The following is a 260,787-nucleotide window of genomic DNA, read 5'->3' as shown; positions in this document are numbered from 1 at the left end:
CATTTAATCCAAGTAAAAATTCCCTGTTTTAGGTCAGTTAGGATCACCACTCTATTTTAAGAATGTGAAATGTCAGAAAAATAGTAGAGAGTGATTTATTTCAGCTTTTATTTCTTTCATCACCTTCCCAGTGGGTCAGAAGTTTACATACACTCAATTAGTATTTGGTAGCGTTGCCTTTAAATTGTTTAACTTGGGTCAAATGTTTCGGGTAGCCTTCCACAAGCTTCCCACAATAAGTTTGGTGAATTCTGGCCCATTCCTCCTGACAGAGCTGGTGTAACTGAGTCAGGTTTGTAAGGCCTCCTTGCTCGCACACTCTTTTTCAGTTCTGCCCACAAATCTTCTATAGGATTGAGGTGAGGGCTTTGTGATGGTCACTCCAATACCTTGACTTTGTTGTCCTTAAGCCATTTTGCCACAACTTTGGAAGTATGCTTGGGGTCATTGTCCATTTGGAAGACCCATTTGTGACCAAGCTATAACTTCCTGACTGATGTCTTGAGATGCTGCTTCAATACATCCCTCCTCATGAAGCCATCTATTTTGTGAAGTGCACCAGTCCCTCCTGCAGGAAAGCACCCCCACAACATGATGCTGCCACTCCTGTGCTTCACGGTTGGGATGGTATTCTTCGGCTTGCAAGCCTCCCATTTTTTCCTACAAACATAACGATGGTCATTATGGCCAAACAGTTCTATTTTTGTTTCATCAGACCAGAGGACATTTCTCCAAAAAGTATGATCTTTGTCCCCATGTGCAGTTGCAAACTGTAGTCTGGCTTTATTTATGGTGATTTTGGAGCAGTGGCTTCTTCCTTGCTGAGCGGCCTTTCAGGTTATGTCGATATAGGACTTGTTTTACTGTGGATATAGATACTTTTGTACAGTGCCTTGCGAAAGTATTCGGCCCCCTTGAACTTTGCGACCTTTTGCCACATTTCAGGCTTCAAACATAAAGATATAAAACTGTATTTTTTTTGTGAAGAATCAACAACAAGTGGGACACAATCATGAAGTGGAACGACATTTATTGGATATTTCAAACTTTTTTAACAAATCAAAAACTGAGAAATTGGGCGTGCAAAATTATTCAGCCCCTTTACTTTCAGTGCAGCAAACTCTCTCCAGAAGTTCAGTGAGGATCTCTGAATGATCTAATGTTGACCTAAATGACTAATGATGATAAATACAATCCACCTGTGTGTAATCAAGTCTCCGTATAAATGCACCTGCTCTGTGATAGTCTCAGAGCGCAGAGAGCATCATGAAGAACAAGGAACACACCAGGCAGGTCCGAGATACTGTTGTGAAGAAGTTTAAAGCCGGATTTGGATACAAAAATATTTCCCAAGCTTTAAACATCCCAAGGAGCACTGTGCAAGCGATAATATTGAAATGGAAGGAGTATCAGACCACTGCAAAATCTACCAAGACCTGGCCGTCCCTCTAAACTTTCAGCTCATACAAGGAGAAGACTGATCAGAGATGCAGCCAAGAGGCCCATGATCACTCTGGATGAACTGCAGAGATCTACAGCTGAGGTGGGAGACTCTGTCCATAGGACAACAATCAGTCGTATATTGCACAAATCTGGCCTTTATGGAAGAGTGGCAAGAAGAAAGCCATTTCTTAAAGATATCCATAAAAAGTGTTGTTTAAAGTTTGCCACAAGCCACCTGGGAGACACACCAAACATGTGGAAGAAGGTGCTCTGGTCAGATGAAACCAAAATTGAACTTTTTGGCAACAATGCAAAACGTTATGTTTGGCGTAAAAGCAACACAGCTCATCACCCTGAACACACCATCCCCACTGTCAAACAGGGTGGTGGCAGCATCATGGTTTGGGCCTGCTTTTCTTCAGCAGGGACAGGGAAGATGATTAAAATTGATGGGAAGATGGATGGAGCCAAATACAGGACCATTCTGGAAGAAAACCTGATGGAGTCTGCAAAAGACCTGAGACTGGGACGGAGATTTGTCTTCCAACAAGACAATAATCCAAAACATAAAGCAAAATCTACAATGGAATGGTTAAAAAATAAACATATCCAGGTGTTAGAATGGCCAAGTCAAAGTCCAGACCTGAATCCAATCGAGAATCTGTGGAAAGAACTGAAAACTGCTGTTCACAAATGCTCTCCATCCAACCTCACTGAGCTCGAGCTGTTTTGCAAGGTGGAATGTGAAAAACTTTCAGTCTCTCGATGTGCAAAACTGATAGAGACATACCCCAAGCGACTTACAGCTGTAATCGCAGCAAAAGGTGGCGCTACAAAGTATTAACTTAAGGGGGCTGAATAATTTTGCACGCCCAATTTTTCAGTTTTTGATTTGTTAAAAAAGTTTGAAATATCCAATAAATGTCGTTCCACTTCATGATTGTGTCCCACTTGTTGTTGATTCTTCACAAAAAAATACAGTTTTATATCTTTATGTTTGAAGCCTGAAATGTGGCAAAAGGTCGCAAAGTTCAAGGGGGCCGAATACTTTCGCAAGGCACTGTACCTGTTTCCTCCAGCATCTTCACAAGGTCCTTTGGTATTGTTCTGGGATTGATTGGCACTTTTCGCACCACAGTATGTTAATCTCTAGGAGACGGTATGACGGCTGGGTGGTCCAATGGTGTTTATACTTGCTTTGTATTGTTTGTACAGATGAACGTGGTACATTCAGGCATTTGGAAATTGCGCCGAAGGATGAATCAGACTTGTGGAGGTCAACAATTTTTTTCTGAGTTCTTGACTGATTTCCTTTGATTTTCCCATGATGTCAAGCAGAGGCAGAGATTGAAGGTAGGCCTTGAAATACATCGACAGGTACAGCTCCAATTGACTCAAATGATGTCAATTAGCCTATCAGAAGCTTCTAAAGCCATGACATAATTTCCTGGAACTATAAGTGAAATAATCTGTCTGTAAACATTTGTTAGAAAAACTAGTTGTGTCATCCACAAAGTAGATGTCCTAACCTACTTGCCAAAACTATAGTTTGTGGAGCACATACTATTCCATATGTGTTATTTCATAGTTTTAATGTCTTCAATATTATTCTACTATGTAGAAAATAGTAAAAAAAAATAATAATAAAAAAAAACCTTGAATGAGTAGGTGTGTGCAAACTTTTGACAGGTACTGTATACACTGTATATTATACCTTTATTGTTTTTTTGTGCCTGTTTTGCATGTTATTTTGGCAATAATACGTGTCACCTATCAGTTTGCAAACATAAAATGAAAAAAAGTCATATTAATTGAGTTAATAAAGCTGCATACAAACATGTTCTCTTTTTATTTTCTTGAGTAAGGCAGCTCCAAAATGCAGGTGTTTCAGCCTAATTCAGTGCTTTCTGTGGTGGTGGGACAGCCAGTGGAAAATACAGAGAGCAGTTGTTGGTAATGTTCTCTAGTTGCGTCGTGATTGGCTCAGTGTTCTGTCACTCATGGGGACACTACGTCACTGCAAATCTATGTCTTCATGAATCAAGTCGACAATCTACTGGCAAATCTTTTTCAATCCTTATGACGAGAAATTATAGATAAATGTATCAGTGCTCATCGGTCATTGGACATAAACATTACACAACAAGTTGGAAATCGCAAATTCAACAATGAGTGGTTTGGAAGGAATCAGTGGCTAACTACAAGCTTTGCAAAGCAATCACTAGCCTGCTATACAGTGGAGACGGTGTGTTGTCCAAGTCGCGGTTTAAGGGTCTCTTTTCCAAGCTTTAAAGGATAAACATCAAATCAAAGTTTATTTGTGAGTAACATCAGACTCGATTACCTCTCTGCGCTATATTTTGAGTGGCAGTTAATAGAAGCCCATCTGAAATGGTTTAATATAAGTGCAGTTTTCCTTCTTTTTTTTTACGGTCCTCATTGATGACATCTAACATTGATGAGTTGCTGTCAATAGCCCTTTTATGCTTATTCCAAGCATACATAGCATTGATATGATGCTCTGCCTTTGAATGGAGCTTAAACCCAGAATCTTTAAACAGCGCCCTTTTCCAGTTAAAAAATCATGACTGGGATGTGAAGGCCGATTCAGGTGTATTGGGCAGAGAAAAATGCCTACTGGTGAAACATTAAGTCGAATCTTGATTTACAGAATATTCAAGCCATGAAATGTCCTAATAACAGGAGCTCTTTTCCTAGTGCCATGCTGAGTTCTGGGAAATGATTTCAAACACGGCTGTACAGGACCCACTTCTCTGGATCTTGAAATGTCTGAAATACACGTTAAATAATGTGTCATATCTCTATGGAAATGTATAATTAAGGGATCCACAAGATTATATACTAACAGCTGCTAACTATAATGTGTAGTATAATATAATATAATAGTATAGGCCTGGCCTACCATTGGGTCCTTTTGGAACAGCATATCTGGTGCTTGACGCAGTTGGGAGGGACTCGATGACATCTCCTGGCAGCTCTGGCTCACTGTCTAGCACAGAGTCAGAGGTCTCTGTGTCATTCCTTAATACATCTATTACATTAAAATAACACAAGAATAATTAGTGTATAATCACAATAAAAATGCCACAGCCATCAAAACAAGAAAACACATGAATCAACAACCAACATTTTAAAGTGAGGCTTAATCTGACAAAATCATCTATTACAAGATTAAGCTAAACTTAAATTCTGAACTTGGCATATGACTGACTGCCTGGTAGATGCTCTGACGTTGTGGTGGTAGACTGGGTCCTTGTGAAGTTTGACCACACTGACTCTGATTAGCCTGACTCTGACTAGCCTCAGGTAGGGAGCTGCTCTGGGGTTCGGTGGTGATGCAAGGGCTGGGGTCTGTTTGCACCTGATCTGCCTGTTTGTGCTTATTTAAAAAGAAGTCTGATATCTCTCCATTTCTTCTCATGTTTAATTTACCCTATGCAAAAATAAGACAGGTGCATCCTGTTTCCATTGATCATCCTTGAGATGTTTCTACAACTTGTTTGGAGTCCACCTGTGATAAATTCAATTGATTGTACATGATTTGGAAAGGCACACATCTGTCTATATAAGGTCCCACAGCATGTCAGCGCAAAAACCAAGCCATGATGTCAAAGGAATTGCCCGTTGAACGCCTAGACAGGATTGTGTCGAGGCACAAATCTGGGGAAATATGGAATATCTTTGGATCCACCAAGACTATTCCTTGAGCTGGCCTCACAGCCAAACTGAGCAATCGGGGGACTTTTCCCCCCAAAAGACAATTTAAAGACTCAAGATTCTCTGGTCTGACCAACTGTTTCGCTATCGCTCTCAGAGTGATCTTCTTGACCTTAACCAGTCAGGCTTCAAGACCTGTCACTCAACCAAGACTGCTCTTCTCTGTGTCACGGAGGCTCTCTGCACTGCCAAAGCGGACTCTCTCTCCTCTGTTCTCCTCCTCCTAGATCTATCTGCTGCCTTCGACACTGTGAACGCTCAGATCCTCCTCTCCACCCTCTCAGGGCTGGGTGTCTCAGGCTCTGCATGCTCTTGGATTGCATCCTACCTACGTGGAGAGAATATGTGTCTGCACCACGTACTCTCACTACTGGCTCGGTTTTAGGCCCTCTCCTCTTCTCTCTATACACCAAGTCACTCAGCTACGTCATATCCTTACATGGTCTCTCCTGTCATTGCAATGCGGATGACACTCAGCTACTTTTCTCCTTCTATCTTTCTGACACATATCTCTGCTTTCCTGGCAGATATCTCAGCTTAGATTTTGGCCTACTACCTCAAGCTCAGCAAGCTCAGCCTGCCTAGTGTTCAACCTTCCCAGGTTCTCCTATGTCACCCCGCTTCTCTGCACACCTCACTGGCTTCCAGTTGAAGCTCGCATCCACTACAAGACCATGGTACTTACCTACGGAGCAGTAAGAGGATCTGGCCCTCCTTACCTTGCTTCTTCAAAGAGTATCATAAATAATCCCACAGCACCCCCTCCTCACCCCATGCCCTCCCACCCACAAAAAAACGTGCCTTTCTTGAACTAACACATGTACTTGACTTTTCCCCCTACTATCCCTGACTTTGTTGATAACTACTTTATTTAGGAAAAATATACTTACTATGACTGAGATATGTGGTTGTCCAACCTAGCTATCTTAAGATGAATGCACTAACTGTAAATCACTCTGGATAAGAGCATCTGCTAAATGACTAAAATGTAAATGTATTTAATGTGATTAGTGATTCATTTACATTTGTACCTCATTTTAAGGTCAACCCTTTTACGTGAATTTAACTCTCGTTTTAATATGGTGAAACTATTCCTTTTAAAATGATTTTTCAAGGAACATTGAACATCTAATAGTCAAATCATAGTCTAAAAGCAGGTGTTCTTTCTGACAGAATTCTAAAATTAGGTGAAATAAATAAATTACCAAATAAACTATGCAAAAGGCACTATATTGATGGAATAGCCTAATTAAGGTGTATATGAATTAGTCCTGTGTAAATATTGTTATGTGATGTTGGTCTATGTGATTTCAAGTCTATACTAATTAAGACATTTGCCATCTGTAATACATTAAAGCCCCAATGCAGTCTTTTCAATTTTATTTTTAAATCATCACTAATAATGTCTAATAAATTACTGGGTTTTTATTTCATGAAAATAACTCAAAATATATTTTTTATAAATTATTTCCCTGAGCCTCTGCCATTGAAATGCTCAGTCTGATCATGAGAGCGTGTTGATACAAATGTGGTCATATTTCCATATACAACCGTGATTGGCGGATAGGATTTCTAGACCAGGGGTCTCCAACCCTGTTCCTGGAGAGCTACTGTCCTGTAGGTTTTTGCTCCAACCCCAATCTAGTGCACCTGATTCTAATTATTAGCTGGTTGATAATACCCCACCTACCCCATGGTTACATCTGCAAATAAAAGATGACTGGTCATTGGTCAGAATAATCTGATCAGATCTGGGTTCAAAATCTCCATCCCACCTGAACAGGCAGAAATTCCAGGCAATTACACAAAAATCACATTTTTGACTGCACTGCCCTTTAAAGCTTATTAGCACTTTCAAAGGGAATTCAAGAAAAAAAATTGGCCAATTGTCAGTGTTCGTTTATTGAGAATTTTACACATAATTGCATGCAATCACTTAATAAGGACAGGTATTTTATATAGCATGACACAAACCACAGAAGGCCATTTATTACAAAGGGATACATAACAACTTCAGCAAACCACCATTTTGCTTAAATGTATTGAAAGTGGGTAGTCTTGTGGTTTGTCTAAAAAAAACCCAATGAGAATCAACACCTGAGTGAAACTTTCTGGAGTTATGATAATCAGTCAATAATGCAATCATGCAGTGGCAAGCATGACCTTAGCAAATGCCTAACTAACACCTAATTCTGAATGACTATTTTCAGAGGCGTGGTACATTCCCCACAAACAAAGATATGTAAGAGACTGAGAAGACTGCAATAAAAATGAAGAATTTAACCATAGGGGGAAAAAAGCTCACCTACTGTTTTATTAAGCATGTTTATTCACAGGGTGCAGACAGCGAGATCTGTAATCACATCATTCAGCAGTGCTCCAGGGATGTGCAGTCCAACCTGGACTCAGTTAGACGTAACATAGTAAATGTAAATCCAAGTATGATATTTGACTTCTGGGTATGGTATGTATTAGTTTGTGGATGTCCATTATCCATTTTGTATGATATATTCCGAATTACAATTCGTATGATGCATTACGAATTGCATTTGTACAATACGTTAGGAATTGCAAATCGTATAATATGTTATGAATTGCAATTCGTACAATATGTTATAAATTTGCAAAATGTATGATATGTTACGAATTCCAATTTGTTGTAGCTAACATTAGCTAGGTGGCTAACATTTGCTGGGGGTTAGGTGTTAAGGTTAGGGTGAGGGTTAGGAGTTAGGTTAAAGGGTTAAAGGGTTAAGGTTAGGGTGAGGGTGAGGGTTAGGAGTTAGGTTAAAGGGTTAAGGTTAGGGTTATGATTAGGGGAAGGTAAAATGCTAAGTAGTTACAAAGTAGCTAAATAGTAGTAAGTAGTTGCACAGTTGCTAATTATCTAAAGTTGTCCGTGATAAGATTCGAACACGCAACCTTGGGTTAGTAGACGTTCGCTTTAGAACCCATCCACCCCGACCAACCACCCTACTTTCTGTTTGTAACCATACCAAACGTATCATATCATACTAATTTGGCTCTTTACAGATTTACATTTACTATGTTACATCTAGTCTATGAGACCAGGCTGACCAGTCTAGGGACCAAACCTGCAGTTGACTATTAACACAACAGACAGAAGCATACTGGACACTGAGTTGAGTTGACATTGTATAGTCTGTCCTCTGAGTGCTGCGCTCTAACTTCAGCAGACAGCTGTCCATCTGGATGAATGGAAGATGTCTTCCTGTAGCAACTACTGTGATGATTACTTAACTAATGGTATTATTTACAAAACCTCTTATGAGTATTGACAACATTTTGTGGATTCAGATTTTCCTGTTTGCTACTGTTTTCTCCTAGTGTTAAATCTCTCGTGGACAGATTGACGGGAAGTGACATCTCTCTCTCTCTCTCTTCCTCTCTCCCTCTCTCCCTCTTTCCCTCCCTCTCTCCCTCTCTCTCGTCTCTCATCTCTCGTCTCTTGCTCTGTTTGTCTCTTGAATTTCACCTTCTTATTGTTGTTCAATCTGCTCATTTAATGATTATTTCGTCAATCACCGAATTTATGTTCAATTGATTAGTTTACCTATGAACAATGAGGAAACCACCTCATATCTCTATAATCAGCTGTAATTCCAAGATTTCCTGTATTGTTCATGATGATCTCTTGTTATGTCTACATTAGGTCACCAACAAACATGAACATTATCAGGAAATTGGACCTACAACATGCTTACACAGGTATCACAGGTCTTGTGTCTCTTCTATCTCCTTGTCCCTGCACAGTCAGAGGACCACACTGGCCATAGCACAGTGGTTGGTGGGGATGCCAATGCGGTGGTGGCAGGTGAACATCTTGCGCAGCTCAGCACGAAAGCGGTCGTGCAGCCAGGCATACAAGAAGGGGTTACAGCAGGAGGAGCTCATGGCACACAGGTGGCACAGCAGCTGAATGAGCAGGAAGTGGCGCTTGTTGATTAGGCGGATATCGATGTCACGCAGCACGTTGAACACATGGATGGGCAGCCAGCACACCCCGAAGGCCGCCACCACTAACGCCACCAGACGGAAGATCTTTCGCTTTCGGGCTCGCTGTGCCTCTGCCTGGTCTCGGGACCGATGTCCCGGCGCCACGCAGTTCCTCAGCTTGAAAGAGATGCAGAGATAGGAGGTGCAGACAGCGGAGAGTGGCAGGACATAGGTAACCAGCAAGGTGCTGTAGGCGTAGGCTAGCCTCTCCTTCTCCTGTCCCAGCCAGAACTCCTCACAGATAGTGAGGCCCTCCTCTCTGAACTCCACATGGTACGTGTGGGCCACGGCCGGAGCCACCAGGCCACAGGACAGCAGCCAGATCCCTGACAGGACATAAGCACAGGTGGACACAGAAGTACGCTTCTTCAGAGGATGCACAGTGGCGTAGTACCTGGCAGGGAAAGTGCACAGCAGTATTCATTTGAATGAATTGGAGAAAAAAAAAAATAGATATAGATCAACAATTACAACGTCATTATTCCAGATGTGGTGTTTAATTTATTTTTATTTTCACAGTTCATGTGTTTCACTTCATTTGAAACTGCCCTTTGAAAACCCATGGGCTTTTCGTTCTCTCGAGTCAAAGTGGCTACACTCACCTGTCAACAGCGATGGCGGTGAGGGTGAAGACAGACACATAGACGGTAACCGGCTGGATCAGGAACACCAGGTAGCACATGAACCTCCCAAACACCCAGCCACGAGGGTTGAATGCATAGGCCAGGGTTAAGGGTACACAGGTCACACACATCAGCATGTCTGAGAAGGCCAGGTTCCCTATGAAGAAGTTGGTGACATTGTGCATCTTGCGAGTGCGGCAGATGACGTAGAGCAACAGGTAGTTCCCCAACACACCCACCACCACCACCAGGGAGTAGCAGGGGATGATGAGCAGCTTGAAGCTCTGCAGCAGAGCCACGTCTGCAAACAGGGAGCTGTGGTTGGCCGAGTCATTCTGAACAGCCATCTCAAAGACCGAGTGCCCCTCTGTTGTCTTTTCGCTAACAGAGGGCAGCAGACCTCCAGTCCAGCCACTGCCACTGCCGTCCATACTGTATCTGATTAACCGCACAGCAATAGGGAGCCCTGGGTAGCAGCCTCTTAGCACCTTACCCTGAAAGAGTCAGAGCACAGAGGTTGGGAAAGTTTTAGTGACAAACAATAAGCAAAAATGTATTTTAACTACCGGTATATTCATCATAACTGGAAATGAATGGCATTCAAACATGTGAATGATACACAGTAGATCATACATTAATGTACAGTATATATTCATAAACAAAGCCAAACAGACTTTAACTTTTGCTTTTACATGACTTTTTCCCTTCGATGATTGGTTACGAGTATGAGTATGATAGTCCCCAGGTCCAGAACAAATTGAAGGAAACGTACAGTACTATACAGAGCCATGAGTGCATGGAACTCCCTTCATCTTATATAGCCCAAGTGAACAGCAAACCTTTGCTTTGTTTGTTTAAAAAAACAAATAAAGCAACACCTCACAACGTCTCTCCCCATGTGACCTACTTGTTGTGTGTATGTACTAACATGTATGTGTAACTGATAGACGCACACACAAAACTACATGTTCATATTTTTAAATGTACTGTATGTAAATTGTAAAGTACTTTTTTGTCTTTTTCGTGATGTGTCGGACCCCAGTAAGACTAGCTGTCGCCATTGGCGTCGGCTAATGGGGATCCTAATCAATCAAATAATCCAAAAAAGATCCATGACTATCTACATTACTTTAATCAGTCAGAACATGCCTGTAGTGTGGGGCTTGCTACAGTATGTCTATTAAAGTGAATTAGCTCTGGAGTGATTGAGAAAATGTTCCCAACCCTTCAGATAGACTCAGCTGCACAGTATTCCAAATGCTTTTGGGAAACGAGTTTTGGGGAGAGGAAGCTCTTGTGAAACGTAAAGAATTTTCTACAAAAATATCTTATAGGATAAGTGCATGCATGGCCAATTAAAGGCCCATTGCAGTCAAAAAACGGGATTACCTGTGTTGTATACACAGTGCCAGTCAAAAGTTTGGACACACCTACTCAATCAAGGGTTTTTCTTTATTTTTACTATTTTCCATATTGTAAAATAATAATATAGACATCAAAACTATGAAAGTAGCCGCCCTTTTCCTTGATGACAGCTTTGCAAACTCTTGGCCTTCTCTCAACCAGCTTCACCTGGAATGCTTTCCCAACAGTCTTGAAGGAGTTCCCACATATGCTGAGCACTTATTGGCTGCTTTTCCATCACTCTGCGGTCCAACTCATCTCAAACCATGTCAATTGGGTTGAGGTGGGGTGATTGTGGAGGCCAGGTCATCTGATGCACCACTTCATCACTCTTCTTCTTGGTCAAATAGCCCTTACACAGCCTGGAGGTGAGTTGGGTCATTGTTCTCAAATCAAAATAAAATCAAATGTATTTATATAGCCCTTCTTACATCAGCTGAGTACTGTACTGTACAGAAACCCAGCCTAAAACCCCAAACAGCAAGCAATGCAGGTGTAGAAGCACAGTGGCTAGGAAAAACTACATAGAAATGCCAAAACCTAGGAAGAAACCTAGAGAGGAGCCAGGCAATGAGGGGCGGCCAGTCCTCTTCTGGCTGTGCCGGGTGGAGATTATAACAGAACATGGCCAAGATGTTCAAATGTTCATAAATTACCAGCATGGTCAAATAATAATAATCACAGTAGTTGTCGAGGGTGCAACAGGTCAGCACCTCAGGAGTAAATGTCAGTTGGCTTTTCATAGCCCATCATTGAGAGTATCTCTACCGCTCCTGCTGTCTCTAGAGAGTTGAAAACAGCAGGTCTGGGACAGGTTGCACGTCCAGTTCTGTTGAAAAACAAATGATAGTCCCACTAAGCCCAAACCAGATGGGATGGCGTACTGCGGAGGAATGCTGTGGTAGCCATGCTGTTAAGTATGCATTGAATTCTAAATAAATCACTGACATTGTCACCGGAAAAGCACCATCACACCTCCTCCTCCATGCTTCATGCATGCGGAGATAATCCTTTCACCTAATCTGCGTCTCACAAAGACACTGCGGTTGGAACCAATAATATCTAATTTGGACTCATCAGACCAAAGGACAGATTTCCACCGGTCATTTTTCTTAGCCCAAGCAAGTCTCTTCTTCTTATTGGTGTCCTTTAGTAGTGGTTTCTTTGCAGAAATTTGACCACGAAGGCCTGATTCACGCAGTCTCCTCTGAACAGTTGATGTTGAGATGTGTCAGTTACTTGAAGCATTTTTTTGGGCTGCAATTTCTGAGGCTGGTAAATCTAATTAACTTATTCTCTGCAGCAGAGGTAACTCTGGATCTTCCTTTCCTGTGGCGTTCCTCATGAGAGCAAGTTTCATCATAGCGCGTGATGGTTTTTCCGACTCCACTTGAACAAACCTTCAAAGTTCTTGAAATTTACCGGTTTGACTGACCTTCATGTCTTAAAGTAATGATGGACTGTTGTTTCTCTTTTCTTATTTGAGCTCTTCTTGCCATAATATAGACTTGGTCTTTTACCAAATGTGCTACCTTCTGTATACTGTACCAGCCCTATCAGTCCCACCTGTTAATTGAAATGCATTCCAGATGACTACCTCATCTGAAATCCCCAGGTAGTAAATTGGTTAATAGACCAATAAGAAAGAGAGTTCCACATCTCTGCCAATAACAGCTAGTTTTCAGTTTTCTCCTCCCCACTCAGACCACTCCCAGACATTCCTAGCAAAAATTCTTGCTTGAGAAATTGCTCTATGCTAAGAAGCTATTTAAAAATATATTCTTGACAATTTTGGCTTTGATGAAATAAAACAGTTCAGATTGCTGACATGCCTACATAACCCTCAATTTGATGTACAAATACTTCTGTTTAATAATGAGTGTTATAATGATTAATACATACATTTAACATGATATGATGCAGTGCTGGGCAACTTTGATGGGGGTGGTGGCCACAAAAACAATAGAACTTATCATGAGGGGCCGCAGGGGATCGTGGGTCTGATTGGAGACAAAGTAGAGAATCTAGACTATTATTAATCTAAGCATTACACCCACATTACACACACTGTCTAAGCTAACAGATACAACTATATCGAGATAAAGATGGATGCAATGTGAGATGTACGCATTCTATTTAAAAAATAATAATTCTAGTGGCTACCTGGCTTACACTCAATAATATGCAATTATTTTAAAACCTGTACTAAATAGATCTGTTCTCAATATCTTTATGCCAATGGCCTCTTGGGCTCCAATAACGTATGAGTTAATGAGAACTATTGTATTTTATTATCTTCTTGCCTGCTAGTCATTTTTATTCAATTCAGAGTAATTGTTTCCAGGCATTATTTTTCACATTTGCTAAAAGGACAACTGCAGGGTGAGTGAAATAAAGGTTTAGACATGAATTCAATGTGGAATCTTGTTCTAATAAAATACTAGTGTACTCTTGCTATACTTATTTTACTACCACTTCTATTATAACTACGACAACAACTTACTACACAACATAATGATAACCACAGTAATATCCTGATTAATATCAACAACAAATTATTTTAGCAAAATCAACACTTGATCAAACACTTTTTATAGTAAAGATAAGAATGATAGCAATTAATAATAGTACATCACAAATGGACTTATCCTACAACTCTTAGGCTACCTTGCTAATGAGGTAAAAAATGAAAGTCATAATTATTTTTAAAAAATGAAGGAAACAAATATATTTGATCAAAGGCATCGTACCTCAAGTGCTGATGAGCAAAAGGAGAAGGGAACCCCTTGAAAGACTGAGAACCTCTGTCAAGTGCGCTCTCGACACATTCATATCCTTCCTGAACAGTGGTGAGTATACAGTTGCAGAGCCACTGATGCTGATATGGAAAGAGAGAGCAAGACAGAGAGAGAGAGAGAGAGAGAGAGAGAGAGACGAGCGGTTATCTCCCAGTCGGGTGGAGATTTTATTTTCTCCAATGTCAGACTCTATTATACATTTTATTATCATTTTAGTAGGCCTACCTGTAATGGGCTGCCCATAGGCTATAAAATAATAGCCAGAAAAAAATGGGTATCCTGGTAATTCACTTGGTTACTGAGCTTGCAGGATGTGTTTTGAAGAAAACCAATTGATTGGTCAAGATTGATCTCTTCAAGTCCATTACTTACAGACACCACGTGGTCCCCTGTGTCAGTCATCCATGTGCAAGGTGACATAGTTATTGTCCAAATTGTTCAGTTGGTTGGAGAATGCTCCTGGCAATTACAAGCTGTTACTTGAATAATGGCACACACAATGTGCCTCAATAGTAAGTCACATGAATAAAGGTGTATTTTTATCAACTATTCTATGGCAATCTAATCCTGGCTCACCTACTGTATTGTCACTCCAGGGATGGGATGAGGTTTAGGGCTCATAGAGGTTCCAAGGAAATGTACTGCACTGGCATATTCATGAATTATTGGGAACATGCCTCCCATGTTTTCCATGAAGTACAATATAATCTAGATAGATTGGTAAGACTTTACAACAGGATAGAGGTTGAACTCCATTCACCTGTTTTAAAGCTAGAGTCCTTAATTGAAACAACAACAAAGCGGACACCCCACCTCTGTTTTGGTAAAGAAAAAGCTGAGGTAGGAGCCTGGAGAAATGTTACCACTCTCAAATTCATTCACAGAGCTATGGATGCAAGGACTGACCATTCATGATATCAAAATGATAGTTCTATCAAGGTTTTTAGTGGTTGTTTACATTTACTTTGTTTGCAAACATTGGAGTAAAACAATCTATATTTTGTGTTCAGGTGGGGTACAACAGTTGAACTAAACACATTAGGCATTTCTAAGTTATATTCTTCAAGAATCAGCGGGTATACAGTATATCATACATTTATACGTCCAAAAATGGATGTAGAAACTAAGGATTCTAGCTTTAAGTCTGCCCTGGTCTGCTCTACTGATCTGTGAAATTAAGACAAATTGCCTGCACGGGATGACTGTTTTGGGGCAGATTTAGGATCTTAATTTCAGCCAGTTTACTACAGCAGGAAAATAATCCTGCAGCAACAGGAAATTGTAAAAAAAATATATATATATATATATATATTATGTGGATTGTAATTAATCTACATGTAGGAAAATTCTCAGCAATCAAATATGATGACCCTTTGGCTGGAGAGGATCTCTGTGAGCTGCAGACATATTTATGAATAATCGTCTCTTCACTGAGAACAGCCTACCTGTTTACTCAGTGCACTCAAGGGTGTTGTTATTTCAGTGTTTTATTTGTCTCTTTCTTTCAAAGATGTCTAGTTATCTGTGTCTGTGTCTATTCAGACCTCTCCAAACCACATCATGTCTGAAGAGCAGGTGGAGACCATTAATACCTCTTTCAAACACAGCAGAGGACAATGGAACCGAACAGGAAACAAAACACTTACAATTCCTATTTCATTTGCTGGGTTAGGCTTGGGCGGGTTTTACCTTATTTTATACCTTTCGGTATAATGAAGAAGCCGGTCAGTATTACCAACAGTGTAGGTAATGCCGTTTCCATTTCATCGGTCCTCCCTTATCATCTGATAACACGTATTTCATGTTTCCATGGGTACCTATTTGTGTGCTGCCGAACTATTGGGTTGTTACCAAGCCATGAACAGTCACTAAATGTCACACAGGGAAAAGTTCTCCTTTGAATCAATTGATCACTCAGGGGTGAGTTCGCCACAGGGTTTCTACCTGCACATGAATCGCTCTACCTTGAAGGGATTATTGTGCCGAGGTTAAACTCAGTGAAGTGCTGATGGTTTTCTCACAGCCCATTCTGTCCATTAATACCCATGTCTCAGGACCATATGGGGGAACGTTATTCATCGACGGTGTGTAACCCATCACATAAAAATTCAATTTCTGTGGTGTAATAATAACACCACTCCCAGTATTTCTACCGGATGCATCAGTAACAAAGAGTCAAATAATGACGAGCTTAAAGAAAGCTTTTACTAACCGTAGCAGGTGCAGGTGCAGTTGAGGGGGGCCTGGGGAAATGGAACAAGACTAAAATAACTGGCTCTTTTCTTTATACGTATTTGACATTTAACACAATGTGTAGAAAACATGTTCGCGATGGAATATTCTGCGAAATGTCAGTATTCAAAAAAAGTCACAGTAGAGCTTGAGTGTCACATCGCCAAAGCAACCCAGCTCACAAACATAAAACTTTTTCAAGGTTTCCAAGAATACAGTTGTGTGCATAGCTCTGAAAAAGAAAGAAAGAAAGCTGCTCCAATTGTTCTGTTCTGAGAAAACGCTGATGGGTCCTGACTCCTCTTTGTACCATGAACCAGAGGATGAGATAACGAGAGCAGCCTGAACATTGGGATGAATGCTGTCCACCCCCTGTAACCAGGTGCTCAATTTGTAAATGCATGAATTACTTCAACAATCAACACATCAACATCTTATCACCCAAAACATCTCTTACCATGTCCAGTAGCAGAATATCCTCCCTGCATAGGTTTTCATATTATATAACAAGGTAACTTGAAAATGGAATTATTAAAAAAGAGAGGTCTCACTTGACTGTACCTGCTGTTGATATGCCCCTGCATGCATTTTATGTTGTGTGAGATGTAGTTTTCCAGCTGCCATCTCCTTGTTGAGATTCATACTCTATTTTTACATTGTCATTGGGGTTTCAAGTGTGCCTGTTCATTTAGCTGTCTGTGTGACCAGTGTTTATCAATTGAGAGACAGAGGCATTGTCCGCTTGCTGGCACACTATGCCCCCATTTCCCCACACCTCTTCTCCTCTTACCCAGGCTGACATTTCCATTAGGAAAATGCTGCATACAGCTTCATGCATGGCATTACCCCTGGGTACCCGCCAAGATATCTGCCAGCGTGGTTCCAGGACAACAACCTCTCCCTCAATGTCAGGAAGACAAAGGAGCTGACCATGGACTATAGGAAACGGAAGGCCGAGCATGCCCCCATTCACATCGACGGGACTGTAGCAGAACGGTTGGACTCACTGGACTCTACCCACACACTCACAAATACTACACTGACATTCTAACACACACACACACTCACACACTACATACGCTCACACACACAAAACACACACTCACACATTGACACATTTTCAAACTCTATTCTTCACACTTTTTTACACATGCGCTGCTGCTACTCTGTTTATTATCTATCCTGATTGTCTAGTCACTTTTACTCCTACCTACATGCTCTTGAGTGGCGCAGCGGTCTAAGGCACTGCATCTTAGTGCAAGAGGCGTCACTATAGTACCTGGTTTGAATCCAGGCTGTATCACATCCGGCTGTGATTGGGAGTCCTGTAGGGCGGTGCACAATTGGCCCAGCGTTGTCTGGTTTTGGCCGGAGTAGGCCGTCATTGTAAATAAGAATTTGTTCTTAACTGACTTGCACAGTTAAATAAAGGTTAAATAAAACAATATATAAATTATCTCAATTACTTCAACTACAGTACCTCGTACCCCTGCACATTGACTCGGTACAGGTACTCCTTGTATAAAGTATCTTATTTTGTTACTATTTCCTGACATTTGTTTTGCAAATTGTTCGTACTTTTTAACTCTGCATTGTTGGGGCTTGTATTCGGTGCATGTGACAAATAAAATTGTATTTATTTTGTTATGGAGAGTTGACTTACAATTGAATGTTGTAATTGCAAAGAATATTTTCATATTCCTGAAAACGTTGTATTTTTATCAGTGGAGTACAGCAGTTTTGCAGGGCCCCCAAGCAAGGTCTGTTTTTGGGGAACACAGCTAAATTCTTACAATTCTACCCGTTTTGCAACACACCACCAGATCCAGCAGTACACCTCCTGTACTCCAGTGATTTTGAATCATTAAGTTTTAGATTTAGTTCATTAAGAAATTCTAGCGACCATGACTGAATTCAAACGTGAGTTGGTTTCGGGGTAAGGTTTGATGTGGGTGTCTCGTATGTGTGTTCAAAGGTGGGAAGAGTTAAACAAAATCTTTAGCCAATTCGCTTCAGCCGGCTGGCGTACAACTGTGGCAAAGTTGGTATGACTTTGGATAGTCTATCACCGAAGCCAGTTAGGGACTGTCAATAAATTACAAAATGTAAATGAGACAATATTTTCGTGTTGCACACCTTTAAGTTTTCTCATTAAAAGCTTTCAATATTTGTACATGGTTTCTACAATTTACAGTTGGTTTGAAATTTGTAGCTATTGGAATTTTAACATATTGTCCCATGTACATTGTGTAATTTACCCATGATCCCTAACCAGCCCCATATGGATATCCAAAGTCAACCCACATTTACTTCAGGCATTATGATGGGGTCATATGAAGCTGCACTCTGAATTGATGATTACTCCTGTTTTGCCAGCTGTGGGCAGAGCATTAAAATTAATGTGCTGATGCTGTCATGACCACAAGACTGACTTTATGACCAAAATTATCAATGCCACATATTGTAGGCTGTTTTCTAAATGATAAGTAGTTTTTTAGGGGCTGTTGCTCTTTAAAGGTTTTTGCCAATGACAGGTTCCAGCAAACTACCTTTGACATTTACTGAGGTTGACGCATCTTAGGAGGAGGAATGAGCTAAAAATAGAAAAGTGCAAGGTCAATGAAATGATTCCAATAGAGACAATTCCATTCCAACTTCTGCCTTGACACTGACACCATAATGTATCTTCAAAAAGGCTTGTCTGCCACCTTCAGCAGCAGAAGCTGCTGTAGATGACAGCTCTGCTACCTGCATTGGTAGAGGCTGCTGCCTATGTCAGCACTGTTACCTCCACTGGCAGCATTAGATGACAGGTCTGCAGTCATTCTGGGTAGTGTTTATTTATCCTCCAAGACAAATGATAATACACATGAAATGAATGTGTTGAACAGTGGAACAATTGTAGTTATAAGAGCTGTCATTGTTTTGACAAATGATTTATATATAAACTAGAATACAGACAAGGGGAGCTGTTTTGAAGCCACCGGGCCTCCATCTTGGCACTCCCCCACCGTTATTTTTATTTATTTAGAAGCTATAGAAATGCATTTATTCATGTCTATATTTGTTTTTGCTACATTTATTATATTACAAAAACCTTAATGCATACTTCTGCATAATATTATGTGAGCTAAACATAAACAATTTAAAATATTAAAATATAAAATAAATGTTTTCGTTAAAGTATAATTTTTGGAAAGTTATAATGTCACTGTCCCCACTACAACAACAAAATATTTAAATACATGTAAATGTGTCATTGAAACATTTAATTGAAATACTGTAGAATTCCATTCATTCCTATGGAGGACTGCTTCTTCTGGGGAGTTCCAATATGGCAGATCATTGGCAACAAAACCTGGCCATTAAATAGCATCACCAATCTAGGGTTGATAGACAGGTTGGTTGTTTAACAACAAAACCAAAATGTCCACAACTATGGAGCAAACAGGCAGGATTTGTTTCATTTTTTGACAACATATATTTAGTCTCCAAATGTTTATTGAAAACATAAACACATTTGCACACTGAGCACTTATTGTCTCTGAAATACATTTTTACAGTTGTTGGTTAAATATCAAGCCAATTTTAGTCATATTAGTATTAATATGAAATCAGTCAAACACCTCAAAACAAGACATGGTATCAAGAACAAGCTAAAACTGAAACGAGCCACCTACAATTCCCCACATGGCAGCTTATTGCTGCTAGCTATCTGGACGTTCAGAATCATAACAAAGCATGGTTTCCGCCCCTATCGATGGGCGCGCATCATTTTCATGATGTTGTCAGCTAACCCGTCTATATACCTCATTGGTTTTGACAGGCAATCAAATCTAGATTTATTTTCTAAATGGTATTTGTTTACTTGGATCCCCATTAGCTTTTGCAGAAGCAGCAGCTATGCTTACTGTGGTCCAGAAAGAACACAAAACATGACAACTAACAAAACACTGATACACTTATAGACAAGGACAGTCACACAAATGCTATAAGTCATTATTGAGGAAAACTATCCACAGCAGCAGCAACAGAATGAGATGACAAACCCCTCAGGTGTTTTAATCTTTCAATTTTGGATATATCTTTTCATTCATTTTTCATCTTAAATGCAGTCAGTGTCGTTATTTTGTTGTCTCAGAACTAATTATCTGCTGTCTGCCTCTTCTGCCTCTGGCTATTGTTGAGGTATGAATTTTATTCTGAGTTCGTAGGTGGAGAATGATCAAATATAAGAGAAAAAGAGCCCAGTTATAATGCATGCAATTACTATGGAATAACATTAGCATGCAAAACTGCTAAGAATCCCATGATGAGAAAAGCAAAGTAAATCCCTCACTTTTGATTGGTGGGTTAAATATAATCTTATCTTGTCAGCACTAATCACACTGTTTCTATTACCATAATCACACACTGGGCTCGAAGTAATCTGGAGTCTTTTTATGGTACTGTACACTGAATATGCAGACAGGTAAAGACAGCTGTGTGACTGCTTGATTATCTGCGAGGAGCCAAGAACGGCAGAGAGCTGACAGCTTGTCCAACAATGCCTGTTGCTGTTGTCAAGGGTGTCGATCTCGGTATTTTCCTCTCTCTATATCTCCATCAGTCACGATTCACAGAGCATCTTACTCTGTTCTATTCTAGATCGCCTCAAACTGCCTGCCTACGTCACAACTCTGTTTTTAACTCCATTCGTCTCTTCTGCCCCAATGTCACTAATCTGTCAAGGAAATGGGCAAGCAATTTTCTTAACCTTTGCAAATGATATGGTGTCCATTATAGTCTATCTGTTGCTTGTCAAGTTACCATTCTTGGCTCTAAGAGTTCTCATTGAAAGTTTCAAGTTGTTATACAGTTTCAGTCTATTTCTAGTCATATTAATTATCTGTTATAATAGGACACGACTACCGTAAAACATTTTCTATTTTCTTTTTAAAATCACAAACAGCCCCAGACTTTTTAAGCTTATCCACGTTTTGCCCTGGTGATATAGAAGAGATAGTGAGAATTCTAACATCTGATTTGTTGCTCTCATCAGTGGAATCATCTCTGCAATAAGACTTTAGTGAGTGTGAGCACACACTGATTCAGTGTTTTCATTCAATTACTAGCATTTGTTTGTGTCATCGAAGCCCCAAAGAAGCCAAGTTAAAATCTTCTTCTGACACTTTCATGTGCATGGATTGACTTTATTTATTTATTTTTATTTCACCTTTATTTAACCAGGTAGGCTAGTTGAGAACAAGTTCTCATTTACAACTGCGACCTGGGCAAGATAAAGCAAAGCAGTGCGACACATACAACAACACAGAGTTACACATGGAATAAACAAACATACAGTCAATAATACAATAGAAAAGTGTATATACAGTGTGTGCAAATGAGGTAGGATAAGGGAGGTAAGGCAATAAATAGGCCATAGTGGTGAAATAATTACAATATAGCAATTACACATTGGAGTGATAGATATGTGATATATATGCAGAAGATAAGTGATACAGTAAAGATACTGGGGTGCAAAGGAGCAAAAATAAAGAAAATAAATAACAGTATGGGGGTGAGGTAGTTGGATGGGTTATTTACAGATGGGCTATGTACAGGTGCAGTGATCTGTGAGCTGCTCTGACAGCTGGTGCTTAAAGTTAGTGAGGGAGATATGAGTCTCCAGCTTCAGTGATTTTTGCAGTTCGTTCCAGTCATTGGCAGCAGAGAACTGGAAGGAAAGGCAGCCAAAGGAAGAATTGGCTTTGGGGGTGACCTGCTATGGTGACCAGTGAGCTGAGATAAGGCTGGGCTTTACCTAGCAAAGACTTATAGATGACCTGGAGCCAGTGGGTTTGGCAACGAATATGAAGCGAGGACCAGCCGAAGAGAGCATACAGGTCGCAGTGGTAGGTCGTATATGGGGCTTTGGTGACAGAACGAATGGGACTGTGATAGACTGCATCCAATATGCTGAGTAGTTGGAGGCTATTTTGTAAATGACATTGTCAAGGATCGGTAAGATAGTCCGTTTTACGAGGGTATGTTTGACAGCATGAGTGAAGGATGCTTTGTTGCGAAATAGGAAGCCAATTCTAGATTAAATTTTGGATTGGAGATGCTTAATATGAGTCTGGAAGGAGAGTTTACAGTCTAACCAGACACCTAGGTATTTGTAGTTGTCCACATATTCTAAGTCAGAACCGTCCAGAGTAGTGATGTTGGACGGGCGTGCAGGTGTGGGCAGCGATCGGTGGAAGGGCATGCATTTAGTTTTACTAGAATTTAAGAGCAGTTGGAGGCCACGGAAGGAGAGTTGTATGGCATTGAAGCTCGTCTGGAGGTTAGTTAACACAGTGTCAGAAGAAGGGCCAGAAGTATACAGAATGGTGTCGTCTGCGTAGAGGTGGATCAGAGAATCACCAGCAGCAAGAGCAACATCATTACAGTATACAGAGAAAAGAGTCGACCCGAGAATTGAACCCTGTGGCACCCCCGTAGAGGTCCGGAGAACCCCGTGCCAGAGGTCCGGACAACAGGACCTCCGATTTGACACACTGAACTTTGTCTGAGAAGTAGTTGGTGAACCAGGTGAGGCAGTCATTTGAGAAACCAAGGTTGTTGAGAATGCAGTGATTGACAGAGTCGAAAGCGTTGGCCAGGTCAATGAATACAGCTGCACAGTATTGTCTCTTATCGATGGCGGTTATGATATCGTTTAGGACATTGAGCGTGGCTGAGATGCACCCTGGGATTGCATAGCGGAGAAGGTACGGTGAGATTCTAAATGGTCGGTGATCTGTTTGTTAACTTGGCTTTCGAAGACCTTAGAAAGGCAGGGTAGGATAGATATAGGTTTGTAGCAGTTTGGGTCTAGAGTGTCACCCCCTTTGAAGAGGGGGATGACCGCAGCAGCTTTCCAATCTATGGGGATCTCAGACGATACAAAAGAGAGGTTGAACAGGCTTGTAATAGGGGTTGCAACAATCTTGGCAGATCATTTTAGAAAGAGAGGGTCCAGATTGTCTAGCCTGGCTGATTTGTAGGGGTCCAGATTTTGCAGCTCTTTCAGAACATCAGCTATCTGGATTTTGGTGAAGGAGAAATGGGGGAGTCTTGGGAAAGTTGCTGTGGGGAGTGCAGGGCTGTTGACCGGGGTAAGGGTAGCCAGGTAGAAAGCATGGCCAGCCGTAGAAAAATGCTTATTGAAATTCTCAATTATCGTGGATTTATTAGTGGTGACAGTGTTTCCTAGCCTCACTGCTGTGGGCAGCTAGGAGGAGGTGCTCTTATTCCCCATGGACTTTACAGTGTCCCAGAACTTTTGGGAGTTTGTGCAACAGGATACAAATTTCTGTTTGAAAAAGCTAGCCTTTGCATTCCTAACTGCCTGTATATATTGGTTCCTAACTTCCCTGAAAAGTTGCATATCGCGAGGGCTATTCAATGCTAATGCAGTACGCCACAGGATGTTTTTGTGCTGGTCAAGGGCAGTCAGGTCTGGAGTGAACCAAGGGCTATATCCGTTCCTGGTTCTTAATTTTTTGAATGGGGCATGCTTATTTAAGATGGTGAGGAAAGCACTTTTGAAGATCAACCAGGCATCCTCTACTGACGGAATGAGGTCAATATCCTTCCAGGATACGTGGGCCAGGTCGATTAGAAAGGCCTGCTCGCTGAAGTGTTTTAGGGAGCGCTTGACAGTGATGAGGGGTGGTTGTTTGACTTCAGACCCATTCTGGATGCAGGCAATGAGCCAGTGATCGCTGAGATCCTGGTTGAAGACAGCAGAGGATTATTTGGAGGGCAGGTTGGTTAGGATGATATCTATGAGGATTCCCGTGTTTACGGATTTGGGGTTGTACCTGGCAGGTTCATTGATAATTTGTGTTTGAGGGCATCAAGCTTAGATTGTAGGATGGCCGGGGTGTTAAGCATGTCCCAGTCCCTAATGAACTTGAGAGTCTGACATTTTGCCTGACATCCATGCAGCTTATTTCTTGAACATTGCAAAACAAATAGTTTATTAATAATTTATTAATCCTTACTTCCACATTTATAAATGTTGGTAACCTAGTTATTCACACATTTATAAACAACTTTTAAAGTATTTAATAATCATTCATAAGATCATTCATATGATGTTTAATATACGTCCTTATAAACCATTTACTAATCGTTAGTTAAGTATTTTTGTGTGGCCTCATTTAAAGTGCGGGATATTTATACTTTATAGACATTTTATAAATGTTTTGGATGACCAATGTAATTTCTCACAAAAATAGGGACATGCCATTGGTAGACATTCCAGCATAGTGATCTTAGACATAAACTGTATATGACATGAGTTTTATGATATGGAAATGTGAAGTGCACATTTGGTCTCACGGGTGTTTGGCTTGTATGACATTAAAGCATTATTTATTATAATCTTTAACGTCTCATCTTTCAAAATACATCGAGTCCTTTTACTTTACAGCATTTCTCTCACTCAGACAACAAAAACATTTGCATAAATTGCCCAATTAGTGGGAGGGATGGGGGCAACTTCTTGTCACATGCAGTGCTCAAGTTCAGAAAGGCTGTAGTGTGTTGGGTGAGGGAGCTGAACACTGTGGGATATGTAGCACTGCCTAGCTTGCTTGCTAGCTTGTTAGCACCCACATGAGGGTGAGGCTAGTGTTTCTAGGCAAGTGCCACTTGTATAGTGTAAATGAGACAGCTCTGTGAAACGCAGAGCCTGAGATCTGATGTCATGTATAGCATGTTACACTTATCAGGACACAAATCTGCCATTTTCAAGCCATGTACGGGTAGGAGTGGAAAGGTCTATACAACAAGCACACAATACCAAGGATGTTTAAAATTGCAATGTGTAACTTCTTGGGCGACCGACCAAATTCACATAGAAATGTGAGTTATAGATCTGTCATTCTCATTGATGTGATTTATAGACCTGTCATTCTCATTGTAAGCAAGTCTAAGAAGTGGAAGATATGTTCTATGTATACCATTTCTATGCATCCCAATCTTAAATGTAGTTTTTGCTTTTACTTTTGGTTTTGTACACCAGCTTCAAACAGCTGAAAATACAACATTTTGGATTATTGAAAAGATATTTCACAGCGGATTAGTACAGATGGTACAATGATTGTCTTCATTGATTGTTTTGAAATTGTGCGAAATATTTGAATTTTAGCGACCAGGCAATGTCAGAGCAATTTTTGCATATTGCACCTTTAATAAAACATATTGATCATTTTATTCCAAAAACAATCACTGTTGTAATAGTGTGATGTGTAACTTCAGACACTATGCTGAGTAAAATGGAGTTTTTAGTCCGAAAGTGCTAACATAAGCGTTTCCTGGCAATGAATGTTCTACCTATGTGGATTGCAGTCACTCCTTAGAGCAGTCTAATATTGGTTAACACAGAACTAACATCTTGATGAATGTTCTACCTATGTGGATTGCAGTCACTCTTTAGAGCAGTCTAATATTGGTTAACACAGAACTAACATCTTGATGAATGTTCTACCTATGTGGATTGCAGTCACTCCTTAGAGCAGTCTAATATTGGTTAACACAGAACTAACATCTTGCGTAATTTGGGCAACCAGGTGATTAAATTCAGCTCCATATGTGTTTGTGAAGTTTCCCCACCCGTGCAACTCTCAGCCAATTATTAAAGTGCTACCAGGTTACTCTTTCTAATGGAGATTAATGAGTGTATGAGACGTGTATGTACAGTTGAAGTTGGATGTTTACATACACTTAGGTTGGAGTCATTAAAACTCGTTTTTCAACCACTCCACAAATTTCTTGTGAACAAACTATAGTTTTGGCAAGTCGGTTAGGACATCTACTTTGTGCATGACACAAGTAATTTTTCCAACAATTGTTTACAGACAGATTATTTCACTTATAATTCACTGTATCACAATTCCAGTGGGTCAGAAGTGTACATACACTACGTTTTCTGTGCCTTTAAACAGCTCGGAAAATTCCAGAAAATTATATCATGGCTTTAGAAGCTTCTTACAGGCTAATTGACATCACTTGAGTCAACCTCTGTAACTCTTTGCTTGACATCATGGGAAAATCAAAAGAAATCAGGCAAGACCTCAGAAAATAAATTGCAGACCTCCACAAGTCTGGTTCATCCTTGGGAGCAATTTCCAAATGTCTGAAGATACCACGTTCATCTGTACAAACAATAATACGCAAGTATAAACACCATGGGACCACACAGCCGTGATACCCCTCAGGAATAAGACGTGTTCTGTCTCCTAGAGATGAACATACTTTGGTGCGAAAAGTGCAAATCAATCCCAGAACAACAGCAAAGGACCTTGTGAAGATGCTGGAGGAAACAGGTACAAAAGTATCTATATCCACAGTAAAACGAGTCCTATATCGACATAACCTGAAAGGCCGCTCAGGAAGGAAGAAGCCACTGCTCCAAAACCGGCATAGAAAAGCCAGACTGCCTTTTTGCGACTGCACATGGTGACAAAGATTGTAATTTTTGGAGAAATGTCCTCTGGTCTGATGAAACAAAAATAGAACTGTTTGGCCATGATGACCATCGTTATGTTTGGAGGAAAAAGTGGAAGGCTTGCAAGCCGAAGAACACCATTCCAACCGTGAAGCACGGGTGTGACAGCATCATGTTGTGTGGGTGCTTTGCTGCAGGAGAGACTGGTGCACTTCACAAAATAGATGGCATCATGAGGCAGGACAATTATGTGGATATATTGAAGCAACATCTCAAGACATCAGTCAAGAAGTTAAAGCTTGGTCGGAAATGGGTCTTCCATAAGGACAATGATTCCAAGCATACTTCCAAAGTTGCAGCAAAATGGCTTAAGGACAACAAAGTCAAGGTATTGGAGTGGCCTTCACAAAGCCCTGACCTCAATCCCATAGAATATTTGTGGGCAGAACTGAAAAAGCGTGTGTGAGCAAGGAGGCCTATAAACCTGAGTTACACCAGCTCTGTCAGGAAGAATGGGCCAAAATTCGAAAGCTTGTGGAAGGCTACCCAAAACATTTGACCCAAGTTAAACAATTTAAAGGCAATGCTACCAAATACTAATTGAGTCTATATCAACTTCTGACCCACTGGGAATGTGATGAAAGACATAAAAGCTGAAATAAATAATTTTCTCTAATATTATTCTGATATTTCACATTCTTAAAATAAAGTGGTGATCCTAACTGACCTAAGACAAGGGAATTTTTATTAGGATTAAATGTCAGGAATTGTGAAAAACTGAGTTTAAATGTATTTGGCTAAGGTGTATGTTAACATCCGACTTCAACTGTATCTGTGTGTGAACGTGTGGGTGGATGTGTATGTGTGTTTTGTCTCGGTGTGAAGCTGCACATTGTGAGTGCATTTAGACCATGTGTAAAGGAAAAATGTATTGATTAATTATTTTCCAGTATTTGATTTACTTTCAATATTGATTGATATACAGTGGGGAGAACAAGTATTTGATACACTGCCGATTTTGCAGGTTTTCCTACTTACAAAGCATGTAGAGGTCTGTAATATTTATCATAGGTACACTTCAACTGTGAGAGACGGAATCCAGAAAATCCAGATAATCATATTGTATGATTTTTAAGTACTTAATTTTCATTTTATTGCATGACATAAGTATTTGATCACCTACCAACCAGTAAGAATTCCGGCTCTCACAGACCTGTTAGTTTTTCTTTAAGAAGCCCTCCTGTTCTCCACTCATTGCCTGTATTAACTGCACCTGTTTGAACTAGTTACAGTGCCTTGCGAAAGTATTCGGCCCCCTTGAACTTTGAGACCTTTTGCCACATTTCAGGCTTCAAACATAAAGATATAAAACTGTATTTTTTTGTGAAGAATCAACAACAAGTTGGACACAATCATGAAGTGGAACGACATTTATTGGATATTTCAAACTTTTTTAACAAATCAATAACTGAAAAATTGGGCGTGCAAAATTATTCAGCCCCTTTACTTTCAGTGCAGCAAACTCAGTTTGCTCAAGTTCAGTGAGGATCTCTGAATTATCCAATGTTGACCTAAATGACTAATGATGATAAATACAATCCACCTGTGTGTAATCAAGTCTCCGTATAAATGCACCTGCACTGTGATAGTCTCAGAGGTCCGTTAAAAGCGCAGAGAGCATCATGAAGAACAAGGAACACACCAGGCAGGTCCGAGATACTGTTGTGAAGAAGTTTAAAGCCGGATTTGGATACAAAAAGATTTCCCAAGCTTTAAACATCCCAAGGAGCACTGTGCAAGCGATAATATTGAAATGGAAGGAGTATCAGACCACTGCAAATCTAACAAGACCTGGCCGTCCCTCTAAACTTTCAGCTCATACAAGGAGAAGACTGATCAGAGATGCAGCCAAGAGGCCCATGATCACTCTGGATGAACTGCAGAGATCTACAGCTGAGGTGGGAGACTCTGTCCATAGGACAACAATCAGTCGTATATTGCACAAATCTGGCCTTTATGGAAGTGTGGCAAGAAGAAAGCCATTTCTTAAAGATATCCATAAAAAGTGTTGTTTAAAGTTTGCCACAAGCCACCTGGGAGACACACCAAACATGTGGAAGAAGGTGCTCTGGTCAGATGAAACCAAAATTGAACTTTTTGGCAACAATGCAAAACGTTATGTTTGGCGTAAAAGCAACACAGCTGAACACACCATCCCCACTGTCAAACATGGTGGTGGCAGCATCATGGTTTGGGCCTGCTTTTCTTCAGCAGGGACAGGGAAGATGGTTAAAATTGATGGGAAGATGGATGGAGCCAAATACAGGACCATTCTGGAAGAAAACCTGATGGAGTCTGCAAAAGACCTGAGACTGGGTTGGAAGACAAATCTCTGTCAAGACAATGATCCAAAACATAAAGCAAAATCTACAATGGAATGGTTCAAAAATAAACATATCCAGGTGTGAGAATGGCCAAGTCAAAGTCCAGACCTGAATCCAATCGAGAATCTGTGGAAAGAACTGAAAACTGCTGTTCACAAATGCTCTCCATCCAACCTCACTGAGCTCGAGCTGTTTTGCAAGGAGGAATGGGAAAAAAATTCAGACTCTCAATGTGCAAAACTGATAGAGACATACCCCAAGCGACTTACAGCTGTAATCGCAGCAAAAGGTGGCGCTACAAAGTATTAACTTAAGGGGGCTGAATAATTTTGCACGCCCAATTTTTCAGTTTTTGATTTGTTAAAAAAGTTTGAAATATCCAATAAATGTCGTTCCACTTCATGATTGTGTCCCACTTGTTGTTGATTCTTCACACAAAAATACAGTTTTATATCTTTATGTTTGAAACCTGAAATGTGGCAAAAGGTCGCAAAGTTCAAGGGGGCCGAATACTTTCGCAAGGCACTGTACCTGTATAAAAGATACCTGTCCATCCACTCAATCAAACAGACTGCAACCTCTACACAATGGCCAAGACCAGAGAGCTGTGTAAGGACATCAGGGATAAAATTGTAGATGGGCTACAGGACAATAGGCAAGCAGCTTGGTGAGAAGGCAACAACTGTTGGCGCAAATATTAGAAAATGCAAGAAGTTCAAGATGACGGTCAATCACCCTCGGTCTGGGGCTCCATGCAAGATCTCACCTCGTGGGGCATCAATGATCACGAGGAAGGTGAGGGATCAGCCCAGAACTACATGGCAGGACCTGGTCAATGACCTGAATAGAGCTGGGACCACAGTCTCAAAGAAAACCATTAGTAACACACTACGCCATCATGGATTAAAATGCTGCAGCGCATGCAAGGTCCCCCTGCTCAAGCCAGCGCATGTCCAGGCCCGTCTGAAGTTTGCCAATGACCATCTGGATGATCCAGAGGAGGAATGGGAGAAGGTCATGTGGTCTGATTAGAAAAAAATAGAGCTTTTTGGTCTAAACTCCACTCGCCCTGTTTGGAGGAAGAAGAAGGATGAGTACAACCCCAAGAACACCATCCCAACCGTGAAGCATGGAGGTGGAAACATCATTCCTGCACAGGGGACAGGGCGACTGCACCGTATTGAGGGGAGGATGGAAGGGGCCATGTATCGCAAGATCCTGGCCAATAACCTCCTTCCCTCAGCAAGAGCATTGAAGATGGGTCGTGGCTGGGTCTTCCAGCATGAAACACACAACCTGAAACACACAGCCAGGGCAACTAAGGAGTGTCTCAGTAAGAAGCATCTCACGGTCCTGGAGTGTCCTAGCCATTCTCCAGACCTGAACCCAATAGAACATTTTTGGAGGGAGCTGAAAGTCCGTATTGCCCAGCGACAGCCCCGAAACCTGAAGGATCTGGAGCAGGTCTGAATGGAGGAGTGGGCCAAAATCCCTGCTGCAGTGTGTGCAAATCTGGTCAAGAACTACAGGAAACGTATGATCTCTGTAATTGCAAACAAAGGTTTCTGTACCAAATATTAAGTTCTGCTTTTCTGATGTATCAAATACTTATGTCATGCAATAAAATGCAAATTAATTACTTAAAAATCATACAATGTGATTTTCTGGATTTTTGTTTTAGATTCCGTCTCTCGCGGTTGAAGTGTACCTATGATAAAAATTACAGACCTCTACATGCTTTGTAAGTAGGAAAACCTGCAACATTGGTAGTGTATCAAATACTTGTTCTCCCCACTGTATAAGGGGAAGGGAAACAGGAGTTAACCATTTATGTTGAAGTAAGTAGTTTGCTAGTCTATAGTGATCTGTTTTACCTACTGTACGTACTGATGTTCTAACTTTGACCTGTATAGCTGCCAGTGTCAAATGTCAGCTGTTGAATGTTATCATTAACAGGCACACTAATAATGTATCTGTGACACTATGCGATTCTGTAGCAGCTGATGTTGTGACTTCCTGCAAGCCTCTCGGGCTGGTGTTTACAGGACAGAAGGTGCGGTGTGATTATTGTATAAGTGATTTTCTCTGCTTCTGTGCTGGAGGTGAAACTTGTATCAGACCAGATTTACTTTATCTGTGACTGCTCTTCTCTTTTATTCACCTTTAAAATCTCCATGTGACTTCATCCTCTTACCACTCACCATTAAGAAACACTTTACACTCCATCACTAATGATGCTCATTCAGAGAGAAGAACTTGCTTCCCTGTTGAGAGAGGCTTTGCATTCAGAGAGGGAAGGTCGGTTTGACTAAATGGCAGCAGGGACGTGGGAGTACTTGTTTAGTTTTGAGGGTAGTCACATAAGAGGCAGAGTTGCATGCTGTTGCTTTTGAGCAAAGGGGAGATTCAAGGATTCTGCGTGTCAAAGTCGGCATTGCTCAGTATATTTTATTTTATTTTATTATGATCTCTTTTAGTCTTCATTTGGACTAATCTTCCAAGAGTCCTTAATTAAACATTAAAATACAATTTACACAGGGAGCTTTGCAAAGAACATATTCGGCCCAAACTAAATGTACTAAAACTGGGAGTGCAATGCTCCCAGTGCAATTCAACCTCATGCCCAGTACACATAACTCTAGCTACATACTGTTTAGCACATGGGGATGTGTAAAACGTACTCATCAGCCTGAAGTGTCCCCACTTGCGCCAGCAAATAGGTAGCTTTTAGCTTGGCTCCGACTGGTAAGACGCTTCAGGAGAGTGGTCACGTGCTAGCAAGGCAGAGGTCCCGAATTCATGCCAGGTATGGGCTGAATCGTGAGGAGGTGGTACTCGCTAAGCAAGCAGCGTGGCGTCCTTTACACACGCCACTCAAAATAATGTAATAATGATTAATGCCCTTAGTAGGCACTTTCATCCAAAGCGACTATAAGTACAGGGACTGCATACAAAAATAGGATTATATGTTCTTTGCAAAGCTCCCTGTGTTACTTTGTCCAACAAAGACCCTTTGTGATTCTTTTGGGTGCAGCCTGTCAAAGGACACGTCTTGTTCCAATGTCAATGTGTCTCTGGCGAGAGAACAGTGTACCTCAGCAGTCATGCTGCTATTTCATCAACTACAGTTCACTACTCTGACCATGGGGAAAACAATCCTAACCTAAAATATACATGGCATTTTACTTACATTGTCATTTTTTCCATGACTGAAAATAGAATGGAGAGCTACAGCACAGTGGGATTTCAGACATTGCAACAGGGTCATAGCTCTCCACTTTTACTACTCCAACTCATCCCTGTCTTCTAATGTGTTCTATTACATAATTACAAAGCAGCTTTGTCTGTCTGAGAGGATGGCACAATTTGTCCATGTTCCCAGCTGGGGACAATAAAAGGCCATTCTAAAATCTGCAGTTTTCGGCGAGCGGTTCACTGATGTCAATGTTGAGAACAGAGTGTCCCAGGGTGGCGGTGGGGTTACGGTATGGGCAGGCATAAGCTATGGAGAACGAACACAATTGCGTTTTATTGATGGCAATTTGAACGCACATCGATACCGTGATGAGATCCTGAGGCCCATTGTCGTGCCATTCATCTGCCTCCATCACCTCATGTTTCAGCATGATAATGCACAGCCCCATGTCGCAAGGATCTGTACACAATTCCCGGAAGCTGAAAATGTCCCAGTTCTTCCATGGCCTGCGTACTCACCAGACATGTCACCCATTGAGCCTGTTTGGGATGCTCTGGATTAACATGTACAACAGCATGTTCCAGTTCCCACCAATATCCAGCAACTTCGCACAGCCAATAAAGAGTAGCTGGACAACATTCCACAGGCTACAATCAATAGACTGATCAACACAATGCGAAGGAGATGCGTTACACTGCATGAGGCAAATGGTGGTCACACCAGATACGGACTGGTTTTCTGATCCACGCCACTAGCTTTTTTAAAGGTATTTGTGACCAACAGATGCATATCTGTATTCCCAGTCATGTGAAATCCACAGATTAGGGCCTTATGAATTTATCTCAATTGACTGATTTCCTTAAATAAACTGTAACTCAGTAAAATCTTTGAAATTCTTGCATGTTGGTCAATGCTTTTTGTTCAATTACGTTGTCAAGAAGCAGGCCAACTCAAGAGCATCTGAAATTGATTGAAAGAAATAGACTGTATAGGAACATGCCCAACTAATGACCAAACCATGTATGATCTAATGTCATCTCCTATTTCAAGACTCTCAGTTTGATATAATAGAACATGTTGAAATGTTTCACCTTCAGACCTGGCTGAAAAATCACTGGAGAAGCATTATTGATCACAGAGCTCATTATATTAGGCCTGCTTGCTCATTCCTCTCCTGTATCTCCAGCACTCACCCCCTAATCCTTATGTCATGTTGCTGTGCTTAGTCACCTCACATCACGTGGAAGTTCTTATGACATATCAATTGTCACCTCAATTGTGAAACATCTGGCAGCACTTAGAGGGATCTCTCTCTTGGGTTCTCAGTTCCACCTTATGGACAAGAGCAGAGCTCAGATACCGATTGTGAGTAAACAGAACTTTCCTTCCCTCTGAGCAACCAGCAATGTGCAAATAATGACACAACCAGCAGAACCACTGCTTTGCAGTCATCAGAAGCAGAGGGTTAAGAATAAATGCTTTTATCCAGCCCAGCCAATTCACTTCAATTCACTCTGATTGAGAACATGATCTTGGTGGAAGGAGAATATTACTTCCCCCAATGCGACAGCGGGTTGATATATCCATGTGAACATTAGAGGTGTGAATGGAGTCATGAGAGATTGGAAATATTGAAATTGTAAATCAGATGATGTGAAAGGTGATTATTTCCGAGTCACGCGCTCAGATCATTTCCTATTTGATGGAAAACCTCTGTGAAAGGAGAAGAGTTGAATTCTGCTGCTGTCATTCACTCTGATGGGTCTTTTCAGAACAAACGGCTCTTTTTGAACATCTGTTTTTGTTGAACATTGAGAACCGAATCTCATTTGTGAAAGAGCTGTTCATTTGACTCTGATTGACATACTGTTACTACTGCTTAAGTTCTAAAAACATTCTCTGACGATTGTGATTCCTCACTCCAGGAACAATAGATAGTGAGGAGAGATACTTTTTATGGGCCACACACATTTTTACAGTGTGTTATTTTCTATTTTTTTTGCAAGCCATCTAATAATTGGGTCAGGTAAAACGTGTATTAACTCACACGTCACGATCTGACATAATGGCAGGCAACTTTGTAGACTTTACATTAGAGATTTGCAATTTTTAAGTACTACTGAACAAAGAGCTGATTGGGAGCCCGCTTGGGAGCCAAATTAACATCTCTTTTGCTGAACGGAGCCAAATGATACGACTCACTGGAAAGACTCGGAATGCCCATCACTGATTTACTCCCTCTGGCTGGTAAAAATAATGCATACAACCTTGTGTGCCATATGTCTTCCTGTGGAGCGTTCCATTTGCACATAATTAGCAGATTTCATTTTGACTGGGCCATTCTCTGTCTCCATGGAGGTCATGCATAGAATGAAAGATATGTGGAAAAGGTCTGTCTGACCCTGTCCTAAAGAAATAACTTTAACTAAGATTAGTAGTTAATACAGTTAATAGTCTTTTTCCTAAATTCACAGTTAATACTCTTTTCCTAAAATGTATTTATTTGTTCCTCTCAAGTTTTTCTTGGATAGCAGTAATTAGATTTTTCCAAAAATTACCCTGGTTATTGCATTCTTAAACACATGCAAATATTTTGTCACAGGTTCTGTGTGCTCAGAATAGTTGCCAATTTACTTTAGTTCCTCTTGCCAAGCCAAGTGCGAAGAATTAGCATTTCTACTTGTCTACACAATTATAAACCATAAGCAAAATATGGAGAAAGTTTTCATACCCTTCAACTTATTCCAAATGTGTTTGTGTTACAGCTGGCATTCAAAATTGATTAACAGATGTTTTTTTTCCTCGCCCATCGACACACAACACCCCATAATGACAGTGAATTTTTGGTTGTTGAAATATCTCATTTACATACAGTACCAATTTAACGTTTGGACACAACTACTCATTCCAGGTTTAAAAAAAACTATTTTCTACATTTGTAGAATAACAGCGTATACAGATTCTTCAAAGTAGCTACCCTTTGCCAGCTTTGCACACTCTTGCCATTCTCTCAACCAGCTTCACCTGGAATGCTTTTCCAACAGTCTTGAAGGAGTTCTCACATATCTTGAGCACTTGTTGGCTGCTTTTCCTTCGCTCTGCGGTTCAACTCATCCCAAACCATCTCAATTAGTTTGAGGTCAGGTGATTGTGGAGGCCAGGTCATCTGATGCAGCACACCATCACTCTCCTTCTTGGTCAAATAGACCTTACACAGTGTGGAGGTGTGTTAGATCATTGACCTGTTGAAAAACAAATGATAGTCCCACTAAGCGCAAACCAGATGGGATGGCATATTCCTGCAAAATGCTGTGGTAGCCATGTTAAATACATCGACAGTGCCTTGAATTCTAAATAAACACTGACAGTGTCACCAGCAAAGCCCCCCCACACCATCACACCTCCTCTTCCATGCTTCACGGTGGGAACCACACATGCAGAGATCATCCGTTCACCTATTCTGTGTCTCATAAAGACACGTGCATCTCAAAGTTTGGACTCGTCAGACCAAAGGACAGATTTCCACTGGTCTAATGTCCATTGCTTGAGTTTATTTGAGCTGCAACTTCTGAGGCTGGTAACTCTCTAATGAACTTATCCTCTGCAGCAGAGGTAACTCTGGGTCTTCCTTTCCTGTGGCGGTCCTCATGAGTGCCAGTTTCATCTTTGAGCTTGATGATTCTTGAAGTTGAAGTTGAAGTTCTTGAAATTTTCCGGATTGACTGACCTTCATGTCTTAAAGTAATGATGTACTGTAATTTCTCTTTGCTTATTTGAGCTGTTCTTGCCATAATATGGACTTGGTCTTTTACCAAATAGGGCTATCTTCTGTATACCACCCCTACCTTGACAAAACACAACTAATTGGCTCAAATGCATTAAGAAGGAAAGAAATTCCACAAATGTACTTTTAACAAGGCACACCTGTTAATTGAAATGCATTCCAGGGGACTACCTCATGAAACTGGATGAGAGAATGCCAAGAGTGTGCAAAGCTGTCATCAAGGCAAAGGGTGTCTACTTTGAAGAATCTCAAATATATTTTGATTTATCACTTGTTTGGTTACAACATGATTCCATATGTGTTATTTCATAGTTTTGATGTCTTCACTATTATTCTACAATGTAGAAAATACTAAAAATAAAGAAAAACCCTTGATTGAGTAGGTGTGTCCAAACTTTTGACTGGTACTGTATGTTACAGCGCTAATAAATATGTTTTAATGGAACCAAATGATCTGTTTCTAGTAAATCCCTTTTAAATGGCTAGATGGACTAGATGGGTTATATGGCCTACAGTATAGGTCAAATGTGATCATCTGCCTATAACCAGCCTGAGTAGGCCTATCACTCCATTCCTATTCTATTCAGAGTTTAGAGTAATTAATTGACTTAGAAATGAGCTAATATTAGGCTGGTTAATGCGATGCATGTCTGTTGAATTTGGAAAATCCCCCTGCACTCGGCCCCGGCCTACCTACTCAGCCAGTCAGGATCTGCTACTGCGTTGCGGCCATGCATACTGCACAGTTTTGACTAAATGATACGTGCTAAATAGTATATCACAATGAGTACATAGTATGTAATTTAAGTATGCCGTACGCTGGTATGGGTATTCGGACACATCAGTTTTTTGCGGCTTCATACTGAGTCTCCTCTGTAAAGGAATTCAAATCAATAGTGTGTCAGCTCTCCCTTTCTTAGTGTTTAAAGCAACAATCTACCACAATGTTTTAACTACACTCTTAGAAAAAAAGGGTTCCTGAAGGGTTCTTTGGCTGTCCTCATAGGAGAACACTTTTTGGTTCCACGTAGAAACCCTTTTGGGTTCTAGATAGCACCTTTCTTTCTAACAGTGTACAGTATTCAAACAACAGGGCTTCTGTTTCTGTGCCATGTTTGTCTTAGTGGTAATTGTACCCCGACATGGAACATGGCACTGAACGCCAACCTGGGTATCCATCACCTGGTATAAAGATGGACATACAGTATCACGCCATGTTGTGTGAAGTGGAGACACGACATGGTGTAATTACCAGTGCTTTTTTTTTTTCCAAAAACACGGACTCATCCAACTGCAGACATGAAACCCTGTTTGAAGTGTGCTGTGCTGGCTCCATTTCACCAGGATCTTGTCTGTTGCTGTGCTAAAGTGAAGTGTTCTGATCAGTTTCACTATAATAGCTTGTATAACGGCCTGAACCTGGAACCTGATATATACGAACCTGACACAGAGCACTAGAAACCAAGTTTGATGCAATACAACCCAAACAATGTTTGGAAATATGCTTATAGAATGTGTGTACTGATGAAGTTCCTGTTCCAACTGAAGTGACCCACTAACTGTAAAGCTTATGGAAAAATCTTTAGTTTAGACCTACCAAAAACTATAAATCATGTTTCCAGCCACCTAACATTGCACTAAATGAAGCTGCTCTTTATCAGAACTCATAACTTGTTTCTGAGTTTACCATTCCAGAGAATGGTAAGGGCTCCTCCCCATGGTATTAAAAGGTACTACCACATATTTATTCCCTATAAAGGATTTAACATTTCAAGGTTTGAATCTCCCAACTCTGTGAAATGTTTATTTGATTATTTGACTTGTATTTACCATGCTGAACCATGAATCATGAATGACCTGGTGTACTGAGGAGGCACAGGAGTAAATAACTGCATTATCCACGTAGAGATGAATGTTACAGGTTTTAACAGACCAATATTATTTACATAACTTGTGAAGAGAACAGGGCCCAAATTTGTCCCCTGCGGCACACCTTTTGCAATATTGAGGAAACTAGATTTGATACCGTCAGTAAGCACACATTGTGTTCTGTCAGTTAGATAGTTCTTGAACCAATTGCATTTCAGACAACCTTTGAACAAGTAATAAATGGCCAACCGTGTCAAATGCCTTCAACGGGTCAATAAATAAGGCAGGACAATGATTTTTATAGTCTAAACTATAGCACATCATCTAAGACACGTGTAGCTGCTGAAACAGTGCTATGACCCGGTCTAAAACCAGATTGGTGCGCATTAAAAACAGAATGAGAAGTTTAAAAAGTTCTAAGTTGAGAGTTGGCCAGAGACGAACATTTTGGCAAGGCAAGATAGCTTGGAAATTGGACAGTTGTTATCCAAGTCAGAAGGATCTCCGTCTTTGTGTAGGGGGAGGACTTGTGCTGTTTTCCAGATCTTAGGGATAACCCCGGAAACAACTGTCAAGTTAAAAATATAGGTTAATGATTCTGCAATAAGTGGGACAGAAAGCTGCAGCAAAAAAGGATCAAGCATTTCACTACACCCACAATAATCTTCTAAACCCTGCCTACCCTGGGGCGGCAGGACCAGAAGGTTGCAAGTTCAAACCCCCGAGCTGACTAGGTACAAATCTGTCGTTCTGCCCCTGAACATGAAATAACCCACTGTTCCTAGGCTGTCATTGAAAATAAGAATTTGTTCTTAACTGACTTGCCTAGTAAAATAAATAAACATGTGTAATGTGACAAATCCATTTTGAAGTGAGTCAGCCCCAGTGTATTTGTTTAACATCAATCTTCAATAAGGCACTTAGTACATCATAGACATCAAATGGTTGAAATGAAAATGAGGAATGCATATCTGGGAATGTATCGTTCTCTGCAACCTGGCTCGCGGTGAGTAATGGACTCCCTCGGCTGGAATCAAAGTTTGCAGAAGCTAGATGGCCTGCTGAGGCAAAGTGGTTATTAAAATAAATCACCACAAATGTCCATCTTATCTGTTATGGGACCAGAGGCTGTCATAACCTGCTGGGGAAATGAGGGATTGGAGTTTTGTTTCAGAGATTTGACTACCTTGCAGAAGGCAGTTGGATTCCCACCATTAGTAGAATCACAGTTCAGTAATTATGTCGATTTTAATTTTCTAACCAGGGATAGACATCTATTTCTTAAGCGTCTGAAGGACTGCCAGTCAGACATAGAATCAGTCAGCCTAGCCTTAACCCAAGCTAAATGTATCTTCTGAAATGTCTCTGATAGTTAATGAACCAGGCATTAGCTCTATCCCTTCCCCTTAGTTTCTTGAACGGATCAGGCTTATCTGTAATAGAGTTGAGCAAAGAAGTAAAAAAATGTAGGGCCGATCCAAGTCTGAGATATCTGACACAACCTTCCATTCATACAATCCCAGATCAGAAAATAATTGTTGCCTATAATTTATCTTTGTAATAATACAAGAGTGAGATATAGGTAGCTTTGCATCTCTTATGCAGGCAACGAGACAATGGCCACTAATTACCAAAAGTTCCATTTGGGGCATTTGTCAAAATAATATCTAAAAGAGTAGATTTTTCAGGGTGTTTAAAGTTGGGGCGGGTTGGTTAATTTATCAACTGAGTTATATCTGCATTTAGCTAAATCTCTTTCAGCCTATCAGAAGCTGGCATTTAAACATTTAAGTTGTCCTTTGTACATATGGCAACACATCCACCAACTGTCAGATCTAAAAAAAAACATAACCAGCCAGATACACATTCGGCATAGTCTTATTAAGTTTCAGATATTACCAGAATGTCCATGTTGGCTTAAGAAGCAAGAGTTGAAACTTCTGGCATGCCGCAGCTGAGGGATTTCAGATCAGACGGAGTCTCGAATACAAGCATAGACCTACTTTGCTCAGTTGGTAACCCCTTATCTGAAAATTCCACAGGGCTAGTTTGAATTGTTACAGATACAAGATTGGATGGATTAAAACAAGTGGATTAAAGTGGATTGTGGATTAAAAGTGGATTAAAACAAGTCAATGAGTTTCAACTGTTCTGCCTTATTATTATTCGACCATGCTGGTCATTTATGAACATTTGAACATCTTGGCCATGTTCTGTTATAATCTCCACCCAGCACAGCCAGAAGAGGACTGGCCACCCCACATAGCCTGGCTCCTCTCTAGGTTTCTTCCTAGGTTTTGGCCTTTCTAGGGAGTTTTTCCTAGCCACCATGCTTCTACACCTGCATTGCTTGCTGTTTGGGGTTTTAGGCTGGGTTTCTGTACAGCACTTTGAGATATCAGCTGATGTACAAAGGGCTATATAAAAAATAAATTTGAATGAGGGTCACCTGTTGCGGGCCTGCGGTAGAATGAGAATGCGGATCATTTATGGTTGGGATTACCTGAGTGAAAGTCTCAGCGCAGCCTTGAAATGTGAGGACAGGGTCTAGGCACAATGATGATGACATACTTTGCCTTCCAAATCAGACTAACATCCAATTAAGGTAATTGAATCAAATGACTCAGAGCTGACTCAACGAACAAGCCATCCAAACTAATTCATTAAATGGACTTCAAACAGTAAGAGATGAAGATGGCTTTCTGCTGAGATGGGGGTTGGGAGGCAGAGGTTCAAAAGGTCCATCTTTTATGCTTCCTGAGATGCGGCAACAGGGGATCAATAAAGAGAATGCAAGCAGGTGTAAAATGTCACCTGTCTTTGGTTTAATCAGTTTTACAAACTGTGAAAAAAGGCATCATGGTCAGTCTAAAATGCTCTGGCTACAGAAGAGCAGAGGATATTGAGAGACCTTTAAGCAAAGGAAACATAAGATAGTAGAGGCACCAATGGTGTTGTTGCAGAGTGAAGTCATCGCTGAACGATGTCCTAGATGTTCAACGTCCTACTCTCCACATAGCTCCAGCAGGATTTTGCGGTAATCTCCAGATGTGTCTCCCTAAACAATACAGAAACACTCAGATTACATCAAAATAACAGAAAGAAATGGGCACAAATCTAACTTTTACTGAGACAAACCATTACTTCATCTCTCGTGACCAGGGTCTCACCTTGATGAAGGAATGGAGAGTCTTGCCGTACGCTTTCAAGAACTCGGTCTTGATGTCCAACATGTCAATCTCGGCCCGGGCCACCATGATTCTAATCAGTACGCTGTCTGTAGTTCCCAGACCCTGAAAAGACAGGAGGGAAGGAGCGGTCAACATTCTGATGAATTCAGTCTGATAACCCACAAGTGTAAACAGATATAACACACCTCCATGGGATGTTTGTTAAAAAAAAGTCTCAATTTCAAAATCTTTACCTTCATGGATTTATATAACCGCTCTGCAAAGAATGCTGGCTTGTTTTTAAGGCATTTCACTGCAAAAAAAAAAAAATCAGATTGATACATCAGGCATGATAGCTCAACAAGCTTAAGTTTAGCTTATTTTCATCAGAACTGATTGGACTCTGTCTTATCAGTCTTCGGTACATTATTACAAGAGGCACTGAAACAAATTGGATCCGTCTGACCTATTGCCAGAAAGACATTCTCCAGAGAGCCAGACATCTCCCTCTTAATGCTGTCCTCGATGTCCCTCCCAGAGATCTTCTGATACTCCTTAAACACTGAGACAATGAGGTGAGAGAGAGAGAGATATGGAATCAATCATACTGTTGTAGTGAGTAAGAAGCACATGACATAATGTTGGTTCCTGAAATAACCAGAACAGGTCAGCAGAACAGTGTTTGTGCATTAAATTTTGTGCCAAAGTCAGTGTGGAAGTAAGTATCTTAACTGAAGAGAAGTGTAAAGCGTAATAAACAAACAAACAAGTACACTGTGAGAAGGTCACTTCTGGTGATGTGTAACTTGTTACTCTGATCTTAAACGTGAGTCTCAACAGAAATGTAAAAATATCTCTTATTTTATTATTATAAAATATTTTGGGAGTGTACCACTGGGGCGACGGTGGTGTACACCGTTGGTGTACCGCTGCTAAATGAATATACACTGAAATATTTTTGTGGGGACAGTACCTTGGAGTAGGTGATTTCTGTTCCTCACACAGAGCACAGTGAGGAACTTGACTTCATCTGTTCCCCAACGAGCCTCCCCAGCCTCGTAGATATCCTGAGAACCCACGACAAAAGTACTTCACAAACCCAAACAGAAAATCTCCCAATACTGACTGTTTTGGGACATATTTGATGTGAGATTAGGTTTTAAAAAACTATGTCTAAAGTTGATCTTACTGTTCATCTTCCTAACCGTGGGGTGATCCTGATACCCCAGCATGTGCTACTATGCAAGATAGACAGAGCCAGGTCACCTCCTCTCTGGGTCCATATTCTCACCTTAGCATCCTTCACAGCCTGGGCCTCATCCACAGTGTTGCTCTCATCTCGCCCCGCCTGTCAGTCACAGGACAGACACAGAGGCCATGTTAGCAAAGAGTCAGACAATGACATGACCATTACCTGGCCATAAGAGGCCTCTAAAAACTACAAACATCCATTATGTGTTAAATTGTACCCAAGTGATGAAGTGAAGGGGGAGTGACTATTTCCTTTACAACAATTCATGTACTGTAGTTCGGTTGGCTTTCCTTTGATTGTTGGAATATGAAGGTCAACCAGGTGTGTATTCAGAGAGTTCAATATTGTCACGGTCTATTCTCACCGTGAGCAAAGAGACCAGAACCCTCTGGAACATTCCGGAAGTATCACCATCGATATCTTCCTCCAGGTTCTTTTCATAATCTGTCATCACACACGATTAAGCAAAAAGTAGGAGTTAAGAATGACCTTAGACCCAGTGATCTGACTCTGCAATTATAACACACAACACTTGAAACGGTTTGTGAACACCCTGTCAAACGCTATGGCCGGCAACAAAAGTTGAATATTGCTCTATAGTAGACACTAATAAATCATTCATATCATGCATTGTGTTCATGTTGTGTGATTCATTGTTTGCCCGTACACTCTCAAGAGGGCGAGACACTGATATCCTAGATCAGATTTCCTCTTCATATACAGTGATCAATACTAAAGTATTGACTTGTACCATACATCGTATGCGATACCTCTTCTACAGGTGGAGACTCAATACATGGCACAGAAAGGCTGTGTACTGTGTAGCTACTACCTTTGATGTACACCGCTGTGATGGCTCTAATTTCAGCGTTCGTCCTTGAGGCAAGGATATCAATGAGAGCAGCCTCCTCTGTTCCAGCACCCTAGCATTCAGTAAAATAGAGATGTGGAGAGCTATGTAAGTACCTCAAAGAGTAGTGTGATGCAACACATTTATGGGTTGTGGATGAGGTGAATAGCCCAATACAATGTCAATAGATATTGAAAAGCGTTACAGTATTGAAAGCATTACATCAATCCCCATTGTGATGGTGTCTCTAGCAGTAATAACCTCTGACCTTCATAGCGTTCCTCAGCTCGTAGGCATCATACACAGGAGCGGTCATCAGGAGGCCCAGCACCACGTTCTCAAAGTTCCCCGTCAGCTCTCCCTGCAGATCATCGGTCAGGTCCTACAGGGACAGAGACACAGACATTTAAAATGGGCCCCGACTGACACAATCTCCTGCCTAGTGCTCAAGTAAGCATACACTACTTCTCTCATTACACTCGTATCTCAGAGGTGATAAACAAGGCTTTCAAAATGTTTAATCTGTCAGACTAAATGCTTCAGACATTCCAGATACGAGTCTGCTTCCAGAAGGGCGTGGCTGCGAAAGAGCTGTCCACAGAAGGTTTGTAGTAGACACATTTAGCTTCTTCATGAGCCTGCCTGTGGGCGTCCCCGTGCACTGTATGACTCACTGTTTCTGACCAGGAGGATTCCACTAGCAATCTTTGTCCTTCCCTGTGGCAAGCTTCCTCATTCATGGGACCTTTTAGATAACTTTATCAATGATTTATTGTATGCCAGACTGTGCCAGCTCCTATCTAACAGTGTCAATAGAGTAGACATTGATCAGACTTCCCTTTTAGTTTTAAATGTAGAGTTTAGTTGTCGTTTAACATGGGGCCTGTCATTCTATAGTCTCCTGTGTCCTGACTGACATTGGTCTTCAATTAAAATCAGGTTAACCTCAACCCTCATGTAGACAAGCTTCTCTCTATTCTCTGAAACACATAACCATCTTTGTGTAAGAGTTAATGATCAACCTGAGGCACCAACTGTCTGCACAATGTTACCAATAACACCAGACACCACCACACCCATAAAAACACACACACACAAAGCCACACACCAGAAGGGTATACTATAACACATCAATAAGTTAGCCAGCTAAAATTAAAAAAAAATAGCCAGAAATATTTGTTGATTTTCCACTTCATTAAGAAAGCAAAACTTAGACATGTGTTTTTGGTTGTTGAGTCAATTAGAGAATGCCCATTTCAAGCTTATCTTCAAATTTTTTAAAAGTTATTTCAGAATATTTAGGCCAGTTAGCTGGCTAACTCCATGATCCTGCTTTGTAGTATATCCATCCATGACTGATCACATGATAAATATAACCATTTACACAACCCCTGCATTCTCCTGTCACTATGAACTATTAAATACACACCCCCCCATTACTGGAGCTGGTGGTGTTTAGATTTTGGAAGGTTTTGAGAATAGTCTGATAATTCAAACGGTGATATGAGAAATGTCATAAGACAGGCATAAGTCAGTAGAACACTTACCTTCCCCACGGTCTGCTTGTAAGCCTCCTTGATGCGTTGCCTCTGAGCAATGCTACGACGTGCCAGGACCTCAATGACAGCTGCCTCGTCTGTGCCTATAAGAAACCATCACAGGGTTACATTACTGTATACCTTCACATTATACTGATCCATTAGGTAAAATAACTTGCTGTTGATAAAACAGCATCAATCACCATTGAAATATCCTAAATATCTCCCCGATATCACACAGTTACAAAGAACTAAGCCAGATTTCAACCTGGATGTTGAACAGACACACTTCTGGCTTCCAAAGCTTCTCTCTCACCCTGGAAAAACCCTGGTCCCACAGGCACAGTTGGTTCTCAGTGTATGTGCCATCTGCTTCTAATGCATCTCACACTAGAATCAGGTGAAACCTATTACGTCTAGCTAACAGCATCAGCATTCCCAAATGTGGAGCTAAGATTCGCCCATTCAGAAACAAATTGCACAGGCTGTATACTATCTTGTAGGCTTGTGTTTAACGGCGTGTAACTTGTTTTCTTACAATGCTCATTGTATTTTCTGCGTTGTATCCCTACAGCATAGACGTGTATAAAGCATAGACACCAAATATAACACAGGTGCAAAGATTATGCAATCCTACAGTAACTTTTGACTAGAACAGGAGAAAGGCTAAAATAATTATGAAAATGGAGGGGGGAAAAAAAAGAAAAAAGATGAGTCAAGTATACTGGAGAAGGAAAGAAATCACTCCCAGGCCACACAGAGGAATGAATGAGGTCTTAGAAATGGAAAGTAACTACAGTTTTGTGTAGAGGGCCTGTAGAGAGTTCTAGAATAATTACAACTGATGTGAAAGTACTGGTAGCATACTGTTCAACAGGAAGGTATTTTTGAAGCTTTCATTGAAAGGAAAGACATACAACTATTTTAGAATGAAGACCTATTTATCAGTAGAAAGGGGATCCTACCATACTCATCCAAAATTGTTTTCTATTAATTGTTCATAGAAACAAACAGCTAGTCATCGCTTAGAATGTTGGGATCACTCACCAGCCCCCTTCATGGCTCCTCTCAGTCTGTTTACATCCTCCTCTACCTTGAAGCCAGCCGCTTCAGTTACAGTTCCTCGGTTGCCAATCTGCAGTGGCAAATATTAAAATGGCATACATATAACTCCCTATGAATTCAGCAGCTGGCATTTATCCAGTCACTATCCAACACTATTTGGATATTGTACTTTGAGTTGTAGGCTATCGCCCTCAAACTCAACTCTGGACCTTGAAGTAATTTCTTCATTGTTCACCTCTATTCAGTAAATGATTTTGACCTGGGACACCAGGTGTGTGTAATAACAGAAAACCAGCAGGCTCTGGACCTCGTAGGGTAAGAGTTGAGTACCCCTGGGCTATAGGTACACACATGCACAAACATACACATCTCAACAGATCTGTGTGTGTTTGTTCAGTAACAGCAACGCGCATTTATTATGTGCAGTATAGGTGTAGCCTATGTCAGACTGCCTCAGTAGTATACTGTGGCTGCTACTTTCAAAAAGCTATCTCGTCTGTGCTGTCAGTAGGATTACAGCAGTACAAATTTAATTGGACAATTTCATTGGTAGAGTACATCATACATGTTTTATGCAAGCTACAATGAACATACTGTTGATAAGTAAATCCTTTCCAATACTAAGCAACGAAAGCAAACAAATGTAAATCTGATCATGCAAATGTATGAAAATGTTGAGCACTACAATCATTTAGTTCACTCACACTACAGTAGACACGTTTGGGAGCTGAGACTTACCGCTGCCATTATGCCAGTGAGATAGAGTTTCCAAACGTGAGCAAGAGAGATGGGAAAAGCTATCGAAAGAAAAAACGTTATATTATTTCCCAGGATGGTTAATAAACGCACATGCAGCATTTTTCCTGAGATGCGCATTATATTACCATTATCCATACAATACCTCTGACCCCTGAGTAACAGATACAGATGGGCTGACGAAACATAGACCATCTACATACATTTGTCAATTCCCACTTTGGTCAGTTGATCAAAAGCAAATGGTCCTGTTGCTACATTACCTAAACCAGCTCTGTAGAGAATAACAATGTGGTGGGCTTTCACAGTAGGAAAGACTGGGTTAAATACTCATTACCCTCATTAATGTTTCATTACCACACACACACACACACACACAAGCTTTTTTTCCAACTCAAAAAAAAAATCAACTCTACCAACAGAAACAATTAGCCGACAACACTTCCCCCAAAATCCAAATCAGACAAAATACATCTCTGGTCAGAGCTTATTTACTTCATGGTGTCACTCAATATAGTTTATGTCGTTAATGATTATATTAATAGGAGACAGCATCTTTATAGTCCGGGGTGTTGTCCCTTTTAGTGTTCCTTTTAGTCCAGGGGTGTTGTCCATATTGTGCCTCTTCATTAGCCAAGGATGACAACTCATTCAGAAATGTACTGTCTACATCTGCTCAGTTTGGGGTGGAAATACCTGGCACAAGAAGAACCCTTTTGACCCCTGCCTCTGTCACACTGCCATATCAAAACATTACTAGATCTAAAGTCACACCTTACTGAATCACTTTTTACATCAATAGGCCTCAATATTAGTAACCTACATTAGCCCACTAAAGTAAATGCAATCAATGAAATGCAGTTTTCAAAGTAACAACTGCGCAGACTCTACAAACCTTTGGTAAATATGGAGACATTGTTACGCAACACAGTTCTTATAGTTAATTGTTAGTTTCCAAGTTGCCCCGCTTGTGATTGTAACTTATGGCCCAATTCAATAAGTATATAGTTTGCAGGAGGCGATGTATGTCTGTCTGCTGGCGGCCAGCAACGGAATAATAACTTTTGAAGTTTATTTTCTGTTCGAGACACACCCTTGAATGTGTCAGATAGTAGGTATTCTAAAGCTTCTAGCTAAAAACAACACAATACACATCGAGCCTATATTTCTCGTTTAACCTCAACCTATAAAATTACATAAAAATGTTTACTTACCCTATAGACAGTAAAAACGACCTATCTTTTCAAATGAGGAAGACCGAAAGGAAGCTCTCTTCTGCGAACGTCGGCCGTTAAAATGCAACACAGTGGATGGCATAAAGACGAGTTTTCGGTCCCACCCCTTTGTGGTTACACTAGGGCAGGCTACATTATATTTTACAGTGAAGAACACACACACACTCTCTCTCTCTCTCTCTCTCTTTTAATTTAAAAAAAAATGTTTTACAATTCTTAATTGCGATTGCAGATAATTGTGATTTGTGTACCATATTGTTTGTTCTCTCTCTCTCCACCACAAACTTATTGATTGTATTATTATGCTTCAAGAGGAAAATAGCCTGTTATCCCATTCTCATATTCTAGTATACTAATGAAAAAAGTTAATTAAATGAATTCATTTGAGAGATGCTCCCTAGTGGCTGCTCACCCGCGCCCCCGCCAGTCAATGCCACCAGTGTGCCCCCCTCACTACAGACCTCATGACTACAGATCCCATGACTCCACTGCAGTAAAGCTGTAGGCTAAGGGCTGTAAGCAGGCAGCTGCTGATATGTTGGTGTGGTCGAAGTAGCCGAAGCGTGTATATCTTGCGTACATCTAACATATACTAACTGACTAGCTAGCTATATCTTATCTATATTTTCTAAGGGAGCTATCAAACCAAACTGAGATCGAAAGTAGCTACAATTGGTACATTTTCGGAATTACCATTTCCTGTCATTTTGATAGGCATTTCCTGTTGCGAAATAGCTAGGTAGCGGTTCGTGGCAGTAAGCTAGCTGACGTTGGCTAATTGGTAGCCTAGCTGGCTAGATGATGAATTGTAGCATACTTGGAAATAATCATTATTTGCTGAACGACATTGAATATGGAAGGATCGTGTAATATTGGCACGTTTTACCGGGGATATATTACAACGGACATAATTTTTACAGAATAACCTTAGCTACATGAAATGTCATAACGTTAAGATAACCGCGGAGATGGAGGGACCCACAACCCCCTGAATAGCTGCACTGATGGAGAAATGTCCTCCTCCAAGATGAGCAAGTCGAATACTGCACAAGGTTTAGCGGAATTATATTAGCGTCTATTCTCTATCTATTCTATCTATCTCTTATCTCTATAGCTATATTAGTCTGTCAAGCCAATGGGAGACTGGTTATTCGGTCATAGCTCATAATTGACAGCTAACGTTAGCTGCTGGTGAAGAAATCACTGCTGTTTTTGGCATCTGCAAACAACAAGACTGGCTTTGTCAGACAAACCTTAGGCCTTGTCCAGAAAACAAAGTTAATTTGGGAAACTGACATCGCTGGAAATAAGGACATTTGAGCTTTCTGCATCGTCATTTGAGCATTCTGCGTCGTTTTGATTGAAGTGAGGATAATATTTCCTCATCATCTGACTGATAGTTATCATGAGGAAGTTCTTTGATTCATCTCGTCGGGAGTTGGTCAGTTCAGGACCTGGTTCTGGAGGAGGTAGCAGTGGATCCAGCCATGTAGGTGGCAATTTAATTGGACGTTCATGTACCATAGGGCGGCACCAAGTCACTATTGAAGAAACAGTGGCCGAAGGTGAGTGAGATGGAGGAATTGAGGCTTGTCTTTTGGAAATGTTTAGATGCCCATGCTGACTGAGAACATGAAATGTGACATTTCAGTCAGACCGCAAACTGCCACAATGTTTGAACATTGATCAGTCATTACCAGTCAGGTAGCTGCTACACGCATGATGACATTCAGTAGTGCTTAAGCCAGAGGCAGGCCTAGGTTTCAGAATGATATGGCTACATTACAGTAGGCTATGTCATTGGCAGACACACACGTTTGTCAATTTTTCACTCAATGCCATGATGTAATCCTATTCCTGACATTTGAATATCGGACACACCCAGCCCAATTACCATTTCAATGTAGGTGGATAAGCAATTCAAATGTGCCATGCTGTTTATAGTTTTCCTGTTTTGATGATCAAGTGTAAGGGCTGCTGCCTGACAGTGATTTATCTGTCTCGTGACTGACAGCTCTTTCGTTGTTTGAGCAGCAGCTTAATTTGGTAAATCTGTTGGCAGGAAATCCCCTTACATATGAGGCGCTGATTAAATGTACTCAGGGACAGTCTGTTTTGGGTGTTGTATGGTTTATTAAAATGTGTGACCATGGACATGAGAAGAGGCTCATTTTCAGGTACTGAAGAGCACTGAGAGATGTCTGGGGTGTGGATGTATCTGTAGGCCTACTCTTAAACTAAAGTCCATCGGGGACATTAAACCTGGTATCTGTGTCCTTTTGACAACCCAAGACCATACAGATCAAGTTGCTGATCGTTTGGATATCACTTGGGTACTTGGTAGTGAAGTCCAAAGAACCTGCAGATAATGCCTTGATGTGAGGAAGTTATGTAATATTAGGCTAATCCCTGACTCCCTGTGCAAATGGTAAAATCACCTCTCAAAACAGTATATTTTTCACCTTAAGCAGCCATCTTGTTAAAGTTTATGTAAATGTAATCAGTTCTTGAAATGAAATAATTCAAGAATAGAAAAATGAAATAGCCTTTAAAAATGCCAAATGCCTAGCCTAAATAAACACAATATACATTACAATAATTGCACAATATACATTACAATAATTGCACATCTCAATTCTCAAATTTATCCCATACCCTGGTACCATACAACCGTACCATTTTGTATCATACACTTGAATGAAAGGTATACACCTGATTTTCTTAACCTGCTACTCTATATCCCCAGGTGAGTATGTGGCTATATGCATGTTAATGTGAGTGTGTAGAGAGATATGAGTGCTGCATGCTGGGAAATTGCAGTGCCTGCATTATCCTGCTCAGTAGAGTCATTTGTGTGGATTGTTTTCACTGGTAGGGTAATGATGTAGCCCTGACATCTTGCAAAAGTAGTTTACTTTGCACAACCTTCTTCTTAAAGACTGCAATTTTGCTCTAACAACCTCGGTTCATCATGACAATAATGGACCTATCACTTTTTCACATTCAACGCTTTTGTTGGTTTCGAAGGCAAATTGCATCTCATGATTTCTGCCTATTCTGTCCATCCTTCTGAAGCGCTGCTTTGCGGTGTACACTGTTCAGGAATCGAGTCTAAAACATGCTGAATAGAGAGAGAGTCAGTGTCTTGCACATTGTTGAAGTAGCCTATCCCTGCCCCAGTCTTATTTCAGCAACTTGCACTGCAACACTGTATAGATCTCAGTACACTGCAGTTTCAACACACTGAAATTGAACACCAGTATGGTATAACATATAGCCTAGATAGGTTATCAACATTAGCTAAAGACAGTGGATTCCATGCTAAGACCATTAGGCTAGACAGGCCTTCAGTTTCCCTGGGGCAATGCCATCATGGAGGCTTGAGTTGCACTGAAAGTCAGGAATTAAACATGATGCCACTAAGGCAGTTGGCAAAAGATGACTAATGATGCTGTTATGGATGCTACTCCAGGGTTTCTTTATGTAATTATATGTGCTACGCACACTATATTATGGATGCTACATTTTAACGAATGGTTAGGCCTATTCAATTTCTTTACTCAAATATCTTGCATTGTCTTCTTATCAAATTGTTTTGTAATGGGACACGAATCACCATTTTCTAAGAGTATTTATTTAAGATTTTGTGTGACTTGCTTCAGCAGTCACATTCTCAACCTTTCACTCTTGTATCCTCATTCATTTCAATCGTGGAATACAGGCTTCAACATACTACACTGAAATCACTGCCACAAAACTTTCAGAATGTTCAAACGGAAACATTTAGAGAGTTTAAAGACACATTATATGGATTATGAGGCTGTACTACTCAATCTAGCCTACTATGCTAACCCACTATAATCCGCTGTAATAACTCCACACCTACAAACCACCCAAAAATAGGTCACTATAGCTAAAGCAGAGCCTATGAAAACCCCATTACTACAACTACCACCATTACTACTGCCATCACTAGCACTACTGGGTCGTTCCATTTGATTGCAATCACATTTTGACCACACCCCTTTGGATTTGAACAGAATTTTCCATAAATATTGGTCCATTGGTAGAAGTGGTCAGAAAGTAACTTTTTGGACCTGAAAGCCAAAACATTCAGGAATGTTGACCCATTTAGCATACTCCACCATACCATGAGACATGTCTTCATCACTGGAAAATATGAACTTTCTAGTTTGATATAATTTAAAAGCAGGTGAAGAAGGTGAACTCCTAGGAGTAAAGGGAAACGGTGATACCTAGTCAATTGTACAACTGAATGCATTCAAATGAAATGTGTCTTCCGCATTTAACCTAACCCCTCTGATTCAGAGGTGTGCGGGAGGCTGCCTTAATCGACATGCGTGTCATCGGCAACATTGGGATGGTCAGTTATCATGGTCAAGTCATATTGACCAAGTTGTTGTGAAGATGGGGGGAGGTACAGTGCCTTGCGAAAGTATTCGGCCCCCTTGAACTTTGCGACCTTTTGCCACATTTCAGGCTTCAAACATAAAGACATAAAACTGTATATTTTTGTGAAGAATCAACAACAAGTGGGACACAATCATGAAGTGGAACGACATTTATTGGATATTTCAAACTTTTTTAACAAATCAAAAACTGAAAAATTGGGTGTGCGAAATTATTCAGCCCCTTTAAGTTAATACTTTGTAGCGCCACCTTTTGCTGCGATTACAGCTGTAAGTCGCTTGGGGTATGTCTCTATCAGTTTTGCACATCGAGAGACTGAACATTTTTCCCATTCCTCCTTGCAAAACAGCTCGAGCTCAGTGAGGTTGGATGGAGAGCATTTGAACAGCAGTGTTCAGTTCTTTCCACAGATTCTCGATTGGATTCAGGTCTGGACTTTGACTTGGCCATTCTAACACCTGGATATGTTTATTTTTGAACCATTCCATTGTAGATTTTGCTTTATGTTTTGGATCATTGTCTTGTTGGAAGACAAATCTCCGTCCCAGTCTCAGGTCTTTTGCAGACTCCATCAGGTTTTCTTCCAGAATGGTCCTGCATTTGGCTCCATCCATCTTCCCATCAATTTTAACCATCTTCCCTGTCCCTGCTGAAGAAAAGCAGGCCCAAACCATGATGCTGCCACCACCATGTTTGACAGTGGGGATGGTGTGTTCAGCTGTGTTGCTTTTACGCCAAACATAACGTTTTGCATTGTTGCCAAAAAGTTAAATTTTGGTTTAATCTGACCAGAGCACCTTCTTCCACATGCTTGGTGTGTCTCCCAGGTGGCTTGTGGCAAACTTTAAATGACACTTTTTATGGATATCTTTAAGAAATGTCTTTCTTCTTGCCACTCTTCCATAAAGGCCAGATTTGTGCAATATACGACTGATTGTTGTCCTATGGACAGAGTCTCCCACCTCAGCTGTAGTTCTCTGCAGTTCATCCAGAGTGATCAAGGGCCTCTTGGCTGCATCTCTGATCAGTCTTCTCCTTGTATGAGCTGAAAGTTTAGAGGGACGGCCAGGTCTTGGTAGATTTGCAGTGTTCTGATACTCCTTCCATTTCAATATTATCGCTTGCACAGTGCTCCTTGGGATGTTTAAAGCTTGGGAAATATTTTTGTATCCAAATCCGGCTTTAAACTTCTTCACAACAGTATCTCGGACCTGACTGGTGTGTTCCTTGTTCTTCATGATGCTCTCTGCGCTTTTAACGGACCTCTGAGACTATCACAGTGCAGGTGCATTTATACGGAGACTTGATTACACACAGGTGGATTGTATTTATCATCGTTAGTCATTTAGGTCAACATTGGATCATTCAGAGATCCTCACTGAACTTCTGGAGAGAGTTTGCTGCACTGAAAGTAAAGGGGCTGAATAATTTTGCACGCCCAATTTTTCAGTTTTTGATTTGTTAAAAAAAGTTTGAAATATCCAATAAATGTCGTTCCACTTCATGATTGTGTCCCACTTGTTGTTGATTCTTCACAAAATAATACAGTTTTATATCTTTATGTTTGAAGCCTGAAATGTGGCAAAAGGTCGCAAAGTTCAAGGGGGCCGAATACTTTCGCAAGGCACTGTATGTCTGTTCTAAAAATATGTTCTGTATTTGTTTTTTTACACAGATCAACTGTACTAGTTGTTCAGGCTCTGGTCTTGTCCCATCTTGATTACTGTCTGGTAATATGGTCAGGTGCAGCAAAGAAAGACCTAGAAAAGCTGCAGCTGGCTCAAAACAAAGCAGCATGTCTTGCCCTTAACTGTACACACAGAACTAACATCAACAATTTGCACGATAGTCTTTCATGGTTGAGGAGAAATTGACTACTTCTCGTCTAGTCTTTTTAAGAAAAATGTGTTTAAATGCCTAACCACTTGTATAATATGTTTGCATACACATCAAACAGACATAAATACCCCACCAGACACGCCACTATGGGTTTCCTCACGGTACCCAAACCAAAACAGAGCCATGACGTCATGGAATGCTCTACCACCAGAGCTTACTCAAGTGACATAACCATTCAAATCAATGTTGGGATATGGGTGGACTGGCGGCCATTGTGAGTGTACCCACAGGAGCAAAGCAGGAAGTAAAAGCAGGAAGTGTACCCATCAATATGTGCTGTGATTTGTTGATGTTGAACTCAACTGACATTACAAAAAATACATTCCATTGCATGAGCCACATCAGTTAACATAATCTGAATGAACATTCTATACCAGGCAGCCATTGAGTTTAACAGTCATATTGCCAGGGCTAGAGATTCCATGCCTGTTCAATTCATTCTATTTCTATGTTTGCTGTTGCTGCAGGGAGGGGGGTGTTGCCTAGGCAACCGAAGACTTGTTTGCTACAACACCCTGCTTATTTCAGCAAGGAGCAACAAAGTTTCATGTTGTATGGAGTCCATTTTTGTTACCACACAAACAGACTCAACCGCACCAATGCTCAGCTGTACTGTCTTTAATCAGCTGTTATTTAAAATAAATTATTTTTAAATTATTTAAAAAATGATTAAGACAGTTTATTTTCTGTAATTGTGCCAGCCCTAGCACAGAGTGGTGTTGCCAACACTTCAGACTTCCAATGGTTGCTTGCCTCCAAACACTGAACCTTAATTCGGTCTCAATCACTCTCTCTCTTTCTTACAGGTGGTTTTGCCATCGTGTTCCTGGTACGAACCAGCCAAGGACTCCGCTGTGCCCTCAAGAGGATGTATGTCAACAATGAGCACGACCTGCAGGTGTGCAAGCGAGAGATCCAGATCATGGTGAGTAGCTGTGAGATTACCCCACTCACACGGCATGCTTGGAGGGGAGCTACTCTGTTTATTATTCTCTTCTGCTTACATGAAAACACGGGAAGGCCCGTGAACTCTGCACTACATTGTTTATCAGTTATATTTCCCTTCTGGGGACATTCATGTTGAACTTGAACTTAAATGGCATGATAATGTTCACTTTGTCTGTTAATGTAATCTGGTTGTGCATGTGCTCTTGCAGAAGGACCTGGTCGGCCATAAGAACATCGTTGGCTATCTGGACTCTAGTATCACCACTTGTGGAGGAGGAGATGTGTGGGAAGTGCTCATCCTCATGGACTACTGTAAAGGTGAGTGCTTACTGAAGGGTCTGTGTTCAATCAAGTGTAGTTGAAAGACAAGAATAAAGACAGACAACTGTCACTCCACATGAGGGCGCTCTCTGTCTAACTATTAGTCTAACTTCCATCTAGGCCACGGGTGTCAAACTCATTCCATGGAGAACCTAGTGTCTGCTTGTTTAGTTTTTTTTTCCCATTTCAATTAAGACCTAGACAACCAGGTGAGGGGAGTTCTTTACTAATTAGTGGCCTTAATTCCTCAATCAAGTACAAGAGAGGAGCGAAAACTCAGACACTCGACTCTCCATGGAATGAGTTTGACACGTGATCTGGGCCTACCACTGGTGTGGGGACTTTGTTGTTGTACTTGTCTTTGCATATCATTTGAGTTCTGCGCTGCACCAGGTTTTTTTCCATGATGTGATTGTATGTTATAGGCATAGTAGATGTACAAAAAGTGTAGAAAACATTAGGAACTCCTGCTCGTTCCATGGCACAGACTGACCAGGTGAAAGCTATGATCCCTTATTGATGTCACTTGTTAAATTGACTTCAATCAGTGTAGACTAAGGGGAGGAGACATGTTAAAGAATGATTTTTAAGCCTTGAGACAATTGAGACATCAATTGTATATATGTGCCATTCAGAGGGAGAATGGGCAAGACAAAAGATTGAAGTGCCTTTGAACGGGGTATGGTAGTAGGTGCCAGGCGTACTGGTTTGAGTGTGTCAAGAACTGCAACGTGCTGGATTTTTCACGTTCAACTGTTTCCTGTGTGTATCAATAATGGTCTACCACCCAAAGGATATCAAGCCAACTTGACACAACTGTGGGAAGTATTTGAGTCAACATAGGCCAGCATTCCTGTAAAACGCTTTTGACACCTTGTAGAGTCCATGCCCTGTTGAATTGAGGCTGTTCTGAAGGCAAAGGGGGTGCAACTCAATATTAGTAAGGTGTTCCTAATTTTTTATAAAGGCCCCTATTGCGAAGTGTGCATTTTCAATCAGTGGTATTCAAAGTTGGGGTCGTGACCACTAGTGCGGGCGGGGGAACTGCCGTGGGGTCACCCCCAAAAAACATTAAGAATACATGTTATTTTGTAGGACAATACACACAAGTTTTAGAAGAAGATTATTCAGTAATGGGGGAGGGGTTCTTGAAAATGTAATCAATTGAAGGTTATTTGTTGATGTGAAAATATAAATTTACTGATTTTATGCCTGTCATTTAGATTTGGGATGAGGTTTGGTCACGAGAAACTCTTTTGGAAAGAAAATGGGGTCCCCAGAAATTCTGGTGAAAAAAATGGCGTCCCCGCTGAAAAAGTTTGAGCACCACTGTTTTACATGATCAAGAGACTGAGTGTCTGAGTGCGAGATGGGTGTACTGAGGAACCTTGCTAGCTCCATACCTCGTGTGTGTGTGTTCAGTAATGAGCGATGTATCTCTGCAGGGGGCCAGGTGGTGAACCTGATGAACCAACGTCTGCAGACAGGCTTCACAGAGGCAGAGGTGCTGCAGATCTTCTGTGACACATGTGACGCCGTGTCTCGACTGCACCAGGGCAAGACACCCATCATCCACAGGGACCTCAAGGTGCGGAGGAATAGAATCCTTCTCCTGTGTTTTCTCTCACCTCCTTACTCTGCTCCCACTCCCTCTGTCTCATCTCGTTCTTGGCTAAGTCTTCCTTTCATATAAATTATATATATCACACACACACACACACACACACACACACACACACACACACACACACACACACACACACACACACACACACACACACACACACACACACAGTGACTTCGGGAAAGTATTCAGACCCCTTGATTTTCTTTTACATTTTGTTAGGTTACAGCCTTATTCTAAAATTGATTAAATTGTTTGTTTTTTCCATCAATCTACACACAATACCCAATAATGACAAAGCAAAAACAGGTTTTTAGAAATGGTTGATCATTTATAAAAAAAAATACAAATGGAAATATCACATTTACATAATTCAGACCCTTTACGCAGTACTTTGTTGAAGCACCTTTGGCAGCGATTACAGCCTTGTCTTCTTGGGTATGATGCTACAAGCTTGCCACACCTGTATTTGGGGAGTTTCTCCCATTATTCTCTGCAGATCATCTCAATCTCTGTCAGGTTGGATGGGGAGCGTTGCTGCACAGCTATTTTAAGGTTTCTCCAGAGATGTTTGATCGGGTTCAAGTCCGGGCTCTGGCTGGGCCACTCAAGGATATTCAGAGACTTGTCCTGAAGCCACTCCTGCGTTGTGTTGCCTCTGTGCTTAGGATCGTTGTCCTGTTGGAAGGTGTAAATTCACCCCAGTCTGAAGTCCTGAGCGTTCTGGAGCAGGTTTTCATCAAGGATCTCTCTGTACTTTGCTCCGTTCATCTTTCCCTCGATCCTTATTAGTCTCCCAGTCCCTGCCTCTGATAAACATCCCCACAGCGTGATGCTGCCACCACCATGCTTCACTTTAGGGATGGTGCCAGGTGTCCTCCAGACGTGATGCTTGGCATTCAGGCCAGAGTTCAATCTTGGTTTCATCAGACCAGAGAATCTTGTTTGCATTTTGGCAAACTCCAAGCATGCTGTCATCTGCCTCTTTACTGAGGAATGGCTTCCGTCTAACCACTCTACCATAAAGGCCTGATTGGTGGAGTGCTACAGAGATGGTTGTCTTTCTGGAAGATTCTCCCATCTCCACAGAGGAATTCTAGAGCTCTGTCAGTGTGACCACCGGGTTCTTGGTCACCTCCCTGACCAAGGCCCTTCTCCCTCGATTGCTCAATTTGGTCGGGCGGCCAGCTCTAGGAGTCTTGGTGGTTCCAAACTTCTTCTGAATACTTATGTATATGTGATATTTTTTAATTTTTTTATTTCATACATTTGCAAAAATGTATGGGGTATTGTGTGTGTATATTGATGAGGGGGAAAAAACAATCGTAATCAATTTTAGAATAAGGCTGTATCGTAATAAACTGTGGAAAAGTCAAGGGGTCTGAATACTTTCCAAATTCACTGTATATCAGCAGACACTTTCATCCAATTCACATTATGTGACTCATATGTTATCCTTCTCTGGCTTTGCTTCTCTTTTGTATCTCTGCAGGTGGAGAACATCCTGTTACATGATAAAGGCCACTATGTGCTGTGTGACTTTGGCAGCGCTACCAATAAGTTCCAGAACCCACAGATTGAAGGAGTGCCAATAGTCGATGATGAAATAAAAAAGTTTGTGAACTTGCGTAGCTTAATGCATACAATATGCTGCCATTTTATTTCCTTTGAATTTAGCTTTTTTTTTCTTTTTTTTTTTACAGCTGTAGAAGAATACAGTTCAGAGGAATATAGGCCTTTTCAGCCGAGCCTCGGCAGAGGTTAGCCCTGTGTTAGCTCAACATCATGGTGTTCTTTATCCTCCTTTTTGTGGACTTTTCCTATTCTCTCTCAGGTACACCACTCTGTCATATCGTGCCCCTGAGATGGTAAACCTCTACAATAGCAAGATTATCACTACTAAAGCTGACATATGGGTGAGTGGACGTTGTTTTTTAGATCTAGGCTTTAGTCATGGTATCAGTGCCAGCTTCTGATTTGTATGGGGCTTTTTTTACAGTCCACGTTGTAGCGTATCTGTCACAGAATGCTCATGAAACTAAATGAAAACGTCAAGCTAATTGGTTTAGTTAGTACAGTAGGAAGTTAGAAGAGCCATATTTGTGTGAAGAATCCTTTTCCCTTCAGGCTTCTCGAGGCATTTGGGTGTTGGCCCGAAATGGTATGTAACTTTATTATTGTGTGTGTGTTCTCTCCAGGCGATGGGCTGTTTGCTGTATAAGCTGTGCTACTTCACTCTACCCTTCGGGGAGAGTCAGGTGGCCATCTGTGATGCCAGCTTCACCATTCCTGACAATTCCCGCTACTCCTACAACCTGCACTGCCTCATCCGTCAGTATTCCACCACTCACTATATCTGCTATGGAAATTAGTGTAGATTCTACAACGCCATTACGTATTTTATGAGCTCTGTGCTACATGTTACCTCCTTATCTAACCATGCTTAATCTATAGGTTGTGGGTTAGGCACTGTGTCGCTTTTCTCTCTTCTGGTGTGGTTCAAATGGGCTCACTTTTTCTCTCACATTTCCACCTCTCCTCCTCACTCTGTTGGTGTTTGTCAGGGTACATGCTGGAGCCCGACCCTGACAAAAGGCCTGACATCTACCAGGTGTCCTACTTTGCTTTTAAATTGGCTCGTCGGGACTGCCCTGTTCAGAATGTGAAGGTCAGTCTCTCTCTGCTCTGTGGTCAGGGTGACATCTGTAGGGGGGTGACCTTTTCTAGTCTGTATGTCTGTCTCTCTCTCCGTTTGGGGAATAGTCTGTGGATTGGTCTCTAATGGGCTCTGAGCCAGACCTACCAATGTTCGATTCAGTCCATGCCCTGATGCTATTGAATGTGCTTGTCATCTGTTGTCATGTGGTTCCATTCCCTCCTAAATATAAATGTACAATACTTTCATCTCTAATCTACCCCCATATAGAACTCTCCAATTCCTGCTCAACTCCCTGAGCCAATCAAAGCCAGTGAGGCAGCTGCAGCGAAGAAGAGCCAGAGCCAGACACAGAGTAAGGCCAGGTAAGTCTGTGTGCTGGTGTTTGTCATACGGGGGGGCTGCCTGAGTAATCTTCTGGTTATACACGCCAGAATTGAGGCTAGTATCCTTATTTTTTGTCAGTTGTGTGTTCTCTGTTCTGTTTTGACATCATTCATAAGGTAATTTCGTACCATTGACAAGTTGACCACCAACTCTTACCTTTGTCCCCCAGGTTGACAGATCCTGTCCCCACCACTGAGACCTCCATCACGCCACGGCAGAGGCCCAAAGCTGGCCATGCCCAGCCCAGCACTGGCATCCTACCAATTCAACCGGCTGCCCTCACCCCTCGCAAACGGGCCAATCTCCCTGCCCTTCCTCTAGGTATGTACCAACCGGCCACTCTGCTGTTGTACTGCAACTAGGCTAACATTGGTTTATTTGGAGGCATGTTAGGTACTCAATACGTACACAGAAGCGACTGAGGTAGATTCTCTACCCCAGGCCGGAACTTACTTACTAATCATTTGTAGACTGCAAATTGACCGCAAGAAGCCCAAACGGATACATTATTTGACTAAAAAATAATAATTTAAAACCTTCCTTACATCAGCATACGATCACGTGTACCTCTATTTATTTAACATTTTGCAGGAAGAAATCTCTTTAGATGCACCATCTTGTTTTCAATAGTGTCCAAATGAAGAAAAAAATAACAAATACTTGGTAACAAGAATAATATGGCAGCTACTGTATAATAACAATAAAATAATAATGTAAACGTTCCATAAACAGCATAAAGTTATACAACTACTAGGCCTAAAACAAATAAAAACTACAGATATAACTACTTATACAAACAATACAACTAGGGACCTATAATACTGTATATTAATGCATACATATTTACAAATATCTTCATGTTGATGTTTCTATTACAAAAACAATCCTGTTTGTTTTTGCTCAGAACCCTGCTCTACCCTAATGGTAGCATGCTAAGTTGGACAGAATTTAAGTAGATGGAGGACATTGAGTATTAGCCACGATAAATAAATGTCTGCATAAGTGGGCATGTACCAGAAGAAGCTAGGTAGCTCACACAGCTGAACCTGAACTGACCTGAAACGTACTTGTTTTCCCCCCAGTTTTGATAAATCAAAAATATTCTCTTAAGGCTCAAACTGCTCAGAACATTCTGCCAAATTTGGTCGAATTATTTCTCAAATTAGATCCAAGTTATATTTACTAAAAAATGATTGGGCTCTCATTAGAAACCAATGTAGAGAACACTTGGCTGGTCTGTTTAGTCTGCCTCTCAACAGTCTCATCTAATGAGGTCTTGCCAGAGAGTTGCCGTGCTCGGATAATTTTTCCCGCCTCTAACCAGACTGACTGCTCTTGAGCAGAATGACGTCACTTTGTTTTTGTGCTGCTTTTCCGCCAGTGATCGACAGGACACTGGAGAGTTGTGTACTTGTTTGCATTTTGATGGGGAAATTACCTTACATCTATTATTTAACCAAGCAGAGCCAAGCCACTCACTGCTTGTGGCACCTTCATTGTCTAATTATGTTACTGTATTTCTCAACAGGGAGGTAATGCGGTTAACAAACAAAATAACACTTAGCAGCCAATTAATTTCCGTATCTATTAGACCACATTACCATGGCAGCAGCATTATGCAGATGGGCCATAGGCTAAGCTAATTCCCTATAAATCCTATAGGACATGAACTGTCATTGTTGCGAGAAAAAAAAAATCCTGTTCACCAATTACACTTCTTCTCAGTGACATCCTCTTCCATGAACCTTATGGTTTGCGGGAAGCGTATATGGCAGCCAAAACGATGGTTGCGTTACATTGGCAAGAGCCTCCCTCTCTGCCATGGTATCAATGGGGGTGCTTTGGAAATTGCTTACGTGGCCCTTTCTCTGTCCCGTGTGCTTGGTGCTAAAGAGACAAATGTTGCGCTGTGGACTACTGTTATTGAACAAATAAGATGACTGCTATAATATCTGCAGTAAACGGGGTCCTGTGGGGATGGGTGGGTGTTTAGTCTAGTCTTTTGTCCTAACTGTTGTCTTGTCTGTGTACCATTAAATAAACCAATGGAAATACATTTGATATTTCTGTCCTTTAATGTAATGTGACCACAACATTTTATGTATGTATATAGCATGAAAAATATATTTGAATTGTTTCATCGCTTGTATAGTAACCAGATTCTGTACTCCTTGCAGGAGTCAACTTAAACCTTGCCCAGCAAGCGGCAGCCCTCCAATCACAGAAGGCACAGATCACAGCTCCGCCTCAGCCAGTGACCGACCGTTCACAGAACCCTCCTAGTCAGGCCACACTTCAGCTGGGTGGAAAGCCCCAAGCTGGTGCTCAGCAGAAGCAGGTAAAGTCAGGCAGCCACCCAAGCCCACAGCCATACCACCCTGCATCCCACTGCTGGCTTGTCTCTGAAGTCAAGCAGTGTTGGGTCTGGTCGATCCCACTCTTAGCAGTGTTGGCAGAAAGTGGATGTTGACTGTTCTCAGGGATACAATGTTTCAGAATGGGTGCTTATCTAGGATCAGGTCCCCCCCCTGTCCATGACGTAATCTTATTTATTGTTATTTAAAAGGAAAAACTGATCTCAAATCAGCATTCCTGCTCTGAGAAGAGACCATAGATACTGAAGATTTCTAATTTGCATTGTGATAGTTGTAAGCTTTCTGGTACAAAATAACTGCCATCACCAGGTGGGTGCTTCCATGTTGGTGGTGGATGACGTGAGTTTCCTCCATAGTGCTCTGAGGATCTGGAAGTTTTTAAAGAATTACAGTACAAACCACAGAGTTTAATATTATTATTTTTTTTACACAAATGTGTTAATATAATTGCTAAAAAACTTTTTGAATGAAAATGTTCCTCTTTACACTCTAATGGGTCAGGAAAAATGTATTTCAAAGAAATGTAGAAAATGTGTAGGATTTTGTTGCTTAGTGAATTCAGGACACTTATACCATCTGTAAGGCGAGTTGCTGCTCAGGGTTGGGTTATTGTTCGCCCTTTGTATAGACTGTGTCATGGAACAAGCTTAGGAAAGGAGAGTCAAGTGCAGGAAACTGTTGACCAAACAGAGAAGAAGTGAGCATTAAAGAGGAAAATGGACCAAAGACGGTACCACACAATGGCTCCCCTTTACATTTTCATGAGATGACATGTTTTACAGTCTCCGATTTTAGAACAAAGACACAAGCAATGGCGTATGGTGTCCTTAGTTTTTATATGTATCGTTCTGAACCCACGATAACAGCCACATGTATTCTTAGTGGCACGCTGTGTTGTCTGTGTGTAAAGCAGCTTTGTCTTCATTGTCATGGTTTGTTGACGCTGTGTGCTGTCGTCCGTCTTTGTGTGGTAGCCAGGGCAACTGCAGCAGCAGCCAATCGCGGCAGCAGTCACCACAGCAGGGGGAGGAGTCCCACCTGTGCAGGCCAAGACGGAGGCCCCGAGCGCCCCACTACAGGCCGTGCCTCCCTCGCTGGCCAGTCCCACCCCCCAGAAGGTCCAGGTCCCATCTAGCCCAGCCCCACCCAAAGCCCCAGCACGTCGTAAGCAGGCCGGCCAGAGCCAGACCCAGCAGCAGCCAACCGCTCAGCCCACTCCAGTCCAACCTCCGGCTGCACAGCAGCCTACAGCTCAGCAGCAACCAGTTCCTCTACAACCAGTTCCTCTACAACCAGTGGCCCAGCAGCCACCTGTCCAGGCCCAGTCCATCCCTGCTAAAACCAGTCAGAACACAGCTGAGACAGAGACGGTAACATACCTGCAGCCTGCAACGAGTCTTCTCCCTGAGCTGTCACCCACACTCCAAGCTTGCTTGAAAGTGACATCAGGCCATCCGTTGTTTCACTCAACCATCCATCGTCATGGCAATGCCATCAGCCTTCATCGTTTTCCTGTCTTTTCGGTTTTGCTCATTTGAGTGTTGTTCTCTTAGTTCCTTAAAACCCCCTGCGAAATCCATTGCGATCCTTGCGAATGTTTGAATTATCCTCATTTTGGTGTGATAGACTTCTGTTTTACCTTTTTGCCAGTCCATTATTTTCACTTTTAATTGTTATTATTTTACTTTGTTCGCCTCATTTTCTTTTGTGTTGTATGTATTTGGCATTGACAGTTATTCATTAGTGAGTGTTATTGGGTTTAGTTCTTTAAAATGAGTATCCTCTTCTTCCCCCTATTTGTGTTATTTAGATGATCTGTTTCTTCCTCTCTCTCTCTGTCACTCCAGACTTCTCTTCCTGCTCTGTCCAAGACTCCGCCCCACTCTCCAGAGCACACCCCGAGTGACTTTACCCAGAATTCGGTCGGTGGGCTACCTGGAAGTGACTCCACCCAGCCACTGCAAGAGGCCACAGCAGAAGATGGCCTCAACCAGTTAATGTAAGATATGGAGAAATTACATCACCTGAAATATCAGCCTTAATTAAATATATTTATTTTTGAATGTGTAACAACAAGATGACCTGTTCCGCACTTTTTTGTGTTTTTCCAGATCTGTTGGTACAATTCCACCCAATTCTACCCAGTCCCTTCAGCAGAGTATGTGTGAACCAGCCCAGGATGGCAACTTTGCTGCCTTTTCCCCTTCCCCTGCCTCTGCCCCTGGCCCTCCCATCGGCTCCCTCAGTCAGCCCGCCTGGAACCCTTTTGGTGATGATGACTTCTCCAATCTCAGTGCGGAGCATCTGATTAACAAAGACTTGGTTGACGAACAGGCTGATGGTAAGGCTGTGCGCGCGCGTGTGAAATAATGTGTTCATAATTCTAAGAGATGGGAGATAAAAGTACATTATTATACCTAATTTGTAATATATCCTCTGCTGTAATAGTATTTCCAACCAGATAAAGCTGCAGTACTTTGTCTTTTTCGTTGTTAGACGTGTCTGCAGAGGTGGAGACGGCCCCCATAGAGGACCTGATACCTGGCCTGCTGGAGGTCTCCTCCCCTGGGGAAACAGCCCACCAACCTGCTGGTGAGACCCTTCTCATCTCCATCACTCATATCTCCCTACTGTATATCTCTCAGATATTCCCATAGCTCCTTTGTTCTTCCTATCGCAATCACGTCCTCTATCCTCCATTAAACAGCTACGGTGACATACCCATAGAAATCCTATAAAACACTGTTCTATGTCATTCTATGGCCATAAGGGAAGAGAACTCTGTTGCTACCCAACTCTCCAAACAAGGTGCATGAAATGAGCAAACTGAAGTGAAGAGAAAATTCAGCAGCTATTGGAGGACAGTAGAAGTTGATAAGTGCTTCTATATTCCTGCTGAGTGAATGGTCCTCTCTGTGACCTCTTCAGTGGCCCTCAGAAATGTCTTAGCGTTCAATCTGAAAGCTTTCATTAACTCTGTATGCTCAAATCCCTAGCTAGCCATTTAATGGGACGTTCTTCACTGAATAACATTCCAAGAAAACACTGTCTCTTTGCCTTGAGCTCTCCATGCTCCTTCATATCTTCTTCTAATCAGACGGAGATGGGCATGCCGTACTTTGTGTGCCTCTGAAGTGTTCATTAGTGTGTCTGTTTTCCCCCGCCTTGCTACTTACTGTACAAGTAGAGCAATCTGAAGACCTCCTTGGCCTGGATACAGGAGAGTCTTTGACTGTTCCGGTCCCGTTCAGCATCCTAGCACTCTCAGACACTCAAGGTAAGGAAGTGTCCTTTTCTATACTCAAAATCACTTAACTCGTGTATCAACATGACATACTGTGATGCTGGCAATCTATTGTCAACGTTAAGACCAGAATTAGGGTGCGTTCGTAAATTCAATCTGGGAATCTACTTTAAGTTCAGAGCTCTCTGGTTTGAGAGTGCTAGAGCACAGAATAGTTAATGAATTTACGAACAATGTGTCTGTTAGGACAGGTGCCAGTAAACATTGACTTAAAACTTTATTAAATTGTTGCCATTAACACCGTTACAGGGAATAACCCTCTAGGGGCGGCAGGTAGCCTAGTGGTTAGAGCGCTGGGCCAGTAATTGAAAGTTTGCAAGGTCAAATCCCCGAGCTGACAAGGTAAAAATCTGTCGTTCTGCCCCTGAACCAGGCAGTTAACCCACTGTTCCCCGGTAGGCCGTCATTGTAAATAAGAATTTGTTCTTAACTGACTTACATTTAAAAAAATAAAATAATAATAATAATTACATGAAAACAGTCTAACCAGCTCTGCTATGGTGGGTAAAATGGTTAGAGTGATCTCTCTCTGTGTGTCTAAAAGTAGCTAGCAATCTAGCCAATGTTCACTAGTTAGCTTCGGTGCTTGACTGCTGTTGTGAGGTCAGAACGCTCTGATCAACCCTACTCCTCGGGCCAGTGTCTCCAGTATGCACCCTGAACGCTCCGAGAGCAAAACGCTCTGAATTTACAAACGGCCCAGAGTTAATTTACGAAGGCACCCTTGGTATCCACACACAATTAGTGGTCATGGCAACCCTGGACTGTTCTACTTAGTGGTTCTCAAAAACCTTTCAAAGCCTCCTCTTTTCTTGATTCAGCCTAAAATAAATATTGCAGCACTTCAAATTGTAACGTGGCATTTTGGTCTAAGGAAGCCAAAGTACTGCTAGTCACGTTGCTAGCACTGATGTACAGTGCTCCCCCCCCCCAGTTTAAGGGGCTGTAGTGGACTTGTTTTCTGTACCTTGGTCCGTGACAGTCCACTGGCTCAGCTGTAAGTACATAGTGGAGAGACAGGTGTGGGTTGTGTTGTGTTGTGAGAACCCGGTGTGCAGAGTGGTCTTTAGGGTTAACCCCAGCTAGTGGATGTAGCTACTAGCTAGCGCTCTCTGTGTGACCGTTTTATTCATCTGGTGTGAAAGTAACATTTCGGGTTTTGTGGCTGTGTGAACAAACATCTCTTTTGCTTTGAGAGTACTAATTCTAAATGCATTTTAACTGGCCTGATGGAATGTGGTGGGAAGAAAGCTTATATAAAAACATTTCTTGAATGTGAGCGGTTCCTCAAGCAAACCGTTTCTTTGCCCTAGAAGAACCTCTTGCTCTCCTGTAGGGAGATATTATTTCCTCTCTTTAGCTCTGTCCCTTGCTTCTTTGTCCTAATATGTCATTCTGTTATCACCTTTGTCTTATCCATCTGTAATCAATGAATTTATCCCCAAACTATTTTATCAATTTTCTCATTTCTTTATCTCTTTTTTGTTTAAGCCACTGGTACGTAAAAAAACAATTTTCTACTATTTTTGTTGCATTTATTTATCAACATAATCGATTTACAAAACCCTTCAAAGCTAATGAAAAAGTCAATAGCTTAATTTAACAATTGAAAACTTTTCCCGTTTTTTTAGAGCTTCTATTGATTAAAACAACCTCAATGTTGATAATGTACAGTAAATACCATGGTAGACGATCTCCATGGGTGCTCTCAATCACTACTGACTGGAATAGATTGTCATATCATTACATCTCATATTTGGAGCTAGGGGACACTAGTGGCCACTCGTGTGACCCAGTTGGTAGAGCATGGCACATTTTTTATTTAACCTTTATTTAACTAGGCAAGTCGGTGAAGAACAAATTCTTATTTACAATGACGGCCTAGGAACAGTGGGTTAACTGCCTTGTTCAGGGGCAGAACGACGGATTTTTATCTTGTCAGCTCGGGGACTCGATCAAGCAACCTTTCGGTTACTGACCCAACGCCCTAACCACTAGGCTACCTGGCGCCCCAAACATGTCACACCAGGGTTGGGGGTTTGATTCCCACGGGTGACCAGTACGAAAAACGTTTTTAAAAACTATGCCCTCACTACTGTAAATCACTCTGGATTAGAGCGTCTCCTAAATTACTCAAATGTAAATATGAATTAATCAGCAATGTTCCTTTGTTGGCTCCCCATGAACTGCGGTGCTACTGTTTACACTATACCAGGAAATGGCCCTTAACGATATGCGTGGATTGAATGTGGTCATAGTTGTAGTAGTTGTATAGGCCTATACATAAGCGATAAATTATGTTCTGTACATTCTCTGCAAATAATGGGTGACGCAGGCTTGGAAGATCCACGGAGTGCATCTTTGGAGTAGATTAGTTCCAGAAAATGTACATGAGCCAATCTATATAGGCCTATATTAAATAAAATAAAAAATGTAAATACGATATTGTGGTTTCTATACTTCCATCACATGATGTGCAGGAGCTGTGCCATCATTTGCCCTCATTGAACACCCATCCTCCCACATTCCCTATAGCATTTCTTCCTTTCTATTCATCACTTGTCCTTCACCCCTTTTCTCCATCCTCACTTGCACTCACTTTGATGGTGTTTGCTGTCCTGGCCATGACTATATGTAATGCTGTGCTCGCTAGATGGAGTAATACTGCCTCTCACTTTTTCTTACTGTTCTCTCTCTCTCTCCATTTTCTCCTCCTCACTATTCTTTTCTCTCTGGGCCTATAGAGAAGCTTATTGAGGGACTGAAGTCCCCAGATACACACCTCCTGCTCCCTGACCTCCTGTCCATGGCTGATCCTTTTAGTGGAACTATGGAGGAGGCTGTCAATGGTAAAAGTACTTTGTCTTTCAGCCTCTCCTGGAGATTTCACAACTTTACCCACTTTTACATTGCTCTCCAAAAGTCAAGGTTTTCCATTGAATGCTCCATGGGCAATGTCCTCTATCTGCCCTGTGTTTATCTTATTTTGTTCTCTTGTGGGTGTCCTCTTAATCCCTCACTTTCTCCCTGTCTCTGCCTCCCTTCCTTGTTCTCCTCCTCCCTTTCTCTGCTTCCCGCTCGCCTTCTCTTCCCTCTCTCTCTCTACGTGTACAGTAGTGGGTCCAATAGAGGAGTCTCTGGTGAGTCTGGACTTTCTCATCCCTGGTCTGGAAGCTCCTGTGTCCCAGTCTGAGACAGACTCTGCACTGCTTCCTGGTTAGTTTCTGTCTCACAGGCAAGACAACACACAATCTAGATGTTTCCAGAATACAATGCAACAGTGGAAGATGATGATTTAGATCCGAGGATTAGGTTGACATTTTTACTGATAATACCAGCTCCACAATGGTATTGGGTCATTGTGTAAGGTTTACAGAGGATGGAATGAAGCCATTGAGTACAATGACCACAGTTGATTGATATTTGGAGTGTTTGTCTATTATTAGCCTGGTTAGTTACTAACATGTCATTCACAACCAATGTTCTGATTCAAACTGACATGAAATAAAATGGCTAATTGAAATGAAAAAGCATAGGCCCACTTCAACTCTGTGAAAAAGAGATGACGTCCTGTTTTTTTTTGAGAATTGGGACGTTTACTATGCTGTATATATCATGCAGGGCTCTGTAATTGCATCACCAGGGGCTTTGTTGAATGATTTGATGATGCAAGCAAAAATGCATCACATCTGTGTCGGCTTATTACTGGACAGGGCATAGTACAATGACTCACTTACGGTTGGAGATTTAGATGTGTAGTGCCTCTATTACCATACATTCTATTTTTATATCAGTAGCAAGGGCGAAAGTAGCTTTTTTTTGCCCCAAAAAATCTCAAGCAAGAGTTTTTCTAGGACTGTCTGGGAATGGCGTGGGTGGGGAGGGGAAAACTGAAAACTAGCTGTTATTGGCAGAAAGGTTTAGAACGTTCTTTGTTATCGGTCTATTAACCAATTTATCACATGGTGACATCGCCATGGGAAAGCCAAAACTCCCGCCCATGCAAACCTGCTGGTTAGAAGGTCCTATGTAGATTGTACACAACCAGCAACCCTCCGGAATAACACTGATCAAATTTGCTCACACTTTTACAGTGTTCGTTTCATCAGCTGTTGTACAATATGATACAAAACACAGGCAAAACAGAATTTTGACTGCGCTGAGCCTTTAATAAGTGCTACTAGGAACATGTATAATATTATTCATACTTTGTCCTTGGTGCTTTAAAATGTTTTACTAAACTAACTAACAATTCCTGTTACCTTGTCTAACTCTCGCCTCCTCTGCCCTCCCTCCCTCAGACCCCCTGCTTGGGGAAGACACTCTGCTGGGCTGCTCTCTCATCTCTCCCCCCTCTGGAGCCTCCTCTCTCTCCTCTGCTCCCGCTTCCACTGGCACTGGGTCTGTTCTGGATGAGTTTGACCTGGTATCTGCGAGTTGCACCCAGCTGCTGGCAGGTAAGGCACACCCACAAGACCGAACTGTGCCACTTAGGCCTACAATTGGAGAGGCGAGTGTGCTCCCGTTTAAACGTGATGTGCCCTGTAGGAACAACTGATTAGGTTATCCCTGTTAAGAGGCTAGCTCTAGTCACAACTACGCTAGCAGGCTCTACTGACTTGCATTCTTACTCTGAACCTCTGTAGCTGCGCGTCACCGCCTCCTATTCCTCCTTTATCTCTATTTCAGCCATTTCTTATTCCTCTCCCAAACACCTTAACCTCCCCTTCCTCCTTTCTCCGGCTTCCTCCTCTGCAGACTCCTCTGATCTCCTGATCTCAGGCTTTGAGCCTGTGCCAAGTGCAGATATGGGCAACGAGGATGAGTTTGACCCCATCCCTGTCATGGGCTCCAAAAACTCCTCTCAAGGTAAGGACAGGGTGGTGTTCAAGGCAGCCTTCATGCAGGGCCAGGAGGAAGGGCAGAGAATGGGTTTGTGGGCCTTGTCCCACACTCTGAGATGATGATGTCCTACTGTTCCTCAGCCATGGTCAGATGAATTCTGGGATTGATTCCTGTCAGTGTCCTCAGTAGTGTAATTGAACCCTGCTCCTCTTCCCCTCTTAGATTAATCTGAGTAGCCATTCTCCCTGTGTGTAGTTATTCCTTCTTCTAACGACGCTCATAGATTGTATGTGGAGAGCAATTCCGCTTACTTCCTGTCTTTCTCTGTCTTCTGTAACTGCATCTTCTCTTCCTCTTTTCCCTGGCTTCTCTGTCTGTTCTTTATTCCTTCCCCTGCTTTCTCTCCCTGTCCTTCCTCCCCCCTGCTTCGCCCTGGCCCACCCCCTGCCCCCCTCGTCTCTGTCCGGCCAGTTTCAGGAGGCCACTCTCGCAGTAACAGTGGCAGCTCTGAATCCAGCCTGCCCAGCCTGGCCCGCTCCCTGCTCATGGTGGACCAGCTCATCGACCTGTAGAGGGCGCTGGGGAGCCGGGAAACTAAATAGAGAGAGGGGGGGGGTAGAAGTAGTGACGCTCGAGAGGAGAGTAGACCCCACCATTAATTGTTACACCCCCGTTCCACTATTCGTTCCCGTGACTAACGCTTGTTCCATGTAAACTCCATCTGTGATTCCAAACACACTGGGCCATTGTCCTGTTCGTGTTTGTCCCATGCCTCTGATATTTATTCCCATCATGCCTCTGGTATTGATTCCCATCATGCCTCTGGTATTGATTCCCATCGTGCCTCTGGTATTTATTCCCATCATGCCTCTGGTATTGATTCCCATCATGCCTCTGGTATTTATTCCCATCATGCCTCTGGTATTTATTCCCATCATGCCTCTGGTATTTATTCCCATCATGCCTCTGGTATTGATTCCCATCGTGCCCCTGGTATTGATTCCCATCGTGCCCCTGGTATTGATTCCCATCGTGCCCCTGGTATTGATTCCCATCGTGCCCCTGGTATTGATTCCCATCGTGCCCCTGGTATTGATTCCCATCGTGCCCCTGGTATTGATTCCCATCGTGCCCCTGGTATTGATTCCCATCATGCCTCTGGTATTGATTCCCATCATGCCCACCACTTTTCTTCTTCTCCCCTCTGCCCTCTCATTTCATGCTTTCACAGCATTTATATTCTCTTGCCCTTCTGGGGTCATCATGGCAAACAAGGTCACGGCATGCTGCTTCTACCTTTTGCGTTCACGACACACTAACTTCATCCAAGAGTTCTTCTTTCTGTAGAATGTTTCACCATGTTTTATTCCTGTCTCTGGTATGTCTAGGAACAGTGTCCAGTCACACGGCATTGTGTCCTATAAGGAACCAGAGAACTCCACTCTTGTAGTTGTTGGCTCGTTGTTATGGTGCACAAGTAGATGTGTTGTCTCCTTTTTCCACTGTTATGTTTCACTTGGATTATTATTTGTTTGCGCACATTTGGTAACACCAATATCACACCATTGATTTATTGTATATTGTAGACAGAATTATTTCAAGGGTATATCTGCCAATTTAATTATCTACCTGTTCAGTGGCTGTGTTGCCAGGGCTTGTGTTTTAGCACTTAGCATGAGGTATCATAGCCTGCAAGTGGGATGGATGGGATGTCAGATCTAAAATGACTGGAACAGTCCACCAGCTGTTCCAGAGCTTGAGCCTTCCTTATATGTGGAAATTAGCGAGTAAGTTCTTCTCAAAAAGCGAATACGTTTTTACCAACATAAGGCTTTAAGCCTACAATAACAGAAATGTGGAGTTAACATTCCCAAAGGAAGAAGCTAAGATGTGAAAACACGAGCTTGGCTAGGGAGTCGGCTACACGTTGACAACGTTGATGCTTTTCGAAAGCATTTATTTGCTCGTTTTTCTTTTCTTGCCCTCTTTAGTCTGACTACATGTATACAGACAGTCCATATCATCCCTTTCATTTCAGGCTGTATGTGCCCACGCAATCATTCCCTGCAAACGTGCATTCCTACTTGTACATAGGTCCTATATCATAGTCATTTATCGGCCCTACATACTGTAAATGTATGTTTACCTGCAATACCCACGGACCCAGTGGTCTTAACATTTTGGTTCCTCAAAAAGTAACTGGTCAAATGTGCTCTGTTCTTCATCTGTCATCATAGCGTTACATTGTGAGAAGAAAAAAAAAATATATATATAGAAAAATTAATTTCATATGTAACTAATATTAAATGTGAGTATGAATAGTGTTAGAGAATGAATGTATGAACTGAATATTAGTCTATAAATAAAGATGGATAATATATATATATAAATATAATTCTTAAGATGACTATTATAGAAGAAATACATGATGTTTTTCCTGTTTGTGCAGCTGTGTTTGAGAATGTGTTTCTCGCCATATTTCTCCCCGGGTTGCCGTTGTGACATCAGTAAAAACATACAGTTATGACAATCTTAGCTTTGATCTGTTGAGGGTTGGGTAGGATTTCTCCAAGTAGCATCTGTTTACTTGCCTTCACCTAAGGAGGATTGTATTATAAACAAACTAGTTTGTTGTGCAATGGGACCACTACACAGGGAACTTTACCATGTCTTATACTGTACCATACTTACTCACGCTGTACAAAGGCAGAACTACAGTCTTCGCTGAAATAGTGCTGCGACTCCATGCTTTCTCCGGCACAGATTTTACATGATCAAAAAGATGCATATCCAAGCATGACCGTGTTGTTGAATGTTCTGGTTTGTTGGTAGACAGTGTTGTCATTGGTGTGTGTGTGTGTATGTGTGGACATAGAGTAATGTAACTCCTAGCCAGTCTGAGTTGTTGGATGTGATGCGGTTGTGTTGTTGTTTGAACTCGCTGCAAAAACAGTGACATCGACAGTGGTGTTGGTGTTCGTCATATTGAAAAGCACAGGCCGTCTTGAATTGCGCCGAGTCACTCTGTTGCCTATAGAGGAAGCAAGCCACTGTATCTGAGAGTAGAGCATCTGTGTCTTTTTGAGTGGGACCACTGGAGTCCGTGATCTGCTTGAATATGGTGAACGGAAAGAAATAATGACTCGTCATATCATGTTGTCACGACTGCAAAGTGTGTAACGAAGTGGTTGTGTATCAGACATAGGGGCAAGCACTACACAGGACTCCACGACCACCACATACACGCCCTGATAGGACTGCTCGCTATGCTGTTATGCTGTTGGGCATTTAAGGAATTACAGATAATTGCTCTACTGCAGTATTCGAAAACAAGGCATGCCAAGCAACAACATTTATTGACAGTATTCTGAAATCCAATGTTGTGTCCCATCTTTCTCAGGCTTTTGTAGACATGTGCAACCAATGGAAGGCTGAAGTTCACATCTTAGCCCCCCCTCCTCACACCATCTGCAGATAGATAGATAGATACTCATGTGGCTATTGACCTATGCAATCCTTGCTTCTTCCTGTAGACACCACTGTGCTGTTGTAAAGGTCTTGCCCTCCAGTTACATTTGTTGTTGTAAAAAACCGAGAACCTTCATGTTACCCTGTTGTTTTTGCAAAAAGTGGAAAAAGCTGTTGTTCTGGATCCCTGTCCGTTTCTATGACACCCAATCCTGCGTCAGAGCTGTGATTTCTGTGTGCACAAATCTATTTTTGTGAGATAACTAAAGAATTACAAAGAAAGGGATGTCGAATAAACATATTCATGTAAATGTACTGTTGTGTGGAGTATTGATTGAGTGACTGAGGGGGGGGGGGTTGTTGGGAATTTGACGCCCTCACAGTGGCAGTCATGTGGTTAACGTAATGGATTGGCAGAAAGATTGATTCAGAGGGAGAGGGGCGACACATTTTAACTAGCTGTTGCCTTTAAAAAAAAAAAACGCTTCTACTGAAGTACCATCAATTCAATCATGTACTGCAAATTAATCACTAGTTATTTTTACCTTATTTACACATGCACAGAGGTTTAATTACTCATGTTTGGGAGACGACATTCGGAGTGGATTTCATAGTTTCTTGAGAAAATATGATGGAAAATATTCCTAATCCATGCTTTGAATACATTCACACACTTAGAATTTTGATAGAGATAACTCCTATACAAGAACTCACACACACACTTATTTCCATGGTGGCTCTCATGTCATATTAACTCTTTTAAAATGGGGTTAACCCCATTAACCCTCCCCTTCTGGAACTGCAAGCTAACACTGCTCTCTGTCTGCTCCCTGTCTGCACAGGTAAGACTGCCTCTGTGGAAATGCATGCCTGCCTGCCTGCTTGCCCCTCTTGTCTCTTCCTTACTGTGGACCAATTAGTTTTATTTTTATATCCTACTATTAAAGAGAGGCACAATCAATATAACTATTATCATGGAAAATTGCATACAGACCCTACAAACCCTTTGGATGATTTAATTATTTTCCTTCCATCTGTTTTCATTTTGTTCCTTCGCAAAACATATTTTGATCAAATGTCACTGAGTTCCCTGCGACTAGTTTTTTTTTCTCCATCCTTGTTCATATTTTTATCTTATTCTATAACTCTTGTTTATCATGTATTGTTTTTTACATTTATTTTCATTCTGTATAAATACATTTCAAGTAGGTTTTGTTGTAAATATCATACTCTAGCCCAGTGTTGTCAAACTCATTTTGCCCCGGGGGCTGCATTCAGTCTTCAATGAGGTCTGGAGGGCCGCACTGAAAATGTGTCATATTTTTTTGCCATCAAAATTTGCAGAAAATAGTCATCTCCATATTTTTTATGATTCCTGACTGTCAAGCTTTCATGTTGGTGATTATTAGTGAGGTGGACACAATCAAGTCACACTCCTTGACTTTTTCCATATTTTGTCATACAAAGTGGGATTAAAATGGATTTGTAATCGATCTACACACAATCTGTCTTGTCAAAGTGGAAGAATCGTTTGGTTTGATCATTGCTAGACAGCCATTTTCAAGGCAAAACTGTAATTGTTCCTAAGTGGCATAGTGTTATCTTGGCAAGCAACTCAAGTGTATATTTGGCTTCGTGTTCTAGTCTTGCTGAAAGGTACATTTAAAAAAAAACTGTTATTTCACCTGATAAATTGACTGAGAACACAGTCAATTAGTTACAGGGGATGATTAGGTGGCCAAGATGGTATGAAGGCCAGATTGGGAATTTGGCCTGGGTTTAACACTCCTACGATAAGTGCCATGGGATCTTTTAATGTCCCAGCCAAAAGACAGCACCCTACACAGGGCAACGTCCCCAATCACTGCCCTGGGGCATTGCGATATTTCTTTAGACCAGAGGAAAGGGTGCCTCCTAATGGCCCTCGAACACCACTTCCAGCAGCATCTGGTCTCCCATCCAGGGACTGACCAGGACCGACCCTGCTTAGCTTCAGAAGCAGCAGGCAGTGTGATGCAGGTTGGTATGCTCCTGTGTCTGTTGGAAAGCAGAGCGAAACAAGTTTTCCCCTAGGATTTTGCCTGTGCTTAGCTCTTAAGTTTTTGTCCTCAAAAAAACACTTCCCCGGTCTTTTTTGATGACAAGCATACAAATAACATGATGTAGCCACCACCATATTTGAAAATATGAAGACTGGTACTCAGTGATGTGTTGGATTTGCCCCAAACATAACGCTTTGTATTCAGGAAAAAAAACACTTTCTTTGCCACATTTTTTGCAGTATTACTTTAGTGTCAAACAGGATGCATGTTTTGGAATATTTTTTTATTCTGTACAGGCTACCTTGTTACGACTTTTACTTCCTCTAGATAGTCAAGTTTAATCGTCTTCTGTCATTTAGGTTAGTATTGTGGAGTAACTACAATGTTGTTGATCCATCCTTAGTTTTCTCCTTTCACAACCATTCAACTCTGTAACTGTTTTAAAATCACCATTGGCCTCATGGGGAAATCCCTGAGTAATTTCCTTCCTCTCCGGCAACTGAGTTAGGAAGGACGCCTGTATCTTTGTCGTGACTGTGTGTATTGATACACCATCCAAAGTGTAAGTAATAACTTCACCATGCTCCAATGAATATTCAGTATCTTCTTTAATTTTACCCATCTACCAATAGGTGCCCTTCTTTGCGAGACATTGGAAAACCGCCCTGGTCTTTTGTTGAATCTGTGCTTGAAATTCACTACTCAACTGAGGGACCTTACAGTTAACTGTATGTGTGGGGTACAAAGATGAAGTAGTCATTCAAAGATCATGTTAACCACTATTATTGCACAACATCTTTACTCCTGAATTGATTTAGGCTTGCTATAACAGAAGTGTTGAATACTTATTGACTCAAGACAATGTGTGTAGATCAGTGACACAATATCCAAATGTAATCCATTTTAAATTCAGGCAGTAACACAACAAAATGTGTGAAAAGTCAAGTGGTGTGAATTATTTCTGAAGGCACTGTATGCCCATTATCAAATTGACACTTTCAATTTGGTTTTACACCTTTTAAAGTATTACTGAGTTCATTCCCCGCCCAATTTTGTTTTATTTCTAAATATCAATATCTTATCTGTTAGAGCTTGCTAGTTCTCCGAAAAGGATTTCCCCACTCCCCTGTTCTCACACTATACTTTCTGAGGGGCAATGGCAGCTTCAGATTGCTCTCCTGTCTGGTCTTGTTTGACTTACCATTCAGAAATTCAATTGACACATTTGGATTTTCAGTGCCGATTACAGAAGTAACTAGTATATGTGAATGATATGTCAAATCATGTTTAGATTTGTATATCATTTTCCGTCACATTCTGTGCACACCATAACAAAACTAGTCATTACAATGTGTAATGAACTTGAATGTTAGTTGACTATCCTGGTTTATTTAAACGGCCTGTCAGTCTGACTGTTGTCCTCTGTACCCTACAGACCTGCAGAGGGAACCTAGCAGCTGTGAGACACTACCAGGTTCCTCCAGGACCGACAGTTCTGGACCAGCTGTTGAAGAGGAACACAGACAGAGACTTCCCTTTGCCCACAGCAGCATCATTCCCCCCTCACTGTACCCAGATGAGACAAACTCCCACCCGTTGCTTTCTAAGTCCTCTGACCAGCCAATCAAGCCTGGCCAGAAACAGTCCCAGTGTCTCTCACCTCCTACACAGCAGCACACAGTCCCCTCCCCTGATATCTTCCTGCAGGCCCCTTTCAGGATTGCAGGGAAAGAAGGGAGAGATGTGTTTACCAACTCCCCTTTCCCTCTGGCCCACAAGCCTGCTCTGCCATCTGATCCTTTCCTCCAGGCCCCCTTTGGGAAGAGGAATGAGATAGCTGGGGCTGCTGTCTCTGTCTCCCACCCTCCACAGCCCAACAAACAGCCCCTCTGCCAGGTCCAGCCAAACACCCACCATCCCCATAGTCTTTTACATCCCAGTGTCCAGGGGAAGGCCCTGTTCACACCGGTTGCTGCCCCTAGGCCCATCATCTGGCAGGCCCAGCCCAGGTACTCCCGGTGCTCAGAGGTCCCCCTGCCCCAGCAGCCTGTCGCAGCCCACCGAGTGGTCTCCAGTGTGGGGCAGCAGGCTGCTGTGGGCTCGGTGGCTGTGGGCCCCCTGCACTCCTGGACCATTGGAGGCAGAGCTGTAGTGGATCCATTCATCAGGGCCCCCTTCCACCCCAGATGCCAACAGGGAAAGCCTTGATATCTGGACCCCCCTTCCCTCTCCCCAAATTCAAAATCTGGCCCCACACCAAATGCCAAAGCTGGCCTCCATCTAGTGCCTACACGTAATGGGGAGGTTATCAGCGGAAGTCTGTCCCAGGCCAGCCCTGCTCTTTCCCCCTGTGGAGGGCATAACCCAGTCCCAGCAGCCCTCTTGTAAGTGTGCAATCTAGATTAATCTGGCTCCCTCTGTTGAGGATGTAATAGGTAGACTGTCTGTTTTTCTGTGCAATTGCAGTATTAATCATGACTCGCTTCATCTTGCCCATATTCAACTTGTTTTTTTTACACACTCGTTCTACCTCAGCTTTCTGATTTGCCTTCAGATGAAGCACTGGTAGATTGCGGCACTTCATTTGCATTTCATGAGGATTTCCAGGACACATCAAACTGCTAAAACTATATTGAAAATAAAGATTGTCCAGGATCGTTTCACTTTAAAAGTACTGATGGCAATCTACACTTTCTGAATTTGAGAAATCTCCCGTGGAAAAGGAAAAGAAGAACAAAGGATTTTGTTTTATTTGTTAAAGGTTTGTGTTTGTATACTTACTGTATATATATATTTTTTACATTGTTTTCAACACCATGTTAATAATATACTAATGTTGTGTAAATCACATTGGGTTTATATGGTTCGACTTGATATACTATGGTAGTTCTAAATTACATCAGTTGAGTATTTGCCTGATGAGCTGGTGACATTTGACCTCTGTCAAACGTGTATATTCTCCCTCTATTACTCCATACTTTTTAACTGTTTTACGCAGTTTCCTTCTTCACATGTCAACAGGTCTTTAAATGTTTTATAAAAAGACCTGTTGTCAACAGCAAGAGGAAAGGCTTATTGTGAAGGAAACTTAGCTTTGGTCCATAACCATAGCAGGAGTCTCTATGCTCTATTTGAATGTCTTGGTAAGTTACTATGGATCAAAATGCACTCTAACATACAGTAATGTTATATGGAGGCCAACAGACAGCAGCTTGACACTGAGTATTCCAAACATTAGGAACACCTTCCTAAAATTGAGTTGCACCACCCCCCCCCCCCTCCCCCTTGTCCTCAGAACAGCCTCAATTCGCATTGACTCTACAAGATGTTGAAAGTGTTCCACAGGGATGCTGGCCAATGTTCCGTCTAAGCTGCGCTCGGGCACGCAGCTCCCTGGGACTGCTACAAGAAATATCTGAGCGCGCAGAGAAGCACGAGATTGAACTTCACGCAACTTTCTAGTTTTCCCTGTTAACACAATCACCGTTTCCCTTTACTATGGGAATTGTGATCGAATCAACGCAATATTAGCAACTTTCAATGCAACATCTCGGAACAAAACAAAATATGCAAGACTTAGTATGCAAAACTAACTTTACAAGAGATTTTGTTTGTTGGCAGAACGCATCAGAGCAGGATTCTATTACATTGACAGGCATGACTCGGGCACATACTCTACACAGACCGGTGCGGCATAACCAATCAAAGCTGCAGTAGGCCTATATGCAAATAGACCATTGCCATATATGTATATGTGCCATTCCTTTGAACTGGACTGTGTTTACAGCATCAGCAGTCATGGGTAGATGCACTTGTTTTGATATCAAAGTGAACACCACACATTGGCTGCTATTGTAGGCTGAATGATAGAACAGCTATTTCCATGTTAAAATGTTATGGGATGCATTTTCCCCATTGTTTTTGATGGTTGGCCACTCTTGTAGGACTACATTATGATCAAATAGCCACAGTAGCCTACTTGACCACTGTTAAAACTAACTTTTAAAGCGGGTACAGCGTCAGTGTTCACAGAAAACAGAATTTACACATTGAAGTTTGCGCTCAGCAGAAATTTGCTCAATGATGAAACATTTTTGAGGGAACATTGATGCCTGCCCATGTTGACTCCAATACTTCACACAGTTGTCAAGTTGGCTGGATGTCCTTTGGGTGGTGGACAATTCTTGATACATATGGGAAACTGTTGTGTGAAAAGCCCAGCAGCATTGCAGTTCTTGACACAAACCGGTGCACCTGGACCCTACTGTCATATCCCGTTCAAAGGCACTTAAATATTTTGTCTTGCCCATTCACCCTCTGAATGGCACACATACACAATCCATGTCTCACTTGTCTCAAGGCTTAAAAATCCTTCTTTAACCTGTCTCCTCTGGATTTAATATGTGACATCAATAAGGGATCAATAAGGGATCATAGCTTTCACCTGGAATCCCCTGGTCAGCCTGTGTCATGGAAAGAGCAGATGTTCCTAATGTTTTGTACACTCAGTATATATTGTACACCTATTTCCCTTTTAATGCATAATAACCTACTTACAGCAATGATTCTCAAACCTTTTCACCCTACAGGCAATAGGAAAAGTATATGTACCACCCAAAGGCAAAACATTTAATAATATGCCACATAATATTGATGATGTAAATGAAAGACTTCCTTGTTGTGCCTTACATTGCACTTCAGATTAGGAACCTCTGACCTATCATTTTCCAAATGTTCCACATTCGATTAATACTGTATGGGTGGCGTATGTTACTGTATTTTTTTTCTCTCACTTTGTGTGCGTCATTTGGACGAATGCTGTACGGATTTAATATGCTCTCCTGTTATCTCTCTCACTCTGGATGTGTGTCTATTCCTGGTATTGATCTATGAAGTTCCATTCATAGGAAGGGGTTGTTGAGGACAGCACAGCAGTCTGATGCTCTCACCTGTGATTACTGTTCAACAACACCCTCACTGGTCAATGCTTTGTTAACATCCACACTGTGCTGTAAACAGAATGAAGGATTTTTCATGAAATGATGTAGTAGACTGCTTGTTTCTTATTATTCAGTCGCTTTACATGTCTACCAATCTGATTAAACATTCATGTTAACAATATGCTTATTTACACATTTGTGATTGTACTCACTGTCAAGTGGCATTCTTACCACTCAATTGTTTGGGTCATTGTTTGGATCCAGATTGATCGGTCAGAAGGGTATTTTACCAAATGTAGTCCTTATACACCATGGAAGTGAAGAGTCTTTATATCTCTGATTGCTTCAGATGTTCTCAGCATCACCCTCACCATGTAGGAAATTGCAACAGAAATAGCGGTAGTAGAGTGATCTACCTGTCTGTCACACAGAAGGAGTTGATCCAGGGGCAGGCCACAGAGGCTCAGCGCTCCCTTGGGTGTGTGAGTCTAGTGCCTAACCTTCTCTGCCAGGGCTCTATGGCATCATAGTTGGCCTTTGCTTTTACTGCCTCCAGCCCCTCTGCCACCTAGTTTAGCTCGTTGCCGTTGGCGCTGTGATTTACCACAGGCATGCCTATATGAGGTCACTCCCGACAGGATTGTCTCTCTGTGTCCTTCTATAATAGCTCATTTAACCCATTTTAATCCCATCAGTCACAATAGTGGGGGGGGAAAGTTTGTACTTTACAGGCTCTAGAGAAGTTAGTTGTACTTATCAAAAATAAGTATTATATTATGAACGTGTCTCGTGTGATTCAGAGATGTTTCATATGATTTTTCAAAATGGTCACAAGACCACAAGCAGAAATCTACAAGGTGTACTTTTACAGAAACATTTGGTACTATAAGTCTGTATTCAACTGTTTAAAAAAAACAAATACATTGTTGAAATGTTCAAATATTGTCCTTGTACCTGTCATTTTTAAAGGGTCTAGTTTACATATGTGCCTTCATTTTTGATACGTTGCATCCCTGATGCTCGTGGTATATGAAAATATATTAGTGGTCACATTTGTGACCAATGGGAAAATATAGTGGCTCTAAATTCATAGCAGATTATTTATTTTTCAATAGATTGAAGTTGAGTTGGATAATGGATATACATGATCAAGATGATCTTGTAGATGATTTTACCATTATCCATACACATATTTAAATCAATGATTTTAATTGTAAATGTCATTGTGTTATTTCAGGGAGAATTGGCCATGTGTAGACCCATACACTCAATTAGTGTAATATAACTTAAATATATAATGTCAATAGGTGTGTTTAGTATCTTTCACAAGGATAGACCTGGTTTATCAGAGTACTGGGACATAGCCACAGGTGTACACCTGGTTTTTATGGGTATTTGGGCAGAGATATGGAGGTGTAGATCTGGTTTAAATTAGTATTGGGACTCAGTCAAAGGTGTAGACCTGGTTTGTACTTGAGCTGAGGTGCAGGGGTAGACTTGGTTTACAGTTTGAGTATTCCGGCTCAGGCCAGGCTTAGTTGACTAATTGGATTCAAGCACAGGTGCAGACTTTAGGTACCGTGTGTAATTTGGACCTGAAGTACAGGTGTAGACCTGTGTATAAATTGGGACCGATATGTGGAATTACACATTTTTATGACAATTGGGGCTCACATGTAGCAGTAGACCAGTTGTACAGATGAAGTCGGAAGTTTACATACACCTTAGCCAAATACCTTTAAACTCAGTTTTTCACAATTCCTGATATTAAATCTAGTAAAAATTCAGTGTTTTAGGTCAGTTAGGATCACCACTTTATTTTAAGAATGTGAAATAATAGTAGAGAGAATTATTTATTCCAGCTTTTATTTCTTTCATCACATTCCCTGTGGGTCAGAAGTTTACATACACTCAATTAGTATTTGGTAGCATTGCCTTTAAATTGTTTAACTTCGGTCAAATGTTTCGGGTAGCCTTCCACAAGCTTCCCACAATAAGTTTGGTGAATTTTGTCTCATTCCTCCTGACAGAGCTGGTGTAACTGGGTCAGGTTTGTTGGCCTCCTTGCTCGCACACACTTTTTCAGTTCTACCCACACATTTTCTATAGGATTGAGGTAAGGTCTTTGTGATGTCCACTCCAATACCTTGACTATGTTTTCCGTAAGCCATTTTGACACAACTTTGGAAGTATGCTTGGGGTCATTGTCCTTTTGGAAGACCCATTTGCGACCAAGCTTTAACTTGGTCGCAAAACTTTAACTGACTGATGTCTTGAGATGTTTCTTCAATATATCCACTTAATTTTCCTCCTCATGATACCACCTATTTTGTGAAGTGCACCAGTCTCTCCTGCAGCAAAGCACCCCCACAACATGATGCTGCCACCCTCGTGCTTCACGTTTGGGATGGTGTTCTTCGGCTTGCAAGCCTCCCCCTTTTTCCTCCAAACATAACAATGGTCATTATGGCCAAATGGTTCTATTTTTGTTTCATCAGACCAGAGGACATTTCTCCAAAAAGTACGATCTTTGTCCCCATGTGCAGTTGCAAACCGTAGTCTGGCTTTTTTTATGGCGGTTTTGGAACAGTGGCTTCTTCCTTGCTGAGCGGCCTTTCAGGTTATGTCGATATAGGACTCGTTTTACTGTGGATATAGATACTTTTGTACCTGTTTCCTCCAGCATATTCACAAGGTCCTTTGCTGTTGTTCTGGGATTGATTTGCACTTTTCGCACCAAAGTACGTTCATCTCTAGGAGACGGAACGCGTTTCCTTCCTGAGCGGTATGACGGCTGTGTGGTCCCATGGTGTTTATACTTGCGTACTATTTTTGTACAGATGAACGTGGTACCGTCAGTCGTTTGGAAATTGCCCCCAAGGATGAACCAGACTTGTGGAGGTCTACAATTTTGTTTCTGAGGTCCTGCCGGATATATTTTGATTTCCCCATGATGTCAAGCAAAGAGGCACTGAGTTTGAAGGTAGGCCTTGAAATACATCCACAGGTACACCTCCAATTGACTCAAATTATGTCAATTAGCCTATCAGAAGCTTCTAAAGCCATGACGTCATTTTCTGGAATTTTCCAAGCTGTTTAAAGGCAGAGTCAACTTAGTGTAGGTAAACTTCTGACCCACTGGAATTGTGTTACAGTGAAAGATTACTTCACTGGCCTAGGCAGAGTTCCTCTGTCCAGTGTCTGTGTTCTTTTGCCTATCTTAATCTTTTATTTTTTATTGGCCAGTCTGAGATATGGCTTTTTCTTTACAACTCTACCTAGAAGGCCATCATCCTGGAGTCGCCTCTTCACTGTTGATGTTGAGATTGGTGTTTTGCGGGTACTATTTAATGAAGCTGCCAGTTGAGGACTAAAGCAATATGGATTACATGTTAGGGTTACTAATACGATTTGCATAGTGTCATGTCTGGGAAAAATTTGGATAAGCATTTTCTATTTAGCCTTAAGGAGTTAAGTGGCTAACTCAAGCAAATGACTTGGTCAGCATCCAGGAAGTGTTCTAAGCATAGGTAGCTTGGGGCATGAATCTTATAGAGCAGGTGTATCGTCTCTGTGCTGGCAGGAACACTGCACCGGGTCTTCGCAGATGGTGGTTATATCCAGAGGTATTAAGGATATACAGTACAGTCGCTAATGAAAGTCTACATACCCCTTGCAGTCTTCACATGTTGCTGCCTCAAAAGGTAAACATAAAATGGATTAAATTACATTTTGTATTCCTATCGATCTACATAAACTAATGGAAAAAAATATAGATTTAAAAAAATGACTAACATAATACAAAATGAGGATGTATCAGTTGCGTATGTCTTCACACCCGGGAGTTAATACTTGGTGGAAGCACCTTTGGCAGCCATTACAGCTGTGAATCCTTTCGGAAAATATTCTACCAACCTTGTACAACATACTGTATATCACTTTTTTGGGGTCAAAATTGCTGAAGCTCAGTAAATTTGGATGGGAATCATTGATGGACAACAATATTCAAGCCTTGTTTCTGATTTTTAAGCTGATTTAAGTCAGGACTGAGACTGGACCATTCACGAACACTCAACACCCCTTGGAAAGCCATTCTAGTGTGTTTTTGGCATTCAAATTTGTGTAATTGCCATGCTCAAAAATAAAACTCTATCCCAGGGTTCGATTTTCAGAAGAGGAAGGCTTTCCTTTAACTTTTTACCTGGGCTTTGTTCTCATTTCATATTTATTTTGATTTTATCACACTCTTCAGTATATGCCAGTGACAAGCATACCCATAACATGATGCTGCCACCACAATACTTAAATACTAAGAGATCAAAAACATTGCATTCACTCCACATTTACTGGCCTGTATGATAAAGTGAAAAGAAGGAGCCTGTGTTAAAAATTCCATTACAAATTTTCCATTCTGTTATCCATTCTAAATTAAAAACTACAAGTTTGGGTCAAATCAAATACAACAAAACACAACGTGAAGCCCTCTATTTTGAAATATTGTGGTGGCAGCATCGTGTTATGGATATGCTTGTCATTGGCAGGAACTGGGGAGTTTGTCAGGATCAAAATAAATATGAAAGGGGCAAAGCCCAGGTAGAAAGTTAAAGGAAAACCACTTTCAAACGGTGCTCACCATTCTTCAACAGCCTTTGAAGTATGTTTGCTTCTGTTTGGTGGGTATGGCCTGATCTGTATGGATGTGACCATTTGAAATTTCAAAACTTGTGTGCAGCACACTACATACACATTATCCCTCTAAGCCACCATAATCAAACAGTTTTTCAACTGGTCGATCAGTACAGTACCGTTTCTGTTTTGTTGTACTGAACGCACCTCTTGTGTGTCTATCTGGGCCAGGGAAGATGAACTGGGAGAGCAGTGGGAGATAACATGAGAGTTCATCTAAAATGATATTACAAACACATAAAGCTCATTGTACAGGGGCTATTTACTGATTTATCAGTCTCACCTCAAACCCAGTACAGACTTCTCAATGCATTATTCATGTCTAGCTATTTCCTCTGAGACGCATTCTGTTTGACGTTAAGTACTCCGCATGAAATAGCCTACAGCGTCCTTACTTTTCCTGAACTTTATCTGTGTACTCTGCTCTCATGCAGTATGTAATTTTGGTTAGTTCTAGAATATAGGTGAAGCTTATCAGCAAAAGTGATAATGAATGACATAACAGGCCATCTTTTTTCTGAAATTCAATATTTTATTACAATCTGAAAAAAAAAATTCCTTTGGCTTTAAAAACTCTTCACATGATTTCTGTGTAAACAAGCAAATAAAGTAATCCGTTCTTCCCCAGTCAGAGGTTTTCCTCATGGCTAATGTGTTTGACATGTTTGTCATTCCTTGCAATATACTTATTGATTGATTTATAAAAAATGTAATTCAGTGATTCATCCATAATACACATAGGTTTGTATCAATCAACATGTAAGATGTACCTATATAACACATAAGACCGAGTTGAAAGCTGAGCCATTGATCTTTTAACTTGTGAAATACTTTGTTTATCCCTTCTGCTAAAGATGTCAATATTCTGTTTTCATTGATTAAGCAAAGCAGTAAAGAGTTGGTATTAACTTCACTGTAGTCTTGTGAGTCTTACAGTAAAAAATATGATACAACTTCCTGATCAGTTAGAATAGAGAACATGGAAAATCTAATGGAACTTTGTTTTACAGATCAATTGCTCAGCTTCTCTCTGAACCGTTGAGTGAAGTAGAGCTGGACTTGCTGTCCTGCCTGTCAATCTGTTAATAGTGGTTTGGATTGGTGGAGAAGAGAAAGGCACAGTATTCGGGACATATTCAGGGGCCCTCAGGGTCCTTGCAGCTCAGTTCTTTAACAGATGCATTTGGCCTTCCTTCCTTTCTTTTTCCTCAGAGAAATTGGTCAGATGGGTGTGGGGGAGGGCGGGAAGGGGGAGGGGCTCTGCATGAGGGTGGGGCCTGAGAAAAAACAGGTGGAGGGTTGGGTGGAGCAGCAGGTAGGGGAGGACTTACAGAAGTTGGGGGCAGAGCTTGGTTTGGATGGGGGGTGTAAGGAGGGGGGGTGATGCAGGACGGAGGGGGAGTGGATGGCAGGGGTGGAAGAGTGGAGGTGGGAGAGGGGGGCATGTGGGAGAGGTTGCCATGTGAGGAAGCGTGACTGTAGGTGTGAGGCAGACTGTAGATTGGCGTTGAGGGCTGGTGGTAGATTGGATAACGAGGAGCCGGGTAGGATTTCACCCGGGTGAAGCTAATGCACCTGCCCTGTAAATTAGGAGAGGGGGATAAAAACAAGGAAGAGAGCAATAAGAGGCAGTCATCAGGGCCCAGTTTATTAAACTTTTTTAAATTTTAGCAATCGAATTCGATTAAATGTTAGAATTTGTTATTTAAAAACGAAAAAATTACATTTTGAACTTCCGGATAAGGATTCAGTAATCCAATCTGACCTTGAATCAGGATTAAATGTTGATTTCGCGTTTTTCAAAATTCTAAAGGCAGTGACTAATATAGTTTTGATGCAGAAAATCAGGATAATCTTGAACCCACAGAAAGGGTGGATTTAGAAAGGTGAAAGGCACCATCATGATGCCACTTTTCCAGCAAGTCAATTCGTCAAATTTCTGCCCTGGTAGAGCTGTCCCGGACAACTGTAAGTGCTGTTATTGTGAAGTGGAAACGTCTAGGAGCAACAACGGCTCAGCCGTGAAGTGGTAGGCCACACAAGCTCACAGAACGAAACCACTGAGTGCTAAAGCACTTAGCACATAAAAACCATCTGTCCTCGGTTGCAACACTCACTACCGAGTTCCAAACTGCCTCTGACAGCAACGTCAGCACAAGAACTGTTAAACAGGAGCTTCATGAAATGGGTTTCCATGGCCGAGCAGCCGCACACAAGCCTAACCTCACCAAACGCAAAGCCAAGCATCGGCTGGAGTGGTGTAAAGCTCGTCGCCATTGGACTGGAGCAGTGGAGTGGTGAATCACACGTCACCATCTGGCAGTCCAACGGACGAATCTAGGTTTGGCAGATTCCAGGAAGCTACCTGACCCAATGCATAGTGCCAACTGTAAAGTTTGGTGGAGGAGGAATAATGGTCTGGGGCTTTTTTTCGTGGTGCACAAATCGAGATCCATGCAGAAATGGTTTGTCAAGATTGGTGTGGAAGAACTTGACTGGCCTGCACAAATCCCTGACCTCAACCCCATCGAACACCTTTGGGATGAATTGGAACACTGACTGCGAGCCAAGCGTAATTGCTCAACATCAGTGCCCGACCTCATTAATGCTCTCGTGGCTGAATGGAACCAAGTCCCCGCAGCAATGTTCCAATATCTAGCGGAAAGCCTTGACAGAAGAGTGGAAGCTGTTATAGCAGCAAAGGGGGGACCAACTTTATATTAATGCTCATCATTTTGGAATGAGATATTCGACAAGCAGGCGTCCACATACTTTTGATCATGTAGGGTAAATGTATCCAGTCAGTTGTTATATTGAGTAGTGTCAAATAAATGCAGAAACATAACCTGGGCCTTTTTTTTCTTCTTTTTTTTAAACATTTAATCAGGATAAGAAACAATGGCACTTTATATAATGTTTACATACCCTACATTACTCATCTCATATGTATATACTGTACTCTATACCATCTACTGCATCTTGCCTATGCCGTTCTATACCATCACTCATATATATTTTTTTAATTTACATATTCTTATTCATTCCTTTACACTTGTGTGTACAAGGTAGTTGTTGTGAAATTGTTAGGTTAGATTACTCATTGGATATTACTGCATTGTCGGAACTAGAAGCAGAAGCATTTCGCTACATTCGCATTAACATCTGCTAACCATGTGTATGTGACAAATAACATTTGATTTGATTTAGAATGACCTGGATACTGTAATCCCCTTTTTTTGCCATACAATCTGATTGATTTTGACCAAGTTTTTCAGAAAAGGATCAGATAAGATCATTCTGATCCAGATACCACAATATTAAGATCACAGAATCCAGATTTGTTTGTGCTTTGAACAGGCCTACACCTTGCCATCTATTGGACAGGTTATGGTACTACTTCTACACTGTCATAGGGGAATGGATATGAGTGAACTACACTGAACAAAAATATAAATGCAACATGCAACAATTAACAATTTTACTGAGCTACAGTTCATATAAGGAAATTAGTCAATTTAAATAAATTCATTCGGCCCTAATCTATGGATTTCACATGATTTCACAAGGCTTCTTCTGTCCCACAATAAGTAAAAAATAAGTAGGGCAGTGGATCAGAAAACCAGTCAGTATCTGGTGTGACCACCATTTGGCTCATGCAGCGCGACATACCTCCTTCGCATAGAGTTGATCAGGCTGTTGATTGTGACCTGTGGAATGTTGTCTCACTCCACTTCAATGGCTGTGTGAAGTTGCTGGATATTGGTGGGAACTTAAACCCTCTGTCGTACACGTTGATCCAGAGCATCCCAAACATGCTCAATTGGTGACATGTCTGGTGAGTATGCAGACCATGGAAGAACTGGGACATTTTCAGCTTCCAAGAATTGTGTACAGATCCTTGCGACATGGGGCCGTGCCTTATTATGCTGTTTCCAGCTACAATAGTCATTTACAACGTCTACACTGTATTTCTGATAAATTTTATGTTATTTTAATGGACAAAAAAATGTGCTTTTCTTTCAAAAACAAGGATATTTCTAAGTGACCCCAAACTTTTGAACAAGTCCGTTAAAATTACACCTACCCCAATATCAGATCCGACCCAGACCTGTGACATTATTTAGAATTCTGGATCTGAACCCGCTCAGGTCCCGGATCGTGTCTCGGGTATTCGGGTACAGGTGGATCAATGAAGACCTCTAACAGGGAGTACAGTAGAGGGCTGAGGACACACCCCTGGGGGGTCCCTGTGTTAAGAGTCAGTGTGGAGGATGTGTTGTTGCCAATCCTCACAACCTGTGGTCTGGTCTGCCTATCAGGAAGTCCAGGATCCAGTTGCAGAGGGTGGTGTCCAGACCCAGGGCTCTGACATGGAGGGAACAATAGTGTTGAATGCTGAACTGTAGTCAATGAACAGCATTCTCACATAAGGGTTCCTTTTGTCCAGATGTGTAACATCGTATGAATAGAGATGGAAATGGCATCTTCCAGGGATCTTATGGAGCAGTAGGTAAATTGGAGTGGGTCCAGTGTGCCTGGGCCTTGATGTGGGCCACGACCAGCCTCTCGAGGCACTTCATGATGGAGTGAGTGCGATGGGGGCGATAGTAATTTGGGCATGTCACTTAGTTTTTCTTTGGCACTGGGATGATGATGGTCTCCTTGAAGCAGGTGGAGACTACAGCCTAGAAGAGGGACAGGTTGAAGATGTCAGAGAAGACGTACGCCAGCTGGTCAGCACACACTCTGAAGAAGCAGCCAGGGATGCCATCTAGGTGTTCACTCTTTTGAGAGTTTTCCCTCACATCAGCCTCGGAGAGCGAAAGCACCTGGTCGTCCGGAGCAGCGAGAGTCCTCCAGGATGGCTCGGTATTGTCTGCCTCGAAGCGAGCATAGAATGTGTTGAGCTCATCTGGGAGGGAGGCTTCGGTGGGTACCACAGCTGGATTTGCCTTTGTAGTCCGTGATGGTCTGTAGTCCTTGCCAGATGCGTTGAGAGTCTGAGATGTCCAAACATCAATTGAAGTTTGAGTCTGTATTAACTTTTTGCATCCCTAATGGATTTGCGGAGCTCTTACATGCTTGCCTTGTACATGTCACACACCATGGAGTCATCGGGGTTCATTCTGCTGACATTGAATATCTCCATTCGGTTGGGGTATGTCCGGATTGTTATCGTGGATACATTATCATCAACACATATCCTAATGAGGCCTGTTACTGACCATGTATTTTCCTCAATGTTAATGTATGTGTCCTGAGTGGATGAATCTTTGAACATATTCTAATTAGTATGACCAATCTCTCATTATCATCTTCATTGTTTTCCTTTCTGAATATTATTCTGAATCCATCTTGTCTTTTGTTTGGCTGTAAATGTTCAATTCAGTAAAAAAAAACAAGGAGATTTAATGAGGTAGCAACAGCTTATAAAAGATGGGAAGGGAGGGAATTGTGTGGATGGTTCGCCCTATCCTACTTTCCACAGCTGTCATTGAGGCCATATAAAAACAAAACTCCCAGCTAGGCTTGAGTTACGGGAAGGTGGGGATGTGGGTAGTGACTAGTCATCTGTCCTTAATGGCTTCAGCAGATTTAAACACATTCCTTCAGGTTGGAGCAATATTAGCACCTCAGCTTCTTCAGCCTGTATATGCCAGGATACGTTATGCCTTCCTCACAGCCGCTCTGTCTGTACACCTCTATTATTACAATCAGCTGCAACCTTTCTAGTGGATTATTTACTGCCTGGCTGGAAGTGTTTTAAAAGCATTGGGCCAGGGCAGATGATTTAATGAAGAAATGGGCATTGAAGGCATTTAAAAGCTTTAATTGGCTTCCAAAATTGCCAACGTGATGAGTTTGTAAGGAGTTCATCAAAATTCCCTCTCCTCAGCTGCCTGGTGGAATAGTTTTGATGGAGAAAAAAAGTTAGAAAGAACTGCTGGAAGAACCATTGCAAAAAAAAATGTAAAGTGCAAAAAGAGAATAAAAAATAAAGATGGTACTGAAGCCTCCCCCTCTCTATTTTCCATTCTGTCTGCTTTGCTCCTCTGACTGTGGTCTTGGCTCCAGACCTTATTCTTTCCCATAATTTTCCAGGGGTTTGAGTTCTTTCTGTTGAGGATTTGCAACGGAGTCGGCCTAGGCATTACATATTGTGGTCTCTACCTCCTAAACGGTTTCATCTGATTGCATTTAAAAAAATAATTTTCTTACATAACAGTATAATGAAGTGCTGGGCCAGTGGGCCTTACCATCCCTTAGAAGAGCTCTGAAGGAAAAGCCCCTGGAAGCTATCCTTCTCTGACCTACATGTAAGCCTCAGTCACACACTGGCTTTCTTAATGAGTTGCTAAAAGTGCCTTCCATGACTCTGCATATCCTCGTATCATCCCGTACAGTGCAGTGACAGCTGGTAGCAAGTGTGGGACGTGTCTTTCTCTATGCCGTTTGTTTTTTGTGTCTTACCTTGTCTCCAGGATAGGGTCTCATCAGAGACACCCTATCATAGCCTTTCCTCAGAAACACCCACAGAGCATCCAGCTTGCCCTGAACAGAGATGGGCACAATAAATGAAAGAGAAGAATGTCACATAGTAGATGACAATATGATGATAACAATATTGCCTGCCTGAATGCCTGTCATATGCTTTACTCCCCTCTGGTTTGTTTCTATTCTGTATATGCCAGTAAACAGGTCTTTAGATCAGTCTAACAACTATCTGTGTGTGTCTGGCTAGCTGACTGTCTGGTGCTGTTTGACTATCAAAAGCTATGCTCCATGACATAATAATAGTCAGTGAGGAGAGTAAGTAGAGATAAAGGGCAAAGAATGTATTGTGTTGGGACTAGTACCAGCTTCCCTCTGCTCTGCAGATCTCATCTTCCTGAGGTCATTTCAGTTCATGTCTGGTTCATATAACCACTCATCCAGCTGACTGAGATGTTTTGAAGCAAACTTCCTGGAAACAATGACACTACAGGAAGGCTGCAACTAATTAAGAAGTGTTTTGATCATAGATTGGGTTTTGGTAGGGGTTGGAGTCAATTCCGAATTGAATTTGCGAATTTCTCTTTAATTCCAATTCAATTCTTAAATCTTAATTGAATTTGAATTGGCAACACCCCACAGGAAGCATAATTTTAATTAGAGGAAGTAGAATGTAATTAAATTACATTTAAATGGCTTATTTATACTACACATCACCATGAAAATGTTTATACCAGGTTGCATAAGGTTGAAACATTCTCATTCTCCTAAAACAATTAGAAACAATTACAGAGGTCTGGAAATATTATAAGATTGTGTTGTGGGTTGTCTATAATGATGAATAATTCCCTTAATGTTTTTAAATATCAGAAAAAACACATTTCCCAGAATGCATTCGATCGGACATTGTAGTATGGAAGGGAAAAATGTAATATGTATATATTCTTTTTTCAAATGTAACCTTAATTTAACTAAGCAAGTGATTTAAGAACACATTTCTTATTTACAATGATGGCCTACACCGGCCAAACCGGATGACGCTGGGCCAGTTGTGCGCCACCCAATGACGGCCAGTTGTGATCCAGCCTGGATTTGAACCAGAGTGTCTGTAGTGATGCCTCAAGCACTGGGATGAAGTGCCCTAGACCGCTGCGCCACTTGAGAGCCCCAACATCTCATGACAAAGAAAAATACTGTATGAGGTCTTTGAGTTACAATCAAACTAATATTTCAAATGGTATGTGTATTCTTTGAATTAGTACTGTATGTGGCATATCCTTTTGATAAAATATTTGTCAAAGAAATGAGACTCAGGTTTCACTTCTCAGTTGAATTGCTTTGAATTGAATTCTATTTCATTTAATTGAAATTCATTTCAAATTCTGCTTCCTGTGGGGTGTGGCCAATTCAAATTCATAGTTTGAATTCAATTCAGAATTTTCCTAATTGACCCCAACCCTGATTGGTAGATAGGTTATCAAGTGCAAACTATGTCTAATATATACAGTATATAGAGTGCATTCAGAAAGTATTCAGACCCCTTGACTTTTTCCACATTTTGTTACAGCTTTATTCTAAAATGTATTCAATTATATTTTTTCCTCATCAATCTACTTACAATACCTCATAATGACAAAGCAAAAACTTTTTTTCAAATTTAATAAATAAAATATTACAGTTACATAACTATTCGGACCCTTTACGCAGTACTTTGTTAAAGCTTAAAGCACCTTTGGCATCGATTACAGCCTAGTCTTCTTGGGTATGACGCTACAAGCTTGGCACACCTGTATTTGGGGAGTTTCTCCCATTCTTCTCTGCAGATCCTCTCAAACTCTGTCCGGTTGGATGGATAGCTATTTGTAGGTCATTCCAGAGACGTTAGATTGTGTTTAAGCCGGGCTCTGGCTGGGCCACTCAAGGACATTCAGAGACTTGTCCCGAAGCCACTCCTACGTTGTCTTGGCTGTGTGCTTAGTGTCATTGTCCTGTTGGAAGGTTTTCATCAAGGATCTCATGTACTTTGCACCGTTGATCTTTGCCTCGATCCTGACTAGTATACCAGTCCATGCCGCTGAAAAACATCCCTACAGCATGATGCTGCCAGCACCATGCTTCACCATAGGGATGGTGTCAGGTTTCCTCCAGACGTGATGCTTGGCATTCAGGCCAAATAGTTCAATTTTGGTTTCATCAGACTAGAGAATCTTGTTGCTCATGGTCTGAGAGTCTTTAGGTGCCTTTTGGCAAACTCCAAGAGGGCTGTCATGTGCTTTTACTGAGAAGTGGCTTCCATATGGCCAAACTACCATAAAGGCCTGATTGGTGGAGTGCTGCAGAGATGGTTGTCCTTCTCAAAGGTTCTGCCATCTCCACAGAGGAACTCTAGAGCTCTGTCAGAGTGACCATCAGGTTTTTGTCACCTCCCTGACCAAGGCCCTTCTCCCCCGATTGCTCAGTTTGGCCAGGTGGCTAGCTCTAGAAAGAGTCTTGGTGGTTCCAAACTTCTTCCATTTAAGAATGATGGAGGCCAGTGTGTTCTTGGGGATCTTCAATGCTGCAGAAGTGTTTTGGTACCCTTCCCCATATCTGTGCCTGGACACAATTCTGTCTAGGAGCTCTATGGACAATTCCTTCGATCTCATGGCTTGGTTTTTGCTCTGACAGTGTGGTCTCACACTGGGATCAAATATGATTCCATCTGGAGAGGATCCTAACCACGGAGCATCTTGGTGCACTACGAAGCCACATGGAAAGAAGTTAACATTCTTCAGTGTGCAGTACTCCTGTACAGCCACTGGCTCCATGGCTAGCCCCCTCTTCATCTCCATGGTCTGCATACACAGAACACTTCCTGCAACACAGGAGCAGTGGCTTTGGACCACTATCACTGGTACGGAGTGCTTTAACACCATCTGTGAAGATAAGTGTGATGAAAGACTGAAGTGAGAATGAATAACAATAAACATAGTAGTGTCTAGTCTTCTTAACTAGGGGCTCATTTAACTATACAGGAATACATTGTGTTTCAGTAACAAAACTACCAAACACTGCATCAACAGATCTTTATGAAATAACCTGTTAAGTGGGCAATTCTAAATATCTATCTACTGATAAGATTAAACGTTGACACTGTCTCCAACACATTTTGACCATGATGACAGTGTCTCACAGGAGATGTTTAACAAGGTCCCTCCCTAGTAGCTATCTATAACCTTTCCCTACTCTCATGCTGTGCGGCATTTCACTCATCCTCATGGACCTGTGGCAGGCAGCCCTCACGGTCATCTCCCCTGTCAATGTATATTTGTTAGATACTGTGTAGAAGACATGAATAACAATTATTTTTAGCTAGCAAGCATAACTTAACCAAGCTAACGAAAACACACACATTCTCAGTCAAAGTCACGTCATTTTACTAACTAGCTAGTTACAGTTAATAGTTAAATTAGCTAGCTAATGAGTGTAGCTAGCTAACGTTATATATGTCACTGGCTTGGTACTCACCTTCATAGTTGTCTATGTAGCTTCCTATATACATCTTGAACCCCTTTTCAATCTTGCTAGCTGGAGTCTTGGAGGCTGATGTAACAATTCGATGTACAATATTAATTTGAGGCAAGTCCTGAAGACACCTAGTAAAAAACTGTGACATAGTGGTAGTAACTTTATATCGTAGATAACAACTAGACTGACCGGAAATTTCCAAACCGATATGAAGTGTGTTTAGAACGTTCGATCATGGAATGCGCATAAGGCCCATTTCCTACAGGTTTCCTCATGGTTCTATTTAAAGTAATGTTCTCAAATTGTTTCAAGAACATTAAGAAACAACGTTCTAGAAAACATTAACATTCTAAGAATGTTATTTTAAAACATATACATATATTCTGTCCTCAGCGTCAACAAAACTCTCACTAACCTCTATCTTGTTAAGCGTGTTCAGGTGTGTTGGCCGCGCCCACTAATTGGGCACACCGGATCTTAATGCGTCTTGTTTCCTTTGAAAGTGGGCCTGTTTGAATAGACTAAAATGAAAAGCTTTGTATGTGTAAAAAAAACATGAGATAATAGCTCCATCCCGGTGGTGCAGTGGACTAATTCCATGGATAAAGAACAGAAGATCATGGGTTTGAATCTCACTGAGGCCATGCCACAATTAAAAAAAGGGATGTGTTTGCATGATTAATACCTAAGCGAAGGAATGTCCATGTGTCCTATCTGTATTTGGAGTTCAAAACAGTTAACCTAAGCTAGCAGTGTTTTTAGAAGTCTTATTGAAACATGTTCTCAGAATGTTATTTTATTACCTATAATAGCTTCACACAACTTCCAAGGAACCGAATATGCTAGCTGGATACAATACCTTTATAGGAGAGTACCACTTCTGGGGACTGATTGGTTTGTGAATGCCATTGTTGAAAGTGTGTGTTAGTGGCATGTCAAACTCCTGCTCTGGCATCCTGACACGGGCATTCTTGGCTTTCTCCAGTTTGGCCCCCTCCTCAGTGGAACCCTTGTCACCCCAGCGGACCTGAGCAAGGACAAGCAACAGCAGCCAGTCAGTGGCAGGGGAATGGTATTATAATGATCAGAGCTGAGCCGTAGTTGGATGAAGGGCACACCAGGCCGAGTACAACAGTCAGTGAATGTCTTTCTCACCTCCATTCTCTTGATGCCACCAACACCTCGGCCACCGTAGTATGAGGCATCCACAGTGGGCCACCTCTTCTTGGGACACCCGTCCTCATCCTCATCCTAACACGGGGAAAAATAGATCCCTCAGATGGTAGCTTTGCCCTAAAATGTTCATAATATCAGATGCCTACTACTCCCTTCAGCCAGTTCAAGTCAACAATACCAGTGGTATTGTGCCAAACAAGTAAGGCAGGCATCACGCTAAACTTGATGTCCTGATCAAGTTCAACCAAGTCTCACAAAGAAGTAGGTAGCATGGCATCCCTGTGTGGTGTGGCCAGGGAGTCATCCTGTTATAGAAGCTCCAACCACATCTGAGAGCCTGAAAATAGTTGTAACTAAACTTGTAGCATAACTAAACTCCTCTCTACCTAAAGAGCTGGGCTGCTATCCAGTTTACCGGACAGAAAAAACATATTAAAAAAAAAAACAAGATCTGACAATCTGCCCAGTCTGGTCCTGGCTACATCCAGCACCATTGAGTGGAACTTGTGTCGGGTCAAAATGGAAAATGTCAGCTGTGAGTCAATAACTCAGTCTAATCCCTATTATGCTTCTACAGGTTCTCAGAGCTCTTTGAGGTAGAGGCTGCTGGCTGTTTTCAGATCGGACAACAGGAGACAGAGAGACACACAGAGTCTGATTTTATGGTATGATAGTGACGTTTCAACTCTAAAGAGGCACGGGCCTAGAGACAGAAAATAAGAAGAAAAAAAGCTTTACTCACTGAGCTGTCCTCCATTACTGGAGGTGGAGGCTCGTGGATGATCTGCAAAGATGGAAAAGACACGGAATCCTAATATTCTGTTCCACAGGAGTTAATGACTATCCTATTGACACATGCATACATGGCAGAGTCTCTGCTTGGGTACAGGAAATTGTTTTGAATGAGAGAGGTTGATAATGAGAGAGATGTTACCACTGTGCAGCAGAGAGGCCAGAACCACCAGAGCAGAGCCAGCGTCAGCAGGAGCAGCAGGATGAGCAGAGCTATGGCCAAGAACGTCCCATCAGACTAGGGGAGGCAGGGAGAGGAAATAAGGTTAGAACCGGGTGTACTTACTCTGCTTGAACACAAGCTCTACCACCTCCTAGGAATAGATACAGAAGAGTAAAGTACTAAAATAAACCATTCTATTAGAAGCACAATACTCCATGTAACCATGGTTGAGAGATTTTCCTGTGTAGAGAAGGGTTGGTACTTACACAGCTGACTGTGGTGATGGTGACGGAGCTAGATATGAAACTCAGGCCATTGTTCATGCTGACGTGGAGGGTAGCTTCCCTGAAGGAGGTGAGAGGGGATAGGGGAGGTGAGCGGGAGGGAGGGAGAGGTGAAAGAGAGGATGGGGAGGTGAGAGTGAGGGGAGAGGTGAGAGAGAGGGGATGGGGGAGGTGAGAGGGGATGGGGAGGTGAGAGGATGTGAGAGAGAGGGGATGGGGAGATGAGAGGGAAGGCAATGGAGAGGTGAGAGAGAGGTGAGAGAGAGGGGATGGGGAGATGAGGAGGGAGAGGTGAGAGAGGAGGGAGGGAGGGAGGTGAGAAAAGGGATGGGGAGGTGAGAGGGAGGGAGGGAGGGAGGGAGGGAGGGAGGGAGGGAGGGAGGGAGGGAGGGAGGGAGGGAGGGAGGGAGGGAGGGAGGGAGGGAGGGGGGAGAGGAGAGGTGAGGTGAGTGAGAGAGAGAGAGAGAGAGAGGGATGGGGAGTTGAGAAGGAGGGAGAGAGGGGATGGGGAGGTGAGAGGGAGGGAGGGGATAGGTGAGAGGGAGGGGAAGGGGAGAGGTGAGAGAGAGGGGAGGGGAGAGGTGAGAGGGAGGAGAAGGGGGATGGAGGAGGTGAGAGGGAGGGGAGAGGTGAGAGGGGGGATGGAGGAGGTGAGAGGAAGTGAGAGGTGAGGGAGGGTATAATTACCTACACTGTTTATTTGTTTTCCTCTAATCAACACATCCCTCTTTTCATTCCAGAGACCAAGGATAGCTGCTTTTCTGAGAAAATACTGTATTGACTTGAGAGCAAGAGAGATGGGTTGCATTTCATGAGTTGGGTTTGACATGCATCAATTAAAGCAGTGGGGGTGTGAGAGTTAAAGAGTCACTTACGTCCCTTCTTCTTCCAATACGGGAGCTGGGCACAGAAGGTAGGTGTCTCTCACTACCAATGGCCTTTTCACTATGGGATTATAGAAGATAACACTTTAGATTATGTGTGTATATGAATACCTAATACTGTATACAGTAGACAAGTCACCTGTATATAGATAATCCCCAGACAAGAAATCCTATAGCTATGCATTCAGCAAGAGGTGCATGGAAATAAAAACAAAAACAAGCAAAATAGAGTACTAGAGCAAGTTAATTTACAAACTGTAGTATTAACGTAATAATCATAGTTAAATTAGCATAATTTCAACGAGTTGTAGTTCAAAGTGATTCAAAGAATATAGTTCAAATTGAAATACATTGAGACAAATCGTGAAAATTCCTTGCTTTGTTATTGTCTTACTAGACCTTAAATCAACTGAAATCGTTCAGCGTGAGAATGGTTTATTTAGCCTGGCTGACAGAATGTCAGGAGATCCACATTCCCTCTGTACATCTGAGAAGCCTTAAGTATTAAACCAGCTGAAGGAAAGCTCTGTGTGTGTGTGTGTGTGTGTGTGTGTGTGTGTGTGTGTGTGTGTGTGTGTGTGTGTGTGTGTGTGTGTGTGTGTGTGTGTGTGTGTGTGTGTGTGTGACCAAAAATCATTAGGATTTGTAAGAACAGTAGGCATGCTAAACCCCTCTTGACAGCCTGGTCTCATAGACTAGGTGTAACATAGTAAATGTAAATCCAGGACACTCAAATGAGTATGATATGTTACGTTTTTCTCTGGTTACAGTACATAAGGCAGAAGGTTGCTTAAGGCAAAAATGGAAGCAGGGTGGTTGGTTGGGTGGGTCTAGCAACCCAAAGTTTGCATGTTCGAATCTCATCACGGACAACTTTAGCATTTTAGCCAATTAGTAACTTTTAAACTACTTACTACTTTTTAGCTACTTTGCAACTACTAAGCATGTTAGCTAACCCTAACCTTAACCCTTTTACCTAACCCTTCCCCTTACTCCTAACATTAACCCTAACCCCTAGCCTAGCTAATGTTAGCCAGCTAGCTAACGTTAGCAAACCAAAGTAGAATTCGTAACATATCATACATTTTGCAAATTCGTAACATTATTTAACGTTTTGTAAATTCATAACATATTGTACTTTTTGAAAATTTGTCACATATATGAATTGGAATTCGTAACATGTCATACTAATTGGATGATGGACATCCACAAATTACTAGATACCATAGGAAACGTAACATACAGTATCATACTAAATGGGTGTCTCGGATTTACATACAGAATCATATGAGACCAGGTTGCTCTTGCTTGTGGCCAAGGCAAACATAGCCCAATTTCCCCTACTGCCTGAGGGAAGAATGCAGAAATTAGACTTCAGTGTAAGAATTGGACTGCTCTCTATACTTAAGATTGCTTATCAAAGGATGTGATTGCAAGTCCCTGATCTATTGGAAATTAGAATTTTTTACAGGAAATAAACCCTGGCTCTTGAAGCTTCAGAGAGCCTTTTACCTGACTTGATCCCCAATGATCCCCAGAGGCACCCAGCCTACAGCAGATGTGCTATATTAGTTGTGGATGAATGCAAAGGAACAAAGAAATCACATTACATCGCTAACTCAGATCTATCAATGCACTGCTGCAGACTCCATTAGTTGTAATTTGCTGCTGGGTCTTGCATCAAAAGGTTTGTACCACAGTTTCAAAGAAGTCCTTTCTTGGCCCAAAGTCACATTTTTTGTCATGTGTAGGCCACCTTGTGGGATTCTGCTGCTCTACATTGGCCCAAGGTTCAGATAACTTTTTACTCTGGTTCCTTTAAAGTTTTCATCTTATTTTGGGTTAACTTTTTAAAACTAAGCACAGATAGAACACACAGAAATACATTTCCTTAGATATTAATCATGCAAAAACATGTATTTTTTTTTATTGTGACACAGCATCTGTGAGATTCAAACCCATAATCTTCTGTTCTTTAGCTATAGAATTAGTCCACTGCGGAACCAGGATGGGGCTAGCATGCCATTTTTTGACATACAAAGCTGTTCATTTTAGTCTATTCAAACGGACCTAATTTCATAGGAAACAAGCACTCATTAAGATCAGGTGTGGCCAATTAGTGGGTGCGGCCAACACACCTGAACACACTTAACGAGATAGAGGATAGAGTTTTGTTGATGCTGAGAATGGACTGCATATTAAATAACATTCTTAGAACATTCTCTGAACTTTACTCAAGGTTTCTTGTTTTTTTATAGAACGTTTTAACGTTCTCCAAACAATTTGAGAACGTCTTAAATTGAACCATGAGGAAACATGTAGGAAAAGTTATGCTGAAGTACTGAAATTCCAACAGAAGAATGTTGTTTCTTAACATTCTCTAAACTATTTGAGAACATTCCCAATGTCAAACCAGTTGGAGAACGTTCCTAGAACATTACCAAAATTGAAATGAAATGTAACTATGTTTCAACTCCCAAGTAAACATTCTGGTAAAGTAATGAATTACCAAGAAAATAACAAAATTCCTTAATTATTAAATGTGGTGAGAATGTTCCAACGCCAAGCCACTATCCTGCATCATTCCCAGAAAGTTGTGGAAGGTTGTATGCAAAATAACCATAGGACAACCAGGCTCTCACCAAGCTCCAAGAAACATATGGTTCTCAGAATGTTATTTGCTAGCTAGGCCAACTGGTGCCTGCTTGAACTAATGAGTATTCTTTCAGGCTCATTCCTTTCAGCTCTTTCATGGTTGAAATCCTTTCTCTTTGCCTTTTTCTCACACAGCCTGATGACACAGTCAATAACAGCCAACTCACTGTGGCATTGCTGAAATAGATGTCTTTCTAAGCCTCATTACCCTGCACCTAGAATCCTGTGTGAAAGTTAAAGAGATTGTTTCCTGCTCATTAAAAACAGGGGTGTTGCTGATGAGATTCATTAGGGTTAATGGTCGGAAATTGTAGGTACCGTAACTTCCACTTACTCAAAGTGAGAGTGTCATTGATGCGGAAGCTACAAAGGACCTTCCCCACCTCACGGGCATGTGAGAAACCATTTCCTTTCACTACCACCTGGAAGGACTCTAAGACAGGATGAAAGGGAGGGAACAGGGAGAATCATCAATGGCATTTGATCACCTTGATAACATTGGTAAAGAGGAATTACAGTTGATAATAATATTTTCAAGTCCTTATTTCCTGAGGCCAAAAGCTCAGCAATTATCCATAATGATCTGTGATTATCTGAAATCGGACAATATTCAGGCCAAATGCTAGGCTGAGCTAGAGAGGATGTAACGTTTTAACCGTGCCTATTTATCTTCAGCTGGCACTTTTCATTTACACAGAGTCAAACACATATTTAAGTCAATCTGTTTCCCCCCTTGCTGTGTCATTAGACACAGTAGAAACACATAGTGGATTGATCCGTGTCGTCAGCTTATCAATAAACAAGTGGCAGTGTCATGCAGCTGGAGCTCATTATGAAACCCACTCCAATACACCACTCACCTCCTGCACAGATACTAGAGGGCTCTGCTGCCAATATCTCAATGCATGATCTCTTCAGGATCTTAGGAGAGAGAGGGAGAGAGATGTGGATAATGGAGACAGCGGTGAACAGCACAAACTGTAAATATGTTAGAGTTAGATTTGTTGAAAGTACGTATGCCTCGGTATACTTTCAACCATGTTGAAACTATACCTTACAATAGTGAACAGATGTTTACATCATTCTACCAGCCCCTGACATTGTTGCCCTACTTACGGAATCAATGGCTCCTTGCAGTGCCTCAAAGCCATCATTTACAGGGAAAACATGGTCCTTACTGTCAGCTATTGTCCAAAGCTGGGGAGGGAGAAGAAGTTTTATTTAATAACAGTGGAATAACAATAATGTGAGACTAGCCAACTGCTAAATCCCCTTCTCACAACAGAAACATGTGGCTCACCTGGGTTTCATTGAAGTCTTTTACTCCCACACAATAGACAGAGGCACCCAGTTGACGCGATCGGCCGGCCTAGTGACACGCAAATAGACATGAAAGCTCTTTTATAACTCTATATTGACCAAAGTAGAGAGAACTTCATTTGTGGTGTCAGATACTTTGAAAACCAATACAATGCCCTGTATAAAGGTGTATCCGTAAAGGATGAGGATGTGTTTTATGAAGCATCTATGGAAGGCTTGCAAGACAGATGGGTTTCTGTCTAGCCTTCTCAGTTTGTACAACCAACTCAGTGGCCTGGTGGTTAGATTGGCACTCAACATTAAGGAGATCGATTCGGGGTAAGGCCCTGTGGCAGACTAGCGTCCTGTCCAGGGGCTGTATACATGTACATTGAGCTGCCTTACGCTACAGAAAGATAGGCTCTTGGCCGTATGGGCATTTTCTGACTCGGACAACGCGTACTTGTCCAAGGCTTACTTACTGCAGGTTTGTGCAGGTACTTAGCCTTAAGTCGTGACTGACGTTTGGAGACACAGGCGTTTGCTGTCTATAATGGCGCAGGCGATTTTGTAGCAGTCCACCCTATCGATTGTTGATGGTTAAATGTAGTGCTTCGAGTGTTCTTCCACAGCCAATGATGACTTCTTGGGTCTTGATGACATTTAAATCAAGTCTAGGAAGTTCTGCACCACTGGCCACCGGCCAATGTATAAACAAGATTGAAACATCCGGTAATTAAAAGGCTGAAATGACCAGCTGAAACAACTGATGTAACCAGCTGTAGAGATAAATGGAAATGGCAACTCTAATAATAATAATTACATATGATGACAGGGAGTAGAGTATGAAATTCTGCTCTTCTAGGAATGGAATATCCTGTGGAATGTGGCTGACTATTTCCACTTGGCCCACGCTGAGTGTATAGATAGATATTGCTGTCACGTTCTGACCTTAGTTATTTTATTATGTCTTTGTTTTAGTATGGTCAGGGTGTGAGTTGGGTGGGTTGTCTATGTTCCTTTTTCTATGTTTTGGGATTTCTGTGTTTGGCCTGGTATGGTTCTCAATCAGAGGCAGCTGTTTATTGTTGTCCCTGATTGAGAACCATATTTAGGTAGCCTGGTTTTACTTTTGAGTTGTGGGTGATTATTTTCCGTGTTAGTTACCACACGGGACCGTTTCATTTGTTTCACTTTGTTATTTTGTATTTTTTTTGTATTCAGTTTGTCTTATCAAAATGGACACGTACCACGCTGCAAATTGGTCCGACCTCTCTTACTCCTCATCAGAGGAAGACGACGAACATTACAGAATCACCCACCACCAAAGGACCAAGCAGCGTGGTAACGGGCAGCAGCAGCAGCGATCTCAGGACTCCTGGACATGGGAGGAGATCCTGGACGGCAAAGGACCCTGGGCACAAGCTGGGGAATATCGGCGCCCCAAGGAAGAGCTGGAGGCAGCGAAAGCTGAGAGGCGGCGGTATGAGGAGGCAGCACGGCAGCTCGGCTGGAAGCCCGAGAGGCAGCCCCAAAAATGTATTGGGGAGGCACATGGGGAGTGTGGCGAAGTCAGGTAGGAGACCTGCGCCAACTCCCTGTGCTTACCGTGGAGAGAGAGGGACCGGGCAGGCACCGTGTTATGCCGTGAGGCGCACGGTGTCCCCGGTGAGCAGGCATAGCCTGGTGCGATATATAGCAGCGTCTCGTATCGGCCGGGCTAGAGTGGGCATCGAGCCAGGTGCCATGAAGCCGGCTCAGCGCATCTGGTCTCCAGTGCGTCTCCTCGGGCCGGGGTACATGGCACCAGCCTTACGCATGGTGTCCCAGGTTCACCAGCACAGCCCAGTGCGGGCTATTCCACCTCGCTGCACTGGCCTGGCTACGGGGAGCATTCAACCAGGTAAGGTTGGGCAGGCTCGGTGCTCGAGAGCTCCAGTGCGCCTTCACGGTCTATCCGGTGCCACCTCCACACACAGCCCTCCGGTGGCAGCCCCCCGCACCAGGCTGTATCTCCGTCTCCTTCCTACAGGTGCTCCCGTCTGCTCAGCGCTGTCAGAGTCTGCCGTCTGCTCAGCGCTGCCAGAGTCTCCCGTCTGTCCTGAGCTGCCAGAGTCTCCCGTCTGTCCTGAGTTGCCAGAGTCTCCTGTCTGTCCTGAGCTGCCAGAGTCTCCCGTCTGTCCTGAGCTGCCAGAGTCTCCCGTCTGTCCTGAGCTGCCAGAGTCTCCCGTCTGTCCTGAGCTGCCAGAGTCTCCCGTCTGTCCTGAGCTGCCAGAGTCGCCCGTCTGTCCTGAGCTGCCAGAGTCTCCCGTCTGTCCTGAGCTGCCAGAGTCTCCCGTCTGTCCTGAGCTGCCAGAGTCTCCCGTCTGTCCTGAGCTGCCAGAGTCTCCCGTCTGTCCTGAGCTGCCAGAGTCTCCCGTCTGTCCTGAGCTGCCAGAGTCGCCCGTCTGTCCTGAGCTGCCAGAGTCGCCCGTCTGTCCTGAGCTGCCAGAGTCGCCCGTCTGTCCTGAGCTGCCAGAGTCGCCCGTCTGTCCTGAGCTGCCAGAGTCTCCCGTCTGTCCTAAGCTGCCAGAGTCGCCCGTCTGTCCTGAGCTGCCAGAGTCTCCCGTCTGTCCTGAGCTGCCAGAGTCTCCCGTCTGTCCTGAGCTGCCAGAGTCTCCCGTCTGTCCTGAGCTGCCAGAGTCTCCCGTCTGTCCTGAGCTGCCAGAGTCTCCCGTCTGTCCTGAGCTGCCAGAGTCGCCCGTCTGTCCTGAGCTGCCAGAGTCTCCCGTCTGTCCTGAGCTGCCAGAGTCGCCCGTCAGCCAGGAGCTGCCAGAGTCGCCAGTCAGCCAGGAGCTGCCAGAGCCCCCAGTCAGCCAGGAGCTGCCAGAGCCGCCAGTCAGCCAGGAGCTGCCAGAGCCGCCAGTCAGCCAGGAGCTGCCAGAGCCGCCAGTCAGCCAGGAGCTGCCAGAGCCGCCAGTCAGCCAGGAGCTGCCAGAGTCGTCCATCAGCCAGGAGCTGCCAGAATCGCTTGTCACGCCAGCGCTGCCAGAATCGCCCTTCACTCCGGAGCTGCCGGAGTCTCCCGCCTGTCCGGTGCTGCCGGAATCTCCCGTCCGTCCGGTGCTGCCGGAATCTCCCGTCCGTCCGGTGCTGCCGGAATCTCCCGTCCATTCGGGACCCGTGGCTTGGGTCCCCAGTCCGAGGTCGACGGTGAGGGTCGCCGCGTTAAAGAGGCCACGGAAGCGGGTAAAGAGGCAGAGAAGGTCTAGGGGGGGGGGGGGGGGGGGGGGTACTGTCACGTTCTGACCTGTGGAATGTGCTGTGGAATGTGGCTGACTATTTCCACTTGGCCCACGCTGAGTGTATAGATAGATATTGCTGTCACGTTCTGACCTTAGTTATTTTATTATGTCTTTGTTTTAGTATGGTCAGGGCGTGAGTTGGGTGGGTTGTCTATGTTCCTTTTTCTATGTTTTGGGATTTCTGTGTTTGGCCTGGTATGATTCTCAATCAGAGGCAGCTGTTTATCGTTGTCCCTGATTGAGAACCATATTTAGGTAGCCTGGTTTCACTTTTGAGTTGTGGGTGATTATTTTCCGTGTTAGTGTTTGTTACCACACGGGACTGTTTCATTTGTTTCACTTTGTTATTTTGTATTTTTGTAGTGTTCAGTTTGTCTTATCAAAATGGACACGTACCACGCTGCAAATTGGTCCGACCTCTCTTACTCCTCATCAGAGGAAGACGACGAACGTTACAATTGCCAATAGATCATCCATTACTGCAGTCTAAAACAAGCATTTCTCTCACCTCTCTCTCTGCCAGATCGAACTGATTCTCCCTCAGTTCGCCATCTGTCAAGGCAATGATGACGCTGGCTGTGCGGAAACCTGATGGACCAGGACAAGACAACAAGACAACAGTTAGAACAAGACAACAGAGCAGAACAGAAGACTTCTCAGAGGACAGACTGTACTGTCACTGAAGGGGAAGAAAATAATAGGATAATTCAATCGGACACCTCTTCAATTCTAACACTTCTGACACCATAGTTTCTCGGTAAATGGTTCAACAAGTATAAATAGGTTTGAATTGTACTGGTAGCTTTTCATCCGTGTCTGCTTATGACTGGGAGCACATTTTTTCCAAGTGCAAATAACAAGAATAATTTACTCACTGTCTCCAGCATAGTAGATTTGTTCACTGGCCTGGAAGAGTAGATAGAAGGGTTTTTAGAAGAATACTTTATTGAGACAGCATTTTGTCTTCTGCTTTTACCCAGATAGAGAGATAAGAATGGTTATTGGAACACAAAAATATCTTGTTCTAATTTTTGCAGTAAGAAGTCAAGCTGTTGCCTAGTTACCTTCAGCTACTGGCTTCCAATCCACTACTCACCCTTTGGAACCCTTTGTGCATGAAAGTGTCTCCCCCAGGGTGCACCATACGGAGCTCCTCCAGGCCTGCCCGAATCTGCTCCCTGCTCACACACACACAAAAAAATACAGGCCATTTGTACTGTCATTTGTACCCCACAATAGAAAGATTGGCACACAGTACATTCCACAAAAAGATTGACCAATTGTGTAAATCGTGCCTGTGTTAGTTGTGAGTAGTTAAAGCATAAGCACAACGGTTTGAGGGATTATGCCTTGCCTGTCTTCTGTTAGTTTCATCAGGATCCGTCCCTCTGTAGAAAACACAATGAAGGACATCCGCAGCTGAGGACTAGCGAGAGAGAAGGATGGGGGGGGGGGGGGGTTGGGTTATTTCCACAGTTGACTGACATAATCTCTTTGTGTGTTGCTGTTTTGTCCAAATACTTTGTTCAATAACATGTCTGTTTACATCCTTACTGGACTTGACCAGTGTATATTAATTGAGCTCTCTGGGACATGTAGTGGTGTATCCAGGTAACACTATACTATACCTTATGAATTTATGAGCCAGATGATCAACAAAGTAATATATCTCATTCCAGTGGTGCTGTACACTCCCTGACCTGAAAGAAAGGTTGGAAGATGTCTGTTATTGTGGAGCTGTAAAGCTACCATGATTGACCTATCCACAAAACAATCACTGCTCCTGTGTGTCCTCCAATCAGCTCACTGGCACCCCGCCTACAGGGCATTACCTAATTTGATAAAGGTTGTGTTCCCCTGCTCAGACGTTTCTGATGCATGCCAGATATTACAAAGCCTGGATAGGTATTTTAGGTTTCAGCTAACCACATCATATGTTATAGCAATCTGGTGCATGACAGCACAGTCGATGGCATGGCACCAAAGTCATACAGTCGATAAAATCGACAGACGTAGCAATAAAAAGGCAAATCCAAGGAAACTCCAAGGAGGCTGAAAAATGTAATCTCTATAAATAATTTACAGGACACCTGGAGATTACTATTCCCAACTACAAAAGACAACAATTTTTTTTCTCCAAGTAAGAAATGCTATTCAAGAATTTATTACACTTTTATTTAAAAAAATGCTCTCTACAATTAACTGGGTTAAAGAAATCCATGACATAGTGATATTGGATCATTCTCCTGGATCATGCTTAATTACACCAACAGTAAATGCACTTTTTGTAACCTTCTGTGCAATTGAGGGAGAAGGGCCTTGATCAGGGAGGTGACCAAGAACCCAATGGTCACTCTGACAGAGCTCCAGAGTTCCTCTGTGAGGATGGGAGAACCTTCCAGAAGGACAACCATCTCTACAGCACTCCACCAATCAGGCCTTTATGGTAGAGTGGCCAGACGGAAGCCACTCCTCAGTAAAAGGCACATGACAGCCCACTTGGATTTTGCCAAAAGGCATTCTAAAGACTCTCAAACCATGATAAACTAGATTCTCTAGTCTGGAGATACCAAGATTGAACTCCTTGGCCTGAATGACAAGCTTCAGGAAACCTGGCACCCTCTCTATGGTGAAACATGGTGGTGGCAGCATCATAATGTGGGGAAGTTAATGTGGGGACTGGGAGACTAATTAGGATAAAGTGGAAGATGAAGGGAGCAAAGTACAGAGTGATCCTAGATGAAAAGCTGCTCCAAAGCACTCAGGACCTCAGACTGGGGCGAAGGTTCACCTTCAGACAATGACCTTAAGCACACAGCCAAGACAACGCAGGAGTGGCTTTGGGACAAGTCTCAATGGCCTATCGGTGGCCCAGCCAGAGCCCAGACTTGCACCCGATCTAATATCTCTGGAGAGACCTGAAAATAACTGTGCAGCAACACTCCCCATCCAACCTGACAGAGCTTGAGAGGATCTGCAGAAAAGAATGGGAGAAACTCCCTAAATACAGGTGTGCTATACTTATGTAAATGTGTGATTTTAGTTTATTTATTTGTATACATTTGCTTTTGCTTTGTCATTATGGGCTATTGTGTGTACAGTCGTGGCCAAAAGTTTTGAGAATGACACAAATATTAATTTTCTGCTGCCTCAGTGTGTATGATGGCAATTTGCATATACTCCAGAATGTTATGAAGAGTGATCAGATGAATTGCAATGAATTGCCAAGTCCCTCTTTGCCATGCAAATTAACTGAATCCCAAAAAAACATTTCCACTGCATTTCAGCCCTGCCACAAAAGGACCAGCTGACATCATGTCAGTGATTCTCTCGTTAACACAGGTGTGAGTGTTAATGAGGACAAGGCTGGAGATCACTCTGTCATGGTGGTTGAGTTCAAATAACAGACTGGAAGCATCAAAAGGAGGGTGGTGCTTGGAATCATTGGTCTTCCTCTGTCAACCATGGTTACCTGCAAGGAAACACGTGCCGTCATCATTGCTTTGCACAACAAGGGCTTCACAGGCAAGGATATTGCTGCCAGTAAGATTGCACCTAAATCAATCATTTATCAGATCATCAAGAACTTCAAGGAGAGCAGTTCAATTGTTGTGAAGAAGGCTTCAGGGCGCCCAAAAAAGTCCAGCAAGCGCCAGGACCATGTCCTAAAGTTGATTCAGTTGTGGGATCGGGGCACCACCAGTACAGAGCTTGCTCAGGAATTGCAGCAGGCAGGTGTGAGTGCATCTGCACGCACAGTGAGGCAAAGACTTTTGGAGGATGGCCTGGTGTCAAGAAGGGCAGCAAAGAAGCCACTTCTCTCCAGGAAAAACATCAGGGACAGACTGATATTCTGCAAAAGGTACAGGGATTGTACTGCTGAGGACTACGGTAAAGTAATTTTCTCTGATGAATCCCCTTTCCGATTGTTTGGGGCATTTGAAAAAAAAGCTTGTGTGCAGAAGACAAGGTGAGCGCTATCATCACTCCTGTGTCATGTCAACAATAAAGCATCCACATTCATGTGTGGGGTTGCATCTCAGCTAAGGGAGTGGCCTCACTCACAATTTTGCCTAAGAACACAGCCATGAATAAAGAATGGTACCAACATATCCTCCGAGAGTAACTTCTCCCAACCATCCAGGAAGAGTTTGGTGACGAACAATGCCTTTTCCAGCATGATGAAGCACCTTGCCATAAGGCAAAAGTGATAACTAAGTGGCTCGGGGAACAAAACATCGATATTTTGGGTCCATGACCAGGAAACTCCCCAGACCTTAATCCCATTGAGAACTTGTGGTCAATCCTGAAGAGGCGGGTGAACAAACAAAAACCCACAAATTCTGACAAACTCCAAGCATTGATTATGCAAGAATGGGCTGCCATCAATCAGGATGTGGCCCAGAAGTTAATTGGCATCATGCCAGGGCAGATTGCAGAGGCCTTGAAGAAGAAGGGTCAACACTGCAAATATTGACTCTTTGCATCAACTTCATGTAATTGTCAATAAAAGCCTTTGACACTTATGAAATTCTTGTAATTATACTTCAGTATTCCATAGTAACATCTGACAAAAATATCTAAAGAAATTGAGGCAGCAGACTTTTGAGAATTACACAAATATTAATTTTCACAAACTTTTGGCCACGACTGCAGATTGATGAGGAGAAAAAAATATTCAATACATTTTATAATAAGGCTGTAACCTAACAAAATATGGAAAAAGTCAAAGGGTCTGAATACTCTCCGGATGCACTGTACATATCCAGTGGAAATGTAATAAGAAACAGCTTTCTGTCCTGAGCTCACTGGTGCAGGAAACTCTGAGGGCCCGGAATAGGCTGGTTGATACAATGTTGCAAGTTTGCTAGCCACTGCTTCAGGCTGGACCCAGTGATGATTTGATACACTAGCAATAGCTCAAGTCAAGACAGATAGAAAGGATGAACATGATTGAAAGAACCAACATTTTCATCAAGATATTTTCTACTGTTTTTATTTGTTGGCTTTAGGCCTACGTATTTTACTTAGTTGGCGATGGAAGTTTTAGGCCTACTGCTGCATTGGCCTAGAGGCTCTCTCTGAGTTCTATGCTCTCATTTCTTTATCTGCCAATTGATCACAGTGTATCAATGTGTCCATATGCAGAGGTTAGTGCTCTTGCCATAGTTCAATTTGAACTTTTAGATTTTTACAATTTCACTTTAGATTGTTAACCACGAGACAATGATTTAGAGAAATGAAAACATTATTATTGAAATGAAACTATCATGCAGATCGGGAGAAATGGATGGATGCAATTGTAAGTTTCAGCCAAACTTGAAACTCACGAGCTGCCTAAGGGCTTTACTATTACAGCCATATAAAACAAATTGGAAAATGCAAGCACCTGCACACATAAACAGAAATATGGAAATCAAAGGCCCGTCCAACTGATTAATTCTGGCGCCTGGTCTGCTGCAAAGAGACATGTTTATGGAGTGAGTTAGCTGCCAAAAGGTTGAACGTACAGATCATTAGGATTGTAAGAAAATACATACCTAAATTGTTAGGATTGTAAGAAAAGCCATGTGTGAAACATGAAACGTAAACTTGAAATTAGATCTGTAAACATACAAACCCTATGTTACAACTATAAATTAACATTTACACGTTCAATTCTTACTTGACGTCTCCCTTTAATCGGTTACAGATCTTTTTTTATATGTACAAACTTTTGTCAGTAATGTGGCATCAGTAAAGGACATGAACCGAATGTATATAGTCGAAGTTAGCTAGTCAATCAAGCAACTCTAGCCCAGACGTTATAGTTGCTTTGCATCTTCAGGTTTCATTTCCAAAATAAAAGTCTAGAGCTTGTTTTAGAACTGCATTCAATAACGACATGATACCAGTTAATAGCGGAGTATAGGCTTGGGCCTTCAGCAAATGACTTCTGTGAGAATGATAAACGGCACAGAAGAGCGTTGTCTAGAATACCCGCTTGAGCTGCAAAATAGAAAGTATTTATGACTTAGGCTTGGCCTATTCCGCTCTCTAAATATGCCATGCTGTTGTGTTATTTAATGGCCATACAATTGCATTGTTTATTTTTATAGCTGCGTGTGGCTACTGTGGTGATCATGTAACCTAATGAATCACACTTTTTCCAGTATTTGGGAGCACAGACTGTAGGACTTATATTAGGCATTTCGACTGTTGTATTAGTAAATTCCACTCTCTATGTTGGCTTGTTATAGCCATTTTTATTGCACATTCCATTGCACAGCCTCTGTATCCATATCAATGAATGAGACAAAACAAAATATTGATTAAATCTTGGCTATAACCTGTTCTGGGCAAAATATCCACGGGGTCCCAAATGATCAAGACTATTTGTAGCCTATTCGTCTTGCCAGATCTGTTTTCCCTATCAGCCACTGCACATGCTTCTTCAAATATTTTGTTAAACATTTATTTAGAGGCTATATTTATAGGCCTGTGATAAAAACAGTTATAAAACACAAAGAGTTCTAAATTACTCTGCAAGATACCAGCACACAAAATGATAGCCTAAATTGCAAGTCGAAGGACTATTTTTTATTTGGATATTTTGGTGGAAAATGACAAGATTGTTTTAACACTGTTTATGCATCGAATAGCTTTGATGAGTACTCTGTCATCTGTGTCTGTGTGGACTGAGTTGGGCCTGTGGGGCTTGGCGCTGGCAATTGATTTATGATGGCTTGGTGATAGAACCTAGATTGAATTGGTGTTTGTGTACTGAGGTATCAGGGAGGAAATGGCTTTGGTATGGATAGCGGATAAGAAGAAGAACGCTGATTTCTATACAATTGGAACAGTCTTCACAGCAAATGCTATCTGGCTGGGGGATACTCCTTTCTCACATACAAATCCTAACCTTTTGACTCATTCCACACATCTGTTGTTAGTCATGTATTCAGGAGGATGTGTCTTAACTATAAAATGCTGTGGCTTTGTTCTACTCGTTGGGTTCTCTCAGCAATCAACTTCGAGTGATTGTTGACCAGCTCCAGTACTGCAATAATGAATCAATATTAAAGTATGATTGTTTGAAGCATCTCTCACTTGGTTAGAATTTCCACCACAACAGGCCTACATTTAACATTGAATTATTAAAGTGACAGGCTAAAGAACTTGAGAATTTAGATAATTTTGAATACTCACATGGATTTCAATAAAGAAATGGATAAGTCTGTTCTATTCTCTTTGATTGAGTTCTTATTGCAACTCAGACAAATGACTGACATACTGACTGACTGAATTAAATGAAGGATGAATTAAATGTTCAAATGTGTTGGAATGACGAGTTGCACACATCATGCACGCTCTGCACTTTAATATTTGCCTACTACCCAAATAGAGTATAATGACTCTATTGATGCATGCCCCCAGAAGGGCATCTTCTGAGGCTGAGGGGTGCTGTTTCGAAGGCTCATAGTACTGTGTTGCTGCACGGAGATCACAAGCTCTTCAGCTGGGCAACAGTGTCGTGATGGAGCCTATACGGAGACTACCCAAGACCACTGCAACAGAGTTATTGGAAAGTGTGGGAATAAGCTTATGCCAGATTTAGCCTATGTATAAGGGCACAAGGCGAGATCTATATGCAGACACGAGGCAGATGGTTGAGCTCCGATACCTATTATAACACAAGTGGTAGGCAAAAGGCAGGTCGGATACAGGTGAGAGTTCATAAACCGGGTCAGAGTCCGAACAGTACAAGACGTTAGGCAGGCTAGGAGCTAAGAGATGACTTGGCAAACCAGACAAACTGGCACAAAGAGACAGAAAACACAAGTATAAATACACCAGGGATGATGAGCGACACCTGGAGGGGGTGGAGTCAAGGACAGGTGAAACAGATCAGGGTGTGACACTATGTTTAACCTCTCCCTTGTTAATTTCAAAGTCCATATGTTCATGACCCGATTCATATAAATTCATATTAAACCCTCCTACAGATTATGTTTTGGCAAGATTTTGAGTGATCAAATAAATATGAAAATAATCTATAAAAAAAAACATTTTGAGTGGCAAAGAATCCAGTGGTCATACCTAATTCATAGATTCACCAAACATCTATTATATGTTTCATTATTCCTGGTAGATACTACTGTTTATGATTGCAGACAGAGCCCAGAGAATGGGATGGTGCAATGTTTAATAAGTCATATTTTGATAAGGTGCATGCATGGGGATGTCCACGTCACCCAGAGATAATTATGCCCATGCTATAGAGACACACCTAGTGAACTGTTGTAGGCATAATACAGTTATTACTACCTATACTTGCGCTGGCAAACAAATACATTACATTAGCTACCTAAATGTGATGTAAACTTAACTGAGGAGTAATAAATGGAGACTTTTAACTTGAAAACGTGCAGGATACCTCTTTCCGTTTTCCCTGGCTTACATTTTTTTATACTGTGTTATGATTGTTCACGAGGCACTCCTGAAAGGCCATGTGGGGAATTTTTTGTTTGTTTGTTGGTGAGATGAAACTACCAAAACTCCGTAAGGTGTTATTGTACGTCAAAATTGCAACACAAGATTTGTTCAAGCCTAAAATGTTAGTCCGTAATCGGAACATGGTGTTTGTACATTCATAGATTAAATGTTACGTTTACGTTTCATGTTTCACACATGGGTTTTCTTACGATCCTAACAATTACGTAGGGAGTTTCTTACGATCCTAACGATACGTACGTTCAACTTTTGGCAGGTATCTCGCTCCATACATTTGAGTCCTTGTGACTGCCATTCAAATTCGCTACAACGTTCTGCTGCTTAGCCTAGGCGAACACCTTGCATAGCCTACAGTATTTTAGAGAGTCTAACAGCTACAGATGTAGAATCTTAATTTGATTACTCTTTTGTTGCTGAGAATTTTCCTGCATGAGGTTTAAAAAGGCTTCTAAAGTGTGTAATTTCCACTTTAAAATGTCAGACTTGATTTGCCCTAATGAAAGATGTATCAATTTCTAAATAAATATGAATTCTAATCCACATAATAATTACCATTTCCTGTCGCTGCAGGATTATTTTCCTGCTGTTGAAAACTGTCTCAAATTAAGACCCTACATCTATAGGTTTATATGACAAAAGGGAAGTTTATAATAACAACTTTATTCATGGTGCTTTACTAACAGTAGTATTTCCAACCTTATGGCAACTATCTTTCTAATGACTGTAGGTTAGTAGACCCAATAAAACAAATAATATTGGGATTCTGGAGACTGGGGGCTGTGCTTGTGTAGCCTGTGTGTCCCATGTCAACCTGCCCTCCAAATTCGCAACAACACCTCTATTTTGCAGGCCATTGTAACCCTTTTTTCATTTTTTTATTTCACCTTTATTTAACCAGGTAGGCAAGTTGAGAACAAGTTCTCATTTACAATTGCGACCTGGCCAAGATAAAGCAAAGCAGTTCGACACATACAACGACACAGAGTTACACATGGAGTAAAACAAACATACAGTCAATAATACAGTATAAACAAGTCTATATACGATGTGAGCAAATGAGGTGAGATAAGGGAGGTAAAGGCAAAAAAAAGGCCATGGTGGCAAAGTAAATACAATATAGCAAGTAAAACACTGGAATGGTAGATTTGCAGTGGAAGAACGTGCAAAGTAGAAATAAAAATAATGGGGTGCAAAGTAAAATAAATAAAAAATGAAGCAAAATAAATAAATAAATAAAATAATTACAGTAGGGAACGAGGTAGTTGTTTGGGCTAAATTATAGGTGGGCTATGTACAGGTGCAGTAATCTGTGAGCTGCACAGTTGGTGCTTAAAGCTAGTGAGGGAGATAAGTGTTTCTAGTTTCAGAGATTTTTGTAGTTCGTTCCAGTCATTGGCAGCAGAGAACTAGAAGGAGAGGCGGCCAAAGAAAGAATTGGTTTTGGGGGTGACCAGAGAGATATACCTGCTGGAGCGCGTGCTACAGGTGGGTGATGCTATGGTGACCAGCGAGCTGAGATAAGGGGAGACTTTACCTAGCAGGGTCTTGTAGATGACATGGAGCCAGTGGGTTTGGCGACGAGTATGAAGCGAGGGCCAGCCAACGAGAGCGTACAGGTCGCAATGGTCGGTAGTATATGGGGCTTTGGTGACAAAACGGATTGCACTGTGATAGACTGCATCCAATTTTTTGAGTAGGGTATTGGAGGCTATTTTGTAAATGACATCGCCGAAGTCGAGGATTGGTAGGACGATCAGTTTTACAAAGGTATGTTTGGCAGCATGAGTGAAGGATGCTTTGTTGCAAAATAGGTAGCCAATTCTAGATTTAAATTTGGATTGGAGATGTTTGATGTGGGTCTGGAAGGAGAGTTTACAGTCTAACCAGACACCTAGGTATTTGTAGTTGTCCACGTATTCTAAGTCAGAGCCGTCCAGAGTAGTGATGTGGGACAGGCGGGCAGGTTCAGCAGCGATCGGTTGAAGAGCATGCATTTAATTTTACTTAATTGCTCTTAATTGTATTTAAGAGCAATTGGAGGCCACGGAAGGAGAGTTGTATGGCATTGAAGCTTGCCTGGAGGGTTGTTAACACAGTGTCCAAAGAAGGGCCAGAAGTATACATAAGTATACACCCTACAGTGGCCCACTAGATTGAGTGCCCATTACCTGAAGGTGAATAGTTACAGTGTGCAAGTGAAAATAATTAGAATATGGTGGGTGAAAAGAGCCAAAAATGAGCCAAACTACCTACTGTCACCTACCATTAAACCACAGGAGAATGCTGAGGTGAGGATGGCTCATAATAATGGTCGGAACGGAGCAAATGGAATGGCATCAAACACCTGGAAACCATGTGTTTGATGTATTTGATACTATTCCACTGATTCCGCTCCAGTCATTACCCCAAGCCCGTTCTCCACAATTAGGGTGCCACCAACCTCCTGTGGATTGAACGTCTAACTGACATGTCCTGATACCAACGCCTGACTAACCTCTGCGTGACACCTGCGTCTTAAAAAATAGCATTGAGCTATATTGGTAATCTGCAGGCTTTTATAATACCATAAGCCTCTCAACTGTGGCAAGGTCTACTCATTCAATTTTGATTCTATTTTCTTTATTTTAGGTAACAAAGAAGTCCTCTGCTGGCAACTGTAGCCTATATTCTGCTGTTGTTATTATTTTGGCACCGTTGCATTTGATGTAAACCGCATGGCAATTACGCACTCCAACGGTAATTATATGCAACATGCATCAATCCCCTGTACTCCATCTAAGAATGTATGTATTATCACAATCATCTAGCTTATATATTATACAGTTTGGTGAATTTTGGCCCATTCCTTCTGACAGAGCTGGTGTAACTGAGACAGGTTTGTAGGCCTCCTTGCTCGCACACGCTTTTTCAGTTCTGCCCACAAATATTCTATGGGATTGAGGTCAGAGCTTTGTGATGGCCACTCCAATATCTTGACTTTGTTGTCCATAAGCCATTTTGCTACAACTCTGGAAGTATGCTTGAGGTCATTGTCCATTTAGAAGACCCATTTGCGACCAAGCTTTAACTTCCTGACTGATGTCTTGAGATGTTGCTTCAATATATCCACATAATTTCCTACCTCATGATGCCATCTATTTTGTGAAGTACACCAGTCCCTCCTGCAGCAAAGCACCCCCACAACATGATGCTGCCACCCCGTGCTTCATGGTTGGGATGGTGTTCTTCGGCTTGCAAGCCTCCCCCTTTTTCTTCCAAACATAATGATGGTCATTTTGGCCAAGCAGTTCTATTTTTGTTTCATCAGACCAGATGACATTTCTCCATAAAGTACGATCTTTGTCCCCATGTGCAGGCTTTTTTATGTCAGTTTTGGAGCAGTGGCTTCTTCCTTGCTGAGCGGCCTTTCAGGTTAAGTCGAAATAGGACTCATTTTTACTGTGGATATAGATACTTTTGTACCTGTTTCCTCCAGCATCTTCTCATGGTCCTTTGCTGTTGTTCTGGGATTGATTCATCTCTAGGAGACAGAACGCGTCTCCTTCCTGAGCGGTATGACGGCATTTTTTACGGAGGTCTTGGCTGATTTCTTTTGATTTTCCCATGATGTCAAGCAAAGAGGCACTGAGTTTGAGGGTAGGCCTTGAGGTACACCTCCAATTGACTCAAATGATGTCAATTAGCCTATCAGAAGCTTCTAAAGCCATGATGTTATTTTCTGGAATTTTCCAAGCTGTTTTAAAGGCACAGTCAAATTAGTGTAGGTAAACTTCTGACACACTGGAATTGTGATACAGTGAATTATAAGTGAAATAATCTGTCTGTGAACATTTGTTGGACAAATTACTGTGTCATCCACAAAGTAGATGTCCTAACCGACTTGCCAAAACTATAGTTTGTTAACAAGACATTTGTGTATGTAAATTTCCGACTTCAACTATAGTTGTGATAAAATTGAAATCTGTGCAACCACTTAAGGGTAGCCTAAACTCCAACGGATATTTCACTGATCCTTTCTTATAATTCACATATCTCCGCTGGCAACTCGCCTATCTCTTCCCCCTCTCTCTAGCTCTTAAACGAGCCGCCTATAGCTATATATTGACAGTGAACAGCGACATAGTTTGAAACAATTTGTAAATATGAATAGGCATAGGCCTATTCGAGGTGGGAAGCATTGATTGATCCTCTTTCTTGCCGAATTGCTATTAAATAGGCTACAGTGTTGGCAATGAGCTGGCGGGGAAGTTATCACACTGATGCATTGCAAAAAAACTTGTGGCTATGCAAATCGTCCATGACAGGAGTTCGGGGGCAGCCTTTGAGCCTGACAGGCACTTGCCATCCGTCTCGACGCAATCCTTGCATTAGGCTACATTCACAAGATAAGAAAGTGTAAATAAAACACATATTTGTTTTAGGTTGCAGCTAGTAGCCTTGTTGTCTAGCATGCTAACATAAGCTAGCTATCCTTGCAGCTAAGTTATCTAGATAGCTACATGGCTAACTACCACCCATTGATAATAGCCATTATTGTGGCTAGCATGTCATTGTCACTATGTGTGTTGGTGGCTCAAATCAAATCAAATTTTATTTGTCACATACACATGGTTAGCAGATGTTAATGCGAGTGTAGCGAAATGCTTGTGCTTCTAGTTCCGACAATGCAGTAATAACAAGTAATCTAACTAACAATTCCAAAACTACTGTCTTGTACACAGTGTAAGGGGATAAAGAATATGTACATAAGGATATATGAATGAGTGATGGTACAGAGCAGCATAGGCAAGATACAGTAGATGGTATCGAGTACAGTATGTACAAATGAGATGAGTATGTAAACAAAGTGGCATAGTTTAAAGTGGCTAGTGATACATGTATTACATAAGGATACAGTCGATGATATAGAGTACAGTATATACGTATGCATATGAGATGAATAATGTAGGGTAAGTAACATTATATAAGGTAGCATTGTTTAAAGTGGCTAGTGATATATTTACATCATTTCCCATCAATTCCCATTATTAAAGTGGCTGGAGTTGAGTCAGTGTCAGTGTGTTGGCAGCAGCCACTCAGTGTTAGTGGTTGCTGTTTAACAGTCTGATGGCCTTGAGATAGAAGTTGTTTTTCAGTCTCTCGGTCCCAGCTTTGATGCACTTGTACTGACCTCGCCTTCTGGATGATAGCGGGGTGAACAGGCAGTGGCTCGGGTGGTTGATGTCCTTGATGATCTTTATGGCCTTCCTGTGACATCGGGTGGTGTAGGTGTCCTGGAGGGCAGGTAGTTTGCCCCCGGTGATGCGTTGTGCAGACCTCACTACCCTCTGGAGAGCCTTACGGTTGAGGGCGGTGCAGTTGCCATACCAGGCGGTGATACAGCCCGCCAGGATGCTCTCGATTGTGCATCTGTAGAAGTTTGTGAGTGCTTTTGGTGACAAGCCGAATTTCTTCAGCCTCCTGAGGTTGAAGAGGCGCTGCTGCGCCTTCTTCACGATGCTGTCTGTGTGAGTGGACCAATTCAGTTTGTCTGTGATGTGTATGCCGAGGAACTTAAAACTTGCTACCCTCTCCACTACTGTTCCATCGATGTGGATAGGGGGGTGTTCCCTCTGCTGTTTCCTGAAGTCCACAATCATCTCCTTAGTTTTGTTGACGTTGAGTGTGAGGTTATTTTCCTGACACCACACTCCGAGGGCCCTCACCTCCTCCCTGTAGGCCGTCTCGTCGTTGTTGGTAATCAAGCCTACCACTGTTGTGTCGTCCGCAAACTTGATGATTGAGTTGGAGGCGTGCGTGGCCACGCAGTCGTGGGTGAACAGGGAGTACAGGAGAGGGCTCAGAACGCACCCTTGTGGGGCCCCAGTGTTGAGGATCAGCGGGGAGGAGATGTTGTTGCCTACCCTCACCACCTGGGGGCAGCCCGTCAGGAAGTCCAGTACCCAGTTGCACAGGGCGGGGTCGAGACCCAGGGTCTCGAGCTTGATGACGAGCTTGGAGGGTACTATGGTGTTGAATGCCGAGCTGTAGTCGATGAACAGCATTCTCACATAGGTATTCCTCTTGTCCAGATGGGTTAGGGCAGTGTGCAGTGTGGTTGAGATTGCATCGTCTGTGGACCTATTTGGGCGGTAAGCAAATTGGAGTGGGTCTAGGGTGTCAGGTAGGGTGGAGGTGATATGGTCCTTGACTAGTCTCTCAAAGCACTTCATGATGACGGATGTGAGTGCTACGGGGCGGTAGTCGTTTAGCTCAGTTACCTTAGCTTTCTTGGGAACAGGAACAATGGTGGCCCTCTTGAAGCATGTGGGAACAGCAGACTGGTATAGGGATTGATTGAATATGTCCGTAAACACACCGGCCAGCTGGTCTGCGCATGCTCTGAGGGCGCGGCTGGGGATGCCGTCTAACTAGCTAGCCATGTAAGGTATCCGGGCCAGGCCCCCAGTGCCCCCAGTCTGGAGCGTGAAGTCATGAACTCTGCTGGTCGGCTACTACATAGCAACCTAGCAGTGCCAAAAGCCATGGTCTGCCATAGAAAGCCTATGTAAATTACAATGGCTAGAACGGCCAAACAAAAATGTTTTATACAGGCCCTTTAAAATGTGTTTATTATGATCAAGTTTGATCTCCACAGTAAATTATTTTAAAAGTTTGCTAGAAATCAAGATATTTCATTACATAGTGATCCATTCTGACTACTACATTTGTCATAATGCAGGACCATGTGCTGACACAGACCAATCATGGTAGGCTAAGAGGAGGATCCATAGACAATAAGACTTTCTCAGGAAACATGAAAACGACTACATCGACCATGATCCTCTGCTAGTTACAGACATTTTAACCATTATCCATAGCGATTGTTTTGGTGCCATTCAGCCCCATTCAGCAATATGGCACGCTTCAAATTGAAATACTTCCGGCTTCTGCACCATTGAGAGTTTTCCATAGGAATACATGGATAACGTCAGCGCTATCAGTATCTACTGGTTTTAATGTCTGTGATCTGGGTTAGCTAACAACATTAGCTAAGCTAACGTCAGCAAGTGAACAAGATAGCGAGCTAGCTAGCATTAGCATTCTTGGTTATGACATATTTAAAGACCTAGGATTTTTTGCTATTTACTTTGTCTGTGTAAATTAGGTTAACGTTCGTCTAAAAGCCAAAGTCTCAGAATGGGTCAAATTGTATTCTTCTTTTAGCTAACTATATTTGGTTAGATCACTCAGATGATGTATGAAAACAGAATAGCCAAATATCACATAGTTAAATCACATAAAATGTATATTTGCTGGGTTAAACTTTACAATAACTGCGGCCAGTGGTGGAAAAAGTACCAACTCCCACACTTGAGTAAAAGTAAAGATACTTTAATAGAAAATTACTCAAGTAAAAGTGAAAGTCACCCAGTAAACTCCTACTTGAGTAAAGGTCGTATTTTCAAACAGCTCTTACACTAAAAGGGCATTATCACAATTTTCACAGTGTTATTCCAACCTCATAGGTTGGAAATATATATAAAATACAGGACAATTTAGTTTTTGACTGCTCTGGGCCTTTAAGCAGGCCAGAAGCCAGTTCATTCAATATTCTGCATTCTGAGATGAATGCAATTTCAACTCATGCAGTAGTCACAAGCATCTAAGCATGTAAGCATGTTGATACACTTGCCATGGATAATTTTATCTTCAAGTCTACCTGGGCCTGCTTACTGCTTATTCAGACATATTTGTTGATAGAACATCTTAATGTCATAAGGAGTTGGCCGGAGAGCAGAAACAGATGCATTAAAATAAACAAGAGAACTCTATACAATTATATACCATATCTGGGGTGATAGAGAAAGAAAGAAACCAAGAGAAACTCTGTAATGACAATGTTACCGATAAAACCACAGAGCAAATCAATATCGTTACCCCCCCCCCCCCCCCCCACACTTTTACTGACACCTCTGAGAATACTGTGTACTTCCTTAGCTTTTTTCATTTCGACAAGAGACGTGGTGGAATAATCCTTTATCCTCTTTGGGGTGTTCATTTGAATGCATGTTATACAAATGTCATTATGATTTACTTCTATCAGGCATCTTTTCAGAATCACATCAAAGTTAGTCTGAGTGAAGAGATGATCTTTGCCCTGCAGAACCAGCAGAAAGAGGATTGTGTGTGTGTGTGTGTGCGTGTGCGTGTGCGTGTGCGTGTGTGTGTGTGTGTGTGTGTGTGTGTGTGTGTGTGTGTGTGTGTGTGTGTGTGTGTGTGTGTGTGTGTGTGTGTGTGTGTGTGTGTGAGAAAGAGAGCAAGAGAATGAGAAAAAGTGTGCACTAATGTAATACGTTTTCATAGAAATATGTTTTTTTAGTGCAGTCACAAAAGCAGGGACCTTTTAAAATGGGGAGTAGTTTGGACAGCATTAAGGAAAAAATATTATTCAGATGATTATTCACTGGTGCAGCACAAAGTGAGCACAGCATTTTCCAAAACACCAGTCAAATAGGATAATGTCCCTGCGACTTTAAAATGTGAACATCTACTTGAAAAGTATGGCACATAGAGCAATGCATGGATGGATGGATCGCAACACGTGCCTTTTTCTATAAGCCCACAGATGTGCCAGAGGTTTTGAGTGATTGGCCGATTCCGACTGACACAATGGCAATACTGCAGATATGAATAGTTATAGAATGTCCCACATATTTTCTGGATCCGTTTCAAAGATGTTGTTTCTTGAAAGTCTGAATACATTGATTGGAAAGGATGAATCAAAAGATCTCTCCTTTTCTCTCTCTCTCCACCTCTCTTTCTCTTCCTCCCTTTGCTTCCCTCCCATTTTTCCATCCTCCGTACTGTGATATGAGTCCCAATTCTGACACAGCTGCCAGAAACTCTGGAGCTTTGGAACATCTGGGCCTAATGGTGAAAGGGTTCTGCAGACCAGACAGACATGGAGAGGGGGTTGGGGTCTAGAGAAAGACAGGAGCTCTCCCAACTGACTCCACATTACACTATGAAAGGGAAGTGAAGGAGCCTACCATTCATTGTCCTGCATGCTCTATGAACACAGTCACACACATGCATACTGTATTATGATTAAAGTGTGTGAAATACTGCATGTGATCTATAGAACATTCCATCTGAATGATTTGAATTTGCTCTGAGAGATGAACGGTAAAGTAGTAAAGCAAATCTAACGTACCAATGCACTGTTCTGCCACTTCCTAACTGATGTGGTTGCTTTTGCAGTTTCAAGAGCTGACTTTAACTTTTTTTTATTTTATTGTTCTTTTTATGGTAAGTACCATATGCATCCAAATAACTTGTAAAAAAATATATGAACTAATGGTTTCGCGAGGCTATTTTGTTCTAAAAACATCTTGTTTGCGCAGCAACTTTCCAATATCCTGAATAGTGTGACTGCTCACAAGAGGATGCCTATTGAATAAGACAGCACTAACTTATTCTAAGGCCAATAAGAGCACGACAAGTTTATAGATATGTTTAGTTGGCAGTATGGCTAATCTGGCTAACAAAACATTAATATTAGACTACCTTTTGTTTAGAGAAGTTTGTAAAGAAAATTGTAATTGCTCAGTGTATTTATCTGGGTAAAATTGAAAAGAATGCAGAGAAACGGCCAACGTGGTAGGTGACTTCCTGGGACTAAATGGAAGCAGAATCTTACAGAGCCGCTATGGATGCTTCTACAGTAAGGTGAGACTGGGAGCTTGCAAGAAGACAGAGGAGCACACTCACTTGTCCAAAACGAAGTAAAGGTCAAACCCCCCATAGCAGGAGGACCCTGCCTCCCTCCTGTCAGGGCTTTGTCCTGCAGTGCCTGCCACCAGAATGGCAATCAGTGTGCAGATCTCTGCTGCAAGCATGGCCTGCCTGCAACTGCACAGAGACATTATTCCAGCTTCAGGACAAGGCTGCAACGACAAAATTAACACATAAAAAAAATCCAGAGCAAGTCCAAATGATCTCCTTTCAGATTGTTTAAAGTAGTTCCTGTGTTCCCCAGTACCTCACAATGCTCTAAAATGTAAGATTCCAAGCATGAAATATTCCCAGTCTGGATCAGCGTCCCATCTCCACAGCAGCAGTCCTGTGCTGGGAGACGGGAAGTGGAGCTGCTTGGCCTGAATCAGGAAGAGCTGTTCCAGGACAAACACACTCCCTCTCTCAAACACACACACACACACATACACACACACACACACACACACACACACACACACACACACACACACACACACACACACACTGGCAGAGGGGATACACTTTTGTCCCTCAATACTTTTTCCTTTCTCTCTTTCTTTTGTCTTTCTTTAAAAAAAAGTGTTATTGACTGTTCCCTACATCAGCAATAGCGCCACTTAGTGGTAGGTGTGATATGACCACATTGATCATGATTCCCCTTCAGTCTCTTGTTCTTTTTCATTTTAAAACACATTAGCACACTTTTCAAAAAACTTTATGTAAAGTTTATAACAGCAAAAACTTGTAACAAATCCTGTCCGATGTACAATATGTTAAATTATGCAAATGTTTTAGTGGATAAGTCTTTCATATTTGTTGCTTCACATGTTTTGAAGCAACACATCTATCGTACACTGGAACTGGTCAGTAGCAACAGTTTAATTTAAACCTGTCACAATCAATAAAATCTGGCTAAATTGTTAAAAGTCATTGCTTTCCAATAGGTTGTAGTGATTACAGGTTTAACTTGTTACACACTCAAAGACACAGATCATTAATAAGAACATAATCTTGTTTTCTACATAAATGTTATTTTAATCATATGCATTGACTAACCTAAGGGTGCTAATTATGTTGTTCGATATGTTTCTAAACCCTTCTACATTGATATGGATGCTACTATGATTACAGATAATCCTGATGAATCGTGAATAATGATAAGTAAGAAAGTTACTGACTTCTATTGGGCACAAAATAATCTGAAACACATCCAAAATACAGAGCGAATGCATCCAACAAAATGTTAGAGTCACGAACTTGATGTAGTCATGGTGTGCAATAAATATGGGACCAAATACTTAACCTTTTACTACTTTTATACATATATATAAGTGACATTTTCCCAATACTTTTGGTCCCCTAAAATGGGAAGACTATGTACATAAAGTGCAGTAATCTCTAAACGGTTCACCCGATATGGATAAAAAACTGACAATCTGCATTTAACCTCATAGTCATTATATAATTTCAAATCCAAAATGCTGGACTACAGAACCCAAAATAAGAACAAATTGTGTCACTGTCCCAATACTTTTGGAGATCACGATGAGGTTTATCCTTGAAAGTTGAGGAGGGCCTGATGCAAAGTGCACATTGAATTCATGTGATACAGATTGCCTAAACGTATCTCATAATAATGACTTACTATCTCATAATTAGGACAGTTTCTCATGATTATGACTTACATATTTCATAATAATGACTTGCTATCTCATAATAATGACTTACTATTTCATAATTATGACTTACTATCTCATAACTCGTGGTCAGATTACATGTATTGCATGGTGAGAACGAGCTTCCATAGACAGCAATGTACAGTAGTTGGCAAGAGCACAAACAGATCTGGGACCAGAATGCTTAGCAGTTTTAACATGATGACCAATAAATCTCCTCTATGTCTTCAGAGGTTGATGAAAACCAGCATTGTAAATCACATCATGAGTCATACTGACCATTGTCTTTTTTTTCAGTTCTGTATATCTTTATTGTCCCCGAAAAATGTTGAGTGCAGCATACAAACATATAAAAATACACAACATAAAATAAAACCATATAATCCAACATACAGTTGAAGTCAGAAGTTTAATACACCTTAGCCAAATACATTTGAACTCAGTTTTCACAATTCCTGACATTTAATCCCAGTAAAAATTCCCTGTTTTAGGTCAGTTAGGATCACCACTTAATTTTAAGAATGTGAAATTTCAGAATAATAGTAGAGAGAATGATTTATTTTGGCTTTTATTTCTTTCATCACATTCCCAGTGGGTCAGAAGTTTACATACACTCAATTAGTATTTGGTAGCATTGTATTTAAACTGTTTAACTTGGGTCAAACATTTCGGGTAGCCTTCCACAAGCTTCCCACAATAAGTTTGGTGAATTTTGGCCCATTCCTCCTGACAGAGCTGGTGTAACTGAATCAGGTTTGTAGGCCTCCTTGTTCGCACACGCTTTTTCAGTTCTGCTCACAAATATTCTATAGGATTGAGGTCAGGGCTTTGTGATGGCCACTCCAATACCTTGACTTTGTTGTCCTTAAGCTATTTTGCCACAACTTTGGAAGTATGCTTGGGGTCATTGTCCATTTGGAAGACCCATTTGCGACCAAGCTTTAACTTCCTGACTGAAGTCTTAAGATGTTGCTTCAATATAGCCACATAATTGTCCCTCCTCATGATGCCATCTATTTTGTGAAGTGCACCAGTCTCTCCTGCAGCAAACACCCCCACAACATGATGCTGCCACCCCCATGCTTAACGGTTGGGATGGTGTACTTCGGCTTGCAAGCATCCCCCTTTTTCCTCCAAACATAAAGATGGTCAATATGGCCAAGCAGTTCATCAGACCAGAGGATATTTCTCCACAAAGTACGATCTTTGTCCCCATGTGCAGTTGCAAACCGTAGTCTGTCTTTTTATGACGGTTTTGGATGAGTGGCTTCTTCCTTGCTGGGCGGCCTTTCAGGTTATGTCGATTTAAGACTTGTTTTACTGTGGATATAGATACGTTTGTACCTGTTTCCTCCAGCATTTTCACAACAACCTGTGCTGTTGTTCTGGGATTGATTTGCACTTTTTCCACCAAAGTATGTTCATCTCTAGGAGACAGAACGCGTCTCCTTCCTGAGCTGTTTGATGGCTGCGTGGTCCCATGGTGTTTATACTTGCGTACTATTGTTTGTACAGATGAACGTGGTACCTTCAGGTGTTTGGAAATTGCTCCCAAGGATGAACCAGACTTGTGGAGGTCTACAATATTTTTTCTGAGGTCTTGGCTGATATATTTAGATTTTCCCATGATGCCAAGCAAAGAGGCACTGAGTTTGAAGGTAGGCCTTGAAATGCATCCACAGGTACACCTCCACCTCCAAATGATGTTAATTAGCCTGTCTGAAGCTTCTAAAGCCATGACATCATTTTCTGGAGTTTTCCAAGCTGTTTAAAGGCACAGTCAACTTAGTGTATGTACACTTCTGACCCAATGGAATTGTGATACTTTGAATTATAAGTGAAATAATCTGTCTGTAAACAATTTTTGGAAAAGTGACTTGTGTCATGCACAAAGTAGATGTCCTAACTGACTTGCCAAAACTATAGTCTGTTTACAAGACATTTGTGGAGTGGTTGAAAAATGAGTTTTAATGACTCCAACCTAAGTGTACGTAAACTTCTGACTTTAACTGTATATACATAAGGAATACATGCAAGTAGGTTACTATACAGTGGGGCAAAAAAGTATTTAGTCAGCCACCAATTGTGCAAGTTCTCCCTCTTAAAAAGATGAGATGAAAAAATGAGAAGAAAAAAACCCCAGAAAAATCACATTGTAGGATTTTTAATGAATTTGCAAATTATGGTGGAAAATAAGCATTTGGTCAATAACAAAAGTTTCTCAATACTTTGTTATATACCCTTTGTTGGCAATGACAGAGGTCAAACGTTTTCTGTAATTCTTCACAAGGTTTTCACACACTGTTGCTGGTATTTTGGCCCATTCCTCCATGCAGATCTCCTCTAGAGCAGTGATGTTTTGGGGCTGTTGCTGGGCAACACGGACTTTCAACTCCCTCCAAAGATTTTCTATGGGGTTGAGATCTGGAGACTGGCTAGGCCACTCCAGGACCTTGAAATACTTCTTACGAAGCCACTCCTTCGTTGCCCGGGCGGTGTGTTTGGGATCATTGTCATGCTGAAAGACCCAGCCACGTTTCATCTTCAATGCCCTTGCTGATGGGAGGTTTTCACTCAAAATCTCACGATACATGGCCCCATTCATTCTTTCCTTTACACGGATCAGTCGTCCTGGTCCCTTTGCAGAAAAACAGCCCCAAAGCATGATGTTTCCACCCCCATGCTTCACAGTAGGTATGGTGTTCTTTGGTAGCAACTCAGCATTCTTTGTCCTCCAAACACAACGAGTTGAGTTTTTACCAAAAAGTTATATTTTGGTTTCATCTAACCATATGACATTCTCCCAATCTTCTTCTGGATCATCCATATGCTCTCTAGCAAACTTCAGATGGGCCTGGACATGTACTGGCTTAAGCAGGGGGACACGTCTGGCACTGCAGTATTTGAGTCCCTGGCGGCGTAATGTGTTACTGATGGTAGGCTTTGTTACTTTGGTCCCAGCTCTCTGCAGGTCATTCACTAGGTCCCCCGTGTGGTTCTGGGATTTTTGCTCACCGTTCTTCTGATAATTTTGACCCCACGGGATGAGATCTTGCGTGGAGCCCTAGATCGAGGGAGATTATCAGTGGTCTTGAATGTCTTCCATTTCCTAATAATTGCTCCCACAGTTGATTTCTTCAAACCAAGCTGCTTACAGTGCCGTGCGAAAGTATTCGGCTCCCTTGAACTTTGCGACCTTTTGCCACATTTCAGGCTTCAAACATAAAGGTATAAAACTGTATTTTTTTGTGAAGAATCAACAACAAGTGGGACACAATCATGAAGTGGAACGACATTTATTGGATATTTCAAACTTTTTTAACAAATCAAAAACGGAAAAATTGGGCGTGCAAAATTATTCAGCCCCTTTACTTTCAGTGCAGCAAACTCTCTCCAGAAGTTCAGTGAGGATCTCTGAATGATCCAATGTTTACCTAAATGACTAATGATGATAAACACAATCCACCTGTGTGTAATCAAGTCTCCGTATAAATGCACCTGCACTGTGATAGTCTCAGAGGTCCGTTAAAAGCGCAGAGAGCATCATGAAGAACAAGGAACACACCAGGCAGGTCCGAGATACTGTTGTGAAGAAGTTTAAAGCCGGATTTGGATACAAAAATATTTCCCAAGCTTTAAACATCCCAAGGAGCACTGTGCAAGCGATAATATTGAAATGGAAGGAGTATCAGACCACTGCAAATCTACCAAGACCTGGCCGTCCCTCTAAACTTTTAGCTCATACAAGGAGAAGACTGATCAGAGATGCAGCCAAGAGGCCCATGATCACTCTGGATGAACTGCAGAGATCTACAGCTGAGGTGGGAGACTCTGTCCATAGGACAACAATCAGTCGTATATTGCACAAATCTGGCCTTTATGGAAGAGTGGCAAGAAGAAAGCCATTTCTTAAAGATATCCATAAAAAGTGTTGTTTACAGTTTGCCACAAGCCACCTGGGAGACTCACCAAACATGTGGAAGAAGGTGCTCTGGTCAGATGAAACCAAAATTGAACTTTTTGGCAACAATGCAAAACGTTATGTTTGGCGTAAAAGCAACACAGCTGAACACACCATCCCCACTGTCAAACATGGTGGTGGCAGCATCATGGTTTGGGCCTGCTTTTCTTCAGCAGGGACAGGGAAGATGGTTAAAATTGATGGGAAGATGGATGGAGCCAAATACAGGACCATTCTGGAAGAAAACCTGATGGAGTCTGCAAAAGACCTGAGACTGGGACGGAGATTTGTCTTCCAACAAGACAATGATCCAAAACATAAAGCAAAATCTACAATGGAATGGTTCAAAAATAAACATATCCAGGTGTTAGAATGGCCAAGTCAAAGTCCAGACCTGAATCCAATCGAGAATCTGTGGAAAGAACTGAAAACTGCTGTTCACAAATGCTCTCCATCCAACCTCACTGAGCTCGAGCTGTTTTGCAAGGAGGAATGGGAAGAAATTTCAGTCTCTCGATGTGCAAAACTGATAGAGACATACCCCAAGCGACTTACAGCTGTAATCGCAGCAAAAGGTGGCGCTACAAAGTATTAACTTAAGGGGGCTGAATAATTTTGCACGCCCAATTTTTCAGTTTTTGATTTGTTAAAAAAGTTTGAAATATCCAATAAATGTCGTTCCACTTCATGATTGTGTCCCACTTGTTGTTGATTCTTCACAAAAAAATACAGTTTTATATCTTTATGTTTGAAGCCTGAAATGTGGCAAAAGGTCGCAAAGTTCAAGGGGGCCGAATACTTTCGCAAGGCACTGTACCTATTGCAGGTCTACAATTCTGTTTCTGGTGTCCTTTGACAGCTCTTTGGTCTTGGCCATAGTGGAGTTTGGAGTGTGACTGTTTGAGGTTGTGGACAGGTGTCTTTTATACTGATAACAAGTTCAAACAGGTGCCATTAATACAGTTAAAGAGTGGAGGACAGAGGAGCCTCTTACAGAAGAAGTTACAGGTTTGTGAGAGCCAGAAATCTTGCTTGTTTGTAGGTGACCGAATACTTATTTTCCACCATAATTTGCAAATAAATTCATTAAAAATCCTACAATGTGATTTTCTGGAATTTTTTTCACATTTTGTCTGTCATAGTTGAAGTGTACCTATGATGAAAATTACAGGCCTCTCTCATCTTTTTAAGTGGGAGAACTTGCACAATTGGTGGCTGACTAAATACCTTTTTTTTTTTGTCCCACTGTATGATGAGAAGTGCAAATATGCTGTTGTGAAAAATACAAGGTCAACAGAAGCAACACCAAGCACAATATGCGCTATTGAGGGCACAGTGATGTCCAGTCGATAGAACCTCATAAAGGTATGGGGAATACCCCAACACATTCAGATCTCTTGAACAGAGATGCCTTTGAACAATGCCCATGTTGTAGCCATAGCTCTGGTGAAGTGAGCCCTCAGGCCCTCCAGGGGTAAAAAAAAAAAGAAGGGAAAAAAAAGGCTTTCCCCTTGTCCAATAGGTCCTGCTGTTCTCTCACCCTGAAGAGGGTGGTGAGAATTAAACTGAGAGGGGGGAACACTTAAAGTTGTTGGTCCATTGGTGTGCCAACTCGTTTACCCCTATTGCCTGTTCGTGAAAATTGCAGGCAGTGTGCGTTTTTGCGCAATGCAAAGAGATCTATAGATGCCTGTCCTTAATTGTCCCATATTTGGGCCAGTATCTGGTGATGGAGTGCCCACTCCCCATGTAGGGTATTCCCCCTGGATAACAAGTCCGCTCCTGTTTTCATTACGCCTGGGACATTGGTCGTGGGTAATGATAAGAGATGTGCTCTGTTCCACAACGGGAGTTTGTGGGCTAGTTTGTGCAGGCGCAGAAATCGGGCACCACCCTGGCGGTTGATGTATGCCATTGTAATGTATTATATTGTCTGTTCTGGTCAGGATATTACAATTCCAGAGAAAAGGCAGAAATTGCTTTAGGGCTTAAAGCACTGTAAGCAATTAGAGGTAGTTTTTGTGAGTGAGGTGGAGTTGTGTGGGCCATAGTCCGTTCATATCTCTGCCTTGGTAAACTGCATCTGTCCTCAGTCATCACCTTCCTCACAGCTACTAGCCCTAGGATAGAGACTTTGGCCTTTGGCAAAGTTGGAACAGGGTGAGGCACTGGCGGAATGATACGACTCGCGCTTCTGATATAAAGTATTATTTAAGAAGGAAATATTATTTATTCTGATACCCCCCCCCCCCAACCCTTTTGGGAATCAGGAAGTAAGGAGAGTAGAAGCCCTTTTGCTCAACAGAAAGGAGTTCTCCTCCTCTAGTATTCGAGCTAAGTCGCCATTCGCCACTGAAACCATGAGGGGAATTTTCTGGCGAACTGAAGCCTGTAGCCTCTCGCAACCGTGGTCAGGACCCAGGACCCATGGACTGCCTGTGTGGCGAGGTGGCCACTGTTCATTTGACTCATATATTCATATCGTTGGGGTGGCTGTGGTGTAGGACTGTCTGCCCCAGTTTCTGTTTTGAGCGCCTACTTGTGGATTAGCAGTATGCTGGGCAGCTGGTACTGACCTCTTCCTGCCGAGTTGGCACACTGGCTCGTGTAATGGGGAAATTTGTATTGTATGTGTCCATATAACTGAGTATGTGACTAACCTTGTAAAACTATCCTATTATAATCTCCTGTTCTTGGGAGTATCATCCTGTGTTGCAAACCAGCTTGCTCCTGTGTCCTTGTATGGATAAAAGGAGAACTGAAAGTCCCGCCCAAGAACAGGAAACTATAAAGATATGTGCTTATCACCCAATGCTTCGGAATTCAGTGTCTACACTGCACTGTGTAACTCTGTTATTCTCTCTGAGCTCAGAAAATAAAGAATCTTAGTTTGACTTGGACTCTTGGATTGTGGAAGTTGGATTTGGATTGTGGAAGTTGTGTTGGGACAGGATCCGGGTCGAAAGCCTCTCCTTTTGCTCTGCGCAGTTCCACACTCTGCCGCATAGTAGCGACAGTGGGGCCAAACAGTTCCTTTGGCTCGATGGGAGCATCTAGGAAGTCTGCCTTCTCCTTCTCTGTGAGGCTGGACAGGTTCAACCACAGAGCTCTCTCACCCACTCGTGACGCACCCACAGCCTTGGTTAGCTCCCCTGGAGGCACAGAGGTTGAGGTTTGAGACTACACAGATCTCTTCGAAGAGTAGTGAGTTTGGCTGGCTCTGGCTCTTGTCAAGGAGGTTGCCCATCTCTTCCAGTAGCTCGCTCTGATATGTCACCTCGTGGTGGATGGAGGCAGAAAACCGTTCCAACTTCCCAGGGAAAGTCAGGACAGAGAGAGCAGAGGCACGGCTCCTGGGTTGAGGTGGCTGTCCAGAGAGCATTCTACGACTGGAGGAACTCCATATTGTGCAATACCATGGCAGTGGTGTCCCTGGCTAGGGCTTTGCCAGATATGGGCTTGTCCCAGTTGTATTTGGCCTACAACAAGCAGGCTGGTATGGCTGGGATACGTTGCTTTCCCGAGGTGGTACGGGACAGAAGCCTCTTTCCCTCGAACCTGTCCCTCTCAGCATTCTGTCCTCCCAACAGAGAAGGCCAGTCAATTTTGAGTTCCTCCTCCACCTCCTCTTCTCTATGGAAGAGACACAGTATGTTGTCTTCATTCTCGTCTATGATCAAGTCATCTTCCCCTAATGCTAGGCTGTCAAACCGCATATACGGGGGGAAAATGTCCATAACCTCAGCCCAGTTGTGCTCAGTATTGGCAAGTATGGGTTGTTCAGTTGTCTGTTCACCCGAAAGCTGGGAGGACGATGAGCGTGGAGCGGTAGCCTATCGTACCCGACGTTTGAGGCTAGAATTTGCCATAGCTCGAGCATTGACACTTTTCGACACTGTAACCGTGTAGCTAGTAGACTGTTGTTAGCCAGCTAGTGTTCACTTTGGTAGCCTAGTTATAGCAAACATGTTGTTAGCTAGCTAGTGTTCACTTTGGTAGCCTAGCTATAGCAAACATGTTGTTAGCTAGCTAGTGTTCACTTTGGTAGCCTAGCTATAGCAAGCATGTTGTTAGTGGAAGAGAATGTGCGTTCTTCATAGCTGTCAAAAATGTTATTTTTCCACCTAGGTGGGAATAAGCGCCACAAAGTAGGTAGCTAAGTGGGCAAGAGCTAGCCATGAACTACAGACTGAAAAGTTTTCTTCATTGTGAGCTCAATGAGAAGTTGCTTTCTTATGTTCGGTGGGGTCCTTGACGGTCCACATGTGAACAGTTTAGCAGAAAAGCAGATGTCCAAGTTGATCAAATCCGTAAGAGAGATAAAAGAAGCAAAGATAGGAGTGAACTATGGGCCCATATAGGAAGTGGAGTGGTCCACTATTGTCCGTTGCTCCTGTCTCTCTACAACAGACGTTTTGTGATAGGAACCTTCCTTGACTCTGCCCATAAAAGGAGACACTACCCATAAGTGAGAGACCTAACAAGTAATTGAAATAGAACAGGATTTTGCAACCCTCTTAGATGTCCACTGGTAGACAGTAAAAGTAAAAGTTGTCAAAAATATATATAGTAAAGTACAGATACCCCAAAAAACAACTTAAGTAATACTTAAACGTTTTTAAAAAACTTAATTAAGTACTTTACACCACTGCTGGTATCTATACTGTACAGTCACATCTGCTAACTACTTTGTTACTTGTTGATTTCAAATCTCTTGGGACTTTCCTTATAACTCTCCTTGTAGATGATCATACATACAGTAGCTTACACTCCATTTACATGTTTCTAGACAGATCTGGAAGTGTCTAATTCACTTGTTGTTGTGTCATTATTCAGGATAATGAATAGGCAACAGTCTTATAGTGGTGGGGAAAATAGATTAGGCTATTTCAAGGAACTATAGTCTGATCATCAAATTTAATTTAAGTTGTTCTGTAGGCTTACTATAAATCCAAATGGAAAGCATGAATTTACATAAATTTAATTTTTCCATCCTGTAGTATAGGCTGCATTTATTGGTTGCACTATCATGTGGTACAGTAGCCTAATCATTGTAAAGTATGAGGGATGCTGATGCGGGTCTAGAGACAGACTAGAGTCATTACGAGGCACAGTAGAGCGTACCTGCTGCACAGACAAGACCGGACAAAATAACTATTGTGGAGCTCTTCCAAAGGTAAGTGTCTCTCTGGCAATAGTCATCCTGCAGATTTCGATGAAATGGGAACTTTGGTCTTCTCAGTCATATGAATTTCACTCACCATTCTCGCTGAGCTTATACAGTAAAGCAATTGTTTCAGTAAGAACATAAGTGCCATTTGATAAAGTTATAGTAAAATATAATAACAACAAATCATGATGGAGGGGATTTGTCCAAATGTCAACCTTTCCTGAATGAGTATGGTTATGATGATAATTTTTTTTGAGGGAATGTTGTTGTGTATGGCTTTATCATTTTCGAACTGTGTTCAAATACATCTGTATTTGATTATTTGTTAGGATTTTGAGGATTTTCAAATAATTTCCTATAAATAGCCAACTACCAAATACTTATTTCAAATATTATTTTCAAATACCTGGGTTAAATGCATGGGAGTGTATTTGAGTCAGTGTATTTGAGTATTTCTAAATACATTCCAATATTCAACTATTTGTCTTTACAAATAAAAAATATCTAAATACTTACTCCCAAATGTCTTTCCAATACCTTCAATAGTATTTGAACACCGATCTGATCGTTTTCCTTTTCCATTCTTTCCTTTTCTTAAAACAAATCTGTCTGTATCTGCAAAGTTTTTAATGGCAAAATGTACACTATACCTCATTTTTCTAATGTGATTCCACTTGGAAGGGGACTTGTGAAAATGGAGATTGCGTCACTGAATGAAACTGCTATGAATAGCAACATGCACGGCGTCGCTATGGACAGCGGCACAATGCACAGTGTCGCTATGGACAGCGCCAACCGCACCTATATGCCTTATTACCTGCATTCCACCGGCATGGCCATCAGCTACATCCTATGCTATGTGGTGGTTCTCCTGCTCTGTGTCGGGGGGAACGTGCTAGTCTCCCTGGTGGTCCTCCGGAACCGCAACATGCGCTCTGTCACTAACCTCTTCATCCTCAACTTGGCCATCAGTGACCTGCTCATTGGAGTGTTCTGTGTTCCAACGACTTTGATTGACAGCCTGATATCAGGTGGGGAGTTTTGCTTGTTATAGCCTGGACTCATTATTGGGACGCTTGTCGTGACAAATTATAGTTACTACTGTTGCATACATTTGTTGCTTTGGGAATGAGTGATCAGAACTGTTCTGCAGTCCTTTTGTCTGCATCATTAAATCCAGACAGCTAAATTCCCAGTCTGCTTTGATTTAACATTTTCTTAACCTCTTGGGAATTGAGCATAATATTGGAATAGTGCTTGTATTTTGATTCAAATGGGACTTTCTTTGTATTTATCAAAGATTTCCCTGTGGAGTGGAGTGAAAACGCTGAATTTCAATCAACTTGGTGTTGATATGATTTAAAAAGTGAATATCTATTACATGTATGCGTTTTCCCACCTTTTCACCCCTTTGCTCCCTTCACATATATTTACACTGACTATACAAAACATTAAGAAAACCAAAAAATACACAGTGAAACAACAAGTCAATAGTGTCCTTCTTAATCCCTGCCAGCTATGTACATGTAGCCTGGTCCCAGATCTGCTCGTGCTGACTCCATTGCTGTCTTAAGCCAAACATGTTTGGCATGACAATTCTTTAATGAGTCGGCGAGGGAGAGCAGAAACAGACTGGCAACCAGGCTACTGCTTGTGTAATGAAGTTTGTCTTTTCAGGATGGCCATTTGGCCAGATTACATGCACCATGAGTAACCTGGTCCAGGGGATGTCAGTGTCAGCATCCGTCTTCACTCTGGTGGCCATAGCTGTTGACAGGTAATACCCCAGTGGGCTAGTCTGATAGACCACCACACTAGCCCTGTCCCACATCTGGTTGTGCTCTTGTGAATTTCATTGCTTTAAGTGTCAAGCCACACATTTGTAAAGGGTCCTCTTTCATCATATTCAGCGTTTTGTTATTGGGTAGCCTTAATGATGGTAAAGAATGGATGACCAAAATAATGGTCTATTACCATCTCAATGATGGTAAAGGACTGGAAAAGAAGAGGGAATCTAGTAATGGCTGACAGAGAAATGTTTAATTGCTTTACTAATGCAGGGACTGTATTGCATTTTGTGATAATAATTTAGCACAAATAATCAGTAAGTAATATTCACAATGCCGCTGGTGCCATCTGAAGGGTGATGTCTCTCTTTCTTTCTCTACCTCTCCCTCCTTTCTCAGGTTCACAGGTATTGTGTACCCCTTTAGACATCGGATAAGGCCTGTGACTGCTCTCCTCACCATCCTCTTCATCTGGGTGCTGGCGTTTGCTGTCATCTGCCCCTCGGCCGCCAACCTGACTGTCATCCAGCTGGAGGACACCTACATGCTCCAGGACAACCAGACCTACCCTGTCTTTGTCTGCTTCGAGAACTGGCCCCGACCCGAGATGCGTCGGGTCTACACCATGGTCATCTTTGTGCACGTGTACCTGGCCCCCCTGGGCATCATCAGCATAATGTATGGCTGCATCGCTGCCAAGCTCTCTATCAACCTGAGGCAGGTGAGGCTGGCAAAAGTGCGAAGGGCCCGCTCCCAACGCCGTGTTAAAGTGATCAAGATGCTGACCATGGTGGCTGTGCTCTTCATGGTGTCATGGCTACCTCTGTGGACGTTAATGCTGCTGACTGACTATAGGGATCTGGACACCCAGCAGATTGACTTCCTCAGCAGCTACCTATTCCCTGTGGCCCACTGGCTGGCCTTCTTTAACAGTGGGATTAACCCCATCATCTATGGCTTCTTCAATGAGAACTTCCGCAGGGGGTTCCAGGCTGCAGTGGCCTGCAGGCCCTGTTCACAAACAATAACAACAGTTGTGGTTAATACACGCTTCAACTTCCCGCCTCCTAACAGAGTATTCAATGATAACCCTGAGTCATCTGGTGGGAAGAAAGGCCACTGCTCCAAGGCCACTCCCAAGATTATCCCACATGTAACCCATGGAATCGTCCTGGATGACAGGAATGTTGCACCCAACAGGGTGATTGGTGCCTGGGTGGAGTGACTGTAATTAGGGCTATGACGATTATGGAATTTTGGGCAACGATTGTCATGCAAATTGTCATGTTTTTTTTGTCATAACAGTTACAGGCGGGGTTCTACTAAGCTAACGCATATCATTGTTTTAAGATGTCATACCGTAGATCATTTAGCTATTTGATTTTGAATTGCAGGACCCCTGTATGTATAAAAAAATATATGACATTTTTTAAAATAAAACATTGAATTTGGCTTTACTGCTAATAGCCTATAGAAACACATTGAATACCACATTCATACATGGCAAAACATGTTCCAAAAATAATTCAAAAGGAAGTATGATTTGATGTGTCTGAAATACATCTGAGAGAAACAAAAAGCATCAGGAACAAAAATAATTATAAAATCTCTTGACATGCACCATTCTGCTTGCAAAATGATTACCAACATTACCCACTTAATGTTAAAAAAAATGCTATTGGGTAAACTGTTGGTTACACAATTAAATTATCATTGTCCCAGCCCTAAATCTAATACAACACTTTTGGGATGTATTTATCACAACATCTTTACCATAACCTTAACCTCACCCCTAACATAAGCCGAACGCTAACCCTCATTCAAGACCAAATAGCTAATTCCTTCTTCATAAGACTGTGCAGCATGGCCATCTAGTGAAAATATGGGAAAGGGGGAAGTTTTCATTTTAAAGTGTACACAAAATGGCTGCTAGAGGGCGCCAAATCTATTAGTTTTGCCCTGGTTACACAGAGGAATTGGTATGCTGATGAGATGTCCATGCTGGATATCATATTCATTCCCAGCATGTCCTGATTACCCTGGAGATGCACCATGGACAAGTGCACACCATCAGATTCCATCACACTCAGTTTGCATTTATATCAGGGTTAGGCTTAGGGTTAGGGTTAGGGGCTAGAGGTTTCCATTTTGGAGTAACACCTGTTGATTGACTTTAGGACGATAAGATACAATCGAAACCTTATACCATCAATATCAATAGGATCACACAAACACATGCACGCATGCAGACACTCATTCTCACACACACACACACACACACACACACACACACACACACACACACACACACACACACACACACACACACACACACACACACACACACACACACACACACACACACACAGGTGTGGATATACACACATCAAACAGCCCCCAAAGCCATTATATGTAAATGTCGTTGTGTGAGTTGGTCCTCTGGGCCAGTGAAATGACATTACAACAGATGAGAGTATTTCTGGTTACACATGATGAGACGTCAGTCATTGAATGGTTCCCATTTGGGTGCAGTTAGTGCTTTATCTGAGTTGATAACCCCTTTTCTGTCCTCGTAGACAGTTTGGGGAATTAAAATCTTGACTGGCTATCCCCAGACTTTGATCAATTAAAGAGTATCTGTATTGATTTTAACTCGGGAGTGGCTGCGGACCCAACTTTTCTGAACCCTTCTTCCCAACAGCTAAAGGTCAGAATGTGCAGAACTCTCTACTTTACGGACAGTCTCTGCTCTACTCATTTGGCTGCCCAGACAACAGGCAACTCTGGCGAATGATACTCGTTTAATAAAGTTAAATCAAAGCTGAATTTAACTCAAGACAGATTCCAAACCTAGTCGTCTTAATGTGAAAACTCTGACAAAATCTTCTCTAATTTGTAATTCTAACAAAGAACCAACATAAAAACATGTCTAGTGGAGTCTTTACCTATGATCTTAACGATCATCTCTCCATAGTGTGTATTAGAGATACTCAACTACAAAAACCTTATCCTCGTCTGATATTTTAAAATGTTGTTTATTTATCCAGTGTTTCCTGTACGCCTGACCCTGAGGTAGCTCTGGAACATTTCTTATTTATTTATTTATTTTTTAAATATTTTGTCATTTATTTTATCTGGCAGATAAACGTGCTATTTTTAAAGGACTCATAGTCAAGATAAAATCGTTGATACACACCAAAGCAATCTGAATTTTTTCAGCTTAGAAATCAGGCCTGGTCCAAAGCAAGGCAAACCAAACAAGGTGATTGGCAATATTTTAGGCAACTGTACTGTAATTGACTAAAAAAGCTAAATCAAACCTCCTTTTAATAGGGCTGTTTCGACATTGTGTCCATTAAGCCCCTTTTTCTACTTACCCAGAGCCAGATGAACTAATGGATACCATTTTGATGTCGCTCCTTGCAGTTTTAAAGACATTTAAGGCAGTTCCTGGAGACATTGCCAACTTGCGCAATGACTTGAAGTCTAACTCTGAGTAAGTTGAAAAAAGGGCGTAGTTGCCAAAATTTCACACTATCCATTACCCCCCTTGAGTTGATGTCCCTGCACTCGCAGAAATCAAATTAGCGGAAATATTATTACCATAATAAAAACAATCCCCATCAAAATCCATCTGTTTAAGGTAGAGATATATTTATTTATATTCAATCCAATGGAAGGTGGCCAAGCTACAGTGATGTTTGTCAGACCATGAGTCTGAACAGTTTGGGCTACACACTAACATGACCCGTCTTTAGAATGGGGAGACTCTCACGAGCACGTACATGTATCTCACGAACACATACAGTTGAAGTCGGAAGTTTACATACACCTTAACCAAATACAGCTAAACTCAGTTTTTCACAATTCCTGACATTTAATCCTAGGAAAAATTCCTTGTCTTAGGTCAGTTAAGATCACTGCTTTATTTTAAGAATGTGAAATGTCAGAAATATAGTAGAGAGAATGATTTATTTCATCACATTCCCAGTGGGTCAGAAGTTTTCATACACTCAATTAGTATTTGGTAGCATTGCCTTTAAATTGTTTAACTTGGGTCAAACATTTCGGGTAGCCTTCCACAAGCATCCCACAATAAGTTGGGTGAATTTTGACCCATTCCTCCTGACAGAGCTGGTGTAAATGAGTCAGGCTTTTAGTCCTCCTTGCTCACACACGCTTTTTCAGTTCTGCCCACAAATGTTCCATAGGATTGAGGTCAGGGCTTTGTGATGGTCACTCCAATACCTTGACTTTGTTGTCCATAAGCCATTTTGCTGCAACTTCATTGTCCATTTGGAAGACCCATTTGCGACCAAGCTATAACTTCCTTACGGATGTCTTGAGATGTTGCTTCAATATATCCACATAATTGTCCTTCCTCATGATGCCATCCCTCCTGCAGCAAAGCACCCCCACAACATGATGCTGCCACCCCCGTGCTTCACATTTGGGATGGTGTTCTTCGGCTTGCAAGCCCCCCCCTTATTCCTCCAAACATAACGATGGTCAATACGGCCAAACAGTTCTATTTTTGTTTCATCAGACGAGAGGACATTTCTCCAAAAAGTACGATCTTTGTCCCCATGTGCAGTTGCAAACCGTAGTCTGGCTTTTTTTATGGCGGTTTTTGAGCAGTGGCTTCTTCCTTGCTGGGCGACCTTTCAGGTTATGTTGATATAGGACTCTCTTTACTGTGGATATAGATACTTTTGTACCTGTTTCCTCAAGCATATTCACAAGGTCCTTTGCTGTTGTTCTGGGATTGATTTGCACTTTTCGCACCAAAGTACGTTCATCTCAAGTAGACAGAATTTGTCTCCTTCCTGAGCAGTATGACGGCTGCGTAGTCCCATGGTGTTTATACTTGCGTACTATTGTTTGTACAGATGAACGTGGTACCTCCATGTGTTTGGAAATTGCTCCCAAGGATGAACCAAACTTGTGGAGGTCTACCATTTTTTTCTGCGGTCTTGGCTGTTTTCTTTTGATTTTCCCATGATGTCAAGCAAAGAGGCACTGAGATTGAAGGTAGGCCTTGAAATACATCCACAGGTATACCTCCAATTGACTCAAATTATGTAAATTTGCCTATCAGAAGCTTCTAAAGCCATGACATCATTTTCTGGAATTTTCCAAGCTGTTTAAAGGCACAGTCAACTTAGTGTATGTGCACTTCTGACCCACTGGAATTGTGATACAGTGAGTTATAAGTGAAACAATCTGTCTGTAATCAATTTTTTGAAAAATGACTTGTGTCATACACAAAGTAGATGTCCTAACCGACTTGCCAAAACTATAGTTTGTTAACAAAACATTTGTGGAGTGGTTGGAAAACGAGTTTTAATGACTCCAACCTAAGTGTATGTAAACTTCTGACTTCAACTGTACATATTTTACTCTAGGACGCCCAACAGTCTCACAAGACTTGTCTGAAGGTAGCCCGGTAACAGTAAAACAAATTCATGGAAGTATATATGGAAATAGTTTAGTGCCAACAAAAGGGGTTAAATATGGGGGGGGAAATATATACAGTATAATAATTTCCTGATCTTTTTTCCATCTCTCAGATATAGGATAGACACTTTAAAACAAAATACCCTTTCATGCATTTTTTGACTATGTTTTTCCATGTATGAATGCTGTTAAATCTGAATTTGTTCTTAACGGACTTGCCTAGTTAAATAAAAAAATAATTGTGTTTGGCCCTAGAAATATGCTTGCTGGTGACCCGCAATTAAACTTGTCAATAGATGGGGTGACACATTGGAAGCATTGCTATCCTGGTCTGATCATATTGACCACATTGTTATTAAGATGGGAAAATGTATAGGTGTGAACCCCCGAGAAATATACTAATATCTAACATTTGTAAGGTGATTAAATCTTTGGTCCTGTCACACCTAGACTACTGTCCATTCATATGATCACCTGCAGCAACACAGAATCTTACAAAAACTCCAGCTAGCTCAAAACAGAGCTGTCAGACTAACTACTCATTGCCTTGGCCATGGCTTTGTGTTAAAAGTAAATTACTCTCCGGTCTTTAGATTTTTCTCAGAAATGTAATCCAGTTCAAGAAACCTCATAATTTCTCAGTCCAATTAGTGTATACCAGTAGTAGATATAATCACCAAACCTTAGCAATGACAAATCTCCTCAAGTCATCACTGAATGGAACTCCTTACCAACTCACATTTCCCAAGCAAAAAGCAAATTCACATTCAAGAAAAATTGTGATCGACCATATCACTTGACAAATACCGATCCCTGAACACGCTAATTGAATGTTAAAAGTTACCTTTCAGGTATTTTAACCGTCTGTAATGTCTCCTTGTTCATTGTTTTTAATTGTAAATATAAATTGTAAATTGTTTTTGTTTGTAATGTATTGTTCATTATGTGTCAGCCCCGAGGAAGATTAGCTGTCATCATGGCATCATGGCTAATGGGGATTGTAATAAAATTAAAACAAATTAAACAATCTTTTCATGAAGGGCTCCCTTGAAAAAGAGACCTGTCTCAATTGAATATCCAGTGCAGTCAAAATCCATGTCTATCTAGAATAGCATAAGATCCGAACAGCTGCAATTAAACCTAAAAGCATGTTCATCAATGAATGTGTTCTCTGAATGATATACTCCAATCAATTTGCCGGAACAGGTGTCTAGAGATGGTGTATGCCCACAGAGATAGATAGAAGAATCTAGATGGATACAACCTGTGTTAGCAGGCATGGACATTGACATTGAGGGCTTCCAACATTTTCAATTAATCAACTGGGTGGATTCCTAAGGGTTGGGATCGATCAGCCAATGATCAGAGCATTGTCTTCTTCTTCATATTGGGTTGCCAAAGGTTCATTAATGTCCTTAAGCTATATCACTGCTATCTACTGGCCACAATAAATGAATGACAAAAGATTTGGTCCAGGACTCAAGCACCTCAGGGGGCAGTAAATCAGCAATATTAGCTTGACACTAATAAAACACAAAATAAGAAGAAAACGTACTTCTTTCAGGTGGAGATAGCCTCAATGGCACTTCCCATGTTGTCACAGATGCTATAATGAAACTAATACAAATATTAGTCCTCCATTTAACTCCACATATATGCCTTAAAACTGAGACCCAAACTAGTTTTTCCTCATGGTTAGAAATATGGAAAGTAGATTTTTGTATTAGCATTTACTTACTTTTACAGAGTATAAATATGGAATCGAATTCAACACTATCTAACTGAATAGCTGCTAAAATACCCAAATCAATGGTTAATCTTATATGGTTCTAAAATAAAAACCATTGTAGTCTCAAATCATTTCCTATAGGACAAAGCTAGTCTATTTTCTATTTTTTTGCATGAATCTACAGTGCATTCGGATAGTTTTTGACCTCTTTTTCCACATTTTGTTACGTTACAGCCTTGTTCTAAAATGGATTTTAAAAAAGTTCCCTCATTAATCTACTCACAATACCACATAATGACAAAGCAAAGCAGGTTTTTAGACATTTTTGCAAATGTATTAAAAATAAAAAACGGAAATATCACATTTACATAAGTATTCAGACCCTTTGGTCAGTACTTTGTTGACGCATCTTTGGCAGGAATTACAACCTCAAATCTTCTTGCGTGGCACACATGTATTTGGGTTGTTTCTCCCATTCAGATGGGAGATCATCTCAAGCTCCGTCAGGTTGGAGGGGGAACGTCGCTGCATAGTTATTTTCAGGTGAACCTTCGCCCCAGTCCGAGGTCCTGAGTGCTCTGGAGCAGGTTTTCATCAGGGATCTTTCTGTACTTTGCCCCGTTCGTCTGTACATATCACATGATATTATTCAATAGGATTTGATATAATGGGTTTTTCTTTATTTTTACTATTTTCTACATTGTGGAATAATAGTGAAAACATCAAAACTATGAAATAACACATATGGAATGACGTGGTAACCAAACAGTGTTAAACATGTCAAAATAGATTTTAGATTCTTCAAAGTAGCCATCCTTTGCCTTGATGACAGCTTTGCACACTCTTGGCAAAGTTGGACAGTACCAAAATATATTATCTAATGATTGGATTTCTTCACAGCAAAATCTGCAGAGCTGGTATGGTTGTATCCCCCATACAGTACATATAACATTATATTTGTTGCAAGAATTTTGTATAATAATTTAAATAGAAAAATTCTACGTTTTGAATCTGATGTTGTTTTGCTTATCAGTTAATAAACTATGTGCCATGGAATTGGTACATAAGAAAACTATTTTGCAATCTATATAGCACAGCTGTCATTTTTTGGGGTCTTTAAGGGAAATTCCACGAAAATGTAATTATGCTGAGATTTCAAAATGTTACCAAACAAACCTAGTGACTAATTTTAACAATTTCCACTGAACATTTGACAAAAACACATTTACTGGAAGAACTATGCAGATGCAAGGTTTGGTAACAGAATTTGGGTAAAACCAAAAAAAAAATATGTGACCACATGTGACCACACACGGCAGACGTCTAAACGTTTTTATGTGACCACATTTTCCCAAAACTCTGTTAAATATCTGTTCTGAATTAAGATTCATAGACGTCTGCCGAAAGAATGTGCCATCAGCTATGACTTGACATCTTGACTTTGATTTTTTTTAAATTTTGGTTATTGAACTATATGTAGTAAGTGAAATGGGTTTGCATCCGGTGACAGAATTACTGTAACGGAATTACATCATGGGTACCTGATCTGTACCATACAGAAACGCATAATTATGGATATGAATATAATTATCTTCGTGGTGTATCCTGAATAGGTAAACAAAGGCAGAAATAAGCAAGATATACCATTGAATATTTCGATATTATTATACAAACTGGCTATTATTCTAATGTGCTCTGCCCCCAAACAAAACCACATTTGGTTGGTCTGTACCAAACCAAATCTGAACCAGTCATAGACATGTATGTTTCACAAGTTTTGACATTACAGGTCACACAGCAGGGAACAGTTGAGTTCAGTAGAGTACAGCACAGTAGAGTTCAGAACAGTAAAGTATTATGTTCAGTACAATACAATACAGTACAATACAGTACATCATACTGTACTCTAATCTAGTATGCTCTGTTGTACTGTACTGAGCTCTACTGTACTATACTGTGCTGTCCAAACTTGTGAAACATAGACGTCTCTGATTGGTTCAGATGTGTGCTCGATTTTACACACCTGTCACCAACGGGTGTGGCTGAAATAGCCAAATCCACTAATTTGAAGGGGTTTTGTATATATCGTGTATTTACACATTAAATATCACACTTCTGTCTACTTCAAGTGTACAGTGTCTACTGTCTACTTCAACGTGTTCCTATATAACTACTGTAAAAATGATACATATATAACTATTGCAAAAAGAAATTGCATTGTTGATGGTAGGTATGCAGGTATACAAGCACAGCCGGCACAGGCCCATAGTACCAAATCTTATAGACATATAAATCAAATCATCCAAAAGTCCATTTTTTTTGTCATTTAGTTTTTAACAAAAATGTAATGTTTCATGATGTGATGGTAATGTTTTCTGGAAAACTGAGTAAAATCCATGTATTGTCGAATAAAATAGTCACAATCAATACCAGTTTATGGTTCCTGACAAAATGACATAAGTATTTCTATTGATAAAAGTTTTTTTTCAAGAAACTACATAAAAAAATAAATAAATGCCAAATGTGCCCGTAGCTGCAAAATCCCCCAGATCTGCAGGAAAGTAAATCCAACGTAATCCCTAATTAAGATGTTATTTTAAGGCCCAAAATGTGAAGACTGTGCAAGGGGTGTGCAGACCTTCACTAGGCACTGTAAAACACAAATGGAGCAAACACTCACAGACACCGGCCCCTGTAGACTGGAGATTGTACCACTGCTTTCTGTATTCTGTTCTGCAACCCTGTTCTCTCAGTTCTATATTGCCTGGCAATCTCACCATATATTTTACTCCCACACCAAGAGACCATTTACAAAAGGCTCATTAAATATTGAATGTTTCAAACAATCCCACTAGCCTCATTCCCTATGGACAGGTGTCAGCATATTTCCCAGAAGGCATCTACTTTACCATATTGCTTTGACTATATTTGAATGAATTTTGAGCATCTGATATTTGCCAGTCTATATGACACTTTGTTTCTACTAAAGCTCAGCGTGACATGGCAGGTTGGATTTAACCTGTTACCGGAGCAATTTCTCCTAACCCACTGTACTAATTAACCCTCTGATTGTTATGCTTTTGACAAGTGATGCTAACTGACAAGCAGCAGCCAGTCTGGATATTAAAGAGTATGCCTTCAGCTCAACTCTACATCTGCTGAACACTATCATGCCCATTTATGTTGTAGTGTGGGTATTGGAACATGGCCGTAGAGTTTGTGTGGGGTCGGTTGTATACATGATTCTCCTTCATTTGGAAGCACACAAAAATAATGTATAACTTTATTTGGGGTAAAAGTATTGATATGATTATTTCATCAGGGAAAATGAGCCAAGAATAGAAAGCACATCTATTTCAACCATTTTATGTAATTGGGTTGGATTGGAGACCTCATATATATACAGCGGGGAGAACAAGTATTTGATACTTTTTTTTAAATATCTGGTATTTTACCAGGTAAATTGACTGAGAACTTGTTCTCATTTGCAGCAACAACCTGGGGAATAGTTAAGTCCCATCCGAAAGATGGCACCCTACACAGGGCAGTGTCAAACACTGGCATTGGGATATTTACTTTTTTAGACCAGAGGAAAGAGTGCATCCTACTGGCCCTCCAACACCACTTCCAGCAGCATCTGGTCTCCCATCCAGGGACTGACCAGGACCAACCCTGCTTAGCATCAGAAGCAAACCAGCAGTGGTATGCAGGTTGGTATGCACTGCTGATTTTGCAGGTATTCCTACTTACAAAGCACGTAGAGGTCTGTAATTTTTATCATAGGTACACTTCAACTGTGAGAGACGGAATCTAAAACAAAAATCCACAAGATCACATTGTATGATTTTTAAGTGATTAATTTGCATTTTATTGCATGACATAAGTATTTGATACATCAGAAAAGCAGAACTTAATATTTGGTACAGAAACCTTTGTTTGCAATTGCAGAGATCATACGTTTCCTGTAGTTCTTGACCAGGTTTGCACACACTGCAGCAGGGATTTTGGCCAACTCCTCCATACAGACCTTCTCCAGATCCTTCAGGTTTCTGGGCTGTCGCTGGGCAATACGGACTTTCAGCTCCCTCCAAAGATTTTCTATTGGGTTCAGATCTGGAGACTGGCTAGGCCACTCCAGGACCTAGAGATGCTTCTTACGGAGCCACTCCTTAGTTGCCCTGGCTGTGTGTTTGGGATCATTGTCATGCTGATAGGTTTTCACTCAAAATCTCACGATACATGGCCCCATTCATTCTTTCCTTTACACGGATCAGTCGTCCTGGTCCCTTTGCAGAAAAACAGCCCCAAAGCATGATGTTTCCACCCCCATGCTTCACAGTAGGTATGGTGTTCTTTGGATGCAACTCAGCAATCTTTGTCCTCCGAACACGACGAGTTGAGTTTTTACCAAAATGTTCTATTTTGGTTTCATCTGATCATATGACATTCTCCCAATCTTCTTCTGGATCATCCAAATGCTCTCTAGCAAACTTCAGACGGGCCTGGACATGTACTGGCTTAAGCAGGGGGACACGTCTGGCACTGCAGGATTTGAGTCCCTGGCGGCGTAGTGTGTTACTGATGATAGGTTTTGTTACTTTGGTCCCAGCTCTCTGCAGGTCATTCACTAGGTCCCCCCGTGTGGTTCTGGGATTTTTGCTCACCGTTCTTCTGATCATTTTGACCCCACGGGATGAGATCTTGCGTGGAGCCCCAGATCGAGGGAGATTATCAGTGGTCTTGAATGTCTTCCATTTCCTAATAATTGCTCCCACAGTTGATTTCTTCAAACCAAGCTGCTTACCTATTGCAGATTCAGTCTTCCCAGCCTGGTGCAGGTCTACAATTTTGTTTCTGGTGTCCTTTGACAGCTCTTTGGTCTTGGCCATAGTGGAGTTTGGAGTGTGACTTTTTGAGGTTCTGCCGAAGTCGTTGCCTCTCCTTGTTTGGGCGGTGCTCGGCGTTCGACGTCACCGGTCTTCTAGCCATCATTGATCTATTTTTCATTTTCCATTGGTTTTGTCTTGTCTTCCCACACACCTGTTTTCAATCCCATTCATTAACTGTTGTGTATTTAACCCTCTGTTTCCCCTCATGTCTTTGTCAGAGATTGTTTTATTGTCAGTGTTGTTTATTTGTTGTATTGGTGCGCGACGGGTCCTCGTACCCATGTTTTTTCATGTCTGTACTATTTAGTGTTATAGAGCATGTTCTGTGGACAGTTATTAAAAGACTCCATTTACACTCTATTTCGACTCTCCTGCGCCTGACTTCCTTGCCACCTATACACACGGCGCTGACAACAGGTCTGCGAGAGCCAGAAATCTTGCTTGTTTATAGGTGACTAAATACTTATTTTCCACCATCATTTGCAAATAAATTCATTAAAAATCCTACAATGTGATTTTCTGGATTTTTTTTTCAAATTTTGTCTGTCATAGTTGAAGTGTACCTATGATGAAAATTACAGGCCTCTCTCATCCTTTTAAGTGGGAGAACTTGCACAATTGGTGGCTGACTAAATACTTTTTTTGCCCCACTGTACATGTATTTATTCCTCTGTTCCCCATCATGTCTTTGTGTGAGATTGTTTGTGTTACGTGTGTATTGTTGACACGCCAGACTGGCTTGTTTTTTCCGTGTTATTTTTCACGAAGATGTTTATTGTTAAACATAATCCTTGTGACTGTTTTGCACTTTTGCCTAAATAAAGTGTGCGCCTGTTCACAAATCTCTGCTCTCCTCTGCACCTGACTTCGCTAACAGTACGCACACATTCTGACATATTTCTCTTACATTCTGTGCACAAATGTATGCATTTCTCCTTTGCCAAGATAATCCATTGACCTGACAGGTGTGGCATATCAAGAAGCTGATTAAACAGCATGATCATTACACAGGTGCACCTTGTGCTGTGGACAAGAAAAGGCACTCTAAAATGTGCAGTTTTGTCACACAACACAATGCCACAGATGTCTCAAGTTTTGAAGGAGTGTGCAATTGGCATGAGACTTGAATGTTCATTGCTCTACCATAAGCTGCCTCCAAAGTCATTTTAGAGGATTTGTAAGTACATCCAACCAGCCTCACAACTGCAGACCACGTGTAACCACGCCACCCCAGGACCTCCACATCTGGCTTCTTCACCTACGGGATTGTCAGAGACCAGCCACCTGGACAGCTGATAAAACTGATTAGCATTTCTGTCTGTAATAAAGCCCTTTTGTGGGAAAAAACTCAAGTCTGATTGGCTGGGCCTGGCTCCCTAGTAGGTGGGTGTCACATCCGTTGTAAGGAGGAGACCAAGGCGCAGCATGGTATTCGTACATTCTTCTTTTAATAAAGAAAGAACACTGAACAAACTAACAAAACAACAAAACGAACCGTGAAGCTAATATGGATAGTGCAAACAGGCAACTAAACATAGATCAAGAACCCACAAATACCCAAGGGAAAATGGCTACCTAAATATGGTCCCCAATCAGAGACAACAATAAACAGCTGCCTCTGATTGGGAACCATATCAGGCCACCATAGACATACTGTACATATACCTAGACCTACAAAAAACCTGAGATATACAAAAACCCTAGACAAGACAAAAACTAGCATACCCACCCTAGTCACACCCTGACCTAACCAAAATAATAAAGAAAACATAGATAACTAAGGTCAGGGCGTGACAGTGGGCCTAGCTTCCAAGTGTGTGCCCTCCCAGGCCACCCATGGCTGCCTGCGCCCCTGCCCTGTCATGTGAAATCCATAGATTATGGCCTATTAAATTTATTTCAATGGACTGATATCCTTATATGAACTGTAACTCAGTAAAATCGTTGAAATTGTTGCATGTTGCGCTTATATTGTTATTCCTTGTACATTTGATTTAGTCTAACCTTCAGTTGAGTATTATACACTCAAGTACTTTGTTTTTCACCTGACATGTTCTAGTCAGGTTGCTTGTGCATGAAAGCATTAAATCTTCTAATTAGTATACATATTATAATAACAATGTCATTGTCAGGAACTGGTTATCTTCCTTCAAAACAAACACTTTGCACCTAGATCTGACTTCAAAGAACCCTGGGATGCCACGGGGATTGGGTCCTGATTGTGACTAGAATGATTTCACAGAACACTGATACCTTTTCATTTCTGTCTCGTGCATGTTGTTACCCTGTTGGTTTTAAGATTTTTTACCTCCACCAACACTTTGCAGGCCAAGGTCATGGTGTCAGGCCAGGGTAAATATAGGGCTGTCAGTTGGGTCTTTGTTTGGGACAATCTAGGCTTTCAGTGCTGGGCTCCACTGAGCCCGTTGGCACAGCATAAAGCCCTCGTTCAGACTGCTCCATTTTCACATGCCTGCCATTCAAGGGTGCATTACCATGGGAACTGGGTGACAACTGGCTGCTGGGGGGACAGAAAGGGAGGTCGATAAAGTAGAAAAGTGTCAAACCGGAACCCCGTGTGAAAATGTCTAATTTTCCAGTATTGGAACTGTTGTTAATGATGGTGATGTCTAGGATGAATGGTTATTTTCCAGTGCTGGAACTGTTGTTAATGATGGTGATGTCTAGGATGAATAGTTATTTTCCAGTATTGGAACTGTTGTTAATGATGGTGATGTCTAGGATGAATGGTTATTTTCCAGTGCTGGAACTGTTGTTAATGATGGTGATGTCTAGGATGAATGGTTATTTTCTAGTGATGGAACTGTTGTTAATGATGGTGATGTCTAGGATGAATGGTTATTTTCCAGTATTGGAACTGTTGTTAATGATGGTGATGTCTAGGATGAATGGTTATTTTCCAGTATTGGAACTGTTGTTAATGATGGTGATGTCTAGGATGAATGGTTATTTTCCAGTATTGGAACTGTTGTTAATGATGGTGATATCTAGGATTAATGGTAATTTTCCAGTGCTGGAACTGTTGTTAATGATGGTGATATCTAGGATGAATGGTTATTTTCCAGTATTGGAACTGTTGTTAATGATGGTGATGTCTAGGATGAATGGTTATTTTCCAGTATTGGAACTGTTGTTAATGATGGTGATGTCTAGGATGAATGGTTATTTTCTAGTGATGGAACTGTTGTTAATGATGGTGATGTCTAGGATGAATGGTTATTTTCCAGTATTGGAACTGTTGTTAATGATGGTGATATCTAGGATGAATGGTTATTTTCCAGTGCTGGAACTGTTGTTAATGATGGTGATATCTAGGATGAATGGTTATTTTCCAGTATTGGAACTGTTGTTAATGATGGTGATGTCTAGGATGAATGGTTATTTTCCAGTATTGGAACTGTTGTTAATGATGGTGATATCTAGGATGAATGGTTATTTTCCAGTGCTGGAACTGTTGTTAATGATGGTGATATCTAGGATGAATGGTTATTTTCCAGTATTGGAACTGTTGTTAATGATGGTGATATCTAGGATGAATGGTTATTTTCTAGTGATGGAACTGTTGTTAATGATGGTGATGTCTAGGATGAATGGTTATTTTCCAGTATTGGAACTGTTGTTAATGATGGTGATGTCTAGGATGAATAGTTATTTTACAGTATTGGAACTGTTGTTAATGATGGTGATGTCTAGGATGAATAGTTATTTTCCAGTATTGGAACTGTTGTTAATGATGGTGATGTCTAGGATGAATGGTTATTTTCCAGTATTGGAACTGTTGTTAATGATGGTGATGTCTAGGATGAATGGTTATTTTCCAGTATTGGAACTGTTGTTAATGATGGTGATATCTAGGATGAATGGTTATTTTCTAGTGATGGAACTGTTGTTAATGATGGTGATGTCTAGGATGAATGGTTATTTTCCAGTGCTGGAACTGTTGTTAATGATGGTGATGTCTAGGATGAATAGTTATTTTCCAGTATTGGAACTGTTGTTAATGATGGTGATGTCTAGGATGAATGGTTATTTTCCAGTGCTGGAACTGTTGTTAATGATGGTGATATCTAGGATGAATGGTTATTTTCCAGTGCTGGAACTGTTGTTAATGATGGTGATGTCTAGGATGAATGGTTATTTTCCAGTATTGGAACTGTTGTTAATGATGGTGATGTCTAGGATGAATGGTTATTTTCCAGTATTGGAACTGTTGTTAATGATGGTGATGTCTAGGATGAATGGTTATTTTCTAGTGATGGAACTGTTGTTAATGATGGTGATGTCTAGGATGAATGGTTATTTTCCAGTATTGGAACTGTTGTTAATGATGGTGATATCTAGGATGAATGGTTATTTTCCAGTGCTGGAACTGTTGTTAATGATGGTGATATCTAGGATGAATGGTTATTTTCCAGTATTGGAACTGTTGTTAATGATGGTGATGTCTAGGATGAATGGTTAATTTCCAGTATTGGAACTGTTGTTAATGATGGTGATATCTAGGATGAATGGTTATTTTCTAGTGATGGAACTGTTGTTAATGATGGTGATATCTAGGATGAATGGTTATTTTCCAGTGCTGGAACTGTTGTTAATGATGGTGATATCTAGGATGAATGGTTATTTTCCAGTATTGGAACTGTTGTTAATGATGGTGATATCTAGGATGAATGGTTATTTTCTAGTGATGGAACTGTTGTTAATGATGGTGATGTCTAGGATGAATGGTTATTTTCCAGTATTGGAACTGTTGTTAATGATGGTGATGTCTAGGATGAATAGTTATTTTCCAGTATTGGAACTGTTGTTAATGATGGTGATGTCTAGGATGAATAGTTATTTTCCAGTATTGGAACTGTTGTTAATGATGGTGATGTCTAGGATGAATGGTTATTTTCCAGTATTGGAACTGTTGTTAATGATGGTGATGTCTAGGATGAATGGTTATTTTCCAGTATTGGAACTGTTGTTAATGATGGTGATATCTAGGATGAATGGTTATTTTCTAGTGATGGAACTGTTGTTAATGATGGTGATGTCTAGGATGAATGGTTATTTTCCAGTATTGGAACTGTTGTTAATGATGGTGATGTCTTGGATGAATAGTTATTTTCCAGTATTGGAACTGTTGTTAATGATGGTGATGTCTAGGATGAATGGTTATTTTCCAGTATTGGAACTGTTGTTAATGATGGTGATGTCTAGGATGAATGGTTATTTTCCAGTATTGGAACTGTTGTTAATGATGGTGATGTCTAGGATGAATAGTTATTTTCCAGTATTGGAACTGTTGTTAATGATGGTGATGTCTAGGATGAATGGTTATTTTCCAGTATTGGAACTGTTGTTAATGATGGTGATATCTAGGATGAATGGTTATTTTCTAGTGATGGAACTGTTGTTAATGATGGTGATGTCTAGGATGAATGGTTATTTTCCAGTATTGGAACTGTTGTTAATGATGGTGATGTCTAGGATGAATAGTTATTTTCCAGTATTGGAACTGTTGTTAATGATGGTGATGTCTAGGATGAATGGTTATTTTCCAGTATTGGAACTGTTGTTAATGATGGTGATGTCTAGGATGAATGGTTATTTTCCAGTATTGGAACTGTTGTTAATGATGGTGATGTCTAGGATGAATAGTTATTTTCCAGTATTGGAACTGTTGTTAATGATGGTGATGTCTAGGATGAATGGTTATTTTCCAGTATTGGAACTGTTGTTAATGATGGTGATGTCTAGGATGAATGGTTATTTTCCAGTATTGGAACTGTTGTTAATGATGGTGATGTCTAGGATGAATGGTTATTTTCCAGTATTGGAACTGTTGTTAATGACGGTGATGTCTAGGATGAATGGTTATTTTCCAGTATTGGAACTGTTGTTAATGACGGTGATGTCTAGGATGAATGGTTATTTTCCAGTATTGGAACTGTTGTTAATGATGGTGATGTCTAGGATGAATGGTTATTTTCTAGTGATGGAACTGTTGTTAATGATGGTGATGTCTAGGATGAATGGTTATTTTCCAGTATTGGAACTGTTGTTAATGATGGTGATGTCTAGGATGAATGGTTATTTTCCAGTATTGGAACTGTTGTTAATGATGGTGATGTCTAGGATGAATGGTTATTTTCCAGTATTGGAACTGTTGTTAATGATGGTGATGTCTAGGATGAATGGTTATTTTCCAGTGCTGGAACTGTTGTTAATGATCTAGGATGAATGGTTATTTTCCAGTATTGGAACTGTTGCTAATGATGGTGATGTCTAGGATGAATGGTTATTTTCCAGTGCTGGAACTGTTGTTAATGATGGTGATGTCTAGGATGAATGGTTATTTTCCAGTGCTGGAACTGTTGTTAAAAACTTCTTGACCATACTTGAGACGCAGACGTCTCAAGTATGCCCCTGTAAATGCAAATGCGCTACGCTAAATGCTAAATGTACTCGTTACAACTCAATCTTTGATCAAAATTCACAAGCAGGGTATTGAATTAAAGCTACACTCGTTGTGAACCTAGCCAGCAAGTCAGATTTTTAAAATGCTTTTCGGCGAAAGCATGAGAAGCTATTATCTGATAGCATGCACCCCCCAAAATGCCAGCTCGACACGTAAACAACAGATTTTGCGATAGCCGGCGCTACCCAAAACGCAGAAATAAAATATAAAACATTCATTACCTTTGACGAGCTTCTTTCTTGGCACTCCTATATGCCCCATAAACATCACTATTGGGTTTTTCGTTTAAATCGGTCCATATATACCCAAAATAGCTTTGTATTGGATCTGTGTCATTCAGAAAAAATCATCGTTTTTAAACGCTGCGTAATTTTTTAAAATTAAAAAAGTCGACGATAAACTTTCACAAAACACTTCGAAATCCTTTTGTAATCCAACTTTAGGTATTAGTAAACGTTTATAATCTATCAAAATGATTACAGGGCGATGTCTTTTCAATAGGTCTTCACTTGCAAAAACAATGCCATCTGATATCTCCCTCAACTGCATCCGGGTGAAGACTGGGAAAATGGAGGTCAGATAAAAGGATTTTCCAACAATTAATTCAATTGAAAATTAGGACAATGGCGCCATCGTGCGGAATTTGTATGAATTGCAGGTAGATCGCCATTAAATTCTGTTCTCTTTTAATAACTGGTGGAAGTGACTTATGGAAATTATTTTTAGCTTTCAGAGAGCAGTTTTTCTTGCGTTTTTCAATGAAACACACGATCTGTTATAGTCACAGCCGTGATTTAACCAGTTTTATAAACTTCAGAGTGTTTTCTATCCACACATACTAATCATATGCATATACTATATTCCTGGCATGAGTAGCAGGACGCTGAAAAGTTGCGCGATTTTTAACAGAATTTTCAAAAAAGGAGGGGGTAGAAGTAAGAGGTTTTAATGATGGTGATGTCTAGGATGAATGGTTATTTTCTAGTGATGGAACTGTTGTTAATGATGGTGATGTCTAGGATGAATGGTTATTTTCCAGTATTGGAACTGTTGTTAATGATGGTGATGTCTAGGATGAATGGTTATTTTCCAGTATTGGAACTGTTGTTAATGATGGTGATGTCTAGGATGAATGGTTATTTTCCAGTATTGGAACTGTTGTTAATGATGGTGATGTCTAGGATGAATGGTTATTTTCCAGTATTGGAACTGTTGTTAATGATGGTGATGTCTAGGATGAATGGTTATTTTCCAGTATTGGAACTGTTGTTAATGATGGTGATGTCTAGGATGAATGGTTATGTCTAGGATGAATGTCTAGGATGAATGCTGGAATGAATGCTGGAACTGTTGTTAATGATGGTGATATCTAGGATGAATGGTTATTTCCAGTGCTGGAACTGTTGTTAATGATGGTGATATCTAGGATGAATGGTTATTTTCCAGTGCTGGAACTGTTGTTAATGATGGTGATATCTAGGATGAATGGTTATTTTCCAGTATTGGAACTGTTGTTAATGATGGTGATATCTAGGATGAATGGTTATTTTCTAGTGATGGAACTGTTGTTAATGATGGTGATGTCTAGGATGAATGGTTATTTTCCAGTATTGGAACTGTCAAGTGCTTGGTATTATGCCTCCTTTTTAAGGCTAAGGGAAATCTTAGTTGAGACAGCTGAAACGAAAGCTTGTCTTTTGTATCCCAGCAAAGTTTCTCTATTGTAGCTTACTGTAACCATTTCTGTGGTGTGTTTAGAGTGTGTTTCTTTTTCACTGTGTGCTGTGTTGTGTTTTGTGGGCAGGGTGTGGGGACCGCCTACAGGACAGTAGTGGAAACTTCTCCTCTCCTGGTTATCCCAATGGATATGCAGCCTACGTCCACTGTATCTGGAGGATCTCTGTCACACCTGAAGAGAAAGTAGGTTGAAAACAGGCTAGCCGTCAAGCTCAGTTCATATCTGTGCAGTGAGTTTCTCAGTGAGTTCTGTCAGTTCACTTGACAACAAACAAATCGTATCCTACAACCAAAGGAGATGATAGTTCTGGTTGAATTTTATTGAAGTGCATTGGCTTCAGTCTTCCCTGTCTAGAATTGTTCAGAAATAGCCTCTTAATAGCCTCAGGAGTCTGTGGCTCTGGAGTTGAATCCCTGCCTTGCAGCCAATGGGTTGTAGGTTTAAATCACCATTTTTTGTGGATTTCTTGGGAGCAGCAGTTTTCCTAGCGGTTAAAACCTCTTAGGGCTGAAATCCCGTTAACGGGATCGATATGACAACAGCCAGTGAAAGTGCAGGGCGCCAAATTCAAAACAACATAAATCTCATAATTAAAATTCCTCAAGCATACAAGTATCTTATACCATTTTAAAGGTAATCTTGTTGTTAATCCCATCACAGTGTCCGATTTCAAATAAGCTTTACAGCGAAAGCACCACAAACGATTATGTTAGGTCAGAGCCAAGCCACAGAAAACACAGCCATTTTTCCAGCCAAAGAGAGGAGTCACAAAAAGCACAAATAGAGATAAAATTCATCACTAACCTTTGATGATCTTCATCAGATGACACTCATAGGACTTCATGTTACACAATACATGTATGTTTTGTTCGGTAAAGTTAATATTTATATCAAAAAATCTCAGTATACATTGGGAGCGTTGTGTTCAGTAGTTCCAAAAACATCCAGTGATTTTGCAGAGAGCCACATCAATTTACAGAAATACTTATCATAAATGTTGATGAAAATACAAGTGTTATACATGGAATTAAATATATACTTCTCCTTAATGCAACCGCTGTGTCAGATTTCCAAAAAGCTTTACGGAAAAAGAAAACCATGCTATAATCTGAGAACAGCGCTCAGAGAACAAATACATGTATCCGCCATGTTGGAGTCAGCAGAAGTCAGAAATAACATTATAAATATTAACTTACCTTTGATGATCTTCATCAGAATGCACTCCCAGGAATCCCAGGTCCACAATATATGTTTGATTTGTTCGATAATGTCCATCATTTATGTCCAAATAGCTACTTTTGTTAGCGCGTTTGGTAAACAAATCAAAACTCAAGAAGCGCCTTCACTAGTTGCAGACGAAATGTCAAAAAGTTCCGTTACAGAACGTAGAAACTTGTCAAACAATGGTTGGAATCAATCTTTAGGATGTTTTTAACATAAATCTTTAATAATATTCCAACCGGAGAATTCCTTTGTCTTCAGAAAAGCAAAGGAACAGGAGATACCTCTCATGTGAAATGCGCGTGACCATGGCGTCTAAAGACGATTGACATCTAGTGGAAGCCTTAGGAAGTGCAAGATGACCAATATCCCACTGTAAATTCAACAGGGGCTGAGTTGAAAATCAACCAACCTCAGATTTCCCACTTCCTGGTTTGATTTTCTCTCTCTTTGCCTGCCATATGAGTTCTGTAATACTCACAGACATCATTCAAACAGTTTAGAAACTTCAGAGTGTTTCCTATCAAAATATACTAATAATATGCATATATTAGCAACTGGGACTGCGGAGCAGGCAGTTTACTCTGGGCACGTCTGGGCACCTTATTCATCCAAGCCACTCAATACTGCCCCAAAGGCCATAAGAAATTTTAAGAGCATTGAGCCAGTAACCGAAAGGTTGCTTGTTTGATTCCCGAATTGGTGAGAAATCTGTCAATGTGCCCTTCAGCAAGGCACTTAACCCTAATTGCTCCTGTAAGTCGCTCTGGTTGCATCACTACTTGGTATGGCAATTGCTCGACCTCTGACCGCAAGGAACTACAGAGGGTAGTGCGTACGGCCCAGCACATCACTGGGTCTAAGCTGCCTGCCATCCAGGACCTCTACACCAGGCAGTGTCAGAGGAAGGCCCTAAAAATTGTCAAAGACCCCAGCCACCCCAGTTATAGATTGTTCTCTCTACTACCGCATGGCAAGCGGTACCGGAGTGCCAAGTCTAGGACAAAAAGGCTTCTCAACAGTTTTTTACCCCCAAGCCATAAGACTCCTGAACAGGTAATCAAATGGCTACCCGGACTATTTGCATTGTGTGCCCCCCCAACCCCTCTTTTTACACTGCTGCTACTCTCTGTTTATTATATATGCATAGTTACTTTAACTATACATTCATGTACATACAACCTCAATTGGGCTGACCAACCAGTGTTCCTGCACATTGGCTAACCGGGCTATCTGCACTGTGTCCCACCACCCACCACCCGCCAATCCCTCTTTTACGCTACTGCTACTCTCTGTTCATCATATATGCATAGTCACTTTAACCGTATCTACATGTACATACTACCTCAATCAGCCTGACTAACCGGTGTCTGTATGTAGTCTCGCTACTTTTATAGCCTCGCTACTGTATATAGCCTGTCTTTTTACTGTGATTTTATTTCTTTACCTACCTATTGTTCACTTAATACCTTTTTGCACTATTGGTTAGAGCCTGTAAGTAAGCATTTCACTGTAAGGTCTACATCTGTTATATTCGACGCACGTGACAAATAAACTTTGATTTGATTTGAGTGCCTGCTAAATGACTCAAATGTAGTGTGCTACCCTTAACAAACTTTACTCCTTCCTTTCTTTTCTCTCTCACTGTCTGTCTGTCTGTCTGTCTGTCTGTCTGTCTGTCTGTCTGTCTGTCTGTCTGTCTGTCTGTCTGTCTGTCTGTCGGCCTGTCTGTCTGTCTGTCTGTCGGCCTGTCTGTCTGTCTGTCTGTCTGTCTGTCTGTCGGCCTGTCTGTCTGTCGGCCTGTCTGTCTGTCGGCCTGTCTGTCTGTCGGCCTGTCTGTCTGTCGGCCTGTCTGTCTGTCTGTCTGTCTCTCACAGATCATTTTGAACCTTACCTCCATGGACCTCTACAGGACTCACTTGTATTGGTATGACCATGTGGAGGAGGGAAATTAGTTCTGGAGAAATAGGTCTTTACATGGATGAAGATTTAGAGTGGAACCCATCCACAGGGAACTCTTCAGAGAGGCCTGCTGTCTACATCTGCCAATACAGTTTTTCTCAGTCGCTTTGGTGCATTTTTCACATCATCCCTAACATATGCAAAATAATAAGTGCATTTCTCAGAACAATTTGTACAAACTGCAATATACAATATATATATTTCTAAAGCTAGTCAGTCACTAAAAATCCTTAGTACATCTCTCAAAAGTAAATATTCATGCCAATGATCATGTCAGTGTCATCAGAATGATAAGTCATTGAGTCATTGTTCACAAACAATGTCGTCAAAATGTTTAGGCATGTTGTCAATGTAACTGTGTACTTTGACAGTATTACCTGATGTAAACTTAGGCTACAGTTTGGATGACAGTTACTGTATTGAAAATGCACAAGGCTGCACTTCTATGGCATATATCAATTTCAACAGTACTATTTACATATTACTGTATGTGGGGTATGGATTGAAAGAGACTGGACAACCCAAGGGGCACAAAGGAAACAAAACTAAATTAGAAAGAAACACAGGAAACCACCCCTAAGGCACAACTTTGCCCGCAGCACTGTTGTGCTGTCTCTACACATCCAGACGTTCCTGTCTGTCGGCCCACATATTCTCATCCACATCACACCGGATATTTTCCCTTCCAATGCAACGTGGAAAGAATCTTTTGGAATGCCTTATCCATCCTCTGCAGGCGTCTACTGTGATGTCCTCACATGCTGCATCCATTGCAGCCAGCAGGGTCATCTGTGTGTGTGGCTGACGATCGTACACCTCCCACCTCCATGCTGAAAATAACTCCTCAATTGGGTTAAGGAATGGTGAATAAGGTGGGAGGAATTCTATGAGCATCCTCGGGTGGGTCACAAACCATTGCCTTTTGATCGATGGAAACTCACATTATCACAAATGACCACATACTTTGGCAAATCCTCTCTAAACAGACCCCTCTCATCATCAGGGATGAGAGCCCTGTAGAGAGTCTCTAAAAAGTTGAGTAGATGCTGGGTGTTGTATGGCCCTATAAGGGGGATATGGGTTAGGACACCATGCTCCGAAACAGCAGCACACATGGTGATATTTCCTCCCCGTTGGCCTGGCAAATCCACAGTAGCTCTGTGATTGATGATATTCCGACCCCGCCTTCTGCATTTGGTCAGGTTGAAGCCAGCCTCATCCACGTATACAAAGTTGTGAGAGGGTTCACTTGATTCCAACTCCATTATACGCTATATCCCAGAACACACAGTTGAATTTGTTTTGGTAAGGAAGAGTGACATAAAATGTACATATATTGCATGTTCCTTCCACAGCAATGGAAATGTGTGCAGTTTATGCTTACTGTACTATGTATCACTATAAAATGTTGCTGTAAAGTAGTTACATAGATATATGTTTTACCTGTACATACTGGTACCGTAGCTCCTTAACTCTGTCCTCATTCCTTTGGAATGGTACACGGTACAGGTGTTTCATACTCATCTGGTTTCTATGCAGCACTCTGTCGATGGTTGAGATGATAACCGTATGGATGTTTTCAAAGACATCGTTGTCTTCTATAATGGTCGTTTGTATTTCCCTGAGTCTCATGGCATTGTTTGCTAGGACCATGGTGCAAATAGCCTCCTCCTGTTGAGGTGTGAAAAGGCGTCCTCTGCCACCGGTTTGAGGTAATCTTGCAGTCCTATGTGGGGAAAAATGCAGTGATGCATCGCACACTTTCACATAGACAAAAACTATGCGAACACACATTTTACTGTAAAACATACAGGTGGGTGCATGTAAGGTGCAGTATGTATCTGTATAGAGTATATTTCTGTATGCTGTGAAATACAAGTGGACTACTGTAATATGTAGAAAGTATACAGTATACTGCTTATATACAGTAACAGTGCACTGCACATTGGTGGACATACCTGTTCTCTCTTCTAAACGTTTGAACTATTGAGGACACGGTTGATCTCCCAATATTCAGCTGCACACTTCGACCCGCCTCAGCCATTGTAAGGCCATGATTGACAACATGGTCTACAATAGTGGCCCTTATGTCATCAGATATGCGCCTATGTCCTCTTCTGCCTCTTCCTCTGTTTTGCCTTCCACCACGCATCCTTGCTCCTCTTCTTCCTCCTCTTGGCTGTTGACCCTGTTCGTTTCCTGGTCCATCCATTATTGGAAAATTGCAACGCTGTCTTGTGGTCTGTCTATATATGCTTGCCAATTGATTCTTCATGAGATGCACCTTTGAGCAATTTAGACAACTGGTTAATTGTTGGTTGAACTAACACTTTACATTCCTTCATGAGTGAGGGTCAATTTCACCTGCACGATTCATCAATTCACGTTTTTGTACAAAAGGTCTAATAGAAATGTGTAAAACTATGCTTGACAGTTTATGACAAATAGTTCAACAATTTTGCATGTAATGGCTTATGCAAGGAACTAATGCCTAGATGTTTTGAGGGGTAAGACTATTCAACAGAGAACCATCTACTATATTTTGATCAACATGACATGAGCAATTGATAATGTGGAAAAAAGCTGACACTTGTACATTATCAAATGCAATTTGTTCAAAGGAATAAGAAATTGCTTTATTGATGTGCACAAGTGACTAGATGATTTGGAATTTGTACAAGTAGTATCAAGAATTGCACTTTTGATCTAAGAAATGCACAAAAGCGACTGAGAAAAAATGTAAGTAATTTAGAAAACATCTGTGCCTAATTTAATGTTCACCTGAGATTTTGAATTCCTAGAGCAGAACAGTTTATGAAAATGTAGAGAATTTCAATAGAATGTACAATATGTTCAGAATAATACACTGATGCATAAAGATCAGACTTCACCAGCTGTCTGTGTAACTGAGATTAACTAAGAGCTGCCCGCCTCAGTGTTGTTATTAGTCATTACCCTGGAGTTGTTGATGTTGTGTTTTTATTTGTTTATCTTTCATATCAGGACGTTACTGTGGGGACAGTCTACCTGGCCTCATTGTTTCCACGGACTGTCGGCTATGGATAGATTCCAGGAGCAGCAGAAACTGGGTGGGCAAGGGTTTCTCAGCCATGTATGTATCAGCCATTTCACCATTGACCATATTGTCTATATATTGTCTAAATGTCCTTCTTTTAGTGTCTGAAAAGCCTTAGTTTTCTGCAATATTCAAATTACGTAAGCGCTATAAACACTAACACAAAACTCATGTTTTGCCACTATATTCCCTTGATTTAAAAAAAGAGGGAAGTTGATATTGTTGTTAGAAGAATTCATGGAAGGTGTACCTCCCCTTCCTCTCTCACCAGCCATCTGTGGGGGAGAGGTGAACAGGAACAATGGCCAGATCCAGTCACCTAACTACCCGGATGACTACCGGCCCAGCAAGGAGTGTGTGTGGAAGATCACAGTAGCACAGGATTTCCATGTGGGCCTCTCCTTCCAGTCATTTGAGGTAAAGATTATGAAGCAGAAAGGGAAGTGGAATGTCATTTTCACTCAATCATGTACTTGTATGCAGTGCTTGACTTAGACTGAAATAGATGCCGGAAATTATTTTGGGTGACTGTACTGTTTATATTTAGGTGCCGGTTTATATTTAGGTACTTTTGAGCTAATATTTTAAACTCAGCAAAATAATAAATGTTCTCTCACTGTCAACTGCGTTTATTTTCAGCAAACTTAACATGTGTTAATATTTGTATAAACATAACAAGATTCAACAACTGAGACATAAACTGAACAAGTTCCACAGACATGTGACTAACAGAAATGCAATAATGTGTCCCTGAACGTTCCTCTGCACAGCCACGCACAACCTTTTCTCAGCTGGCACAATTTGATTGGCTGCTGTCCGATTCAAACTGTAATCCGTTAAATGAAGAGTTGATGCGCTGCACACTTTTTTTTAATGGCATCATTTTTAATATTTGGGCTTGGGGAAGGTATCAAGTCATAAGTCATAAGGCTAAAGGTCAAGTCAAGTCACGAGTCATTGTTGTTAAAGTCAAAGTCGAGTTGCAAGTCATCATATTTGTGACTCGAGTCTGACTCGAGTTCAAGTCATGTGACTCGAATCCACACCTCTGCCAGGACGTATACTTGAAGCATACGCGGACCAACTGGCAAGTGTCTTCACTGACATTTTTAATCTCCCCTCACCGAGTCTGTAATACCTACATGTTTCAAACAGACCACCATAGTCCCTGTGCCCAAGAAAGCGAAGGTAACCTGCCTGAATGATTACCGGGCCCCTAACATAAAAATCAGAATGATTCAGATTAAAATAATGTACTGAACAATATGTGTTATCAATGTACTAACTATAAGCTTCTGCTGCTCTATACTACAATTGTGCAGATTCTAGTTTCCACCTTCATCCTTTGCCTATATTAATATTACTGCAAACAATTTTGGTTCCAAATGTTAGCAAAAGTTGTCTGTGTCATGAGATTTTTATGATGCTTTACTATAAATAACTACACAATTGGTGACTTGTTTTTTAATACACTGCTCAAAAAAATAAAGGGAACACTTAAACAACACAATGTAACTCCAAGTCAATCACACTTCTGTGAAATCAAACTGTCCACTTAGGAAGCAACACTGATTGACAATAAATTTCACATGCTGTTGTGCAAATGGAATAGACAACAGGTGGAAATTATAGGCAATTAGCAAGACACCCTCAATAAAGGAGTGGTTCTGCAGGTGGTGACCACAGACCACTTCTCAGTTCCTATGCTTCCTGGCTGATGTTTTGGTCACTTTTGAATGCTGGCTGTGCTTTCACTCTAGTGGTAGCATGAGACGGAGTCTACAACCCACACAAGTGGCTCAGGTAGTGCAGCTCATCCAGGATTGCACATCAATGCGAGCTGTGGCAAGAAGGTTTGCTGTGTCTGTCAGCGTAGTGTCCAGAGCATGGAGGCGCTACCAGGAGACAGGCCAGTACATCAGGAGATGTGGAGGAGGCCGTAGGAGGGCAACAACCCAGCAGCAGGACCGCTACCTCCGCCTTTGTGCAAGGAGGAGCAGGAGGAGCACTGCCAGAGCCCTGCAAAATGACCTACAGCAGGCCACAAATGTGCATGTGTCTGCTCAAACGGTCAGAAACAGACTCCATGAGGGTGGTATGAGGGCCCGACGTCCACAGGTGGGGGTTGTGCTTACAGCCCAACACCGTGCAGGACGTTTGGCATTTGCCAGAGAACACCAAGATTGGCAAATTCGCCACTGGCGCCCTGTGCTCTTCACAGATGAAAGCAGGTTCACACTGAGCACATGTGACAGACGTGACAGAGTCTGGAGACGCCGTGGAGAACATTCGGCTGCCTGCAACATCCTCCAGCATGACCGGTTTGGCGGTGGGTCAGTCATGGTGTGGGGTGGCATTTCTTTGTGCTCCATGTGCTCGCCAGAGGTAGCCTGACTGCCATTAGGTACCGAGATGAGATCCTCAGACCCCTTGTGAGACCATATGCTGGTGCGGTTGGCCCTGGGTTCCTCCTAATGCAAGACAATGCTAGACCTCATGTGGCTGGAGTGTGTCAGCAGTTCCTGCAAGAGGAAGGCATTGATGCTATGGACTGGCCCGCCCATTCCCCTGACCTGAATCCAATTGAGCACATCTGGGACATCATGTCTCGCTCCATCCACCAACGCCACGTTGCACCACAGACTGTCCAGGGGTTTGCGGATGCTTTAGTCCAGGTCTGGGAGGAGATCCCTCAGGAGACCATCCGCCACCTCATCAGGAGCATGCCCAGGCGTTGTAGGGAGGTCACACAGGCACGTGGAGCCCATACACACTACTGAGCCTCATTTTGATTTGTTTTAAGGACATTACATCAACGTTGGATCAGCCTGTAGTGTGGTTTTCCACTTTAATTTTGAGTGTGACTCCAAATCCAGACCTCCATGGGTTGATACATTTGATTTCCATTGATAATTTTTGTGTGATTTTGTTGTCAGCACATTAAACTATGTAAAGAAAAAAGTATTTAATAAGAATATTTCATTCATTCAGATCTAGGATGTGTTATTTTAGTGTTCCCTTAATTTTTTTGAGCAGTGTATATGGTATGTGTATATGTATATGGTATTGGATTAAATCATTAATATATGTTTCAGATTAAATCATTTATTGCCAATTCTTATTGCCAATTCTTCTGCCCTATGCATAATTCCTAAATATGTGACTAAATAACGTACCCAAAATGTTTTTAAAAATCCTGAACTATATGGACTGCGGCATCAATGTGGTACCGACAGAGAACAAGCGTGTGTGAAACTGCAAATGCAGTGTCAAGACATTATGTGGGCATTCCTGAGTAAGTTCAACAGGAGATAAACCATGGCAGAAAATACTCTGAAACAGTATTTTGCCCATCCCCGGGCAGGCTTGGGTAGAACAGGTTAAGGCAGTTGTCCTTGTGTTTGTTCCCTGTAAACAAAACTCATATTACACTGCCCCAAGAGCCCAGTGTCGAGCCTTCTTGTAAGCAAACCCATTTATAATGTCTTTCAAGTTAAATTTTCTAGCTAACTGGTTTTCAATTGAAGGATGGCAGGCTGTTCAACCTGACTTGGCACATTGTAGATCTCCGATAGTTCTTTATAAGTTTCAGCTTACTGAAGGCACGTTCACCTCCAGCAACTGTTCCAGGCATTGTACAGAAGATTCACAGTGCAATGCACACCTCTCCAAAAATGCTCTGCAGCTGCATCTTGTGGATGTCCGTTAGGATCTCTACAGGAGAAAGACCATCTGAAAAAGTGGCACCATATATCGTCTTTAGATGTCACACTTCATTTTCAAATCCATCTGTGAGATCTTTGGAGTACTTGTTTCTCAATTTGTGGCAAGATACACACATTTTGTTTTCAGTCATTTTCCTAAATGTAAGTGATGGTGAAAACTCCTCGCATATAATTGCAATCGTGTGGAACCGCATGTCCAAATGATTGTTCATACTATCCAGAGCCACATATAACAGTGTGTTGAGAAATCCAGTGTCTGACTTCTGTTCATCTGCTATGTCATCTTCAGTCTCATCAGGGAAACGTTTTCTTTTTTTCTGGCGGCTCCTCTGTTCACTGTGAATCTGAGTAGTTCCACCCATTTCATTTGCCACCGTGGAGGCTTCTGCCAGAAGAGCGTCCCATTGATTACACAGAGCCTGTATTTCTTCCTGTAGTGCCTTAATGTGAGCTGCTTCAGTGTGCAGAGAAATATTTCCTGATGGAAGAATTAGGCTTAATTCTCAATGCACTGCAAAACCTTTACCCAGAAAGTGAGCGGAAAGATTGCCTTGAAAGACATGAAGCAGCTTTTCAGACCTTTTGCCTCAGATTTGGCTTCGTTTGTCAGGCTGCAGGTAGCAAGAAGCATGTCTAGGGCCTTGATGATAGACGGTAAATTAGTTACCACTGGTTGGACCACAGCAGTATGCTCACTCCATCGTGTGTCTGAAAGGCGTTTAAGACAGGAGCCAGTCTTTTCCTTGAGAATGGCCCATCGTTCTGGGCTAGCACTTGTAAAGACGATTCACACAGCCCAAAAAGTTCCGGGCACGACTGAGCTGCATGTAATCCCGCAAGATTAAGAGTTGAGAGAGTGGGAGGCACAAGGTGAGTATGTGGCCAGTGGATTATTTTGCAGTATGTTTGCTTGAATTCCCTTCACTTTCTCTGACATATTTGCACCATTATCATAGCCTTTACCACAGCAATCTGCTATGTCAATACCATGCCCTTCCAATATTTCACTGCCTGTCTTTCTAGCAAAATCTTTAAATTCAAGACAACGTTCAATTATTTCCCAGTCACCTGTTCCCTGAACTTTATCTTTCTGTACATATCTCACCAATAATACATTTTGCTCAGTACGAGAAATGTCTGGAGTTGCATCACATATAACTGAGTAATAGATTACATCTTCTCTTTCATAAAGTACTGCTTTCAAAACCCTTTGACCACATATTCCTGAGAACTCGTTTTGGTTCTCAGGGCTGAGGTAATGAGTCAGCCGTGCTCCTTTCTTTTTGTCCCTGACTTTCTGTAAGTGCTCACGTAATAGCAGGTCATAATTTGACAACAGTTCAAGTAAGCCTAGGCAATGTCCATTACGCACATCAAGATGGAGTGATTTCCCCTGGAATGGCAGATTCCTAGATGCTAAGTACAGTGTCACATCCACAATCCTTTCTAGAAGTGCTCAGTTTTTTTTCTGACTGGATTTGTTTCTGCCGCTGACTGTCTATACCTGTAGCTGTTGTTACGGTATGCGGCAGATCTTTCCATTTCCAGTAACAGCTCTTGTGAAACACACCCTCCTCATTCTCTGGTAGTTTGTCATACATGCCTCCGCCATTACACTGATGATATCTTATAGTCATCTTTACTATTCAGAACTGGGTGATGGTTTACTTTGCTCATGAGAAAAAAGAAACACGAATGCAATATAATGCCTTTACACTCTTACTATAAATAAGACAGTCTCTCTGCACCTTTTCTCTTCTGTTTGCTGACTTACTGTACTGTTAGTAGTTAGGGAATGGCTTGCCTTCTGAGTCTGGGGGCATGATTTTATACAGTTTTGTCTCCTCACCACACCTGTTGGCTAGTCTGCGAACACTTGCTTCTCTTTCATGGTCTTGTACTTTCTCTGGCCACAGTGCTGGATCATCTAAAACCTCATCTTCCTCACTTCGAATCTGTCCATACTCTTCCTTTCCGTTATTACTTGCTTGTTCAATCTCTTCTGTCACTCCTTCACTGGCACTGCTGCTACGCCTAAGTAGATATTCCATAAAAAAGCAGCCGTTTCCAGCTACAATAGTCATTTACAACATTAACAATGTCTACACTGCATTTCTGGTCAATTTGATGTTATATTAATGGACAAAATGTTTTGCTTTTCTTTCAAAAACAAGGACATTTCTTGGTGACCTCAAACTTTTGAATGGTAGTGTATTTACTAGGCCAGGACTGTGCAAATACTGGCCCGGGGGGCCGTATGCGGCCCGCGACCTGATTCAATATGGCCCGCGGAATCATGCTCAGATCACGTAAAGATTTTGTGATAGTAAAGTTTTGAAAAACATATTTGTTATTCAAATTAAAAGCCCAATGAATACTCGCCTATGTGTAATGATTTAACTCCTCCCGCTTGTGGGACATTTATTTTCAAGGCACGTATAAATAACTGCATGAGGACAGGCAGTGACTGGCAGGTTGATATACATGTCACAGTTACAAATAGTAGCTAGCTAGAAATTGTGCCAAAATGAGTTTTTCAAAGATTTCTAAGAAAAGGAAAGTAGACAATTGAATGTAGAGTGTTCCAGTGAGAGTGGACATCGAAATATTTATCTATTGAGGTATCAGGGAAAGCTGTGGGCTTAGTGTGCAAAGAGAGCATCGCTGTCTTGAAAGACTACAACTTGTCCCAACACTTCCAGGCGAAGCATGCAGAGAAATATAGAAATATGTCTTCTGAGCAGAGGGCAAGTACATCGAAATAGTTGCTTTCTCCGTTGAAAAAGCAGCAATGACTTTTCACAATACAATAACGACAAAATTGTGAGAGCTAGCTATGTACTGCCCCACAAAATTGCTAAACATAGCAAGCCATTCGCTGAGGGCGAATTCATTAAAGAATGTTTAATTGACACTGCAGCAATACTTTGCACCAACAAGAAAGAGCTGTTTGAAAATGTTTCCATGTCAAGACAAACAGTGACATGGTGTGTTGAGTACATTGCAGAGAATATAGAACAACAGTTGAAAGACAAGGTAAAAGATTTCACCTATTTCTCCTTGGTCCTGGATGAGAGCAATGACGCACATGACACGGTGCAGTTGTTGATATTCTTACGAGGCATAACCCCAGACTTTGAACTTACAAGAGGAGTTTGCTTCAGTGCAGTCAATGAAGAGTGCCCAAACTTGACAGGAAAAACCGTTGGCCTCTTGAAAAGGATACAAGATCAAGTAGCTGAGCTGAATCCAGATCAGAATTGTTTTTTTTCCTGCATTACATTATTCATCAGGAGGTGAAATGTAAATGTGTTCTGAAAATGAGTCATGTTGTGGATACAGTCACAAAAGTGGTAAACTTCATTAGAACAAAATCTTTAAACCTCAGGCAGTTAAACCACAGGTCATGCAGATCTCCCCTACCACACAAACGTGAGATGGCTGCGTTTGGGAAAGGTGCTTAAAAGGGTGTGGGACCTGAAGTCAGAGATTGCTGAGATTTTGCAAATGAAAGGAAAATTTGTGGATTTCCCTCAACTGCAAGGCAAAGAATGGTTGGCTGACTTTGCCTTCACCATGTACATCATGGCCTCATGAATGAACTGAATTCCAAACTACAAGGGAAGGGCCTTTTTGCACATCAGATGTACAGCCTTGTCAATGCTTTCAAGGGTAAATTACTCCTCCTGACCCGTCAAGTAGAAGCCAACAAATATCACCCACCTTCCCATACTAGTCTGTTCACTATCAGATGACCAGCGGGAGAAGTACACATCGCTGCTGTGTGCTTTGAACGGTGAGTTTTCTCGTTGTTTTGAGGATTTCAAAGTGTTGGAAAATGACATGCTGTTGGTTTCCTCTCCTTTCACCTTCAATGTGGATATCGCTCCCACTGACCTGCAACTTGTGCATATTGATGTACAGTCTGATGCAGTGATTGGAGAACTATTCAAAACAATGTCACTGACGAGGTTCTATGCATCTCTCGATTAACAACATTTCCAAAGATTAGGAGTCATGCTCAAAAGATGTTTGTACATTTTTGGGTCAACCAATGTATGTGAACAGACATTTTCAGTGATTAAATATAACAAGTCAAGGCACAGATCATCTCTTTCTGACTCTCACCTCTCAGCAATCCGACGCATAGCGACGTCAGAAACTATACCTGACTTCGCTGCTCTAGTCAATGCCCATCAGAGACTTCACTCCTCACACTGATTGAATAGTTTAAATGTAATGTTGAGCTCTCTCTCTTTCTTGTGTTTTTGTGCATACCCGTTAACAAGAGTTCTGTCCGTGGTGCTGAATGCGCAGTGTACTTTTCCCTGCTGCTACTCACTGCTACTCACGGTTTATTATCTATGCATATTAACTTTACAAATTACGTCGACTAAACTGTACCCACGCACATTGACTCCGCATTGTACCGGTACCCCCTGTATATAGTCTCGTTATTATGTCATTTTCTTGTGTTGCTTTTTTATTATTATAATTTTTGAGTTTTGTTTACTTTAGTTTATATTAGTAAATATTTTCGTAACTCTATTTATTGAACTGCATTGTTGGTTAAGGGCTTTTAAGTAAGCATTTCGCAATAATGTGTACACATGGTGTATTCGACGCATGTGACAAATACAATTTGATTTGAAATAATCATATTTATAACCGACATAGCAGAGTAGATGTGAATTTGTAGGACAGTTGAGCATCCTGTGTCAACATTCTCCAATGTGCCTTGCCTGTCTCTACCACAGATTGAGAGGCATGACCGCTGTGCCTATGACTACCTGGAGGTGAGAAACGGGAAGTCAGAGAGCATTCCACTGCTGGGCTGCTTCTGTGACTAAGACAAACCAGATGACATCAAGACCAGCTCCAACCAGCTCTGGATGAAGTTTGTGTCTGATGGGTCAGTGAACAAGGCTGGATTTGCAGCAAACTACTTCAAAGATCGGAGATCAAGAATAGTGTCCATCTGTGACTAGTGTTAGTGATGATGATGAGATGCCACAGGATTGGGTGATTTTGCACCAAAATCCTTTACAACATTTACTACCGGTGAAGGATTTGTCATAATATATTAGTTCACATGAACATCTGTGGAACCTTCTTCTAACATGGCTGACTTATGGAATAAAAGAGTTACGTCTTCCTCCGCATATCAGTTCATTTTATATACTTAGTATTTGTGGGCTTTAGATGGAAGGCAGGATGTCCACCTGTGTGTACACAATAAAAGTTTCAATCATTTTACTTTGGCCATTTGCATTATGATGTTGTGGTTAGTGTACGCTGATTCAATGGGAGGGAAGTCTGAGGGTTTCTTAGAAATGTTAACTCCATTTTCTCTTTTTCCTTCATGGGATTTCACAACGGCCTTTCTGGATGAAAGAGATGGAGTATATTATGAACTCTTTATTTCTGTCGACTGGAAATACTATGTGAGGGAAGTGAAAGTATTAATACAATGTGCAGCAGAAGTGACGGCTTCCTCTGGTTCCTTTCTTCTTAATGGTATATCCTGACAGCTTCTGTGGGTGGTAGAGGGCTCTGTGAGCAGCGTTGTGTGAATACCCTGGGCAGCTACCGATGCGCCTCTGGCCATGGCTTTGAGCTCGCCTCAGACAGGCACAGCTGTGAGGGTGAGTGCAAGGGGTGCTTACTTATCCATCTCCTAAAAACACCACCAACGTAGTATGAATCACACAACTTCACCATCACTGGACAGTCTCAAGGTGTTAAACAACTCAAGCCACAGTCGAACATCACCAAATAACCATCTGAGCAATTGTCCTAATGAAATAATGAGCTTCTCAGGAGATAAATATCCCAATTGTGACATCATTGTAGTTACAAAACACTAATCAGTCCCTGTCTTCTAACTAAATGTTGATATTCTTTATCACTTGGACATCAATTAGACACAAACTTATTCATGAACTCAGTGTCTGCCACCTCAACAATCCTCCTTTATCCGAGGAAACAGTGTGGTTTTAGAACAGTCATAGCACTTCATCACAGTTGTATTATCAACGATGCACTAAATGGATTTTGAAAAAGCTAGGATACATGCAAAGAGCCTTTTCACATATTCCAGAGCAACAAGACCTGATTCAAAGTCAGTTATGAAAATGATTCCATCAAGCTTTGATTGGCATCTGAGGATACATTCGTTTTTATTTTTTTAAACTTTATTTTGCATCAAGAGGACATGATTGCACTTTGCGTAGTATACAGTTTCCATTGCTAGCGCTAAAGTTATTTTTCTTTCCTAATGTCACTCGAAATATGGCATTCAAAATTACTCTACTTAACGATAATGGATGCTTATTTCATTTTGTAAAGCTGTAGTCTACACCCTAGTGCATATTGAATAACTGAACAACATACAGTTCCAGTCAAAAGTTTTAGAACACCTACTCATTCAAGGGTTTTTCTTTATTGTTGCTATTTTCTACATTGTAGAATAATAGTGAAGACATCAAAACTATGAAATAACACATTTGTAATCAAGTAACCAAAAAAAGTGTTAAACAAATCAATACAATACATACATTTTATATTTGAGATTCTTCAAAGTAGCTACCCTTTGCCTTGATGACAGCTTTGCACACTCTTGGCATTCTCTCAACCGGCTTCATGATGTAGTCACCTGGAATCCTTTCTTCTTAATGGTATATCCTGACAGCTTCTGTGGGTGGTAGAGGGCTCTGTGAGCAGCGTTGTGTGAATACCCTGGGCAGCTACCGATGCGCCTCTGGCCATGGCTTTGAGCTCGCCTCAGACAGGCACAGCTGTGAGGGTGAGTGCAAGGGGTGCTTACTTATCCATCTCCTAAAAACACCACCAACGTAGTATGAATCACACAACTTCACCATCACTGGACAGTCTCAAGGTGTTAAACAACTCAAGCCACAGTCGAACATCACCAAATAACCATCTGAGCAATTGTCCTAATGAAATAATGAGCTTCTCAGGAGATAAATATCCCAATTGTGACATCATTGTAGTTACAAAACACTAATCAGTCCCTGTCTTCTAACTAAATGTTGATATTCTTTATCACTTGGACATCAATTAGACACAAACTTATTCATGAACTCAGTGTCTGCCACCTCAACAATCCTCCTTTATCCGAGGAAACAGTGTGGTTTTAGAACAGTCATAGCACTTCATCACAGTTGTATTATCAACGATGCACTAAATGGATTTTGAAAAAGCTAGGATACATGCAAAGAGCCTTTTCACATATTCCAGAGCAACAAGACCTGATTCAAAGTCAGTTATGAAAATGATTCCATCAAGCTTTGATTGGCATCTGAGGATACATTCGTTTTTATTTTTTTAAACTTTATTTTGCATCAAGAGGACATGATTGCACTTTGCGTAGTATACAGTTTCCATTGCTAGCGCTAAAGTTATTTTTCTTTCCTAATGTCACTCGAAATATGGCATTCAAAATTACTCTACTTAACGATAATGGATGCTTATTTCATTTTGTAAAGCTGTAGTCTACACCCTAGTGCATATTGAATAACTGAACAACATACAGTTCCAGTCAAAAGTTTTAGAACACCTACTCATTCAAGGGTTTTTCTTTATTGTTGCTATTTTCTACATTGTAGAATAATAGTGAAGACATCAAAACTATGAAATAACACATTTGTAATCAAGTAACCAAAAAAAGTGTTAAACAAATCAATACAATACATACATTTTATATTTGAGATTCTTCAAAGTAGCTACCCTTTGCCTTGATGACAGCTTTGCACACTCTTGGCATTCTCTCAACCGGCTTCATGATGTAGTCACCTGGAATGCATTTCCATTAACAGGTGTGCCTTGTTATAAGTAAATTTGTGGAATTTCTTTCCTTCTGAAATGTGTTTGAGCCAATCAGTTGTGTTGTGTCAAGGTAGAGGTGGTATACAGAAGATAGCCCTATTTGGTAAAAGACCAAGTCCATATTATGGCAAGAACAGCTCAAATAAGTAAAGAGAAATGACAGTCCATCATTACTTTTAAGACATGAAGGTCAGTCACTACTAAAGGACACCAATAATAAGAAGACTTGTCTGGGCCAAGAAACACGAGCAATGGACATTAGACCGGTGGAAATTTGTCCTTTGGTTTGACGTGTCCAAATTTGAGATTTTTGGTTCCAACCACCTTGTCTTTGTGAGACGCAGAGTAGGTGAACGGATTATCTCCACATGTCTGGTTCCCACCATGAAGTATGGAGGAGGAGGAGGAGGTGTGATGGTGTGGGTGTGCTTTGCTGGTGACACTGTCTGTCTAACCAGAATGGCTACCACAGCATTCTTCAGAGATACGCCATCCTATCTGGTTTGCGCTTAGTGGGACTATCATTTGTTTTTCAACGGGACAATGACCCAACACACCTCTCGGTTGTGTAAGGGCTATTTTACCAACAAGGAGTGTGATGGAGTGCTGCATCAGATGACCTGGCATCCACAATCACCCGGCCTCAACCCAATTGAGAAGGTTTGGGATGAGTTGGACCGCAGAGTGAAGGAAAAGCAGCCAACAAGTGCTTAGCATATGTGAGAACTCCTTCAAGACTGTTGGAAAAGCATTCCAGGTGAAGCTGGTTGAGAGAATGTCTAGAGCGTGCAAAGTTGTTATCAAGGCAAAGGGTGGCTACTTTGAAGAATCAAAAATCAAAAATTTGTTTAACACTATTTTGCTTACTACCTGATTCCATGTATTATTTCATAGTTTTGATGTCTTCACTATGTCTTCACTATTATTCTACAACGTAGAAGAAAAAAAACAAGAAAAAAAAATAATTAACTTGAATTAATAAGTACCACTTTGACTGGTACTGTAGGTGGGACCTGACGTTCTCATTAACTTCACTTACTGTAGCAGTTTGCAACCTAGTGAGCTCTCTCAGAGTAGTAAAGAATATCAACATTTAGTCAGAAGACAATGATTGATGACAGCTTTTTAAATACAATGGTCTCAATATTGGGATACTTATTTCCTGAGAAGCTCATTATTCAATTAAAAACCTTGAGACTGTCCTGTGAGTGGGATGGTGAAGTTGTGATTCATACTACATTGATGGTGTTTTAGGAGAACCAGGGTCAGAGACACATTGGTAGCTGTCCAGCGCTGCTCACAACGCCCAATATCAGGCTTGATATTGAAAGGCCGTATCACCCAGAAAGGCCGTATCCATCCATCCAGGAATTACATAAAGCCCTTGACATCCTACTTTACATGGCTCATGAAATCAAAGAGCTGGGGATATAATCTGTCCTCTTGGATTACTGAGCTGTTCGGCGATGTTTCTTTTCCAGCCGGCTGTGATCATGTGGTAAGCAGTGTGTCAGGCCTCTCCTCCAGCCCCAACTGGCCTGAAAAGTACCCCAGCAAGAAGGCCTGTACCTGGGCCCTCTCTACCACCCAAGGCCACATCATCAAACTTCTATGTTTACTGCTAGTATCATGACAAGATTGGCATTGTTTTAATAGCACCTGTTATGTCATGCTTGTCATTTACATTGTAACAGTACATAGACATGATCAGAATACGGTTCATGTAGATTCTTACCACCTACCTCGCTGAATCTTCATACAATTTTCAGGTTTTCAAAGAGATCGACATGGAGGCTCATTCGGAGTGTGCCTACAACCACCTGGCGATCTACAATGGGCGTGACGGTTGGGCCCCCAGTCTAGGATGCTTCTGTGGCACCAAGAAACCCTCGCCAGTCATCTCCAAAGGCAACAAGATGTTCCTGAGCTTCTTCTCTGACAACTTAGTCCAGTAGAGAGGCTTTGAGACAGTGCAGGTGGGTGACACGTACACTGGCATTTGGATTTTGTGACACCAGAAAGGAAAGGACTGAAATGGATCCTTCTTACTTGTGCACGGGGAGATTTGCGAACTTCTATCATGTTTTTTTTGATTTCAGAGAAATTTGAATAATCAACTAATATTGATTGTATAATCAATTATTCAACCTTTTTCATTTAGGGCTGGTCAATCCACTGCCATAGCCTATTTAAAATATTGATAATAATAATAAATAATCCATTAATCTCAGCTGGCCAGTTAAGAGGTATTCATTGATCTTAGCAAGGCCTTTGATCCATATGGCTCATTTTGTCTCTCAAATCAATCAAAAAGGCGTTATCCCAAAGACAACTCCAATTACAGGTGGTTGAAAAGGATGGGCCACAAGGATTTGATCCTGGGACCATTGTTAACCTCCTTCATCATTAATGATCGGCTTTGTGTCCACTGATGCAAATTTCTTCTTGTATGCTGATGGCAATATTTCTGTTTTTTGTTTTGTTTGTATTATATTATCACTAAAGTACAGTACATTATGTTAGTAATGCATGAACAACATATGTGGTTTTGTCAGGACCCCTGAATAATGAGAGGATTCATCTCAAGGAATTAATCCTGCATAAATTGAGGGTTATAATGGCCATGTTGCCATCTGGTTCTGTGATTAGTGGTCTCTTTCAACTCACGCGTATAAAGTTACACAATACCACAGGGAATGCAGTGGAATTTTTTGGGGGAAAATAACTGGCTCTCAGAGAATTGTGTGTTGCTAAATTGCACATTCCATATCTGAATGAGTTCCTTCTCTAAGCCTCGGTCTCTCATTTTGTGGCTGTGCGTTCTCAGAGTGTGGAGGAAGCATTAAAGCTGAGGTCAAGACCAAAGATCTTTACTCCCACGCCCAGTTTGGGGATAACAACTACCCAAGGGTGTCTGACTGCCAATGGGTGGTCTCTGCTGAGAAGGGCTACAGAGTAGAGCTCATATTCCAAACCTTTGAGATTGAGGAAAAAGCAGACTGCGGCTACGACTACGTGGAGCTATTTGACGGTGCTGATATCAAGGCCCCAAGGCTTGGCTGTTACTGTGGATCTGGGGTAAGGACGAACAAAGGTTTCAGTACACCTACTAGACTGTAACAGCTACTGTACATATGTTTACTGTATGTAGCGTTTCACAAAATGCCAGGGGTGTTTGATACTTTTAAAATGTAGAAGTGTAAGATTATTTCTCTCTCTCCTCTCTCACTCTGACTCTCTCTCCTCTCCCTCTCTGACTCTCTCTCTCTCCTCTCTCTCTCTGACTCTCTCTGACTCTCTTTCTCCTCTCTCTCTCTCTGACTCTCTTTCTCCTCTCTCTCTGACTCTCTTTCTTCTCTCTCTCTCTGACTCTCTCTCCTCTCTCTCTCTCTCTGACTCTCTCTGACTCTCTCTTTCTCGCTCACTTTCTTTCATCCCCCTGAGGAGCTCTTACTCTGTTGGGGATGCCATCGTTATATAGTTCTGATGTCACCAGCAATAAGAAGGGATTCCAGGTACGGTACACCAGCGCAAGGTTCAAAGACCCTTTGCACATGAACCCCTCTTCCCCAGACTTAAGAGGAGAATGTGCACCCCGATGCTTTGATACTCCCAGTTCCCTACGAGCAGAAGGGGCTTGGATAGCTGTCCCCCCACACTCCACCCGCCACCCACCGCCCAAAGCTTTACCCTCCAATCACAACTGTAAGGAGTGAAGTCATGCAGCAATAGACAGTGTTTTCAAGTTTGTATCATTTAGATTAGGGAGGGTGGATGACAGGGTGGATATGTGGGGGAGACTTTAATTTAATTCCCCCCAAAGATTTTCATTTTCTCAACTAAAAAGATCCCACAGGCCTGTAAGGAACAGTGGGGTGGTGGTATTACTGTACAGGATACACAATGGTCAGTGTACATATCTGACTCAGTTGGTAGAGCATGGCAATGTTAAACACCAGGGTTGTGGGTTCGACTCCCACAGGGGACCAGTATCGGTAAAAAAAAATGGATCCGCTCAATACTGTAAGTCTCTCTGGATAAGAGTGTCTGCTGAATGACTAAAATGTAACATGTTATAGGGACTAATCCCCAGTTCCCCGGCCACCTCCTAACTTGAAGCTCAGCTGAGCGTGATCTTCTTGGGAAGCTAACCTTGCCTTGGTGTGGCTTTGATAAAAGGTTGATTCCTAAATATGACAATTGACTCTTGACTTAAATTCTTGGCACTGAAACTACTGTAAATCATGTCGGGTGCACGTGAATGATGAGGAAAGACAGAGAGAACCAGGGAAATGTGTTTTGAGCACACATTTGTAATTTGTATGGTCCTCCACTGCAGAACAGGGATGAACAAACATTTGTTGTTCTTTTCAAGGGCTAAGTTAATAAACATAGTGTAAGGTGGTGGTCTGTTCTTTTCCATTTGTTTCGATGATTTGGCCCAAATATATACAGTGCCTTGCGAAAGTATTCGGCCCCCTTGAACTTTGCGACCTTTTGCCACATTTCAGGCTTCAAACATAAAGATATAAAAATGTATTTTTTTGTGAAGAATCAACAACAAGTGGGACACAATCATGAAGTGGAACGACATTTATTGGATATTTCAAACTTTTTTAACAAATCAAAAACTGAAAAATTGGGCGTGCAAAATTATTCAGCCCCCTTAAGTTAATACTTTGTAGCGCCACCTTTTGCTGCGATTACAGCTGTAAGTCGCTTGGGGTATGTCTCTATCAGTTTTGCACATCGAGAGACTGAAATTTTTTCCCATTCCTCCTTGCAAAACAGCTCGAGCTCAGTGAGGTTGGATGGAGAGCATTTGTGAACAGCAGTTTTCAGTTCTTTCCACAGATTCTCGATTGGATTCAGGTCTGGACTTGGCCATTCTAACACCTGGATATGTTTATTTTTGAACCATTCCATTGTAGATTTTGCTTTATGTTTTGGATCATTGTCTTGTTGGAAGACAAATCTCCGTCCCAGTCTCAGGTCTTTTGCAGACTCCATCAGGTTTTCTTCCAGAATGGTCCTGTATTTGGCTCCATCCATCTTCCCATCAATTTTAACCATCTTCCCTGTCCCTGCTGAAGAAAAGCAGGCCCAAACCATGATGCTGCCACCACCATGTTTGACAGTGGGGATGGTGTGTTCAGCTGTGTTGCTTTTATGCCAAACATAACGTTTTGCATTGTTGCCAAAAAGTTCAATTTTGGTTTCATCTGACCAGAGCACCTTCTTCCACATGTTTGGTGTGTCTTCCAGGGTCCTTGTGGCAAACTTTAAACAACACTTTTTCTGGATATCTTTAAGAAATGGCTTTCTTCTTGCCACTCTTCCATAAAGGCCAGATTTGTGCAATATACGACTGATTGTTGTCCTATGGACAGAGTCTCCCACCTCAGCTGTAGATCTCTGCAGTTCATCCAGAGTGATTATGGGCCTCTTGGCTGCATCTCTGATCAGTCTTCTCCTTGTATGAGCTGAAAGTTTAGAGGGACGGCCAGGTCTTGGTAGATTTGCAGTGGTCTGATACTCCTTCCATTTCAATATTATCGCTTGCACAGTGCTCCTTGGGATGTTTAAAGCTTGGGAAATCTTTTTGTATGCAAATCCGGCTTTAAACTTCTTCACAACAGTATCTCAAATCAAATCAAATCAAATCAAATTTTATTTGTCACATACACATGGTTAGCAGATGTTAATGCGAGTGTAGCGAAATGCTTGTGCTTCTAGTTCCGACAATGCAGTAATAACAAGTAATCTAACTAACAATTCCAAACTACTGTCTTGTACACAGTGTAAGGGGATAAAGAATATGTACATAAGGATATATGAATGAGTGATGGTACAGAGCAGCATAGGCAAGATACAGTAGATGGTATCGGGTACAGTATGTACAAATGAGATGAGTATGTAAACAAAGTGGCATAGTATAGTATAAAGTGGCTAGTGATACATGTATTACATAAGGATACCGTCGATGATATAGAGTACAGTATATACGTATGCGTATGAGATGAATAATGTAGGGTAAGTAACATTTATATAAGGTAGCATTGTTTAAAGTGGCTAGTGATATATTTACATCATTTCCCATCAATTCCCATTATTAAAGTGGCTGGAGTTGAGTCAGTGTCAGTGTGTTGGCAGCAGCCACTCAGTGTTAGTGGTGGCTGTTTAACAGTCTGATGGCCTTGAGATAGAAGCTGTTTTTCAGTCTCTCGGTCCCAGCTTTGATGCACCTGTACTGACCTCGCCTTCTGGATGATAGCGGGGTGAACAGGCAGTGGCTCGGGTGGTTGATGTCCTTGATGATCTTTATGGCCTTCCTGTGACATCGGGTGGTGTAGGTGTCCTGGAGGGCAGGTAGTTTGCCCCCGGTGATGCGTTGTGCAGACCTCACTACCCTCTGGAGAGCCTTACGGTTGAGGGCGGTGCAGTTGCCATACCAGGCGGTGATACAGCCCGCCAGGATGCTCTCGATTGTGCATCTGTAGAAGTTTGTGAGTGCTTTTGGTGACAAGCCGAATTTCTTCAGCCTCCTGAGGTTGAAGAGGCGCTGCTGCGCCTTCTTCACGATGCTGTCTGTGTGAGTGGACCAATTCAGTTTGTCTGTGATGTGTATGCCGAGGAACTTAAAACTTGCTACCCTCTCCACTACTGTTCCATCGATGTGGATAGGGGGGTGTTCCCTCTGCTGTTTCCTGAAGTCCACAATCATCTCCTTAGTTTTGTTGACGTTGAGTGTGAGGTTGTTTTCCTGACACCACACTCCGAGGGCCCTCACCTCCTCCCTGTAGGCCGTCTCATCGTTGTTGGTAATCAAGCCTACCACTGTTGTGTCGTCCGCAAACTTGATGATTGAGTTGGAGGCGTGCGTGGCCACGCAGTCGTGGGTGAACAGGGAGTACAGGAGAGGGCTCAGAACGCAACCTTGTGGGGCCCCAGTGTTGAGGATCAGCGGGGAGGAGATGTTGTTGCCTACCCTCACCACCTGGGGGCGGCCCGTCAGGAAGTCCAGTACCCAGTTGCACAGGGCGGGGTCGAGACCCAGGGTCTCGAGCTTGATGACGAGCTTGGAGGGTACTATGGTGTTGAATGCCGAGCTGTAGTCGATGAACAGCATTCTCACATAGGTATTCCTCTTGTCCAGATGGGTTAGGGCAGTGTGCAGTGTGGTTGAGATTGCATCGTCTGTGGACCTATTTGGGCGGTAAGCAAATTGGAGTGGGTCTAGGGTGTCAGGTAGGGTGGAGGTGATATGGTCCTTGACTAGTCTCTCAAAGCACTTCATGATGACGGATGTGAGTGCTACGGGGCGGTAGTCATTTAGCTCAGTTACCTTAGCTTTCTTGGGAACAGGAACAATGGTGGCCCTCTTGAAGCATGTGGGAACAGCAGACTGGTATAGGGATTGATTGAATATGTCCGTAAACACACCGGCCAGCTGGTCTGCGCATGCTCTGAGGGCGCGGCTGGGGATGCCATCTGGGCCTGCAGCCTTGCGAGGGTTAACACGTTTAAATGTCTTACTCACCTCGGCTGCAGTGAAGGAGAGACCGCATGTTTTCGTTGCAGGCCGTGTCAGTGGCACTGTATTGTCCTCAAAGCGGGCAAAAAAGTTATTTAGTCTGCCTGGGAGCAAGACATCCTGGTCCGTGACTGGGCTGGGTTTCTTCCTGTAGTCCGTGATTGACTGTAGACCCTGCCACATGCCTCTTGTGTCTGAGCCGTTGAATTGAGATTCTACTTTGTCTCTGTACTGGCGCTTAGCTTGTTTGATAGCCTTGCGGAGGGAATAGCTGCACTGTTTGTATTCGGTCATGTTACCAGACACCTTGCCCTGATTAAAAGCAGTGGTTCGCGCTTTCAGTTTCACACGAATGCTGCCATCAATCCACGGTTTCTGGTTAGGGAATGTTTTAATCGTTGCTATGGGAACGACATCTTCAACGCACGTTCTAATGAACTCGCACACCGAATCAGCGTATTCGTCAATGTTGTTATCTGACGCAATACGAAACATCTCCCAGTCCACGTGATGGAAGCAGTCTTGGAGTGTGGAGTCAGCTTGGTCGGACCAGCGTTGGACAGACCTCAGCGTGGGAGCCTCTTGTTTTAGTTTCTGTCTGTAGGCAGGGATCAACAAAATGGAGTCGTGGTCAGCTTTTCCGAAAGGGGGGCGGGGCAGGGCCTTATATGCGTCGCGGAAGTTAGAGTAACAATGGTCCAAGGTCTTTCCTCCCCTGGTCCCCTGGTATCTCGGACCTGCCTGGTGTGTTCCTTGTTCTTCATGATGCTCTCTGCGCTTTTAACGGACCTCTGAGACTATCACAGTGCAGGTGCATTTATACGGAGACTTGATTACACACAGGTGGATTGTATTTATCATCATTAGTCATTTAGGTCAACATTGGATCATTCAGAGATCCTCACTGAAATTCTGGAGAGAGTTTGCTGCACTGAAAGTAAAGGGGCTGAATAATTTTGCACGCCCAATTTTTCAGTTTTTGATTTGTTAAAAAAGTTTGAAATATCCAATAAATGTCGTTCCACTTCATGATTGTGTCCCACTTGTTGTTGATTCTTCACAAACAAATACAGTTTTATATCTTTATGTTTGAAGCCTGAAATGTGGCAAAAGGTCGCAAAGTTCAAGGGGGCCGAATACTTTCGCAAGGCACTGTACTTCACAGAAGGACCAACATATTCATAAGTCCCATTCTGTCCCATAACTGTTCCTAATGTTTGTTTCACTGTTCAGTTTTTAACCCAGTGTTCTTCTCTTTCTCTCTCTCTCTCTCTCTCTCTCTCTCTCTCTCTCCCTGTCCCACGCTCTATCTTTATTAATCCATTAAATCCATGAAACAATTACTGATTTATGTTTTTGTGTCAGTCTGCATGTTGGAATGACAATACTTTCCTTAAAGTGCTACTAATGGTATACAACATTTCCATGTGCTTGTTTGAACTGCTCGCTCTCTCTCTCTCTCTCTCGCTCCACTGATAATAGCTTAGGCCTATGCCATTACGTTGAGTGCAGTTACCTTCCGAAAATAACTTTTGAATAATACTGTTTTTTTTTATTAGGTAAAGGCAAAGGGAATGGGAGGGAAGAAAAAGCGTATGAAATGTACTCTTGTGGAGATTGTACAGAGGATCTCAAAGGATCTTAAATTTTACTCCAATAACTTTGACCATTACTCAGCTCAGTAAGAAAAGGACACAATCACACAGAAAACTATTCAAATGACATCTTAATGAGTTTTTTCTTTCCTGTGCTCTGATATTCACAAACAGAAGTGTGTTCATGCTTGTTGCTGTTTTTTGCTGTTCATATCAACAAATGGTTATATTTTAACACTGAGACACAAAACAAGTTAGTGTTTATTTTGAACAATATCTTGCAGTGTACTGACGATATCCAACATTTACATGAAAAGTATAATCATGCATTGAAAATTACTTGTCCAAATAATTGGCGCACCTTTGTCTCAAAATACTGAACGTACATTGTAGACAATAAGGCAATTTTGTATTCATCATTCAGTTAACACCAGGCCCGTACAAATTAACGCTGTAATATTGCAAAAGGTTATTGTGGATTAATAATAATGTTGACAAAAACTTTAAACAAACCTTGATGCTGAAGTTCACTGACCCCCATCAAGATGACTTCAGTAAGATATTGAGACATTTCTGAAGTTGAACAGTTGGCCTACTTACTCGTTAACATCTCAAAACAATATGGTAGTATTTTGTGTCCGTTTTTTTATGTTGCATATTATCTGACGGTTATACTCTGAGTGAGGTTTAGCACCAGTATAAGGCTCGCCTCAGGCTTTGCGATGTGTAGATGCGTGCCGCGGCTGTCAGATTTTGGGAAGGAAAACTTTGAGGGGCTCGTTCTCATGCACTTTATCCAGGAATCCCAGATTGAAGTAGGGGTACAACGTCTCTGTGAAGGTTTCACGGAAGGTATAGAGATGAGTCATGCTCTCTGCATTGTAGAAAGACACCAGACCCCTCTTATAATCCAGATACACCCCTATCCTAGCCAGAGGCTCCTCAAGTGACAGGACAGTAGGGGGCGATGTACAGGCCATGTACTGTATTCCATAGGATAAGGACAGGGTCCAGAAGCCATTGGCTGGCAGGGCTTTGATGACCCCCTTCCTGGATACAGACTCTCTTGCTACCCCCACGGTCCACACAGTGCTGCTGTAGACCTCTATCTCCCAGTAGTGGCGGCCATGGGTGAAGCCCTGACTGCCCAGTAGAGACAGGGCAGCGTTGAAGCGGTGAGGGTTGTCCTGGACAGAGTGGTTGAAGGTCTGGTAGCGGACACAGGTGAGGGATGAGGTCAGGCTGAGCCACGGGTTGGCCGTGCTTGAGTTTAAGGTGATGGCAGCTGGAACTGAGAGCAAGGAAACCAAGTATAATATTCCATAATACAGATAAAAGTGGTACAGCAGTGTCATTCTCAATGAAACAGTTTAACCTTCTGTCTAAAATAAGTAAACAACAATTAAATGGTAAATTCTGTGTAGTAAAGTAGTGAATTCTGTGAAAATCACCAGTGTTGTGTTGGAGACCAGCTAAAGCGAGACCGATTCAAGCACAAGATCGGAGCAAATCGAGTCCGAGTCAAGACCAAGACCAGAGGGGGGAGGGTGAGACCGAGTCAAGACCGAGACCGGGAGGGGGAGAAGGGGTCCGAGACGGAGTCAAGACCGAGACTAGCAAAATGCGAGTCCAATTAAAGACCATGATTGTAATTTTGTCATATCACCACAACAATAAGAGTTGAAAATGTCCAGTATTTCTGTGTTCATATTACAGGACAACATATGGATTCTTTAGATATTCAGGATAGTAAATAATGCATGCTGAGGGAAAATAGAGCCACTCCACCAATGATTACTAACCCAAACACAGTGGGGAACAATTGGCCTTCTACGCCTTCAGAGAAGGTTTAAGGATTTATAAAATAATGATTATAATAATAATAATAATGATATTATTATTTTCAAAGACAGTTCTGATTTAATCTCTTCAGTTTTTGTAAAGGAAAGAGTTAACACTGAAGAGACTTCCAGATGTTTTTGCTCGTCTCTGGGGAGATAAATCTAGATAGCTAAGTCAGCCGTTGGCTAGGACATCAGAAGCTAGATAAAGGCATCTGCCATTTAACTGTATTAGGGCAACATTTTGGAGTGACAGTGGAATAAACCAATCACTATTTTTATTTTATTTTTTAATTTTAAAAAAAAATATTTTTTTTACCCCTTTTTCTCCCCAATTTCGTGGTATCCAATTGTTGGAGTAGCTACTATCTTGTCTCATTGCTACAACTCCCGTACGGGCTCGGGAGAGACGAAGGTTGAAAGTCATGCGTCCTCCAATACACAACCCAACCAGCCACACTGCTTCTTAACAGCGCGCATCCAACATGGAAGCCAGCCGCACCAATGTGTCGGCAACCTTGGTTAGCGCGCACTGCGCCCGGCCCGCCACGGGAGTCATTAAAGTCCAACAGGTCACTGCGCAACAGCGAGCAGTGGTTTCCCCACAGTCTAGCTGACTAGGTTTTGCTGTCGGCTAGTTTGCAGCGGTTGCAGCAGGTGTTATCAAAGAGGATGTTGTTGATCATTCGTTAGCTCCTCCCTTTTCAAAAATAACTTTTAACAAGAAGTTCAGTTTTAAATGATCATCATCTTGTGAGTGGAACTGTTGTTAGCCACCTCTTTGAAAATCATTTATGTGTGTGAAACATTGTTGTACTTAAAGTGGAACAGACAGCATTTTAGAAACATGAAATCTTATTAAAATCTGTTCATATACACCCCCAGGAAGAATTAAAAATAAACATTCTGACAAGCGACCACTTAGATATGTTCATGTTTTCATCAATTCTTAGAATGTTTGGGAAAATATAGAGCGGGAAAGTATACGTGCGTTTGGGTAATTTGGGTTCCCGAGTGGCACAGTGGTCTAAGACAATCCAGGCTGCATCACATCTGGCTGTGATTGGGAGTCCCATAGGGACGGCACACAATTGGCCCAGCGTCGTCCGGGTTTGGCTGGGGTAGGTCGCCATTGCAAATAAGAATTTCTTCTTAACTGGCTTGCCAAGTTAAATGAAGGTACTAACATTTTTAAAAAGCATAGACACTGCAGTATATAAAAACATCTGTTTTGTCCATACAGAGTCTACACAGACCGGTGCGACATAGCCGATCAGAGCTAAGGTTGACCTTTATACAAACAAGCCATTTGCCACACCGGCCGCCATCATTCACGTTGAACTGGACTGTGCGTTTACAGGCAGTTGCAACAGCCCGACTTTAGATCATTAGAACGCATTCGCAAAAAGCCACAAAATATACCCGAATGGGTTTCTGGATTTGGGAACTGTTGATCAAACAACCATGAAAATGTAGGCTCTCTCTCCCTCAGTTATGTGCATGAACAACAACAACAACAAGATCAACAACTATTGCTAGCCAGAGCAAAATTAGCTAAAATGTAAGGAAGGTACACTAGATACTGTAAACCCTCTCATACTTTTTCAGCAAGTTGGCTGTCAAAATTGCACTCATAAACAATGGGGAATTTCTAGCCTCCTCGTCCTTCTGCAGCATGCCTGCCAATTCATGCTTGTTGGCTAGCTTCCTAGCTAACTACTTCCAGACATAAATGTATCTCACTCTGACCATTTTACTCACCGTAGCAGAGCTGGTTAGGCTGTTTACATGTTATCTAGAGCATTCTTCACTAAATATTACTTGTTTTGCCTATGTTTATTCAGCAGGTGTTGCGCGTTTGTAAATTCATCAGTTGTTTTGCACTCTGGCACACAGACGAGAGTGCTCTGGAATCAGAATAGATAGTCAGAATGAATTTGTGAACGCAAGGGATATGTTCATTTTATAACAGTCGCTCAAGTTCTTGCTAGCTAACAAAATGTCACCTGCATCTCTAGCTGTGTACGGTGCATACGGAAAGTATTCAGACCCCTTGACCTTTTCCACATTTTGTTATGTTACAGCCTTATTCTAAAATTGATTAAATATATGTTTTCCTTCATCCATCTACACACAAAACAGGTTTCAGACATGTTTACAAATGTATTTTAAAAAAAAATGAAATATCAATATGGTTTACTCCAGACGTGACGCTTGGCCTTCAGGCCAAAGAGTTCAATCTTGGTTTCATCAGACCAGATAATCTTGATTCTAATGGTCTGAGAGTCTTTAGGTGCCTTTTGACAAACTCCAAGCGGGCTGTCATGTGCCTTTTACTGAGGAGTGGCTTCCGTCTGGCCACTCTACCATAAAGGCCTGATTGGTGGAGTGCTGCAGAGATGGTTGCCCTTCTAGAAAGTTCTCCCATCTCTACAGAGGAACTCTGGAGCTCTGTTAGAGTGACCATCAGATTCTTGCTCACCTCCCTGACCAAAGCCCTTCTCCTCCGATTGCTCAATTTGGCTGGGTGGCCAGCTCTAGAAAGAGTCTTGGTGGTTGCAAACTTCTTCCATTTTAGAATGATGGAGGCCACTGTGTTCTTGGGGACCTTCAATACTGCAGAAACATCTCAAGGATGATCAATGGAAACAGGATGCACCTGAGCTCAATTTAGAGTCCAATAGCAAAGGGTCTGAATACTTATGTGAATAAGATATTTCTCTTTTTATTTTTAATAAATTAGCAAAAATGTCAACAACAAAAAATGTGCTTTGTCATTATGGCGTGTTGTGTGTAGATTGCCGTTTTTATTTAATCAATTTTAGAATAACGCTGTAACGTAACAAATGTGGGAAAAGTCAAGGAGCCTGAATCCTTTCCGAATGCACTGTATAACCACTGAAAAACGATATGAGGGGAAAAAGTCAGTCACTCACCCACTTATGACTGACTTGTGATCATTGCCCTTGCTAGTTTGATTGATAGTATTGACATTCCCAGCCTTAGTTACATTTGTCCGTTTTTGTCCAGAATATTGAGTCATTTACACTGAAACAGTGCATCCAGAATGCAGGCAGCAAACAATGTACCAGGCCAGCTGTGATTTACAACCTGATAGTAATATTTTTTGGACTATCAAGAAATGTATTGGTGTTATATTAATCATTCTTTTAACTGCATCCGTCTATTCTGCCAACAATGCCTTAATGTACATCATGGAATGTTGAGTCAAATATAACCTATTTTTTATATATTTTTTTTTTGACAGATATTATGATTGTCATATGATTGTTATGATCAAATATAACCTATTTTTTTATATATATTTTTTTGACAGATATTATGATTGATTTCATATCTCCAAAGTAGTTAAAGGATAAGCAGTCCATAAACTAGGACACAGTAAGCCAGCAGGTCCCAATCATAATAATACAAAAACACAACCATCAAGCATTTCCCAATCGAAATGTTCAACTATTACTTCCATCGCATTTTTAACACACCAAGTAACCGGTGACTTAAAGTTTAAATTGGAACTGAGTGTTTTAATAGCATTCTGTGTGTGACTGCTGTCTTTCCATCGGCCCTATGCAGTGGTGTAGTTGTGCCTTGAGAAGTGGGTATACTCTAATTTTGCCAAAAAGTTCCTAAATTGCCCGCCCAGAGAAGGAAAGGCACCCTGTTTGAAAAATCCTGTTTTCCTTTGTTTTTTTATGAGTTTTCAAATAGATTTGTCTGATTTTTACACTCAAAATCACAGAAAAATTTGAGAAATGACAAAAGTCCACAGAAATGAAACTACATCCAGAGCTGGTCCTGACCTCCCTGGGGCCCTAAGCAACATTCTGCCAAGGGGTCCTGCTACCTGACCCGCGACCCATGTAAACCATTTGCCATTGCCACAGTCACACCTAACACGCCAGTGTTCCCACTACAATCCTCCCTCCTTTAAAAATGTTTGCTCCATCAGTCAGCCTAAGAATAAGTAGACTTATACAGAACAGGATGAGGTATAAACAAACAATGTTTATTGAATATAATATTTTCTATAGAATCTTAAGATAAGTGAATATTAACATTAACATAAATAAGAAATTATAGAAAATATAAAATTTAAAAAATAATCAAATTTAACATTGAGCTTTGGCTCTGCTGCCTGGTAATGAGTCCAGTCCTCACAATATTATACAATTAGCTTTGTCTATACAATGTAAACATAAGCCTATAGGCTATGGCTGCAGCTATATGTCTCAAAATAGTACAATAAAACCTATACAGCTGTGTGATTAGCTTTGGTTCCCTCTACAGCCGGGCATTTTCAGCATCAGCATGGACACCAGTCTATCTGGGCACCAGTCTGTCTGAGCACCAGTCTATCTGGGCACCAGTCTGTCTGGGCACCAGTCTGTCTGGGCACCAGTCTATCTGGGCACCAGTCTGTCTGGGCACCAGTCTATCTGGGCACCAGTCTGTCTGGGCACCAGTCTATCTGGACTGTCTGGAAGAAATTGAGAAAGCATGTCACATAGTTAAGCAGTCATTTACACAAATGCACTTCTGCCATACAATCTTAAATGTTACTAAGTGTGTAAACATTTGAATGTTTGAATTAAAATCTTACCATCAAAATATTCCTCTTCTGCCTTTTCTTGAGGCAAAATCAGCAATGATGTCATCATAGGACATGTGTTTCCCCACATCATGATTTATGCTCATGATGGACAGACCACTCAAACGTTCCTGTGACATGGAAGACCTCAGGTAGCTTTTGATGAGCTTTCATTTTGAAAAGCTCCTCTCTGCCGATGTTACTGGTAAGATGACTGTAATTCTTAGGGCTGTCCAAAGGTTAGGATAGAATTCCTTCAGGTTTTTCTCACAGAGAAATGAAAGTAGCTCAAAGGCAGTCATTTTATCTGTTGGCAGATCAGGTCAATTCTAAATCTCGTGTGCCAGATCCATTCCACTGATGTCACAGTCATTTCTGAAGGTTAGTGTTTTCAACTTCCATGCAGTGAGCCTTTAAATATTCACTGGACATCTGAGGCAGTGCTGAAGTTCAGCAGCACTCCATATTTGGTTTTCACCTGGATGAGTGTTTCAAATCTTTCATCCATGGATGTCACAGCAGAGTCGACCACAATGTTGAAGCAGTTGACTTCAAGGTTTTTCATTGCATCAGTCACTGGTTCATCACGAGCCTCATAGCTGAAATGCTTTTTGCTGTTTCTCAGTCTCTTCTCTTTCAGAACAGCCTCCACATTCATTTCTTCACAAATGCTTTTGGATGTTTTCTGGGCCTCAGAGAATCCAGTTTCCCGGTATGTAGTGAGGGAGGCCTTTGCATTTGAGATTAAATTCCCTGCGATATCCAACTGCATTGAGGCGGATTGGAGGAGCTTGTTCACCTTGTTTGCCAATGTATCTGATGCTGGCTGTACACCTCTGGTTGTACTAGTACTGGCTGAGGCTGCCTATCCTTCACCTGGGTCTGTGTTAGTACTTGTTGAAGCCAGCTGTATTGGGTCTGTGTTAGTACTTGCTGAAGATTCCAGTACTGGGGTCTGTGTTAGTTATCTTTTCTGAGCTGCAGTTTATAAACACCGTTTGCTTTTATCAAACGTAATAAATTGTTTTATTTCAGTCACACTTTTGTCAGGCACAAAGTCACAGAACACAGCCCTGGAAGTGGCTGGCAAGCAAGCAAGACACAAACAGACCATGAAATGCACTGCCCAGCTAGGTTAGCAAGACAGACAGACTAGAGAGAGATGCACTGCCCAGCTAGGTTAGCAAGACAGACAGACTAGAGAGAGATGCACTGCCCAGCTAGGTTAGCAAGACAGACAGACTAGAGAGGGATGCACTGCACAGCTAGGTTAGCAAGACAGACAGACTAGAGAGAGATACACTGCGAGCTAGCACATCAACTTAACGTTACTGTTATTTGCTGGCATCAAACTTGGAGAGGAGAGAACACAAGTTTACCTGATTTCGTGACCAGAAGGATAGTTCCGCTTCATCCTCTCATACAAGTTGTAAACATTGACACCTGCTTAGACACGAGGGGGAGGCGGGGCCCTTGCGTAATTTGCAGGGCCCTACGCAACTTGCGTTGTGAGCCTATAGGGCCACCCGGCTCTGACCACATCAATCTGTCAGGGTCAGCCTCACCAGTGGGTGGCCTCTGTCCACCCAGGCTTAGCCATGTCTACACCCCTGATGCAAATAGTGCATGATGACAATTGCGCATCACAAATAGCCTACTAACCAACACTTCGGACTAAACATTTTCAATACCTGATTTGCATACTCATTGATACTTTAGTTAAGCATTTACTGGTAGATATCATGAGTTGAAATGTCTCTCCTACCCTACAGGGTACCGATGTCATTCTTCTGTGAGCTGCTCCATTCCAAAACCAGATGACAGCTGCTACACTCTTGCTGCCTGCAGATGATATTCCTCTGAAACTGGGCTGTGTGTGCTGCAAGCATGTGAATATATTTCATGTGCCTTGCGATTGTGTGGGCTTTTTTGTGCATGATTTCTCTATTATACTACATAATTGATAAGTCGTATACCTCCACTACACTACTTTGATATGCATCAGTAGGGTTTAAAAAGTGAGTATAAGCAATGCCAACTGAAAAAAAACGGCACATATTCTCCATTACACCACTGGCCCTTTGTGTTTAACCAAAAGTGTTCTCTCCTACATGAGTGCGCTGGTATTATGCTTGCTGTCCTTTCAGAATCATGAACCTGTCACACACTGAAGGCCTATAGGTTCGCCACTGCTCCAAACATGTCTATAATAGATATAAGGGCTGTTAAGATATTGTTTCAAAAAAAGGACTGTATATATTTGGTATGGAAAAACGGTTTTATGCGCTGACTGAATGGAAGCGGATAATTTAGATTTTTTTTACTCCACTGGTCTCAAGAAGAAATTGTGAGTCCTCGCTGTCCGAGACCGAGTCAAGACCTAGTACAAATGTATCTGACACAGAGACAAGACCAAGTCTGGAGACCGTACTACAACACTGCAAATCACCTACATTGCAGAGCAAGAATAGTAGCTGAAAGCTCCTGAATTGCAACTCCTGCTTGCTGTAATTGACATTCATTCTATTCAAGATGAGTTATTTAAATTACAGTACCTGGGTAGATGCTTCCTTTCAGTGATTTCCACACTCGGTACTGCAGGGGCCCTGCGAACCGCCCCTCACACAGACTGGGAGCCGTGAGGGTAGGCTTCTCAAACTTCGGAGAAGGCCTGCCAAAGACAACACAAGCTTTAGAAGATACATATCAGAAACAGGAAACCCCCATTATGGAATAACATGGTGAAAGCTAAAACGGCCCACGTCACGCCATGCTCTCACCTCTGGAGCAGGGTCTTGATATTCTGGGACGAGACAGGAAAAACAGAGGGGAGAGAGTGATAATCAGCTTTGGCAGTGGTTAACAAGTGGAAAAGCAGTGTTCCATATGACATCAGAGTCTGAGCTAATGCTGTCCCACCCTCTGGGATCTCCCTGTAGTTGGGGGAAAGTCCCTGGGTCTGAGCCTGTCCCTATAATCTCCTTATCCTCACCATCGACCAGGAGTGAGGTCATAGGCCCACATTCTGCCTGTGTTCCACCCTAAAGTGTTCCTCCCTCACTCTGGGGTCCTTCTGTAGAATGTCTAGAATAGATACTTACTACATTATTATAGCAGATATAAATGTCTAGAAGTGTGCAAGCTTGTCCTCACATTTGTCCTCGCATCCATATTTTTGTTCAAACAGCACATGCAAATAATCAAAATCTAACCTAAACATTGTTCAGTGTAGTCGTTCAAGAATAACTCCAGTAGGTAAACAGTAGCCGTGTCCTGTCTCACCCGCAGCAGTGTAAAGGGGTCCTGCACCCTCAGATTGTCCTCGATCTCGTTCAGGGCCCTCTGCAGACGGCAGACCTCCACACAGAGCAAGGCCTTATGTTCGTCCAGTCTGATCAGCTCCATGCGCTCCACTGTCTTCAGCTTCACCTGCAGCAGCTTCTCCTCCTGGTAAAGGAACTGGTGCAGGTCGCTGAACTGGGCCTCGATACGCTGCTTCAGGTCCGCCGTGTGCTCCTAGTTTGAGAAGATCAAGGTTTAAGCGCAATATATAGATTGTTATCAGGTGTAGGTATGAGATACTATAGTTTTTCTTACCTTGAGCTTCTTGACCTCCTCCTCAGTCTCTCTCTCACACTGCAGGGCCATGTTCAGTTCCCCTTTCAGAGAGTCCATGGAGCTGTTGAGAGAAGCCTGCATAGCCAGAACAAAGCAGCAGCATTACTGTAAGTAGTCATCAGCCTTGTGTTCTCTACAGTTCACCAGAGGTCATCCACGGTAAATACAGTAATCTGCCCTGGGAGTGAGGCTGGCACAAACAATGTTATGGGAAAAGAGCCGGATGCAACTTGAAAACAGACGAACAGCGGAGGATAATGAGCGGTTTACAAAAATAAAGGGGCACCTGAAGTGGTATGACAAATCATTGACATTTTAGTTGTTGATGCCAAGTCACTTCAAGTTTTTCTATGCTATATTTGATCCCAAAAAAGGTTTTGCTTAAATTCCTCCCATGCATTATACTGCTACTATATCCATGGCCCAAAAATGGATTTTTCCTGTCCTCAATTTCCCCTGCATCTGTGACCCTTTGGCTTATTGTACATATTTTGCCCTGTACTAAGCCTTTTACAAGCATTCTTTGTGAAATTTAGCAGTGTAAAAAGGCAACAGAAATCAATTTGAATTTGGATTTACCCTGTATCTCTGCTGTGCCTCCTGGACACACACCATGGTGTGGTTCCTGTGCTCCTGAGAGAGTCCACACACCAGACACACCAGCTCCTGGTCCTCCTCACAGTAGAGCTTCAGCTCCTCTCGGTGCCGGCCACAGCGTGGGGCAGGAGCAGGGCCAGAGCTCCTCTCTGGTACCCCCATGTCCCCCGGCAGCCCCCCGCTCTCCTCCAGGCCCTGGCAGTAGCTCTCCACTATGTTGGCCACGATGCGGTTGGGCCGGTAGCTCTGGCCAGGGAATACCTTCCTGCACTGTGGACAGGATCCAGACCCCCCCTGGACCTGGCCTCTGGGGCCCCCCCAGTAGCCAGCGATGCATGCCTGGCAGAAGGTATGGTCGCAGGGCAGAAAGACAGGCTGCTTGAAGAGGTCCAGGCAGATAGAACAGGTCAGGTCTCGGCTGAGTCGCTGTGCTGAGCTCTTGGATACTTGCCCAGCCATAGTAGACTGCCTAGGCTTTTCCTTTGTCGTTTGCTTTGAAAGCTCCCCCTCTCTATATTTAAAACTTTTCTTAGCGGATTTCTCCACCTCAACGGTGTATTGAGACGTTAACTGGAGTTTCTCCACCTCTCTGTGATTCTTACTCCTTATGTTCATTCCTTTTGTCAGACTTCTCTTTTGTTTATGCTGGATTTGCAGCTATTTAGACATCCTCCTTCTACTGAGTGTTTGGCTCCTCTCTCTGGTCTCTCTCAGTCTTCCTGTTTACTGTGGGAAAGGAAGGGGCTGGTGAGGAGGCGGCCTCTGTCTCTTGTTCCATCCCAAAAAGGCAGGGGTGATTTTTGTGCCCCCTTCTAAACTCCCCCTCTGACGTCAGAAGTTAGGGTGGTGTGGGTGTGTGTCTGGAGTTGTGTGTGTGTTTAGGCCTACATTGTGCAAATTGTGAGTCAAAACAGATGTGCCCTATTTTCTCTTTAGCTGGCTGGAAAAACAAAATGGTTGAAAAAGAAACTATCAATACACCAATTACTGCAAATGGTTATTGACAGGGCTCGGACAATGGCAAGAAAACAGGGCTGGGTAACTTCCTGGAGAATGCAGCTACAGCCAACTCCTGCACAATGAGATTGTAGAGAAAACAGCCATCACTGTTCCAGGAGAAATATTAAGAAGTTTTAAGTCTGGATTGCCCTCTAGCAAACAGGTTTCCGTAATGTACGTTTCCAATAGAAGTGTATGACATTATTAGTCTAGTTCAAGCAATTATGTTAATTTATAGTACCAGTACAGTTTCAGTCTGCGCCAGCTACTTTCTATTAAAGGCCCAATGCAGCCGTTTATACTGTAAGTAACTTATTTCTCAAGCGAGAATTTAGCTAGGACTGTTTGTTGGGAGTGGTCTGGGTGGGGAGGGGAAACAGAAAACTAGCTGTTATAGACAGAGATCTGAAACTCTTAATCAATTTACATTTGGACATTTGGTGATGTCACGATGGAAAGCCGGAAACTCCTGCCCTTGCAAACCTGCAGATTAGAAGGTCCTGTGTAGATAGTTGTTTGTTGAAAATACAATCAGGAATAACACTGATAAAAAAAATCACAAATTTTCAGTGTTAGTTTCATCAGCTGTTGTACAATATGATATAAAACACAGGAAAAAACATACTTTTGACTGGAATGGGCCTTTACGTTCACTCCACTGTAGACAAACACCTTGTCAAACACTATGGGTTGATTTCATACTTTGAGCATACACTCTTTTTTATTTCTACTACCTTAAACACAGCATGCATGAGTCATGCTTCCAAAATTGTTCATGGCTCTAATACATTCTGTTCTGAAGGTGTATCTACCTTAGACTCAGGTTATGAACACAACATGCAACCATTTCTCTAAGACACTTGACAGGGTACATATTTACTCTGCTATTGGTGTTCCAAACATCAATAATAATTAGCCTACTACTTGTTAATTAGGCATCAAACCCTTTTTTCAATTTTCGTCTAAAATGACGCCCAACTCTAACTGCCTGTGGCTCAGGACCTGAAGCAAAGATATGCATATTGTTGACACCACTTGAAAGGAAACACTTTGAAGTTTGTGGAAATGTGAAATTAATATAGGGGAATATAACACATTAGATCTGGTAAAAGATAATACAAAGAACAAAACACAAGTTTTTTGTAATTTTTTCATCTTTAAAATGCAAGAAAAAGGCCAATACATGACTTAGGAATCTAGGTGCAATTTAGACTTTGGCCAGCAGTGTATGTGCAACGTTTTAGACTGATCCAATGAGCCATTGTATTTCTGTTTAAAATGTATCAAGACTGCCCAAATGTGCCTACATGTTTTATTAATTCATTTTCAAGTTCATAACGGTGCACTCTTCTCAAACAATAGCATGGTATTATTTCACTGTAAAAGCAACTGTAAATTAGACAGTGCAGTTAGATTAACAAGAATGTAAGCTTTCTGCCCATATCAGATCTGTTTATGTCTGGGAAATGCTCTTGTTACTCATGCTAATCACATTAGCCTATGACAACTGGGGGGGACGTCCCGCGGGGGGGACACTCTACATCCTGTAGAGGTTAAACTGAGTGTCTGACTCTTAACCCTTAAACTGTCAGTTAGTGTTACATTGCGTGTTTATACTGGTCTCTCTGTGGCTGACATAATAACGTAATGACAATGCGGGACCTGACCATACAGACTACTGTGTACTTACATACTAGGTCACTCACTGCATACTAGTTCACTCTCTGTGGCTGACGTGATGAAAATGATAGACTATAGTGTGTACTGGTCTTGCATACCAGGTCACTGCAGTTAAAGAAGAACATATATGTTAGTAACCTTAGGAGACAGTGTAAACAGTTTTGGACAGTTTCAACTCAGTTTTACTCTTAGATCCTTTACTGTCGATGACACTGGAGAAACGCAAGAGTTCAGGTAAGCAGTGCATTCATGCAAGTTATTGTCCTACATTGCAGAGGCATGCAGCCATCTGATAGGCTTTATGGTTGAGGACTCCACTGCTGATGCCTCTGTTGCCGAGGAGAACCAGAAGGAGATAGTGTGTCCGGCACACGGCCACACCCGGCTGGGCCTCTGTTTGGTGCGTAGCTCCATGGACCTCTCCCCTGGGGTGACCATGTTGTCCCTCACCAGAGCACAGCGCAGCCCCCCAGGCTTACCCCCAGGGTCTGGATGGCCTCTCTATCTCCCTGGCCAGCAGCCTCCTAATCTCACACTGGGTCAGATGTTCCAGTGATCCCCTGTGGTGGCCGCCATCACCTTGCGGGTACAGACGTTCATCAACCCATAGTTTGCACACTGGCCCTCAAACATCACTCTGTCCACATAGTGCTGCAAGCGCAGCAATGCCATTCTGGAGAGGGGGTTGTGGGATGTGTCCTTGAAAATAAATTGTTATTTTAGCCTGAGATGAAAGTAGGGACTGCAGAATGGTGATAAAGTATGGAGATAATTGATTATCTACCAATTATGGGTTCATATTGGGAAAGTGCTATACAGGAACCCAGCCTAAAACCCCAAACAGCAAGCAATACAGATGTAGAAGCACGGTGGCTAGGAAAAACTCCCTAGAAAGGCAGGAACCTAAGAAGAAACCTAGAGAGGAACCAGGCTCGGAAGGGTGGCCAGTCTTCTTCTGGCTGTGCCTGTGGAGATTTTTAAGAGTACATGGACATTAAGGTCAGATTGTTCTTCAAGATATTAAAATGTTCATAGATGACCAGCAGAGAGCGAGAGAATTAGAGGGAGCTTACTTAAATTCACACAAGACATCAGATAAGACAGGAGACCTACACCAGATAAAACAGACTGACCCTAGCCCCCCGGCACATAGACTATTGCAGCGTAGATACTGCGTCAACTGAAGTGTGTCAGCCTTGTCTCAGCCTTGTCACAAAGGATAACTTTCCCTCTGGCTATCTACTCCGATTTCAGAGCACTCTTGTCTGTGTGCCAGAGCGCAGAATAACTGATGAATTTACGAACACGCAACACCCGTTGAGTATAACAAGTGTCAGTAAACTTCGCCAATTTAGAAAATAAATGAAATTTTTGCCAGCAGCACAGTTAGTCAAGAATGCTCGAGATACTATGAAAACAGCCTAATCAGCTCTGCTAGGGCGAGTAAAATGGTCAGAGTGAGGTGTTCTCTTATTTGTGTCTGAATGTAGCTAGCAAGCTAGCCAACTTTAGCCAGTTAGCTTGGGTGCTTGACTGACGTTGTGAGGTCCGAAGGCTCGGATCAACCCTACTCCTTGGCCAGAACATCCAGTTTGCGCTCTGAACGCTCCGAGAGCGAAACTCTCTGAATTTAGGAACAGACTCTGACTTTATTAACACCCAGAGTGCACTCTGAGCACACTCTGGCTTTCCAGAGTGAATTTACAACACACCCTCCATCCCTTTTGTTCCGCGTAGCCTACCACTGAATCAGAAGCAGAATTCCGACATCTAGTGGTCAAAGGGCCTGTTATCTTGTAGTGCACACACAGGACCCAGGAATGGAAGGAGATGGACATTTACTACACATGGAAATACTGAACTGGGGTGGAGAGAATAAGAAAATAAATACATCCAGAATTAATTTAAATCCAGAACTTGTTTATGTTTGATTCAATTCATAATTTCAGGAACAACCCGTCAAACAAAATGTTAGTTTTAAACAAAATACCTGATTTATTGCTGAAAACAAAATGATCCAGTACCATACAAGTATGAATTGTAATCAACACAAGACCTCTCACACATCACTGTACCTTCTATCAGTTGGCAGGATGGCCATCCTTAACTGCAAGTCCACAGACTCGCTGGTACATGGTTGTCTATAAAGCCATCTAATGGCAGCTGCCAATAAATTGAAGCACTTTACTCACCCTACAGAGTAATTGACATTACCATCTAAGATCACAGAACTGTATTTTATATCATGTTCCCAACACAAGACCTTAGTCTGGTAAAAGCCTTTAGCTTTGCTGCCCCTTCATCTTGGAACACTTCGCAAAAGGACATAAAACTAGATCATTTTATTCTGCTTGATGATTTGAAATCCCAGATTGGATGGCTGTTGACCACAGATTGCATATGTTTTTAAACCTTTTAAATGATCTTATGCACTGTTTTAACTTGCATTCATTGTTATGTTTTATGTTGTGTTGTCTCACGTGTAACTTAATGTATGCTGCTTTCTTGGCTAGGGCTCACTTGAAAAATATATTTAAATCTCATTGTGACTTCTATGATTAAATAAAGGATAAATAAATACAATTAAAAACAATTCTTACACCAAGTACCTCACATCATGGCAGAATATTCGTGTGGTTTTACTTGTGCAACACGACTGCTTTGTAGACGGTCTGGAACGCGGCCTACATTTAATTGTGGGAATAACATTAGGAGGGCTCCTTACGCATATTTCGACCTGTAGCAGCAGCTACCATCAGCTGATCCTAAATACTGCTTTCCAAATCAGCAAAGAAAACACAAACAAAAGCTAAATGTTTGAGGCACGATTGACCCCAGGTTTAATACTAAAGAAAGTTTTGAACGCTCTGAAAGACCTTATCACTGAAGCTTGCTGGGATGTGAGCTCCTCGGTTATCTCCCTCCAGAGTATGGACTCATCACATGTTTCCCTCAGTGCACCTCAACTTGCGAAGCGACTTGAGTTGAGTTCAACTTGCGAACTCTGTTGAGTTTACCTAAAATGAACACTTGCTGGCTTACTGGCAGCATGTCCAAGATTTTGAGGTGTGCAGGGAATGATGACATCATCACCCTACGTGCAAATGGCACTGCAGAGACTCTTCTGATGTTTGAGACTGAAAGTAAGTAGGCCAGTAAGTAGGTCTCAGAGCATTTCATATTATTCTGTATGTAAATCCAAGACACTCCATTTACACTGGACAAAAAAATATATACATGGAACAGGCAACAATTTCAATTTTTTTACTGAGTTCAGTTCATATAAGGAAATCAGTCAATTGAAATAAATTCATTAGGCCCTAATCTATGGATTTAACATGACTGGGAATACAGATATGTATCTGTTGGTCACAAATACCATAAAAAAATGCTAGGGGCATGGCTCAAAAAACCAGTCTGTATATGGTGTAACCACCATTTGCCTCATGCAGCGCAACACATCTCCTTCGCATAGAGTTGATCAGGCTGTTTATTGTGGCCTGTGGAATGTTGTCCCACTCCACTTCAATGGCTGTGTGAAGTTGCTGGATACATCCTGTCATACACGTCGATCCAGAGCATCCCACACATGCTCAATGGGACATGTCAAGTGAGTATGCAGGCCATGGAAGAACTGGGACATTTTCAGCTTCCAGGAATTATAGTTCTGAAACATGAGGTGATGACTGGCACGATCCTGGGCCTCAGGATCTCGTCACTCACTCTATGTTAAGGGATTTTTATGAATAATGACTAAATTATGTATATATTTCAGTCAGAACTATGACTAAACATAATACTACTATGTTACTGTATGGATGTATGAATATTATTATAATCATAATACTGAATGTAATGTGTGTAGTTTTTGGACTGTCTGTTCCTTGTTAGAAACTAATGGAGTTATCGTCAGACTGGCTAGAATGCTGTGTTTCTTACGGGACATCTTATCTCTGCACAGGGGGAGCAGAGACATTGGGCTAGTAGTAAATTATTTAACAGGTGGTGGAAGATGTGGGAAGGCTTGTGAACTATACTGCCATTGATTCGGAGTGGAGGAGAGACAGTTTAAAACCTATGATGTCATTTTTAGTTTATAACCTGTTGTGAATTGTACCATGATCAGTACTCTCGAGAATAAACGCTAGTGATTGATTTTGAGACTGGTCTCTGTCTATTTTATGCAAATAAGTATCTTACAAATCCTTAGAAATGGGCAGAGTGTTTTAATTGAATTGGTTGATAAACATATACAGTGCCTTGCGAAAGTATTCGGCCCCCTTGAACTTTGCGACCTTTTGCCACATTTCAGGCTTCAAACATAAAGATATAAAACTGTATTTTTTTGTGAAGAATCAACAACAAGTGGGAAACAATCATGAAGTGGAACGACATTTATTGGATATTTCAAACTTTTTTAACAAATCAAAAACTGAAAAATTGGTCATATATTTTCTGGGGCATGTCCTAATGGATAACCTTGTCTCTGTGTTGTTAGATCAGGAGAAAGTCTCTGACTATGAGACTAAGTTGATGGACTTGGATGTGGAACAGCTCCGTATTCCAGTAAGCAATCTTTATTCCTTATTCACAATCGGTTCAGTGCAAGTTAGATGTGATCTTTTCAATGTCCATTGATGTACAGTGAAAGTGGAGGAGCTGGCAAAATGTTTAGCTCGCACCATATCCTGTTCTCTCTTTAGGAACAAGAGCACAATTGTGTGGTGAAAATGCCGTCTGGCGAATTCTCACGGATTTGTAGAGACCTGTCCCAAATCGGGGATGCTGTCCTGATCACTTGTGCGGAAGGCGGGGTCCAGTTCTCAGCCAGTGGGGAGTTGGGCACTGGCAACATCAAGCTGTCCCAGACCAACATTGTGGACAATGAGGATGAGTCAGTGAGAGAGGCCTGACTGCCTCCACACACATACTCACACGCCCTGACAGTCAAATCAACAGACACAGGACATAATTTGTAGTCAGGCAACTAACCACTAGGCCGACCACTTCAATAGCAATTACTGTAGTTGTTTGGATTGTTGACTTGAGCCAAGTGCACTGCACACTTAATAATTAGATGGGTGCTTACATTTGTTTCAAGTGTGTATTATACACGTGTGAACTGGAAATGTGTTTTTTGCATATCCCGCTCCCCTTGAAAGCGGGATCAGTGCCAGGGATCATCCATTATTATCCAGTGACCCTGAAGCAATTAAGGTTAAGTGCCTTGCTCAAGGTCACATCAACATATTTTTCACCTAGTTGACTCGGGAATTCGAACCAGCGACTTTTCGGTTACTGGCCTAAGACTCTTAATTGCGAGGCTACCTGCTACCCCGACTTACATGACCTTTTAAATCAATCTGTCAAAAGGCTCAGCACAAGTACTATTTTAACAGAGAACTTTGCATAATAAAACCATTTTGCAGAAAAATGCCTAATTCCTAATTTTGCTCCACCCTCTGGGTTATTTGAGGCTGATTACATTTAAATGGGTCAAGCTGAAGAAAGCGAGAGCCATAATTCCAAAGTGACCCATTTTTGATTCTGTCTCCTACAGGTGAACATTTAGATCAAATAACCAGTACGGCTGATCTTTACCCTCAACTACCTGAACTTCTTCTCCAGAGCTACTCCTCTCTCTCCAACACGGTCACCCTCTGCATGTCAGCTGGCGTCCCTCTAGGTACACTACATGCCCAGAGACTACAGGGGGAAGACTTCACAGAGAGTCACACCACTTACTTATTCATTTTTAATTGCAACTCTCAAAGCCAACCAAGGCCGTCCTTTACTCACGCTGCCTTTTAGTAAGTAGCGGTACAGAACGGATCGAAGTGGTAATAGTATGGTAACAAGTTAGCTGTTCATAACTTCCATGATCACTGTTGGCCCTGAAAACTCAGGTCTGTGGAGTTTCTGTTCAAGGGTAACGTGTGTAAGACCATCTCAACCTGTTTGCTCTTTCCCTCCAGTGATGGAGGACAGGATTGCAGACATCGGCCACATCAAGTACTACCTGGCACCTAAAAATTGACGAGGATGCATCCTAATCGTCAACCTGACCTAAAGCACGTCTGACAACACCTGGACTGAACCCTTTTAAGAAGACTGTCTGGTGCTAGTGGAAGGTTACCTTTAAAGACGTTTGGCGGTTCTGCACTTCCCAATATGTTACAGATGTCAGTTAAATCCTGTAGGAATGGTGTGTACTATATCATGGTTAATGACAATATAACTAGAGCGAGGTTTTATGTGTTATGTAAGAAACATTGAAGTTGTCTGGTGGATACAGTATGTTTGCCATGGATTGTTTATCCTCATCATACTGCTCCTCTCAATAATGTACTCTAGGCTAACTGTTTATTCCTATTTTACCCACATACTTTGTAAATATGCTGTTTTGTTACACACAAATAAAGTTCTATAGAAGCTTAATTCATTATGGAACAGTGTTATATCCCTCATGTTGTTCATCAGAGTATTGAACTAGAGACACTGTGCTATTGCCACGTATGGCCACTTGATGGCAGTCAAGACCAAGCAAAAACTGTCTAATACATGTAAAATTGACTCCAGTCCAACTTTTCTCTGCTTTCTATCCTCTGAGGTTATCTGGTAAATTGAAGTGAGTACAGTCACACTCTTGGTATTAAGAGTAATTAAGCTGTAAGCTTCGTTAATGTCTGATTAAAAACCACAACATAGCCTGCTGCTTAACTGCTCAGTGCTCAGCCCTCAAGTATTTAACAGCTTAGGATGGAGTTCATTAAAGAGTGAAATGGCTTTTCAGTATTACTCTGTCTACTTTATGGGTCAAGTGTTTTAAAGAGGAACTTTAGCACAATTTATTCCTACCTGGTCCTTTACTTTCTGATGAAAACCTGAAATCAGTTGCTCAATATTAGTTGCTCATTTTTGTCTGTATAAATTTTGTAAGTACATACAAATAGGCTATATTGTTTTGACATACTCATACAATGCCTTCAGAAAGTATTCACACAGCTTAACTTTTTCAACATTTTGTTGTGTTATCAAATTGGGATTCAAATGGATTTAACTGTCATGTGTTTGTCAATGATCTACACAAAATGCTCTGTAATGTAAAAGTGAAAGAAAAAAATATATATCTTGATTACATAAGTATTCAACCCCCTGAGTCAATACATGTCAGAATCTCCTTAGGCATTGATTACAGCTGTGAGTCTTTCTGGCCAGGTCCAAGAGCTTTGCACACCTAGATTGTACAGTATTTGCACATTATTATTATTTTTTGTCAAGTTGGTAGCTGATCATTGCTAGACAGCCATTTTCAAGTCTTGCCATAGATATTCAAACCGTAAGTCAAAACTGTAACTAGGCCACTCACAAACATTCAGTGTTGTCTTGGTAAGCAAAAGCAACTCCGGTGTATATTTGGCCTTGTGTTTTGGGTTATTGTCCTGATGAAAGGCGAATTTGTCTCCTAGTGTCTGTTTTAAAACGGACTGAACCTGCTTTTCCTGTAAGGGGTTCGTACTGGCGGCAGAGAAGTCAGACGCAGGAGAGCAAAAAATACTGTGTTTCTGTGCCACGAATGCCGCCCACTCCCCCGGCCGGTCCTGGCAATAGGACCGCAGAAACCTGCCCACATCCTGGTTTACTCTCTCCACCTGCCCATTACTCTCGGGGTGAAACCCTGAAGTAAGGCTGATCAAGACACCCAGACGTTCCATGAACGCCTTCCAGACCCTAGACCTGAATTGGTGACCTCGATCAGACACTATATCCTCAGGCACCCCGTAGTGCCGGAAGACGTGAGTAAACCTGGCCTCCACAGTCTGTAGGGCCGTAGGGAGACCAGGCAGAGGGAGGAGATGACAGGACTTTGAGAACCAATCCACAACGGCCAGGATCGCGGTGTTACCCTATGAGGGGGAGATCGGTTAGAAAATCCACCGACAGGTGCGACCAAGGCCGTTGTGGAACGGGTAAGGGGTGTAGATTCCCTCTGGGCAGGTGCCTAGGAGCCTTACACTGGGTGCACACCAAGAAGGAGGAAACACAATCCCTCATGTCCTTTGCCAAGGTAGGCCACCAGTTCCTCCCGCTCAAACAGCGCACTGTCCGACTGATCCCAGGATGACCAGAGGAGGGTGACGTGTGGGCCCAATAGATTAACCCGTCACGAACAGCAGATGGGATGTACAGACGCCCAGCGGGACACTGGACGGGAGCGCACTCTGCATGTAACGCCTGCTCAATGTCCGCTCCCACACAACCGGCACCACCAGGCAGGAGGCGGGGAGTATGGGAGTGGGATCCATGGGCCGCTCCTCAGTGTCATACAGCCAGGACAATACATCTGCCTTAACATTCTGGGAGCCTGGTCGGTAGGAAAGGGTAAACACAAAACGTGTGAAAGACATGGCCCACCTTGCCTGGCGAGGGTTCAATCTCCTCGCTGCCCGGATGTACTCCAGATTGCAGTGGTCAATCCAGATGAGGAAAGGGTGTTTAGTCCTGTCAAGCCAATGTCTCCACACCTTCAGAGCCTTGATGACAGCCAACAGCTCTCATAGTTTCGCTCCGCCGGGCTGAGCTTCTTCGAGAAGAAGGCGCTGAGAGAGCACAGCTCCTATCCCAGCCTCGGACGCGTCCACCTCCGCTATGAACGCCAAAGAGGGATCCAGATGGGCCAGCACAGGAGCCGAGGTAAACAGAACCCTCAGGTGACCAAAAGCCCTGTCCGCCTCAGCTGACCACTGCAAACGCACTGGGCCCCCCTTCAGCAGTGAGGTAATGGGAGCCGCTACCTGACCAAAACCCCGGCTGCACCTCCTTTACCATGGTGGGAGTCGGCCAATTACGCATGGCTGAAATGCGGTCACTCTCCATCTCCACCCCTGAGGTGGGAATGCGGTACCCTAGGAAGGAGATGGACTGCTGGAAGAACAGGCACTTCTCAGCCTTGACATACAGGTCATGCTCCAACAGGCGACCAAGCACCCTGCACACCAGGGACACATGCTCGGCGCGTGCAGTGGCGTATATCAGAATGTTATCAATATACACCACTACACCCTGCCTGTGCAGGTCCCTGAAAATCTCATCTACAAAGGCCTGGAAGACTGATGGTGCATTCATCAACCCGTACGGCATGACAAGGTTCTCATAGTGCCCTGAGGTGGTACTGAAAGCCGTCTTCCACTCGTCTCCCTCCCGGATACGCACCAGGTTGTAAGCGCTCCTGAGATCAAGTTTGGTGAAGAAGCGCGCCCCGCGCATTGACTCAATCGCTGTGGCTATGAGCCGTAGCGGGTAACTATATCTCACAGTGATCTGGTTCAGACCCCGATAGTCAATACACGGGCGCAGACCTCCCTCCGTCTTCTTCACAAAAAATAAACTTGAGGAGGCGGGTGAAGTGGATGACCGAATGTCATATGTTTCCATAGCCTCGTCTCCGTCTGTGAGAGGGGATACACGTGACTCCTTGTTAGTGCAGCGTCTACCAGGAGATTTATCGCGCAATCGCCTCGTCGATGGGGTGGTAATTGAGTCGCCTTCTTTTTGGAGAAGGCGAGAGCCAAATCGGCATATTCAGGGGGAATGCGCACAGTGGAAACCTGGTCTGGACTCTCCACCGTAGTAGTCGCACCAACGGAAACCCTTAAACACCTCCCCGAGCACTCTTGCGACCACCCTGTGAGAGCCCTCTGTGGCCAAGAAACAGTGGGGTCATGACAAACTAACCAGGGTAGGCCTAGCACCACGGGAAACGCAGGAGAGTCAATAAGGAAGAGACTAATTCTCTCCTTGTGACCCCCCTGCGTCACCATGATCAGGAGCGGTGGCCTCCCTGATCAACCCTGACCCTAATGGTCGACTATCTAAGGTGTGAACGGGGAAAGGCACAGCCACAGGAACAATGGGGTGCCCTAAACTATGGGCAAACTAATTATCTATCAAATTCCCAGCCACGCCTGAATCGACGAGCGCCTTATGCTGGAAATGTGGGGAAAACTCAGAAAAAGTGACATACACAAACATATGTGCAACAGAGGGCTCTGGGTTAGATTGGTGCCGGCTCACCTGGGGTGACGCCAGAGCGCCCTGCCTGCTGCCTCGATACCCAGAGAAACCAACCCGGCACCGACCGGCAATGTCACTTCTGCGGCCACAGATGGTGCACGAGCTGGAACCCCCTCCGGTCTCCCTGCGCACCGCCCCTCCCAACTGTATGGGTATCGGAGAGGGGGTGCGGGGGGATGGAACCAACAGACCCCGATCTGAACGTCCGCGGGCAGCCAGCAGGTTATCCAGCCGGATGGACAGGTCCACCAGCTGGTCGAATGTGAGGGTGGTGTCTCTGCAGGCCAACTCCCGACGGACGTCCTCGCACAGACTGCAGCGATAATGGTCGATCAGGGCCCTCTCGTTCCATCCCGCACCGGCAGCCAGGGTCCGAAACTCCAGGGCGAACTCCTGGACGCTCCTTGTCCCCTGCCTCAGATGGAATAGGTGAATTCCTCAAACTGGTCCAACGCCGCATCTCCCTCTCTCCACACGGCGTTGGTCCACTCCAGGGTTGTCGTGGTGAGGCACGAGACGACGGCGGATACCCTGTCATGGCCCGAAGGAGCCAGGTGGACAGTTGCCAGGTACAAGTCCAGCTACAAGAGGAACCCCTGGCATTTCGCAGCCGTCCCATTGTATTCCTGGGGAAGGGAGAGACGAAATCCCACTGGGGCCAGGAAAAGGAGGGGCGCGTAGTGGAGGCCCAGGCTGTGCTGGTGGAGGCGCTGGGAGAACTCCCTGTCTCTCCCAGCGGTCTGTTGTCTGGACAATGCGGTACATGGTGGTGCCAACATGGTGGAGCATTGCTGCATGCTCCCAGACGCTGGTCCGGTATTCTGTAAGGGGTGCGTACTGGCGGCAGAGATGTCAGACGCAGGAGAGCAAAAACTGTGTTTCCAATGGCGCAGTTTAAAAATAAAAACCCACCGGAAAACAGAACAATCAATAAATGAGTACATAACCCGACGCACACCAGACATAATGTGCACAAGCACTTACAATAAACAATACCAGACAAGGACATGGGGGGAACAGAGGGTTAAATACACAACATGTAATTGATGGAATTGAAACCAGGTTTGTGGGAAGACAAGACAAAACAAATGGAAAATGAAAAGTGGATTGGCGTTGGCTAGAAGACCATCGACCGCCGAACGTCGCCCGAACAAGGAGAGGGACCGACTTCGAAGGAAGTCGTGACATTTCCTCTAGGATTTTGCCTGTTTTATCCCCCCCAAAAAAATCCCTAGTCCTTGCCGATGACAAGCATACCCATAACATGATGCAGCCACCACCATGCTTGAAAATATGAGTGTTATTCAGGGATGTGTTTTGCCCCAAACATAGTGTTTTGTATTAACATAACGTTCATTTCTTTGCCATATTTTTTTTGCAGTTTTACTTTACTGCCTTTGGAATATTTATAGACTTATAGACTGTGCAGACTTCCTTCTTTTCACTGTCATTTCTGCCAAATCTACACTGGAGTTGCTTATCAAGAAGACAGTGAATGTTCCTGAGTGGTCAAGGTACAGTTTTGATTTAAATCTACTTGAAAACCTATGGCAAGACCTGAAAATGGCTGTCTAGCAATGATCAATAACCAATTTGACAGAGTTTGAAGAATTTTCAAAAGAATAATTGGCAAATGTTGCACAATCCAGGTGTAGAAAGCTCTTAGAGACAATCCAAGAAATACTCACAGCTGTAATCGTTGCCAAAGTTGCTTCTACAAAGTATTGGCTCATTGGTGTGAATACTTATGTAAATGAGATATTTCTGTATTTAATTTTTAATAACATACTTTCACTTTGTCATTATGGGATATTGTGTGTAGATGGGTTAGAAAAATCTATATGTTTAATTTTGAATTCAGGCTGTACCACAACAAAATGTGTAATTAGTCAAAGGTTATGAATACTTTCTGAAGGCACACTAACTACAATGTTGTTGATCCATCATCAGTTTTCTATCACAGCCATTCAACTCTGTAACTGTTTTAAAGTCAACCTTGGTCTCATGGGGAAATCCCTGAGCAGTTTCCTTCCTTTCCGGCAATTGAGTTAGGAAGGACGCCTGTATTTTTGTAGTGACTGGGTGTATTGATACACCATCCTAAGTGTAATTTATAACTTCACCATGCTCATAGGGATATTCAATGTCTGCTTTATTATCTGTCAACCAATAGGTGCCCTTCTTTGTGGACATGGAAACCTCCCTGATCTTTGTGGCTATAAATTCACTGCTCGACTGAGGGAACTGTGAGGTATAGACATGAGGTCGTCATTAAAAAATCATGTTAAACACTATTATTGCTCAAAGAGGGAGTCCATGCAACTTATTATGTGACTTGTTATGCAAATGTTTACTCCTGAACGTATTTAGATTTGCCATAACAAAGGGGTTGAATACTTATTGACTCAAGACATTTCAGCTTTTTGTGTGTTCACTTGAGATTGTCAGATCCTTTTTTTTTGTCTAACATAGTATGTCCCAAATAATGCATGATGTGAACTTCTGACATGATTTGTACATGGGTACACAACATGTGCCTCTGTTACGTACCTACTGTATATGGTACCTATATGGTGACGTTGACTTGTTTTCCCATTCGTCTCCCTTTTCCCAAGCACTCTGAATCCTAGCATTGGGAGTTTCAATACTTTATCACCCTAAATTAGTGAGGTATACATTTTCATTTTCTCAAAATCTCCAATACTTATATTTTGACGTCTGCTATTATACTTCATGCATATTATCAATGCATAATAGATTTTTTGAATCTGCTTAACATCACGATAGTCAGTATGTAAGCAAAAAAAAGGCGATACTGGATTGAATCTGCAGGCTGGCAGGAAGGGGGGGGGGGACTGGTACAGATGGGATGACAGAGAGGAGGTGTGTGGCAAGTAAAGCAAGCAGAGAAAAGATGACAGAGAGTAGGAGTGAGATTGCAGAGAGGGAAAAAGAGAGATGACAGAGAAGGAGTGCAAGAAACAGGCTGAGGGATGAAAGTATAGAGAGAGGAGAAAGGGACGGATAGAGTAGATGAAATAACGTGGCAAAGACCGAGGGGTTATTGTGTGTGTGAGTGCATGCACGTTTGCATGGTCCAACAGCATCCATTGTTGGAGAAGATATGATGAAAAAGTAAACACACACACTCGCATTCTCAATTAGACTCACCATTGGTGTGTAATCACCAGGGACACCAAGCGCTAGCTGGAGCGTACTAGTCACTAGGCTAAAAATAGCCATCGTGTCTGCAGGAATGAGATCGACCTGTAGGGAGATAAAGCACCCAGAGGCACACAGGGACAGACTCATGGAAATGTGGAATATTTTTTAGCTTGGTCCCTGTAACAGAAATTACAGTTGAATTTAATACATGTAGTGTAACGAAATACCAAAGAAATGAATCACATTAAAGAGTATAAGCCTTACTTGGTAGATCGCTGTGTGACACTAATTGATTGGCTCTTAAAACATAATTACTTATTACTCTATTATTATTTAATGAATTAAAGAGACATCCATCCGTACCTGCTTATACCTTCCCTTTCTCTCAGAGAATATGCGTTTTTGGATAGCTGAGATGGCTGAGAGAACATGTTTGCATTGGTCATTTTAATTTCTACCTACAGTATGTCGATTTCAATCCTTGGGATCATTGAGTTCGAGTCTTCCCTTTATGCTGCTATCTGCTTGCTCTCTACTTCTTTTTCTTCATTCAAAATGTTCTTCTCATCACTTTGTCCACCTCCCCCTTATGTCTGTTTAACTTTATTCTCTCCTTATGTTCTAAGCCTCCTAAACACTGCTTAGCAACAGTTCCCACAGCAACAAACTGAAAAACTTCACTGTCTGTCTGTCTGTCTGTCTGTCTGTCTCTCTATATCTATATATATCTCTCTATCTATCTTCTTTCCCTGGCCTTTACCTTGCTCATTATAAAGTCACACAGTTCCACAGAAGTATAACAAGTTGACAGTTCTCGACAATAATAGCATCCCCAGGTGAAGAGAAGAAGGGGGGGGGGGGGCAGGGAAACCGGCTGTTCCTGCTAGAGTCTATTGATCTGACTGTAATTTGAAAGTGATTTAATGGATTGATATACAGTGCCTTGCGAAAGTATTCGGCCCCCTTGAACTTTGCGACCTTTTGCCACATTTCAGGCTTCAAACATATAGATATAAAACTGTATTTTTTTGTGAAGAATCAACAACAAGTGGGACACAATCAGGAAGTGGAACGACATTTATTGGATAGTTCAAACTTTTTTAACAAATCAAAAACTGAAAAATTGGGCGTGCAAAATTATTCAGCCCCCTTAAGTTAATACTTTGTAGCGCCACCTTTTGCTGCGATTACAGCTGTAAGTCGCTTGGGGTATGTCTCTATCAGTTTTGCACATCGAGAGACTGACATTTTTTCCCATTCCTCCTTGCAAAACAGCTCGAGCTCAGTGAGGTTGGATGGAGAACATTTGTGAACAGCAGTTTTCAGTTCTTTCCACAGATTCTCGATTGGATTCAGGTCTGGACTTTGACTTGGCCATTCTAACACCTGGATATGTTTATTTTTGAACCATTCCATTGTAGATTTTGCTTTATGTTTTGGATCATTGTCTTGTTGGAAGACAAATCTCCGTCCCAGTCTCAGGTCTTTTGCAGACTCCATCAGGTTTTCTTCCAGAATGGTCCTGTATTTGGCTCCATCCATCTTCCCATCAATTTTAACCATCTTCCCTGTCCCTGCTGAAGAAAAGACAGTGCTCCTTGGGATGTTTAAAGCTTGTTAAATCTTTTTGTATCCAAAGCCGTCTTTAAACTTCTTCACAACAGTATCTCGGACCTGCCTGGTGTGTTCCTTGTTCTTCATGATGCTCTCTGCGCTTTTGACGGACCTCTGAGACTATCACAGTGCAGGTGCATTTATACGGAGACTTGATTGCACACAGGTGAATTGTATTTATCATCATTAGTCATTTAGGTCAACATTGGATCATTCAGAGATCCTCACTGAACTTCTGGAGAGAGTTTGCTGCACTGAAAGTAAAGGGGCTGAATAATTTTGCACGCCCAATTTTTCCGTTTTTGATTTGTTAAAAAAGTTTGAAATATCCAATAAATGTCGTTCCACTTCATGATTGTGTCCCACTTGTTGTTGATTCTTCACAAAAAAATACAGTTTTATATCTTTATGTTTGAAGCCTGAAATGTGGCAAAAGGTCGCAAAGTTCAAGGGGGCCGAATACTTTCGCAAGGCACTGTATGATAGCACATACAGTAGACTGCGTTTTTACAAAGTAACAAGAACTGCTTCTTATAAAATTGCAAGTGACACCATTGGTTTGCGGTGATAAGATAATCAAAGCAGTGAATGGAATGACATTCAGATATTTGACAAGCAATGTGATCAAATGGCTTTGCTTTCCAGTTCACATTCTGAATGAAACCCTACTTTCTGTAGGAAAGGAGCAGGAGAGGCTTTGAACACCTCATTAAGTCTGCCTATGCAGCAGGGAGATCAGTGCAGATAAAAATGCTCTGTCATTAATCGAATGATTTAGGAAGGTAACTAGAAACAAGGTCTTTGGGTGGAAATCTTAAGCACTCTTCAGGAGAGACCTCTGTGATTAGCATTGTGTGTTCTGTTATCTTGATTGAGTTCAATAGGAAATTAACCTCCTAATTGACTGTTGGGAGAAACGACATGAGAGGTCAAAGAGGACCAATCTCTAGTCAATCATCTGTCTATAGAAAAGAAAAGAGAAAGGACTCAGATCACTGTTTAAATAGGGAAAATACAACAGTGCAGGCTAATTTTAGAGGCAGGACTGTGTAAACATTAGTGACATGGCAATTCCCATAAAATATCTGGCAATACCATCAGCTTTGTATTAATTTCAAATGGGTACTTTATATGCTTTTATAACATCTATTAATGTCCAGTATAATATACAATCACAGGTTCCTAAGGGATATTTGTACCTTGACCTTGCCACACATTCATCCTGTGTTCACTCTATCGTATCTGATAGAAAAACATCTTGAACTGCTAATAGCTAGCCTGAGTAGCCTCTGAATACAAGCCAAAACAGTGAGAAGCCATTCATCTCCTCATCCTCTCTTCTTCTGCTTGGCTTGTGCAATACTTCCAAGCCAAGCCACTCTTTTCAGTGCAGCACTGCTGTCTTTAAAACTGCTGGTTTTCTTTGGATATATTTTTATATATATTTCAACACTATGAGTTTGGAATAATACTGTGAAATTGTGAAAATTATTATAATTCCCTTTTCATGTAAGAGCTGTTTGAAAAGGCTGCCTGAAATTGCAGCCTGTTTTGGTGGGATGGTGTTTTGGTCTGCCTGGTGACAGCAGGAAATTGGTTAATAGACCAATAAGAAAGAGAGTTCCAAACCTCTCTGCCAATAACAGCTAGTTTCCCGTTTTCCCCTCCCAACTCAGAACACTCCCAGACAGTCCTAGCAGAACTCTTGCTTGAGAAATTGCTCTTTGCTAAGAAGCTATTTTTGTTTCTTTTTGACCATTTTAATTGTAAACAATCACAGTAAGTTACTTAATTGTTACCCAGAAATGACTTGATATTGATATAAAATGGCTGCATTGGACATTTAAATCCTGGTGATGTGTAGTAAACTGAACATGTGCCCAATTGCACATAGTTTAACTCATCCACAGATTTAGGGATCTCAAGCTAAAATGTATCTTGTTCAAATAAATAATTGTTTAATCTGCTACAGGCTCTGTATTCCGTTGTTTAGCCATAACAGTCTACAATTTGCATGTAACTGTCCTACTTGCTTATCACAATGACCAGCAAAATGCGCAAAAGTCTACAGAAAAAACATCAAAGTAAGATATCCCCAATGGGCTCAATACAAATGTAGCTCCCTGTGGGATCAGTTTAATTGGGGATCCGATAGTTGGCCAGGTTCATGACTGTCTTGTGCTAGATTGGGAAAGACATTCTGCCAGCGGTCAGAATACCGACCAGGAAAACACCACAGCATGTTCAGAACCACGGACAGCACGTGGAAGAAGGCATACTGGTGGAGCTCTCCCTGTCTCTCTCTCTCTCGTGCGGTGCTTTGAAATGAGCGAGTTTATGCCTCACAGGTTACGGTTTACATCAGGATTCTCAGAACAGAAAGTGCGCGCGACTAGACGAACGCCTCAGAGCGGTTTACTGCAAAAAGCAAGAAATCAACATAACATCAACATCATGCAGGTAAATAAAAAAAATATTACATGTATATTTTGATGTGTTGTTTTAATTGTTGGAATAACCTAAACAAACTGCTCAGGCACATTCACTCTCATGCACATTCACTCTCAAGTTTGAGTTCAGTACGAGGCATATCTGCCAAATCCATGCGCACGTCATTCGTGCAATAAGTTACCGCAGAAAAAAAATCATAATTGAGATATTGCATGTCTCATAAAGTGGAAGCACGTGAGTGTTGTTGAATCAATCAAATGCAACAGTAACCAAACTGCTTGTTGACGCCATGGAAAAGTTGTCATGTAAGCTGCTTGGTGTATGAAAATGTATGCACTCTGGATAAGAACGTCCGCTAAATTACCCAAATATAAATGTAAAATGTGTCACTGATATTGTACCTGCTCTGATAATGACTTTATTCTATGCCATGTTGTGAAAATGGCTAGGGCCAACTTAATTATATTGATTCTTACCATCTGTAGTATTGTGTGTCAGTAGCTTAATTGTGTTGTAACCATGTACTACTCAATTAATTATGAGTATCAAATTCAAGCAGGCGATTACTATTTCATTTATCAAGTTAAGACATTGTCCAAAGGCAGGCATTCAGATATCACTTAATGTATTTAATCAACTAATGGTGTGCATATTGATATATAAAGTGACTGACTGTTGTTCAAACCATTGTAGCAATTGTGCTAGACAGAAGTCTAGTAGCTGCAAAAAGCTATTTAATAATACAATAGTTGAGCTTGTTGCTGAAGTTGTAAGGTATATGGGGGATTCTTTCTCTCTTGAAGGTGCTCAGCATTCTGTCAGATACAGTATGTAGACATCACTCATTGCAGCTGCAGCTGGAGTTTGATTCTGTTTTCAGCAGTTGCCTTGCTGTTTGGAGCCATATGTTGAGATTTGACATGAAAACTATTTTGGTTATGACAACTCCCTGTAGAAGCTCAATGTGTTTACTTGTTAATGTGCTAAAGGCTAATTGGGAAAACAAACTGAAAAATATGGAGCTGAAATGTCATCTTGCTTTGAGGGAAAAACAGGTCAAGAAGTAGTTGCAAGTGCCCTCCAGTTAATACACTGTAAATAATGTATAATACACAACCCCCCTGCATTATACAATACACACACACACACACACACACACACACACACACACACACACACACACACACACACACACACACACACACACACACACACACACACACACACACACACACACACACACACACACTGGGATGTTTAACTGTGATTTTTGATAATTTAACACATTTTGGTTGTTGTCTTCAAAGCAAATGCACACATTTGAATTTAGACAAGATTCCGTAAGTCAGACATGCATCTTTCAGATGTGTGAGGGGACAGACATGCATAGCGTTACACACAAGAACAGTGTGATGTTGAACCACAACTAAAGGCATTATCCCCTTGGCTTATGTAACAGTGACCTCATGTGATGTCCTTTTCCATCACTCATCTGTCAGCAGCTGTCCTATGCGGTGTGTCTACTAATGCATTACTGCACTTACTGAACAATATCACTTCCTCTCTTGGACAAAATGTTGACTGTGTTACAAATCAGCCATTCTTTAGGGAGTGAAAAGGACAGAAAGCTCCACAGAAAGTGGTTGTTGAATAAGACCTTAAGAATCCACTCAACAACTTTGACTGGCAGTTTCACTAACTCCCAAATTGTAATTAAACTGTGTTCCTTGCTAGATTCACATTGGGAAACAGAGAGGAGCCCTTGATATTTGTGACCGGAGTGGAGGTAACAACAGAGAAAAAATTGATGAAGGGGAAACAAGGAGGGAGGACATTATCATCAGCCCAGGGATTAGGAGCACTGTGTTCTTTTTTGTTTCCTCTCTGTCTCTCTCTTTCTCTCACTCTCTCAGGTTGTTTGTTTCCACTGGCACTTTGTGGCACTTTAAATAGAGCCTATGGTGAGAGGCGTCTACTTTTGTACAGAGCTTGTGGAACTAGCTCTGCGATGGATTCAGGGTCCATTAGTCCGTTTTAATTTGGTTGATGGTCAGGAAAGTATCCAATGCTCAAGTTAATAATAGCGTATTTGTGAGGGGGAGGGTTCACACACCTAAATGTGAGCTGAAGAAAAGTAGTTGCATAATGAACATAAAGACACACTCCATTGCTCTAAGCAATGTCTTCTGCACAATGACGTATAGAACTGCAATGCAAGCCTCTGTACAGCCTCCCTTTTGTATGTACAGCATGCCTTCAAGACTTGCAGTCCACCCCAAAAAAATGTCGTACACTTTTACACTGCCTTCAGACAGTTTTCACACCCCTTGACTTTTTCCATATTTGTTGTGTTACAAAGAGAGATTAAAATGGAATGAATTTTCTTACTTTTTTTGTCAACAATATACACAAAATACTCTAATGTCAAAGTGGAAAAACAATTCTAACATTTGTAATAAAAAAAATATTTAAAAAAAATATATATATAGATCTTGATTAAATAAGTATTCAATCCCCTGAGTCGATACATGTTAGAATCCCCTTTGGCAGCGATTACAGCTGTGAGTCTTTCTGGGTAAGTCTCTAAAAGATTTCCCCACCTGGATTATGCAACATTTGCTTATTCTTTTCAAAATTCTTCAAGCTCTATCATTGGTTGTTGACCATTGCTAGACAACTAATTTCATGTATTGCCGTAGATTTTCAAGCAGATTCAAGTCAAAACTTTAACACGGCCACTCAGGAACTGTCTTCTTGGAAAGCAACTCCAGTGTAGATTTGGCCTTGTGTTTTAGGTTAATGTTCTGCTAAAATGTGAATTAATCTCCCAGTGTCTGGTGGAAAGACTGAACCTGGTTTTCCTCTAGGATTTTGCCTGTGCTTAGCTCCATTCCAATTCTTTTTTATCCTGAAAAACTCCCCAGTCCTTAACGATTACAAGCATACCCATAACATGATGCAGCCACCACTATGCTTGAAAATATGGAGAGTGGTACTCAGTAATGTGTTCCATTGGATGTGCCCCAGGCATAACACTTTGTATTCAGGACAAAAAGTAAATTGCTGTGCCACATGTTTTGCCGTATTACTTTAGTGTTTGGTTGCAAACAGGATGCTGTTTTTATTTTTATATTTGTATTCTGGACAGGCTTCATTCTTTTCACTTTGTCAATTAGGTTAGTATTGTGGTGTAACTACAATGTTGTTGATTCTTCCTAAATTTTTTCATATCACAGCCATTAAACTATGTAACTGTTTTAAAGTCACCATTGGCCTCGTGGTGAAATCCCTGAGCGGTTTCCTTCCTCTCTGGCAACTGAGTTAGGAAGGAGGCCTGTATCTTTGTAGTGACTGGGCAAATTGATACACCATCCAAAGTGAAATGAATAACTTCACCATGCTCAAAGGGATATTCAATGTCCTTTTTTAACCCATCTACCAATAGGTGCCCTTCTTTACGAGGCGTTGGAAAACCTCCCTGGTCTACAGTATGTGGTTGAATCTGTGTTTGAAATTCACTGCTTGTCTGAGGGACATTGCAGATAATTGTAAGTGTAGGGTACAGAGATGAGGTAGTTAAGGGGTGTGAACACTTTTTGAAGGCACTATCTTGGGACCGTATCTTGGGACCGTCCACAAAAGCAACGAGGGAGCGTTATGTAAATTATATAACAATTTCCACTGTAGTTGTCCCACTCTGTACTGTATTTTGACTGTGAGAGAGAGACACAGTGCACAGAGATGATATTAAATACAATATAATAACAGTGTTCTGAGTTACAGTGCATCCCTCTGTGACAATAATCAGCTGATCCCAGCTGTTCCATGCAGCCAGGCATTATGAGTACAACGGAAGCCTAGAGCAGATGTTCTCACCATAGGAGGCACAGCGCGCCAAGGTCTTGGGTACGCGGGACCTGGCTTGATTTGATTTTTTTATTTGTACTTTTTCCGTTCGCGATTGTTTAGACCGATCTAAAACAACACATGAGTTCGTGATACTTTAGGCCAGAACCAAGTGGTAAAATGCCAGAGGAAAATGCTACTCTGATGCATATGGGAACATCAGAGGGGTTTGTCTCTATGACAGAAGCTGAGCTTCTATCATCTACAGTCGAGGAGTCAAAGAAATTGGACTTTGCTAGGAAGTGATGTACATGTGGGACTCATTTGATCTGTTCACTTTCTGTAAAAGAAAATATGTAGAATAAAAAGGAGGGTTCATATTAATTATCATAATAAAAACATATGTAGTAGCGGAATAACATTTGGGGAAATCGGGTCCAGACAGTTTCCTTATCCATTATCATTATTATTATGATTAAATATTACTATCTAAAATATTTAGAAAAAATATATTTTTAAACTAAGTAGAATTGTAGGAAATGAGCTTAAAAACCCTCAAATTAAACAAGATCAAGCTGGTGGTGTATTTAATATAGGCTATCTCAATAGACAATAATAATACAAAAGGGGTGGGGCTTTGGCGTGTGAAAATGTGAAAATGTGAAAAAGGGGGCACTTGTGAAAAAATGTTTTGCAACGACCTGCCCTAAAGGGTCAGCGATTTACCAGCCAGTAGCACTGTACCCTGAAACTTCTCAACTGCTGGCCCCTTTCTAACCAAACTATACAAAACTGGAATAAATAGTTACAATTGCTTAGGAAATATGTACAAATTAGCTCTTTCCCAAAAGGTCACAGTAGTTGAGGAACCCCTCAGGCCTGTAGATCTAAACAGAAAGAATTTCATACATTGCGATTTCAGACTCAGTGGTCAAAAGTAACCACACTGTTGCTTCTATTGGATTGTTCATTGAACAATTCATACAGGCAAATAAAATATATTTGTCGCAAAATCTGCTTTAGCTCGCCAATAGGAGAAAGGAAGCAGGATTGATTGAGAGAGGAAGAGACATCTTGGAGGAGTGTATGGGGACTATGGAGACTATTTGAAGTATTTCTGTAAAAAAGCGAAAATGTATTTGCTTGTCCAAGTATGTATTATGTAGTATATAAACATTTCTCTTTGGAATATTTCTCCCACAAGAAAATGTCCCTTGTGCATTGTCTTTAGCTAAAGGCCAAAAAGTTACCTTAAACTGTACTGTAGTGATCCAGGTCAGGGCAGGGAAAGTTCATCTTTAGGGATTGTATACAGACAATCTATATTTAGCAGTCCTGTTATGGGCCAGTTCTACTGGAGTGGTGAGTGTACCACCTCACTGTGATCCATGGCAAGAGAAGAAGGGGAAGGATGCTGTATCTGTGTTGCATGTCAATGAGCTCTGTGTACACTGTGTTCTCCTACTCTGTCAGGACCAAGGGAGAGGCTACAAACTCCACACACACGGGGAGAAAGAGGGGCTGACAATTAAGAGGGCATGTGTTGGTGACGTGTGGTGATCAGCGGATGGTGCAGTCTCCCGCAGTGTGCATGATGAGTTGGATTATTAAGAGAGGATAGTTAAACCCTGCTGCATCTCCCACATGTCAGGCTAAACGTTAATAATGTAGTACTGCGGATGCCAGGGCCTACATGTATGTATGTATGTGTGTGTGTGTTTTTGGGTTGGTAGGGGATGGTCTCTCTTGTCCTGGTGTTTAACACATGGCTGGTACTCAGTGTTTAACACATGGCCGGTAATCAGTGTTTAACACATGGCTGGTAATCAGTGTTTAACACATGGCTGGTACTCAGTGTTTAACACATGGCTGGTACTCAGTGTTTAACACATGGCTGGTAATCAGTGTTTAACACATGGCCGGTAATCAGTGTTTAACACATGGCTGGTACTCAGTGTTTAACACATAGCCGGTAATCAGTGTTTAACACATGGCCGGTATTCAGTGTTTAACACATGGCCGGTAATCAGTGTTTAACACATGGCTGGTACTCATTGTTTAACACATGGCCGGTAATCAGTGTTTAACACACGGCCGGTAATCAGTGTTTAACACATGGCCGGTATTCAGTGTTTAACACATGGCCGGTATTCAGTGTTTAACACATGGCCGGTATTCAGTGTTTAACACATGGCTGGTACTCATCCCCACCATGGCAGCTGACTCTGATCTTTTATTCATGCTGTTTTAAGGAGTGTGAATTATTGAGTGAGTTCCTCAGTGCTCTGTACGCCTTGGCTTCCTTTCATATTCAAATAGGAGATGAGGAGATTACGAGGGGGCTGGGAATCTCCCCCGATATTTCGCTCCATTCTCTTCTCAAATAATGTAACAAAACAAGAACGCATGTGTGCCGCCTTGCGCATGCATACATACAGACACGCATACATGCACACACACACACACACACACACACACACACACACACACACACACACACACACACACACACACACACACACACACACACACACACACACACACACACACACACACACACACACACACACACACACACACACACACACACACACACACATTAACAGAGAATATCTTTTACATAGTCACACACATACAGTACTCTGCCATGCACACCCATACATACTAGTGGGCCTTCCATTCCCCATCAATCCAGGGGTGATAAAGCTTCCTCGCTCCTTATCTATTATTTTCTACATCCATGTCATCCTACAGCCCATTCTCCTCTTATCTTCAGTCACAGCATCCTGTATGTCTTCAGCCTCGGTGAACTGACTGTAACTTTGATACGTGATCCCATTGGAGCACTTTGGATTTATAACTATGCACATTCCATTGTTTTATCACGCTTTATTCTAACTTCTAACCAGACAGTGTCGCTAGGTAATGCGTAGGTGGCAAGTTGAAAAAATTGACAACTTTAAAGGATTTTTTTTTTCATTTTGTTGTATTGAAAATAAAATGCAGAAATGTTTCATTTACATTAGTATTCACACCGCTGAGTCAATACTTTGTAGCAGCACCTTTGGCAGCGATTACAGCTGTGAGTCTTTTCTTATTAAGTCTCTTTGAGTTTCAACACCTGGATTGTGGAACATTTGCCCATTTATTATTTTAAAAAACTCTTCAAGCTCTGTCAAATTGGTTGTTGATCATTGCTAGACAACCATTTTCAGGTCTTGCCATATATTTTCAAGTAAATTTATGTCAAAACTATAACTTGGCCACTCAGGAGCATTCACTGTCTTCTCCTGAACTTTTTTAGGCTTGTCATAACAAAAGGGTACCATCTCAGCGGTCTTCGAGTGTCCACCCTGACATTGGAAGGTTGGGAGTTCGATCCCCGGCCGAGTCATACCAAAGGCTGTAAAAATGGGACCTGATGTGTCTCTGCTGCTTGATACTCAGCATTAAGGAGATAGATTGTTTGATATTGAAAGAAAATGAAGGCCCTGCAATAGATTAGCGTCCTGTCCAGGGAGTGTATTTGTACATCACATGCCAGGGCTCGTGCAAGGCTACAAAGTGGTTGAATACTTATCTTTCAAGACATTTCAACTTTTAATTTTTAATTCATTTAAAAAAAACGTAGTTCCACTTTGACATTATGGGTATTGACAAAAACATCTCTAAGCCATTTTAAATTCAGGCTGTAACACAACCAAATGTGGAAAAAGTCCAGGGGTGTGAATAACTTCTGAAGGCACTGTATAACTTTCGAAATACAGCCGCTATGATGCATTTTGCAAAAACGCACAATCATACAGTATGATGCAAAATGCATGGACAAAAAGTGGAATAGGGATGGCTTATGGATGGCTTTTTTGTATTTGATTTTTTATTCAGGGTTCTTTGTACACATTTTCCGTAATATCATGTTCTTTCTCTTCCTCCCCCTCTCTGCCCAGCCTATACATTCTCCTCTGTGCATCCTCTAACCCTTCTCTACCAACAGTCTTCTCTGTATTGTCCTTACCCCTCTCTCTGTCACCTGTTAACCAAGTTAGTTCTGTGTCCCCCAGGCTGATGGAAAGGGAGTGGACGGTGGCCTGCTGCCTGATGCCAACGGGAAGGAGCCCAGCCCAGGAGGACAGAGGGAGGACAGAGGGAAATGGCAGAAGCCCCGAATCACTCGTAAATCTCTGATGAAGTGCTGCCTCGTCAAATGGATCATTGACAGCACCACAAACACTCAGGGGCCAGGTAGGTCAGGGACAGTGCCAAACTTATATGAGGCTCTGTCATCCCAGCTACAGAGTTGTATGTGTTCTTCCCTGTGTGGGATAGCTGGGGTGGAGTGAAGACGAAGACAGAGGAGAGGGGGAGGGGATGCAGGTAAGATTAATTTGAATGCGTCTACCCCCTTTTATAGGACTATATTTTAACTCTATCATCTCTCTTGCTGTCTCTCAGTGGACTTCTACTGTGCTAGCCACTCATCTTTTTGTGTCACTTCAATATACTATCAATAAATCTCTATTCGTTCTCCACAATCCCAGCAAACTGATTGCCGTAGGCTTACTGCTGAGACTTGCCCTGTGAACTCTCCTGTAAACTCTCCTGTAAACTCTCCTGTAAACTCTCCTGTAAACTCTCCTGTAAACTCTCCTGTAAACTCTCCTGTAAACTCTCCTTTAAACTCTCCTGTAAACTCTCCTGTAAACTCTCCTGTAAACTCTCCTGTAAACTCTCCCACTCTCTCATTTTTCTCTTCTTTCCTTTCCCTTCAGTTATTTTAGTAGGGATTTAGAAAGCTTAAAATGATTCTTGAAATAAAAGTCCCAGTGTTGACAGTAATGTACAAGTCATCTCTTAGTGGAGGGAAGCCACCTCCAGAAAGAAACTATGGCCATTAATTTAGTCAAATTGGTAATGATCAATGGCTTTTGTTTCAAAGCTTTTGTGGATGATTTGCTACACCCTTTTTCAGGAACACGTACAACACATGCAAAAATATATTGTTAAGTAAATAAGGGTGTTGTTGAAAGAGTACATTATTTGTTTTTTCTGTCCAGCACCTGAACTAGTTTGATATTTGTAATTTTATACGGGTGGAAGTATGAGCTGAATATGGAGGGAGTAGCAGAGTGTCTGTTACTGCTTGTACCCCCGGTATGCCCTCGTTTTCTCTATCTATCTAAATTATTGACATTGCCCTTCTGTGCATGCAGACTGGGGCTAACATGTTCATGTGCACTCACCAGAGCGAAGAGACCCCCAACCACCATCCCGCCCCCCCATGTTAACTCCTCCGCCGCCCTGCGTCAACTCTAAGCCCTTTCCAGTAAGGAACCACCAATACAACCATGTCTAGGCATTGCCATCTGCTGGATAGTATTAATAATTACATGACACAATATAAGTACTCTCTATGTACACCAGATGGTAGTCACACACTCTGGCAGTCTTAGAACCTTTCAGGGGGAGGGAGGGAGGGAGGGAGGGTTGTACTGTAAGCAGATGGTTGTGTTTTTGTGAGTTGCTGTCGTATGATTGATATTCTGGGGCTATGGGCCTTCATGACGTTCTCATTACTGTTGTTATTAATGTTTGCTCTGAAGAGTGCAGAAATGCCGATATGCCAGCATTAAGCCTTGTCCGTCTTTAATGAAAGGGATAGATCAGCATTTAGGGAGCATGGACATTTTGCTGCTGTCTTCGTTTTCAATGGTTTATTACATGAGCTAACCTTGTACTGTATGCATGAACACAAGGCTCTGCCTGACACTGTTGTGGCAGTTCATACGGTTATAGAGACATCAGTGGATTAAAAACGCTCTGTGATCATTCTGATGGTAGTGGTTTGGTCACCTGTGCTTGCTCTTTGTAGGAATGGAGTTGAAAGTGAGGATACTGTTATCTTTAAAATACAAAAATGTTTGACATTTATGTGTTTGCAAAGTAGTACGCGGAAATTATGAACAGGGGCTCATTTGTGGGACTGTGTTCCCGGTGCAGTGGTGCAGTTGTGCTTCAGTGGTTTCCCTACAGTGTCCACAAGGTGCAGCACCTTGATGTGCACCATAAAGAAGATTGAGTCCAGTGGCTAACTCCATCTAAATCTCTCTCTGGTAAAAATGCATTTCTGGCCTGTTCCCATTCCAGTCCTAAGACCAGTATTTTGCATCTCATTGATTTATCCTCCCCTGCTCCCTCTCTCAGCTCCTGCTTAAACTCTCTCCAATAAGATGTGCACACTCACCAGTTATGAACTCTACCTCTATTCGTATTTTTTACTGCCTCACACTCACCAGTTATGAACTCTACCTCTATTCGTATTTTTTACTGCCTCACACTCATGCACACCACAACTGATATCATGAAAGCATTGGTGGATTGTTAATGAATGTTGCTCAAACTTTACAGAGACTTTGTTTTGGGATAGGAAAAAATAATTAGGGCACTATGTCTACCTCCACTATTCCTCTTGTTTAAAGTCCCTTAATAAACTCAATTGAAATATCAGTTTGTTGAATTAGAACCACAATGTGAGGTTTCTTTTTGAATCCAGTGTTATGTTGGCTGTGTGAATGGGGAGATAGACACAGGCAGCGCCACACAGGGCAGGGCAGACTCCTTCACTCTAAGTGCTGCTGGTCATATTCCAGCCATCAGTGGATGTGGATCAATGCCTGGTTTACAGCTTTACATCATCCTTGAAATGCCTGGGAAAACAAGGAAACGCTCAGACCGTCAATTGGAAACTATTAGTAAAAAAACAACACATAATCTCTCCGGTCTCGCTGCCCTACTCCCCTCTCTCATCTTCCTCACTCGCTCCAACTGGAGAATGCACTAGAGGGATAATTCCTTTCTTGATGGACCTGTAGGACAGACTTACCCAAAAAGGGAGACACAGGGGGTTCAGCCCTTAACTGGTACAGAGTGTGTACTAAGGAAGATACTTCACAGAGGATGGAGATATTTGGGAGATGAGGAATCAAGTGGTATATGTTTGTTTTCAACTCAATACCATGCACTGGACTTGGATTTAGAGGGACTTTTTGAAGACAAGAAGATATTATCATCAAACTCACCTTTTTGCTTTTGCTGGATATCAAGGGGTTAAATGAAGGGCACCTGGAACAGAGTGACTGTTAATGGATCTCTACCTTCACTGGATCTTTACCGTCTTCATCACGAGGAGCATCGTCACCTGAGGGTTCACTTCCTTTAACACTGTGTGTGGGTGGGAAAATGGGGGGAGTAAAGTGTGACCAATAGATTTCAGGGTTCGCAGCTATTTTTCAGACATCTTGTTCAATTGTTTGTTTTGATGTTTTCTTAGACACACACATCCAGCAGCAAACATTTGTTAAGTTGTGGAAAACGCATCCAATATGTTCAGAGCTGGCCAATAGCAAGCTGATAAAGGTTCTTATTCAAACAAGTCAGCCATGGTGCTGGAAGGCATGGAACTGATTGCAATTACTGTAGTCATTGGCCTGTTTTTTGTAGTGTTCAAGCAGTTTGGTGTTTGGGAGCCCTTGACATTAGATGGTAAGTAACAAGGAGAGACTCTACAGTGCCCTGTTCTTTTCTCAAGGCCATCATATTCCTCACAGATAGACAGAAGCTTCTTGTACTGTGTTGTTGATAGTTGAAGATATAAATGGATTTCAGTGTTGTCACTTTATGAGAGAAGATGAGCTTCCACTGCAACTCTAGACAAACTGCCTCAAGACAACAAAGGTTTCATGTCTTATTACTGGTTTATAGAGAAAGAAATAACTGAAACCAAAATACTGTGACTGTCTGGCTTAATCTGATTGTATGTGTTCCCCCCTTCTCACTTCCCTACACTTCAATTTCTCCCCTGTGTTCCTCTCCCCATTCCTCACGCTGTTTGTTTGTATTTCATAGATGGTGAGCACACACACAGTAGTAACTCCCTGTATTCGTCATTTCCTTTTGTCATTCATTCATCATCCTCTCCCACTTTATTGTTCACACGTCCACCTTCTTTTTGCCAAAATATTGTACACCATTTTCATCAGATCCAATTTCTCTGTTACCCACCACACAAATGCCTCTCCCTCCCAATTTGTTCTGATGGTCCCGTCTTCCTCTCCTGATTTCAACCTTTCTCATCCGCTCCCGTCCTATTCTTGCCTCTCACCTGATCCACATTCTTCCCTCCCTTTCACCTTTCACCTCTCCCCTTCTCCCGACTCTCCTTCATTTCCCTGGGTTCTCCTCCTCTCTCTCTCTCCCTCTCCTCTCTCAAACAGAGAGTAGCGACTGTGAATTGGAGCTTTCTACTGTTCGTCACCAGCCTGAAGGCTTGGAACAGCTCCAGGTCCAGACCCAGTTCACCAAGAAGGAGTTGCAGTCACTCTACAGAGGCTTTAAAAACGTGCGACTGGGACTTGGCTGGGCGTTGAGCACCGAGTGGGAGTGGGGTAGAGGTTAAACACACACTGTCAGGGACTTGAAGGACTGCAAAGATATCATCTTACAATATGTTTGATATACTTGCATAGCTACACACATTTATTTACACAGATATTTACACTCACTCACTACGAGCTGTTACACATATATTAGCCGATAACAAACCGTTAGATATATCTACTTTCATAGATATTTAACTACATATATAAATACATACAGCGCATACAAGTTAAGCACTTAGTACTTATTAAATGTATTTTAAATTCTCCTTTGAACAGGAGTGTCCCAGCGGGCTGGTGGATGAGGAGACTTTCAAGAACATCTACTCACAGTTCTTCCCCCAGGGAGGTAGGAGTCTGCCCTCAAGTGATGTAAGGGAGGCACAATGGAATAGTACTGCAGATAGGTGGGAGACTCCCTTTCAACTGCTGCTACGTTGTCAGCTCTTTCAATGGGCTGTGATTTAATAGAGAGCATTATCATCCTGTTTTGTAATCAACATTTGATAAGAAATTGAAGATTCTGACAACTCAGAACCTCACCTATTGATTTATATATATGCTATAAAGACTGACCCATTTCACCCAGAGCGACCGTCAAAGAGGATAAAAGTGGAAAGATAATAAATAACCAGCTGTCACCCACTGTATACCTGCCTAATGTTAACTACATTATCGCTATCCCTTCTCAGATGCCACCACATATGCACATTTCCTGTTCAACGCATTTGACATGGACAGAAATGGCTCTATCCGTTTCGAGGTAAGCAAAGCTCCTCTTAAGTTATGTCAATTGTCCTCTTGTATCAAACCTTCCAGAACAATCAACGTTAGCCATCCCGATAACCTGCTCAATCTAAAAAACAAATTGCCTTCAGTAGATGAAATACTTTGACAGTCAGTAAGGTTTTCTATGTTTTTTTGCAGGACTTTGTGATTGGACTATCTGTACTGCTCAGAGGTTCAGAAACAGAGAAACTCCGGTGGGCCTTCAATCTGTATGATATCAACAAGGATGGCTACATCACCAAGGAGGTACAGTGTAAGGTCGTGCATTTCCTGTTTGTTGCATAGAGATGCTCTTCTGCTAGACATAACACTCCAAGACCTGGCGCTGACTCATGAATGTGTGTGTGTGTGTGTGTGTGTGTGTGTGTGTGTGTGTGTGTGTGTGTGTGTGTGTGTGTGTGTGTGTGTGTGTGTGTGTGTGTGTGTGTGTGTGTGTGTGTGTAAACCTGTGTACAGGAGATGTTGGCCATAATGACGTCCATCTATGACATGATGGGCAGGTATACCTCTCCCAGTGTACGAGATGTTGATCCATCTGAGCATGTGGACAAGTTCTTTCAGGTACATAAACCCCCAGTGTATGACCCCCTTCCATATCACCCCCATGTCTAACATTTTACCTTGATTAACACCTTCTGTCCTTATGTTTGTGTTGTTTCTGTCCTAAAGATGTATTTTTTGGCTATTGTGTAATAAGAACTCTCGTCTGTTTGAGTTTTCCCAACCTAAAAGCTTCACATTTTGTTACTGTGGAAGCGCACAACCGGCCCAGCGTCGTCTGGGTTAGGGTTTGGCCGGGGTAGGCCGTCATTGTAAATAAGAATTTGTTCTTAACTGACTTGCCTAGTTAAATAAAGGTTAAATAAAATACAAAAATTGTAGTTCTGAATGTAATCGTTTGAGATATTTAATGGCTAGCTTTTTCAGAAAATGGATCGGAACAGAGATGGGGTGGTGACCATTGATGAGTTCATAGAGACTTGTCAGAAGGTAAACACATCCTCCACAATCTTTACTGATGAAAAGATGTACTGTACATCATGTTAGAATGCCCAGACAAGCCACATGCTATTACATGGCTTTAACTCGCCTGGCTAACATTCCAGGTATTCCTGTAGATGGCAGACAGCAGGTTAACTGACAGGTTTGTCTTACAGAACCTGTTCATGTCAGAGGAACACAAAGCATATGAAGAGCTAAGAACAGTTCTGCCATAAGTAGTGTTCAATTGACATTGTGTCCTTAGCAACTGATTCCTCAACTTTCTTATTTCTCTCACCAGGATGAAAATATCATGGCCTCCATGCAGCTCTTTGAGAACGTCATCTAGGTCTAGGAACAGACGGAGAACATGGATAGAAGTATAAGTCCTGATGACCTTTTATTGCTTCCGATACCAGACCCTACAAGCCCCTCTACACTTTAACCCCTCACCGTTTGATGATAGAAAAATATTCACACACATCGAGATGAGGACAGTAAACATTTGTCAGGGGGCATAGGGAGATGACCTTTTAAACCTTTGATTCCACTATGTACTGTATATGGGAAAATAATCCCTTCAAAGGTTCTATTGACAGTAGAGGTCGACCGATTATGATTTTTCAACGCCGATACCAATGCCGATTATTGGAGGACCAAAAAAGCCGATGCCGATTAATCTGACGATTTTTTAAAACTTATTTGTAATAATGACAATTACAACAATACTGAATGAACACTTATTTTAACTTAATATAATACATCAATAAAATCAATTTAGCCTCAAATCAATAATGAAACATGTTTAATTTGGTTTAAATAATGCAAAAACAAAGTGCAATATGTGCCATGTAAGAAAGCTAACGTTTAAGTTCCTTGCTCAGAGCATGAGAACATATGAAAGCTGGTGGTTCCTTTTAACACGAGTCTTCAATATTCCCAGGTAAGAAGTTTTAGGTTGTAGTTATTCTAGGAATTATAGGACTATTTCTCTCTATACAATTTGTATTTCATATACCTTTGACTATTGGATGTTCTAATAGGCACTTTAGTATGCCAGTGTAACAGTATATTTTCCGTCCCTCTCCTCGCTCCTACCTGGGCTCGAACCAGGGACACATCGACAACAGCCACCCTCAAAGCAGCGTTACCCAAGCAGAGCAAGGGGAACAACTACTCCAAATCTCAGAGTGAGTGATGTTTGAAACGCTATTAGCGCGCAACCTGCTAACTAGCTAGCCATTTCACATCGGTTACACCAGCCTAATCTTGGGAGTTGATAGGCTTGAAGTCATAAACAGCTGCTGGCAAACGCACGAAAGTGTCAGACTGCTCTATCAAATCATAGACTTAGTTTTAACATGATAACACACAGAAATATGAGCCTTAGGTCATTAATATGGTCAAATCTGGAAACTATCATCTCGAAAACAAGACGTTTATTCTTTCAGTGAAATACGGAACCGTTCCGTATTTTATCTAATGGGTGGCATCCATAAGTCTAAATATTCCTGTTACATTGCACAACCTTCAATGTTATGTCATAATTACGTAAAATTCTGGCAAATTAGTTCGCAACGAGCCAGGCGGCCCAAACTGTTGCATATACCCTGACTCTGCGTGCAATGAACGCAAGAGAAGTGACACAATTTCACCTGGATAATATTGCCTGCTAACCTGGATTTATTTTAGCTAAACATAAAGGTTTAAAAATATATACTTCTGAGTATTGATTTTAAGAAAGGCATTGATGTTTATGGTTAGGTACAGTCATGCAACGATTGCGCTTTTTTCGCAGATGCGCTTTTGTTAAAACATCCCTTGTTTGGCGAAGTTGGATGTCTTTGTTAGGAAGAAATAGTCTTCACACAGTTCGCAACGAGCCAGGCGGCCAAAACTGCTGCATATACCCTGACTCTGTTGCAAGAGAAGTGACACATTTTCCCTAGTTAAAATAAATTAATGTTAGCAGGCAATATTAACTAAATATGCAGGTTTAAAAATATATACTTGTGTATTGATTTTAAGAAAGGCATTGATGTTTATGGTTAGGTACACGTTGGAGCAACGACAGTCCTTTTTCGCAAATGCGCAGCACATAGATTATATGCAGCACAGGACACGCTGGATAAACTAGTACTATCATCAACCATGTGTAGTTAACTAGTGATTATGATTGATTGATCGTTTTTATAAGATAAGTTTAATGCTAGCTAGCAACTTACCATGGCTTCTTACTGCATTCGCGTAACAGGCAGGCTCCTCATGGAGTGCAATGTGAGGCTGGTGGTTAGTGAATTGGACTAGTTAACTGTAAGGCTGCAAGATTGAATCCCCGAGCTGACAAGGTAAAAATCTGTCATTCTTTATTTGTATTTTTATTTGATTTATTTCACCTTTATTTAACCAGGTAGTCTAGTTGAGAACAAGTTCTCATTTACAATTGCGACCTGGCCAAGATAAAGCAAAGCAGTTCGACACATACAACAACACAGAGTTACACATGGAGTAAAACAAACATACAGTCAATAATACAGTAGAAAAACATGTCTATATACGATGTGAGCAAATGAGGTGAGATAAGGGAGGTAAAGGCAAAAAAAAGGCCATGGTGGCAAAGTAAATACAATATAGCAAGAATGTGCAAAGTATAAATAAAAATAATGGGGTGCAAAGGAGCAAAATAAATAAATAAATAGAGTGAGGGAGAAGTGTTTCCAGTTTCAGAGATGTTTGTAGTTCGTTCCAGTCATTGGCAGCAGAGAACTGGAAGGAGAGGCGCCCAAAGGAAGAATTGGTTTTGGGGATGACCAGAGAGATATACCTGCTGTAGCGTGTGCTACAGGTGGATGCTGCTATGGTGACCAGCGAGCTGAGATAAGGGGGGACTTTACCTAGCAGGGTCTTGTAGATGACCTGTAGCCAGTGGGTTTGGCGACGAGTATGAAGCGAGGGCCAGCCAACGACAGCATACAGGTCGCAGTGGTGGGTAGTATATGGGGCTTTGGTGACAAAACGGATGGCACTGTGATAGACTGCATCCAATTTATTGAGTAGGGTATTGGAGGCTATTTTGTAAATGACATCGCTGAAGTCGAGGATTGGTAGGATGGTCAGTTTTACGAGGGTATGTTTGGCAGCATGAGTGAAGGATGCTTTGTTGCGAAATAGGAAATCAATTCTAGATTTAACTTTGGATTGGAGATGTTTGATGTGAGTCTGGAAGGAGAGTTTACAGTCTAACCAGACACCTAGGTATTTGTAGTTGTCCACATATTCTAAGTCAGAACCGTCCAGAGTAGTGATGCTGGACGGTCGGGCAGGTGCAGGCAGCGATCGGTTGAAGAGCATGCATTTAGTTTTACTTGTATTTAAGAGCAGTTAGAGGCCACGGAAGGAGAGTTGTATGGCATTGAAGCTCGTCTGGAGGGTTGTTAACACAGTATCCAAAGAAGGGCCAGAAGTATACAGAATACGGAGAAGGTGCAGTGGGATTCGAAATGGTCGGTAATCTGTTTGTTGACTTGGCTTTCGAAGACTTTAGAAAGGCAGGGTAGGATAGATATAGGTCTGTAGCAGTTTGGGTCTAGAGTGTCCCCCTCTTTGAAGAGGGGGATGACCGCAGCTGCATTCCAATCTTTGGAAATCTCAGACGACACGAAAGAGAGGTTGAACAGGCTAGTAATAGGGCTTGCAACAATTTCGGCAGATCATTTTAGAAAGAGATTTTGCAGCTCTTTCAGAGCATCAGCTGACTGGATTTGGGAGAACGAGAAATGGGGAAGGCTTGGGCGAGTTGCTGTGGGGGGTACAGTGCAGTTGACCGGGGTAGGGGTAGCCAGGTGGAAAGCATGGCCAGCGGTAGAAAAATGCTTATTGAAATTTTCAATTATAGTGGATTTATCGGTGGTGACATAGTTTCCAAATCCTCAGTGCAGTGGGCAGCTGGGAGGACGTGTTCTTGTTCTCCATGGACTTTACAGTGTTCCAGAACTTTTTTGAGTTTTTGTTGCAGGAAGCAAATTTATGCTTGATCAAGCTAGCCTTGGCTTTTCTAACTGCCTGTGTGTATTGGTTTCTATCTTCCCTGAAAAGTTGCATATCGCGGGGGCTGTTCGATGCTAATGCAGAATGCCATAGGATGTTTTTGTGTTGGTTAAGTGCAGTCAGGTCTGGAGAGAACCAAGCGCTATATCTGTTCCTGGTTCTACATTTCTTGAATGGGGCATGCTTATTTAAGATGGTGAGGAAGGCATTTTTAATAACCAGGTACCCTCTACTGACGGGATGAGGTCAATATCCTTCCAGGATACCCGGGCCAGGTCGATTAGATAGGCCTGCTCGCTGAAGTGTTTCAGGGAGCGTTTGTCAGTGATGAGTGGAGGTCAGTTGACCGCTGACCCATTACGGATGCAGGCAATGAGGCAGTGATCACTGAGATCTTGGTTGAAAACAGCAGAGGTGTATTTAGAGGGCAAGTTGGTTAGGATGATATCTATGAGGGTGCCCGTGTTAACGGCTTTGGGGTGGTACCTGGTAGGTTCATTGATAATTTGTGTGAGATTGAGGGCATCAAGCTTAGATTGTAGGATGACTGGGGTGTTAAGCATGTTCCAATTTAGGTCACATAGCAGCATGAGCTGTCACACCCTGACCATAGTTTACTTTGTATATTTCTATGTTTTGGTTGGTCAGGGTGTGAGCTGAGTGGGCATTCTATGTTTCATTGTCTAGTTTGTCTATTTCTATGTCTGGCCTGATGTGGTTCTCAATCAGAGGCAGGTGTTAGTCATTGTCTCTGATTGGGAACCATATTTAGGTAGCCTGGGTTTCACTGTGTGTTTGTGGGTGATTGTTCCTGTCTCTGTGTTTTCACCAGATAGGGCTGTTTCGGTTTTCATTACGTTCTTTGTTTTGTAGTGTTTGTATCGATTCGTGTTTTACGTTTGTTTATTAAACATGGATCGCAATCTACACGCCGCATTTTGGTCCGACTCTCTTTCACATACAGAAAACCGTGACAGAATCACCCACCACAACAGGACCAAGCGGCGTGGTGATAGGCAACAGCGGCGCAAAGAGGAATGGACTTGGGACGATGTGTTGGACGGCAAGGGTTGCTACACATGGGAGGAGATCCTGGCGGGAAAGGATCGCCTTCCATGGGAACAGATGGAGGCAGCTAGGAGAGCAGAGGCAGCCGGAGAGAGGAGCCGGCGATATGAGGGAACACGGCTGGCAAGGAAGCCCGAGAGGCTGCCCCAAAAATGTATTGGGGGGGGGGGCTAACAGGGAGTATGGCTACGCCAGGTAGGAGACCTGCGCAAACTCCCTGTGCTTACCGGGGGGCTAGAGAGACCGGGCAGGCACCGTGTTATGCTGTGGTGCGCACGGTGTCTCCAGTGCGGGTGCATAGCCCGGTGCAGTACATTCCAACTCCGCGTATCGGCCGGGCTAGAGTGGGCATCGAGCCAAGTGCCATGAAGCCGGCTCTACGCATCTGGTCTCCAGTGCGTCTCCTTGGGCCGGCTTACATGGCACCAGCCTTGCGCTCGGTGTCTCCGGTCTCCAGTGCGGGCTATTCCACCTCGCCGCACTGGCAGGGCGACCGTGAGCATTCAACCAGGTAAGGTTGGGCAGGCTCGGTGCTCAAGAGCTCCAGTGCGCCTGCACGGTCCGGTCTTTCCAGTACCACCTCCACACCCCAGCCCTCCGGTAGCAGCTCCCCGCACCAGGCTTCCTGTGCGTGTCCTCGGCCCAGTGCCACCAGTGCCAGCACCACGCATCAGGCCTACAGTGCGCCTCGCCTGTCCAGCGCTGCCAGAGCCTTCCTCCTCTTCAGCGCTGCCGGAGTCTCCCGCCTATCTAGCGCTGTTAGAGCCTTCCTCCTCTACAGCGCTGCCGGAGTCTCCCGCCTGTTCAGAACTGCCAGTCTGCAAGGAGCTGCCAGTCTGCATAGAGCTGCCAGTCTGCATAGAGCTGCCAGTCTGCATAGAGCTGCCAGTCTGCAAGGAGCTGCCAGTCTGCAAGGAGCTGCCAGTCTGCATAGAACTTCCAGTCTGCAAGGAGCTGCCAGTCTGCAAGGAGCCGCCAGAGCTGCCAGTCTGCAGGATGCCGCCAAAGCTGCCAGTCTGCAAGGAGCCGCCAGAGCAGCCAGTCAGCATGGAGCCGCCAGAGCAGCCAGTCAGCATGGAGCAGCCAGAGCAGCCAGTCAGCATGGAGCAGCCAGAGCTGCCAGTCAGCATGGAGCAGCCAGTCAGCATGGAGCAGCCAGAGCAGCCAGTCAGCATGGAGCAGCCAGAGCTGCCAGTCAGCCAGACTCTTCCAGATCTGCCAGTCAGCCAGACTCTTCCAGATCTGCCAGTCAGCCAGACTCTTCCAGATCTGCCAGTCAGCCAGACTCTTCCAGATCTGCCAGTCATCCAGACTCTTCCAGATCTTCCAGTCAGCCAGACTCTTCCAGATCTTCCAGTCAGCCAGACTCTTCCAGATCTTCCAGTCAGCCAGACTCTTCCAGATCTTCCAGTCAACCAGACTCTTCCAGATCTGCCAGTCAGCCAGGGGCTGCCAGTCAGCCAGGGGCCGCCAGTCAGCCAGGAGCAGCCGCCCCTCTGTCCCGAGCTGCCGCCCCTCTGTCCCGAGCTGCCGCCCCTCTGTCCCGAGCTGCCGCCCCTCTGTCCATTGAGAAGAGTTGCCATGGTGAGGAGGCCACGGAAGAGGACAAGGTGGGGGAAGACTAAGGTGAAGTGGGGGCCACGTCCAGCACCAGAGCCGCCACCGCGAACAGATGCCCACCCAGACCCTCCCATATAGGTTCAGGTTTTGCGGCCGGAGTCCGCACCTTGGGGGGGGGGGGGGGGTACTGTCACACCCTGACCATAGTTTACTTTGTATATTTCTATGTTTTGGTTGGTCAGGGTGTGAGCTGAGTGGGAATTCTATGTTTCATTGTCTAGTTTGTCTATTTCTATGTCTGGCCTGATATGGTTCTCAATCAGAGGCCATAGTCATTGTCTCTGATTGGGAACCATATTTAGGTAGCCTGGGTTTCACTGTGTGTTTGTGGGTGATTGTTCCTGTCTCTGTGTTTTCACCAGATAGGGCTGTTTCGGTTTTCATTACGTTCTTTGTTTTGTAGTGTTTGTATCGATTCGTGTTTTACGTTTGTTTATTAAACATGGATCGCAATCTACACGCCGCATTTTGGTCCGACTCTCTTTCACATACAGAAAACCGTGACATGAGCTCTGAAGATAGATGGGGGGCAATCAGTTCACATATGGTGTCCAGAGCACAGCTGGGGGCAGAGGGTGGACTATAGCAGGCGGCAACGGTGAGAGACTTGTTTCTAGAGAGTTGGATTTTTAAAAGTAGAAGATCAAATTGTTTGGCTACAGATCTGGATAGTAGGACAGAACTCTGTAGGCTCTCTCTGCTGTAGATTGCAACACTGCCCCCTTTGGCCGTTCTATCTTGTCTGAAAATGTTGTGGTCAGGGATGGAGATTTCAGAGTTTTTGGTGGTCTTCCTAAGCCAGGATTCAGACGCGGCTAGAACATCCGGGTTGGCAGAGTGTGCTAAAGCAGTGAATAAACAGTTAACCCACCGTTCCTAGGCCGTCATTGAAAATAAGAATGTGTTCTTAACTGACTTGCCTAGTTAAACAAAGGTGTAAATAAATCGGCCAGATCGGTGCCAAAAATACCGATTTCCGATTGTTATGAAAACTTGAAATCGTCTCTAATTAATCGGCCATTCCGATTAATCGGTCGACCTCTAATTGACAGTTCTACTTTCCTTACCATGGACACCCAGGGAATGGCAACATAAAAATTGAAATGTTAGTACATTGTACTGTACTGCCCATGCCTGAACAGATTATGATCCTTTGCATGTTTGCCTGAGACTAGTGTAAGTTCATGATAACACAGTGGAATGCAAATATGAAAATTGTTATTGAGTAGGCTGAAGTGTGTGTGTGTGTGTGTGTGTGTGTGCGTGTGTGTGTGTTTGGGGTCACAAAACTGGATAACTAGGATAAGTTGATATTCACACAATAGCTTGGGAACGTAAAAGCTTTTTACATTGCACTCCCCCCACCCACCCGGGTATAGCTCATCAGCATCATGATATGAAGGTGGGATTTATTGATGTTGCCATATCATATATCATGCCGCCATACGTCCCAGCCGTCCCGGCACCTACAGCCTACATCATCTACTCATTGCATACCCGGAGAGAGAATGTATTTTATAATGTTGTTGAATATCACTTTCATTCTTGAATGAATTTGCACTTTTAATATAAAATGACCTGTAAATTGCATGAACATTTTCAATGGCATTTTATGTAATTTTCCCAAAAAGTGGTTATTTTCCTGTGGCAGTAAATGTTTATGAATGACCCCCGGGTGTGTAATTACAATGTCAATTGATTCCCTGAGGGACAGTTGAAGATTACTTGCACCTTGACTACATATATATATATATATATATATATATATATATATATATATATACAGTGCCTTGCGAAAGTATTCGGCCCCCTTGAACTTTGCGACCTTTTGCCACATTTCAGGCTTCAAACATAAAGATATAAAACTGTATTTTTTTGTGAAGAATCAACAACAAGTGGGACACAATCATGAAGTGGAACGACATTTATTGGATATTTCAAACTTTTTTAACAAATCAAAAACTGACAAATTGGGCGTGCAAAATTATTCAGCCCCCTTAAGTTAATACTTTGTAGCGCCACCTTTTGCTGCGATTACAGCTGTAAGTCGCTTGGGGTATGTCTCTATCAGTTTTGCACATCGAGAGACTGAACATTTTTCCCATTCCTCCTTGCAAAACAGCTCGAGCTCAGTGAGGTTGGATGGAGAGCATTTGTGAACAGCACTTTTCAGTTCTTTCCACAGATTCTCGATTGGATTCAGGTCTGGACTTTGACTTGGCCATTCTAACACCTGGATATGTTTATTTTTGAACCATTCCATTGTAGATTTTGCTTTATGTTTTGGATCATTGTCTTGTTGGAAGACAAATCTCCGTCCCAGTCTCAGGTCTTTTGCAGACTCCATCAGGTTTTCTTCCAGAATGGTCCTGTATTTGGCTCCATCCATCTTCCCATCAATTTTAACCATCTTCCCTGTCCCTGCTGAAGAAAAGCAGGCCCAAACCATGATGCTGCCACCACCATGTTTGACAGTGGGGATGGTGTGTTCAGCTGTGTTGCTTTTACGCCAAACATAACGTTTTGCATTGTTGCCAAAAAGTTCAATTTTGGTTTCATCTGACCAGAGCACCTTCTTCCACATGTTTGGTGTGTCTCCCAGGTGGCTTGTGGCAAACTTTAACCGACACTTTTTATGGATATCTTTAAGAAATGGCTTTCTTGCCACTCTTCCATAAAGGCCAGATTTGTTTTATTTTTTTTTATTTTTTTTCAGTTAACATGTATTGATTGTATTGTCCTAATGACAGGCCTTGCAGCTGGTTACGTGTCGTGGGCAATATAACGTTGTCCTATGGACAGAGTCTCCCACCTCAGCTGTAGATCTCTGCAGTTCATCCAGAGTGATCATGGGCCTCTTGGCTGCATCTCTGATCAGTCTTCTCCTTGTATGAGCTGAAAGTTTAGATGGACAGCCAGGTCTTGGTAGATTTGCAGTGGTCTGATACTCCTTCCATTTCAATATTATCGCTTGCACAGTGCTCCTTGGGATGTTTAAAGCTTGGGAAATCTTTTTGTATCCAAATCCGGCTTTAAACTTCTTCACAACAGTATCTCGGACCTGCCTGGTGTGTTCCTTGTTCTTCATGATGCTCTCTGCGCTTTTAACGGACCTCTGAGACTATCACAGTGCAGGTGCATTTATACGGAGACTTGATTACACCCAGGTGGATTGTATTTATCATCATTAGTCATTTAGGTCAACATTGGATCATTCAGAGATCCTCACTGAACTTCTGGAGAGAGTTTGCTGCACTGAAAGTAAAGGGGCTGAATAATTTTGCACGGCCAATTTTTCAGTTTTTGATTTGTTAAAAAAGTTTGAAATATCCAATAAATGTCCTTCCACTTCATGATTGTGTCCCACTTGTTGTTGATTCTTCACAAAAAAATACAGTTTTATATCTTTATGTTTGAAGCCTGAAATGTGGCAAAAGGTCGCAAAGTTCAAGGGGGCCGAATACTTTCGCAAGGCACTGTATATACACACTACCATTCAAAAGTTTGGGGTCACTTAGAAATGTCCTTGTTTTTGAAAGAAAATCAATTTTGTTGTCCATTAAATAACATCAAATTGATCAGAAATAAATTGATCAGAAATACAGTGTAGACATTGCTAATGTTGTAAATGACTATTATAGCTATCTACATAGGCGTACAGATGCCAATTATCAGCAAACATCACTCCTGTGTTCCAATGGCATGTTTTGTTAGCTAATCCAAGTTTTTAATTTAAAAAATCTAATTGATCATTAGAAAACCCTTTTGCAGTTATGTTAGCACAGCTGAATTTTTTTGTCCTGATTAAAGAATCAATAAAACTGTCCTTCTTTAGACAAGTATCTGGAACATCGGCATTTGTGGGTTCGATTACAGGCTCAAAATGGCCAGAAACAATGACCTTTCTTCTGAAACTCGTCAGTCTATTCTTGTTCTGAGAAATGAAGGCTATTCCATGTGAGAAATTGCCAAGAAACTGAAGATCTGGTACAATGCTGTGTACTACTCCCTTCACAGAACAGCACAAACTGGCTCTAACCAGAATAGAAGAGGAGTGGGAGGCTCCGGTGCGCAACTGAGCAAGAGTACAAGTACATTATATTGTCTAGTTTGAGAAACAGAAGCCTCACAAGTCCTCAACTGGCAACTTCATTAAATAGTACCCGCAAAACACCAGTCTCAACGTCAACAGTGAAGAGGCGAATCCAGGATGCTGGCCTTCTAGGCAGAGTTGCAAAGAAATAGCCATTTCTCAGACTGGCCAATAAAATAAAATATTAAGATGGGCAAAAAAACACAGACACTGGACAGAGGAACTCCAGTCTTGCTTCAAGTCATAAACTTTTGTATTCTTGTTGCTTTTTACTAGTTCATTAATACTTTGTGAACTATATCAATTTTACATTTGTATAAATGCTCCATAGGCAATAATAGATTCCCCAATGCTGTTGAACTGTTTAAATTACAAACACCAAACCAATATTGACATGAGCAGAATGATTTAGCCAGACTGATCTGAAAGCATTCCTGTCAGAAACAGTCAGAGGGACAAGATACACAAAGCAGCACATGGAGAAGGGTGAAAGGTGAAACTACATTTACATATTTCAGGATGAATACTGTACATTTGTGGTTACGAACATGAATATTTGGACTACATTCTCTGAGTCATCTGAAGTAATCTCTGGTGGACATATCTACGTAAACAAAGAAGCTGACCAAATACGTGAGACTTCAGTTCTGGGTTAACCGAATTTACATCTGAAGTAATGATTTGGTTCCGAGGAGGAGTAACAATAGAAGCAGAACTCAAACCCTGAGGGTCGCTCTGTATTGGAGAGTTGTGAAGCACACACTCAATCATAGAGTACAATGGAGAATAGAAGTGATTGTATTTAATGTATCAAAAAAACTACATGATAGTGTTTATTTGTTAGTTGTAAAAGGTAAAGATGTATGTAAAAGATATTATAGACAATATAGCGTCCTTGCACAATGAGGTTTGTCTTAACTCCAAGCTAAATGGGAAGGAGGAAATGTGAGCCACTCAATAGCCTACAAGGTGTTGAAAAAGGAGGACTCATGCAAGGTGAGAAAGGAAAAGACTCAACTCTATCATTTTGTTATTCTACAGTCTCACTTATTTTGTTCGTTTTTTAAAACTCTGTAAAAACTGAGGATGGGCCGATCATGATGGATGGAAACACGTTTCAATTTTAGTCAAGGGGAGGGTTTGGTATTTTAAAAATTTAGTCCAAGGGAGGGTTATGTAATTTGTAATTGACTAAATGTTATATTGCTCAGGATTTGAGAATTAATTGCTGCTGGGATGGTGGATATCAGTGACAATTTTGGGAGGTTTGTCTGTTTTGCATGTTATTTTGGCATAAATAAGTGTCACATATCAGTTTGCAAACAATGTAAAAAAATAAATAAATAAAAAGATATATCATTGAGTTAATAAAGCCGCATACAAACATTGCCTCTTTTTTGTTTTCTTGAGTAAGGTAGCTCCAAAATACAGATGTTTCAGCCTAGGTCAGTGCTTTCTATGGTGGTGAGGCAAGCCAGCAGAAAATACGGAGCGTTGCGCCGTGATTGGCCCATTTTTCTGTCACTCATGGGGACACTACTTCATCACCAAGTCTAAGGGTAGACCATGAAAGTTCTAGCCCCTTGGTGCTGTCATAGAGTTACATTAGAAGTGCCAATCAAAGAAGGCTCAAGGTCATTGGGCACAGATAAAATGACGTCAAATGACATTATATATATATATATATACTAGCATTGATTGGACTGATCATGTCAACCTCATACTTTCAAAATCTTAGCTAGCAGTCATCATCATGAATCAAGCCAACAATCTACTGGCAAATCCTTTTTAATCCTTGTCATATGAAGAGAAATAATGAAAAATAAATTAAAGATAAAAACTATCGGTGCTCATCGGCCATTGGACATAAACATTACACAACAAGTTGGACATCGCAAATTCAACAATGAGTGGAAGTTTGAAGGAATCAGTAACAGTGGCTGTGTGATCGCAAATCTGGGATTAAGGGGCTCTTTTCCAAGTTCAAAATTATACACATTCAACATTGGCCATGCTTGCACATGATTTGTGCCGTGCCTAAAACAACTGTTAACTCGGAACAGTGAAAACTTGTAAATCGGGAATAAATAAACTCTGGTAAAAAAAAAACTGGTAAAATACGTTTTGAATGGTCATCCAACTCGGAATTGTAAATCCGGCCTCTTTCAGGAGCTACGACTTGAAGATCAATGAGGTCATCATGATTCAACCTTTTTTTCCGAGTTCCCAGTTGTTTTGAAAGCACAATAATTTCAGAGAATGACAGACTTTGATGACCAAATTTGCACACAAAGGACCAGCATGCCACCTTCCTGTTCAAGTGAGCACAGCACAACAAGTTGAGTCCAAAAATGTATTGTACGCTGCTGAATAAATGATGTAATATGCCAGGGAGATATGTACAGTGGGGCAAAAAAGTATTTAGTCAGCCACCAATTGTGCAAGTTCTCCCACTTAAAAAGATTAGAGAGACCTGTAATTTTCATCATAGGTACACTTCAACGATGACAGACAAAATGATGAAAAGAAATCCAGAAAATCACATTGTAGGATTTTTAATGACTTTATTTGCAAATTATGGTGGAAGATAAGTATTTGGTCAATAACAAAAGTTTATCTCAATACTTTGTTATATACCCTTTGTTGACAATGACAGAGGTCAAACGTTTTCTGTAAGTCTTCACAAGGTTTTCACACACTGTTACTGGTATTTTGGCCCATTCCTCCATAGAGATCTCCTCTAGAGCAGTGATATTTTGGGGCTGTTGCTTTGCAACACGGACTTTCAACTCCCTCCAAAGACTTTCTATGGGGTTGAGATCTGGAGACTGGCTAGGCCACTCCAGGACCTTGAAATGCTTCTCACGAAGCCACTCCTTTGTTGCCCGGGCGGTGTGTTTGTGATCATTGTCATGCTGAAAGACCCAGCCACGTTTCATCTTCAATGCCCTTGCTGGTGGAAGGAGGTTTTCACTCAAAATCTCACGATACATGGCCCCATTCATTCTTTCCTTTACACGGATCAGTCGTCCTGGTCCCTTTGCAGAAAAACAGCCCCAAAGCATGATGTTTCCACCCCCATCCTTCACAGTAGGTATGGTGTTCTTTGGATGCAACTCAGCATTCTTTGTCCTCCAAACACAACGAGTTGAGTTTTTACCAAAAAGTTATATTTTGGTTTCATCTGACCATATGACTGTCACACCCTGACCATAGTTTGCTTTGTATGTTCTATGTTTTGTTTGGTCAGGGTGTGATCTGAGTGGGCATTCTATGTTGTGTGTCTAGTTTGTCTGTTTCTGTGTTTGGCCTGATATGGTTCTCAATCAGAGGCAGGTGTTAGGCATTGTCTCTGATTGGGAACCATATTTAGGTAGCCTGTTTGGTGTTGGGGTTTGTGGGTGATTGTTCCTGTCTTTGTGTTTGTTACACTAGATAGGGCTGTTTTTCGGTTTTTCACGTTTCTTGTTTTTGTATATTGTTCAATTTTCATCTTTATTAAAGATGTATCAAAATAACCACGCTGCGTTTTGGTCCGCCTCTCCTTCAACAGAAGAATCCCGTTACAATGACATTCTCCCAATCTTCTTCTGGATCATCCAAATGCTCTCTAGCAAACTTCAGACGGGCCTGGACATGTACTGGCTTACGCAGGGGGACACGTCTGGCACTGCAGGATTTGAGTCCCTGGCGGCGTAGTGTGTTACTGATGGTAGGCTTTGTTACTTTGGTTCCAGCTCTCTGCAGGTCATTCACTAGGTCCCCCCGTGTGGTTCTGGGATTTTTGCTCACCGTTCTTCTGATCATTTTGACCCCACGGGGTGAGATCTTGCGTGGAGCCCCAGATCGAGGGAGATTATCAGTGGTTTTGTATGTCTTCCATTTCCTAATAATTGCTCCCACAGTTGATTTCTTCAAACCAAGCTGCTTACCTATTGCAGATTCAGTCTTCCCAGCCTGGTGCAGGTCTACAATTTGGTTTCTGGTGTCCTTTGACAGCTCTTTGGTCTTGACCATGGTGGAGTTTGGAGTGTGACTGTTTGAGGTTGTGGACAGGTGTCTTTTATACTGATAACAAGTTCAAACAGGTGCCATTAATACAGGTGTGTGCCTTTCCAAATCACGTCCAATCAATTTAATTTACCACAGGTGGACTCCAATCAAAGTTGTAGAAACATCTCAAGGATGATCAATGGAAAAAGGATGCACCTGTTTCAAGTGTTCAGGTAAAAATATATTTTACTGAAGGAGAGATCCCATTTTCTCAAGGTATCCCTCATTATAAATAATGTACAGTCCCTTAGCAAACTAAAGCAATAAACTCTACAGCTGGAAGGGCAGCAAACGCTCAAGTTTGTAGTCATATTGTAGCTTTTCCATTTACTTTTAATTGGATATATCAATGATAATAATATTGTTGCATGATTTTGCCTGGATCATAAAAGTTCAGTCACAACGCTAAAGGGGTGCGGTGCGTAACTGGTGACAGGGAAGTCAGACGCAGGAGAGCAGAACTAGTTAATAGCCGGAGCAGTTTAATCCAAAATCCAACGGCAATAAAAATACAACAGACTATGGGTACAAAAACCTGACGCGCACCAGTAACATGTGCACAAGCACTTACAACAAACAATTCCACACAAAGACATGGGGGGAACAGAGGGTTAAATACACAACAATTAATGAGGTAAATGGAAACCAGGTGTTTCGGAAAACAAGACAAAACAAATGGAAAATTAAAAGTGGATCGATGATGGCTAGAAGACTGGTGACGCCGACCGCCGCGCGAACAAGAAGAGGAAACGACTTCGGTGGAAGTCGTGACAATAACATTCTCTGTACAGGAGCGAGATCGAATTCCAAAAGTGTAACATTGTTTCCGAGGTCAGCTAGGCAGACAGAAAGGTTTATACAAACCATCACTGTTGGAAATCAAAAGCTAACCTAGAAGCAAGATGAAATAATGTGTTAATACATGTCTTATTGCTTATAACATTGTTTGTGTGTGTTGGTTGCATCTTATGTTTGTCCGTTATCCCAGGGCTTTGGAATACAAAGGTGAATCCTTAGCCCAGGGCTAAAGCTTAGCCCAGGGTTAACAAATGCTTGCGTGAGCGAGCACAGGTTAAGCTAGCCCAGGGACAGTTTAGCCTGGGGATAAGATAGTCCAGGGACAGTCTAGCCTGGGGATAAGATAGCCCGGGGCTAAGAACAAAGCAGTGTGAAAAGGCCTATAATGTGACTTGCAGACCTAATGTGGCCTGTAAAACCAGGAGTTTCCTAACACCACTGTGTTATGGTATAACTAGGCCCTCAAAGAAAGGGCTTGTGATATATGTAATGTATTGTCATAAAGAGTTTAATTTTATTTTATCTCTGAAGAATCCTTCAAAGATAAAAGGGTTCATGGTAGAACCGTTCATAGAGGGTTTTAGGAAGAACCCTTCAAAGATAAATGTGTTCTCGGTAGAGCCGTCCCTGTAGGGTTCTAGGAAGAACCTTTAGATGGTAAAATAGTTATTGGTCAAACAATTTATAGAGACTTCTAGGAAGAACCCTTAATTGAGGGTGCTATGTCTTGTGGGTTTCATAACCACATCCTTATAATAATTCAATAATGATGAGACTGGAGACTGAATTAGTTCAACTATTTATCGCACTGTCATGCGTGAAAAGCCCATAAGGGCAGCCGTTTCTGAGATACTGGATCCGGCGTGCCTGGCAACGACGATCATACCACGCTCAAAGTTGCTTAGGTCACTAATTTTGCCCATTCTATCGTGAAATTGAACAGTAACTGAATGCCTTTATGCCTGTCTGCCTGCTTTATGTAGCAAGCCACAGCAACTTGACTCACTGTCTGTTGGAGCGATCCATTTTCGTGAACAGTGTGGTGGGCCCGGCCTGGTGTTTGTGGTTTACCCAGAGATCTTCTCCACTATGCCTGTCACCCAGTTGTGGGCCTTCCTTTTCTTAAAAATCTGTAATATGTTGTATTGTACTATGAGTTTCACAATTATTATCCACCCCGCAGTTCAGTGCTAAGGAAAATGTCACAATCAATCTGTTTTTCCTGAAAGATTTTGGTTTTGTCATGTCTGTAGTTTGCTCATTTGGAGCTCCTGGTGACTTGCATCATGGATAAATTTGGTCCTAACGTTCTTCTGAAGAGTGTGGAGCTGGTGGTCTTATTACTGTGCCTTCTGATTTTTCTGCATGGCCTTCCCTGCATTACCCAGGTGTGTGTCAGGGGCGTAGGCATGGGTGGGCCTGGGTGAATACAGGGTATACAGTATGATATTACTGATTTTCTCTTTCAAACAGAGAAAATCAAGGAAATGTCTGACAATAACAAACTTTTCCTCAGCTCTCATTGTTTTCACGTAGACATGATGATGATAATGATGATGATGCAGTTCTTCTGTTTGCTTATGTATACTTGATTTTCAGAATTACACTGGCTCTCTATCATGATGACGAGGATTCTGTGACGGCCTCCAAACATCTTTAAAGCCTGCTGGTTGGTGGCCTCCCCACTGCTCATGTTGGTGAGTCTACTAGAGTTTCAGGCATGCACTAACTATCCTAACCACTAACTATCTACACATAGAAAACAATTTTCTTTAGAATTAAGTTGATAAATCATATTTCTTCAACTTTTTTGCCTATGAACAGTAAATATTATTTTCTTCTGAATTCTTGGCCATAAAACTAAATCTGAATCGGCCTCTTTTACCTGCAGATTATTTTGGTCACGGCCATGGTCCAGTACACTCCACTTCAATAAAGGAAGCCATATCACTAACCAACATGGCATGACATGAAGTTTCAAACCGCTGAGGCCCCATTCATAATATCTCCCTACAGTATTTCATGTTGGTTTATTGCAGTAAGATTTCAATATTTATTAGTACCAAAGTCTATTTACTTTTCACTGCTTGTGCCGTATGTGGATAGCAGTAGGAGATTAATCTGCACACACTCATGAGACTAACAGTGTAGTTATGTCTGTGATATATGCCTAGTTAAATAAAGGTTAAATAAAATAAAATAAATATAGGGCGCAGGCCCATGTTTATGTAGATTATGTACCTAAGGTACTGTACCTTACAGAAGTCCGTGAGATGTATCTATTCCTACTATATCATTATTGTCTTTTCAATTATGGACCGTAATCAATAAAGATAATGAAGACATCTAATTGAGAGACCTTCAAATGTCACCTCTTCTCTATTCCCTGTTCGGTCACCATGACAACTGCCTGGATGTGTGGGGGTGTGGAACATAGAAGTAGAATGAATTCATAATTTTTCTATGGTGTGGAAGAGAAGGGCAGATCCCAGGCAACTAAGAGCACTGATAGATATGTGGAGCATCATTGAAATAATGACTAAAATTGTACACTGAGATCAAATGCAGACATTGCATTGGTTGAACAAACAGTGAGGGGGAAAGAGGCAGTGGGGGAAAGGAACAAAGAATAATTAACATAAGCAATTCAACTATCAATCATAAGCCAATAGTAATGGATAGATGTTTTTCTAGGGAGGAGCAACGTTGTCATTATGAGGCTGTTGACTGGATGCTGTGACTGTGAATGGCAGTGTAAGGTAACCATTGGAGACCCAGAGCAGTTCAATGTGAAAACAGACTGATCCACTCCAGCATTACCAAGGAAAGTCTTCTCAGTGACCATTCGACCAGGTAGGCTCTAAAATACAAAACCTCTTCCCCCACTGCTTTGACAATTATGCAATACCTGATGCACAGGATAAATGTGTCATTTTGTGTTGATTTGTATAACTCTGTTATTACTGTGTTATATAGTACTGCTGTTACTATGATAGAAAATATAATAGGATAGATCATTACCTTTTCAAAAGATTTTGTAATATACTGAATGTCCAAGTACAGAATCTGTGCACAAAATGTCCCTTACAGTACATAGATATAGATATGTCAGACCTTCAACATGGTAGCCTAATATTCTTGATGGAAACACAAAACAGACTACATGTTTGGAAAGGCTAGAGTGAATAGGATTAGTGTGTGCACTTACAAACGAAAAAAGGTCAGCACTCACTTGAATATGATTTTCAATTCAAGCTTTGGTAACGCTTAACTTGACACTCATAACACTCATGACACGTTATGACAAGGCAATAACCATGTCATAATATGTCATAAGAGCTGAAATAAATTGTCATAACCTGTCATAATATGATCATAACACTGTCATGACACATACATTTAGACCTGTTGTGACATATATTGCATTAGTTTATGGCTGGTTATGACATCTACATAAGAGTGTCAAAACCCACAAAAAGTGTCAAAACCCACAAAACCTACAACACAAGGCAAAAAAATCCATTACACCATAGCTTACGTGTCAACAGTATGTTTATGATATATAAAAAATACAAAGAGACATCATGTATTTTCTTAGTCCAAATAAAGTGACACAGGGTGGTCATAATGCTTCATGACTGTGTCATAAAGTGTATTTTGTTAGTCTAAGTAAGTGACACAGGATGGTCATAATGCTTCCTGACTGTGTCATAAAGTGTATTTTCTACAAGTTCTATCAAATATGATGAAAAAAATAGCTGGAAAGAATTCAGTACAACAACAACAACAACAAAGGATTTAAGAAACAAACTTTCAAAATGAAAGGAAACTTCTTGGCAGGGAAAAATGATTTGAATAAATGTGGGTTTTGACACTGGGTGTCAAGTAAAGTGTTACTGAAGCCTTTACTGAATATCATTTGCAAATGAAGCTTCTATTGAATATGATTTGATTGCAAAGCATGTTGAAGTGAGAGCTGGTCTTTCTTAATGTTTTATAGGATTTCTGTTGGTTCAAAGCACCCTTATTACTTGTTTATACAAGAGGATTTAGAGTTGTTCTCTTGTATAAACAAGCATGTTCTCTATCTTACTTAGTGTGCACGTGCACCATCCCATGCCACATTCTCATTAGGTAGAATGGTCTTTCATAACCTGTTGATTGGAACTAGGAAAAAGAGGTTACTCGTGTACTGTATAGAAGTGCTGGTGTCGGCAGAGCATGGGGCATGTTCTAGACCTCACATTTGATGAGGTGCCACTTGTTTTGTCTTGTTTGTTTGTTGGCAAAAGTGCAGACAATGTTTTTGAAATGTGCTGGGGCGTGTAATCAGCTTTAATGCCTGTCTGAATGACATAGATTACAATTGACTCTTGACCAACGGTCTGTTTGGTGCAGGGTGTGTTTTGGTTCCCTACAACTAACAGGTACATTGAATTGGACTGTGATTTATGGCTGTTAATGTGCCTTCATCTCATTCAGAACATCCCATTGACAAAATGCTAAAACATATATTATAATTCCTGTTAACTGGGATGACTTTCTAAAACTTTTTCAATAGGTTGTACTTAGATTTGCTTTCATAACATTTCACCAAATGTTATTCAAGCTTAAGTTTGTTTTGTTTTTGCAGGAACATCCAGTCATGATAGGCCAGCAGAAGCTTCTCCTCCTGTGGGCATGGATGTTGCTGGTGGCAGCACTGTGCCCAGGTGCCCTATGTAAACGTGGGGGTGGATTCAGGGGCTGGGGAAAGGGTACAGGGGTGGGAAGCAAAGGGCCCCCCTCCCAGAGCCATGGCTCCTCCAAGCAGGGGCTGAAGATGGCAGGGGCAGCAGCCGCTGGGGCACTGGGTGGGGCTGCCATTGGCTACGGGCTGGGGTCACTCGGTAGGCCAAGACATGGCTACAGGGGAAGTGGGTATGGCTACGGCGCAGACTCATCTTCGGAGGACCAGAGATTCCATTATCCTGAAGGTCAAGGGTTTCACAACCAGTCTGACTGGCGTCGCTACAGAAACGCTGCTGGCCCCAGACCTGGACCCATGAGTAGCATCCTCCTCACACTGGGAACAATGGTGCCTTTCTTCTTAGGGGACTGGATAAGGGGAATCTAGTCATAAACCATTTCCTTGGAAGAAGATTTTATCTGAATTTCTGGGCCAAAAGACTAGAGTGGACCGCTTTTAAATTCAAATAAACATTGAATAAGCCCTGATCTTGTTGTCCTTTGGGTTAGTCCCACCATCACCTTTACAAAGCTATACTCAGTCAAACCTCATTACCTCTGGAAAAAGAGATGTAAGAGGATTTGTATGTTATTGTGTTGTAAAATCATGTCACGGACTGGCAAACTGGACTGTGCTAGATCCTTTTTCAGCTTTATAAACTGTAATAGCTGGATGAAATTAAGTAGGATGCTGCTGTTTCCATTAACATCTACTTGCTGTGATTTTAATCAAATAAGTCATATTTTGCCTTTGCAATAAATGTGTGATTATTCACTAGCTTTGTATCTGCAAATAGCAAACATACATTTTTGTAACCCATATTAAAGTAATTTCAAACTATTTCATATTATTTTCTATGGAAATCTTAAAATCTCACTTGGCACAGACGTCAATTCAATGTCTATTCCACGTTGGTTCAACGTAATTTCGTTGAAATGATGTGGAAACAACATTGATTCAACCAGTGTGTTCCCAGTGGGATGGGATTGCAGAACTACCTTATATTACTTATCATAAGGAAACCTGTTTTATTCACAATGCTTGGTTTATCTACTCTGGTCCACTATAGTTTAATTTAATAAAATATATATTTATGTTTTTGTGAGTTGCTTTATTATGTTAATGTTAATTATTATGCATTGGCAGTAGTTAAGTTCAGGACCATATAGTGACATGGATAAGTATAGGGGAGGGGTATTAGGCGTAGTATTCCGTTCATAATCAAATACATATGTTTAGTGAATGAGATGAGTTTTGGTATTTGTGCTCTGTTGTAAAGATAGCTTAATGACAATTTTTCATTTGACAGTATGGGAATTGTAACGCTGCCAACTAGCAGGCACAAACCATGTCTGTTCGCTTTCCTCACTCAGTAATGACTGTTCTGTAACAATTTCCCTGAGGCAACTAGTTTCCTAGTAACAGATGTCTTTAAATGCTTATATTTGCTCTGTGAGATAATCATGGTAACTGCCCCCTAATGTTTTCCTTGACGAGAATGACCGCACATTTTCAATGAGCACAAAAGGAAATGTGATCGTGTTTTTTGTTTTAGTCATTTTGTACTTGGGAAATGGAAGAAGACAGTCATTTCAGCAAGATAATTGTAACGGCCATTTGTGGAAGAAAGTGAGGACCAAGGTGCAGCGTGGTACATGTTCGTCATTTTTATTTAACTGAACACTGAATAACCAAAACAACAAAGGAGCAACTGAAACAGCTCCGTCAGGTGCGAAACACACTAAACAGAAAATAACTACCCACAAAACCCATGTGGGCAAGAGCTACCTAAGTATGGTTCTCAATCAGAGACAACGACAGACAGCTGTCCCTGATTGAGAACCATACCCGGCCAAAAACAAAGTAATACAAAAACATAGAAAAAATAACATAGAATGCCCACCCTCGTCACACACTGGCCTAACCAAAATAGAGAATAAAAAGCCTCTCTATGACCAGGGCGTGACAATAATGGTCAAATTCACCATTGAGTTCGAGCATGGCAAAGTGGTTATTTTAAAAGCTCTACAGGATCGGTGTCCCCCCTCCCGTGGGATGGTTGAGCTAACATACACTAATGTGATTAGCATGACGCTGTAAGTAACAAGAACATTTCCCAGGATATTGACATGTCTTATATGGGCAGAAAGCTTAGATTCTTGTTAATCTAACTGCACTGTCCAATTTACAGTAGCTATTACAGTGAAATAATACCATGCTATTGTTTGAGGAGAGTGCACAACAACAAAAACTTTTTATCACAGCAACTGGTTTGATACATTCACCTCTGAAGGTAAATAATGTACTTATATTTAGTCATCTTGATCTGATTTGTCATCCTGAGGGTCCCAGAGATAAAAAGTAGCATAGTTTTGTTTGACAAAATACACTTTTATATTCAAATGTAGGAACTGGGTTCTACAGTTTGAACCCCTGCTGTGCCTGGGGAACCACTGATGTAAAGTATAACGCGCTATGGAAATGCATGAAAAAAAGGATTTAATATGAAAAAAGGTCAACATAATGCTTGTCTGTACTTTCTGTGGAACCACACTCTAAAAAGAAAAGGTTCCTGGAGGGGTTCTTCAAATTGAAACTGTGGGGGAACCCCTTTTAGTGGATCCTTGAAGAACCCTTTGAAGAACCTTCCCGGGGTCCATTTTTGAACTACAATCTAAAAATTAGGGGTTCAACTAGGGGTTCTTGGCATTGAAAATTTCCCCCAAAAGTTCTTCCAAGAACCCCATAGGAGGTGGGGTTCATCGAGGAACCTTCTTAGTTGGTGGTGGTTCTTGCAGGAACCTAACCTCCCAACTGAAACATTTGGATTTTAATTTGAAAGGACAGCAGGTGCAGGCACGTAACTGAAAAATGTAAAGATCTCCTTAATTTAAGGTAAGATTTGTCCCTTGTTATAATCAAATTGATATTGTTTTATGCTGATACCATCCATCTTTTCATATTTGTGCAAATCTTTCTAAAACCGAAAATGATTAACAAAACATGCACAACAGAATTCATTCCCCCCCCCCGAACACAATATTTTAAGTGTCAGTGTTTATTATGATTTTAGAGGCAAAGCAAAATAAAATAAAAAATATATGAGCTAAACTCCCAGCAGAGACCCAAGTATAATGGGTATACCCCCTGGCGTGTTGATGTTAGTGTTGATGTTCTCCGTATCCATAGCTAAAATGATTTTGCAGTGCATGGTGATCAAACTTGTTTCCTGTTATAGTCAGTCACATTTTTAATATACAGATGATTAACAAAACATGCACATGACAGTATTCATACCTTGGTTTTTGTGGTACATTTCATACACATACCTTGTCCATAATGTAGAGGCCTATGGGATATTCATTGAAGAGGTAAGGGAGGGGGATGGTAAATGTGATCAGGTAGGCCAACACTATAGTCCAAAAATAATACATTCTAATGACAAATATCTCACATAAGCATTATTATGTAAATCTTATCTATGTTACCCAACTAATTCTGATTCATCCCCAACAATACCTAGTTGACCGGGGTGCATGTGGTGGAAGTCGGTAATGAGGGCTGAGTCCAGGATGTCTCTAGCGGGGTCCCAGCACCTCTCCTCAGGGCCATAACCCTCCCAGTCAACCAGGTACTGGAAACCCCTGCCCCATTGTCAAACCCTCAGGAGGGGTTTCACCATGTATGCCGGATGGCCATCAACGACACAGGGAGGAGGGATGGTTCTGGAAATGGAAGACAAGGGACTGTGAGACACGGGACACATGATAGGTGGGGTGTATAAGGGTACGGGGCAACAGAAGATAAACAGCAGAGGGGCTAATAACCTTGGAGATGGAGAAGGAGACGATAAACCGGTGGGACAGTTTGCAAGACTCCACCAGGAGGGGAAGATCCCGGGTGGAGAGCCATACCTTCTGCCCGAGACTATACCAAGGAGCCAGGGTCCGATGGCAATCCACTTGAGCGGGGGCTGATACCCCAGGGAAAACTCGAAGGGAGATAGGCCCGTGGCAGAGCAGGGAAGGGTGTTGCGGGAATATTCGACCCACACAAGCTGCTGGCTCCAGGTGGTGGGTTTGGCGGAGACCAGGTCTCGAGGTCCTGGTGGGCTCGCTCTGACTGGCCGTTGGACTGGGGTGGAACACAGAGGGTAGGCTGGCCGACAACCCAATGAGTGTGCAGAACGCCTTCCAGAACCTGGACGAGAACTGAGGACCCCGGTCGAAGACCACGTCCACGGGCAGTCCATGGATCCGGAAGACGTGCTGCATCATGAGCTGGGCCGTCTCTTTGGCAGAGGGTAGTTTGGGGAGAGGAATGAAGTGTACGGCTTTGCAGAACCGATCCACCATGGTCAGGAGGGGGTGTTGCCTTCAGACGGGGGAAGACCAGTGACAAAGTCCAGGGAGATGTGAAACCAGGGACGGTCAGGGACAAGCAGAGGTTGGAGGAGACCAGCCAGAGCTTTCAGAGGAGTCTTGTTCTGTGAACAAACTGTGCATGCGACGACGAATGAGGACAAGTCCAGGACCATGGTAGGCCATCAAAAACGCTGTCGCACAAAGGCCAGGGTCCGACGGGCGCCCAGGTGGCAGGCCAGCCTGGAGTAGTGGGCCCACTTCAGGACTGCGTAATGGACGGTGTCAGGAACAAACATTCGATAATCAGGGCCCCCCCCCCCCCTTGGGTTTGGCTGGGAACGCTGTGCCTCATGAACCTGCTTCCCTATTCCCCAGCTGAGTGCCATCACCAGGCATGAGGTGGGAAGGATGGTATCGGGTTCCAGGGTAGTAGTCGTGGGGCTATAGTTGCGGGACAGTGCATCTGGCTTGACATTCTTGGATCTCGGCCGGAACGAGAGGGAGAAGCTGAACCGTGTGAACAGCAGGGCCCATATGGCTTGCCTGGTGTTGAGGTGCTTGATGGTGCGAAGATACTCCAGGTTCTTGTGGTCAGTCCACACAAACAGATGTTCTGCCCCTTCCAAACAATGCCTCCATTCCTCCAACGCCATCTTCACTGCGAGAAGCTCCCGATTCCCCACATCGTAGTTCCTTTCCATGGTATTTAGGTGATGGGAGAAGAAGGCACAGGGATGTAGCTTGAAGTCAAGGAGAGTATGCTGGAACAGGACAGCCCCCACACCGACGTCTAAAGCATTGGCCTCCACCACGAATTGACGAGATGGGTCCTGATGAAACAGGATGGGGGCTGTGGTGAAGCGATGTTTGAGGTCCCGGAAAACCCGATCAGCAGCTGGGGACCACATGAACGGAACCTTGGGCGAGGTGAGTGCTCACAGAGGGGAAGTCAGGGTGCTGTAACCACGGGTAAAGCGGTGATAGAAATTTGGCAACCCCAGGAAATGTTGCAGCTGCACCCTGGACGTAGGCTGAAGACAATCCATCACTGCTCTCACCTTCCCGGGATCCATCTGGACACTCCCAGCAGAGATTATGCAACCCAGGAAGGGGATGGTGGAGCGATGGAACTCGCATCTCTCCGCCTTCACAAACAGCTGATTCTCCAGAAGGCGTTGAAAGACCTGCCAGACTTGGAGCACGTGTTCTTGAGGAGAGCAGGAGAAGACGAGGATGTCATCAATGTAGACAAGGTGGACCAGTTCAACATGTCGCAGAGAATATCATTCACCAGAGCCTAGAACACAGCAGGGGCGTTGGTGAAGCCAAAGGGCATGACCAGATACTCATAGTGGCCAGGTGGAAGGCGTTCCATAGATCCAGCTTGGAAAACCCATAGGCCCCCTGGAGCGGCTCGAAGGCTGAGGAGATGAGTGGTAGCGGGTAACGGTTCTTAACATCTTACAGCCACTGAGACGCCAGCGTCTCACCTAGCCAACAGGAAATGGAAGTGCGCAACGCCAAATGCTAATAGTACTCGATAAAACTCAAACTTTCATTAAAACACACATGCAGGGTACTGAATTAAAGCTACACTCGTTGTGAATCTAGCCAACATGTCATATTTTTAAAAAGCTTTTCGGCGAAAGCATGAGAAGCTATTATCTGATAGCATGCAACACCCCGAAATACCTGAAGGGGACGTAAACAAAATAATTAGCGTAGCCGGCGCTACACAAAACGCAGAAATAAAATATAAAACATTAATTACCTTTGACGAGCTTCTTTGTTGGCACTCCTATATGTCCCATAAACATCACAATTCGTATTTTTTCCGATTAAATCCGTCCATGTATACCCAAAATATCAATTTATATAGCCCGTCTGATCCAGGAAAAAACAGCTTTCCAAAACGCAACGTCATTTTTTTTAATTAAAAAAGTTGCCTATAAACTTTGACAAAACACTTCAAACTACTTTTGTAACCCAACTTTAGGTATTTGTAAACGTTAATAATCGATCAAATTGATCACGGGGCGATCTGTATTCAATAGCAGCTACTCTTGAAATCATCGTCCATTGTCTCTCTCCCATAAGCCTCTTCCTACTTACTGGAACACAGAAAGGGCCTATTTCTCATTCCACCAAGGATTAAATCCAATGAAATTGACAGTACTGGCGACATCGTGTGGAAGCTGTTGGAACTGTCAACTGGTCGCTATCTATAGACTGGCGGATGAATACTTTTTTATTTTTTTGTGACCAGGTTTTTCTTGGGATTTTGCTTGCTGTTCGCGTTCTGTTCTAGTCACAGACATGATTTAACTAGTTTTAGAAACTTCAGAGTGTTTTCTATCCACACATACTAATCATATGCATATACTATATTCCTGGCATGAGTAGCAGGACGTTGAAATGTTGCGCGATTTTTAACAAAATGTTGAAAAAATTCAAGAGAGCTCTAAGAGGAGGTGGAAGGCGTTCCATAGATCCAGCTTGGAAAACCCATTGGCCCCCTGGAGCGGCTCGAAGGCTAAGGAGCTGAGTGGTAGCGGGTAACGGTTCTTAACAGTAATGTCGTTGAGTCCCCGGTAGTCAATGCATGGGCGCAGGGTCTTGTCCTTTTTCTCCATGAAGAAGAAGCCTGCGCCAGCGGGAGAGGAAGACGGTCGGATAAACCCAGCAGCTAGGGAGTCCCCAATGTAGGTATCCATAGCCTTGGTCTCCAGTCCCGACAGAGAGTATAGACGTCCCTGGGGCGGCATGGTGCTAGGGAGAAGGTCAATCCCACAGTCATAGGGTTGGTGCGGTGGAAGCGACATGGCCAGGCTTTGCTGAACACCTCCCGGAGGCCCTGGTACTCCGCGGGAATGGCGGAGAGGTCTGGGGCACCTTCTGAGTCCACAGAAAAACATCCCGGGGCAGGTCGTTCTGACTTCAGGCAATGGGCGTGGCAGAAAGGTCTCCAGCCCATGATGGCACCAGTAGACCAGTTCATGAGGGGATTGTGTCGTTGGAGCCAGGAGAATCCCAATACCACGGGAATCAGAGTGGACTTGATGAGCAGGAACTGGATAGCCTCGCTGTGGTTCCCTGACACCCGTAGGTGGACGGGAGTGGTGATGTGGGTGACTCGGACTATAGAGCGCCCATCCATGGGAATAGAGAGGGGCTGAGTGGGGATGTTCAGCTCAGATGCCAGGGTAGAGTCCAAAAAACTATTGTCGGCCCCAGAGTCAATGAGAACCCGGAAAGATTTGGACTGGTCTCCCCACAGCAGAATGGCATGAAAAGGGGTGCGAGCAGAGGAAGCAGGAACATTCTCCGTATGGCCCACCAGAGTCCTTGCTCCTAACGGTGAGCCTGGCTTCTTTAGAGGACAAGAGGACACAAAGTGACCAAGAGTCCCGCAATACAGACAACTCTTCGTGTCGATCCTGTGCTTCCGTTCCGCTGGTGACAGCCCAGCCCTGCCTAGTGGCATAGACTCAGGAAGCAGTAACTCGGCAAGTCGGGAAGCCTCGGGTCCTCTCGGCAACGAGACCATCGGGAGCTTCCGGGTTGACACAGAGGCAAGGTGGGATCCCTGGGCGTGCGAGCAAAATCGAATTTCCTCTCCCTCCGTCATTCTCGTAGTCGCCCATCGATTCAGATGGTCAAAGCAATGAGGGAATTGAGATCCGTAGGTAACTCCCGAGCAGCAACCTTGACCTCCTCCAAGACGCCATGCAGGAAAATATTGAACAGTGCTTCCTGGTTCCAAGCACTCTCCGCTGCCAATGTGCGGAAATCCACCGCATAGTCAGCGACACTGCAGGAGCCCTGCCGAAGCTGGATTAGCCTCCGGGCAGCTTCTCTCCCGGAGAAAGGGGTGTAAAAAACCTTCATCACCTCTTTCATGAATCCTTCCAGACTAACTCATATGGCCGGATGCTGTTCCCATACAGCAGTAGCCCAAGTGAGAGCCCTCCTGGACATCAGCGTGATGAGATCTATCTTGGAGTGATCTGAGGGGAAGGAGGAGGGCTGAAGCTTGAAATGAGGGCACACTGAGCTAGAAACGCCCGACAGGTGCTCGACTCTACATTGAAACGTTCCGGAGGGGGTAAACGGAGCTCCCGAGAAGGTGGAGTAGCCGCTGAGACAGCACTGCTACCAGCTGGGTTACTGAGGGTCTGTGAGGTTACCACCTGGGTAGGCTGCCTCCCAGACAACTTGTGGAATTGCTCCAGCAAACCGTCCAATGCATGGTCATGGTGTTCAGCCAACGTTTGGACCCCTCCATAAGGCCACGAAGCAGTTCCTCATGCCTCCCGATGGTGGTACCTTGGGAGGAGATGGCGTCGCGCAGCTGGCCCGGGGTCTGCTGGGTCAGTCATGGCCAGTTCGTACTATCAGGATAAGGTAAGACCCAGACGCAGTCTGTGTCGAAGTAACAATGTTTATTACAGCAACAGAGGCAAAGGTACAGGACGGCAGGCAGGCTCAGGGTCAGGTCAGGCAGAGGTGGGAAATCCAGAAAGGGGCAAAGGTACAGGCAGGCTTTGGGTCGGGCAGAGTGGTCAGGCAAGTGGGTTCAGGGTCAGGAGAGGCAAGGGTCAAAAACCAGGAGGGCGAGAAAAAGATAGGCTGGGAAAAGGCAGGAGCTGACAGGACAAACGCCGGTAAGCTTGACAAACAAGAAGAACTGCCAACAGACAAACAGAGAACACAGGTATAAATAAACAGGGGAGAATGGGGAAGATGGGTGACACCTGGAGGGGGGTGGAGACAATCACAAAGACAGGTGAACTAGATCAGGGCGTGACAATTTTTACCTCTTTGTTGATTGATTTCCATTGAATTGTGTCCATTTTCTGTTCTAGAAAGATTTTCACAAATATGAAAAGATAGATGGTATCATCATAAAGCAATATCAATTTAGATCATACAAGGGACAAACCTTAACATTTTTCAGTTAAGTGCCTGCACCTGCCACCCTTTCAAATTCAAACGTTTCAGTTGGGCAGTTAGGTTCCTGCAAGAACCCCCACCAACTAAAGAGGTTCCTCGATGAACCCCACCTCCTATGGGGTTCTTTGAAGATCCTTTTGGGGGGCATTTTCAGTGCCAAGAACCATAAGGTTCTTCAAAGAACTTTGAGGATCTTAGAACACTTGTTGAAGTGCACTTTGGCAAAAAGACACAGAACCCCTAATTAGATGATAGTACCTTATATGGTGTCAGAAATTGCTGTAATAATGTTAATCTTGTGTATCTGCATTTAATTAAAGTCATATGATGTACTGATGAGACTTGCCCCCTCTGCTTTTAGACTTCCCCTTTGTCTATGTGACTGACTCATGGTTTTGGACTGACAGACAACTGTTATGCTGTTATTCCATATTGAGTAGTAGACTGAACTAAGCTGTAAGTCTCTTACAGCTTAGTTCAGTCTAAGAAACCAAAACCATTTGTCCTGCTCGTCTCGAGCAGGACAAATGGTTTTGGTTTCTTTTAGAAGCAGGGTCGAGAAAATGAGCATTGAGAAATGGCCAACATTTCTCGACAAGACCTCACCAAAGGCCAACCGCAGTTTCTTAGTTCCATAATCTTTTGTCACCAACCAGTACTTCCTCACGATATTGTTCTGTTTGTTTGTCACACCACCCAAAGGGGGGCTATACTTTTTCTTTATATAAACTGAGACACAACTCTTCTTTGTTGAGCTCTCAACCATACACCATTGAGGTGATGTTTGACCAGTCTCATTTTTGCAAATCTTAATAAAAAAAGGTTGTTTAAAGAATCTACAGACTCTCTCCTTTCTGGTTAGATTTTCCTCGACACTTACCTCATGTCCTATCACATAATATCACAAAACAGGTTCAAACTGGATAACATTTTAAGCATTCTATGTACTTGTAGTGTTAGTGTTACATTCATAGATATATCGTAATAGATACACACACAATATTAAACAGTGGTGTAAATTACTTAAGTAAAAAATACTTGAAAATACTACTTAAGTCTTTTTGGGAGGTATCTGTACTTTGCTATTTATATTTTTGACAACTTTTACTTTTAATTCACTACATTCCTAAAGAAAATGATGTACTGTTTAATCAATACATTTTCCCTGACACCCAAAAGTAATCATTACATTTTGAGTGCTTAGCAGGAAAATTGTCTAATTCATACACTTATCAAGGGAACATCCCTGGTCATTACAACTACCTCTGATCTGGCACCTCACTAAACACTTGCTTCATTTATAAATGATGTCTGAGGGTTGGAGCGTGCCCCTGGCTATACGTAAATAAATACAAAAACAAGAAAATGGTGCAGTGTGGTTTGATTAATATAAGGAATTTGAATTGATTTATACTTTTACTTCTACTTTTGATACTTAAGTATATTTTAGTAATTACATTGACTTTTGATACTTAAGTAGATTTAAAACCAAATACCTTTAGACTTTTACTCAAGTAGGATTGTACTGGGCGACATACACTTTTACTTGAGTCATTTTCTATTAAGGTATCTTAACCTTTAGTCAAGTATGACAATTGGGTACTTTTTCCACCACTGATATTAAAGCATCATGCATTTGACATGACCTAACAATAGTGTTTTACAGGACAAAATACAGAGCTCAACAGAGTAGTGTACCAGGAACTACTCTGCAACAAAAAGTGCAATGGAAAAAGAAGTGTGGAAGTACTAAAGCAGGTGATCCAGGTTGACAGGGGATCATTGCAAATGTTAGAGACGCAAAGGAGATTGGCCATTGAAGAAACGGTAAAACAATATTAAAGCTCAAATGTCCCCATAAAATGTGGAGGAAATGGTCCTCATTTTGCTGGAAGTTCTTTTCCACTGGCTTCTTTCCTTCATGACCAAAGATTTGTTAAAGGACTGGTTATATCTCCAC

At 42.0% G+C, this 260,787-nt stretch overlaps 7 protein-coding genes and 2 pseudogenes across 16 annotated transcripts; 5 read left to right on the top strand and 4 right to left on the bottom strand.

Moving 5' to 3' along the window:
• Positions 1-8,920: 8,920 nt before the first annotated feature.
• On the bottom strand, positions 8,921-10,252 carry LOC139409982 (prolactin-releasing peptide receptor-like). The gene is made up of 2 exons (XM_071155398.1): positions 9,801-10,252; positions 8,921-9,592 (listed from the first exon to the last, which is right to left on the bottom strand). Exons 1-2 carry the CDS (start codon positions 10,250-10,252, stop codon positions 8,956-8,958), a joined length of 1,089 nt encoding a protein of 362 aa, XP_071011499.1. The 3' UTR covers positions 8,921-8,955.
• A 30,522-nt stretch (positions 10,253-40,774) lies between these two features.
• On the bottom strand, positions 40,775-47,985 carry LOC139408730 (annexin A4-like). The gene is made up of 13 exons (XM_071152982.1): positions 47,817-47,985; positions 46,585-46,643; positions 45,829-45,916; positions 44,791-44,885; positions 43,512-43,625; positions 43,226-43,316; positions 42,758-42,837; positions 42,433-42,489; positions 42,115-42,208; positions 41,608-41,703; positions 41,396-41,454; positions 41,142-41,264; positions 40,775-41,029 (listed from the first exon to the last, which is right to left on the bottom strand). The coding sequence occupies exons 2-13, from the start codon at positions 46,591-46,593 to the stop codon at positions 40,976-40,978; spliced, it is 960 nt and encodes a 319-aa protein (XP_071009083.1). The 5' UTR covers positions 46,594-46,643; positions 47,817-47,985; the 3' UTR covers positions 40,775-40,975.
• Positions 47,986-48,339: 354 nt separating this feature from the next.
• LOC139408729 (AP2-associated protein kinase 1-like) lies at positions 48,340-81,913 on the top strand. 9 transcript variants are annotated; one of them, XM_071152972.1, is made up of 21 exons: positions 48,944-49,402; positions 54,974-55,092; positions 55,325-55,433; positions 56,882-57,024; positions 58,553-58,674; positions 58,895-58,976; positions 59,259-59,391; positions 59,625-59,728; positions 59,987-60,081; positions 60,273-60,424; positions 62,281-62,441; positions 63,453-63,848; positions 64,326-64,477; positions 64,590-64,819; positions 64,975-65,070; positions 65,666-65,755; positions 68,527-68,631; positions 68,897-68,998; positions 70,084-70,239; positions 70,541-70,651; positions 77,573-81,913. In XM_071152972.1, the coding sequence occupies exons 1-21, from the start codon at positions 49,243-49,245 to the stop codon at positions 78,343-78,345; spliced, it is 3,591 nt and encodes a 1,196-aa protein (XP_071009073.1). In that variant the 5' UTR covers positions 48,944-49,242; the 3' UTR covers positions 78,346-81,913. The 9 variants fall into 9 exon arrangements, with proteins under 9 accessions (XP_071009077.1, XP_071009080.1, XP_071009073.1 ...); XM_071152981.1 differs by lacking the exon at positions 77,573-81,913 and adding an exon at positions 71,105-71,500; XM_071152980.1 differs by lacking the exon at positions 77,573-81,913 and adding an exon at positions 71,099-71,500.
• Positions 81,914-86,274: 4,361 nt separating this feature from the next.
• LOC139409981 (ANTXR cell adhesion molecule 1b) lies at positions 86,275-124,903 on the bottom strand. Of its 2 annotated transcripts, none has more exons than XM_071155397.1 (19): positions 124,817-124,903; positions 124,546-124,686; positions 107,928-107,999; positions 107,654-107,725; positions 107,396-107,477; positions 107,175-107,205; positions 106,808-106,887; positions 103,017-103,085; positions 102,833-102,913; positions 102,577-102,637; positions 102,051-102,149; positions 99,053-99,122; positions 98,160-98,238; positions 97,873-97,968; positions 97,681-97,722; positions 96,918-97,013; positions 96,622-96,789; positions 92,235-92,315; positions 86,275-87,343 (listed from the first exon to the last, which is right to left on the bottom strand). In XM_071155397.1, the coding sequence occupies exons 2-19, from the start codon at positions 124,671-124,673 to the stop codon at positions 86,972-86,974; spliced, it is 1,779 nt and encodes a 592-aa protein (XP_071011498.1). In that variant the 5' UTR covers positions 124,674-124,686; positions 124,817-124,903; the 3' UTR covers positions 86,275-86,971. The 2 variants fall into 2 exon arrangements, with proteins under 2 accessions (XP_071011498.1, XP_071011497.1); XM_071155396.1 differs by having other exon boundaries at positions 124,546-124,721; positions 124,817-124,898.
• Positions 124,904-136,052: 11,149 nt separating this feature from the next.
• Positions 136,053-138,370, top strand: LOC139409980 (neuropeptide FF receptor 1-like). The gene is made up of 3 exons (XM_071155394.1): positions 136,053-136,389; positions 137,036-137,135; positions 137,545-138,370. The coding sequence occupies exons 1-3, from the start codon at positions 136,053-136,055 to the stop codon at positions 138,368-138,370; spliced, it is 1,263 nt and encodes a 420-aa protein (XP_071011495.1).
• Positions 138,371-157,029: 18,659 nt separating this feature from the next.
• Positions 157,030-178,993, top strand: LOC139409679 (bone morphogenetic protein 1-like; annotated as a pseudogene).
• Positions 178,994-184,649: 5,656 nt separating this feature from the next.
• On the bottom strand, positions 184,650-195,851 carry LOC139408727 (zinc-binding protein A33-like). Its single transcript, XM_071152971.1, has 6 exons — positions 195,054-195,851; positions 194,454-194,549; positions 194,139-194,372; positions 193,637-193,659; positions 193,412-193,527; positions 184,650-185,697 (listed from the first exon to the last, which is right to left on the bottom strand). Exons 1-6 carry the CDS (start codon positions 195,684-195,686, stop codon positions 185,153-185,155), a joined length of 1,647 nt encoding a protein of 548 aa, XP_071009072.1. The 5' UTR covers positions 195,687-195,851; the 3' UTR covers positions 184,650-185,152.
• Positions 195,852-200,563: 4,712 nt separating this feature from the next.
• Positions 200,564-203,803, top strand: LOC139409979 (proliferating cell nuclear antigen-like; annotated as a pseudogene).
• Positions 203,804-214,996: 11,193 nt separating this feature from the next.
• LOC139409978 (calsenilin-like) lies at positions 214,997-230,186 on the top strand. Its single transcript, XM_071155393.1, has 9 exons — positions 214,997-215,063; positions 222,962-223,142; positions 227,171-227,295; positions 227,612-227,681; positions 228,025-228,095; positions 228,260-228,367; positions 228,578-228,682; positions 229,049-229,111; positions 229,404-230,186. The coding sequence occupies exons 1-9, from the start codon at positions 215,058-215,060 to the stop codon at positions 229,449-229,451; spliced, it is 777 nt and encodes a 258-aa protein (XP_071011494.1). The 5' UTR covers positions 214,997-215,057; the 3' UTR covers positions 229,452-230,186.
• The last annotated feature ends 30,601 nt before the right edge of the window (positions 230,187-260,787 follow it).

The sequence above is a fragment of the Oncorhynchus clarkii genome, chromosome 5, assembly GCF_045791955.1.
Source record: "Oncorhynchus clarkii lewisi isolate Uvic-CL-2024 chromosome 5, UVic_Ocla_1.0, whole genome shotgun sequence".
Lineage (NCBI taxonomy): Eukaryota > Metazoa > Chordata > Actinopteri > Salmoniformes > Salmonidae > Oncorhynchus > Oncorhynchus clarkii.
The sequence above is the reverse complement of the archived record's forward strand: the minus strand, read 5'-3'. Positions and strand labels throughout refer to the sequence as shown.

Coding starts and splice junctions, on each gene's coding strand:
- LOC139409982 (XM_071155398.1), bottom strand. CDS start 10,252: ATGGACGGCAGTGGCAGTGGCTGGACTGGAGGTCTGCTGCCCTCTGTT. Junction 9,593..9,800: donor ACCGCCATCGCTGTTGACAG/GTGAGTGTAGCC, acceptor TTTCCCTGCCAG/GTACTACGCCACTGTGCATC.
- LOC139408730 (XM_071152982.1), bottom strand. Junction 44,886..45,828: donor AGGAGCCATGAAGGGGGCTG/GTGAGTGATCCC, acceptor GGTTTCTTATAG/GCACAGACGAGGCAGCTGTC. Junction 42,490..42,757: donor TTCTGGTCTCTTTGCTCACG/GTGAGAATAGAC, acceptor TGTGACTGACAG/GCGGGGCGAGATGAGAGCAA.
- LOC139408729 (XM_071152972.1), top strand. CDS start 49,243: ATGAGGAAGTTCTTTGATTCATCTCGTCGGGAGTTGGTCAGTTCAGGA. Junction 55,093..55,324: donor AGCGAGAGATCCAGATCATG/GTGAGTAGCTGT, acceptor GTGCTCTTGCAG/AAGGACCTGGTCGGCCATAA. Junction 60,425..62,280: donor TCTCCCTGCCCTTCCTCTAG/GTATGTACCAAC, acceptor TACTCCTTGCAG/GAGTCAACTTAAACCTTGCC.
- LOC139409981 (XM_071155396.1), bottom strand. CDS start 124,700: ATGTCTCTGTGCAGTTGCAGGCAGGCCATGCTTGCAGCAGAGATCTGC. Junction 107,478..107,653: donor ATGAAACTAACAGAAGACAG/GCAAGGCATAAT, acceptor GTGTGTGAGCAG/GGAGCAGATTCGGGCAGGCC. Junction 97,014..97,680: donor CAGTAATGGAGGACAGCTCA/GTGAGTAAAGCT, acceptor TCCCCGTGTTAG/GATGAGGATGAGGACGGGTG.
- LOC139409980 (XM_071155394.1), top strand. CDS start 136,053: ATGGAGATTGCGTCACTGAATGAAACTGCTATGAATAGCAACATGCAC. Junction 136,390..137,035: donor GATTGACAGCCTGATATCAG/GTGGGGAGTTTT, acceptor TTGTCTTTTCAG/GATGGCCATTTGGCCAGATT. Junction 137,136..137,544: donor GTGGCCATAGCTGTTGACAG/GTAATACCCCAG, acceptor CTCCTTTCTCAG/GTTCACAGGTATTGTGTACC.
- LOC139408727 (XM_071152971.1), bottom strand. CDS start 195,686: ATGAACATAAGGAGTAAGAATCACAGAGAGGTGGAGAAACTCCAGTTA. Junction 194,550..195,053: donor AGGCACAGCAGAGATACAGG/GTAAATCCAAAT, acceptor CTGGCTATGCAG/GCTTCTCTCAACAGCTCCAT. Junction 194,373..194,453: donor AGGAGGTCAAGAAGCTCAAG/GTAAGAAAAACT, acceptor TTCTCAAACTAG/GAGCACACGGCGGACCTGAA.
- LOC139409978 (XM_071155393.1), top strand. Junction 223,143..227,170: donor CACAAACACTCAGGGGCCAG/GTAGGTCAGGGA, acceptor TCTCTCAAACAG/AGAGTAGCGACTGTGAATTG. Junction 227,682..228,024: donor ACAGTTCTTCCCCCAGGGAG/GTAGGAGTCTGC, acceptor ATCCCTTCTCAG/ATGCCACCACATATGCACAT.